The sequence below is a fragment of the Podarcis gaigeae genome (genome assembly GCF_964106915.1).
Source record: "Podarcis gaigeae genome assembly, chromosome: 16".
Lineage (NCBI taxonomy): Eukaryota > Metazoa > Chordata > Lepidosauria > Squamata > Lacertidae > Podarcis > Podarcis gaigeae.
In genome coordinates, this window is record NC_139693.1 from 33,449,922 (window position 1) to 33,693,714 (window position 243,793).

At 45.4% G+C, this 243,793-nt stretch overlaps 5 protein-coding genes and 1 long non-coding RNA gene across 58 annotated transcripts in view; 1 reads left to right on the forward strand and 5 right to left on the reverse strand.

Annotated features, from left to right (window-relative positions):
• The window catches only part of NOC4L (nucleolar complex associated 4 homolog), a 23,268-nt gene extending 794 nt beyond the window's left edge, over positions 1-22,474 (reverse strand). The window contains exons 1-14 of the mRNA XM_083717382.1: positions 22,281-22,474; positions 20,845-20,965; positions 19,623-19,729; positions 18,630-18,731; positions 16,544-16,693; positions 12,857-12,956; positions 11,708-11,742; positions 10,099-10,149; positions 9,442-9,553; positions 7,064-7,124; positions 5,714-5,824; positions 4,601-4,764; positions 3,408-3,490; positions 1-21 (exon numbers count right to left, since the gene is read on the reverse strand). The exon at positions 1-21 is cut by the window's left edge and continues 93 nt beyond it. Coding sequence (XP_083573508.1) covers positions 1-21; positions 3,408-3,490; positions 4,601-4,764; positions 5,714-5,824; positions 7,064-7,124; positions 9,442-9,553; positions 10,099-10,149; positions 11,708-11,742; positions 12,857-12,956; positions 16,544-16,693; positions 18,630-18,731; positions 19,623-19,729; positions 20,845-20,965; positions 22,281-22,409 — 1,347 coding nt within the window. The 5' untranslated portion in view covers positions 22,410-22,474. The remainder of the gene's footprint in view (positions 22-3,407; positions 3,491-4,600; positions 4,765-5,713; positions 5,825-7,063; positions 7,125-9,441; positions 9,554-10,098; positions 10,150-11,707; positions 11,743-12,856; positions 12,957-16,543; positions 16,694-18,629; positions 18,732-19,622; positions 19,730-20,844; positions 20,966-22,280) is intronic.
• Positions 22,475-25,628: 3,154 nt separating this feature from the next.
• On the reverse strand, positions 25,629-100,165 carry EP400 (E1A binding protein p400). Of its 50 annotated transcripts, none has more exons than XM_083716653.1 (56): positions 99,886-100,020; positions 96,077-97,416; positions 92,007-92,117; positions 88,288-88,375; positions 87,826-87,933; positions 86,587-86,981; positions 84,604-84,909; positions 82,475-82,660; positions 80,026-80,166; positions 79,407-79,488; positions 78,558-78,610; positions 77,762-77,819; positions 74,732-74,821; positions 73,496-73,597; positions 71,628-71,821; positions 70,783-70,960; positions 70,511-70,647; positions 66,927-67,096; positions 66,001-66,175; positions 65,739-65,875; positions 64,631-64,817; positions 63,553-63,719; positions 62,191-62,348; positions 60,358-60,615; positions 58,669-58,833; positions 58,095-58,259; positions 57,196-57,281; positions 55,359-55,657; positions 54,947-55,149; positions 54,648-54,817; positions 53,710-53,906; positions 53,034-53,145; positions 52,065-52,208; positions 50,285-50,446; positions 49,219-49,302; positions 47,912-48,046; positions 47,073-47,117; positions 46,316-46,469; positions 44,445-44,686; positions 42,448-42,621; positions 41,918-41,965; positions 41,484-41,519; positions 39,408-39,544; positions 38,494-38,550; positions 37,738-37,816; positions 36,057-36,248; positions 34,880-34,925; positions 34,669-34,778; positions 34,203-34,407; positions 33,849-34,003; positions 31,720-31,932; positions 30,816-31,011; positions 29,438-29,571; positions 28,815-28,973; positions 28,509-28,586; positions 25,629-28,348 (listed from the first exon to the last, which is right to left on the reverse strand). In XM_083716653.1, exons 2-56 carry the CDS (start codon positions 97,388-97,390, stop codon positions 28,079-28,081), a joined length of 9,447 nt encoding a protein of 3,148 aa, XP_083572779.1. In that variant the 5' UTR covers positions 97,391-97,416; positions 99,886-100,020; the 3' UTR covers positions 25,629-28,078. The 50 variants fall into 50 exon arrangements, with proteins under 50 accessions (XP_083572779.1, XP_083572816.1, XP_083572774.1 ...); XM_083716690.1 differs by having other exon boundaries at positions 33,849-34,006; positions 37,699-37,816; XM_083716648.1 differs by having other exon boundaries at positions 33,849-34,006; positions 57,196-57,293.
• A 2,050-nt stretch (positions 100,166-102,215) lies between these two features.
• On the reverse strand, positions 102,216-105,876 carry LOC310834281. 4 transcript variants are annotated; one of them, XR_014559127.1, is made up of 3 exons: positions 105,481-105,876; positions 105,105-105,363; positions 102,216-103,116 (listed from the first exon to the last, which is right to left on the reverse strand). It is a non-coding gene; the product is annotated as an uncharacterized lncRNA (long non-coding RNA). The 4 variants fall into 4 exon arrangements; XR_014559128.1 differs by having other exon boundaries at positions 105,105-105,359; positions 105,481-105,875; XR_014559129.1 differs by having other exon boundaries at positions 105,464-105,875.
• A 1,787-nt stretch (positions 105,877-107,663) lies between these two features.
• On the reverse strand, positions 107,664-113,675 carry PUS1 (pseudouridine synthase 1). The gene is made up of 6 exons (XM_083715451.1): positions 113,416-113,675; positions 112,407-112,646; positions 111,532-111,669; positions 111,051-111,153; positions 108,668-109,365; positions 107,664-108,429 (listed from the first exon to the last, which is right to left on the reverse strand). Exons 1-6 carry the CDS (start codon positions 113,506-113,508, stop codon positions 108,382-108,384), a joined length of 1,320 nt encoding a protein of 439 aa, XP_083571577.1. The 5' UTR covers positions 113,509-113,675; the 3' UTR covers positions 107,664-108,381.
• A 3,536-nt stretch (positions 113,676-117,211) lies between these two features.
• LOC310834157 (uncharacterized protein) lies at positions 117,212-128,660 on the forward strand. Its single transcript, XM_083717624.1, has 10 exons — positions 117,212-117,425; positions 121,628-121,707; positions 121,822-121,853; positions 122,006-122,122; positions 122,291-122,370; positions 122,491-122,605; positions 122,699-122,782; positions 123,018-123,122; positions 123,400-123,451; positions 123,553-128,660. The coding sequence occupies exons 1-10, from the start codon at positions 117,316-117,318 to the stop codon at positions 123,576-123,578; spliced, it is 801 nt and encodes a 266-aa protein (XP_083573750.1). The 5' UTR covers positions 117,212-117,315; the 3' UTR covers positions 123,579-128,660.
• A 3,264-nt stretch (positions 128,661-131,924) lies between these two features.
• On the reverse strand, positions 131,925-238,045 carry ULK1 (unc-51 like autophagy activating kinase 1). Its single transcript, XM_083717009.1, has 29 exons — positions 236,681-238,045; positions 235,184-235,276; positions 235,035-235,076; positions 212,931-212,963; positions 210,940-210,976; positions 201,715-201,888; positions 201,144-201,217; positions 194,408-194,509; positions 185,884-185,942; positions 177,202-177,284; positions 175,152-175,202; positions 166,502-166,590; positions 165,075-165,228; positions 162,513-162,573; positions 160,926-161,015; positions 159,738-159,866; positions 153,771-153,928; positions 152,262-152,348; positions 151,895-152,157; positions 151,119-151,300; positions 147,759-147,862; positions 147,293-147,436; positions 146,299-146,486; positions 142,871-143,049; positions 142,618-142,736; positions 140,361-140,518; positions 138,620-138,755; positions 133,475-136,363; positions 131,925-133,241 (listed from the first exon to the last, which is right to left on the reverse strand). The coding sequence occupies exons 1-28, from the start codon at positions 236,768-236,770 to the stop codon at positions 136,308-136,310; spliced, it is 3,135 nt and encodes a 1,044-aa protein (XP_083573135.1). The 5' UTR covers positions 236,771-238,045; the 3' UTR covers positions 131,925-133,241; positions 133,475-136,307.
• Positions 238,046-243,793: the final 5,748 nt, after the last annotated feature.

Here is a 243,793-nt window from a genome sequence, read left to right on the forward strand (position 1 = left end):
GTGGTAATGGCTCTGCAGGGTCTGAGGTGCCGGGAAGAACAGAACACACCGTCAGCTGAAGTCAAGGCCTTGCTAGAGTGGCCCCGGCAAATCCCTGGCGAGATACGGCAGCTAAGTGTGCAAGTGTCATGGACTGGTTGGACACAGAGGAATGGTGGGAGGCACCAGCTGAGGAACCCCAAGGGAAGAAGACTCAGAGCCATGGGATTGGTGGTGGGATGATGATAAGTGGTCTGAGGGAGAAGAGGGAGCAGACTGGGAGGAGGACGTGCCAGAAGCAGGGAGCCCGGATAGGGAGCCAGGTCCTAAAGCCCGCCGGAAGGTAGGGCAAGACTCAGGGGGGTCAGCATCAGAAGAGTCCAGGAAGGAGGAAACCCCAGGGGGCAGAAGGACCCAGAGGAGGAAGGAACAGCGCAGGAGGTGGAGCCGGGCTAGGATCTTGAACTGGTGCGGAAGGGATAGTGACTCAGAGGGGACTTCGCCGATCTAGAGTCTAGACGTAGGGCTGCGCGCTCTGGGGTTTGAAATGGAAACTAAACTTCAATAAAGACTTTTGTACATTACATCAACCGGGCTGGGACCTAGAGGCAGTCCTGACAACTATATTTGGAAAACATTTATAAAAAATATAGTAGGTTATAAATAAATGGTTATGTATTAGAATAAAAGTTTCAATTAGTGTTTTAAAGTAGACCTGTTTGTTTAATTGCTATGTGTGTTGTTTTTGGTTTTTTCTTTTTCTTTTCGTCTGTATTTTGTTATGTTTTGTTTCTTAATGTTTTTATGTTTTCTGTAGTGAAGAACTTAATAAAAAGATAATAAAAAAAGAATAAAAGTTTCATTTGTATACCTTTATAATAATAATAATAATAATAATAATAATAATAATTTATTATTTATACCCCGTTCATCTGGCTGGGCCCCCCCAGCCACTCTGGGCGGCTTCCATAAAAATCAAAAATACAGTAAAATATCACATGTTAAAAACTTCCCTGAACAGGGCTGGCTTAAGATGTCTTCTGAATGTCAGGTAGTTGTTTATCGCTTTGACATCTGCTGGAAGGGCGTTCCACAGGGTGGGCGCCACTACCGAGAAGGCCCTCTGCCTGGTTCCCTGTAGCTTTGCTTCTCGCAATGAGGGAACCGCCAGAAGGCCCTCGGCGATGGACCTCAGCATCCGGGCAGAATGATGGGGGTGGAGACGCTCCTTCAGGTATACTGGACCGAGGCCGTTTAGGGCTTTAAAGGTCAGCACCAACACTTTGAATTGTGCTCGGAAACATACTGGGAGCCAATGTAGGTCTTTCAAGACCGGTGTTATATGGTCTCGGCGGCCGCTCCCAGTCACCAGTCTAGCTGCCGCATTCTGGATTAGTTGTAGTTTCCGAGTCACCTTCAAAGGTAGCCCCACGTAGAGTGCATTGCAGTAGTCCAAGCGGGAGATAACCAGAGCATGCACCACTCTGCCAAGACAGTCCGCAGGCAGATAGGGTCTCAGCCTACGTACCAGATGGAGCTGGTAAACAGCTGCCCTGGACACAGATTTGACCTGTGCCTCCATGGACAGCTGTGAGTCCAAAATGACTCCCAGGCTGCGCACCTGGTCCTTCAGGGGCACAGTTACCCCATTCAGGACCAGGGAATCCTCCACACCTGCCCGCCTCCTGTCCCCCAGAAACAGTACTTCTGTCTTGTCAGGATTCAACCTCAATCTGTTAGCCGCCATCCATCCTCCAACCGCCTCCAGACACTCACACAGGACCTTCACTGCCCTCACTGGTTCTGAATTAAAAGAGAGGTAGAGCTGGGTATCATCCGCATACTGATGAACACCCAGCCCAAACCCCCTGATGATCTCTCCCAGCGGCTGCATGTAGATGTTAAAAAGCATGGGGGAGAGGACAGAACCCTGAGGCACCCCACAAGTGAGAGCCCAGGGGTCTGAACACTCATCCCCCACCACCACTTTCTGAACACGGCCCAGGAGGAAGGAGCGGAACCACTGTAGAACAGTGCCCCCAGCTCCCAGCCCCTCAAGACGGTCCAGAAGGATGTTATGGTCGATGGTATCAAACGCCGCTGAGAGATCCAGCAGAACTAGGAAACAGCTCTCACCTTTGTCCCTAGCCCGCCGGAGATCATCAACCAGTGCGACCAAGGCAGTTTCAGTCCCATGATGTGGCCTGAATCCCGACTGGAAGGGATCCAAATGGTCCGCTTCTTCCAGGCGTGCCTGGAGTTGTTCGGCAACCGCTCGCTCTATCACCTTGCCCAAGAATGGAAGATTTGAGACTGGGTGATAGTTGGCCATTGTGGCCGCATCTAAAGATGGTTTTTTAAGAAGCGGTTTAATAACCGCCTCTTTCAGGGGGTCTGGGAAGGCTCCCTCACGGAGGGAAGCATTCACCACCCCACGAAGCCCATCGCCCAGTCCTTCCCGGCTAGCTTTTATAAGCCAGGATGGGCAAGGATCCAGGAGACAGGTGGTTGGTTTCACTCGTCCAAGCAGCCTGTCCACATCCTCGGAGGTAACAGATTGGAATTGATCCCACTCAACTTGACTAGACAGAACTCTAGCACTCTCCCGCCCCGGCCCTGCTCCCACGGTGGAGTCTACTTCTTCCCGAATCTGAGCGATTTTATCTGCAAAAAACTTTGCAAAATCTAGTACCTTTGTACTAGATTAGTAGGTATAGAATTATAATGTTGTTTTGCTTTGGGCTTTTGTTTGTTTTTTAAAAAATTACATACTACTTGTTACTTGCTTCACTTTATTTTGTTCAACTGAAATATTTTCAATAAAAAATAAATAAAATTAACGGTGGCTTTAAAGAAGCCACTGTTCTCTCAGCTTCCACCTGCAAAATGGTTCATTGTGCTAAGACAGAATTCACATCAGTTGCCGCACCCACAAATTGCCCCAAGGGGAATCCAGCTCTTGGGTGAAAAATGTTCCTCGGCCCTTTTGTTAGAGAGAAGGGCTACCCGCTCCTCTTTGCAGTTGCCCGTGTCTCCCTAGGCAAGCGTTAGACATTTTCTACATTTTAGGCAAAACAAAGTGGCAAAATTCTGGACTGTTGCACTTCTGAAAGTAGGGAATGCAGCCATGCTTTTGAATGCTGCCCGATGCGAAGAGCTCCCTGCATGCAGAGAACAAGCACATCAGGGAGAGATCTCTGCAAAACCTTTCTCCCCAGTGACCTGGCTTTCTAGATTCAGGCCAAGCTGAAGAGGTACACAGTGCTGAATCCCACCAGCGCATTCTGCATCACTTATGGAGCAGCCCATCAATGGCGTAGCAAGGGGAGGGCTGTGGCAGCCATCTTTTGGAGTGGGTGTGACCAGGCTCCCTCACTGGAACCTGGCACCAGCACACAAGGAAGCCGCTCAGATACTCAGAAACGTACCTGTATCTCCCAAAGGGAGCTCTCCATCGCTCTGCTTTCTGAAGGCTCTTCTTCACTCATCAAGTAGGGATCTTCAGACATCTCTACAAGGAAACACAAAACGCCATTACCAGCAAAAATGTGAGGCCCGTGTCCCAAGAGGCTACACCTCAGAACTGGCTCTAGCGCCACCTACTGTTGGCCTCCTGCTTTACGCCTTTAGGGGTCATCGACTCTAGCTCTCCCTGCTGTCGTTGGACTGCTTGCCTTCCACCCTACCAGTCCCAATGGTCACCAGCTGGCATGACGAGGTTACCCAGACAATGGTATATATATCATCTAGGCCAGAGGGCCTGGTGCCCCCTCAGGCACAACGGAACTCTCTTGAGCTCTTTCCCGATGCCGACAAAGCCTCTGAGGTCCCCACCCCAACAGCCTCCCTTATTTATGATGTGGTGAAAGGGGTTGTCTTCTTCTCTCTTGAAAGGTACCTAGAAAACAGAAGTGCCAACACGCTCTGGCAGCTAATAAAACGTTTGGAAGTGGCCAAAATGGATAAGTTCGCTCCTTCAAAGGAATGCTGATTTTGAGGAAAGGTGGGACAGCTTTTTGTTGAGTATCTGAATGCATGGTATGGAAGCATTAAGATTGTAAATACTTTTTCACTGTCGGTAATATCAAATAAACAGTACTAAAAAAAACCCTCCAAGCTTGCCTCCTTCCATAGCAGGGGTTGGCAACCTAAGGCCCATGGGCTGGAAGCAGCCCACGGAGGCTGTTTAACCGAGCCGCCCGCTCACTGAGTCCCTGTGCACTGCACTAAACCGGCTAAGCACGGCACGGGGACTCTCTTCCACGGCTCCAGAAATTGCTTCTGCGCATGCCCAGACACCGGAAATCACGTCTGCAGTGCCGAAAATCACTTCTCCGCAGAAGCAATTTCTGGCACCGCTGACATGCGCAGATGCGATTTCAGGCGTCGCGCTGCGCCGGCCCGGCCCACAGAGGATCTCCGCGGGAGTGATCTGGCCCATGCGTGGTAAGCCTTGCCGACCCCTGTTCCATAGGGTTCAAAAGGTTGGCGCCCCTTTGATGCAGGCTATGTGCATGTCCCACAATTTTGGACAGAGGCAAAAAGAATGCTCAGAGAAAAGCTCAGCCCTGCCTTTGCCTTTGTCCAGAAGTGGTTCACGGTTATGCCACCTTCCTCTTACCTGCAGGGCCATCGGGCCTGTGGATGAGGACCTTGCACGCGGGATGCCTCCGCAAGAGGTTGCAGATGAAGGGGATGACGATCAGTAAGCCGTCAGGCGGTGCTGTGAGTGCCAGGCGAGCGAGTCGCTTTGTGAAGGCAGCCACCAGATATGCGGGCAAGTGCCTATTGGAAGGGAAGAGGAGAGGGTGGTGAAAACTCTCTTCCTCTCTTCCCCACCATCACACAAGCCCAGTTCAAGGTCACTCAAAGAAAAGGCCTCTGAATATCAGTACAGTCACACCTTGGTTGTCGAACGCCTTGCAACTCAAACGTTTTGGCTCCTGAACACCGCAAACCCAGGAGTGTTCCGGTTTGCGAACGTTCTTTGGAACCTGAACGTCCGACGGGGCTTCCAAGGCTTTGTTTTCAAACGTTTTCAGAAGTCGAACGGACTTCCGGAACAGATTCTATTCGAGAACCAAGGTACGACTGTACTTGGGTACGCAACTCTTCAAATTGTAAACCACTTTGAAGGGATCTCAGCGCCTGTCTTGCCAATTGCTTATTGCAAATTATGTTTAAGGCATGCTGCAGAGAAAAGCAGGTCTTTCAAAGTAGCCCAGCACCTAAAATCAAAGTAATTATAGTGGGGGGGGGTTAGTTTTTTGAAGGAGGTGGGTGGGTTTTCAGAGGTTCTTTGTGGATTTAAAACCTACTGAAAAGAGATCCTCAAACCTGTCTCATTTACAGTGGTGCCTCAGGTTAAGTACTTAATTCGTTCTGGAGCTCTGTTCTTAACCTGAAACTGTTCTTAACCTGAAGCACCACTTTAGCTAATGGGGCCTCCAGCTGCTGCCGCACCGCCGGAGCACGATTTCTGTTCTCATCCTGAAGCAAAGTTCTTAACCTGAGGTACTATTTCTGGGTTAGCGGAGTCTGTAACCTGAAGCGTATGTAACCTGAGGTACCACTGTATTCTCTGTTCCCGGAGAAAATGAAGAAGGTTTTAGGAGGGCTAGGCCAGCCTTTGGAAACAGCCAAAGGGGAAATGAGCCTTCAGGTTACTTGATTAAAGTCTAAGCAAGAAGGAGACAAAAGGGCCTTGTGGCATTTTGGTCATGTGCGTACTTACGAGGAAGACAGGAATAAATCCAATAAACGGAAAAACCTGGCGCGGTATTTCACGTGGAAGATGGATGGGTCCAGAAGGCTGTAGAGCTTCTTGTAAAAATCTGGATATTCCCTATGGAGACCAAAACAGATAGGCAAGCTGCCTCGCTGAACCCTCTTACACATCTGAGTGACTATTGACTCCAAAGATAGTGAAAACTCATTTAACACAGCGGCTGTGTTTGCACTTCACACCAAACCACGGTTTAGCGCAGCATGCAGGAGCTCCAGCAAGAACAACCAGAAGTGGCTCTTTGGTTCAAAGCCAATCTCAAAGTCATCTCTTAAAAAATAAATAAACTACGCCTACCCAGCCAGTTTCAAGGCTCTAGAGTTAATACACAAAGCTTTTAAGGATCGCCTGAGCTCTTATAAAGCCTAGCTCGATCACCAAAAATATTTTGGATAAGGGTTGTTAGTTGTCCCCTGTGCTACAGAAATTGGAGATTTAGCCTCACTGTTCCCAAGTGCTGTGGAATTTGGTAGGAATTCTCACTTTTGCTTTGTGGGAGTCTCTTAAAGACTTTTTTCATTCAGACGCCCCTGTCCAGCTGTCCATAACTCTCTTGTCCAGCCAGTCACTTAATGATTATTTTGTGCTGTGTCATGTGGTGGTTCTGTGTTTTACTTATGGTGCTTCTATAATACGGTTGACGATAGATGTTTGGGCGCAACTCGGCTTGCAAAAGGCGAGTTTCACGTGGGGTTGACGCAGATAGAGATTGAGGGACCTGCACATTCCCTGTACATTGGTGCCCCGCAAGACGAATGCCTCGCAAGACGAAAGGGTTTTCCGTTTTGGAGGTGCTTCGCAAAACGAATTTCCTATGGGCTTGCTTCGCAAGACGAAAATGTCTTGCGAGTTCCTGCGGGGGTTTTTTTCCTTCCCCCCCCCTTTTTCCCAAGCCGCTAAGCCGCTTAACAGCTGATCCGCTAAGCCGCTTATCAGCTGATCCGCTAAGCCGCTTATCAGCTGATCCGCTAAGCCGCTTATCAGCTGATCCGCTAAGCCGCTAATAGCGCTAATCCGCTAATGGGCTTGCTTCTCAAGACGAAAAAACTGCAAGACGAAGAGACTCGCGGAACGAATTCTTTTCGTCTTGTGAGGCACCACTGTACAATGTCCCTGTACATTTAGCATCTTGAGCTGGCCTCCCTATCTCTGTGAGAGATGGCAACAACCAAGATCTTTAACTAAGATTCACTCTCCAAACACCGCCCATTCTGCATACGAAAGGGCTTCAATGCATGATTATCCAAACAGGTGGCATCCCAAGAGTGGATCACATCCCAGGGAGCCGGGGAAACTTACAGGTTATGCTGCAGAATCAGGACAAACAACCCGTTCAAGGCAAGGAGGCTGATTGCTCCACCTGTGAAAGAAGCATTCATTCGTTTACTTAAAATAAAAGCAATTCTAAACTGCTTATTTTTTTTTCTAAGCAATACACAGAAATACACCAATTTTTAAAAAATCAGGGGCACACCACAGAATTGTAGAGTATGAAGGGGACCCGAGGGTCATCTAGTCCAACCCCCTGCAGTGCTAAAGAATACTCGACAGATGGCCATACAACCTGTTTAAAAAAACCTCCAGTGAAGGGGAGTCCACCACCTTCCACCAGAAAAACAACAACCGAAAACAGTATATATATTATAAAAGCAGAATTTCTGTAATAATAGGGTTCAGTCTTAGGCATCAGGGAAAGCCTGGGGAAAACGTTATTGGGGAAGCAACAAATGGGTAGGAACCGGGCTCTCAGCTCATAAGCAGGACTACACATGTGTGGACTGAATGCTATTATTTAAACCTGAAGGAACGTCTCCACCCCCATCGTTCAGCCCAGACACTGAGGTCCTCCTCCAAAGGCCTTTTGGCAGTTCCTTCACTGCGAGAAGTGAGGTTACAGGGAACCAGGCAGAGGGCCTTCTCAGTAGTGGCGCCCACCCTGTGGAACACCCTCCCATCAGATGTCAAGGAAATAAACAACTATCTGACTTTTAGAAGGCAGCCCTGTTTAGGGAAGTTTTTAATGTTTGATCATGTTTTTAATATTCTGTTGGGAGCCGCCCAGAGTGGCTGGGGAGGCCCAGCCAGATGGGGAGAGGTATAAATAAGAAATTATTACAATAGATTATTATATTAAAGATAAAGGTAAAGGGACCCCTGTCCATTAGGTCCAGTCGTGACCAACTCTGGGGTTGCGGCGCTCATCTCGCTTTATTGGCCGAGGGAGCTGGCATACAGCTTCCGGGTCATGTGGCCAGCATGACTAAGCCGCTTCTGGCGAACCAGAGCAGCGCACAGAAACGCCATTTACCTTCCCGCCGGAGTGGTACCTATTTATCTACTTGTACTTTGACGTGGTTTCGAACTACTAGGTTGGCAGGAGCAGGGACAGAGCAATGGGAGCTCACCCTGTTGTGGGGATTCGAACCGCCGACCTTCTGATCAGCATTCCCATTATATTAGAAACAAATTTCTAAAATGCTGAAAAACTGTATACATAAGTCAACAGAATATATTCGATCAGAAATCCTAGTTCAGCCAGTAGTGTGGGAGTCACAAGACGTGCAGTAAGAATGTTTTACCAAGTTGTCAAAGAATGAAGGCACATGATGCAGCTGCCTTGCCAAAGCTAATTATGATCATTATATATTTTGTATTATTAATTCCGTTTTTATTCTTGCCCTCCCCCCCTCAACTTAGCAGCTTTCAGACAGTCTCCAGGGGCAGCTTTCACCGCAGCTTTCAGACAGTCTCCAGGGGCAGCCCTACATCAAGCGCATTGCAGCAGCCCAGCATGGAAGGGTGACTACCAAGAGGCCCACACAGACCATCATTGAGTTCCATGCTGGCAGAGAGGCAGAAAACACTGTAGGGCAGACTGATTACCGTATTTTTTTCCTCCATAAGATGCATTTTTTTCCTCCTAAAAAGTAAGGGGAAATGTCTGTGCGTCTTATGGAGCGAATGCGTGGTCCCTGGAGCCAAATTGCCCAGGGACAAAAAGCAGAGCGTGCTTTTTTTTTGAAAGAGGAAAGGGGGTGTTGAAAAAAAGCTGCTGAGCAGCTGATCTGCAAGCGATCAGGAGGGAGATAAGGGACGCTTGCGATAAAGGAGGCTGCCTGGAAGGGGGGAGGAAAAAGCACATGGATCCTCAGGAGTTTTGCACTGGGTCACCCCAAATTCACCATCAGATCACATAGCATGTCCATGGCTACAGCCTGCACCAAAAAAAACCCCGCATCCACTGTTTTGTGGGGCCGCAATGGCGCAAAAATGTGGTTAAAAAGCACGGATCCACATGGATTCTCAGGATTTTTGCATTGGGCTACCCTAAACTCACCGTCAAATCACATGTCTGTGGCCACAGCATGAACCCCAAAAATCATACACCCACTGTTTCCTTCAGAGTATTTTTTTCTTGTTTTCCTCCTCTAAAAACTAGGTGTGTCTTATGGTCAGGTGCGTCTTATGGAGCGAAAAATACGGCATTTGCCAGAGCCAAGCCAGAGACCCTCCTTAGCCAGGAGTGCAAAAGACCCAGATTCCTCTGGCCTCTCGCAGACCCTGTGTCCCCAGGTTGGCCACTCAGGTTCACTCCAAAGCTCATATGGCCCACAGGTGACTTGCCAGTCCAGCATCACCACTCTCCATCGCCTGGAGAACGCAACCTCTCGACATACCTACGTCGTAGGCTACCGTCAGGAAATCTATCATGAGGGTTGGCTCGTTCATATGAGGGAGGATCGAGTCGTGAAGTATTACCAGCACTTTTTTGTAGAGGCTGCCAGGTAGCTGGGGAGAGAGGAAGGATAGTCAGACAGTCACAGTCAAGCAGGTTTTCTTTCCAGCATCATCCACCATGGATGATGATCCATCAGGCTGTAGAAGAGGAAAGGAGAGGAGGCCCACACCATCGGCTCTGCTGGAAGAATAACAACCTCCGGTTCCTCCTGTCCCAGAACCGTTCTTATTCCAGATGATCTTTATGAAGAACCTTAGAACTGGCACCCAGCTTTTGCATTTCCCTTCATCCCTCCCAAATCCCCCTTTCCCCCCTTTTGCGCTGTCCCCTTTTAGTCTGAAGGGCTGGTGCAATATTTGGTCACTGCAAACCACTCTAGGAGCCCTCTTTGGGGTAAAACCGCTTGAAAGAAATCATTAAAAAACCTACTGTAACAAAAGAGTGCAGTTGTTGTTTTTTTAGCGTGACATTAAAGCAAAAACCACGGATGCTTTAATTGAGATTCCTGCATTGCAGGGGATTGGGCTAGATGACCCATGGGGTCCCTTCTAATTCTACAATTCTATGAAAACCTTCAACAGCACCAGCCACTCACCTTGTACTTGAGAAATACGAGCCACATCCTCTCAAAAGCTCGTCTGTGCTCCTGTAAACAGAAAGGGCAGAAAGAACATGGAAGAAGTAGGTCTCCACAGAAACCATCTTGCGTTCATTGGGCTTTAGTGGGCTCGTGTCAGAATGCGTTATCACACCAAAAGGGGCTTCGTGGATCAACCACCAAGGAGAAAACCAGGGAATTCTTTGAAAGCTTCTCGGCAGGTTCAGATTTCCTCAGTGAGAGGATTTATAAGAGCAAGCACATTTTCTTCCCCAGCAGCCTCCAACCACGGGAGGAGCGTTCCAGAATGGATTCCGGAACATTCCAGGAGACCCTAGAACTTTCTGCAGATTGCTTTGCAACAGGGGGTTCTACAGCTGATCCTCTGGGGTCAGCTGGCATAGGAATATATGCAGAGCAGTCCCTCTGAAGGAAGAGAGTTTGAGGGAGTTTGAGTTTGAGGAAGAGAGTTTGGCTAGCTTGGACCTCAGTCGGTGGCTACTGACGCAAGACCACAAAAGGAGCCTATGACAACCACCATCCCTGCTCCCTCGTCACTTCCGGGAAGAAACCATCAGTTTACATTTCTTGGTACAGAAAGTATCAATCTGATGTGTGGAGATCTTTCCTATTCTAATTAATTCAAGAGGGTTCTGGAAGCTTCTCTGTCTGATACAAACTGGAAGCAAGCAAAAGGTTCATGATGTTTGGGTTATTCTTCAGAGAAGCTGAGTACAGCTGGCTTAACCCGGGCTTGTTATCTCTTTCTGTCTGACTAGAATGATAAGGTCAGAAGGAACCTGGGCTTCACTTTCTATCTCTCTTTCCTTCTGGTGTGGTGTTCTGTATATAGTATGCTGAGCGTTAAGGTTTTAGTCTTATTACAGTGGCACCTCTGGTTACAAATTAATTCGATCTGAAGGTCCGTTCTTAACCTGAAGCCATTCTTAACCTGAGGTACCACTTCAGCTAATGGGGCCTCCCACTGCCGCCGCCACACGATTTCAGTTCTCCTCCTGAGGTAAAGTTCTTAACCCAAGGTACTACTTCCGGGTTAGCTGAGACTGTAACCTGAAGTGTTTGTAACTCAAGGTGTTTGTAACCTGAGGTACCAGTGTATAAGTTACTGTAAGTTGCCGCAACTGGATTTTTTATGGGCAGTGCCAATCCTGAATGAATTGGATTTGTGACCATTATGCTTATTTGCCTTCAAATAACAGTAAAGCTCTGCTGGATGAAATATTAATTGTCTGGTCTATTTTTGGGGAATCCTGCAACGTGTTTAGGTTTTTACTCTGCTAACTACATGTTGGAATCCGCTCTGGGTCAGTATCAGTAGAATTCATGACAGAAACACTCAGACAGCCACCTGCACAGGTGCAAAACAGTTGCATCAGAGAGCAACCCTAAACCCAGTTAGCCAACCTGGTGCCCTCAACCCCACGCCCAATCGTAGGACATGCTAGTTGGGGCTGATGCAAATTGTGATGCTCCCCAGAGGTCGGCCTCCCACCCAGGCTGACCCTCCCCATCCTGCTGTCAACGAATCAGGACGTGCAAGTCAAGAGCAGAAACGGAATTCCATTCAGCCACCCAAAATACCTACCTTCAGCTTTGAGACTTTCCATTCTTCCTGGTTAGCTGTTGCAGGGGGAGAGGAAAAGAAGGAAACAGTCAGGTAAACAAAAACGCAACGTGCGACCAAGTCTGCGAGGCAGGAGCCACACCTCTGCAGTGGAGCCCATGTTCCGCCTGCAGAAAGTCCAGACCCCAAAACAACAACAAACCTCTGGTTACGTGAAACATATTCAATAAACACACAAGACGTAACTGGCTGTACGTTTGAAAAAATAATATATCCTATTCATTGTATTGAAATGTAGATTTCAACAGAAGTAACTCATGAAGTTCAACAAAAAATGTAGAAGACCCAGTGGATCAGTTCATACTCTAATCAGTTTATGCATAAGGTCCATATATATGAAAGTGTCTATTCCACCTGTCTGTTCATAGTCCAACAATCCACAGGAAAGGTTGTTGCAGTTCCACAGAATCCTTTCACAGAGTCTAAGACAAGGATTTCCGGAATATTAGCCTTGTTTCACCGTCTTGGGCTTCATCAGTAGTACAAACTCATATATGAAATCACAGGACAGTGATTTGCATTACCTACAGTTTGTACTACTGATTTACTGCTTTATTGTTTTGTTTCATTCTTGTTTTTATCGTGCATTTTGCATTTTGATCTAGTACCTTTATGCTGGGATTTATGGATGAAGGGCATTATACAAATCTAAATAATAAGCAATAATAAGTCTGGGAATTTTAGCTCTGTGAGGCTGCCCCCTAACAACTCTTAACACCATTAGCAAACAACAGCCCCGTCCCCAAGATGCTCAGGGGAAAGCCATGGCTGTTGAAAGTGGCGTGATGCTGTTTCAAATGTCTGGTGCTTCCTAGGCCAGGGAGCTTGGAGAGGCATCTGTACAGGTAGAAAACTCTCGACATTTGGGAGGATGGGATGCAGCCTGCTGCATGAAGAGCTCTGACCACTTTTGCCTCTGATCTTGCCCACCCCTAGCTTGCGGCCCCCAGAAAGCTGCTCTCAGGGGAATGTGGCCCTTGGGCTGCCTCACTGAAATCTCCAACGCTGGCAAGGTAGAGTCGCTGAGCACTTTAGGGGGGCTGCGTGGGTCAAAGCGCCCCAGTCCTAACACAAATATGTCCGAACGAGCAGCTGCCACATTTCACTCACTGTTTCTCACTAGGAAGTTCTGTATCTCGCTCTCCTCGCTCGGCATGGAAATGGATGAAATGAGGGCAAAGGCGTTTTTCTGGTACACTGGAAGTGGCACCTGCAGAAGAAGAAAAAGCCCACATTGTTGTATCGTGGAAGACACACAAAGAACCAAACTTGAATGCAATGCCATCAAATAAATGATGTATTTAAAAAAGATAATAGGAAGAATGGCTTTGAAACTTTTAGTTCTAAGCTAGAAACCAAATTGTGGGGAGGGAAAAAATAATCATCTTATCAAAAATGTATGACTTACTATTAGAACAGCATACAAAAGATGAAGAGGTTAAAGAGGTATGATTAAGTGGGCAAAAGACATTGGCCATAATATTCAATTCGAAGCCTGGTCAAAGTTATGGAATGACGGAATTAAATTCACTGCATGCATGGCACTGAAAGAAACTATAATGAAAATGATGCATAGATGGTATTCAACACCAACTAAATTACCTAAAATGCATAAAATGAGTAATAAGAATTGTTGGAAATGTAACATTAAAGAGGGTGATTTTTATCGTATGTGGTGGAATTGTGATAAAGTTAAAGTATTTTGGGAAAATATTTACAATGAGTTAAAAAAAAAAGTTTAGATATACTTTCCCCCCAAAAAACCGGAAACATTCTTCTTGGGGATGACAGGAGTGGGAATATTAAAAGTTGACCAGAAATTGTTTAAGTATGCTACTACAGCAGCTAGAATTTTATGAGCCCAGAAGTGGAAGCAGCAAGAATTACCGACGATAGACAAATGGCAGATGAAGATGATGGACTACAGTGGTACCTCGGGTTACATACGCTTCAGGTTACATATGCTTCAGGTTACAGACTCCGCTAACCCAGAAATAGTGCTTCAGGTTAAGAACTTTGCTTCAGGATGAGAACAGAAATCGTGCAGCAGCAGCAGGAGACCCCATTAGCTAAAGTGGTTATTCAGGTTAAGAACAGTTTCAGGTTAAGTACGGACCTCCAGAACGAATTAAGTACTTAACCTAAGGTACCACTGTATGTGGAATTGGCAAAGCTGACAGGGAGAATCTGAAACCAGAGGGACCAAGCGTTCCAGGGAGAGTGGAGTAAATTTGTTCAATACACAGACCATCATTGTGAACGTATAAAGACACTAGCGGGACAGCGATAAAGCTCGCAACATTTAAAAGAAGAAACCTTCTACTCATGCTTTAGGTTTTAAATAATTTAAGATAAATGTAGAATTTCAACGGTATAAATGTGTGGATTTAAGTTGTATTCTATAAAAACCAGATGATGGAATGGAGGAAGATCAAAAGCTAAGCAGGGCTAAAAAATGTAAAAGGTGATATGATGTTATAATATTGTTAAAAATGGAAAATCAATAAAAATATCTGATTTCAAGGTGAGGGTCTTGCGCGACTCCCTCGCTTTAGGCAGTGATCACAAGCACCAAAAAGCAGCATGGGGAATCTTTTCCCGGCAACGAGCAAAATGTCCCTCCTTATTTCTAACAGAGCTGGCAAAAACATTTCTCGCAAATTATTTTAATGAGCGGTTAAATTTCTCTCCTGCTCAGAGAGGGCTACATCTTCTTCTCTTGATGCAAAAATCCTGCCTCCATGTTACCATGTGCTGAGAATCATCTGGTGTTTTGGTGAAGGGGTGTTGCCAATCTGCAATTGGGTTTTTTTAATTTGTGAACTGTTTAGAAGCCATTAACCCTAAATAGTAGTAGTAATAATAACAGTAAAAGTAATACAACTACTAATAACATGATTTCATGCTACTGCTGCTTTAGAACCATGCTTTCTTAGCGCATTTCTCCAATCTGAATTTTTTCATCATTATAAGAAGTAGTCGGTGCATGTAAAAAAGAAAGTAGTATATAAAAAAAATCCATTGGGAGACATCTGAAGGCAGCCCTGTATGTAGAGGTTTTTAATGTTTAATGCTTTATTATGTTTTTATATACTGTATTTTTCGCTCTATAAGACTCACTTTTTCCCTCCTAAAAAGTAAGGGGAAATGTCTGTGTGTCTTATGGAGTGAATGTGTAGTCCCTGGAGCCGAATTGCCCAGGGACAAAAACCAAATCATGCTTTTTTTCTTTTTCTTTTTCTTTTTTTTTGAAAGAGGGAAAGGAGTGTTGAAACGAAGCCGTTGAGCAGCTGATTGGCAAGCAATTGGGAGGTAGATAAGGGATGCTAGTGATAAAGGAGGCTACCTGGGAGGGGGGAGGTAAAAGCATATGGATCCTCAGGATTTTTGCATTGGGCAACCCCAAATTCACCATCAGATCACATAGCATGTCCATGGCTATAGCCTGCACCAAAAAAATCACACATCCACTGTTTTGTGGGGCCGCAATGGCGCAAAAACATGGTTACAAAGCATGGATCCACATGAATTCTCAGGATTTTTGCATTGGGCTACCCCAAACTCTCCATCAAATCACATATCATGCCTGTGGTCGCAGCATGAACCACAAAAATCATACATCCACTGTTTCGTTCAGAATTATTTTTTTCTTGTTTTCCTCCTCTAAAAACTCGGTACGTCTTATGGTCTGGTGCGTCTTATGAAGCGAAAAATACGGTATGTTGGAAGTTGCTCAGAGACTGGGGCAAACCAGTCACATCAGCGGGGTATTACTACTACTAATAATACTAATAACAATAACAATAATATTGCAAGGGCTGGAAGGGATGGCAAGATGCCTCTACAGAGATGCGTTTCAGCACACCCTCTTGTCAACGAGAGCCAGGCTACCCATTATGATGTGTTCAACTGAAATGCTTCTGAATGGCACTTGCTGGAAACCACAGCAGGAGAGAGTGATGTAGTGCTCAGAGGTCCTGGTTTCAGGCTTCCCACAGGCATCTGGTGGGCCACTACGGGAGCCGGATCCTGGACTAGATCGCCCATTGGCCTGATTCAGACGAACTGCAGTGAGAGTGGGGGACAGGGGACACACCACTGATTTAAGGACTGCAGCTAGACTAGTGACTGGGAGCGGCCACCAAGACCACATAACACTGGTCTTGAAAGATCTACACTGGCTCCCAGTACGTTTCCGAGCACAATTCAAAGTGTTGGTGCTGACCTTTAAAGGCCTAAACGGCCTTAGCCCAGTATATCTGAAGGAGCGTCTCCACCCCCATCATTCTGCCTGGACACTGAGGTCCAGCGCCAAGGGCCTTCTGGCGGTTCCCTCGCTGCGAGAGGCCAAGTTACAGGGAACCAGGCAGAGGGCCTTCTTTGTAGTGGTGCCCGCCCTGTGGAACGCCCTCCCACCGGATGTCAAAGAGATAAACAACTACCAGACTTTTAGAAGACTTCTTAAAGCAGCCCTGTTTAGGGAAGCTTTTAATGTTTAACAGACCACTGTATTTTAACAGACCACTGGGCAGTTGGAAGCTGCCCAGAGTGGCTGGGGAAACCCAGCCAGATGGGTGGGGTATAAATAATAAATTATTATTATTATTATTATTATTATTATTATTATTATTATTATTATTATTATTTTCTTCTCTGCTCCTGGAGATAGCAGACTTTGGAGACTGACCCTTATCCGATAAGCACCACCTGTTCATCTATATAGACATGCCTTGTCATTTACAAGGCTCCACCCTGGGCTCAGCCTCTTTGTTGCAGGTGGCTGACATTTTCCAGTACCTTTTTGGTCTTCTGCATGACGCCACCCACGTTTTCAGTCACTGACTTCATCACAAAGAAGCGGACATCGTCACGTTCCAAGTATTCTTGGAAGCGAGAAATCAAGAGCGAGGAATTAGCTTCCACCGGGATTAAGCCGTCCACAACCACCTAGCAAAAAATAATTTTTAAAAAAACTTTTTTAAAAAGAAAAAAGAAAAATGCAAGGAAAGGAAGCCAGGAGATCAGCAGGCAAGATCAGCTGAACCATCATACTACCCATCCCTTTTCACTCAATGCTCCCCCCATTTCACTGAGATGCAGTTTCTTGCTCAAATAGAACCTCCATTTTCAGAGACAGTGTATCTCTGAATGCTATGTACTATGAAAACAAGCAACCACGCAAAGCAAGGCCTTCCTACATGCTTGCATACCTCCCAGACCATCTGGTTAGCTGGAACCAAAATGCTGACCCAAATGGACCTTTACCTATGCCACAAAACGTGTGGCTGTCCAACAATGTTGATGGAGTCCAGCTCCCATCATTCCCAGGCAGCAGGGATAATGGTGAGAACTTATGGGTGTTAGGAGTTCTGCAACATCTGGAGAGCCACATGTGAGCTGGCTTGCAATACACAAACAACAAACTCGCCTTCTTAGTGCCAAGGTAAAGGGGCCACTGACCATTAGGTCCAGTCATGGCTGACTCTGGGGTTGCGGCGCTCATCTCGCTTTATTGGCCAGCGTACAGCTTCCGGGTCATGTGGCCAGCAGGACTAAGCCGCTTCTGGTGAACCAGAGCAGCGCACGGAAACGCCATTTACCTTCCCGCCGGAGTGGTACCTATTTATCTACTTGCACTTTGATGTGCTTTCGAACTGCTAGGTTGCCAGGAGCAGGGACTGAGCAACGGGAGCTCACTCCGTCGCTGGGATTCAAACCACTGGCCTTCTGATCGGCAAGTCCTAGGCTCTGTGGTTTAACCCACAGCGCCACCCACGTCCCTAGTGCCAATCCTTAAGCACCCTCAAAAAAGAGGGTGATAAAAGGATGCTTAAGGGAACAAAATACCCCAAGAGGGAAGAACCCTAAAACAGGCCAATAGAAGACAAAGGATGATCTGTGAGAAGGAAATATCCAGAAGGACTTTCTTTTACGTATAAAGCAAAGATGTGTAGAGCCAATAAAAGCAGAAGCATCTTGGAGGAAATACGAAAAGGAACTAGGAGATAAGCAGGTGGAATAGCGGGAGGAAGAAGATAGTAAATAAGGTCATTACAAATTTTTTAAATGACACTAAGCTGTATAAAAAGAATCAATGATGGATTTAAAATTGCTCTCTCGGAATGCTAATGGTTTGAACAATAAAAACTGACGAATTAGGATTACACATATTTGGGCGAGACAAAAACTAGCTGTTATTTGCTACCAAGCAACCTGTATAAAGAGACAACACAGAAGACTACTGTTAAATAAAGGATTAGGACAGGAATTCATATGCTTGAAGAAGAAGAAAAAGGGGGGGGAGTACTTTATGTTAATCCCAAATTGGACCATAAACAAATCTTCAGAGACGAAGAGGGAATAAATGATGGCAAAAAAGGAGCTGTGAGTCCAAAATGACTCCTAGGCTGCGCACCTGGTCCTTCAGGGGCACAGTTACCTCAGTCATGACCAGGGAGTTCTCCACACCGGCCCACCCCCCCCAAAAAAAACAGTCTTGTCTGGATTCAACCTCAATCTGTTAACCACCATCCATCCTCCAACCACCTCCAAACACCCTCACAGGACATTCACCACCTTCAGTGGTTCTGATTTAAAAGAGAGGTAGAGCTGGGTATCATCCGCATACTGATGAACACACAGCCCAAACCCCCTGATGATCTCTCCCAGGGGCTTCATGTAGATGTTAAAAAGCATGGGGGAGAGGACGGAGCCCTGAGGCACCCCACAAGTGAGAGCCTAGGGGTCTGAACACTCACCCCCAACACCACTTTCTGGACACAGCCCAGGAGGAAGGAGCGGAACCGCTGTATAACAGAGTGCCCAGCTCCCCTGGAGGATCCAGAAGGATGTCATGGTCGATGGTATCAAAAGTGCGACTTACTTTCAAAAGTTCTCGCGGGAAGTTAAACCGCCACTCGTTCTTGACCAGAGGGTGCTTGGCTTCCAATTCAACAAATTTCATCAGGGTGCAGAGGGCAGATTCCTTAAAATAAACAGGGGGAGAGGGAAAGATAACATTAGGAAACAGGACAGAAGAGTTAGCCTTATAATCAGTTAAACTGATGCAATGCACGTGCGAATGCAGCCACAGTCTTAAGTCGTGATAGTCATTCTGCCCGGCCTTCTTCCCAAGCATTCTTGACGCTGTATTGTTTTTAATATTCAGTTGGAAGCCCCCAGAGTCCCTAGGGAAACCCAGCCAGATGGGCGAGGTATAAATAATAAATTATTATTATATTATTTTTATTCTTATTACAGGCAGCCCCCCGTTTACGCAGGGGCTATGCTCCAAGGCACCGCATACACCAGTGAAATTGCGTATAATTGAAACCCATTGAAAAAGCCTGCAAACTCCACCCTTTCCACTGACGCCTTTATGACATTTCCGAGTCTCTTCCAGGTTCGGAGCAATGAGCGTATACACGGTTGTGCACATGTTAAACTTGTGTCGTCTTCTTCTTTGGCAATCCCTCATAGCCAAGTAAGATTGTCTTCCATAAACACGGTTTTAACAATGAGTCCGTAAGTGACTGTGGAGGCCAATTCTGGATCCAAATGTCCTTCCACAGTGAGGACATTGGTTTCCAGGCAGGAGTCGATCACGGTGTGGATTTGCCAAGCGTACCTTCCTCTTTCCTCAAGGGCCAACATTGATGCTGAAATCCAGTATTGCCTGAGCTCTGCGAGTGCGGCTTTCTCCCGATTGAAGTGCAGAGTGTTTGAGGACCAGAACATTCACAGAGAAACCAAAATGCTTGTTTACAAAGCTATAAACTTGCGTAAATGGGGGGCTGCCTATATATTTATTTATACCCCGCCTTTCTCCCTGACAGTAGAATCATGTAGCCAAACTAATCACCCCAGCAAAACTCACCTGGACTTGGAAAGACTCGTGGCCCATCAGTTCCCCCAAGCAATGTACGCAACTGTTGTATCGATGCCTCATCCAAATTTTGTACTTGTCTTCTGCACTGTAACTCTCTGGAGGGGGCGAGATGAGAAAATGGGGATGTGGGCCCAGCGGGAAGTGAGAAAAGAGAGAAGGCAGATGGAAATGACGAACAGGGTTTTTGTCAATCAAGTGTTTATCGGTCAACCAAGTTCAAGTTATAGTCAAGAAAGAAAAAAACAAATGAGCAAACAGATTTTTGTCAGGATTTTCAAGTTCAACAACCTTATTCTATGTATGACCTCTCTTGTTAGGAATTTGTTTGGGTTTTTTATTTTGCTGAACAATTCCTGAGTGTTTCTCCCATGGAAAGAGTGCTCCGCCTGTTTTACTGTACATTGGATAAGTCTGAGAGTCCTTTAATTATACATGTTTTTTAAAAAACTCATGGATACTGTTATTCAATATCCATTTCAGATAGAGCTGTGTTGACTGCATAAATACAGTGGTACCTTGGTTCTCAAACGCCTTGGTACTCAAACAACTTGGAACCCAAACACTGCAAACCCAAAAGTGTTCCAGTTTGCGAACTTTTTTCAAAGCCAAATGTGCTCCGTTTTGAGTGTTACACTTCCAATTTGAGTGCCACACATCCGTTTTGAGTGTTATGCCAAGGTCTGTCTGTTTTTGCTATTTATTTTGTGTTTTTCTTTTTGCAGCTCTTTTTTTGGTGACTGTGTGTGGAACCCAGTTCAGCTACTGATTGATTGTGTGACTGCAGTACATTTTTTATTGCTTTCATTTTATGGTCTCCTTAGATAGTAAAATTCATGTTAAATTGTTGTTTAAGGGGTTGTTTTTTAAAGACTGGAATGGATTAATCCATTTTGCATTGCTTTCTATGGGAAAGTGCACCTTGGTTTTGGAACGCTTTGGTTTTGGAACGGACTTCTGGAACGGATTAAGTTTGAGAACTGTATTGGCAGCTACACCTGTATTTCAGAAATAGAAGGAGTCACTAGTCTTCAGCTGGTTGCGGATCAACCACAGAGTTGTTTTAAACTGGTTTAAATGTTATGTTTTAATGATGTGACCTAGCCCTAGGACCTTAGGGTGAATGGCAGGCAAGCAATAGATAAATAAATACCAGTGGTGCCCATCACAATTTCCCCCCTAGTCCAGTTTCCTGCACAATATTCATCCTCACCTTGCAAAGATGGCTCTTCCAGAGGCAGGTTCCCAACAAAGAGCTCTCCCCGTTCAAGCAAAGCCCCAAAGAGGCGGCTGCAGGTCCGGATGGCACACAAGACAATCTCCTTCTGCTCATCCTGTACGGGAATGGGAAGGAGGGAAAATGGAAAACGAGCAAGGTCCCAACCAAAGAAGAATATTCTCAGCTGGCAGACTTAACATATAGAACAACAACACAAGAAGAACATACGTTTAGAGAAGATTGAAAAACATTTATTGAATATATGGGAAATAATTGTGTACAGCTGAAAACACTGGCAGCATTAAGATAAATTCAACAGTGTAAATAAGTTTCGATGAATGGAATAATGGAATAATGAAGGGTTCCTCAGTATTTTCATTCTCTCCTGTTGCTAGATGTGTGATTGTTACATCACAGGTCTGTGTTTAACATTACAGTACATGCTCGGAAAGTGTGGGAAACGGAAGCCAAGAAAGTGGGGCCCTAAGCTATAGCTTGTTTAAAGGTAAAGGTAAAGGGACCCCTGACCATTAGGTCCAGTTGTGACCGACTCTGGGGTTGCGGTGCTCATCTCGCTTTATTGGCCGAGGGAGCCGGCGTACAGCTTCCGGGTCATGTGGCCAGCATGACTGAGCCGCTTCTGGCGAACCAGAGCAGCGCACGGAAACAGTGGCGTAGCGTGGGTTGTCAGCAGCCGGGGCAAGGTAAGTAATTTGCACCCCCTGCGAGTGCGAGCTGCGAGTGTGCCCCCCCCCGATGTTGCGCCTGGTGCGGCCGGCCCCCCTGCACCCCCCACGCTACGCCACTGCACAGAAACGCCGTTTACCTTCCCACCGGAGCAGTACCTATTTATCTACTTGCACTTTGACGTGCTTTCAAACTGCTAGGTTGGCAGGAGCAGGGACCGAGCAACGGGAGCTCACCCCGTCACGGGGATGTGAACCGCCGACCCTCTGATCGGCAAGTCCTAGGCTTTGTGGTTTAACCCACAGCACCACCCGCATCCCTTGTTTAGCTTATACATAAATCTGGCACTGGTGAACTATGGGAGGTGCTGGCTTGGACTGTATGCGTGCCTGCCTGCCTCTGTGTGTGTGTGTGAGAGAGAGAGAGAATATCACCTGCCCAAGGCTGCAATGTGAACCACACTTGCCAGGAAGTAAGCACCTGCGAACTCGGTGGGGCTTCTCCTTTGAGTTAAACCCAGTATCCATCTATCCATACATCTACCCAAGCATGGGAAGCATTGAGACCGGCGTCCACTCGTGGCCAGAGGCAACTGCCCTTCCTGAGCATGGCTCCTCCTCTCCATCCTCTTTGCTTCGGGTCGTGCGGCTCCTGGGATTTCCCCCCACCCCACCCCACCCCCCAAAAAAGAAAGAGGTGCCGGAGCGTCCGGTTCCCCGGCGGCGCCCGTGCGCCTCGCTCACCTGCAGCAGCTCCAGGATCTCGAAGACGCGGTTGGCGCTGCTCCGGCTGCCCAGCACCGCTTCCAGGCAGGCCCCCAGCGCGGCTTCGGCGGCGGCGGCGCCTTTCCCTCCGGTCCCACGGCCCGCCATGGCTCTCTGCTCTCCTCCGGGGCCCAGGCGCCCACGTGCGCGGAAGGAAACCCGGCCAGGCGCCGCCTTCCAGAGCCGATCCTCCTCCTCCGCCCCCGGGGCGGGAAGAGACTTCGCTCGGCTCCGCCTCCGCTCCGGATCAGCGACAGCAGCGACCGCCAGTCCTGGCACTGTGTATCCTTATGTTGCTATTATTTCCTTCCTCGCGAGGAAGCCGCACGACGCTCCGTTAGATGCAAGCGCAATGCGCAGCGAAGCGCTCCAGCCAAGGCGCGCGTAAAGAGCCGAGGATCCGCCCGGAGCCGAAGAGAGAAAGCGGCTCTTCAACACGTGCATTTTTACACACTGTTTTTTTATCAGATTTTTGGGGGGCCTAGACAGTAATGTTGCAAACTTGTTTTCTAAGCTGGAATGGTATGCCCTTTTTAAAATGTGTGTGTGTTATTGGGTTGTTTTTATTTTGATTATGTACTTTGGGGTTTTATAATTCTGATTTTATCCTGGAAACAGCCCTGAGACCTGCGGATATAGGGCGGTACAGTGGTACCTCGGGTTACATACGCTTCAGGTTACAGACTCCGCTAACCCAGAAATCAGGTTAAGAACTTTGCTTCAGGATGAGAACAGAAATCGTGCAGCAGCAGCAGCAGGAGACCCCATTAGCTAAAGTGGTGCTTCAGGTTAAGAACAGTTTCAGATTAAGAACGGACCTCTGGAACGAATTAAGTACTTAACCCAAGGTACCACTGTATATAAATTCAGTAAAAAAATATCCTCCAACCCACTCCTTTTATCTTATAACCCCAACAATAAAGATTTCATTGCGGGGGGGGGGGGGCGATTAACTGACTCTTTGAGTCCCTTCCAACTCTACAGTTCTGTAGTATATACTGTATAACAATTTTCACGTACTAAAAATAAAAGTATGTCAGGATGCATCCCTGTGGCATTTGGGGAGATTTATCAAGCTACATTTAAAGAAGTGAGTGAGGCCAGTAGGGCCTTTGTGACCAGGCTGGGATGTAAGAACTCAGCTGATCTTTCAGGTGTCCTGATCTCAGGTTGTTCAGGGCTTCTACAGTAAGTGTTGACAGAAGTTGAGAGACATTACATAGGTTGGCCTGGAGGTTTGGCATCATTGGGCACCAAAAGCATAGGAAAAACATGGCCACACATGATTAGAATTACTTTCCTCTGGGTTAAGGGATCTGGCCTGGCTGGTAGGAGGCTATCGTTTTGACATCTGTCTCGCAGACAGTGGAGTAAGCCTCTGGAGGTGAAGTCAAACCGCTGTGTTAGCAACTCGAAAGTGACCTCCCCGTGAGATGCCCAGATAACAAGAGCCCCCTCAACCTCACTGATAATAAGGTCCAAAGGACAGCAGAGCAATACTTTTGGAGTAGTATTTCGTATATTGTGGATAGGTAAGGTAAAGGGACCCTAACCATTAGGTCCAGTCTTGACCGACTCTGGGGTTGCAGTGCTCATCTCACTTTATTGGCTGAGGGAGCTGGCATACAGCTTCCGGGTCATGTGGCCAGCATGACTAAGCCGCTTCTGATGAAACCAGAGCAGCTTACGGAAACGCCATTTACCTTCCTGCCAGAGCGGTACCTATTTATCTACTTGCACTTTGACGTGTTTTCGAACTGCTAGGTTGGCAGGAGCTGGGACCGAGCAATGGAAGCTCACCCCCACGCGGGGATTCAAACCGCCGACCTTCTGATCAGCAAATCCTAGGCTCTGCGGTTTAACCCACAGTGCCACCCATGTCCCTATATTGTGGATACATTCCCCTTTAACAGCAATGTCTCACACAGAGTGTGACTGACATGTAGAAAGGACTCTATGAACTGAAAACAGAGATGTTATGTGTACCTTTGCTATCCATGAAAATCTTTTAATAAAAGCAAATAATAAAAACCCTGAAAACTGGGGAGAAATACATTTGGCACCAGAAGGAGGCGTACAAGGCACCATCCAACCATCTTAGGGACTCTACTCCAGATGTGTAAGGTTTACGCCTTAGCCTTTTCGCCCCCCAAATATATCCCACAAGGAAGCAGAGGTTTAGAGTCAGAGTTTTCCTCCTCCTAAGTGGGCTCCCTTCTTCCCAGGTTGACAAGCCCCATCTGCCCTGCACTCTGGTGCCTTGGCTAGAATATTGATTCTGACCTGGGTGAATCATGTTCAAAGCCCTGCTCAGCCATTAATTTAATTAGGTAACTAAACATACTCCCCCCCCTATTTTATACCTACATTCAAAATACCAGAACCCTGAGCTCTTTTGGCAACTGCCCCTCCAGAAGCATCTCCCTCCCTCGACAAGGCAAGGTCTGCCTTCCTCTCTCTCAAAGTGATCTTTTGTTGTTGTTGTTGTTTAGTTGTGTCCGACTCTTCGTGACCCCATGGACCAGAGCACGCCAGGCACTTCTGTCTTCCACTGCCTCCCGCAGTTTGGTCAAACTCAAGTGATGTTTACTCCCTGGTAAAGTACCCAATAGACGGACGCAGGTGGCGTTGTGGATTATACCACAGAGCTTGGAATTGCCGATCAGAAGGTCGGCAGTTCAAATCCCTGCGACGGGGTGAGCTCCCGTTGCTCGGTCCCTGCTCCTGCCAACCTAGCAGTTTGAAAGCACGTCAAAGTGCAAGTAGATAAATAGGTGCCGCTCCGACGGGAAGGTAAACGGCGTTTCCGTGCACTGCTCTAGTTCGCCAGAAGCGGCTTAGTCATGCTGGCCACATGACCCAGAAGTTGTACACCGGCTCCCTCGGCCAATAAAGCGAGATGAGCGCCGCAACCCCAGAGTTGGTCATGACTGGACCTAATGGTCAGGGGTCCCTTTACCTTTATGTAAAGTACCCAATGCAACTTTTCCTTCTTCTCTAGATCAGTGTCAAAGTCTTGCTCTTAGCCTATACTGCAACTGTTCCTTTTGTTTCAAGACTCGCTCTCCCTATTTATTTTGGAATTGGGGGAAATGTCTCTGTTTTGACATTAGTGCACATGGAGTTCTAATTTCAACTTCTTCCTGTTTATCACCTCAGGATGATGCATCTTGATAAAAGGCTGAACCTGCAAAGCTGTTTTAAAGTTTCTGGGGTTTTATCAGCCTCCCCTTCCCTCATGGTTTGCTAATATTTTGTAGCAAAGAAGCAGATCCTAAGGGGTCAATGCAAAATACAAAAGTCCCAAGAAATAATGGCAGCCGTGTGTTATAAAAATGTACACTTTATTACACCTTCAGGTAGGATACATCACAAGTCCTTACAATCCTACTGGTCAAGTACAAATGTTTTATGTTCATAAAGATATTTACAAATTAGACCGGCTTCCTAACACACTTTTTTTGTGAGAGGGAGGGAAGAGGAGGGAGAGACAGAGGGGAAGAGTCTAATTTTCATCTTCACTGTCTGTAGAAATAGACATTGCTTCTGCTGACACAATCAAAACCAAACACAGAGGCTGTCAAAAAAAATGCAGGGGAGGAGAGAAACCTTTACTTTTTCTTTTCTGTTTACATTTACACCCCACTGCATTTATACACATAATAAAGATATAAACTTTTTTTTTCAGAAGTAAAACCAGAACTAACTACACTTTTTGGAGGGGTGGGGTGGGGTGGACATCAGTATACAGTATGAAATAGGCGCAATGATCTACCAGGAACCAGCTTCTATGCATGACCCATTCATCTCCAAAGAGGCTAACGCAGGAAATATTCTGGGTGGTTCCCAGCCAACTCTGCTGGTGAGGGCTCATGGGAGTTGTAGTCCATAACATCTGGAGGGTACCAGGTTGGCAAGCCCTCTGCTAACACAAGAGACATTCCAAGTGGTTCCCAACCATCTTATTTTGTGTGTTGCCGTTGCTTTCAGCTTGCATTTTAATTCTTCCGCTGCCTGTGTAATAGCAGCTCTCACAAACACAAACCAACAAATGTAATAGTACAAAGCTATAGAGGGAGGGTTGATCTGTCTCTACTTCTTTTATGTACAAACACTTATTTTTTTTTTATAAAAAACCAAAACAAACAAACACACACAACTGACAATTGTAAAAACTGAGGTTCCAAGAAAAGCAGGCATGTTTCAAGAGGGAACTGAATTTAAATGAAAGGGCTAGGGGCTCTGCAGGTTCAAAACGTTGCCTGTGCTCTCTAACAGTTGCTGTCCAATAATTCATGTATGCAGAACAGGAATCTACGTTGGTCACAATCCACAAGAGCTTAGCACAGAGCCCACTGTGACCCACAAGCTTTGGGCAGGCTCTGTAGTCTGAGAAGAACGGCAAAACCCCCACCCCACCAAAAATGGGGTCCCAGTTGTGTAGCATGCAGATATATCACTTCCCTGCAAACCATGGTCCTTTTTCTAGCATTTAATAATTTCTCATTTTGTTCTTATGGCACATTGTGCAGCACAGTAACTAAAACAGCAGACAATCTGAGGTTCCAGAAGCAGTGTCAGTTTTTAAAACATGGCAAAGACATTTTGCCATGAATTTGGGGGGGGGGGTGAGGGAGTCAGAAGCTGCTGTCCCTGATTGTTTCACAGTTGCTCAGGAACTCAAAAATTAGTAAGGCAGGCGAAATTTGCAAAATTAGCAACCCACAAGTGAAGATTTCATTTGTTATCGTTTGGTAAAAGAAGAGCACAAAAACATTTAGATCCAATTATTAATACAACTAAAGAATTTAGACTGAAAATTTTAAGTTCCTCTTCCTATAAAGCAGAGACATTTAAAACAGATCCCAACAGTGAAAAAAATACCAGAGCATTCTCCTAGTTTGGCTGCTCCAGGCGAGAAATAAGGGCAATGAACCGTTTTTGCTTATCAATTGTTAACGAAACCTTTCTTTTTAGAAATTAAGTGGGGTAGGAAGAGAAACAATAGGTAACAATTAAACACACAGATACTATCACATAGTATTTATTTCCCCAAGACACATGCCTGGATTATTATTTACCTTAAAGGTGGGAAAATGAGAGTGAAAGCCTATGGGTGAGTGCTTTAAAAAAAACTGTACAGTTGGGGAGGGGAACAGGACACACAACTTGACACACAGCTAACAAATGTTTTGTTTTTTTAAAAAAGGACTTACAAAAATGGAGACTGAAATATGGTTCATAATTACAGATACTTACAAATCTTCACATTTATTGGCTAAATGTTCTGGAGAGAGCTTCCAGCAAATCCCCACTCCTAGCCAACTTATGAAGGGCTTGTCACAACTCAACTTCAAAACAAGTGGAGAGGACTCTTGCTCTGCCAGCCACTGATTGAGCATTGCCTTTTAGTCATTTGAAACCTACTCAAAGAGGATTTCCCTATGGCAGTGATGGTGATACGTGAGACTATGCAGATTTCTACGGATACTTGAGAGCAACTTCTTCGCTTATCTCTCTTATGAAACCAAGCAGAGATCCAGGTCTTTAAATATTTACACGGCGTATGGTTTGAACGTGCGGCCTTCCTGGGAACTTCACACAGGATCAGAGTCACAAAGTGCGCCTGCAGCTTTTGGGGAGAGGCTCTCTGGTGAAGGGACTGCCGGCAAAGTTTTTCCTGTGCAAACAGGTCTGCAGGCTCCAGCTTTTGCCAGGTTGCAGGAAGCACGAACAGCGTGTCCTCCTTTGCTCACTGCTGTGAGGTCACCATGGACTCAGCTGGGTTTATTGGGTGCCTTTATCCTGACCGGAGTCCTCATTTGCACTTTCGCTTGCTGAGTCTGGCCGTCAGATGATGCTGGAACCTGGGATGGGTTCTGTACGCCGGCTGCCTGAATCTGGGGAGATGCTGCCGTGACAACCTGCTGCTGGACCAGTTTCTGTGGGACCACTTGAGCGGTGGCGGTGGTGGCAGGGATGACTTGGACCTGATGCTGTCCTGCTGTCGTCTGGGACAAAGTCACCGTCTGCGGCTGAGCTTGAACCTTGGGGGGTGCGGGGAGGAAGAAAAAGGGGAAGAGGTAAACAGAAATGCTTGCTAGTGAAAATCCTTTCTAAAGGCAATTTCAGAAGTTACACTTCCCCGCTCAAGATTTTGAAAAAAAATGCATGCAAGTTTGAAATGTGGGATCCCACAAACCTTACCTGTTGGGACACAGACACCACCTGCTGAATATTGGCTACTGCTGCCTGCTGTGAGACCACTTGTGGGAGCTTTGCAACCTTTAAGAACAATACATTGGGGGAGAAGGGGTTTGTCATTTAAAAAGTATCCAGTATTCCGCAAATGTGTGAATTAAGCCAGTGTCTGTGGGTTCCACACCTGACTGGGGACGATCTGGGTAGAAACAGACACCGAACAACCAGCAGGGAAACGGAAGAGGCTCTTATTGTATGAGTACCAATATCAGATCCTCGTCAAAGAGAGGGGAAGAGGCACAGTAGCCTTACCTGTATTTGGGTCTGGACTTGTTGGGCTCCACCAGGTTTCTGGGCCTGAGAAATCGGCGTTGGTAGGAACTGTGCCTTAATGGCTGGCTGTGTAGCATAGACTTTCTGCTGCTGTGATGTCTGCTGTTGGGCCTGGACGGTGACTTGCTGGGCATTTATCTGAAAGGGCAAAATAGGGCATTCAACCTCTTTGAGTCAGCGCACTGGTTAAAAATGTCAGATTACGACCAGAAGAATCAGGTTCCGATTCCCCATTTCCCCCAGGAAAATCGCTGGGTGACCTTTGCCAGTCACGACCTCTCTTCCCAACCTACCTCACAGGCTTGCTTAGAGGATATAGGGGTGTGTGGAAGCATGCACGTTGCCCTGACCTCCTTCGGGGAAAGGCAGGATATGGAACGTAACAAACAGAGTGGAGTTCTCTGAATCCAGGAAAGTACATACAAACCTTTGCCCTATGCAGCTGTGCTCTACTGCGACAATTTACTTACAGGTAAGAGTTGGTGATAACAGCAGGCCATTCCTCCATCTTTAGAACGCTTCTAATAGCCAGCATATCCAGTCTCCCACCTTAATGGTAATGCAGCGTTTGCAAAGGCATTAACGGGAACAGAGAGGGGTACCTTTTGCTGAACAGCAGCTTGTCCTTGGGCAACCTGAGGCTGGATGGCTTTCTGCTGCTGGGCTGCCTGGTGATGCTGCTTGAGTTTCAAGAGCTGCTGGACGTTCAGCGGCTGAGCCACCACAGTCTGTCCTCCTATGCAGGGTACGAAGGACAGAACTAAAAGACTGGACTGCAAGTTCTGAGACACTGTTTACAATGATGCTCCGCAATACCTTTTTGGAATTCCTTCCTGTTAAATATTAGACTGTTGCGTTTTCAGTGTCTATTGAAGACCTTTCTCCTTCAACATATCTTTCCCCACTACTGCTCTTTTATCAGTAGTCAGAGGCCCACCTGTCCTGGCTACTAAACGAACCTGACATTTGTGGTAGCCACACAAGCCTGCATCCAGAAGGATGAGGCCTTCACCTGGGGTCCTCTTGAATTTTGGAGGTAAGTGCCTTTGATGCCCATTGATGATCCTACTCATCTCCTTCCAAGTTTCTGGAGCACTTGTGCTTTGGAGGGACTTTTCCGAAGCACTGCGAACCTGAGCACCCTCCTCCTCCTCAGAACTGCTGCTCCTGCCCTCCACTAGCACGTCCCCACAACTTTGCCAGTGTGATGTAGTGGTTAAGAGCGGTAGACTCGTAATCTGGTGAACCTGGTTCGCGTCTCAACTGCTCCACATGCAGCTGCTGGGTGACCTTGGGCCAGTCACACTTCTCTGAAGTCTCTCAGCCTCACTCACCTCCCAGAGTGTTTGTTGTGGGGGAGGAGGGGAAAGGAGAATGTCAGCCGCTTTGAGACTTGTTTGGGTAGTGATAAAGCGGGATATCAAATCCAAACTCCTCTTCTTCTTGCCGACCTGACTGGAGCAGGATGACTAGGCAATGTGCTGGGCAACAATTTGTGTGCACGCAGCACAACCCAAAGTGGGGTAGTTTTAGAGAGAGGGGGAGGAGGAGGGCTAATTCTGAACTGTTTTCATATCTTGACCTAAAACACCTTGGGATGAAGCAGGAGGCAAGTTTTTGATATAGAAATAAAACCTTTTGCCAGTTCTCCACCAGCTCCTGTGCTACAGCTAAACCGACAGCTTTCCTTCTGCTTCACAGAAGCAAGTCTGCAATCTGTTTGATTCCCTGACCCACTGAATATCCCAAGTCCTTGGCCAACTGGAGAATTCACTGTCACAAGCATGGTACAGTATAGGCGTTAGTAAGTCTCTGATTTTAAAAAGAGAAAGAAAAAGAAAGTGACATATTGGGCATCACTCTGAGAAAGGAAAAGGGGGAAAGGAGACTTAAAATGAAAGTTCGGGTTTTTTCTTGATATGCTCTCTCTCTCTCTCACACACACACACACACACAGGTTAAGAATAATGATTGACACACCTGCTGCTTTCTGTGGTTGTCCAATAGCGACGCTAATCCCAGCGACTGTGACAGGCAGCGTGGTGACCCCTGCAGATGACACTACGGCAGCTGGAACAGACACCACCGGAGGCTTCGCCAACGCCACCTGGGCTGCTTGCGGTGCCTGGGCCTGAATTTGGCCTTGCGCTTGAAGCTGGGAAGCAGGAACACGAGTCTGAGCAGTAAGGAATTGGGATTATTGCACAAGCATGAGAGGAGACCTGCCTATTTCTGGTGGAATGCAATCTGCTCCACAGAACGGCAACACAATGAGGCAGGAACAAGAAACCTATCTGGCCCTTGGAACTCTACTCAGGCCCTCACTGACCCTGCTTCACACCCTCCTTGAGTCACTTTGCCTGTCTGTAACGTTTCTCTGAACTCTGATAATGCCTCTCGCTTGCCCTGCTTGCAGAACAGAGAAAGGTTTCTGAGTGTTCGTACGAAGTGCTCTGGCCACTTTCACCTCTGGCCCTGCCCGTCACAGCATGTGGCCCCCTGAAGGTTCTCTGCAAGAGAATGTGGCCGTCAACTTGCGTTCACAACGAAGAGTGCTCTAGCTGAGCAGAATTCTGCGGCTGCCAGTCCAGTGCTTAAATGCATTTTAAGAATTTGCCCAGCCAGTGCAGAAGACCATGCAGGAGAGTGAATGAGCCAGCAGAGGAAGGGCAGAGCTCTCTCTCTCTCTCTCTACACACACACACACACACACACACACACACACACACACACACACAGCAGACAGCATTTAGCCAAGCCAAAAAAGAAAGAGGAGGTGGCTTGTGCCCAGTCTTTCCTCTTTGCCAACCGTCCCACCAGTGCCAGGCTAACTGAAATTTCTGCTGGCTTGTTAACCTCTGCGGGATCCCCAAGGCTGACTTACAAGGCGAGCAACCTGGAGGTTTGTGACGGTGGTGCCAGTGAGGACCGCCCCTGGCCTCGGTGCTGCGACGGCCGTGAGTTGCTGGGTCTGCTGCTGCTGCTGCTGCACTTGAACCTGAGAGGCCTGTTGCTGGGCTCCAGGCTGGGCCTGCTGCTGGGCAGCCTGCTGCTGGGGAATCTGCATCTTTTGCTTCTGTAACTTAATAAGCTGCTCCTGAAGAGAGAGAAACACAACATCGTACCACCACCACAAATATTGGCTCTGCTAAATGGCTTCTGATACCAGGAAAGAATTGGAACCAAAGTTTTTTTCTTTTCTGATACAGTAACAAGATTTGCTGAGAGCAGGGTGGATTTGATTTAAATCAAATCAATTTAAATCATAATTTAAATCACGAGTCAGTAAGACCTGATTTAAATCACTAGTCAGTAAGACTTGATTTAAATCATTTATTTATTTTACAGAAAGACTCATTCTTGCTGGTATAATCTTAATATTTACAACCAGATGAAGGTTTCATTTCTGGAATAATCAATTTTCAGAGCAGTTTTTAGTTATATCAAAAATTACTAATTTGGTTATACTATTATAAATACCTAGACAGATAATTATGAAATTATTGTGAGGTTTAATAAGTTAACTGTTTATATTTGGTCAACTTTTCTGCTGTACTTTATTGGAAGGAGAAAAATGATAATTTCCTTAATAACAATTTATTTAACTAAAACAATAACATTATAGCATATGTATCCATGTCTGCTAACTGATGTGGTTAAACGGGGTTTTTTATTAAAAAACTTAGACTGAGTTTTAGCACTCATGAAAAGAAGCACTCATGAAAAGGCTGTGGGTTTTTAGCACTCATGAAAAGGCTGTGGTTTTTTTTTTATTAATCCTTGATTTTTATCCACCCTGACTGAGCGTATAGATCTCAAAACACAGTGCATGTTATGTAATGCACTGCACCTTCCCCCATCTGGGTTGCTCTCAGCGGTAGAGTCTTTGCCTTGCATGCAGAAGGTCCCTAGTTTAATCCCCGGCTTCTCCAGGTAGGGCTAGGAAAGAGTCTGTGCCTCAAACCATGGAGAGGCGCTGCCAGTCGGCACAGGGAGTAACTGAGTTAGACAGGGCAAGGGTCCAACTCAGTATAAGGCAGGTTCTTATGTTGCCCTCCAAATGCTTTGGACTGCAAACTCCATCAGCCCCAGGTTGGAGAAGACTGCTATATATATTAGGTGCACATGTAAAGTCAAATGCCACGTTATCAAAAATACATGAACGCTATGTGTATACCAGGATTCCATGGAAATGACAAAGCTAAAAATAGAGAATCTGGTGTTGAGAGTGGGAGCCTCCTTTCCCAGACCCCCCTCTTTGGTTTCAAAGAGCAGGTTTCCAGTTCTGATGACTGTAAAGATATGCTTGACACTGTGCATGGGCAAAGCATCTCAGAAGTGAGAGGTAAAGGTAAAGGTAAAGGTACCCCTGCCCGTACGGGCCAGTCTTGACAGACTCTGGGGTTGTGCGCCCATCTCACTCAAGAGGCCAGGGGCCAGCGCTGTCCGGAGACACTTCCGGGTCACGTGGCCAGCGTGACATCGCTGCTCTGGCGAGCCAGAGCCGCACACGGAAACGCCGTTTACCTTCCCGCTGGTAAGCGGTCCCTATTTATCTACTTGCACCCGGAGGTGCTTTCGAACTGCTAGGTTGGCAGGCGCTGGGACCGAGCAGCGGGAGCGCACCCCGCCGCAGGGATTCGAACCGCCGACCTTTCGATCGGCAAGTCCTAGGCGCTGAGGCTTTAACCCACAGCGCCACCTGCGTCCCTCCAGAAGTGAGAGGGGATCAGGTTAAATCTCTAGGGGTTGGAGGCAGGGCTTCAGCACTCAGGCAAACTCCTTGCCCTTCCCCGCAACTCCATGATGCAAATATGCCCAATTTACACCACTCTTCTACCAAGCTCCTACCCACTGAATACTTGAAAATTGGTGTGGGTCTTGGAGGGCCACTTCAGGATTTTTCTCGCTCTTAAAGCAGCATGGTGCTGCTTTCAACGCATGGTCAGATGGGGTGCAATGCAGCGCTCTGACCGACACTAGTGCTCACAAATCGAGGAGCCTCTCCCTCACCTGGGATAACTTCCCCACAGCTTTAATCTGGGCTGGCGACTGGGCCTGTGGGACTTGGACCTGGCCTGCTGCCGCCTGCTGCTGTTGCTGCTGCCGCAGGAGCTGGAAGTGAGCCGGGCTGATAGCCTTCCCTGACAACTGCACACCTGCTGGAGCTGCTGGGGACAGGGGGAAGAGAAGAAGAAAATGAGATTGTTGTTGTTGTTGTCGTTAAAACCCGCATAAGGCCAAGTCAGCAGAGGATTGGAAACAAGAAGCAGATGTTACTACCAGTTTGGGAATGTATCCCACAGGTAAGATTTAAATGTGGGTTTTTTAAAAAAAATCGGACTATGCAAAATGTACACTCTTTACCTGGCGTAACCTGAGTGACTAAGGATCTTGCTTGGGTCTGGACCGGGGTCAGGTTAGTAGTGACAACCGCTGGCGCTGTCACCGATGTCACTGCTCGGACCCCTGGAGTAGATGCTATGGTCACCAGTTCTGCAGATGCAGCAGGTGCAGCAGCTGCTCTCTGTTGAGTATGTACCACCTGGGCTGTAGCCGTTCCTCCTGCGGTCTAAAGGAAAGGAAGAAAGATGTAATTTGTCGCAGCTCTCAAGTTAAGGTTATCCTTGACCAAATGGCTCAAGCTCAAGACATCTTGGCAAACCAAGCTTTGTCCTCACCGTAGTAAAGAATCCCACTTCCATGACAGGATTTTTTCCAGGTGCCCCTATCTATAATCAAACTGCATCCACACACACACTGGACTCTAGTTGAAATCGCTGCCCTCATTGGGAGTCTGAAAGTGACACACTGGGCATCTGAAAATACTCACCGCCAGTGATCCCGGTATCACGGGCGAAGCCAGCCGCTTGTTGATTGGCTGAAAGGTCGTTCCAGGAACCCCAGCCACTGTATTTACAATAACGTTCCCGCTCACTGTAGCTGAGAAACAAAACCAAAAGGTCAGTCTGGGCCTGCAATGGAGGCAGGCATAGTCATTTCTCCACCACCCACAATGCTTTACTACGGGAGGTGCAACTTACCTGTCTGCATGCTTGTCCCAGTCACCGAGGTCTTCATTGTGCCAGCCTGGCCAAGAGATAATTTTGGTTAAAGAGAGAAACATACCGGGACGTGGAAGGGTTGGCATGCAATGCTGGCCAAGATGTGGCATGAGCTGTGTGCAGCTGCACACAACTTCTTCACACCTTTGAAGCCGGCAGTTAATTAAAAAGCTGGCATTTTAATGAAAGTTCCCCTTTGCACGTGAACCCCAAACCTGTGGTTGATGCCTTCCAAACAAGCCAGGATATGATGCAAAGTTTAAATGATGGTTTCCTATCCTGGTTTGTTTGGAAGACATTAGCCCTATTTTCAGAAGCAGCTGGAAGATACAGTCAAGTGCTAAATCTTGACTTGTTCAGGCGAAGTGAAGCGACAGGAAAAGGGCCATGGAAACTTGTGTGTGCTCTGGCTGAAGCAGCCAGAAATTTCAGCATTATGCATGAATGTGGGCACCATGTAAGAGTCGTGAAGCTACCTGCTCATATGTGACACAGCTTTCTCAAAATTAGCCAGAGTCCCAAATGATCTCCATGGATATTCAAGCTATGTTTCTAACTGGTTTAAGGATTTAGCACAGAATACACACCAATAAATGTAAGCACAAGTGAAAAAGTAAATAAATAAATAAAAATGAAGTGGGTTTGTGCTGCTGATAAATCCAAAACTTATTTTAAAATTAACAGGTCTTCTTGGGGGCGGAGGAGAAGTACAAAACATGAATTTAGCCTATAACCATCTGATTCCCTCCCGACAGAAAATCAGGGTTATGGTTTGCAGCCCATAGCAGGTAACATCTTTGCTGCCACCAGTCAAACAAACAGTCAGCATATAAATGGATGTGCCTGATGTTAAGGCTGGTCACTGCCTGTGCCTGTAGCGCTACAGGATGCTGGTCTTAAAACAAGAATGCAGCCACACAGTTTTGCCTGTGAAAGTTACAAGCCCACAAGAACCCCTGCAAATGTGGCTTGTCATGCCTAAGTGACACTTCTTAGCCTGCCCCTCCCGCACTTTATCATGCTATGCGTCCTTTGAGTTTTAGGAATAAGAGGAGACTCTCGCATAGCTTAACTGCTGCGTCAATCCTGACATGCTCTCCACTCCCCACAGGCATCCGGGCCAGTGGCTATTTGCAACCCCTCGAGAGTGTCTTACCAGCACTGCAGTGTTTGCCACAGTGGTAACCGCCGTCTGCACCACAGCCTGGGGCTGCTGGACTACCTGGGCTTGAGCCTGGGGCTGAGGCTGGGCTTGCTGTACTGCTGCTTGCTGTGTTTGTTGCTGGCCGGCCTGCTGTTGCTGCTGAGGTCCAGCTTGCTGCTGGGCCCGTTGCTGCTCAGCCAGAGCCTGGGGAATAAGGAAGGAGAAAAAGCGGTTGGTTCCTGTTCAAAGGGCAGATAAAAGCATCCTAACAAGGCGAGCCATTCTCACGCTCCTCTCTTCAATTGGCTGTGAATAGGTGGTTATGTTGAATTTGCCTAGACTTGACATCTTCATATACAAGGTCCAGTCCCTTCATTTCGTGTCAGTTCTTTAGGGCAGATCTTCACATTACCTTTCCCAACATAGATTGGGGGGGGGGAGAAATATATAAAGACTTGGGAATAGCTGTTCAGATGCCTCTTCCACCCCATTATATACAGCGGCGCTAGTGGCCCCGAACGAGCAACAGGTTCATCACAGGATAGTCTCTCCTGCCCTAGGAAACAACAGAGAAACAAACCCCCAATCCAGCTTGTGGTACAGAAAAATTCCATGTGCCATTTCCCAATAAAATTTTCCTATGGCCTGCCCCAAAATACGAATTTACTTGAGGGGTAAATAGCTGAGATTTGGGGGATTTACAGCAAGAAATTCCTTCTGCTCCACCTTGGTCACTAAGGCTTGGGACACTCTGGCTGGTCTCACATGCCCCTGAGGTTCAGCTTGCCGTAATCAGGGACCGAGTCTTTGGTGTGGCACGTTTTGCCCCGTGGAACTCCTTGCCAATAGAAGTTTGGCAGGAGACATCCCTGTTCATTTTTTTGATGTCTTCTAAAAACTGTATTATTCAGACGGGCCTTTGAAACATGGGCGTAGTCAGGGGGGGCAGGGGGGCAGCTGCCCCCTCCCATCAAGAAAATAATAAAACATACTTAATTGACCAATCATGTCACACATAACTCGGTTTTGGCCCCCCCAACATAAAGCCTGCCCCCCGCATGCTTTTAAATCTCAGATTCTCTGCCAGCCCGCTCTTACTGATCTGTTTGGCATTTTTATTGCAATGCTGTGTCTTTAGCCTGTATGGCACCTTTGATTATTATGTATGGAAGTGTGGTTTCCAAATATTTAAATAAATAATGGTGCAGGGAGAGAGGATCAACCCCACACACTGCTGTCCGCGTCTGGATCATACCCCACCACCCGACTTCAGCTTCTGTTTCTAAACAGAACAAGAAGCATGGGAGACACTTACCACATGATGAATGAAAGATACACCCATGACACTATTCCCAAGTTTCAATATTACTGTCCCCGCCCCCAGCCGCACTGGCAAAATGAACATGAGAACCTGCCCTCAAAAACATGAACTGGTAATACAATGAGAGACCAGCCGTGCTGGTAAAACAATAAATTTCATAAATGAACTAAGTCCAGATTAGACTGTGAATAAAGCCCCTACAGTGTCAATACAAAGCCTTTATGTCACATATATTTGAAATAGCTGCAGCATACCATATACATTAGCTCATCCCCACTATGGAGGGGGAGGGGTGAGACTGGACCTATCACCAAACAACATCCCCCGACTCACTGTTTCAGCGCAGGAACTGGAATCTCCTTCGCAACGTACCTTCTTCTCCTTTGCGATACGCTCTGCTCGGAGAGATGCAACTTGAATGGGAGGAAGTGGCTTGTCATAGTTGATGCCGCTGGGAATGAAGAGGAACAAACTAAATTAGAAATTATGAAGGGGGAAGAACTGGGGCACCATTTGGTCAAAAGTCCAGAGCTTTTATTAAGGCCTACTGATTTTGATGGAAGAGTTGAGCACATGCTTAAAATCACTTCCAGCAATATCAACAAGGACTTAGAAGCATTTCGCTTTAGCTGGATTGCACCCAATGCAGAGCATCTCTCTGTTTATGTGTGTGTCTCCGCTAAAAAAATCAACTCCATGGGTAGGCAAACTAAGGCCCGGGGGCCGGATCCAGACCAATCGCCTTCTAAATCCGGCCCACGGATGGTCCGGGAATCAGCGTGTTTTTACATGAATAGAATGTGTCCTTTTATTGGATCACTTGGTGATTTGTGGGGCCTGCCTGGTGTTTTTGCATGAGTAGAATGTGTGCTTTTATTTAAAATGCATCTCTGGGTTATTTGTGGGGCAAAGGAATTTGTTCTTTCTTTCTTTATTTTTTTCAAAATATAGTCCAGCCCCCCACAAGGTCTGAGGGACAGTGGACCGGCCCCCTGCTGAAAAGGTTTGCTGACCCTTGATCTACTCCATCCTTTCCCTGTTCTTTGCTTAAAGTGCTTGGAGAAAGAAGGGGGGGCGGGTGCTAATCTTGCCCTATCACACCCCTCCCTGCTACCTGAAGCTTCTTACCTTTCTGCAAGTACTGAAGTGTGTTTTGGATTCTTCTGGAAAGGGTTCATACCAAGTCTGAAATACAACCCAAGAGGACATTTGTTGTCAAAGAAACACATTTCCAAAATGCCCCTTTATTTAAAGTTGGCCGAGGAGGGGAGGGGAGAAAGAATACTCCTGAAGAGAGGAGCAGTGCTGTATATTCTAAAGTCACTGCACCAACACATGCACTGACAGATCCACCAGAACACTTTTTGACCTTAAGAAAACACAACATATTTGCATTTGGCAAAGAACCCCAAGGAAGAATTATATAGTGGACTTCAGATTTCTATTCTGTTTACAATCAATATACTGTATATGAAGAACTGCCATTGGAGACAATATGAAAACACATGAGATTTTTGTCAATTACATGTGTTAATTGGCTACCCAATGCCACAACGTTTGTGCTCTCAACAGCTGTCTTCTGAACTAACCAAATTAAATATGGAATAATCACTGGATGAAGTTTTTTTTCTCATGTCATTGCTAGTAAGTCACATCCACCCGATTCAAGACCTGTTAACTCAAGGATAGCACTTCATGCACCTGATGAACTGGACTAGGGTCCACAAAAAGGCTATGCCATGAAAAGCTACCGTATTTTTCGCTCTATAACACGCACCCGACCATAACACGCACGTAGTTTTTAGAGGAGGAAAACCCGTAGGCATGCCACCCGTAGGCATCCCCTCCATAACACGCACAGACATTTCCCCTTACTTTCTAGGAGGAAAAAAGTGAGTGTTATGGTGCAAAAAATACAGTACTTGCAATGCGTCACAAGCCTCTGTTGTTTTTGTTGCAATGGACTTGCATAGCAAATGGCTTTTGTATAGAATAGTTTTACCGCAGTGGCTGCAAGAGGAGCGTCTTCCCTATGAACTTACAAGGGTTTGATCGGTGGGCTTCTCTTCCCAGCAATGATTTTCATAATCTCAAAATGATTAGTGTAAAGCTGGGTGTGCGTGGAGCCCTCATCTTGGGCATAGAGCTGATTTGTTCGAAGTGGTCGGCTATTCTTTGTCTAAATATGAACAAACAACAACAAAGTTTTACAAGGCACAATACAAGACTCTGTAATGTTTCTGCCTACGTAAGAGATCTGGTACAGTAAACTTGCAACTTATGTAGGGCTTCTGTTCCAGGGACTGCGCCTAAAGCCAAAATCGCATTTGATTCAATGACAGGTGGGACTGCCAAAGTCTCCCCCCCCCCCGACATTCACTCCCTTTCTGCCCCCCTTTTAATTTGCTATTTTTGCCAAGCACATGAAGTTGAATGCACACAAGTTAAATGCATAAGTTGCAGGCTTACTGTATACTAAGTATACAAATACTAAGAAACAAGTAAAGCACAAACTACGATTATAAACTACTAGAGCTTAATCCCAATAGCAGGGTGATCCATGGATCTGAATGTTCCATTTCTCACATTTGTCCCTCTTCCTTTGCTTTTCAGAGCTAAACACTGTGTGGGTAGATGGTTCCTGGATTTATTGGGAATCTACTGAATTAAAGGCACTGTACAGATGTATTTAATGAATGAACAAATGAATATCTGTATTATTGCTCAACATGGCTGGCTTCAAGCTAGCTTTGTATACAGAGATTGAAGAAGGCTTGCAAACTCTGGTTAAAGCCAACCATGGTTAGCGCTGTCATCAGTGCAGAGATAAACCTGCTCTATAAACAGCCATGAAACAGAAAAGGAAGAGAGAGCCTGTGTAAGAGATGGGCAGGAGGCAAAGGGGGATATGTGGCTTGCTTTCCCTCTTATAACCATGGCTAATAGGTTATGCCAAATATTGCATCGGTACCAAGTTTGTAAGCTGCCGATTCAAGTGTCAGAAATGTAGGGAAAGAAAAATAATACCAGATTAATTTCCCATTTTATATAATCATGAAAATGGAGACTGGAGAATTAGGAACACTTGGGAGGTCCTGGTGGGTAGTATTTCTGAAGTGTACACAAACCTGAAACAACTGACTTATCCCCACACTCCAAAACGATTCTGTCTCATCTCCACCCCCTTTCTTATTACTCTCCTCTTTCCCTCTTCTCCAGCCCACCCTCACTCTTCCCCAATCCCACAAGCCTCTCCTGCTTGCCAGAAGATTAAGGCTGAGCAGCTGAATATTCTCATTATTGACCCCCCCTATTCCATGGGGCAGGTAGGAACTCTGGGCTGACCGGGACCAGAAACAGGGAACCTGGCCTGACCAGTCAAACTGCACCACTGAGAAGCAGCTTGGCTTGGTGCCCCACAACTCCCTTTCTTTGATTAAGTGCCAAAGGTTTTGTTTTGGCGCCGGGTTTTGTTTTTACAAAATGGCTCGTTCCCCCTGTTTTGCCCCCCCCCCCCTCGGAGCTCCTGTACCCAGGGCTCCTAAGACGTCAGAGCAGTCAAGTCAGTGGGCCAGAATGCTTAGGGCAGTTACTCTGCCTAACCAGCCATACCGTCACATCAGACCATATCGGCCACACACTGCCAGATGGACTTGCTAGCACTAATTTGCTTCCTGTACTTATTTAACCCTGCTCTTCTGTGGAAAGCACAGAGCAGCATGCATGGGGACTTCAGAGGCCTAATGTAGCTGAGCCACTGATCAGGTGCACACCCGCTTGTCTTCAGTGATTTACTTCCTCAGGTACTCCTTCACCAGGTGCACATAAAAATATGCACATGTGCATTCTCTCTCACACTCACTGGTCTCCCGACAAATGCCATGTTAATCGACAACATCCCATAAATTTCCCTAAATATGATTATCTTGATCAGAAGAAGTAGTTTAGCAGGAACTGTAACTTGAGGCCAAAAGCTCTTTCTCCATGGCGCCCCACTTTGCCCCTTTGCGGTCTGGTTTCCGGAAAGCTGTTTATATTTGCTGCTATCACCTCTAATCCTACTACAACTAATTTACAACTACGCTTCTGCAGCTGTTAAGTTGGGGGTGATACATTACCTGATGGGGCGTTGCAGGGATTAATTCATTAAATGTCTGCAAAGCAATCAGATTTCAAAATGAAAAGTAAAAAAATGCTAGTAACAAAACATTTATTTTTTTCAAAACAAAAAACCAAAAAAAAGGTACTAATTATAATAATCATGCGGAATGAGGTGGCATTTCTGGGAGGTGGACAAAACACTTTTTTATTTTTTAATTCAAGCTGGCTAAAGTGTGAGAAATCACTCTTCAAATCACATCTTTGAGACAAAGGTCGCCTGGCGCCACAATCTATTGCGTCAACGCGAAATAGATGGGAAGGCTTTAAATGGCTGATTGAGCGTTCAAATCAGGACTCAAATATGGATCTCCTACTTCATCTTGTGTCCACCTCTGCTGATGCTTAAGATACCAGACTGTCTGAATTGGAACAACAATTTGTAAGTGCACACCTTATAAATGCTTTTTGTCTTCTTCTTAGGGTTCGCTTCATACATAAGCTGTAAAATAAGAAGCAAAGTTTGACTTTCTGCGATGGGTTTGGATTTAGATTAGTGACATAAATAGAAAGTCTCTATAAGAGCCAGTGTGGTACAAGTGGACAGAGGGTGAGGCTTAAGGCCCAGGAGATCAGAGGTCAGTACCCTGATCAACCCAAAAAAAAAAGAGGGGGAGGGGGGACGCATGCCGGGAGGCCTTCGACAAGCCACTATGTCTCAGTCTCAACTCCCCATTGGTAAAACGGGCAAAATGCTGGCCTAACTCACAGGGCTGTTGCAAGAACTCTATAGCACATTGCCGATTTTATTTTATTTCCAAATACAAAAAAAAAGGGAGGAAAAAGAGTGCCACGTAAAACGATCCAAAAGAGAAAAGTATCACAAGTACGGGTCCTCTCTTTACAAATTTCATAAGGATTTGCTTATGCTTCTGACTCCCTAAAGCGTGTGAAAGAAAGTTGCCTACTTCGGCTTACACCCACCTTCCCTTCCTCTCTCGGAATGACGACGTTTTCGTAGCGGTTGCGACACTGTTTCGGGGAGCGGTAAACTCTGCTGCAGGAGTTCACTACGTCGCTGACCAGATCCCAGTTGGGCGTGTGAGCCGGGGACACGACTGCGAGGTTGAGAGGCAGCTCCAGCAACTGTTTGACCGCCTACAAAGAAGGGGGAGGACAGACAGGAAGTAAGACTCTATTGCTACCCTCTTCACTAGTGATATCTGGGGGTGAGTGCTGATTCTGACGTGTGGGTGGTCCAGTTCTGGTTCCCTAAGAGGAGGCACTTGGGAGGAACACAAGGTTTGCAGCAGTACAACAGGGGGGGGGGGACGCAAACCTGAGGGGTGTGTGTGTGTGTGTGTGTGTGTGTGTGTGTGTGTGTGTGACAAAACAGGACTACACATGGTCAGTGGCCACAGAATGTGGAGTATCTGTTGGAGTGGAGGACCCAGAAAACAGAACAGGAGAAGGGGAATGGAATGAAGTAACCAGAGAGACAGAGCTGCTTTCTGGGGTACTTGAACAAGAGCACCCCACACTGCAAGACTGCGGGTCCCACTTGCTTAATAAAATACGTTACAGGTTAGTATGTTACACATGAAGCTGAACTCACTATTTTATCACACGTTAAGCAGCACAAAACTGATCGTAAGAGCCCTGTGTAGCCCGATTAGGCTGAAGGCTCATCTAGTCCGGTATCCTATTCTGCGCCCATGGGAAGCCTGCAAGCAGAGCGTGAGCACAACAGCACTCTCCTTTGACCCCCAGCAAATAATCAGAGGCGCATTGCCTTTGACAGCGGAAGCAGAAGACAGCCATTGTGGCGAGTGAGGACTATGTAAATGAAGGAATGGGGTATGCAGAGTGGGGCTGCAGTTTTGCAAACTAAAATCAACACAACTGCGAAAACTTGACTCCTCCATATTAACTGGGGGCATTGGGGTAGGTTTAGTCAACACCCTATTGGTGTCTCCTTAACCTTCTCCAAAATTAGCAAGTGTCTTCTATTTACTTTACAGGTAATAGTTTAGGTCATCATTGTGGTTGAAGCAAAACTGGCTCAATACTGGTTGGCCATTATGTCCACCAAGCGGGATCCCAAAAGGCACAACACATGCCAGATCAATCAACCTATACAATATAAGGTCGTCTTTGGACACACAGACACCTCTGAGTATCTTTGGTAAGCGGGGTAAGATGGGGAGCTCTGCCTATGGAATACCCCCACCTGGGAGGGTTACCTGGCATCCCACTCAACAAATTATTACTTTTAAGCTTTTAAACTCATTTTTAATTTCAAGTAAGAAACATACCCATACAAGGAATACAGAGCTTAGTAGCTGCACAGAAAATAAAGAAAAATAGTGGCTAACGGTTGTAGTTTTAGACATTCCAAGAAAGGCAATCAAATGAAAGTGTTGAACTTTTTAAATTATTATTTTCAAAGGCTTTTAAAACTTCTGAGGATGCTGGTTTATGCTGCAACCAAATCCACCAGTTCTTGCAGTGGTTTATTCTGTTGTCTTTGCCTTTTAAATGACTTCATGTAGCAATGTCTACCACCCTGGGAATACTCTTATTGGGAGGGGGCACAGGGGACTCAATAAATAAAAATAAGCAGCGCGCACACACCCCGCCAGACCTTATGTCTGTACGCTGCAGACGCAGATGAAGGACTTAGAAGTGAGCCCAGTTCTGGCCAAGTCTTTCTTGGAACGTACCTGGCACCTAGTGGTTGGAGTGGGAAAGCATCAAGCACCCAGGACTGCCAGATGGCGACAAACTGGGGGAAACGCACATTTAGCTATTCAGCAATGGAGTTCTAGCCAACTAAATTCTACTCAGAGCAGACTCGCTGAAAATCAACGGGTCTACGTTGGTTATGCCCATCAGTTTCAATGGGTCTATTCGGAGTACAAGCCAGAGGTGAGTGCAACCCAAAGACTTCAAAGAACCCAGTGTTGCAGACGCCATCTCACCTGGAGGAGCGCCCAGTCCTCGCTGATGAGCCACTCGGGATTGTCTTGGCCCGCCTCTGCAGCCGGCTTCACAAGAGTCGGGAGCGGCTTTGCAAACTGGGTCTGCTGCTTCAGAAGGATGTTCTTCTTCTGCTCTTTGCCTTCCCGCTTCATTTTCAGCATCCCCAGAGTGGCTCGGTCAAAGAGTGACCGGGGAGGGATAACCGTCTCCCCGTGGCGCTGCTTCTTCTTCCTTCCTGCAGCTGGGAAGAGGGATGCTGGGCTCAGTGAAGCAGTTGGTGGCAGGGAGTGGGAAGGGGCAATGAACATACAAACTACGCAAGGATGTTAAAAGTTATGAAAGGGTTTCCAAAGCCCTCAAAAGGCCACAGGCGTAATAAGCTTTGATCCACCACAACGCCTATGGTACTCTGGCAGATCAGGGAGGTTTTGAGCTGTTTGCTGGGGAATAATTTAAAAAAAACCCAAATCCCTAACACCATCATAAATTTAGTGATCTGGGCAGGTACTAGTTGTACCAATGTGGAGGGCAGGGGGAGACCCACAGCCGTAAGACAAATGAGGGGCAAAGAGCACTTGTGCCACTGCAACCAGCCAGTAGGCGCTAATGCTTTAGCACCTCTGCCACCCATGTGCTGTATCATCCACAAACCTGGCAGACTGAGCTCTGTGCTTCGTAGGTGCCCCCTAGGCTGCAGTACCAGAAGTGTTATCACCTGCCTGAGCACTTTGTCAGCTGACCATAACAGTCAATCCTTGAACATCCCCCGCAAAAGCTCAAGTCCAGACAACCTGGGGCTCTTCATTTCCCATCATCTCTGACCACTGGGCTATGCTGTCTGGGGCTGACAGGAGCTGAAGGTCGCAAACATCTGGAGGGCCACAGACTCCTCAACCTGAGCCACCTGTTCATTTCAGAAAACCTAACCTCTCCTTCTCCATCCCCTTATACTGCTGGTTTTGTAACACCACCTCCTGTCTGCCTTGGTTTACACTCCCTGCCTCTGGCCCTGAGACTTCTGGCTAAGAAACTTGTGTGAGGTCAGACTGTTTGTCCACCCAGCCCAAGGTTGTCTACTGCAGGGGTAGCCAATGTGGTGCGCTCCAGATGTTGCTCCCATCAGACTCAGCCAGCACAGCCTATGGTCAGGGATGATGGGAGATGTAGTCCAACAAATATCCAGAGAGTACCACACTGGCTATCCCTGGTCTGCTGACTGGCAGCAGCTCTTCAGCGTCTTACGCAGAGAGAGGTCTTCTGCATCATCAGCTACTTCATACCTTATGAAGGCTCATCACAGCTATCTGCCAATCACCCATTCCCACACCCTTCTGAGTAATACCCCTCCCCACCTTCTCACTATATAGAAGGGTCTGGAAACTTCTGTTTCAGTGTATCTGAAGAAGTGTGCATGCACACGAAAGCTCATACCAAGAACTGACTTAGTTGGTCTTTAAGGTGCTACTGGAAGGAATTTTTTTTGTTTCATACCTTATTTTAAAGAAAACAAACAAACTGGAGATGCCACAGGTTGAACCGGGAATTTCTGAAAAGCACATGCTCTGATTTTATCTCTTGCCTATCCTGGAATGTTCAGAATTTGATCCATGCCGGCCTCTTGCCTCGGACTGACTACCAGCACCCTCCCACAACCTAATTGCCTGAGGAGCCCCCTCCTGCTGGGCCTCACAACAGCACAACCCCACTTCCCAGCCGGTTTCTCAATGTTTAAAATAATCTTTGGAAAGCCTATGACATAACAGCAACTTTCTCAGCTTGGGCTTCCTGCAACAAAGGAGTTCCACACCCACAGAAGCAATGCCGGGAGGTGTCTGACAATGTATATCCTACATAAAAACCCAATGTTTACCAGATGGATCCGTTTTGTGGCGCTTACGCTCCTTCCTGACATACACGGGGGGCAGTTTGGACTCTGGGATCGGGGTGCTCTCATACATCAGGCACATGACCGAGTCGATATAGATGTCGTTGTCATCCTGAGGTGGCGTTGGGGGAGTCCAGAGCTGTACAAAGCATTAGAAGAGAGTTACCTCGCTTTGTGTTCTTGGATAAGCAGAGGGTGTGCGTGCGTGTGGAAGAGGAACAGAAAGAGTGTGTACAGGGTACCTCCAGTTGCAAACGGGATCCGTTCCAGAGGTCCGGCCGCATCCCGAGGTTTTTGCAACCCGGAGGACACATGCGCATGGCACAGTTTATCGCTTCTGTGCATGCACGCGTGGCACGGTTCAGAGCTTCTGCACATGCACGCACGGGGAAACCTGGAAAAATACTTCCAGGTTTGCCGTGTTCGCATCCCGAAGTTTACGTAACCAGAGGGATACGTAAGCAGAGGTTTGAATGCACTAACATAAGAAGGCCCTGCTGGATCAGGCCAATGGCCCATCTAGTCCAGCATCCTGTTCTCACAGTGGCCAACAAGCTACCTGTGGGAAGCCTGCAAGCAGGACCATGAGTGCAACAGCAATCTCTCCTCCTGCAGTTTCTAGGAACTGGTATTCAAGAGCATACTTGCCCCTCTCCATACAGCGTGTGCGTATGCGTTTTCCTCGCCTCCGCCCCACATCCACCCTCACGCTGAAGAGGTAATAAAATCAATACAGACTTACCGGCATTATTTCAGTTTGTCCATCTGGGCCTTCATAAATATATTCCTGGAGCAGGGAGCGGGGGGAAGAGAGACACACTTAGTTCTGATGAAGCCTGAGGACAAAATAGCTGTCTTCAAATATCTAAAGGGCTGTAACATGGAGGATGGAGCAAGCTTGTCTATTCCTGCTCCAGAGGCTAGGACCCGAAGCAATGGATTCAAATTACAAGAAAGGAGATTCTGACTAAACATCAGGAAGGACTTTTTGATAGTAAGAGCTGTTCAACAGTGAAAGAGACTTCCACAAAGGGTGGTGTGCTCTCCTTCCTGGAGGTTTTTAAGCAGAGTTTGGGTGGCCACCTGTCATGTATGATTTAGTAGATATTCCTGCATTGCAGGGCGTTGGACTAGACGACCCTCAGAATGCCTTCCAACTTCTTCCAAGAATCTATGAGAAGCACAATTCATTGTGGGTTTTATCCCCGTGGAGGTCCTACTTAAGAGTATACTAAATGAAATTATGTCTCTACGTTTGGTCCATTAATTTCAATGCATCTAGGATTAACAGTGGATACAACCTTTTAAAAAAAGAAAAGGCTAAGGGGAGGTAATACACCCCCCTTAAATTAAAAAAGCCCAATGAAAACTAAGGACCAGTACCCAATGAAATATTAGAAAAATGGAAAAACTGTGGCGTGGAAGAGAAGGCCTGCCCTGCTTGAGGTTCTTATAGCTTCCAGTATCCTAGAGGAGAGCTAGGTTGGCAATCCATTGGAGATGAAGGGACATAAGTGTTGTTTTCCTGCAGGTATCCCTCCAATGTTTTAAGAAGTGCATAAAAGCTGGCAGGTAAATTACTTTGTTATATGCATCTTCCCGAGTGTAGGTGAGCAGTTCCTCCTCTTCCCCGTCCAAAAGCATTTTCTCCTCTTGTTCTTTCAGCAACTTCAGGTGATGATTTTCCCACACCTTTTTGGCAGTTCTTACTTCCATCTAGGTAAGATATATATTTTTATATATTTAAAAGAAAAATGTAATGTATTAAGATCAATTACAAAACTCACTCAGGAATCAGCAGGAGGTATCAATTTCTGGGTTACTTGCAGTAGACCGATAAGGATCTCTGACCCCAAATACTATTTAACAATAGCAGCAACAAAATGACCTCCCTGCAATCTAAATTATACTAGGCTGAAGTAATTAGGAGGGGATTTTTGCGTGGAAAGACCGAGAGCTCCGTTCTGGTATTCAAAACAATCTTGTGGGCTCAGAATCCTTTAATTCTAAGTGCACCGCTGTTACATCAAGAGCCAGTTGGTGGATATCCAGGTTCTGCGACAACAACAACAACAACAACAACAACAATAATAATAATTTATTATATGTACCCCACCCATCTGGCTGGGTTTCCCCAGCCACTCTGGGCAGCTTCCAACAATGACCAAAAATACACTAAGATGTCACACATTAAAAACTTCCCTTAACAGGGCTGCCTTCAGATGTCTTCTGAATGTCAGGTAGCTGTTTATCTCTTTGACATCTGATGGGAGGGTGTTCCACAGGTTGGGTGCCACCACCAAGAAGACCCTCTGCCTGGTTCCATGTAGCTTTGCTTCTCACAATGAGGGAACCGCAAGAAGGCCCTCGGCGCTGGACCTCAAAAGCCCAACAAAGTAGATCCCACAAGTTTGCCCACCCCTGAGCTAATTATTTCAGAGGCAATGATTTCCAGGGTGGAAATAACTATTATATTTATATACAGTATGTATGTGTGTGTGCATATTTAGGTGCCACAAGATGTACCATGGCATAAGCTTTCATGGGCTACAGAAATAAAAATGTCACTCTCCCATGTCTTTTTTTTTAAAAAAAAAATCCTGGGTCTTCTAGGCATCTTCTGTAGTTTTTGCTTTCGTTCACAGATACTTTGCTGCATAATACTGTAAGAGCAGAAGAAGGCCTCCCACAGTACTTTATGTGCCCTTAGTATCTGCTCAGGCCAGATCCCTCAGTGGCCAGGCTGTAATGTGTCTTTGAACTGGGGTAAGACCTCTTGCTTGCCTGGATGGGGAGTGCGGTATGTCTGGCCACACACACCAAGGGCATGCACCCCCAACCCCCCAAAAGGTTACTGCTGTAGAAGTGACTGCATATACATGCCATACCTCATTTTCCTTCAGTTCACTATCATCAGTGGAAACATGGAAGAGCTCTAGGTAATTCAAAGCGTACTTTTCAATTGGGGTGAGCTGAGAGAAGATACAAAGAAGTAATTATCCGACAAAGAGTATGTCAATGCTTCTTCTAGGGACTACCAAACCATAAATGCAATAAGCACGTCCAATTAACCAGCCAACAGATTTAAGTGCATTATTTTTAACAGATGTGTTTGTAAAAAAAAAAAAAGAACACGACAAGAATCATCTTAGAAAATGAACCTCTCCTCCTTCTCTCTTGTCAAGGGCAGAAGGCTTTTCTAAGATTGTTCTTGTTTTTAGAAGAAGAGTTTGGATTTGATATCCTGCTTTATCACTACCCGAAGGAATCTCAAAGCAGCTAACATTCTCCTTTCCCTTCCTCCCCCACAACAAACACTCTGTGAGGTGAGTGGGGCTGAGAGACCTTAGATAAGCGTGACTAGCCCAAGATCACCCAGCAGCTGCATGTGGAGGAGCGGAGACACGAACCCGGTTGACCAGATTACGAATCTACCGCTCTTAACCACTACACCACACTGGCATTAGAGACAAATGTGTATCTCACAAACAAAAGTGTGCTTCCTGCTTCAAAACGGTTGCTTCTGCTCATTTGGAAAATGATTCGTCAAATTAGCTGTCATTTCCCTCAATTAACTAACAGCCATAATAATAAGTTCCAAAGCGATTCAGACAACTTAGGTACAGTTGGCATTTTCCACAGGAAGCTACTGCGTACACAGACAAAGTTATTGATCAATCTAACTTATTTAATCTACACTAGCCTTATCCTGACGTGCTCTGGTCCACGGGGTCACGAAGAGTCGGAAATGACTAAACGACAAAACAACAACAAGCCTTCCCCAACCTAGTACCCTCTAGATGCTGTTGGATCCCACCACACTTGACCACTGGCCATGCTGGCAGGGGCTGATGGGAGCTGGGAATGAACTATACCTGGGAAGTGCCACATTGTGGAAGGTTGGTTTGCAATGCTCTAAAGATACCTTCAACTGTTAATGTAAAGCAAGTGTACCTGATCCACAACAGCAACCAACTCCTGCAGCTGAGAAGGCTCATCAAGATACTGGGACTTGCCGATTTCAGAAATGAGAGGTTCCAAAGCTGATTCAGTCTTTGAGACCTGAATGCATGTGTTCAACTCCTCCTCCTCTTCTCGCTCTGTACTTTTGAGAGCCTTTTTAAAACACACAAAAGGTGTTTGTTTTTTTTGTATAAATGCAGCAGCACATCCATCACATTTTTTAAAAAAGTTATTCTGATAAGAAAACCAATTTTTTATCCGTTAAATAAACTGAGCAAATTAAGGCAATTTCTACTGCTATTCATAGGTAATGAAGTTGTAAGAGATTGTTCAGCCTGGCACTCGGAGCAATGGAAATCTCATACTCACTTTACCTGTGAGATAGGTGGGGTGAGAGAGACTGACTGGTCCAGTGTCACTTAGCAAGTCTCAAGGCTCAGGAAGAATCTGAACCCAAGTCTCCAACACTCTGGTCTAACACTTAACCACTGTGCCACATGGGCTCTCAAGGTAGATATGTGCAGGGCACTTGTTTGTTGAATATTGAACTATTCACTTGGGTTATATGAAAGTATTCTTGCATAGAAAGCGCCTTCTAGATTTTGTAGTAATAATTAGGAATTTGGGGGAAACGTAATGCTTTGACTAAAGGGCATACAACCTCCCCAACTCCACCCTAGACAAGGGCTGCATTCCCTTGAGAGTAATCTGTCTGTAATTGGACTAATTAATCCAGGATAAAGACATCCCATTTCAGTCTTCACTGTGGCTCCCTCAGACCCCTAATACGATGCAGGTCTACTCAAAACTAAGCCCCATTTAAAAAAAAATCTCATTTATAAAAACCCCAAAATCTCAGAAGCCCACTTTGCAATAACTAAAGCAGGGTTTTTAGTGTTGCTGTCGCCACTGATCTACGAAATAGAATCTATATCAAGATATGACAGGCACCCACCATCTGGGCTTTCTGGAAACAACTGGAAGACATTTTTGTTCCCACAGACTTTCCCAGCTGGATAAATGAGTCCTTGCTGTATCTATTCCATAGGGTTTTAGTTTTATCTTAAATGTATCTGCTGTCTCTAAGCTTTCAACTGGTTCCTGCAGTTGTTATTGTACGTTGCCTTAAGACGACTGTATAGAAGGAGATCAACAGCTAGATGATGATGATGGCGCTTATCAATGGCTGTATGCTTTTATTTAATAAAATACTATGGCATGCAGTTGTTCTCAAACTATATAAGAGGGGAGACATCAAAGAGGCATGAAAAATCAGGGAGGGAGGAACTCTGATGGGATGGGAGAATGGGGCAGCTTCAAGAGGTGTAGGAGGCTGCATAAAATGCAGCAAAGTTGCAGACATCCCTCCTGTGGTGTAACCAGTACATCCCATGTTAGGTTTCTGTCAAAATAGTTGCAGGCAACCTTAATGTTGTGCAGAACCAGTAAACATTTGCATCATGCAAATACTTCACCCTATTCATCTCCTAAATGTGCTGAAATACTGCACCCAGAGAAAGAGGAGGAGAGAATATATGTATTATTAAAAGGCTTAAATAGCTCTCAGGGGAAGTAGTGTATTACCTACATGAATAGTTTATAAGCTTTCAAGAAACCTTTAAAAGAAATGATTCAGAAGATTAAAAAGAAGAAGATGACATGATTATTCTGAAGGGAGCACTTGGAAAGTCCCAAAAGGCAATCAAAACAGTTCTGCCACACAGTTATATATCCTCTTTTATTTCTGTTCAAATTATTTGTGCTTAATTACCTCTATAAAAGGTCTTGCAACCTTAGGAGATATGGTTTCAGCCGGGGAGGGCTCCTGTGTAAGCATCACAAATTCTTCAGCCTTCACGCGGAAGCCAGAGTCCTCCATTGGAGAATGAACCTCAAAGAGTTCCTGAATCGTTTGCTGTGGAAGGAGGGGAAATACGTCTCATATCAAGCTCCTGAAGAAGTGTCAATTTATTTATGCTCCCCCCACCCCCATTGTAACTTAACTCAGGGCCAGATTTCTATCCGAAGGAGGAACAAAAGGAATGTCTCCTCACCCCACAGCACTCCATTAACAGTTCTCTTTGAAGGGGAGGGATTTGAGGCCAAAAGAAATAAAAATTGACACACCTACTCCTTCTTCATTCATTAACAAAATACAGATGCTGCTACTGGCCAGGATTTGGGAAACCAGTTCAGAGGGGATCAGAGAGGCTGGGTCTGAAACCTGACACCACCGAGACACTCTAGCTACTGATGCACTGTGCAAAGTACCCTCAGCATTTTCTCAGATTCACAAAAGACACAATGAGCAGAAACTCTCCTCAATGAGGTCAAACTAATAAGTGCATCTTTTTCTCCATTTCCTTTCTTATTATTAAACTATGTGGGTGGAGAGTAGAAGAAAAGCTGTAGCCATCAGATACCATGATCAACACTCTCCACCAAATCTGCTATGAAGTCCCAGTGGCTTTGAAGCTGGCAGGACTAGGAGGCTCCTCCTACTGGGAGGGGTCAAGCACAAATACATTTGCATAGTCCTCCCAACTTTCAAAGGCAAGTTGGAGCAGCCCAATCCTAAATAACCTCCATGATGAAAGCCAATTAGAAGTCCTGCTAGTTGTGTCTCAAGACAACAATAAAGCCTCAGGAGCCGATGCTTTGAAACAAAGGGTATAAAGTATTTGGGGAAACAAGGAAGGTTTCTTGATAAAATTATTATACTTATTAAAAATATATATACCTGTGTTAAAAAGGCCATAGAATAGTCGTTTCCCTGAGCTGCTACTTCTCGGATCAAATCCTTAGTGCCATTTTTTAAGAGCTTCTCTTCTACTGAATTTCCACTGACAAGCCTAGAGAAGAAACCAAGGAGATGTACCAAAACCTTAAAGCTGAGAGCAAAATGAGAATAGCCAGAACAGACTGAATTTACTGAGTAGTCAAGATTAGAAAATGGTTTTTAGGCAATGTTTTATTGCTGGGCATGTTAGCAGAGCAAAGTTGACCGCTCTAGGACATAATCATTTATCTACTACATATTTTGCAAAGTCCTTTGTTCACTAGGGACACCCTTCACAACCAAATTTTGCATCATGATTATTGGGATCAAGAAGCAGGTTCTCTTCTATGTTTGAATACAGACAGATGCCATATTGAATCAACATGACAGACTAATCTTTCAAAAATGCACTGCTTCCTTCCTTCCTCCCAAGTGATGGTGTGCACAAATCTGTTAAGATTATCACAAAATATGGGCAACGCCTGCCCTCTTTAGATGACATGGTGAAGTTATGGTATCAGGAATCTCCGGAGCACAAATAGCCTCTGTCGTGCCTACCATGGGCAAGGCTGCATGTTGCCAATCTCACTAGAGGAACCATTTTCTATTTGTAGAACAGCTACTTTGCAGGCATCACCTGTAGATGTGGATGTCTTTGCATCTGCCAATTCTGTCACACCATTCCTGAGCCTTAGCATCCATCACTGGATTTAAATCGTTGTCATAAAACACAACGGTGTCAGCCTCCACAAGGTTGACACCCGTGGAGCGGCTGTGTGAAGAAAGAATTGCACAGAAGATGCGCTTGTCTCTGTTGAAAGTCTTCATCAGTTCCTTGATCAGAAAAGAGGGGTGGGGAGGAAAAGCATCACAGACCATAAGGCATTTAGCACTCACTGTTGAGATGACAAGTATCACATTACTTATTCTCAGGGCAGACACCTTTGTCACACATGGGATCAAGTGCTGGGCCACCCTATCTGATTGGATGTGGTGTTCAGAATCTAAAAAACGTATGTACACAGCGTACAGAGATCCCTGCTACCCAGGCTGCACAGGGAGCCAGACAGGAAGGAACTGAAGAGAGGTTTCCCTCCCATGTGGATGTACAGTAAGTACACTTTACATAAGACCTGCCAAGTGGAAAAAGTGGGAGGGGCAAACCATCCGAGGATCCCCTCCTCCCTGCGGGAAAAGTGATGAAGTACTCAGAACCACCAAATAGCTTTTGAGAACAAATGAACAACAAACAAAGACAGAGACTGAAAATCAGAAGCAAGAAATAAATAAAAAGTGATAGCAAACTATTTAGAGAAGGAGTGAAGTGCTCTTTACTGGGCAAGGTAAAGCGTTAAACCGATGAGGAGCTACCACGGAGCTGGATAGATACTAAAGCTCATGATTCATTGTCTCTCTTGGGCAAGTGGGGATGGACGTAACCCACTTAACTCCCATTGCCCCTGACCATTCACTGTGCTGACTGGAAGTTGGAGTCCAGCAGCATCCATTGGGCACCAGGTTAGCCACCCCTCGTATAAAGAATGAGATGGAGGGATTGCTCCAAGTAAAGTTTACCTGCCGCTCTTCCTGATTAGCACATTCATCAATCCTCACGTAGGTGAAGAAATGGAAATTCAAGAAGAGCTCCAAGATGTCTAGCATGAGGATCATCTGGGACAAGATCAGCACCCGCCGTCCTTCCGACTTCAACTTCTGAAGCAAGACCGCCAGGGCTTCCAGCTTGCCTAAATTTTGTAAAATAAGAAAGTGTAAAGCCTTCCCACAGAACATTTGCCCGATTCCAGGTTCTACACAATCCAACCAAAAGGAAAAAAGGAAAAGAAAGAAAAAAAAAGAAAAAGATTCTCCTCTACCTGCATCGTACTGAACAAGTCGGAGATCAGGAAACTGAAGCAATTGTGGGGTGGTGAGTTGCTGCAGCTGACTCAAGTAAGGTGAGGCTGCCTCTTTCAGATGGTGCCTGAGTAGTTTCATTCTATGGCTGTACAAAGGAGGAAGCCTTGCCATGTGCAAAGATGGAGGAGCAGCCACTGCAGATGGCAGCACACAGAGCAGCCTGGGAAACAAAAAGCAGACACGTGGCTAAGTACTTTGGATATATGAATCATTGCATGGTGGCCTTGTTAAATACAGAACCAGCAGCCTAGATTCTCATTCTGGTCTCTTTCAAAGGGGTGGCATGGCTGGGGAAGAGGAACATGAGAGGTGGCTGAAGGCCAGCAGCAGCTTCAGGATCAAGAGCAAGGGAAACATTCCAGTGATCACCTGTTAACAGCATCCCTCAGAGAGTCCTGCTGCTGCTCCAGTGTCCGTGTCATCCCCTGCAGTGGATCACTGTGGTCCCAAGAGGGATTCGACGAGAGGAGACAGTTTGCAAAACCAGCCCAGCTCCATTTGCTGCCTCCAGCGGAAAACTGAGGGGTCATCTTTCTGTCCCCCACTAGAGAACAAATTCTCATGAGGTCCTGGCCATACACTGGTGCTCGGGAACAGCGGCGCTCATTGCAAGAAAAGATGCGGTCGAGGCGCTCCTTTAGAATCCTGTTTTTTTCCTCAAACGACTCCTTTGTAATAAAAATTTGGAAAAAACCACAAAAAAAAGTGTATACCATGGGCAGAAAGCTTTAAAATCAGAACTATAAAGAGTTCAAAGTCTGTTACTTGACTACAATCCTAAAATCACTTACCCCAGAGTAAGTCCCACTGAATTCAATGTGTCTTAATTCCAAGCAAAGATGCATAAGAATGCAACTGCATATGTACCCCAAAGCAAAGGGATCTTCCCCCCCTTTTTTGGCACAACCTCCAACAAAACAGTTCTGATTCATACAGCTATATGCTAGCATCGCTACTGGAGCGCTCTGTAGATTCTGTTCCAGAATAATCAATTAAATCCCCCCCCCCCCCCATTCTGCTCTACTTCTATTAAATTAAATTCTGTAAGGTTATAGTCTACATTTTAGTCTTAAGCATAAATTTAGCAGGTGGGGGCATAATTCAGTAGCAGTGTACATGCATAGCATACTGAAGCTCCCAGATTCAGTTTCCCAGCACCTTCCATTAAAAAAAGGTCTCAGAGAAAAGGGAAGGGCCAAGAACTCTTCCTGAGACCCCAGAAAACTGCTGCCAGTCAGAGCAGACAATACTGAGCCAGATGGTCTAACAGTATAAAATGCAGCTAGTTACAATCATCTATTTTGTTGATACTGAACATTATACAGCTTCCAAATCAGACAGAAGGTATTTTCCTTTATTATTATTTTTGTTTAATACATAGCTTCCCTTTCATATTTCTGTGGGTACCTTTCATTGTCCCTCTTTCAAAAATCAAATTTCACAATTCCATTTTTGAAAGTGAGCCAAGCTGCATTTTTTCCTTCTCTATACTTAAAAGATGTTCATACCCTCTCCAATCTGCCAAAAGTTGCTTCTACATAATTAAAGGTGGGGTTCACTTCTTTAAAAGCCCAATTTATATCAAAAGTAATTCACCTGCATGAGCGCATCTGTATCTGTATCCACACACCCCCCACACCTGGGGACTAGAAGCTACAACATACAACTTTGTTGACAAGCAAAAATACAGTGGTGCCTCGCAAGACGAAAAGAATCCGTTCCGCGAGTCTCTTCGTCTTGCGGTTTTTTCGTCTTGCGAAGCAAGCCCATTAGCGGCTTAGCGGATTAGCGCTATTAGCAGCTTAGCGGATCAGCTGATAAGCGGCTTAGCGGATCAGCTGTTAAGCGGCTTAGCGGATCAGCTGTTAAGCGGCTTAGCGGATCAGCTGATAAGCGGCTTAGCGGCTTAGGAAAAAGGGGGGGAGGAAAAAAACCCCGCAGGAACTCGCAAGACATTTTCGTCTTGCGAAGCAAGCCCATAGGAAATTCGTTTTGCGAAGCACCTCCAAAACGGAAAACCCTTTCGTCTAGCAGGTTTTCCGTCTTGCGAGGCATTCGTCTTGCGGGGCACCACTGTAAAGTGGAAAAATCAAAGAGCTAAATATTGCAACTTCATTTATTTTCACTTTTCAGTCCTCGAAGGAATTGAAAGGGAAGCTATTTCATCTGACAACTGAACGCACACAGTAAAAATCAGTAAAAGTACCTGTGAGTGTCCTCCGTGAATAAGGCCAGGTTTTAAAGATGACGCCGAGTCCCCCGAAGCTAAATTAGTACCACCCATTGTTCTACCTAGAACACACACTTAAAGATAAACCATGTGTTTATACATCCCAAATACACTCTTTACAAAGGACTTCAAGCTACTACAAGCCGTAACATGCCACACGCCACCCAAGGCAATTCCAAGGCCAGCCTTGCATTTAACCACATGCCTGGTTGTCACAGGGAACAAGGAATTGTAGACCGTGCAGGTCGGCAGGTGGGAGGACAGACATTCTGTGCCTCTTCTACCACTAGCTAGCCTACTTCGTTTAGATGCTGTGTTGGGGAGAAGAAAAAGTCTGCTCCTGCAGCACACCTGGTGTAGGAAACTAAATAAGCTGCTGTAAGAGGTGAAGAATACTCTACTTCTCCTCTGCCAGCCCACTGCATTTCTAGCATGCAATTTTATTTTATTTATACTATCCCTTGAGGGACCACTCCTGTCGTGAATAAACCATAGTTTATGGCGATGTCCAAACACAGCTTCTGTGGTGGGGGCAAATGATTACCTGGGGGAGGTGGTATTCAGCTTGCAGGAGGGAGAAAGGGGCAAGGGTGGAGAGAGGCTCAACTGTTTCCTGAATTTTGGGGTGTAGGAGTTCTTGTAAGGGATGTAAAAAGCTGGCCGCAGAGAAACAGCTCCAGTTGAGAGCCCTGCAAGCTGCAGATGCAAGTCTAGGGATGGGGAAGTAACTGCATCTGCTTCATCCAATTGAAATCATTTCCCCTATTTACTTATGGGATGGGGAGGAGGAGGGAAGGCCATAAAATCCCCATATGGTTTTAAAAATCTGCTTCTTAAAATGTCCCAGAGGTAGACATGCAGGAAACAGCCCCTACCTTGTTGCGCTACTGCCGGAGCTGGCAAGCCAGCCGGATGCTGGTTTCCCAAAGCGTTCAGAGCGTTTTGAACTGTCCCTGCCGGAGACACTGTCTGCATGACTACTGGGCCCTGAGGCCGCAAGTACTGCTGCCCAGGAGCTGACACAATTTGTAGAACGCTGCCTGCATTGGTAGAAATTGAAACATAAGAGGTCATAAACTGATCCAAAAATTAACAAGGAAAAAACCCGCCACCGGTTTTCTTTTTTACACCATGCATCACAAAAGCAGGCAAACCTAAAACTTCCAAGTCTCTTGAGTTATCCTTAAAATGCAGGCAATAAAAGTGACAATGCCACATGACTCTCTCCTCTTCCCCCGGGAAAAAAAAAATCCAACTCCTTTTCTTAGCCCATGGATGGGTAAGCTGTGGCTCTTTCAGAAGTTCTGGACTCCAATTCCCAACAGCCCCAGATGACATAGCGAATGGACAGAAATGATGCAAGCCGTGGGTATATTGTGTGCATGAGAGAGTGTGCATTTGGAAAGGGAGAGAGAGATGCGCTCTTTTGAAATTAGGTTTGTACAATACCTTGCAGCTGCAGAGGTTGTCCTGCAGTGAGCTGGCGAAGCTGACTGTGGGATAAAGTAAATTTATTCCCCTGAAACTGCAGCGTCACAGGAGTCTCTGGCTGAGCAATTCTGCCCTGTGCTCCTGCAATGGATGCCAACTGGGCTATCTTTACCACTTCGCCACCTGGAGGAGGGGGAGGAACAGAACCACACATTAAGGGGAGGGGCTGCCTTCCAAACAGTCTTTGTCCTCACTCCAGTTAGTAAAACTGATGCTGAAGCTGCTTCCATGCAGAATTATACATAGTGCAGAGGGGGGGAAAGTGTCATATAAAAGTTCCACAGGTACTGCTTGCATACAGGGGGTGAACAAATAGGTTTCTTTTGTTTTGTTTTAATGTAGAACAACGCAGGGGGTTGCGGTGTGTAGAAGTTACCCTTCCATTTTTGCAGGAAACAACAGCAACCTGAAAAAACTCATGTGACACTTTGTAAACCAGAGAGTAGAAAGTCATTAAGCGGGACTCCTCTGCCTTTTCAAAAGCAAAACGCATTCAAGGGACGCCAAGAATTTCAGCAGGACTGTCAGTGTTTAGTGACTTGGCTGAAGCAATTTTGTTTCCAGTACTCCCTGCCTGTAAGCCTTTTTGATAGAAAGCAACAAACAGGAAGGTAACAAATCAAAAATAATAAATCATTATCGTGCCTGTGGTAGAACTTTCACTGAAAGCATTTTATAATGCATTTTCAAAATGTGCCAAGTTTGTTTCACATCAGTTCCATGATCTACTTAATTCAAAAAACTGCATTGTTAAACTATGGTTGTTGGGTTTTTTTAAACAGGTGATTAGGGTGTCTCAGAACAGATTTAAAGTAATGATAACACCAATCATAAAATAATTTAGGTCAACTGGAAAAATATTCGCAACAGGTTTTTTAAATCTGAAAGCACAGCTCTGTGCTTCAATGCACTGAGAAAGCTCCAAATAAAAAATTCACCTGAATTTCTGGATCCGAGTCACCATGGATCTTTGAACTTTTGCAAAGGCAGTTTATTCCCCCAGGGATGAAAACATTAGTATATCAGTGCTCAATAATCTCTAGACATGCTTGTAGGCAGTGCACATACAATCTGAACCGTTCCCCTCCCCATTCCACCTAACAGCTGCAGTTTTCGCCTCCAAGGAAGTCAAGAGGCCTTCTTAGCAGGATGAAGTTAGTGTTTTCAAAAAAAGAAAGAAAAAAAGAAAAGAGAGTCAAATTAGGAAGAGGAGAGCTTTGCAGGAAAGAAAAAAGGCAGGGGGAGTAGAAGTTGTTTCCGGGTCCAAAAGAAGTCTGGCCAGCGAAGGAAACATGCAGAAATGAAGAGATTAAGTTGACACCGCTAATGTTATGTCCACAGCAATTTTTTTTCTTCTATTATTATTTTTTTCTCATCTAAATTTGGGACCTTTCTCCATGGTCATATAAGCAGTGGAAAACAGTGAGCAAGGCTACTCAAGAGTGAGGGGGGGGGAGTTGTGTTTAATAAAACAAAAACAAAAAAAACACAAAACAAGCCACCACAACAAAATCATTCTGTACACATTTTTTTTAGGGTGCCTAATAACTTAACCTCAGGGAAGCTTTGGAAACAAAATAAAAAATAAAAAAGTGGGAGAAACCTGTAGAGGGGAGGTGGGGTGGGGAGGGGAGTTGGGGCACTTACTAGGCAACCGTGCCTGAGCCTGAGAGGTCAATACCAGCCTCTGAGGCAGCACACTCTGTTGGATGGTGTGCGGGGGGGCCTGTGGCTGGGCCTGGCCTAGCTGTAAGGCCTGCACAGTGGTCTGACCCCGCAGTTTCGCAGGATTGGCCGGGCTAGTTGCTGCTGTGAAGGTCACTGCTGGCTGCTGTCTTGGAGGAGCACTGATGGAAGACTGAGTTGTCTGAAACTGTGGAGCTGCGGAGGAGACGGCTGCGGAGGCTGCAATCAATAAGGTTGGGTTGTGCAAGCTGTTAGATTCAGTCCGCTTTTTAAGGGTTATAGCATTGGAGATTTTTTTTGTAATTAAAAAAACAAAACAAAACAGGTACAGAAGTGCTGCAAAATCCTCTGTTTTCACAGGCTATAACAACAACCAGCAACGTAAATACCAACTGGGTCACAGAAGTCATGGAAAACTACATGTGTTATCAATTAGGCCCGTCTGCTCATTATACACACACACACACACATACACGCAACTTTAGGTGGTCACAAAATCATCAACCGGCTATTAGTTTTGTTTCCACGGCTGTTAGTATTGTAGGATGTGGGGTTCTTAAGCTGTGCCAAAGATGAGCTGCTCGGACAAAATCTAATACAAAAATCAAAGATCCCAATGAACAAATTGGAATTATGCCCCTGCCCCACTGCCAGTATAACTAAGGCTGATAAAATCTTACAGTGCTCATTCTCCGAGCTAATGGAAACACCGGGGGAGTGGAGGAATATGGTGCAAGCCTTCCAGGACTTTGCAAGCAAAAAGAGTGCAGGCTTTAATATCCTGCATTAGAAATCTCCCCCACCCCCATGCATATGGTATCATGCTTCCCAGGGCAGTGAAGGTGAAAACAGCATACTAAAGATCAGCATCTTAAGAAGAGCCCTGCTGGATTAGGCCAAAGGCCCATCTAGTCCAACGTCTTGTTCTCGTGGCAGCCATCCAGGTGCCTATGGGAAACCCACAAGCACAACCTGAGCACAACAACTCTCTTCCCAGTGACTGGTATTCAGAGGCCTTAATGTTCTTCCCACCTCAAGGGTTCCTTGCACATAGAAAACTAGCACATCAGCAAACAGACTAGGCTAGAATCCTTTTTCTCAATGTGACAAGGAGCTCTTGCCATGGGAAAGCATTAAAAAAAACAACACACAGTTCGCTAACCATATCCTAATATTGGCATAGCCCCCAAAGAACTGTTACCATAGTAGTATGTTTGTCCCATTAACTGGTTCAAAAGCTTTCAGAGAGCAGCTCGTGAAAAATCGTGGAGTGGTCTCCACTTGATCTCAAAACGAACTGTTGTGTAGGCCTACGGTGCTTCGTTTTTCAGGTGGCAGAAAAGGTCAGCACCCACAAAAAAGTGGTGTGGTCAGGACATAGCTTAAATCTCTTCTCAGGGAGGCTCACCTCACATTTTGAGGACCACAACTGCATGCAACTAAGAGCCAATTTCAAACTGCTAAAACAGGACCCTGCTTAGGTTGGAAGGCAGCAAACCTAAGTCAAATACTTCGCATTTCACACACAAAAATTCCCCGTCAACCTATTTTGGGCAGCTTTCCGATGGCGTGGTAAACACAGGAAAGAGTGATGAACAGAGTTTGAGAGGAAGCACGTACACCATCACAACTGTGTTAAATTTCACCCTGATCCACTCAGTGCACAGCTTTAACCTGGCAGTTTAGTTGTAAAGAAATGGCCATACTTGTAGTCAGGTGGGAGGACAATTTCAATTTATCAGACTGGTATATCTGAGACCCAGAAGAAAACTAGAGTGGCAATACCTTTCATACCTTGATTTGCAGACACTGTAGCTACAGGTGACCTTCCACGCACTTGCCCCTGTTGAGCCACCGTAGCTGTCGTCACTGTGCGCTGTTGCACTTGAGCACTGGGGAAAGCCGCAATTCTGCCTTCAGGCTTCTGCCCATATTGAACGGGTTGGAACAACCTGAAAAGGTTGGGCGTTACTTATTACCTCCTCCCACAAGCACAACACTAACAAAACCTCGTTCTGAATTACAGTTTTGGACAACAGAACAGAAGCACTTGCATAGCTTAAAAGTACCGTATTTTACGCCCCATAGGACGCACCGCCCCATAAGACGCACCTAGTTGGGGGGGGGGATAAAGAAAAAAAAATATTTTCCCCCCCAGGCACGGGGCTGGTGTGGGGGAAGCCCGAGCTTCCCCCGACCCCAGCCCCCAGAACAGGCTGCTGCCTGCAAGCCTTAAGCGCCCGGCGGGACCTCCCGTCGGGCGCGCGAGGCTTGCGGACACCTTCCAGAAGTACGGGGCGTCCTCCGGAGGGCGCCCCGTACTTCGGGCTGTAGGCTTCTGCCCGGGCTTGCAAGGCTTGCAGATAAGCTTCCTGAAGCCTGGAGAGCGAGAGGGGGCGGTGCCCACCGATGCCTCTCGCTCTCCAGGCTTCAGCGAAAGCCTGCATTCGCCCCATAGGACGCACACACATTTCCCCTTCATTTTTGGAGGGGGAAAAGTGCGTCCTATAGGGCGAAAAATACGGTACAACATGGGACGTGGTTATCATTACAGTAAACAGAATGATTTGAAAGTAGCTTTTACAAATCACCTTTCAGTCACAGGGCACTCTAGGCAGTGCACAACAAACATAAACTTTAAAGAACAGAACAGATACCACTTTGCCCCCCCCCAATGAAAAATATGTGCAATTGAGTCCCAGTTTATTAGAACATTTTTCCATACTGCCTTTTAGGGAATAGCACTTCTAAAGGCAGCTTGAAAACATAAATAAAACATTAAAAACAGACAAACCCAAAGCCTCATTCCAATAAAACTAAACCATTAGAAACAGCAGTCTAAAATCATTTCACAGTCCAGCAGAACGCTCAGTAAAACCCATGTAAACTAATTGCATTACTCCCAATGTTAGCTTCCCTTTCTTCTCCTTCCATCTGTACCTCACCCTCTGCATCTGCTCCACTAGACCCCCCCCCAGCACTCTGGAGTACATTTTGGGGGCACACACGTGGGGGGGGGTGTTCCCTCCCTTCAGAAATAATTTCAAACCAGCAGCGACATAAGCCATTAAACAGTCAAATGCCCAGCTCAATGCCTCAACTGAATAGCTGCTCAAATTAAATGGGTTTTCAAGGCTTGTTTTAAAAGCTGCATACCTGCTTGGCTTCAACTTCACTGGATTAGGCCTTGCGGGAGGTAGAGGAGAGGTGTATATTTCCTCAATGAGCTTTCTGGTCACTTTTTGCTTTGGCAGCACTTGTGACTCATACAGAGTCATTTTATTCTCAATCCCAATCAAATCAAAGAGACTCAGGTCCGTATCCTACAGGTAGACAAAGAGAAATTTAAAGCATTAGTACCACTCATCCAACGTTATCGTTTATAACCTACTCTTCTGTTCACAAAACAAAACAAACCCAAGAAACATCAATGAAATAATAATTTAAATGTTTAAAACCCACCAAGTTAGTTGCTTGAAGTATTTTTGGGGGCACCTTTCCAGACAAACTTGTCAAGGCAGCGTACCACATTATATGAAGAACCATTACAATTCCACACATTCAAAAATTCAAACAGTCAATGAGGGGCCTAATTAAAAAATATTAAAAAGTGACAGGCTGCCTGAATAGAAATTGTTTTCAATTTCTGTATTAAAAGCAACAGTGAATCTTCATAGGGAGAGTGCTGGATCCTGATCTCTGAGTGACTGCCACTGAATTCTATAGATGAGGCCAGTTCCCAACATTGTGCTACTAACTATCTGATGAAGATGCTATGCTGTTCTGTGTAGACAGAAGCAGGCTTGTAAAGATCACCCTCTACAATGCCCTTGAGTAAAGCAGGAATGGTCATAAAACAGATAATTGAATGGTCGGTCTGTGAGCACTTAAAAAAGGATGCTGAGATTACTAAGATCCGGCATGGGTTTCACAAAAACAAGTCATGCCAGATGAATCTCTCTTCTTCTTTTAAAATAGAGTTACAAGCTTGTCAAAGTTTGGTCTTGCTGTTCTCCCCTCCCATCACTGCGCACGCAAGGCAGTATGTGGCCTGCAGGTTCCATGTCAAAGTACTCTTGCAGTCCACTTGGTATGAAACGTTGGACCACCCTGCTCCAGATGCTGCTGAACTACAACTCCCATCATCCTTGTTCCATACTGGCAGGGGCTGATGGGAGTCCAAGAACATCCGCAGAGCCACAGCTTCCCAATCCCTGTCCACTGTTCGACTCACCTTCCAAACGTCACGTTCAAGTGCTTTTAAGACCAGCGAAGCAGTTCTATACTGCAGTGTCTCTGAGACATAGGAGGAACTGGAGAGCCGAGGGCTTATCAGATCAGGATGGTTGCAGATCTTCTGCAGCTGCATCAGAACATGAAGAACGCTGACAAAATGCCCACTTTTTAGAGCATCTTGGGTTCTGCCAAAGGAAAGAAGCATGTCAACTTGAATCAAATGTTAAGAAAGCCCCATGAAACATCCTTCATCGCTTGAACCAGTGTTTTATGGCTGTGGTGCAGATTCTCAAACGTTAATTTATTACACAGTACTTGTATCCCACTTTTCTTTGGAAAGCTCAAAGAAGCTTACATGAGACACGAGTCAGCCTCCCATCAATACACTAATCAGATCCACAGCAGCTTAGCTTAAGCAATTCTGCAACAGTGGGCACTCTTCCTAGATCTGTAGTGAAGGCATTTTTAATACAGGTACACATTCCATATTGCAAGTCTCCACACCTGATGAGTGAAGAGATGCAGCCCATTCTACCTCATTCTGAGCATGTGTTGACCAGGACTCACATGATTCAATTATAGTTCTAAAAGCTACGTTAAAATTGTAGCTAGGACTCCTTTCCCCCCTAACCCTTGCTACAATACAGACTAAATTCTGACTTAATATGCCATAATATACATGAGTTATGTGTGCTCTTTGCAGCCAGTCTGTTCCTCCTTTCACACAAGCTAAGCAAACCAGGAAATCACTAGTCAACCATACTTTCCTGTTACATGCAAACCACCTAGGTTTGCTTAAAGGCTTCCCAAATGAGCAAGATTCAGAATCCAATTTTTAAACCATGTTTCTGAATCTGGCTCATTTAGAAGTCCTCAACCACACTTCCTAATTTGAATGCAACATGAAATTATGATTCCTGGTTCATTTTGCAGCTTGCACAGGAAGAGGAATAAAGCAGCAACAAGGCTTTCTGTGCAGGTGCTTACAACTAAACTACATCCTATTATTTGAAGGTGGCTAAAGAGTTGGTTAGCACATTAAACGCAATCATTTCTGCATTGTGAACTGCATAACCGACATGTTCAACAAATTGCATATCTCATACCCCGGCTGCAGAATGACATCTTCATACATCAGTTTTTGTCTGTTTGAAAGCCGACACTTAAGCACGTGCTCATATTTTTTGGTTAACTGCTTTTCAACATCTCTTTTCGATCTTCGCAAAATAAACGGCTGGATCATCTGGGGGCGGGTGAAAATAGAAAAAACAAGTTAACATAAATATTGTCTTCATTAAATTAAACCATATTACTAAAGCGAAGCTGGGAGAGCCATGCATGCGCTCAGACCAAAGTCAGGTCACTCACTCGGTGTAACCTGATGACAAGTTTGTGGCAGTAATCCTGATTCTCCTCATTGGCTGCTTTTACTGGGAAATCCAGGTAAGGTTTGGAGATTCCTGGAATCAGGAAGTGCACCATGGTCCACAATTCCATCAATGTGTTGTGCAGAGGTGTATCAATTAGGAGCAAGCGGTGCTGACTGTGAAAAACAGTTCAAAATGCTATGAAAGGACAGTTATCCCACTGGTGTCCATCTAGCAATTTACTAGAACTAGTAAATAAAATCAAGAGGGGAAAAAACCCCACACAGGTAAAAAGGAAACACATTCAGGCCCCAGTTAAGACCAGGAATTAACAATAAAGTTGTCATGTGATTATCTATGCCTGGCTTAGGTTTCCCTTAGAAATAGCAACTGCAATTGGGTTCCCCAATTAGAACTGACACAACAGCTACTCCAATTTTCTTGACAAAAAATACACCGTCCAGCTGCTACTTGACTGCAAAGGTGCCAACACGCCCCCTCTCCACATGCTGTGGTTCAGATCTATCTCCCTGCAGCTGTTTCAGAACAGACAATCACATGGCAAAGATATAATCTGGCCCTGGCCTTAGATGTTATTTTGAGAACTCAGTATGATGGGAACAAGTCTTCAGCTTATGCTCATCTGCACTCCAACCTCTCATGTAAGACAATATAGTCCTGTGCTATTGAATGCTGTGCTCACCTGTACTTGGGATGTCCCATTTAGCAATTTCACCCCCCCTTTCAACCCACAGATTTCTTCCTAGTCCAAACAAGGATCGCACAGCCACCACGGCCAACTGTCAGGAATAATGGGAACTGAAGTTGTTCACCAATATCTGCAAGACCACAGGCTATCCACCACTGTCCTAGACCAACATAAGGTACTATGAAGTGCAAGGTGCAAGACTTCTACATGTGTCAGACCTGCGGAGACTGAAAAGTGCTTCCCAGTGTTTCTCCGTCATGTTTTTGATCTGTTGCATCTCATCAACAATGAGGTACTTCCATCGCATCTTTGTGAAGGCTTGGTGGCCTTTGAAGAGCTGCTTGTAGGATGTGATGCACACATTGAAGCGGTTGGGTTCCGTCCACTCCTGGAAAAAACGAGGGAGGGAGGGAGGGAGGGAGGGAGGGAGGGAGGGAGGGAGGGAGGGAGATGACTATACTTGTCAAAACTTACAGGCAGAAGACAGAACTTCCCAAGCCTATGGCTTTATTCAAAATAAGGGCATTCATACATGTGGCAGCAGGCAGGCAGGCAAGATGGATGAAGAGCAAGGGGGTGGTGAATATCAGTCTTTTGGCTGCCCCCCCTTTGAGACAACTTGAGGATTTCCCCTGGCCTTTTCTTTCCAGAAATCTCACTGCACTTTAAAGCATACTTGATAAACCACTAAGCATTTAGTACAGTGTTAGAGAGAGTAATGATTTTTTATTTTTACTGTTCCCTTTGGATTCGATTGACAATGTTCACTGGTTTTTATTATTGCATCTTATTGCTCTGTTCTAAGCTGCCTTGAGGATGTTCATTTAAATAATTATCCATCAGCAATACACTTTCTTCCCTCAGGCAGGCCCCTGCTCTTTAGACTCTGCAAAGGGATTGGGAATTCTTGCAGCAGCTCCTTCCCAATGAACTGCAGCTTCTCCAGGCAACAGCAAATAAGCAGGATCTACCTGGCAAAGGGGGCCATTGAGCCCAGGGATAAGAGAACAAGTTTTGCAAACTGATTGCAAACTGATTCCCTAGCTGAAAAGATCCCAGACAGCAAGGCTAGGAAAGACCTTTGCCAGTGCTCTTGAAGAGAGCTACCGCCAAACACAGTAATGAACTGTTAAGTCTTACAGAATAAAGGCACCTTCATATGTTCGTATTGTATTTTCTTGCTAAGGCCCCTGGCGAATGTAAGGAAAGCGAAAAACACCCAGATTCGGTACAAGAAATCATGCCCATCTGGCCTGCCTTCTCAAGAATCTGACTTGAATTCAGACTTGAGAGCAAGGAAGAGAAAAGTCCTGGCTACTTCAAGGGCTAAATAATTTGTTGTTAAATAAGGTTGCAAACCCAAATCAAAGTCCCTGTTGAGGTGTGCAGCTCCATAGATAAAACAGGAACATGGAAAGCTACCTTACACCAAACTGCCTTAGCAATGACAAACCTAGACAGCATCTTAAAAAGCAGAGACATCACCTTGCCAACAAAGCTAAAGCTATGGTTTTCCCAGTAGTGATGTATGGAAGTGAGAGCTGGACCATAAAGAAGGCTGATCGCCAAAGAATTGATGCTTTTGAATTATGGTGTTGAAGGAGACTCTTGAGAGTCCCATGGACTGCAAGAAGATCAAACCTCTCCATTCTTAAGGAAATCAGCCCTGAGTGCTCACTGGAAGGACAGATCCTGAAGCTGAGGCTCCACCTCATGAGAAGAGAAGACTCCCTGGAAAAGACCCTGATGTTGGGAAAGACTGAGGGCACAAGAAGAAGGGAACGACAGAGGACGAGATGGTTGGACAGTGTTCTCAAAGCTACCAGCATGAGTTTAACCAAACTGCGGGAGGCAGTGGAAGACAGGAGTGCCTGGCGTGCTCTGGTCCATGGGGTCACAAAGAGTCGGACAGGACTAAACGACTAAACAACAACAAAATCTAGCTCAATCTTGTCTATACTGACACACAGGGGCTCCCAGGGTTTTCAGACCTTCAGAACCCTCCATGGAGATGCTGTGGACTAAACTCCAGGCCTTCTGTAATTCGCTCTATGCGGGGCTGCCCTTGAAGCTGTCCCAGAAACTCCAGCGGGTACAGAATGCTGCAGCGAGGCTCCTCACGGGGTCTCTGCCATGGAAGCATATTCACCCAGTGCTTTTCAAGCTGCACTGGCTCCCGGTGGAGTACAGGGTCAGATTTAAGGTGCTGCTTTTGACCTTTAAAGCCCTTCACAGCCTAGGACCCTCGTACCTACGGGACCGCCTCTCCTGGTATGCCCCACGACGAGCCTCAAGGTCCATAAATAACAACACCCTAGTGGTCCCAGGCCCTAAGGAAGTTAGATTGGCTTCAACCAGAGCCAGGGCCTTTTCAACTCTGCCTCATGAGACCAGGGCCCTGCAGGATCTGATTTCTTTCCGCAGGGCCTGTAAGACAGAGTTGTTCCGCCTGGCCTTTGGCTTGGAGCCAATTTGATTCCCTCCCTCCCTCTCTTTTTTCTTTTCCTTCTCCTCCTGCGATGAGGCTACATTTTAATATTTTAATGTTCCATTATTTTAATGTTGTATTTCATTTTTGTTTTTAAGTTGTAATCATTCATCTTGTTTTTATTATTGCTTGTAAGCCGCTCTGAGCCCGGCCTTGGCTGGGGAGGGCGGGGTATAAATAAAAAATTATTATTATTATTATTATTATTATTATTATTATTATTATTATTATTATTATTATTCTGTGTGCAATGTACATATTCTACAACTGAACTCCTGACCCTTCCTCTTGATCTAAACTACTACAGGGAATCTCCTGCAAGGAGCCAAATTCACCAATACTTAATTAAGTGCTGCTCTGAGCAACTCTAAGGAAGGTGGTGGGGGGGATATAAAGGCAACCAATTTATTTTCTTATTGCACTTATATCCCACCTTTTTCTCCAAGGATCTCATGGTTCTCCTGCTCCTCATTTAATCCCCACAACAACCATGCAAGGTAGGTTAGGCTGAGAGGTGGTGCTGACCCAAGGTCACCCAGTGAGCTTCACGGCCACACCGTCCGCGGCCACAGATTGGGGAATGTGGACTGTGTCTCACGACAGGGGTCAGAAGAGGCCTTCAGGTCAATGGAAGGCAGTTATCTCTGTGAATTGGCACCATTTGCTACTCAACAGCCCAGGTCAACCTGCCTCATCCCTCTGGTGCATGGGTAGGGAACCTGTCTCAGCCTAAGGGCCACTTTTCCTTCTTTGCAATCCTCTGGAGGCAAATTGCATGTGGCGGGCATGGCCAGAGGCAAATATGGACAACAAATGTGAATTTTTGCCTTTGTACTGCATGCTAGTTTCTACACATACTTACACACCCTTCTGTATCCTCTATCCAGGTAAGCAAGGGGCATTATCAGATTTCAAGGAGACATTTCAGCTAAGCAAAACTACATAGTGATCCAGTTAAGGATTGAGCCCTGGGAAGGAGATCTGACCTGCGGAGATTTCCAAAGGCTAGAGGCCTGAAGGGACACATTTGTCTGCCAGGTCTGATGCTCCCCCACTCCTCCTTTACAGGCAAAAGCCTGGAACCTGGAGTCTGAAATCCAACTGCCAGGGGCCAAAAGAGCCTGAAATGTACATACACTATTCCTAATATATTGCACATATATTTTGGATTTTAATTTTTGTAAGCTACTTGCTTGCTAAGCCCATCTCAGCTGGAAGATGGGGCATAGCTATAGTGAATAAGAAATATAGGTGGAATTTTGCTCAGCTGTCAGATGTTGAATTTTTTTTTTTAATATCTACAGAGTGCTGTACCTGTCTTTTTGTTCGAAGTTCTTGCTGGCTGCCAATGTAGAGCAGGATTTTCAACCCAGGGCACCATCGCTTCAGTTCAAGCTCCCACTTCAGTATATTACAACTCCGAACAACAATGAGATGAGGGCCCCAGTCACCTGGCAAAGGGAAGAGAAGGAGAGGGATGTAGGAGAGCTGTTCACTTCTGAGGAGCCCAACACTGGCATGAAAGCCAGCCCTGGACCATTTCCCATTTCAGTAAATAGTAGCCGCAAAGCAGAGGGCCGGCTTACCCTCATTACACGCCAGATGTGCAAAAAAGGCAATAACTTGCACCGTTTTGCCAAGCCCGGCTTCATCTGCCAAAATGCCATTGAGATTCTTCTTGTACAGCTTGGCAAGCCAGTCCAATCCGATCTTCTGGTACTCTCGAAGGGAGCCGTACAAGAGGGGAGGAGTGTTGTATTTAACCTGCAACAAAATGACACGCAGCCCCACACTTTAAAAACTTCCAAGATTCCTTCACAGGACAACCAGCAGCTTTTTACTAAAGTAGTAAAGTTTATTTCTAAAGATCTAGACAAGTTTTCCCCTTCTCAAACAGAATTAGTAGTAGTATACCGCCCTTCATCCTCAGATCTCAGAGCAGTTCACAAAGAACTTGTCTTGGATGCCGGTGGATATTTGTTTTTTCAAATATGGGGCAATTCTGTTTAGCCTACCGCCACTTTCTATCTAGCAGCATTACCCCCACCATTGCAGAATTCTTTCATAATACAAATGTTAAAGGAATTCCAGGGGCACTCAAATGGTCAATTGAACAAAAATGACACCTTCATATCAATTCTTAGGCTTCCACGGAGGAAACAGTTTTGTAAGATTGCTGAGCATTCAAACTAAAGATCACTTTTACACTTGTACAACTATGGATTCGGGGGGGGGGGTTGCAAGAAGAAAGCAGCAGATAGGAGCAGTTAAGACAGCAATCTTGTGCACACTTATCTGGGGGGAATGTGTCGTTAAACATAGAAGGTCTCACTTCTGAGCCAATGAGTTTAGAACTGCACTGCAAGAATGCGGTGGGGACATGTCTACATGCAGTCAACTGTTTGCCACAAATGGAACAGAAAATACTTACCGAAGTTGTGATCCGGGCACTGCCTTTTGGCAAAAGCGCTTCTGCTGCAGCTGCTACCTCTGCGATGTCCCTCCCGTGTTTCTTAGTAGGAACTGCTCTCTCAGTGCCCTTATACTGATCAATGCTAAGGAGAGAATCGATCAGGATAACTTCCTTCTGGACACTCTCCCTTTCAGCTGTGTGGTCTTCCATCTCTGAAAAAACAATACACCAAACAATCAATTTTGCACAGGCAGAATCGGCAGAATAACACCTGACACGTGAAAAAACTAGATATTGCACATACTAGAATCCAAGACACTGAATCCAGGTGAGAATGGGATCATAAACAATAACCCAGTGACCTAGATCAGGAAAGGGTAACCTGTGATGCTCCAGATGTTTTGGAGAGACCAACTTCCATATACAGCTCAACTAGCACAGCCAATAGGCAAGGCTGGTGGAAGTTGGGAGCCCCAAAAGTGGACCACAGGTTATCTACCCCGCCTGGTTTAGATGGCATTCCATCTCAGCATGCAGGCCTTCAGGAGACAGCATGAAGCCCTTTCCACTGTCAGGAAATATAGTGCAGAGCTGGTCTTGGATTCAAATCCATGCTCTTCCACAAGGCTCACTGGGTGGCCTTGAGAAAGTCAGTCTTTCTCAGACTAACTCCCCTCTTACAAGCTGCTGCACTTCTAAACAAAACAATAAAGAGAACAAAATAAAATTTAAACAGCAGGATTGTGAAAGGGCCTTTGGAAAAGGCTGGCACATTCACACACCCCACACTGCCCTACCGCTGAGAAAAAAAGGAAGAAATCATGCTTTGTTAAGTAACGCAGCCTGATCACTTCCTGTGGCGGCCACCAACTAAACAAAAATGCATGGGACAAATGCACACTGTAGGGATCCTGTGCACATGGGAGAAGAAACAATTGAGGAGGACTGGAAAAAATTTAAAGACTATTTGGAAAAATATTATAAGTTGTATGAATGTTAAAAAACGCACCTTTTAGGAAATTCTAGCTTCAGTAATGTTAAATTAAAGAAATGGAAATTAAGGTACAAGAAGTCAGAGATAGAATAATGAAACAACTTTATTGTGTTAAAATGAAAACGTACATGATTTGGGTCATAATATATTTGAAATTGGGTAACATGATAAAATGGAAGATACAATAAGTATTGAAACAAGTTAACAAATTGCAGATGTTATGTATCACAGAGAATGCAGGGTTGGGAGGACGCGGGGAAGTCCAGTAGATTTGGAAAAAAGAACAAGAAAATTTGTAACTTTCTTTTTCTACTTTTATAATATGTGCTTTATTCTTTTTTCTGTATTTCATAAAACTAATAAAAAATATTATTAAAAAAAAAAAAGGGATCCTGTGCACATGAGTACGTCCAATCCCTGTTAACATGCATAACTGAGGAAAGATTGCTAATTGTTTACACATGCTTTGAATTCTCTTCTCTCCTTTGTCTTCCTCCCCTGCAACCTTCCTAACGTTAAAGCGTGGGCAAATACACTGTTGGTGTATTGTAGCAGTTTAAGAACGAATATGCCCTTATAGTTCAAATTTCCAAGGTTGCAACTAGGTGGCCTTAAACAAGACTCTCATACTCAGCTTTAATTCCACCCATCATCTGCGATAAGAGGATTATAATGCTGACAGAGCTGTTGCGTTGATTCCTAGACATTCTAAAGATCTACATCAATATGAAGTATTATTATATTAACCATCCCAAGGACACAGGATGAAGGTAGGCTACTTAAATTTTAAAAATAAATAAAAAATCTGCGGAACTGTGGATGCAAAACATTTTCCCTAAAAAGGTCAGAGCAGCTCAATGGTATTTTGGAATGAAACGCCACCAAAATATACCTTCTTCACTAGTCTCTTCTTCAAGCTTTGGCTGGGGCCAGTGAAAATTCTCGGCAAAGGCACCTTCATACATCTTCACCAAATCATCCAAAGACAGTTCAGCTGAATGAGATTGAAAAAGCAAAGTGTGATGCCATTGCAGTTACTTAGCACCAAAGCAGAGCACGACGAAAACCATTTTAGACAGGACAATGTTATTTTTAAAAGGGTACTTCCTAATTAACATCCACGCAAGGCTTTCATGTTAACATCAACAGAGCACTTTCAAAAAATGTTTCGCAGATGGATGGAGCGATGTCATTTTGGAAGGTATTCGTTTCTAGAGCAGAAAACACAATTTTTTGGTCTGGATTCTCAAGCTTCAATTTAATTAAGATCACAAATGAGATTATATGCCCAGGGTCACCGGAGAGCAGAGTTCCCACAGGCACTGGGAGGGCTGAGAGAGGAAAAAGAGGACTCATTCACAGATGCAGAGTCTGACCAGGGGGAAGGTGGTTCAGCCTCCTTCTGGATTTCTTTTTCTCAGCCACGGGCATTCTGAGTATGTCACACCACTCCTTCCCTATCACCTCTCTTGGAGATTCAACTGGATCTCCATGCTCCTTCCACAGCTGGTCTCATCAGTGCTCAAACCAATATGGAGTAGTATGACCAAGTCTAACCAAAGGAGCATCTATGGATGATGGGAAGCGGAGGGGGAGGGTAGAGAGAAAGACTCCAGATCCTGACTAACCTCCTTTGCTACACACACAATAACTTAGCATTATGTCCAAACCGGAGGTTATGGTTTGTTTCACACAAAACAAACCATAGTGATAAGTCAACGTTTGTTCTTGGTTTGCCAGCCATGGTTTGTTTGGAGCAAAACAAACCAGAATTCTCTGCTACAGATGGAAGACTAAGCCAAGGATTGTGGTTTGTTTCTCCGTGCACTAGCAGGGAGGAATGAAACAACATAAAGATCAGCGTGTTCACAGTAAACCATTCACTATGTGTGAACCAGACCATCATGCATTTCTTGTCTGTGTCATGTTCCAACATATGAATTGGAAAGCGTTTTGAACTCCAAAAGTGTCTAGCCTACCACCTCTCCAAATAAGTCAACAAGAATATCAGTGATGCTAAGGCTGAAAGCAGTATGCAAAGAGAAAGAGATATATTCTCAGGCATATATTCCAGGCATATATTCTCAGTCATTCAGTGGAAATGCTATTCAGAAGTCTTTGGACTCACCTTCTTTTGCCAAAGTGGATAGCTCACTTTGATGATTGACATTGCCTTCTTTAGCTTCCTGCTCTTCGATGGTTTCCTCTTCATCTTCAACTAGAAGACAACACAAATTCAATGTATCAAGTTGATGTAGGAAGCTGCATGTTGCTGGCATAAGATTCAGCTTGTCACCTTTAGCATTACAATATATAGCCTTCCCACCCTGCCCCTGTAAAAAGAACTAAAAATCAAACATAGTGATAAAGATACACCCATTCATAATACATTCACCTAAGTTGCACTGCCATTAATAAGGACCAGCATCTATTGTAGGCACCAACTCCAAGAGCTGGGGTCCCCACGGCACCCCCAGATACGTACACACACTTACCCTTAGCACCAGCTAAAATGCTGATATTCTCTTTAAGTCTTAAACCTTTTAAAGGTTGGAACTTTTTTTATTTTTAAACTTGGGCAACAACTGGACTAGCTGGATAACAAGATGTAGCCAGTGTGGTGTAGTGGTTAAGAGCAGTAGACTCGTAATCTGGGGAACCGGGTTCACTTCCCTGCTCCTCCACATGCAGCTGCTGGGTGATCTTGGGCCAGTCACACTTCTCTGAAGTCTCTCGGCCTCACTCACCTCACAGAGTGTTTGTTGTGGGGGAGGAAGGGAAAGGAGAATGTCAGCCGCTTTGAGACTCCTTTGGGTAGTGATAAAGCGGGATATCAAATCCAAACTCTTCTTCTTCTAAGCTGCCCTGCCTTCTTCCCTTCACGTTTTTAAAAGGAAAGGGAGAGAGTGGGGCAGCTGGAGAGGAATCTGAGCTTTCCACCCTCCTGCTAAAACTCCTGGTAATGCTGCCATTACCCAGTAAGTTTGAGAAATGGAGGGGAAACTAGGATGTGGTGTTTTCCCTGACCTTTTGTTTGCTACTTTTTTCAGAAGGGATGCTTCCTGTTTTTTGTGTATGCCTATTTTTATTTATTTTTATTATGAATGTGGTAAGGTAAAGGTAAAGGGACCCTTGACCATTAGGTCCAGTCGTGACCGACTCTGGGGTTGCGGCGCTCATCTCGCTTTATTGGCCGAGGGAGCTGGCCTATAGCTTCCGGGTCATGTGGCCAGCATGACAACGCCGCTTCCGGCGAACCAGAGCAGCGCATGGAAACGCCATTTACCTTCCAGCCGGAGCGGTACGTATTTATATACTTGCACTTTGACGTGCTTTCGAAGTGCTAGGTTGGCAGGAGCAGGGACCAAGAAATGGGAGCTCACCCCATCGCGGGGATCCAAACCGCCAACCTTCTGATCGGCAAGTCCTAGGCTCTGTGGTTTAACCCACAGCGCCACCCACGTCCCTTATGAATGTGGTAGTAGTGTGTATATTGTTGGTTTGTTTCAGAGAAGCTAGCTGCTGCAAAGGGAGTTGCCTGTGGTTATGTGGGGGAGCACATGTGGTATCTTGCCTGCTGAGGAGTGTCTCTCTGAGCATGACCAGTATTCCTTTAAGTGAAATGGGCACTATGTGGTGCCTATAACAGTTTCTCATTATTTCGTAATGTGCCACCAGGCCCCAAAAAGGGTGAGGACACCTGGATCAAGATTTTCACTCGAGGACCTGTTCCAGGTCTTCGTGCCTTCAAAGATGAGGCAGGCAGCTACCAGAGATGATATGACCTTCTTCATGGTCATATTCTACATACTACTACATCATCATCTAATTAAATTTATACACCACCCTTCAGCCAAAGATCCCAGGGCAGTTTAAAATAGAAAAACACAAAAACCACATACCATAACAACTAACAAAACAATCACACACACACACACACACACACACACACACACACACCGTTTAAAAGGCCATAGATTGTTCCACCTATTTGAAGTGGAACGTTTCCGCCTGGCGCCTAAGGAGATGTAATGAAGGTGACAGGCAAGCCTCCTTGGGGAAAGCATTTCACAATGGGGAGCCACCACCAATTCTCTCATGGAGAAGGCACGTGTAGAAGGAACAGATTATAATCGCAGGGTCCAGGTCAGTTCATATGGGCAGAGGTGGTCCTTGAGGTATTGCAGTCCTGAGCCATTTAAGGCTTTAGAGGTCAAAACTGGCACTTTGAGTTGGGCCCAGAAACAAATTGGCAGCCAGCGCAGCAGAGCCAGGATTGGAGTTATATGCTCAAACCGTCTTGCCCCAGTGAGCAAACTAGCCGCTGAATTCTGCACCGCCTGATGTTTCCAAACCAATAATTTGGTGGCATTTAACAGATTTCTGTATTTTTAAGCTGTACTTTTCTCTCCCTTTCTTTCCACTCTAAAAATTCACTAATACCTTTGGGTTTTTGGTGTGGTTTTTCCATTGTGATAGCAATTTAAATTATTCTAAGCCACCCCTGGGAACTGTATGGCTGAAAGGCAGCTATGTGAGTTCCAATCCTTTACAAAGTCAAAATGGCACCATCCATGGACAAGTGGGAGGCCTTGACAGGGTCAGGGAACTCACGAGGTTTGCAGACGTACCAACAAATCTTTAGAAAGAATACCTTGAGGTGACAATCCCCATCCCCTATAAGAGCCCAGTGAGGACTGAGCATGCTCAGTAGCCACATAATGCTGACTGACCTGTGTTTGGTGGTGGGGAACCTAGAGATAAGGGGAATGTAACGGAGCATCGTGAACAAAATCTTTCCACACCTCACCATTTTGTGCAGGCCCCGTCTGTTTTATCAGATTTACAGATAAATGGGTATTATAAGCTAAGATTAAAACAGTGGAGCTGAAAATTACTACAGTGGTACCTCCGTTTACGAACAGTCCTGTTTACAAACTATTCAGTTTACGAACTCCACAAAACCGGAAATAGTCCTCCGGTTTGCAAACTTTACCTCGGTCTACGAACGGAAGCCGAAAGGTGGAAGGGCACCGGCGGCGGGAGGCCTCATTAGGGAAAGCGTGCCTCGGTTTAAGAATGGATTTGGTTTAAGGACAGACTTCAGGAACGGATTAAGTTCGCATACCAAGGTACCATTGTATATTAAGTGACCAACCTTCATCATCTGTCAATGAAGTGCTTGCCTTTCTTTTTCTTCCAGATGTCCATGGCCCCTGAAAATACATATAAATGTTTCCAATAAATTTTAAAAGCAGCAAGGGAATTACTGGTATACATGCCAAACACACAGTAATATCTAGAGGAGACCTCTACTTAACACTTCCTGTTTGAAACAAGGGTCCCTAAGTTTAAAGTCAAAATGCAATTACTTCTTCCTGCTACTTTCATCAAAGGGAAGACAAAAAGTTTCCTACAACCCAGGCATATTTCCTGGTATTTGTAAGATCCAAGCCTCATCCATAAAGTGGGCCAACTTTATGTCATGACTGACAGCTGGAAAACTAAGAGAGTCATTGACAGAGCTCATGCTGCTTGCTACATTTCACTATTCCAAATAAAACGTTGTGAGGATCTTAACCAAGCTATTGAAACACATTGCTTCTATGGGTCAAGAGGACAGGAAAAAGATACATTTCTATATGGGCCTCTCTCTATAAATCAGGGTTGGAAAACCGCTCACCTACAGGCCTAAGGAGGCCCACCAGGACTCCTGCAAGGTTGTTTCACTGGCCCTACACTTGACACTGTATATGATCAGATGCAGGGCAGGTAAAGGTAGGGTTTTGGTGAGAAGGGTTGTGCGCAGGGCTTCCTCAGCACTGAAGATCAGCTGATTGTCAGCTCTTGGGAAACAAGTGTGCAAAAACTGTGTCACCTGACATCCCATGGGATTTAGTTAGGGGACTCCATGAAATACTTTGTTATTTGCAAAAACCTATAGATAATCTTACCACGTCTGTTTCTTTGTCCATAAGAATATCTTCTAAATGTCTTGCATCTTTACCTGTAAAATTGTTAGGTGTTATGCCTCTTATAAGTCACTAAACACTTCCTGCATTTATTAGCCTAACATTTATATTTCCTAGAAACAAGGGGAAAATAAATACATAAAATCAGAAAGGACCCAATGCTACGTACTCTTGCACAGTAAAGAAGAACAGGTGAATATTTGTTGAGAGACCATAGAGTTCATTGTGAACCTTTCACAGTTCACAATGCAAATACAAGAAATACAAAATATTAAAACAAATACAGTGGTACCTCAGGTTACATATATTTCAGGTTACAGACACTTCAGGATACAAACTCCGCTAATCCAGAAATAGTACCGCGGGTTAAAAACTTTGCTTCAGGATGAGAACAGAAATTGCGTGGCGGCGACGGCGCAGCAGCAGCAGCAGGAGGCCCCATTAGCTAAAGTGGTGCTTCAGGTTAAGAACAGTTTCAGGTTAAGAACGGACCTCCAGAACGAATTAAGTACTTAACCTGAGGTACCACTGTATAGAAGAATAAAAAACTGTCTATAACTTGCAATGTAAGGGAAACACTTAGCATTGCCTGTCCTGTAAAGTTTGTATTAAACAAAGATTAGTAGGAACAGCATGGAGAGCGAGCGGAATAGGGTAGTTGTTTAGTTAAGGCATCTCCAAATGCACTGCAGAATGCAAAGGTATTTACACCATTCTCAATATACTACCATAGTTATCAGCGGGCATTCTATCTTTGAGCAACAATACACATCCTGCAATTTATGCAGCGGCCTTGTTTGCAGAAAGCAATCCAAAAGTAGAAATTCTTACCTCTCCTGGAATGTCGTCGCTTTAAATTTAACGCTTTTCTCCTTTTCTCTTGAAATTCAATCTGAAGCTTTATTTCCACAACCTAAAGGTGGGTATGAAATGTGACAGACAGAACAATCAGCTAACATTGAAGATCTTAAAACTATCTTAGTGGAGATAAGGCGGTTGTATCCTACAATTCAGGGCATCCGATTATTACTTTAACTCTTCTATATATACTGCAACCCTCCACACCAGCAATGGAGCAGCTGCCAGCAGCTCAGTCTGCTCCCCGCCCCTTCAGGAGGCAATAAAAAAAAAAAAAACAAGAGATGGAGAAGATTTAAGAGAGCCAAGGTGGTAAAAGAGACTGCCTTACTGCTAATCACTGGAAGCCACTCAAAGAGCCTTCAAATAGGAGGTTAAAATGCTTTAAATGAAGTATTTGATATTTTAAACAAGTAATTAAACATGACATGCAATGCTATGTATACTGCATGTCTACTCAGAAGTTAAGTTTCACTGGGTTCACAACAGGACTTATTTCCACGCAAGGTTTTATTTTGAAGGATCGTGGCATAAGGCTTTAAAAACCAATACCACTTGACTGCTGAGTGGCAAAGGAAAAGGAAAGCACTACCTGCTCAATATTAGACCAGAAATACTCTATTTCTCTCGCGATCGTCGCAGCAATGCGCCTCAGCTTGTTCTGTTCTTCTTTCCTGGCCCTCTCTTCATTAAGTTTCTTTTCTTCATGGTATCGAGCCACAGTCCGGACCATCTAATAAAAATAAAATCACTGGACAATGAGAAAGGATTCTGCTGTATTGCAGTTTAGCCTATTTGTTCATCCATTTCAGTACTGTCTGCTCCAGACTTTCCTAACCTGGTGCCCTCCAGATGTTGTTGAGCCACAGCTCTCATCACTCCTGACCATTAGCCACAGTGACTGGGACTGATGGGAGCTCAGAGTGCAACAACATCTGGAGAGCACCAAATTGAGGAAGGCTGGTTTTCTGTGGCTGGCAGTGGCTCTCCAGGGTCCCAAGTAAAAGGTTTCCATACCACCTGCTACCCAATCTATTAAACTGGCAGTGTCATGGACTGAACCCGGGAGCCTTCATGTATACTGGGGTGGGTTATGGGCTCCACTTTTGTGGGACTGAAAAGCAAACTGTCAAGTGCAGGCAGAAACAGGAAATTTCTGAAAAAAGAATTAGACTTTGTCAAACATAAGAGAATGTGGAAAAACCAAAACTAGGTTTTCACTGTTACTTCTGAAATTGAAACAGAAACTCCCTAGCATGGAGGACACTGAGCCCTCCTTGTCACTTAAGCTTTCCCAGCATTAAGAGCGTACTGCAGGCCTTGCTCTTTGTTAACAAAAGCCATTTGAGGGCTTACATGCCATATTAACAACAATCGTATTAACCATTTGTTAGGGGAGACCAGGAATTTCAATATCACAACCAGGAAGGAAAACCTCCATTATACTCAAGCACAGGAGAAATTTTAAGAAAATAAAAAACAGAAAACCTAAATTTGCGAGGCAAAAGAGCCGCCATGCCTATAGTCTGGAAACAGTGCAGTCCCTCAGAACAGAACTTGCCTATTCCTATTCTAGCTGTAGAGGTTGGATCCAATGCTGTCACTTGAGGCTCAGGTGGCCTTGGTGGCACAGAGTGCCTTCCATCAGCTTTAGCTGGTGGCCCAGCTGCACCCCTACTGGGCAGGGATAGCCTAACTTCTGTTCTCTATGCTCTGGTAACCTCTAGGTTAGATTACTGCAACATGTTATGCATGTGGCTGCCTCTGAAGATGGTTTGGAAACCAACGCTGGTGCAAATTTATTATTAATTATTATTATTATTATTATTACTACTACTATTATTACCATTATTATTTTTCCTGATGGGACTTGAGGCAGCTTACAGATAAAAATAAGAACCTCTAAAAACGTAGTAAAAAAAACAATAGTTAAAAAGCAATTAAACACTGATAAAATGAAAACTATATACATACTTTAAAAATCTATGAAAACCATATCAATAATTACGAAAAAGCAGCATGGCACCAGCACTTTCATTAAAAGCAGTCAGTTCCCTAAAGCCTGTTGAAACAAGTAAGTCTTCACCAGCCAGCAGAAGGAAAAGTAAGGAGGGAATCAGTCTATAGCTGCTCTAGGGAGAAAGTTCCTAAGTCTGGAAACAGCTACTGAGAAGGCCAGAGGCCAGGTTGCTCACTTGCACAAGACAGTTTGAGCAAATAACACCAATCCTGACCTGACTGCACTGGCTGCCAATCAGTTTCCGGGCCTAATTCCAAGTGCTGGTTTTGACCTATAAAGCCTTAAAACTGATCGGGACTGCAATACCTCAAGGATCGCATCTCCCCATATGAACCAACCCATACTCTGTGATCATCACCCAAGATCCTTCTTCATGTGCCCACTCCATGAGAAGACATGTGGTGGAGACCCCATTTGTGGAATGCTTTTCCCAGGGAGGCTCGCCTGATGCCTGCATTACATCTCCTTAGGCACCAGGCAAAAAAGTTCCTCTTCAACCAGGCCTTTGGTTGATTAAACAATCTACGGCAGGGGTCGGCAGCCTGAGGCGCATGGGCCACAAGAGGCCCATGGGGGTCGTTTAACCGGCCCATGGACTCCCACTCGGTCGGCTCCCGTGCGCTGCGCTAAACCAGCGTGGAGCAGAGACCACCTTCCGTGATGCTTGCCAGCTTCCCATTGGCTGCAGGAAGCTCCTTCAGTCACTGGGAAGTTGTACACACCTCCTCTGTGCCAGAAGCAGCAACGGAAATAGCATTTGCACATGCACACACTCTGGCCCACCTCAACATCTGCGGGAACGGGAACCAGCCCAAGCCACAAAAACTTGCCGACCCCGATCTATGGCCTTTTAAATGTGTCTGGGGGTGTTATTGTTTTGGTTATAATGTTAAGTAGTTTGTGGTTTTATTTTGAGTTTTTATGTTGTAATGTGCCCTGTGATCTTTAGATGAAGGAAGGTACATAAATTTAATTAACAACTACATTTTGCCAATACAGTACAAATGAAACACAACAATACCTTCTTAGCAGTGGCCATCTTCCACCTCCTTTCTTGAGCAAAGTCTGTTGCCATCCACTGCATTTCTTCCAGGAGATAATCCCACTGAGATTTGGGTCGGGGAGCCTCTTGAAGTTTGGGCAGCCGTCTCAGAGACCACAAACCTTCCTTCCTCAGCTCTGCTATTCGTTGATGGACTTGGTTTTCCTTATTGAAGCAAGCAAGCAATAAAAATGGGTGTTGTTGGAAATAAATTGTGCTTCCAATAGGCCAAAGAAAACATCAACAGCAACAGGTGAAAAGGTAATTCAGCTAGCTGAAGCATTGTCATGTAATATATTTCAGGGGGTGGAGGGGTCACTGAATGGAAACAAGTTGGATTAAAAGGCCCACTTAAATAAAAAGGCACAATGGGCACCTGTCATGAATGACCTTTCTGTTTTGGATTGAACACTTTCAGTAGGTAATGGGTTAAGTAATCCTTCTGCCCAGGAAAAGTAGGGAATATACTGTATTGTTAAGCTTTATGACGTATCAGGTGCAATATATGGAAGAATCAGCTCCTACACAAAATGGATGGCTGAGGTCACCTCAGGAATACATCCACAGGATGGCTCCGTCAGTGTAGACTACTCACGGATAGGACCCCCAGTTCAGATATTCTGTGAGCTGCAATTATTGGCCACCAGAAAAGCTACCTTCAAAGTAAGTAGTTAAGTGGCACCTCCTTATCAGGTTCAAAGAAAATGAATGTGAGAGCTTCAGAGGACCCTCTCAAGACTCCAAGATAACCTATGGACTACATGAGGGTTGTAAATGTGGCTGGATTCCTTTATTTCACGGTACGGAAGAGGGAGATGAAGCCTGCTTGTATAGGCTGCTGGGCTCAAGTCCCCGGTCCAGGCCACCCTGAAGTAGTCTAGGCTTTTTCAGCAGAAGCACCTTATGAAGGCCTTCCAGGTTGTCTCATATATTCCACAGGCTACACCTCCAAAATTGAGGAAAGCCTACTATTCAGTCACCAGGTTGCAGCTAGCTAGGATCTGGGAGCAGTACTGGACCCTAGGAAAGTGGGACTGGGGGAGATGTCACACTCACAGAGATTTCTGAAATCTAAGGCCTCCTCAGTCATTGAGGGGCAACCAGAAACACAGAGTAGCCCTTTCCAGCTTTTTTCCTCTCAGCACTCTGGACAGGCGGAGAGGATGGGAATAAAGACATACAGGAGGCCCCTCAGCCCAGTAGAGTGAAACACATCTATGCTCTCTGCTCAAATGAAAAGGTACCATAGGAAAGTAAGGTGGTTTTGCATTTTCTGGAGATGCAAAAAAATTCAAGAGAGGAGGGCAGAAGCACACTTGAAGTAGCTCTTGAGACAAGGCCCACTTTCCTAGATCCATAGTTTAGAAACTCAAGTAATAAAATTTGTCCTATGAACTGTGCCAATATGGGCAACAAGTTGGCCTCTGTTCAGATGAGAAGGGATTCGGTCTGGATGCTTAGGGTGTTGGGCCTGGGTATTGCTGTCTGTTCACACAGGCCTTGGTTGTTATATTGTCTATCCTCACCAGGACATGGCATTAGTAGAGATAGGGTTTAAAGGCACATAGGCCAAGGTTCATTGCTCTGACTTCCAGTCAGCTTATGCTATGTCTGGATACCTAGAAAGAACACACCTCCCACACGGCAAGATCTAGGCAGTTTATGCCCCATCCCATCAGACTGGCATCTGTGGTGACTTATCAGTTTATCAGGATTGAGATGGGTGCCCTGTGGTTAGCCGCTATCTGAAAGATCAGGAAACCTGTGGAAAGAGAGGCACCTAAAGTAATCTTTCCTGAACTATGTCTAACTGGTATGGTAAAAGAAACCATTGCAACTGTCTGGAATCAAATCACAGCTAGAGGACAAACCCAAGTTCTGCTTTTGATCTGCAATCAGGGATGGTTGTTCTGAGAAACTCAACAACGCTAACAAAGTGTGTTCCTTATTCAATACTGCTAATCATAAGGCAGATGATATTGCAAATATTCTCATGCAGCAGCAAAAGAATCCAGCCATCACCTCAAAGCTTCTCTCTTTTTTAAAAATGAATAATCTGTGTGTATACTGGGAATTCTGGCATCGGATTGTGCAGTGGGTTTTCTTACCAGCTTAACTTGTTCTGCCAGCTTCTCTTGGGAGCTGTCCTGTGCTAGAACTGTTGTATTTTGAGCCGGACTCTGAATCTTTGGTGCTGCTGCTGTCACAGCCAAGCCTGGGGGCTTGGAAGCAACAGGAGAAGTTGCTTTATTTGTCGCTGGCGAAGTTCGACTTGTTTGTGTTGGGTAAGTGGTCTGTGGTGCCACGCTGGAAACAGTTGCTGGTGGGTTGGATGAGGTAGGAGGAAGCACGCTTGCTGGAAGACGCTGGGAATTTTGGACGGTGTCTGCTGAAGGTCGCGCTGGGGTCACTGCCTGTGAAAGGCACACATCCATGTTAAAAAGACCAAGTGAAAGGGGTTCAGCAGTGAGACACTGCTGCCATTTGTAATACAGTATGATACAAAGACACACCAACCAAATATTGGCCTAATTATGCAAACCAGGCTGTTTCAAATAAAATACTACTGTAGCCAGTTACAACAGCACATAGGAAACACCAGCTGTTTTAGCCTGTGAGGTGCCTGGTGCGATGCCTTTGTATTGCGAAGATGAGCAAACAAGCTTGAAGAGCTACAGTTTACCTACAAGTAAAGGCCATGTCACCCAATGTCAGAAACTGAGGGTAGCCTTTGCATTCATCATCCCTAAAAGCAGCACTCATCACATCCATTTTCCTTGTTCTATGGAAGTCAATGGAAGCCACTGAGAACTGAGACATCCTTAATCTTGATTAGCCTCACTCTGGGTGCACAAATATACACATGTAAGTAACACAAATTATTATTAGTAGTAGTAGTATCATCATCATCATCATTTTATTTATACCCCGTGCATCTAGCTGGGTTTCCCCAGCCACCCTGCGCAGTTTCCAGCAGAATATAAAAGATAAAACATCAAATGTCAATTCACCTTAAAGATGTTTGTTCCCATGAATTTATTCATTTATAGCTTTTTAAGTTGCAGTAAGCATGCCAACTGAAACTCTCTGCCAATTCAGGGGTTCAGACTACATGGTTTGGATTCTAACATCTGCAACTGTAACCATAAAACATGAAAAGCAGGGGAGTGTTGGGAGACAATGTCAGTTACACCCCCCCCAATAAATCTCCTCGTTCTAACTTCAGCTTTCACCTGGGGGGGGGGGAGCAAACCACAAGGAATGTTCAAATCTAGATCACCTATGAGCACCTAGATAGGCATTGGTTACGATGTGTAAGAACAAAGTATGCAAGTCGTGTATCCGAAATGAATGCCTGTGCATTCTAGCTGCTTCTCTCCTGATGTGAGCAGTGACTGGAAAATGATCAGCTGCCCACCTTGCATACATTTTTAAGAAGGCAAGCAGCTGACATCACACTTGTGCGCATTTCCACATGTGTGCACCCTGGTATCCTGGTATCACACTTGAATAGAAAATAATTCTGTTAGTGGTACCCCTGTGTTGAAGCCTGTTTGCATGACCGCTTACCCTCCATAAAAAGGAACAAGCTGGTCAGCTGCAAAGCACACATTTGACTGGCCAGTTATGTATTTCTAGACGGGACCTGCCAGCCCCTTACTTTTCCATGTATTCATTCAAGTTATATGAAGCCCTTGGTTCAGGGCAGCAAAAAATGAAATGATAACACATTTGAAACATTTTAAAGCTGTAAAAAAAGTCTAAAAATAACACAATAAAACATCTGATTTTTTAAAATAATCATGTGTCTAACAGGCCTGCTGAAAGAGAATGTTTTTTCAACAGGTGAGTCTAAAGGAATACAGTGATGGTGCCTGCCTGATATCAACAGGCAGGGAGTTGCAAAGTACAGATGCTACCACACCAAAGGAATGACTTCTTGCAAATGCAGAATGGAAACAGTGTGGAGCCTGTAGAAGTGCAGGCTGGAGTTCCTGAGATTGCACGGATAGACAGATAAATAAGATAAATAAACATTTGGGATAGACTTTTCACCAAGGCTACATTTTCACATGCTCCTGCCCAAATACCTGTTGCTGTGCTGGAGCTTGTGCTTGAGATACCTGGGCTGTTATCTGCCCTTGTACAAGTGCTGCTGACGGAACCTGCTGCTGAAGTGGCACTTGAACTTGGCCATGCGGCACGACAGCGGCAACGGATACGCTTTGCGGCTGGGCCTTCACGTGAATCTGAGGTTGCGCCAGAGAGTCTGTGATCGGCGGCTGTGGTGGCTGCGTAAGCTGCAGGGTCGCTGGGAGAGGCGGGAGGGGGACATTGCTTGCCTGCAGCCTCCCAGGCAGCTGAGGCGGAGGAGTGTGGAGACTTGCCGCATTCTGCACAGGAGGCCCTTTGGAGGGGTCATACTGTTGCTGGCTCTGCTTCTGCCCAGTGAGCTGTACCGCTTGAGGGGTGGGAGGCATTCCACCTGAAAGCAAGAAGAAAAATGGAAAGAGCTGAATTACACAAGCCAAGGCTTTTGGACTCCTAGGACACCAGAGCATGTCAAGGAGATAAAAGTTAATTCTTTACAGTGGTACCTCCGATTGCGGACGGGATCCGTTCCGGAGCTCCGGTCGGATCCTGAGGTTTCTGCAACTGGAGGAACCGCTTCTGTGCATGTGGCAAAAATTCAGAAATATACTTCCGGGTTTGCCACTTACGTATCCTGAAGTTTACGTAAGTGGAGGGATACGTAAGCAGAGGTACAATTGTACTTACTTTGACACACTTACAGCATCACTTAAAATAAGATTAGCATTGGTGAACCACAGTAAGAAATTCGGTCAACATCAATCTACCATGCACAAAATCTTATGGTTTTTTCCAACATGAGTCACGTACACACAACACAACACAAACCACCTTATTAAATGGTCACCTACATGTCCTATGGTCTTAAAATGTTGTTGACACGGTTAATGGTAAGCAAAAACAAAACAAAATACGCACAAATGCAAGAACTAATGTGGAATTAAAATGGAAAACGTCTAAAAGAGAACCACCCTTCTTGCAAACTGGAAAACTCCCAAGTGAATGATTCTGCATCAACTCGCGTGGCCATTTTCCAGGCCCACATGCACTACTGGAGCCTACCACTCAGCTCCTTCGAAGGGAACGAGGCATTTCACACCAAATATTAATTTACAAGGGGAAAGCATAGGGCAGAACCAGAGATCTCAGAAAGGCTGTGTTTTGTGAGGTTTCTGCTTCTGGTGCCAACGCCCCCCCTTGCTAAATTAATCTGCGGTTGGCATGTGGCAACACAGTACCTTGTGCTGTTGGCATGAGTTGTTGAAGAGGGACTCCTGAAGTCACACCTGGATGCTGAAAAACCATCCCATGACGGCCCACTTCAATTCGGGGTCTCTTAGACGAATCTGGTGATATTCAAATTCCATTTACGGCAGGGTATAGTGGAAGGGGTTCAGGTTACAGTGTTTTAAAAAGATGCCCCGTGAGTTTTAAATTCGGCTTTCTGTTTATCTACAACTCTACTGTGGAAAAGCACAGCATCAGGGCAGTAGTTGGCTCAAATGCACACCATGCCCATGTGAAATCCAGCTTACTGGCTGTGGGAGGAGCACATGGCACAAGCCAAAACTCCCATCGCAAAGAACAGGCCACATGGTCACACTGAAGCACGCTTTTTAAAAAGTAAGAACTATATTTAAGATGGTCCTGGTGTTAACAGCCGAAAGGGATGATCAAAGTTCCACTGAAAGGAACCATACCTGCTGATGTAAGTGCCTGTTGTCTCTTAAAAGCTTCAATTTCTATGGTATTCACAGTTCCTGTTACTGGAGTCCCTGCATGCGCCTGCTATTATAAAACAAAAACAGAACAGTCAGAATTCAATTAAATCCTCAACTTCTTTGACAGAACCTTATATGCACGAACCCTTCTTTAAATAAGAAAAATGGTACATGAGAAAATCTAGAGAAAAATCTGTCCAAGAGCTGCTGGCCATTTTTTAAAACATGCCTATAATGAAGGAATGTAAAGCAACCCCAATATACTTACCTCTTAGCTTTCAATGATTGTTATTTAAGATGATTTTGAATCCATTTTACAAAGAATTTTTTTTTATATGACACAGTTAATGCTACTGAAAGGGAAATGTACGTGGCTGTCTCTCTCTCTTTCCTAACAAAGCAAAGTTAAGGTAAAAGCTTCTTCCCCCACAGCTGAAAACCTTCATGTGCTTGATCCTGGAATGAAATCATAACCTTTTTTTGCTTCACGTATAGAGACACCATGAATTTGGTGCTTTCAATACTACAACCAATCCCACCAAGATTCTGTGCCCTTCCCGTCACGCCCAGTTCGCAGTTTTCCCCAAAACAGTAGATGCCAATGTATGCAAGAAACAACAATGCTAGGACAGACCAATCCTCAAGATACTGGAGGCAGAAATCTGAAAACAAAGTGGGTACCAGCAAAAGCGATTCAAAAGTGAGCCCCGACCTGGCCACAGTGATCCATGCGACGGTCATCTCCAGGCTTGACTACTGTAATTCGCTCTATGCGGGGCTGCCCTTGAAGCTGTCCCAGAAACTCCAGCGGGTACAGAATGCTGCAGCGAGGCTCCTCACGGGGTCTCTGCCATGGGAGCATATTCACCCAGTGCTTTTCCAGCTGCACTGGCTCCCGGTGGAGTACAGGGTCAGATTTAAGGTGCTGCTTTTGACCTTTAAAGCCCTTCACGGCCTAGGACCCTCGTACCTACGGGACCGCCTCTCCTGGTATGCCCCACGGAGAGCCTCAAGGTCCATAAATAACAACACCCTAGTGGTCCCAGGCCCTAAGGAAGTTAGATTGGCTTCAACCAGAGCCAGGGCCTTTTCAACTCTGGCTCCGGCCTGGTGGAATGCTCTGCCTCATGAGACCAGGGCCCTGCAGGATCTGATTTCTTTCCGCAGGGCCTGTAAGACAGAGTTGTTCCGCCTGGCCTTTGGCTTGGAGCCAATTTGATTCCCTCCCTCTCTTTTTTCCCCCTTTCTTTTCCTTCTCCTCCTGCGATGAGGCTACATTTTAATATCTTAATGTTCCATTATTTTAATGTTGTATTTTATTTTTGTTTTTAAGTTGTAATCATTCATCTTGTTTTTATTATTGCTTGTAAGCCGCTCTGAGCCCGGCCTTGGCTGGGGAGGGCGGGGTATAAATAAAAAATTATTATTATTATTATTATTAATAATAATAATAATCCAATCACCATACAATGGCAAAAAGTCCATCATTATTATAGGCCTGCTGAGTGGAGGGAAGGCTTGTAGTTCCCACTGGCAGGAGAAGAAGCCTCCCCCATTGGTTCCCCCCAACCTGGTGCCCTTCAGATGTTTCAGACTACAATTCCCATCACCCCGAACATGTCTATGTTGGCTGGGGCTGATGGGAGTTGTAGTACAAAACGCTTGGAGGGCAGGAGGTTGGGCAGATATCTGCTCACGTAGTCAGTGTCTCTAGTTCTCTGGAACTGCATAGCCACCACTGTCTTGATGGGAGCAAACAGATCATTAGACTGCTGCCGTCAGAGAGCTCATCTAGATTCCAATGGAAATGTCAATATAGTGTAAAATGTTTAATGGAACATTAAACTAACAGTGCAACACTACACATGTCTACTCAGAGGTAAGTCCCATTGAATTCAAGGGGCTTACTCACAAATGAAGGGATGTGGGACTGTAGCCTCATTCCCAGGTAAGAGTGTCTAAGAATATGATCTAACATTGCTGCAAATTGTGTACATATTACCATTAGCACCAGTACCTAAGCACATTTATTTGGAAGCAAGTCCTACTTTGAATTCTCCTTTGAATGTGTGTGTTGGCATTAGTGTGCTGGCATAACAGCCTAAAGCTGGAGAGTTTCATCAAGGTCTACCAAATGGCTTCAGAATTGTAACTATAACTATAATAGAGGCAGCAATTTTTAAAAATGTACACTTTAGGTAACTATGAAATTTAGCTTTACATAAATTTAGATTTACATATTGAGATATACTTGTAGACATTAGGTTTCTGTTTTGTTTTGTTTACAGAGGAGGTAATACCTGGTGCACATATCAGGTAAGGGTGGGGAAAAAACTCACCCTGTGTAAAGAACTGATACTTGCCATAAAGATATGGTTTAGAACAAAATAATAAAAGAAACTGTAATACCAAATAAAGTGTGGTACACAAAACAAGTTCTTAATATTTGAATATATGCAATTAAAATTTCATTAAAATAATGTCCCACATACTAACTATAGATGACATTTTCTGTACACAATCTTTTGAACTGCCTTTCTGCCTAGGAGGCACCCTAGTCTGTCATAATAGCCTGTTTAAGAAACAAAACAAAAAAGCTAATTTGTCTTTATTAGAATGAGCTGGCCAAAGGCTCAGACTTATGTCTTCCCCGTTTCTCTGCCTGAAACCCAGGAGAGATGCTGCCCATCACTGTAAACAATACTGAGCTAGATGGACCAGTGACATGACTCAGTATAAAGCAGCTTCCTATGTTCCTATGACCAAAACCTTTCAGTTTTGAACTAAGCCACAATTCCATTATTTCTGATCTCAGAGAGCTATGGTTTGCTCTAACTGCGGTTAGTTAACAAACCAAGATACCAAACCACAGCTTGTTTGTGAAGAACAAGCTATAGTTATAGCAGACCACAGGAGGTCCCACAACTGTGCTTAGTTCAAAGCAGAAGCTGTCCTCCGCTCAGGAGAAAGAGAGAGAAAAATAGTATGTGAGTTAGGCTCTCTAACCTTACAATCAATCATGGTTTGCCATTACATCTGAACCAGACCATTATTTCGAGCACAACCCTTCAGCGCAGGGCATGATAACTCTTTCACTCTATTTTCTGGCACCCACAATTTAATCCAACAATTCATAAGGTCTGTTGTGCATACGTTTGACTATTAAACAGCAAGGTATTTTATTATGCATTTGTAAAGTGTGGTAATTTAAATTGCATCAGAAAGAGAAAAGGTGCAGCGGCAGTTCTGCCCCTTTTTTGTATCTGTATTCAAAAACCTTCAAAATCAAGGACAAAAGGGGGAGGAGAGAGAGAACAGAATTTTAGAAAGAATCCACAGTCATATTCCACAGACACAGAGACCCACACTGTTACTAGGCAGAACGCACAAGGGAACCAAAGACAAGCAAACCAAAGCAAACACATCAAAAGCTGAAAGTTAATGAAATAAGCCAGCAACTTTGAAACAAGAGGTGGGAAAAAGTAACTTCCTCAAAGCTCCATAAACACTCATGCATCTGAAATTTTAAGAGGTTTTTACTATTCATTTCTGTTTTTTAGATGAAAAGGGATGGGCTCTCAGGGAGTGGGGTGGGGAAATGCAGGTTCTATTTTCAAATACCAAATCTGAATGAGAAAAAAGGAATAGTAATAATCACCTGGGATGAAACTACAAGTTTAGAACCATTGAAAAAGTACCTGAAATGGTTGCTGCTGGGATGAAAAAGCAGCAGAAACATTTGGAGGAAGCTGGGTTGCTATAGCAACAGGAGTACCAGTCTGACCATCCTTTCCTGTCACAACCTTTACCTGAGAGAAGATATTTTGGGGGAAAACAAAAAGGGAAATCATTTTCTTTTCTTCTGGTTTTAAAAAATCTGATCAACACACTCCACTTTGCATTGCATTGATGGTTCCTCACTGAAGAGGGGATTTTAAGAAAAGGCCCATAGGTGTGATGGGACTTGAACCCACTTTTTTTAAGAAAAAAGAGAAGAAATAAGATGTTCTGCTTTGTCTTTATAGACAGCAGAATGGGGCGAGGCACAGGCTACTTGCGACCACTCGCCACCTAAAGTCTCCACTGAAATTTAGAATAGGCAAATAACATGGGTTAACTTGAGATATTGGCTTTCTAACAGACAACAAAATTAGCATGACAGACAGTTCACACTCAGAAGAGCCCCAACATTTATTAAGCAATGAGCATAGCCTGCATTCTCTCCCCTCCTCGCAGCCTCCCCCAAACTCCCATAATAATCAGCCCACCCAGGCAAGGGATGAAGTTGCATTGCTTTAGCAGAAGGTGATAAAAGGAAGGGGGAATAAGAGTGAGGAAATGCACAAAATACAAAGAGAAGGAGGTACCCCCAAAGTGCCTTGTTTTTCAAAAGAAAATGTAACATTGTCAATGTTCCTGGAAGTTTATTGTTTCTTCAAACGTCTTCCATTAAGTCCATTTTATTTTTTACAAAGGGGGGAAAAGGTTTTCTTAAATTGAGTGTTAAATAGGGATACCTGCAAAACTGTTATAAATTTAAGTGAAAGGCTTTAAACATCCATTTATGTCACACAGGACCGGTTAAGCAGGTATAAATCATTTTGACCATTCAAAAAGTAAAGGGGTGGGAAATGATACACTGTTGGGGGGGGATATAGGTTAAAATCAGTCTCCTTAAAAATTATTGTCTATAGAAAGGAATGTACTTTATCAAAATTTAAGAAGTGATACATTTGATTTTATGTGCCATGCCACCAGGCCTACTCAGATGAACTTAAATGCCTTTACTCAACCTTTATAATGAATTTTGGAAAGACTTTCTGAAGAATAACTATTTTGAAAATTAGGAGCATCTGTCTTCATAGCAAAAGTTTGAAACCAAAGGGATGCACACCACCAATGAGATAGCTTTTTGCTGCATTTTTCATTAGAATTGATTCTGCAGGAAAACATACCGTATTTGATTTTGTTTGACAAGCAAGAGTTGATTCCACATTTAGTGTTCTGAGTATTCATCATGCCTGACAAGCACTTCTGTAAAACTTAGAAACACTGGTCCAAAGTAGTATCACTTTGATTATAAATTGTAGAGGTTCAGCCATGTTGAGGTCCTCTACTGTCAAGCAGTACATAAATTTTATGAATTAAATAAGCATAGTTGTACTCAGTACTATTTTTCTAGAAAAAGAGGTGCCAAAGCTCACCATGAACACCTCCTTCATTAAAATGGCAATGACGCCCACCTGAGAGGTACTGGAACGGAGTTTGAGTGAGTTCTGGCTGGAAAAAGCCCTGGTTGTACGTACTATTTTTTCAAGCTTGAGCTGGTTATATTTAATAATGAGTTCTTGAATTTTAAGAACTCTCAAGCATTTCAAGCTCCTGAAGGAGGAGTGTCTTACTCTGAAACCCCTTGAGGAGTTTTATGTCAAGTGCCTGTTGTCCTTTTTGTTCTGTTTTTTATTTGTTGTCCTTTTCGTTTTGTTGATTATGTCACTTTTCAGTAAAATGAATTTCAAATTGATGTTCACCTGCTTTCCACTCTATAGTTTTGTGAGACCACACAGCCCCCACCATTTTGATGGAAGCAAATAGGTCATTAGAGTACTAACAACTGCCATTAATTAGGTAATCAAGATAGTATTGAAAATGTCAACATATTTACAATACTAAATTGGAAGAAGAGACTGGCTCTTTGGAAATGGTAGTTTGCAAGTCAGCAACTATACATCCTTCACCTATTACAAGGTCTCAGTCCTGAAATTGTTTCAGAGGTATTCCCTGCATATAAGCCTCACTCATGACATTGCAAGCTCCCATTATGTGAGTGACCAATTTGTTCCAAACTGGGGGATTAAAAGGCCTCCAACTCTTCACAAAAGGAAACACTTTGGAGATCTCATCACATAAAGAGTCACCTATTGAACTTCCAGTGCCTACTGAAGGCTTTTTTTATCCCAGCAGGCATTTTATATGAAGTTTGATTTTATAATTTTAACTTATTTTTATTCTTTGCATTGTTTCTTTGCAAACCAGTTAGAGACTATTGTAGTTAAGTGGTAAATAAATTATTTAAATTAACAAATAAACACATTATTTGGAAGTTTAAAGTAGGTAAACATCGCCTTTAGAATCAATAGTATCATAAATTGGAATACCCCCTTTGAAATATGGGACCTCCAGAAATCCTGTTTATACCTGAGTTTTACCGGTAAACATTTGTATAAGTATTAGACAATTTACTGCTAAGCTTGCAAAACCATTCAAGTTGCAAATCTCAATGGAATTGACTTCTGAGTATGCATGTATAAGACTGCATTGTTAATTTGCTTTTTATAAAAAAAGACACAGACTTTAGGCTTGACAGTTTTTGCAAGATAACAACAGAAAGTGGTGTCTGCGCCAGATAGTTACAGATAATGAAGAGTTTAAATTTCTTTTGGAATGCACTTTTTTTAATGTAGCAAAATTAGACACATGGATCAGGATCCCAGTAGCTGCTTACAGCTTTCTTTCACCAGGGCTGATTATAAAAAACAAACAAACCATTTTTCAACAGCAGACACCAGAGCCTGCTTGAGAAGTTCAGTTTCAAACTCTGCTATGCAGCAAGAGAGGAGGAAGTTATTTGATAAACATAGCCCCAGAGTGTATTATTTGCTAATGTGGAACGAGCTATAGGGTTCTTTGTATCCAGGCCTTTATCATTATTTTGCACTACAGTGATACTTGGAGAAATTGGTGGAGCCCTAAATTAAGCCTGCTTCAAGTTTTCACTTGATGTTATTACAAAATCATGGCTGTAATCCTATGCACGCTTACCTGGGTGTAAGCCCCAATTAACATAGTGGGACTTGCTTCTGAGTAACCACACACTGGATAAACCACAAATTACATAACTGAACCTTCTTTTAACTGACAGCTAAGCTTGCCATTTTAGCTGAGTACCAGTAAACCTACTGTGCAAATTTATACTCAAGTTTAAGGTTCCTGTGTGAGCATGACTGGTGAGAAAGCAAGCAAACAGAAAACAGAAAAATGCCCTACAACTTCTGCTTCCATGTTAAACCAGCTTTTCTGACACTTTGGTTACAACTAGAAAATATTTATAATATATAAAGTGACAATTCCCTAAGGGGTTTCCGAAGGATTCTGCCCTTATTTTTGTAACACTGCAAGCCAGCACATCATAACTTTGTATCATTTTCATATGTGTACCCTGAGCTTGCTCTAAAAAGTTGAGGGCAACATTGCATAGGAATTTTCTCCATTTCCCTCACTTTCTAATTTTATCATAACAACACTGCAAGACAAGTTAAGCTGAGAGATGGCTACTTGTCTGGAGTCACCAACTGGATTTCATGGCTAAAGTAAGAACAGGACTTGAACTCGCATCTTCCTGATCAAAGAGGAACATTCTACCTACTACACCATAACCAATCTATGAACAAAACCACAAATAAGGTCAAATAGAATTACAAATAACAGCTAAATTTAAGATCCTAAACCTAAGTCCAGCAAATCTGTTTGCAACATCAAAACACCAAACCTTAAAGACGAATGCTGCAGGATATGCTGCGCTACCTACTGGCCTAATAAATCTTGCAACCCAATCATGCTTCGTACTCCAAAGCAAATCTAACTGATTTCAAATGTACTGAGTTCAAAGTATGCATGCCACATACTGCTGAAGTAAAAATCAAATAACTGGTATAAATAATTCTAGGCTTCAGTAGGTTTCTAAATTATTGGAACAGCAAGTTCCTACCTCGTCATTGATAACCTCAGATTGTTCCTCTTCCTCCTCTTCCTCCAAATCCAAGTCATTCTGCCTGAGGTATGCTTGCAACGCCGCACAAGGCTTCTTCTTGAAAGCTAAGAAATCCATCATATTTCCATGCAGGTGTTGCAGGAAAAACAACTCAATCAAATACTCTTTGAAAGCGTCTTTCAACACCTCCATTTCCTTGAGGTGGTGGTCCAAACATTGCTTTCTCAGCTGAGCGGTTTCTTGAGTGGCTGGGGGGATCTCCTCCAGTTTCTTTGTTTTTTTCACCACAGCACTTACTGAAGGAGTAAGAGGGAGGCTTGTCAGCCCCTGTGGCATGCTGGCCCGGGAAGGGCTTGTGGGAGGTGGCGGCGATGTCATTCCAAAAGCAGAAGCTCCTCCAACCCCGGCTATCAGCCCACTAGAAGTCCGGTCATATCCCAGGGATCTGCTCAACTGCTGACCTTGGAGAACCTGCTGCTGTTGCTGCATGCCTTGGATGATGTTGCTGATATGAGGTGGCAGGTTATTTGTTGCAATATGACCAGGGCTAGGTAAAGGTTGGATATTTGCTCCACTAGCGACGGGACTTTGTGGTCCAAGGTGGTGTATGGTGCCACCGGTTTGCGAGTGGGGCTGCGACAGCCTACGTTCTCGAACCGCAGCAGGTGCTCCGGAAGATGAAAGCTGCACCTGAGCTGTGGTGCCTTGAGATATCTGGGTGATGCCGGAGCCTTCCTGATATACAAAGTGCCCGCCATTTGAAGGGCTCAAACTAATCTGTCTCACGAGAACGCTCGCATCAACAAAGCCTCGTGTCGGGCTCTGGCTGCACATCCCCAAGCCAGGCCCTGGAGTGCCCGCCCGAACATTTGATATGGACTGCACTGGCATAGAGCTGGGCTGCGTGGGGCTCTGAGACTGAGCCTGTGGCGGCAACGGCGAAGTAACTTGAATGTAGGAGGGGGACCCATGCTCAAACCTCCTTTGCTGAGGGCTGAACTGGAAACTCGGGGAGGTCGGACTCGGGATCGGCAACGGAGTAAGTGTGATCTGCTGGTTTCCTGTCGCAACCGGTCCAACATTCTGCAGGGTAATGTTCACATTCTGCCCAGCGACTGGGCTTCTGCTCATTATAAACTGCTGGATTTGGTAACTGGGAGACTGTGGTGCTGATGGGCTTGCTGAAGGAGCAAAGGAAGGTGCTGGGGACTGGGGCAGGTTCGCCTGTTGGTCTTCACCCTCGCTGCCAGTGAAGGAGCGGGACCTTTGGAGCTGGCGTTGGGCATTTTGAGGACCATTGCCATGGTGCATTATCGCCTTTTTAATGTTCTCAATGTCTAAAGGGAAATTTAGAAAAGTTCATTAAGCAACATAGTAAAGACAGCATTCCCCCAGTGTTTTGTCAGGCTTGTCTTTCCACTCCCTTTGTGCCCTCAACCACTTTTGAAATTAAATGATTGTGAGGGGTTTTTAAAGATTTCCCCGAGTTTCCAGTCCAGGCTTTTTTATGTTACCCTGGAAAATGCACGTATGTACCTTGATGGAACTATAGAAATAAATGTATTTAATTTATTTCCAACTTTTCCAAATTATTTAAACAGATGAGCTCCAGTTGACTGCTACTAGATCTATTACCACTAGTTGCACCTTTCAAGTATAAGACAAGAAAGCAAAGGTTAATATTCTCCTGGATAGTACTGCATACTCTGTTAAATGTTTTATGCTGAACCACAATAGAAGGATTAAAATTGTTTTCTGCAGTTACTGTCTCGTTTTTATGATGTGAAACATAAATAGAAGCATGAAATGGCATCTTAAAGCCAAACACATTTATTATGACTTTCACGTCTGTGGACACTATGATGCACGAAGTCTTATTCAAGTTGCTAATAACTTGGGTGTAGGAACTGCCACCGTTAATGTGCTTATTCAGCATTTTATTTCTCTCTAACCTCTTTCTACAATCTTTCCCCGCTTCAACTCAGGGCAGCGCCTCACACATTTGAAGGACAGGACTCTAGCAGACCTTGAAAGCTTATGTCATAATACATCTGTTATTGTTTTGTTGTTTTGCTACTTCACAGGGTTGTTGTGGGTGTTTTTAAAAAGTGGGAGAGGGAGAAACACATTCACTTGCTTCTGAATAATAGCAGCAGGTTCCCAAAGCACTAATAAAAATTAAAATTCTTAAATATTTAATTAATAAGTTATTTCCAGGTGGCAGCTCTGCAGCTTTTGAACTCCCTTCTAGTTAACATTTGTGTGGCCCCTTTAGTTCTAGTATTCAGGAAAGCCTTAAAAATCTCATGCTTCTGATACAGAAGACTGTAGTCTACAAAAGCTTGTGCCATAATAAATTTGGCCACCTTTAAGGAGCCACAAGATTCTTTGTAGGTTTTTGCTGAAACAAACTTAAAATAAATTTTACTGTAGGAGTTAAAACCTTATTTTTGCTAATTTTCTTTCCTTAAGGAAAAAAAGAATTGGTGTCTTAATCCAGTACAGTATCTTTTTCTCTGCACCCAGTAGCACTTTCACAAGTCTATCCAGACATGTAATTTAATTACTTACATTTGTTTTAAACATTTTACAAATTAAATCTGAATTTTAAAATTCCAGGCATACTTTTTTTGGTGGAGTTTAGTTGTATTTTATCGACAATTTTATTATGCATAGCACTTAAAAGATCTATTTGATTAAGCAGTTCATGATCCTTTTAAAATGAATCACATAAATCTGGACTCTTGTCTGAATGGTTCTATTATTTCTCCAAGTCATTGTGTAAGGGTTTGGCTGTGAGAAGCGAATGATCGATGACACCCAAAGCAACAGCTCTCTACGCCCATAACATATCAATATTAACAACAATACAAAAAAAATAGGCATAGAAACACAAGAAAATTCCTTAAACAAGCCAGACAATTGGGTCCATCTAGCTTGGTACAGCTACAGCAGCACCTCTCAACCTTGGGGTGCTGTTGGACTACAACTCCCATCATCCCTGACTATCGGTCCTGCTAACCAGGGATGATGGGTGTCGTAGTCCAACAACACCCTAGCCTTGAGAAAGGCTGTTCTACAGTGTGATGTGGTGACAGGGGGTTAAATGAGAACCATGTGTGGCACCTTGAGCTCCTTGGAGAGAGAGAAACGGGGCATAAATGCAATAAACCAGGCACCCCAAACTCTGCCCTCCCGATGTTTTGGGACAACAATTCCCACCATCCCTGACCACTGGTCCAGTTAGCTAGGGATGATGCGAGTTGTAGTCCGAAAACATCTGGTGGGCCGAGTTTGCGGGTACCTACAATAAAAAAAAAAACACAAATGCAATGACTGGCTCTGCAGTGTTTCAATTTGACTCCTCTCCTGTACCTGGCCTGATCCTGGGACACCCTGCGTGCAAAGCGGATGCCCTAAACCGCAGCCACGGACCGGCACAACCCTTCCCTCCCTACCACTGTTGAGACCAGGATGCTGGGGATACAGGGGCCGCTGGCCCGATCCGGCAGAGCGAACAAAGTCCCGTCACCCTGTCGCGGAAGCGCCCGAGTAACCCACCCGGCAGAAAAAGCTCTCCCTTGGGAGCCTGGAGCGGCGTTTGCGTTCTCTTGCCGGCGGGACCGGCCCTTCTTGGCCCTTCCCGGCGCCCGTTAACTCCCTCAGGCGCGCGCGAGAGGAGAAAGGGGGGGGGGGAGGTCCGAGTTCGAGGCCTGGCTCGGTTCTCGGGCCGGGCCTAGAGCGGCCTAGGCACCTTGGTCCTCACACACAAGCCGCCAAGACCTCCCGGGACCGGCCGGCTCTACCTTGTCTCTCCGGCGAGGCGTCAACCCGCTGCGCTCCAGTCAAGGCGCCTCCCCAACTCGTCCCTCCCGCTCCGAGCCGGGCCCTGCTTCTGCCATCCGCCTCCTGACAGGAAACTGGCGGGGGGAGAGGAGGAGGAAACAAAAAGAGAGAGAGAGACGCATGCGCATCAGCTGGTTGTACGGGCGCCGGTTAGGGTCAATTCGTGAGACGTCGCGCCGGTCAACCCGGGTAAATGCGCTTACTCCAGCCTCACCCCAACCTCGCCCACCCGCCCAGCTCCACTAGTTGGCTTCGGGTTGGAGAAATGCGCATGCGAATAGAGGCTCCGCCCAGCGTGAACGTAAAGTACGTTCTCTAGGCGCGGGAAAGGGACGGCCCTGACGGCGCATGTGCCAAAGTGTGACAGAAAAGGAGGGAGGGAGGGGGAAAGAGGAAGAGAAAGAATCTGAATTGGTACATGCGCACTGGTTGTTTTCTGCATAATTTTAGACTCGGGTTAAAAAATTAAATAGCCATTTTAAAAAATCTGCTATAATTCCTGATTGTAAAATCAAGCAGTAAATGCCAGCAATTTTTAAGAGTGCGATGTGCACCACTTCAATCAAATACAATAGATAATAATCCATAATAAGCATCCAACTTGAAAGAACATTGAAAACCGATGAATAAATCCACTAAAAGAAATGGGGAGAATAATAAATTCTCAATTATTTTTATTTATTGGATTTATTCATCTTTCTTTTTTACTGTGATAACCCAAAGCCACCCAGAGTGGCTGGGGAAACCCAGCCAGATAGGCGGGGTATAAATAATATTTTTTTATCATTATTATATTATAATTCAAAACCGGCATCGAAGAAAAACAAAGAAAAATCTGAAAGGCAATCCTTTAAAAAACGAGGCAAGATTGAAACTTCCCAGCCACTCAAAAGGAAGCCACAGAATTCAGAGCCAAAAGTCTGGCACCTAAAGATGTATATCAGTGCTTTTCTTCTGGGGGTACTGAAGGATAGGTATTTCCAGCACTTTTTTCCAGAAGAAAAACACTGTACAGTATACAATTATGCTACCTGGTGAGTCTCCCTGGAGGATTTAACTAAGTACAGGGCAATGCAGTTTACCTTACAAATTTGGGGGGGGGGGGGGAATCCAGAAACTACAGATAATCCCTCCCTCAGTTACATGCTTATAGCCTGGGAGGGGGGCAGAGTATGTTAGAATTCCTGGCGAAGGCAGGATGTTTGTCGTGCTCCATGAAGTGGAACTATTGTCCTTTTTCTTTTTGCTGTCTGATGCTAGAGAGAGGGAGCCATGTTGCAGTGGTCCGTGTGTGTTTATATGTAAATAAAGTAGATTAGCCAAAATGCTGAGTTGCTGAGGTCTGTCACGCAAGCCATATGCAAACTCTGCGGATCCCTAAGTGTGCCTGTGTTGGTTGGCATCGGTTGCTTTGATGTTCGGGCTGAAGAAAGCTTTTGAAGCTCCCGAACGAAAGACCAGGAGGGAGGGAACATGCCAGTCGGGCATGTGTCTCTGCCGGGGTCCTACTCGAGTGTAGGCTGAACTCCTGACAGAGTAAACTCCATTTTCTTTCCTGTTACTCCATTTAAATACTTGCTTTTTTTTTTGAAGGAGCAAAATTAAATACTTAAGCCAGTGGCAAATGTGGGACATAGTTTCTATACATGATCTTTTTGAAGGGGCAGCTCCCAAATTAGGTCAACTTGGGTACGATATGAGTAAACTGGTCCCAGTTACATCAGTCTTTTCTTTATCTCAAACAAAAATAGCAGGAATCAGGCTATTAGGTCTTTTAACAGGATTTGACCAATTGATGCTTTTGACTTTACAATGTTTGATGCCAGAACTTATTTACAATGGGAACAGCCCAAAGTTTAAAAGAACAATGGGCACAAAACCTGTTGGAGGGATGGGAGGCATATTTCCTACATATGCTGGGAATGCCAATATGTGCATGGGTTTTGACAGGGCATCTTTAAAAAATACTGTAGTCTTATTGTAAAGAAGGAAATACAGATGGCTCCAAAATTAGTATCATTATCAAATCTTTCATTGTCAAAATGTCCACATCCTATATAAGGAAATGCTTCTTCTTGTTTTTATCAGGGTATCATGGTATTTACTGGTTGAAAAATGCTGGAAATACTTTAAAGATCCATCATTAGAAGCTTGGTATAATAAAGTTTGCATTTTTATATTAGCAGAAAAACTAACTAAATCAAGGCCTGGCATAAAGACAAAAACAGGAAATGGATTCATAATATTAATGAACAGGATGAGATGAGAAAAATATCAAAGACTCAAGGAGAATTGTGCAAAGGTATGCTTTATTTAATAATATATTAATATAATATTCAATATGAATAACTATCAAACTTTTTATTACTGTATTCAATTAACAAATAATGATCTACTTTATTACATCAGACACAGCATTAAAAAAATTAAAAAGCACCATCTTGGACTTCAAAGTTCAGAAATTATATATGTATCTATATCTAAATAAATATCTAATAAAGTATGGATGAATGAAAAATATGAACATTAATAGGTATTGCCTTAAAGGGAAAGGGAAAGGTACCCCTGACAATTAGGTCCAGTCACGGGCGACTCTGGGGTTGCGGTGCTCATCTTGCTTTACTGGCCAAGGGAGCTGGTGTTTGTCCGCAGACAGCTTCTGGGTCATGTGGCCAGCACAACTAAGCCACTTCTGGCAAACCAGAGCAGCGCACGGAAACGCCGTTTACCTTCCTGCCAGAGCGGTACATATTTATCTACTTGCACTTGACGTGCTTTCAAACTGCTAGGGGGGCAGGAGCTGGGACTGAACAACAGGAGCTCACCCCGTTACGGGAATTCGAACCACCAACCTTCTGATTAGCAAGCCCTAGGCTCTGTGGTTTAGATCACAGTGCCACCCGCATCCCTATAGGTAATGCCTTAGATGCATACAAATTATTTACAGCTGCTTGGCTTGAACAGCACTAATTACAAGAACAGCACTAATGGTTCCTTCAACTAAAGCTTTGTTCCTTTCACAAACTTCAGAGTTTAGATGCCACCAGGAAGTTCCATTTCTAGCAGGTGTGTTGGAAACTTGGCTTAACTGCAGAATGAGTCCAAACATACAAATAGGGTTGCTATGGCTGAACATGATGCGGAGCCACAATCTCTCATCAGCATGAATACCGCAGCTGTGATCAAAGTGCCTAAAGAAATAATAATTAAAAAACAACAGAGGAGTATTAACTATATATGAATAGAAAATCAAAACACCACGTTTTTTTGTCTCCATATATAAATAAATCTATGGCCTTTTAAACTGTGGGGTATTGTTTCTTTTTTTTACTACGGTATGTATTTTTGTGGGGTGGGGTTATTGTAAACTGCCGTTTGATCCTCAAATAAAGGGCAGAATAGATATTTAATAAATAAAATAAACATATATAACTTTATGTATTCATTTATTAAATTTATCTCCCAAGGGGACCTAGGGCAGCAGGACACAGAAAAGTGATAAAAAATTCAACTAAAAGTAAAATTAAAAAGTTGTCTAAAAACAACCACATACTCTTGAAGCTAATCATTTTCATGGTTGCCAAGAACAGTATCTTTCAGTCATCAAGTGCCTGGGTAAGCAAGAATATCTTTAAATTCCTCCTGAAAGTGAATAGTGAGGGATACAGATGCGTTTCACCAGGGAGGGCATTCCACAAATGGGAAACCACCACCGAAAAGGCCCTGACATAGGTCAACACCAGCTGGGCAACATCCTGTTGCAGCAGCACCATCAGGGCATCCCCTGCCAATCTTAGGACCCAGTACGGTTGATACTGGGGAATACTCTATGAAGAATTAGTGCCTGAATTTTCCTGCTACTCTGGTGCTCCTCTTCTCTTTTTCACTATCAGGGACACTTGAAGTATACGATGTAACTCATGCTCAGAGTAGACCCATTTAAGCACATTTATTTAAATGGTTATTCTTATCCAAGTATGACTTAGCTGGATGTTACCTTCCTCTGCAGCCAGTATGAAAACACACAACAGTAGCCTCTTTGCAGATTGTTCTGCTAGCCTTTAAGGCAGGCATAGGCAAACTTGGCCCTCCAGATGTTTTGGGACTGCAACTCCCATGATCCCTAGCTAACAGGACCAGTGGTCAGGGATGATGGGAGTTGTAGTCCCAAAAACATATGGAGGGCCGAGTTTGCCTATGCCTGCTTTAAGCTAATCAGCTATCATGGGCTTCCTTACAAAGCTGCATTAAATAAACCAATCAACTTTTCAACCCGCTACACTCTCAAAGGCAGTCAGCCAACCTGGCAACCACCACCAACTGCAAAGATGTGGGATAATTATTAAAGAGTACTTTTTTGCTAAGCCCCAGATCTCATGCCCCTTCCCCTGATTTTGCTCACAGAGAGGTTGGGTATGCTGTAAAGCTGCAATCCTTCGCCGTAATTTGCCAATACAGTGGTACCTCGGTCTACAAACAGTCCTGTTAAAGGACTATTCGGGTCACGAACTCCGCAAAACCAGAAGTATTGTTCCGGTTAGCGAACTTTACCTCGGTCAATGAACAGTGGAAGGGCACTGGCAGCGGGAGGCCTCATTAGGGAAAGCGCGCCTCAGTTTAAGAACGGCTTCAGTGTAAGAACCGACCTCCGGAATGGATTAAGTTTGTAAACCAAGGTACCACTGTATACATTCTGTACATGTGCCGCGTCGTGCCTGCGCCCAGAGTCCTGTAAGTACCTACCATCAGGTGAATGTTTGCTCAAATTGTAGACCCCAATGGGAACCAAACATCCTACTGGGGAGGGATATGAGCATGATTTCAATATATCCTCAGGCAATGCCAAAGCACTCTACTGGTCAGAGAGCCTCTGGAGTAAGGTAGAGGAAAACAAGTGCTAAAACAGACGCACAAGACTAATTACCCACCACACTACTGGTAGATTATATTACCATAATAGCAATAATTTTATTATTTGTACCCTGCCCATGTGACCGGGTCGCCCCAGCCCCTCTGGGTAGCTTCCAGCGTATACAGAAACATAACAAAATGCAATTCACAATTCAGTGCTATTAGTTTATACAACCACCACACTGGAATGCTGCAAGGAATAAAGATATTGAGGCCACCATCACATGCACACATATGTGGTTTTGTTGGCTTCCTTTAATCACTTTACCTCTCTTATTGCATTTTTAAAGCACCATGCAGAAAGGACAGCAGCTCAGTGGGAATGCACCTGCTTTGCACGCAGAAGGCCCCAACAGAGATCCTGGTTAAGACAGAAGAGGGCCTCCAACAGCAGGTTACATCTTCGCTTCTGCGCCACTTCGTGTCCTCTGGGTAGTGAATGCAAGGCTGGGGGGGAACTCTCCCGGTGGAACTTCAGCCTGCTCCATACCAACTGCAGAAGTCGTGTGTGCCCCCCCCCCACCTTCCTGCCGAGGGAAAAGAATAGGCAGTTAAGCTAATAATGCTAATACCACCTCAGTATCTAACATTAAATACCTCACCCGCCCTTGCTCCAAGCCTACCTACCCATTAAACACGCTCACCCCTCTCGAAAGATTGCATTTGGTCTGTCCTGCCACCGCCCCGCGGGGGATCCACGGTGGGCGATGCCATTTGAAGGACACCGTAGGGGGGAGGGCGTGCGCGCGCAAGCTCTCCCCTTCCACAAGATACTATTGCGAGCTCGGGAAGGAGGGGCTGCGCGAGCTCAAGGTGCCATTGGCCGGCGCCGCGCGAGAGCTCTCGCGGTATTGGGCAAGCGGTAGTGACTGTTAGAGCAGCCGGCCTATCACAAGCTCAGCAAATAACAGGACGGGCGGGCGAGTAAAGGTACGGTAAGCCAGCAGGGACGCAATAAGGAGCGTCATACGCGATGCGCGTTCTCTTTCCCAAGATGCATGACGGATCGGAAGCCATGAACCATGACGTTTGAGACGTCATATTACGTCACACGTCACCCCCCCACACACACACTAAATTCCCCCTCCTCTCAGAACTGGCTTTTACACCACTGAGGTGCAGCTGTTAAGGCTGTTGGGCTAAGGCAGAGGCTTAAGGTGACCTGGAGCCAACTGCTTTCTGTCAGTGTAGCCTGAGCCTACCCAGCAGAGGATAAAATGTGAGGATAAAATGGGTGAGGGAAGAAATAGGAACCATATTATTACATACATACATACATACATTTGTTTAAACCCTGACAGACTCAAGGCTGCTTACAGACAAAAAAAATAACTGCTAGAAACACAGAACAAAACTTTTTTTTTTTAAGTATCAAACATTGATACAATTGAAACCATATAGATATTTATAATCTATTAAAAACTATACAGTATAAGTTGTCTTGAGCTCCTTATGAGGAAAGGCAGGATATAAATCTCTTTAATGCATAATAAACAAACCTGGCAGCAACTGAATGCCTGCTGTAGTATATATTCAGATGAAAAACAACTGACAGGGCTATTTCACAGAGAGAGGGAGTTGTAATTATTGTGAGGAAATTATTGTTGGGAAATCTTTGAAAAGCAAACTTTCAAGGTGGACTATTAATTCCTCCCCACCCCCCGCTTTACTACCATCAACTCCGTCCTCCACAACAACTCAGTGAGGAAGTCCAGGCTGAGAAATAGCAATCGCCCCCGAACCATTCAGTAGAGTCGCTGGCCAAAGAACAATTTAAACGTGGGCCTCTGCAAACCTAGCCTAAACCATGACACCACACTTCACTTTCAGACACAGATCCCTACCTCCTCTGAAGTGAAAGTCGCACATATAAATGAGAAAACATATTTTGGCTGCCTGCAAAGCACATTCTTAAAGCACACACACCCCACCTTACAAAAGAATCCTGGGAACTGTAGCACTGTGGGGTAAACTACAGTTCTCAGCAGTGTTTTTTTCGGGGGGGGGGGGACGCATACCCCTAAACATTTTGTGAATCTAAGTTTGGTCTCATTGAGGGACAGTATTTCAATATGAGTAGGAAAATGAGAGTACCCCTAAACATTTTTTTTGGGGGGAGCACTGGTTCTCAGTATTCTTCTTAGGGTGTCTGTGCACGTTGTGTGAGAGTGCTATGTGTATATGACCGGTGCAGCTTAGCAGTTAATGATACAGTCACAAAGTGTGTGCAAAGCCTTCTGCCTTCAGGTGTCAAGGAGGAAGCTGCCCCATTGCCAGTATTGAAGCAAGATCCCACTGAGAGCCTGTGCGGTGTAGCGGTTAGGATGCTGAACTAGGATCTAGGAAAACAGGGTCCAAATCTGCACTCAAGCCACAAAGCTCACTGTGTCCTTGGGCCAGTCACTGTCTCTCAGCATTGTTGCAACAATTTAACTTGGAGGGAGGAGAACCGTGTACCCCACTTTAAAGATGATGTGGTGTTCATCTGATGAAGTAAAGGAAGATGGAGGCACCTGTCGTTCCAGATGCAACTTCCCCTCTCTGCCCATGAAGGGGAGATCCACACAGAACTATGACCCCATAGTCACTGACCTATATGACTATATGATTGCAGACCTAGGATCAGGGCAGGAAAGCATCCCATCGTTACTATTATTACACACACGTGTCATGGAAATATTCTCCCTTCTTTGTCAGAGGCAATGTGTTGCTGGGTACCAGTTTTTAGGAATCACAAATGGAGAGAGTGTTGTTGCATTCGGGTCCTACTTTCAAACTTCCCAAAAGAGTCTGGCTGGCCACAGGAAAAATAGGATGATGGCTCTTCCACAATCTTAAGCTCTTTTATTTCGTACACAGAAAACGTAGGTATGATTTTTCTTTTCTAATTGTGCCACGAGAAGTCTTTATTTTATTTTAAAAAAAGAAAACAAAAACCAGAGGCATTTTTTTCTTTTTAAAGCCCTCTGACACAAGTAGCTCGTTTTTTAAAGGAGAGAAAGCGAAAAGTTTGATATTCCACAGTCAGATTTTGTTCAGAGAAACTATTTTGTCTCTTAGGACACCAGAGGCAAAGACATGGCAATCTAAGGAAAGGAAGAGGGTGTCTCTCCTTCCGCAAGCTGAGCTGGAATGAAGTACAATCAGAAAAAGCCCAAAAGAAAGGAGGAAGAAACTTTGGCCTTCATTTTAAAAAGGAGGGGGAAATGATACAGTACTTAAAAAACCTTTCCATTGTCTTAAGAGTCCGATTATTAATTACTTTCTATTGTGCATTGGACATAGTAAAAATGACATAATTCTTTTGTAAAGCATAATTAATGCACTATTGGCTCCAGCTGACATTATTTCCCACTGTAGACAAAGTTGCTCTAAAGGTCCTTTTTCTTCTCCTCCCACAGCTTGGTCTGGTGGGCAGTGCTCATCACCCAAGCAGATAAACACCACCAGTTGAGAGACAACCCCAAGGTTATCGAGCAGAAGATTCCCAGAACAGTGTGGGGGCAACCCACGTGCTGTTATATTTCTGCCCTCTGGATTTCAGTTCAGTCCGAGTCATCTCCGCATCCATCGCTGCCCTCAGGATCATCACTCTGGAAAAAGGAGATAAAGAAACAGAGTAGTCACAACTGTCGGTGGCATTCATAAACACATGTTTTAAAATTATGGAATGAGTGGAGAAAGTGGATCCAGGAAGGTTTTCCTCCCACTCTCATAGTGTAAAAACAACCAAGCTACACGTTATAAGATTCACAACAGATGGAAGAAACACTTCTTCACACTGCACATAGTTAAACTTTGGAATGCAGTGATGGCCACCAATTGGGTTACCTTCGAATTCCTGTTGTCCACTGGTGCCCTCGAGACAGTGGAATTGAAGTCGTGGTTGGAGAGCGTCTCCACCCAGCACCCCATGGACTTCTCTTGTTTCTCCGTGCTTATGATTGTGGGGTAGATGTGTTGCTCTTTAAAAGCAGCAATCTTTTCTTCTTCTTCCACCCACTCCAGGGCCTCGTGGAGCCCATCGTTCCCAAAACGTTTATTGTACTTTTCAAAGTGAACCCGCTCCAAAACCAGGCCCAGCCCCGGGGCTTTGGGGACGTCCACCTTCTCCTCCCCCCAGCACCGCTCCATGATGGCCTCGGAAGCGAAGCCCTTCACGATGGCGATCACCAGCCCAATCATCTTCCGGATCTGGTGCATCATGAAGCTTTGCCCTTTCACCTTGATCACGGCGAACTCCATGCCTTCCCTCACAAAGGGCTCCTCGCAGTACATTTCCATGATGTAGCGTTTGGCGCTGGGGTCTTTGGGCCCCTTCTGAGAGGTGAAGTTGTGGAAGTTGTGTGTCCCCTTGTAGCAAGCCAGAAGGCTGTTGACGGTCTCCAGCGTCTTCGTGCTCAGGCGGTACGTGTCATCCTGAAGGTCGCAGTCTTTGTGTGCCAAGGCAAAAGTTGGCAGCATGTAAGAGTATGTCCGGGCATCGCATTTGTTCTTGGAATTGAATCCTCCTGTGACCCGTTTCAGTCCTAGATTAAAACACACATGTTCTATTAACAGGATCTGTACAATCCCATCAAGTTTCAGGTGAACCATGGACCCGGGATACTTCACCACTGGGATGGGGGGAAACTTGTAACCCTCCGAATGTCACTGAAGCTCAGCTCCCATCAGCCTTGACCACTGTCCATCTTTGCAGAGGACGATGGGAGCTGGAGTCCCTACATCAGGAGGATCACAGGCTCCCCCAGACCTGCTTTAGGTTCAGGGGTCCACAGTTTTGGCTTGACAGTTTTGGAACTCTCAAATTTCTCAGTACACCAAGGCTTCAAAAAGTACAGGTGGCAAAACTATTCACATTCCATTGGTGGGGGGGGGGGGTGTATGGAACTGACCACACAAGGAAGTGCATCATGTCTGGCACAACTTGGGGCCTGTCTTGGCTGCTGCGCTGTTCACTTTCCACAATCAGCAATTATATCATTTTGGCCTGGCACATAAGCTTCTCCCATCTAAGTGAAAGGGCTACTTAAAAAATGCCAACTCACCCCAGGTCATGGGGAACATTGGTACTGGTGGGGAAACGAATTGTGCTTGCCAAGACCCTGCCTCTGCTAACCTTCCAGGGCCATGGGGAGCCAGTTCAGAAGTTTATTGTTCTAGCCAAAGGCCATGACAAACTTGCAGCAATAGGATTAATAAATTAATGCAATACATACACACACACACACACACACACACACACACATAATATAAGTGGACTTCCATGATGTAAGAGAGGCTTTTATCTCAGAGTAAACCTCTGAATCACCGAAACAATGTATAGTGATTTTATTGAACCCCCTGTTCCTGATATTTTTTTGTAAACGATGCAGAAAAGGTTACTTTGTGCGTTACAAAGATATTACTGTCACTCAAAAGAAACCAAACCCTTTCTGCCATGATGCTTTTACAGAATCATAAAATTGTAGAGTTGGAAAAGATCACAAGGATCATCTAGTCCAACCCCCTGCAGGAACTGTTCGCCCAGCAGAGGGCTCAAATGCACGACCCTGACATTAAGAGTTTTATGCTCTACCAACTGAGCTGTCCCCGAGAACCAAGGTTTCAGAAACCTATGTAAGGGACAGGTTAACAGATAATGAATGATATCTTTCACCTGTGGTTGACCACAAATACGAAGTCTGTCTGTGTCAGGGACCTTAGTTATAGTGGCCATCCAAGACTGCAGCGGGCATCACTTGGAAACGCAACTCATTAAAGCCATTTCTTAAGAAAGCTGGCAAGAATTGTGGTCATCTAACGAGCTCTAAAATGCCCTGTTCTCATGTGGATACCAATAAGGAAACATGGTGTTCCTAATTAATTGTAGGTCCCTTCTGGAGTCTATCCAGAAGAGCCAGGCAGTCAAGTAGTTAGATGATAACTCACATCATCCCTAACCACTGATTATGTTGGCTGGGGCTGATAGACACTGGAGTCCAACATCTTCAGGGCTCCAGGTTGGCTACTCCTGCACCTGGGGGACAGGAAGGGTCTTCTGATGTCACAGAGCTTAACTCAAAGCACGCTCAGCACCAAGGCCCACCTCGCCTACCCATTTACAAACTGGCGAGAAGGGCTCATCCCTATTGCTCTGGTTATGAAAGATTGAAAGGTGAGATCACCGAGATCAAGGCCCACAACCAAAAGCTCCTGTTATTTACTCCCTTACCTAGAATTCGTATATGAGGAGGAAGATGGTGGTTTATCTTTTCCAAGATATCATCTACCAACCAGACCTTCAGCGACACGATCTGCCCAGCTGCAGATACACCCTGCGTGGATCAACAGGTAGGGATTAAAATCAACAGTGGGGAAGGAAACAGAAAAGTCTCCATCAGACAGTGATGGGCTGAGGGTCCTAAGCATGGATTCGGGAAGTTAGTATAATCTGAAAGCAAGCAAAACGGAACTGAGTTGAAGAATGCAAGGGTCTCTATGCCGAACCATAACCTGGGGACCATGTATCTTACATATGTGTTAGGGTGCCACATATAGAAACATAAGTAGCTGCCTTATACAGAGTCAGACCATTGGCCCATCAAGCTCAGTATTTTCTAAACTGTGTGGCAGGAGCTCCCCAGGGCTGCAATCCACAATGCTGACACTCCATGCTGTTGAAACTCCCATTCACACACGCAAAACTGCATCACCTTGTCTGTCCGGGCGCATCTCTGGAAAGACATCTTCTTCATGTCTTCACCGTGGTTCTCTGGGATGCAGCCTGATCGAATGAGGGCTGTCACCAAGTCATCCTCAATCGTCTTGAACTGAGCATTCCCCACATTGCGCTGGAATGAAAAAGAAGAAAAGATTGAATGCATCTCACTTGCCAGAGCTGAAGCTGCCTGGTTGCTACAAACGATGAGCTAAGGATCAGGAAGTTAGCCCAGGTACAAGCGCCTGGGATGGATCAAAGAAAGGTGTTAACGTGGTAACTGGTCTGGTTTCTTTAGCCTGCCCTTTAGCTAAAAGGAAGAACTTGCAAACAGCAGTAGTGGGCTAGTCCCTGTGCTCAGATTTGCAATCTAGAAGACATGGCGCTTGCAGGGAAAGTAATGGAGAGGAAGAAGGGAGGAAAGCAAACTCAGACACCAAGTCTTAAAAGTGGTGGCTAAGAGGGGACCCAAAGGCACATGGTCTCTCAAGGGAGGCGAGATGGAAGTGGCCCTGCTTCTCTTCCGCTCTGCAGCCTTATGTTCAAATTCTACTGTCACAAAGGCAGTGAAGGCTCCCTATAGCACAGGGGGAAGCAGTGGTATTCACCTGTGAGAATCATAGGGCAGGGGGCCTTTGGCCCTCCAAATGTCATTGGACTACAATTCCCACCAGCCTAAAAGATCTGGAGGGCCAGTGGTTCCCCACTGCTTTAAATAAATAAATAGGTGTACAAAACAGAGCAGCAGCAGCAGCAAGACCACCAATCCCCATCCTCATCTCATACCCACATGCCTAAACAAAGGCCAATGACAAATTAGCCTGGTAACTCCACAAACACTCCCCAAGCTTAGGTACCTGAGCCACTCACCTGCATCCCATGATAGCCTTTCCCTGAATATGCCATCAGCATCACAACCTTCCTTTTGGGGAACCTCTTTACCACGTCCTCCACCTCCTCCCCACTGGTCTTGAACCGTTTTGTTTCATGCCCGTTTTCCTCCTGCTTTCCAACTTCTTCTGCTGCCTCCTCTATGTTGCTGCAGCTGCTCTTCAGCCTCTTGGCTTGGTTGCTGGCCACGGTTCTCAACTCCTCGGCCATTGCAAAACACTAGAAGAGATCATCCGAAAGCTAATGAAGCCCTTCATTTAAAGGGCACGTCAGCCACAGAAACCTTCTTTACACAGATATTGAATAGGTCACTCAAAATCAACTGACAAAAGACAATTTTCTTAAGGCAACCAAGCAAGTAAGTCCAAAAGGAGCTACTGGGGGTTTTGGTGGCGTTTTAATTCTGCTTCACATATAGATACATATACAGACATCATCATTCAACACAATGCCATACACCGAGCTGAAACGAGCAACTTTGGCGCAGCTCACAATGAACATCTCTGAAGATCAGGTAAGGGCATCAACAACAGAAGAATCCCTGCAATTCAGTGGACAAAGCGGTAAAACGACACTTTTTTAAAAAGAACAGAATATAAAACAACAGAAACACCACGTTGCATAGGGAAAGGCTGTAGCCCACTGGCGTGCATCTTTATCTTTGTACTAAATCTTTTTTTCTGCGTGGATTGGGTTTGTTATTACGGTATGAATCTTGGTGTCTTCGTAAACCGCCCTGTGATCTTCGGATGAAGGGCGGTAAAGAAATTTAATTAATAATAATAACAAGGATGACGATCATGCAGAACGCCCGCCCCCCCCCCCCCCGTGGCATCTCCAGGTCCCCTCTCTCAAACCCTCCAAGAGGCGGCAATCCTGAGCTAGTTTCCTGCCCCCTGAAGTGAACTCCTTTCTTAAGAAGCGCCAGCTGATCCAAGTCAGATTGTAAGGACGCTTTCCCGGACCAAGATCAAGAGGCGATACCTACGCTAGCCATGCCGTTCAGCCGCCAGCACCCGGCTGGTCTCCCGAGGGAATGAGCGGCCAGGCGCCCCGAGCGCAGCCAGGCTAGGAAGGGCATACGAGCAGGGCGCAGCCGGGGTCCCTCTCCCTCTCCTTCCTTCCTTCCTCCCCCAAGGGATCCCCTCCGCCAAGAGCCGCTCCGGCCACTTACTCAGCTGCTCCTGCCCGGCAACCACGTGGGAGCGAAGGGAAGGGAAGGGAGAGCGGGGCCCGACTACGGCAGCCGCGGAGGGCCGGAACGGGGCAGAGCGCAGCAGCACGCCGGCTTGGCGAAGGGGAGGAGCCCGGAGCTGGCGGGGAGGGGGAGCGCGGGCGGGGGAATGCGCGCTCCCGGGCCTCGTCCCCCCCCCCCCAGCGACGCGGCTGGGGCTGCGGGGGAGCGGGACCTGCCCCGCAGCCTTGGCAAATGTTGTGCGCGCTGCTCAGATACCCTCCGGCGTTTCTCCTATCCCGAGATATTGTCACAAGAAAAAGAACAACTCCTTTTCGCTTCTGGGGTCCCCCCGAGCTCATCTAGAGTCCTTTGGTAGGTTCTCTATCGGTAGGAGGAAATAACAGAGGCCAAGCAGAGAATATTAAAAAGCAAAGCAGCTCGTAAGCCTGATCTTTCTTAAAGCTGTTGCAGCAGGGTGCTCCCCCCCCCACACACACACACAAAGGGGGAGAGGGACCCAGAACAATGGTGGGCAAACTCCTATACGAAGAAACTTTGGAAATTCCCCGCCCTGGTGCTCAAGACCACCCCCATACATACATCACAGAAGGGGCACAGCCCAAGACCACCCCCAATACATCATACATACATCAGAGAAGGGGCCAGCAGGAGACCTGTGGATGGATTTACCTGGAGAGCCTGGCTATTCTTTTGTGATGATAACTACTTAATTTCGGAAATCTTAAATGTGCCCTTAAGATAGGATTTGTGGGCAAAAAGACAATGGGGAGACAATTAGTTACGCAATCTTCATGGCTCCAGGATCGCACAACTCCATTCCCTCACAACGTTTCTCCGATCAAAACAGGGACATCATACCACAGGGACATCATACCACACCCTCCAACATTTCTCCAATGAAAATAAGCGCATCCTAAGGAAAAGCAGGACTTTCCAGGATCAAATCAGAAACCAGAATGGCTTCTGTAAATCCAGGACTGTCCCTGGAAAGTAGAAACACTTGGAGGATCTGTACTGTCCCTCACACACCCCTGCAGTGTCAACCAACAATCCACAGCTGAGGGTCTTTCTTAAGATCAGCTGAATTTGTTTTTATTTTAAACCAGAACATACGCCTCAGTTTGTAGAACATGAGACTCTTAATCCCAGGGTGGAAGCCGTGCCATGTTGGGCAAAAGGATCCCTGCATTTCAGGACTAGATGACCCTTGTGGTCCTTTCCAACTTTACAAGAGCTGTTTAAAATGCTGCTAAATTACCCATTCCTGCAAAACTCTGGAATCCACAGCTAAAGGTCAACACACACTGGTGTCAGTACTGGGATACGAACCATGCTTCCATTCAGAGACCAGAACAGAGGCAGAAGTACGAATGGCTTTTTGCTGTGAATGCCGGCAGGCAGACACAGCAATACAGAGTTTTGCTGCTTAGCAAGAGATTTGGGGAAGTTGCAACCGTTCTTCACTGTGATCAGATTACACACTGAGTAGTCGTCTCCCGTTTACTGTGCAAGCAAGTCAGCCAGGCCGTAGCATGAGTACCTGTCAGCCATCTCATCCTAGGTCATCACCTCCTATGCAGCATCAGGCAGGTGAAGTCACTAACATCCATGGAAAAATATACCTAAGGCAAATTCTGGGACTCCAGAATCCACAGATACCTGCACAGTCTCTAGCTCAGGTGTGGGGAACCTCTGGCCCTCCAGATGTTGCTGAACTCCTGCTTGCTGGAGCTGAGAGGAGTTGCAGTCTAGCAAGAGCTGGGGTGGCTAAAGGTTCCCCACACCTCACCAGAGGAAAAGGATTCTGCATATGCTCAGGAACACGTTTGCCCTGCGGTCTTTGGAATGCTCCATCCCCCTTGGAGGTCAAGGATTTCTGTGCATGCTCCAGGACACTCAGCCAAGGTGCCAGAATTCTTGTCAGCCCAAAGGTAGCTGCTGCACTCTTGAGACACAACTTCTGCTGAAATTGCAGATAAATTTGCACTGGCTTCCTCACCCTTTGAGACTATCTGAGGTGGGGACTGGAACAGGCCTGCCTCTTTGAGGACTTGTTAATTGATTTTAGCACTCCTTTGGAAACAAGCAGGTATGTGCTCTTTGCAGTCGACTGGGCATATTTCCAAATGTGAATTCCGCAGAAAAACAACAGACTGTGAAGCATTCATGTGCCCATGGCTCTGGAATTCATGTGCTCCCATGCCAGAGAGGTTTTATGAGCGAATTTGATGGTTCCTTTCCCCACTTAGGCCAGACAGGTCCCCAACGCGTCTGCCTTTAATGTTATGGCCCACCGTTAAACTTGCATGCACCACGAAATGTGCCACCCACATGGAAAGAGCAGGCTGCATTTACCCTTTTCTCTCCCGATTTGAGTTCCACCTGAAAATTATGTGGCAGAAGTTACAAATGCTTGCAAATCCATGCCCCGCTTAATTCACAGAGTGCAGAAGGGTAGTGTTATTATTAAGCCCCCCGCAGCAAACGTAGAAAAAGAGAGCCACCAAGCACCTTAGAAACAAATGGATTTATCAGGGCAGAGCCAGTCGTAGGGCTAGAGAGTTTGGGATTAGAGCATTCTGCAGGCGGAACATCAGGTGCCTCCGAGTTCTGACAGAGGAGCATCACCACTCAGGAGGGGCCAGGTGGGGCCAGGTCCTGGTGGGGGGTTGCCACGGTGACCAGGACCCACCCTCCTTTGTGACATCTCTTGCTTCTCCTTTAAAAGCCACTGACTTGCAGGCGGCCATTGTGGGTTAGTGAGGAGAGCTTAGAGGAAAGAGGTGGTGTTGACAGTTGGTGGTGGCAGTTGGTAGAGAGTAAAAGGAGTAGTGATTTGTTCTTTTTTCATTTTCTTATTTTGATTTTGATTTCATTTATTACTTTTATTTTATTATTTGATTTATTTTGATTTCATTTATTACTTTTATTTTTTTGATTTGATTTGATTTATTCTGATTTTCTTTTATTCTTTTATTTTAACATTTTTATTTATTTTATTTTATTTTTTGTTCTTTGTTTTAATATTTTTGTTTTTTGTTTTTTTTTGTGCACACCTGTGCATAGTCTGTATATATTTTTTTATTTTTTAGATAGAGGAATAGTTAGGGTTTTTGTGGACGACAGGGGCAGGCTATAAGTAGCATCCCTTTCTCTTCATCTCCGGGGTGTGTGTGTTTGTGTGTGTTTGTGTGTGTCACAAACTGGGAGGTTTTTCTGGCAGACACCTGAGTATCAGGTTTGTCCCTGTTCCTCTCTTGACCTCCACCTTAAACCCATTAAATAAAACAAAGAAAAATATATACATGTTCCTGTTTCCCAGCCAAGTTGAGTCCTCTTGTCCTGGCCAAGTCCCCAATCCATGTAGGTTAGATCCACTCTTGTCCTTGAAATGGCTCCGACTTTTAGAAGACATCTGAAGGCCCCCCTGTTTAGGGATGCTTTTAATGTTTGATGTATCACAGTATTTTAATATTCTTTTGGAAGCCGCCCAGAGTGGCTCGGGAGGCCTAGCCAGATGGGCGGGGTATAAATAATAAATATTATTATTATTATTATTATTATTATTATTATTATTATTATGGCTACCTGTCTGGCACTCAGAGACCAGGAGGGCAGTGATGATCACCCTGGCAGAAGGGTTGCTGTGTACGTGGTCTCATGCTTCAGGGATGATGGCTGCCCCTAGCCATGTCCCAAGTGCCGCCTCTGGTCGCCATCTTCCTTCTGAGCAGAAAAGAGTGTTTTAAGGCAGATCAAAGAAAAGGTTTTGCCAAAGAACAATCGCTATGGATGAAGAGGTAAAAGAAACAATGGTCAAATGGGCACAAGATATCGGCCATACTATATATTTAGAACAATGGGAGAAACTCTGTCGCCAGGATATTCGCTTTACCACCTGCTATACGATAAAGGAAAATTTGGTTAAAATGTTTTACAGGTGGTATTTAACACCAGTTAAACTTGCCAAAATTTATAAATTCAAATCCAACCTTTGTTGGAAATGTAACAAAGAACCTGGAATGATAATTCATATGTGCTGGGGTTGCAAGGAAATAAAGAAGTTTTGGGGAATAATACATGAGGAACTTAAGAAAATGCTAAACAAACCCTTGATAAAAAATCCTGAAGCTTATCTGTTCGGGTTGGTGGGCAAAGTGAATATCCTCGCGACAGAGTTTCTACCATTGTTCTAAATAGATAGTATGGCTGATATCTTGTGCCCATTTGACCATTATTTCTTTTACCTCTTCATCAAATCATAGTCTAATAATAGAGTGTAAATTTTTGATAATAATTTCCTATTTCATAATATAATGGTGCTAAATAGCAATTATTCTTTGGCAAAACCTTTTCTTTGATCTGCTTTAAACACACTTTTTAATTGTATATATTGCCAATTATCCATCCCATATTGTTTTAATTCTTCATATGTTTTTAATTTTAACTTTCCTTGGTCTTCTTCCAGTATTTGTCTATATGTTGCCCAGTTCGGATTCATATTGTGTTTTTTAACTGCATGGGCTTCTAATGGAGAGATCCATAAAGGGATTTGTGGCTCTAGTAGCTGTTTATTCCAAAACTTTAAACTTTAAAACTTTAAAGGTTATTCTAAACTTTAAACAATGAATTTCTGAGTATATGATTTTTGAAGCCATTATGTACCTTAACCTTCTCGTATGCTAGATAGGTCTGCCATCAAAGGTCTGCTGTTGTCAAAACTTTCTAGATTTAAAATACTAGTGTTTTCCAATATAATCCATTCTTTTAACCACACCAGACATTCTGCTTCATAATATAATTTTAGATTTCGTAATGCCAGTCCTCCTCTCTCCCTTTTATCTGTTAATAGTTTATAGCTTATGCGTGGGTTTTTTGGTTTGCCATATTAATTTTGTTAGATCTTTTCTCCACTCATCAAAACAATTTTCTTTCATTATTACTGGTATTGTCTGGAACAAATATATATTTTTGGGTAAAACATTCATCTTAATTATAGATATTCTCCCCATTAACGTCAGCTTTAATCTACTCCCGGTTTCTAGATCTCTTCCATTTTCCTTCCAGGCTTTTTCATAATTGTTTCCAAATAGATTAATATTTTTCATCGTCATTTCTATACCAAAATATTTTGCTTTTGTAACAATTTCCAAACCCAATTTCTCCTGTAGTTCGCTCTTTTCTAATCCCTGTATGTTTTTTACCATACGTTTTGTTTTTGACATATTTATCTTGAAGCCTGCTACTTTCCCGAACTCATTCATTATCCTCAGTGCTTTCATTAGACTGGTTTCTGGCTCCTCAGGTGCTAATATAATATTGTACGCAAAAGCTCTAATTTGGAAAACATCCTTGCCTCATGTAATTCCCTTTATCTCTTTTTCTTTCTTTATTTCTAAAATCAGGATTTCCAAAGTTAGTATAAAAAGTAATGGTGAATGCGGGCATCCTTGCCTGGTACCTTTCTCTAGATTTCAAGGATCCGTCTTTTCACCATTTATTATTAAACATCCCTGCTGGTTTTCATATATTGTGTTTATTGCTCTGCAGTAGTTTTCACCCAGTCCTACTGCTTCTGCTACTTCCTGAAGGAACGATCTTGATAGGTTATCGAAAGCCTTCTCGGCATCTGTTAACATAAACGCCGCTTTTTTGTTGGGTCTCATTCCCAAATATTCAATTAGATCAAATACTATCCTCCTATTTGCCATTATATGCCTATTTGGGAGGAATCCTACTTGGTCTTGGTCTATTATATCCTTTAGGACCGATTTCAGCCTATTTGCTAATATCCCCGCGAACAATTTATAATCATTATTTAATAATGATACGGGTCTGTAATTGTTAACTAATTCTCTAGCTGTGCTTTGTTTGTGAATTAATACAATATTGGCTTCTTGCCACGACTTTGGTATTTTTCCTTCTTGCATGATCTCGTTCATTAATTTTCTAAAAGGCATTGTTATAGCATCTTCTAACCTTTTGTAGTGTATCACGGATAGTCCATCTGCACCAGCAGCCTTCCCCAGTTTAAGATTGGAAATTGCTTGTTGTATCTCCATTGTTGTTACTGGTACGTTTAGCTGCTTCTGTTTGGTTTCACCTTTTTTGGGGATTTGTTTTCCTTGAAGATATTTTATAATTTGTTGTCTAGTTTCTGCACCTTTTTTATATAGATTGGTGAAGTATTTTACAAAGCATTTATCTATTCCTTCTTCCGTCTCCACTGCTTTTCCTTCATATACTACTATATTTGTCTTTCTCTTTGCCATTTCTTTATCTGCCACGCAAGTAATTTACCTGGTCTGTTTCCAAATTCAAATGATTTTTGTTCATCCATTATATATTTCTTTCTATTTCATCATTTAAGAGCGTTGAGAGCTGTGTTTGTAATATTTTAATGGTTTGATTTGCGATCTCTTTTTTGGTGTTTTCGCTAATAATTTTTCTTGTTTGCCTATTTCTTCTTGTAAATGCTTGATTTTAGCCTCTCTTATTCTTTTTTGTATTATGTTTTGTTTATACAACATGTTTTTAGATTGGGCTTGAGATAGTCCTTAAACCTCTTTTGTTGGCCACCAGCATTATGCCTTCCATTTTTAAGCTTGGAGTAGAGTCGTTGCTTTGGAAGACAATAATCAGGCATCCGAACCTGTCTTCCCAAGTGATGTGTAAATTTTTTTGGAGACACCGTTGATGTAATCTTTCAAGGAGTTGGAGATGGCGTTTAGAATCATAGAATCATAGAGTTGGAAGAGACCACAAGGGCCATCGAGTCCAACCCCCTGCCAAGCAGGAAACACCATCAGAGCACTCCTGACATATGGTTGTCAAGCCTCTGCTTAAAGACCTCCAAAGAAGGAGACTCCACCACACTCCTTGGCAGCAAATTCCACTGTCAAACAGCTCTCACTGTCAGGAAGTTCTTCCTAATGTTTAGGTGGCATCTTCTTTCTTGTAGTTTGGAACCATTGCTCCGTGTCCGCTTCTCTGGAGCAGCAGAAAACAACCTTTCTCCCTCCTCTATGTGACATCCTTTTATATATTTGAACATGGCTATCATATTACCCCTTAACCTCCTCTTCTCCAGGTTAAACATGCCCAGCTCCCTTAGCCGTTCCTCATAAGGCATCGTTTCCAGGCCTTTGACCATTTTATAGGTGGTCCATGTTTCACAAGCGTACAGCTGGGTTGGTAGTTCAAGAGCCTAGACTGAAACTTGAAAGACTAGTTTCAATGGACCAAGAATGCTTTTCGTGACTTTCCCCTTTTCCCAGTGGGAATTCCTATTTGTAGAGCAGAGGCCACGGCTGGTCGGCAGCTGCAGTGCCTGTGTGCTTTGGTCTGTTGTTGTTGTCAGTGCTTTGTTTTGGAGGGCACTGTTTCGTGGCGCTCATTGGTTGCTGTTGGATATTTGGATAGTCTGAGCGGATTGGTTGAGCGCCTTGCGAGCGAAAGGCTCGGCCTTCATTAGGGCAAATGTTCTACCTTTATTTATGGCAGCCTTTGGAATAGAAAAAGGAAAGGACTGTGTCAGGATGTCTTTTGTGGGGACATTTGCAGACGTGAAGGTGTTGATCTGGGGTACGGTCAGAGGGGGGTATGGTGCCTGCTAGAGGGCGAAACCCCCACCACCCTTTCCAAAAATTCTGGTAAAAATGCTTCATGAAATTTATACACTGCTTGACTGCATGAATGAGGGGGCCAGGCTCTCTGGGCCCTGACATGGCGGTAGCTCTTGAACCCAGAGCACTTGGGACCTCCTTTCTCTCTCTGCCAGCCCTTCATGCTTTGGGCTGCCTCTTTCAGGCTCTGATGATGCCCCTTCAGGTCACTGAACTGCAGAGAGATGGAAGGAATTGGTCAGAGTGGGCCGGCAAGGATTAATTAGGCTCCACATACATATTTCTGTTCTGCCAATTCGGCAAACAATTCTGCCAAACACCCCCCAAGAATTGGGGCTGCCAGCATCTGAGTCACTCTTTCCGCTCATCTCTTCTAGGATCAGGTGCTTAAGACGCCTCTTCAGGCGCTGCCACAGGGTGGCTCCCCAGCCAGTCACAGAGCAGCCCGTGGCGCCAGGTAAGCCAGTGGCCCTCCTTTTTTGGACAGAGGAGGGCAGAGATGGGCATGGGGGGCGACTAGTCCAAGGATGCAAAAGAGGACTCACCTCTTCCCCTGTCCTTCTGTTTGCAGTGCTGCTTCGGTTCCACGTCCCAGCCCCAGGGGTGAGTATTGGAGAAAACAAGCGCAGGGACTGGATCCCTCAGACCTGCCCCCCGCTGTCCCCCCCCGGCCTCTTTGCCCCCCACTCTGCACTCTCAGATGCGGAGAAGCCCTCCCCTCACGAGGAATTGACAGCCTGAATTTTGCATTTCAGCTGCTGGAGGATGAACAGCGCTACATCCTAGGTGTCATCGAGAGCTGCCAGGCAGCTGAGCTCAGGGGGCTCCGATCCCTGAAGTGCTCCAAGGAGGAGACGGCCCACAAAATTCTGGTGAGTGATGGGGGGGTGAGGGACCCCCACGGGGAGGTGGGGGGAAGGGGCTGTGCATCTGTGGGGAGGAGGACCCTGCTGGCTTAGGCCATGGGGTTGCCATTCCCCTGCAAAGCCAAGCCTGGTGTTTGGGGTCAGAGCTGATTTTCCTCCTCTGTTCTTTTGCAGGATATCTTGGGGCCCTTGGAGCACTTCAGGGATTGCCCCCTGACCCTGGCCCTTGCCTTGGAGGCCCTCCTCCAGCTAAGGTGAGTGGGGTCTTTGGCATGGATGGGTTGTGGGGGGGGGCAGAACTCCAGGGGGAAAGAGCAGGCGGGAGGGAGAAGGGGGCAAGGGAGACTCTAACCCTCTCCCTTTCATCTCTGCAGCACGATGAGGCCCAAATTCACCTCTGACATGATCAGTGCCATCCTGCACAGGACGTTGGAGGCCGTTCTGAGTGGGGCCAAGGAGGAGGAGGAGGAGGAGGAGAAGAAGAGAGAAGTATGTTCTTGGTTTTGATTTCCCTTCACATTATCTTTCTTCCTCTTCGTCACACCCTTCCAGAATCCAACTCTCTTCTCTCTTTTCCCGCAGGAACTGAAGAGGCACTACCGGCTTCTGCTGGGTAGTCTTCTTATGGAAGCACCCAACCCTGGCACCCTCCTCCACCTTCTCAGTGTAAGTGTCCCTATGGCATGCGGGGTGGTTTTAGGGTTGTCCCCCCCCCCGTCCCTTACCCAATGGACTGCCCCATTTCTGGGGCACAGAGCCTGTTTGGCCCCCAAATTGGTCCAAGACCAAAGCTGGCAACCCCTCATGGTGCAGAAGTGCCAGGGACTCTGTGGTGGGGGCAGTGGGGGCCGCTTTGGCCCAGATTGGCCCCCTGGCTCTGAAATGCTCTTTCCTCCTGCAGGACCTCCGAGGATACGCCCTGGGGGAAAGTGGGGAGGCGCAACAACTTGCGGCCAGCAGCATCTCTTTGCTGCTGGCCATTGCCAGGAAATACCCCAAACTCAGAGTAAGTACCTTGCCTTCTTCTATTCATTTCTTTGGTTACCTCCATCCCCCCCAAGATCACATCCCCAAGTGATCTTTAGCGCAGAATTTGCGGAGTGTGTCCCTGGGGATGAGGCCAGAGGCTTTTCCTGCCCCCTTTCCTGCTGCTGCCCTTCCACATCTGCCCAGGAGGAACAAGGGAATGGGCCCAAGACAGAGGGAGACCTGTCCTTCCTGACTTGGTGCTGTTTCTGTGCTCTCTTGCTCCCATCTGACCCCGATTTTTCTTTCCTCTGCAGATGACAGTCGTTCGGCCAGAATTGGCTTGCTTCCGCCGGAAGCCAAAAGAAGGTAAGCCCCACACCTGGAGACAGCGACCTTTGACTAAAGGCCTGTGGGAAAATCTCATTTTCATTTGCATTTGCATTCTCTTCTCATTCTCTTCCATCCAGATGACATCATAATTGAAGACATATAGCCGTAACTGTCTGCAGCGACGCTGGAGCGGCTAGGATCTGAGGATCAGGAAAGCACTCAGTTTCGGCTACTGGAACAGTTTGAACTGCTAGAGGACCACAGTAGGTGACTCACAGAGCGGCTACACCAGTTGCAGAGCCAGGCAGGACCTGAGGGTCAACAGAGGCAGCAGCTAGAAGCCGGTGAGTGCCAGCCAGGACTGTCCAGTCGGACTCTAAAGAGAGGGTCAGGAGAGATTGCTGGAGACCCCACAGAAGGGGCTCAGCAAGCACCAGCCGAGATGGCAGATTTCCAGTCTTCCCAAGTTGTAAATATTGGGGGAGGCATCCCTTTTGAACTTCTCTCAGAAAGCAACTGGCTGAGTTGGTCAATAAAAATGCAGCAGTTTTTAAGAAGAGATGGACTATGGGACTGTGTTGAAACTGAGGTTTTGAGACGGGACTCTACTGAGAAAAGACGGCTGGATGAAAGGGCTCGTGCCCAAATTATGCTGTGTTTGAGCAACTCTCAGTTATTTCATGTAGCAAATGCCAGCACAGTGTTTGAGTGCTGGAATTTATTAAGGGCAATGCATGTCAGAGAAACTGCTGGAACTATCATTTCTCTGACCAGAAGGCTGTTCAGGACTGTTATGAAAGAAGGTGAGTTTGGCAACTCATCTTCAAACGCTGAAATCTCTGTTTCTTCAACTACAACAGAGAGGTAAGCGTTAGGATGAAACTGACCAAACCTACGTTATCCTTTCAAGTTTGCCTAAAAGCTGGTTGCCTGTGATTAACAGCATGGAGAGTATGCGTCCCCGAGATCTGACCCTTGAGTATGTGGTTGGAAGATTGACCGAAGAAGCAGAAAGAAGGTCAGACAGACAGGCTGAACTCCAAGAGCGGAGGAGTTATAGCCGAGGGGGCCAGCAGCAGAATCTGCCAATGGGGCAACGCCAAGTTTGGGACTTGGCCATGGCGGTGAGGAGATGCTATAGATGCAGCCAAGCCGGGCATCTCCAACGTCAATGCAGGGCAAGACCTCCAGGAGACGACATGGAGCAGAGACAGCAATCGGCGCAGAAATGTCAGCAGAAGGGGTTCTCTTCAGGGAAGAAGAACACGCGTTCTGCTCAACTTGTGTCTGCATTTTCTCGAGACGAGAGGAGATGAAGATACTTCGAGGAACATGGTTGCTGGACTCTGGTAGCAGCAGGATTATCTGCAACAGTCGGGAGGACTTTAAGACCCTCGGGAAGCCAGCTGATGGAAAAGAATCTATCTTGCTGATGATTGTAGAAGCAAGATTGATGGCCAGGGAACATGTTTCCTGCAGTGCTTGAACACTACTCTACCAGAGACTCTGTTTGTCAGCAGCTAGGACTATTGTTTACTGTCTGTAAGCTGTCTGATTAATGCAGGGTATAGTGTTAAGTTCACGCAGGATGGTTGTCTGTTAAAGAATGGAACTCAGGTATGTGGCCATGCAAAGTTGGAAAATGGGTTATATGTAATGGAGGACAAGCCTGTTAAAGCAGCCCAGGTGGTTCAGGATAATTTGCCAGTTCATAAGGGGTGTGTACATGAACTGCACAGAAAACTGGGTCACACCAATTTCCATGTGCTTTCAGAGATGCAAAAGGTGTGCAAGAACCTAAAAGTAAAGAGCTGTAACTGTTTCCTAGATTGCAATGTATGTAAAATGGCCAAATCTAAGAGGAAGCCTTTGGCTTCTCAAAGTGACAGAGTATCTAAAGATGTTTTAGAACTTGTCCATTGTGACGTGATAGGCCCTTTTCTACAGAAGACTGAAGGGGGCGCCAGATATGCTTTTCTGGTAATAGATGATAAATCACGTTTTAGTTGGTTGTTTTTGTTAAAGCAGAAATCGGAGTGTTTCCCCACATTCAGAGAATGGGTTGTCCAAGCTGAAAAGCTCTTCGCTCACCCTGTTGTGCAGTTGCAAACAGATAGGGGCACAGATTTTCTGAACAAACAATTTGGAGCATGGTTGCGACGTAAGGGGATCACTCACCGTTTGACTAACCCTTATAGCCCTGCTGAAAATGGTCTGTGTGAAAGACGTGGGGCTGTAATACAGTCAGTAAAGGATTGCCTACTAGTGGATGCAGGATTGGGTAACAACCATAGGCTGTGGGGTGAGGCTTTCCTTACAGCAAACTTTTTGATTAATAGAACCTGGTCTAGCTCTATAAAAGATATTTCTTATCGTGTGTTGTTTGGGAAAGAACCAGAGTGGACAATGCTTCATAACTGGGTTCTTGGGCTCATGTAAATATCCCCAAAGCTCAGCACCAGAAAGGGGGCGCTAGAGCACAGAGACTGCAGTTTGTGGGATATCAACCCTATGGCAAAGGGTGGTGTTTCGATTTACGCCCAGAACACGTGGTTCTCTCACGAAGTACAGACTTTGCTGACCAGGACAGGATGGACTGCGATCCATGCCAACCCAGATTGCCTACTGCCTCTGCAAGTAAGAGAAGAGGCTTCTTCTCAGCCATTGGCAACAAAGGAGCAGCAGGAGGAGGAGGCACAGATTTCTCCAAAAGATGTGGCAATAGATAATACTTCTATAGAGGAAGAGGAAGAAGACCCAGAGATGGGGGGGGGGGGGATAAGTAGTTGTGCCTAGGCACTCCCAGCATTCCTCCTCAGCGTTTGACCCTAGGAGGAGTGAGGGTATGCAATGTGAGTTGTGTGGAACCACCAAGTTATAATGAAGTCTTAGACTTACCCGCTGGAGAACGTGCTTTGTGGGAACAAGCTATGAAAGAATAAATGGACTCTTTTAAACGTAACAAACTGTTTGAGGTCATAATGCTGCCACCTGGTGGCAGAGTGGTGTCATGCAAGTGGGTTTATAAAAGGAAAAGGGAACCACGTTTTCGAGCCAGATTAGTAGCCAGAGGGTTCACTCAAATTAAAGCGGAGAGTTATGATGAAGTGTTTTCTCCAACTGTAAAGAGTGAAACTTTTCGTTTAATGCTCTCTATTGCTGCTGCAAGACAATTAGCAGTGCACCATTTTGATGTTGATGCTGCATATCTGCATGCAAATTTAGACCATGAAGTGTTGATGAGACAACCCCCTGGGTTGGAAGAGGGAATGGTGCAGTCTGGCCTTTAAAAAAGGCTGTTTACGGTCTCAAACAAAGTGGAAGGTGTTGGAACCAGTGTTTAAATGAAGCCCTTGTAAAACTTGGTTTTAAAAGAAGTGTGGCTGATCCATGCCTGTACACCAAGGGGACAGGCAACAAATATCTAATGCTCTTAGTCTTTGTTGATGATTTGCTTGTAGCAGGGAGTTCCACGGATGAGATACAGAAGCTCACAAGTCAACTGGAAAAGAAGTTTAAGCTTAAAGCCTTAGGGCCTGTAAGCAATTACTTGGGAGTAGAAGTATGTCAGGAAGCTGATGGAAGCTTCCTATTGAGCCAGAAAGAGAAAATTCTTTGTTTGATAGAGCAGTTTGGCATAGAAAACTGCAAGCCAGTTCAGACTCCCATGACACCAGATTTCCCAAAGACAGTGTGTGAGGATGAATTTGATCAGCCTGAGTTGTATCACTCAAAAATAGGACCACTGCTGTATTTAAGCCAGTGGTCAAGGCCAGACATTGCATGCACTACAAATGTTCTGAGCCAACGTGGATCTAAATCCAGTACTACTGATTGGTGTGCTTTGAAAAGGCTTATCGGATATCTAAAGGGGACATTAAATGTATGTTTGAAGATATCTAGTACACAAGACGAAAAACTAGAAGTATCTGTTGATGCGGACTGGGGAAGCTGTGTAGCTACTAGAAAATCTACATGTGGAATGGTTATGATGTTTGCCAATTCCATAATTGGATGGAGGTCAAAGAAACAAGGATTTGTTGCGACCTCATCCTGTGAGGCAGAATATGGGAGCCTGTCGCTAGCATGCAGTGAAATCATGTGGTTTATACAGATACTAAAAGATCTAGATTGTAGATTTGCCTATCCAAGTGTATGAAGATAGCCAATCGTGCATTGCGTTAGCGGGCTCGGAAATAATGAAATCCGCATCAAAACATATTGCTATCCATCATGCAAATCTTAGAGATTGTGTACAGAATGGGGTAATCAAACTGGAGTATTGTCAATCATAGGATAAGATTGCTGATTTGTTTACCAAGCCTTTGCCAGCAACATGTCATAATGAACTGATGACAAAACTGGGTTTATGTATATAGTGTACTGTATGTATGTATGTATGTATGTATGTATGTATGTATGTATTTGACCTGCTGGGGTTTTTCGCATTTAAGAAACAGAAGGGGTGTCACGGCTAAAATGGCCGCAGTTTCTTTAATGCTTAAAAAAGCTGGGTCAGCTTGAGTCAGCGGTCTGCAACGGGTTGTATATATAGAGTGAGAAATGTTAGTTTGGTGTTGGGTTGGTTGGTTAGTTAGTGAAAGCTGGTAGTGTTGAGGTGTGTACAGTTGGTCAGTCGCTTTTGCACAAAGACTTTTAAGAATAAAAGCAGAAAGCACTCTGCAAGGATATTCTTGTGGACTCTTTTATGCCGACAAGGGTCTGAGGAGACAAAGGGAGGTCAGAACCCTTTCCTATTTTATTTTATTTTTTACAAACACTGACAGGGATCCCATCGGATGGCTTCACGGGAAGAAAAGGCTGCAGAGTAAACCCTACACAGATGCAGAGTGGAGTCCCTAAGATGGTTGGGTGGCATTTTGTAGGCCTCCTTCTGGCAACTCCAGCAGCCCAGCTGGTGCCTTATGCCCTGCTCTTCTTTCCTTTGGACCACCTCAGGGAGGCCGAGGGGGGAGGGTCTTGCTGTCTGGACACAGGGTTGACACCTTTGTTTTGCAAAAGACAGGGCAGGGCAGGGGACAGAGAGAGATCTGAAAATTGTTAACATTATTTTGCCTCAAAAGATCTCACGGAATTTTAGGTTTTTCCGTTCCTTAGGATATATGATCTACTCCCTGTGTAACTCCACATGTCAAGAAGAAAAAGAGCTAGAAGAGAATGGAATAAAAATAAATATTTTTAATGGATTATGAATAAATGCACAATAAATTGATACTGTTTTGAACTTCATTGTGCTATTGGGTTCCGTTGATCTGGACGCTTTTGTTGTTGCAGCCTGAAAGAGAATTAGCATTTTTTGCTGCTGCTGCATCTCTCTCAGGTTGACTCATGCTTGTGGTCCACTAAGATCCCTAGATCCTTTTCCCTACCAGCAAACCAGGTGTCCCTCATCTTATATTGGCGCAGCTGGTTCTTCCTGCCCAAGTGCAGAACCTTAGATTGGCTACAGGTCCTCTTTGCTCACCACCAGGGAGTGACCATGTCGCAGTCAGTGCTGTGGTAGATTTTACCCCAGCTGAGCTTTTTTTAGGGTTGAAGCTGAGCTTTTTTTAGGATTTTACCCCACAAAATAAACTGCTACAGGGGCTGGATTCAACCGACGCGGGCCAGATTAGGCCCAGAAACAGACTTTGGACATGCCTGCCAGGGTTGGACTCAAGACTCTCATCACCTGGAGGGATGGCGGCTCCGTGAAGGTGAAAGAGGAGCTCCCCTCCACCGGAGACAACCAGTTGCGTTGCTGAGCCACCCTGGCTCACCAGAAGTGGGAGGAAATGTCCACAATCAATTTAGGCACACCTGCACCACAGCTGAAAATACACATTTTCGAAATCTGTTTTGCCTGCTGAAACCCTGAAGCGTAGAACTATGGAGGGTCTGTTCACTGTTCTCACCTATCATTAGACCAGGGCCACAAATTCTGCCTATTAGCTTTTCAGGTCTAGAGTCATGTTGCTCATTTAAAAGAAAAGCCCATGTTCAGTGTTTAAGCATTGCATAAAATCTGCTGACGCTTCCTTCTATCATTGTTTCCTGTTGCAAATAAGGAAAACGCCTGTGGTTTCAGGGCATCGTTAGACTGCTACTGCACTCCAGCTAAACTTCACTTCCGAATGCAGCTAACAATGCGCTTTGATGATCAGCGATCCTACAAGTGAATAATAAAGGATATTCCAGCCTGTGTTCCTTAGTCTCAGGCACTCCAACACAGAAGCATACCCCACGAAGTGCAAAGAGACTTTCTTCCAAGTAAATTGCCCTCAGGAGAGAAAGTTACACCCAGAAATGATCAGCAGCCGCAACATAAAATAAACAAGGCAGAAAAGAAAGCAGGGCAGAGATTAGCTGGTAGGGGCATAGGAAACAGCACAGAAGTGCAGTTAAGAGACAGGGGGGAAAATTGGATAACCCAAAAGCCTTATGGCCAAGCAAATCTCCACCTATTCTAATTGGTTGTGAAACCTTCACTGTGCCAGCTAGTAGAAAGGTGGATTTCACATGTAATTGGCATGTAATCCGATCAGCATAAACATCCTATGGTTCGTCTGAAAAGGCTGAAGGGGCAAGTGAAAAAAGAGTCTGTTTTTCAGACTGGTGCAGATGGAGCTTCTTTTGCTATTGCAAGAATCTCCCCTTCTTTCCCCCAAATGCTAGGACTGAGCAGCAGAGGGCAGCCTGCACCTCCAAACCGACCTGTGGAACTGCAGGAGGAGGGAGCTTTTAGGGGAGATTGCAAAGCCTGCTACGGGTACCATGCGTTTAGTGCACACCACTCTCCTCCAAGAATCCCAGGAGCTGTAGTTTGCTTAGGGGTGCTGGCACTGTAGCTCTCGGGGTAAGCCACAGTTCCCAGAATGCAGGGGGGTGAGGGAGATATGCTTTAAATGCACAGTATGCCCTCTCATTTCCTGTTTTGTGAACCAGGGCTGGGGCAGCCCTTTGAGCCTGAGGGGTGCCTTCCCTTCTGCACAAGCCGCTACACGCCAGGGGCAATTGTGGGTAAAGCAATGACTGCAAAATTTACTCTTATACAGTAGGATATTTCAGAGGTCAGCAACCTTTTTCGGCCGTAGGCCAGTCAACCGTCCCTCAGACCATGTGGTGGGCCGGAATGTATTTTTTTTTTTTTGGGGGGGGGAAATGAACCAATCCCTATGCCCCACAAATAACCCAGAGATGTAAACGCACACATTCTAGTCATGTAAAAACACCAGGCAGGCCCCAATAATATATGGCAAATCAGTAACATGGCAAATCAGTAGTGCAGTGGTCAAATTTGTAGCCCAGGTCCTGATGATAGACCCCATGGCCACACAAAAGCAAAAGGCGGCCACTGATTCTCCGACACCCCTTACTACGCTAATCTGTCACAAAGTGAATTTGAAATGCTTGCATGGGGCAGAGCAAGGAGGAAGGTCTGGTGCTATTGGTCATCATTCCTGCTCTGGGAAAGACGAGGTGGTGGCAATGGCTGCTCATGTAGATGCCCTTTGAAAGGGGGCCAGACAAATTCACGGGAAGGAGACCTACCTGTGGCAACTGGCAATCCTCCCATATGAAGCCTCCATTGCCAGTACTAGTCTGCCGCGAAATACTCTTTGCTGGGATGCAGCCCACGAAAACAACAAGCCTAAGGTTACCAGATGTCCCCGTTTCCGGGGACAGCCCCCGGATTTACAAATCAGTCCCCCTGCAAAATCCTATCACTCCTACTGAAGTTGAAAAGTGTCCCTGGATTCATTGAAAAAAATCTGGTAACCTTAGACAAGCCCCTCCTTTACTCCAGATTTCTTCCCACACTTCTGAAGGGGAAACGCCTGCTTAGGTTTTCAAGCCAAACAGGCTCCCCTTCTGAGATTCCCAGCAAACTTCTCAGGCCTCCTCCATCGCAGCTAAGCTGCCCCAGAGGTCAAATTGTACGTCAGCTTCAGTCTGCAGAGATGTGTGGGGTTGAATTGTACACATTTCTCACTGGTTTTATTCAGCCTTGGCCAAGGGAACGTACTTTTACAGAAGACGACGATCATGATCACACGCACACACACATGCGCGCGCGCGCACACACACACACACACACAGGCTGCATCCAGAGTAGCCAAAAAGCTGTTATCCGATTGACATCATTTAAACAGAGGTGCTCCCATATTAAGAGGCAATTGCTGATAAGCTAGCTATTGGCATAATACACCCATGTCTAAGATCACTTTAGAATTTTAATGGGGGTGGGGGTTGTACAAAATTATATAAAAATTATACCAAATTATATAAAAATGAAACATTGGCTTATGAGCATTTCCTGGATCTAGGCTTGACAGGGTGTTGGTGTAACCTCCCACAACAGATTTAGAGGGGAGCTAGCTAGTTTCTTTGGGCATCTCAAAGTCCTTGTGCATCTCATGCTAGTGTAGCTGGATTTGTGTTTTAGAAAACATCCCTTTTTTGTGAACAGATGGAAAGGTACATTAGCGGTCTTCGCACACAAAGAACGAACAATTAAAAATCAGTTTATTTTCTTAAGTCGGCATTGTACAATTTAAAGCAAGAACGAACAAAAAAAAAAGTCACACAACATGAAATTTTAAAAAATAACAACCAACAAAAGTTATCAAGCATAACCATGTGGGGAAAAACCCCCCATACAGCACACTTTCTCACATACACGTTATCAGGGCTGAGGTTCCTTGAAATCTAGTGAGGACGCTACATACGGGACGCTGAGACAGTAACAAACCCATGAATGAGAGTGAATAGACTGGATTAGCCACTTCTGCTTGGTTTCCTTGCTCTGTTTCCCAAACCTCTCCTCTATTCCTTGATCAAAGCAATAAATACTAGTTTTCCCACCGAAAGCAAAACAAAAGCACACAAACACAAACCCACCCACCTGACGTTTCATGCTTGCATGCAGTTTTAAGATTGAAAAATAATATTAAAATCACCCACATGGTGGCAAAAAGAGATAACTTGCCTCTACTATTTGCAATCCAAGCGCAGTGGCTAAATTTCAAGTATTGAGGAAAATATATCTATATCATCTATCTATCTATCATCTATCTATCTATATCTATCTATCTATCATCTATCTATCTATCGAAGTTCTGTAAACCACATCATCTTTTTTTGTGTGTGATGTGAGGGACATGGGGAGAGCAACTAGGATGGTTGTGGACAACTTTTGATACATTCAAGTAACTACGTACAGCTGGAAAGTTAAATGCAGAGCTGGCAGAGAATAGGTGGCTTTCAAAAGCCCCACGGCTTTTGAAAGCTGGCTTCTAAATAACTGCCTTTCAGAAACAGCTGGAAAGGAAAAGGTAGTTTCTTTGTGAAGCGAACCTTGGAGAAAAGCTACTGGCTTGAGTACTGGGGAGTCGGGAAGAGCAAGAAGCATTGCCTGGGGTGATGGGACCCTCTCCTAGGTCTGTGGGTCCCTACGCAGGAGGGTGAACCCAATGGAATTAAGCTTGGCAGCCCCCACAAGGGCCTGGGTGCCTGGCACTGACTGGAGGAAAGATGGGAGCAGGCCTGAGCAGGCGAGGACCACAGCAGCTTCTCAAGGATCCTCCATGCTGGCACTGGGCCTGGTTCACAAGCATCTCCAGTGGTGTGAACCAATTTCTTTCTCTTAAGGCTGCCATGCTGTTATGGTTCCGCTTGTCTGTTTTGCTCTCACCTGGGTCCAGTGGACCTTCTTCTACAGAACCAATTCCAAGGCTGTCAGAGATCTCGTCACAAGGGATGTAAGAGAGTCGGCTGATTAGGGATGCAGTGTTTAGTCTAGCAGCTAAATGAACAGCTTGAAAACCTCTTGATCTACTGGGAAAAAGCACCCTCAAATTCACTGGGCAACATGGGTTATTATTATTATTATTATTATTATTATTATTATTATTATTAAAGTTATTCTAAAAATTTGAAGAGCATGCATTTTCTAAGATGGTCTGATTGCAACACACACACACACACACACACACACACGTACAACTGCCATCCTATTTAGATAGAAACAGATGCAAACTCAGATGAATGGTTTAAAACAGGCACTCGTCGTGACCAGTTTTGTTAATATTTTGCTTGGCAGGCAGATGTCAGAATGAATGGAGCCTGAGAGGGGGGTGTGTGTGTGTATGTGCACATGCACATTTGCATGCTAGGTTGATCACTGTGGCATTGCCAACAAGATAAAATGCACTGCCAACCGTACCGAACCCAATAGGGCAATAGAGGACATAACATTTGCATGGGGTAATATCCATGCAAATCTAGAAATGATTAATTTAAATAGAAATACAATGCGGCTCTCACAATAACAGGGAAGATGGTGTCCAAGTGGCCCGTTTGCTGTTGGGAGACAACTTGTGAGGCCTCTGATATCCCTTCTGCCCCTCGCAGTCCTTGCAAAGGAGGACGGTGGGAGGGGGTCATCCTATGTTGAAATGCTTTGCGTAGGATTCCTACTACGTGCATTGCCAAGCTAAGGAAAGACTTGTAGGTGCACAGTAACACCCTAAGGAACTTCAAATCCAACTTGGGGTGTGTGTGTGTGTGTGTGTGTGGAATACTACAGGGTGAATTGTACCAGCATAGAACCCCTTTCACAAGCAACCACCAGCTCCATAACTACAAGTGACAAGCCTTTATGAAATTGGTATCATATCAGAAGGACGGAGGATCTTTCCTTTGTGCTAGGCACTGCTGAGTTGCCATAGAAGCGGAAGATAAGAGAAGCCATGCTGAAGGGCTGGAGGCAAGCGACAGATTCCATCAAAATGTGCTGATTGAACACATGGAGGGGTGAGTGTGAGAAATGATTCCCCACCTATTGCAAGGAGCTTTGAAACAGGGTTTCCAAAGTCAGTACGACTGTCCCTTACATATTTTCAGGGGGATACACACAAGTGATAAAAAGTGAACCATGTGCAAATAGATATACTTGACCCACTCTTTGAAAAACAAAACCAAACAAAAGCCTGAAATCCAGGTTTTGTTTGCCAAGGATGCTTTCTTGCCCAGCACAGACAAAATACAGCTGCAAACTGGATCAGTTGCATTAAAAACATGCACAAGGGCCGGGGGGGCGGGGCGTGAAAAACATCACTCAAAAAAGGTAGCCTATCAGGCATTTGCTTGCAGCCACAACACCCCAAAGCCTAAATGCACACACACAAAGCACAGCCCTACATGAAACACACACACAGTGTGTGCCTCATCTTTCTCTTTGGCTGCTTAGTCGCCTTAAATCGAGGTGGGGAAGAGAGAGAAAACTTTGAAGAGGTTAACAACAGCCAAAAAAAGGGGGGGATTTGTTTTTATAAACAATGGAGGGGGCAGGAATGAAGCATGCACAATATCGAGATCTCATCCTTGAATTTTCAAAAAACCTGGACCTCCAAACAGCACATCCGTTTTTTTAAAAAAAGAAAAGACAAAATGGTACTGAATTTTTTTTCACACTAACGCCGCTGGTCATGAAAAGGACATAGACTGCTTGATTGTTAATTTTCTTTTTCTCCTCACAAGCATAAAATACAGTACAGTTAACACATAGAGTGACATTATATATTATATACCATATACATATTAATATATATCAACGTGGTAATATATATGAATATGTATACACACGCGCACAAAAACACATACACACTTGTAGTGCAATTTCTTTTAAAACAACCAGAACAACCACCCAACAGACAAACAACCAACAACGCGTGAGGCAATGGGAGGGCAGGCGAAAGGCAGGGGAACAGCATTCCTAGAAGTTGCGACGTTTTTGGATCACTGCGGGGCTGCCAAGTATCCAAAGCTCAGGTTCATGTTGTCCGTAAAGTGCTCCTTTGATTCACAAAGCTAGTATGTGTGTTATGTGTGTTTTTCTTATATTGCTTCCCACCCTTCTGGGAGGAGGGATTGCTTATCTGGGCAACAGCCAAGAGCAGCACAGATGCTTTTTCATGCTTAGACGCAGGCCATGGGAGGAAAGGGCTGCAAGCATGCATCTATTGAACGACTCCCTTTTGGGCGAAGAAAAAACATTTTGGCTGCTTGAGACCAAAGCAAGAGAGTTTGGAGTCCAAGTCCCAGTGCTCCAGTCTGGATAGACAAGCTCTCTTTAGCTCTGCCCATGTCCACGTAGGAAATGAAGAACGGCTTCCCACCCCAAACCACCCTGCTTCTGTCTGTCATGTAGGTGAGGGACTCTGAACTCAAGATTTCCAGCATTGCAGCGGGGGAAAAATAACGTAAGAAGCCACAATTTCTCAGAGCAAGGTGAGCTTCTGGATTCCATGCCGGCCACATAACCGCTGTTGCTCTTCCCGTACGGCGAGCAATGAGAGGCGTAGTAGGAACAGTGCTCCCAAGTGATTGGCTATCAGCAGACGAGGGCTTGGATTGCAGAACTGGCCAACAGGGACATTCCCCCTTCTGGATAAATTTCTTTCATTCCAAGAGCAGAAATGTCTAGATCATTCACCGCCAGCAGTGGACCTCAGTGCTCCAGGCAAGGCCAGCTCAGCAGCAACTTTGCTCTCCGAAAACAGGCATGAAAGGAGGGCTTGATCTTCCTTCTTTTTTACCCAGCTGTTTCCCACCGGATGGTGAGTTGGGGCAAGGGGAACAAGCCTTCTGGATCAACCACCATCTTTCCCCGGTTTGTATTGTGGCCACACACACACACACACAAAGATTGTAGCAATTCCATGTCCAACCCAGGGGAAGTTCTCCTCGAAGGACGCCAAAACAGGGAAACTGCCATGGACATCCGATAAATTCGTTGCCGACGGGCTTGCTCATACAGTGCTTTGCCATCTTGGTAGCAGGTGCTTAGAGACGGAAAATGGATCACCTGCAGAGTTAAGGGCTATTTTCCTCATGCACAGATGCCGGATAGTAGAGCTGACAGCCGGCGTTCAATACACATTTTACCTGGAAAGAGAAAGGAAATGGGGAAAATGAGATTTTAGGGGGTCAGCTGTCCTTGCAGCAACACCAATATCGTCCTTGTTCAAACACAACACTAAACCATGGTTTGGCACAGCTGTCTCAATCTCTATGCCCCCCAGACATGGTTGGAGTCCTCTCCCCATCTACCTTGACCATTAGCCATGTTTGCTGGAGGTAACGGGAGCTGGAAGTAGAACATCAGGAGGGTACCACACTGAGGAAGTCTGGTTTGAGCATCATCTGCAAGAGCTTTTGGGAGTCTGAGCAAAAGTTTGGACTTGAGCACTCTCAGTTTCACTTTCCCCAATTACTGGTTTGCCGTGATGTGCAAACCAAGACTTGTAGTTTAAGGTAAACTCTAGTTTGCTGAATTAGACAGCTTTGTAGCCCATAGCTTGAAGGTGGCTTCTTTTGAAATTGCATGCATTTGGAATCATGAAATCCTGGTTCATATCTAATGATAAAGCCAGGAATCAAGACAAGTGAAACAAAAGATTGCTTTATTCCTTGTCTCAGCTGCACAGATGTTGGGGGTGGGAAGTTTAGCATTATTGGTGAACCAGGCACGCATATGGATGGATGGATGTATAATCCACACTTTTATAAACATACTTCAAGACAGAGTAAAAGGTAAAGGTAAATGATCCCTGGGTTGTTAAGTCCATTCAAAGGTGACTATGGGGTATGTCGCTCACATCGCTTTCAGGCTGAGAGAGCTAGCGTTTGCCTGTAGGCATCTTTCCGGGTCATGTGACCAGCATGACTAAACTGCTTCTGGTGCAACAGGACACAGTGACAGAAACCAGAGCACATGGAAACGCCGTTTACCTTCCTACTGCAGCAGTACCTATTTATCTATTTGTGCTGGAATGCTTTCGAACTGCTAGGTTGGCAGAAGCTGGGATAGAGCAATGGCAGTTCACCCCATCATGGGGATTCGAACCGCCAACCTTAATATTGACAAGTCCAAAAGGCTCCGTGGTTTAGACAACACCACCCGTGTCCAACATCAACACATCGAGTACAACACACAATAAAACCAGCATAAAACCACCAACAGATACTGATTACTGATTGGCTAAAAACAGATGTTCTAATGAAAGGAGGGATTGGTTCCTGCTGAATCACTGCTGGCAGCGAGTTTCATGGGGTACAACCTGCCACATTAAAGGCTTGGTCTCTAGTGACAGCCAACAAAACCTCAGGGATGTGGGGAACCATTAGAAGTGCTCCATCAGATGATCTCAGTGATTGAGGTAGAACATAAGAAATCAACCCCTAAGGTGTGTGAAGTTAGAATAAAGTAGAAACTGAAATGTAACAACCAAGACTGCACTCCTATAACCCTGTCCTGAGATGAAGTCCAAGGGGCCTTCTGAGTAGGCAGGTAGAGGACTGCACTGTAAAGGTGTTATAAGGTTATGAAATTTCCTTGCATTACACTATCCTGAACTCTGATGTGCCTCCAGTTGGGGAATTAGATTCTCCTTCATTGGTGGTTTTTAGGCAGAGGCTGCCTGGCCAGCTGCTGGGGTTTTTTTAATGTTGGACTAGATGAGCCTTGGGATCCCATCCCAACAATTCTACAGTTCCTTTGATTTTCTACTGTCCTGCTCTTTTATTGTTCCTCCCATTTGCTCTGCCTATGATCCACTCACTCCACCTGCATTCTCATTTAAGCTAGGAGGATTTAACGTGGAATTGTTTGCTGTGCCTTTTAGTTTTTCAGCTCCTCAGAGTCTCCCCTCTGTTAAAGATGCACCTGCACAAGCACTGCTTTTATATTTTATTTTATAAAAAAAACCATATGCAGGAAAAGAAGCAAGATGATTTCTGAGCAGTGCTTTACCAATTAGCATCAGGGAACGCCCCACAAAAAGAATACGGATGGCACGTTCCGCGAGTCTCTTCGTCTAGCGGTTTTTTTGTCTTGCGAAGCAAGCCCATTGACGGCTTATCGGCTTAGCGCTATTAGCAGCTTTTAGCGGCTTATCGGATAAGCAGATAAGCGGCTTAGAAAAACGGGGGGGGGGGGGGAGGAAAAGAAACCCCAGGAACTCGCAAGACATTTTCGTCTTGCGAAGCAAGCCCATAGGAAATTCGTTTTGCGAAGCACCTCCAAAACGGAAAACCCTTTCGTCTAGCGGGTTTTCCGTCTTGCGAGGCATTCGTCTTGCGGGGCACCACTGTACTTTTTTACTTAAAAAAAAGAGGAAAAAAGCATTTCCCGACCCTTACATTTATTAATGTTCTCAATGTCGCCTTGCTCAGTGATGATGTTCAAGAGCCCCTCCATGAGCAGCAGTGCCTTGTGGTATCGTTGTGCACAATCTTCTCTGTGATGAAACATCTCATCCAGCGCTGCTGCCTGAACCTGGTGAGAGAATGCCTCATGTGATTACTCTGCCAGCAAATATAATGCTTGAGCAACTCTGCCGCAACAGACTGAATTTGCACATAAGCAAAGATTCAACACACACACACACCCCGCATTGCTCGGCTGCTGAAAAGTGTAGAATGCATTTTCACACTGCCCTCTTAATAAGCCCACATCTCTCTGCTGTGGCTTTCAGACTCCAGTTCGCTGCCAGCGGGGATGGGCAAAAGGGGCTGATTCTGCTGCACTCCTGCAGGAAGATCCTGACGCATCATGGGGAGCATCACCTGACTATTTCAAACTAGGAACGTGCCTCTCATGTGGATGTTGCCCAAGGAGAGCATCGTCAAAAGGTCTAGGCAGGAAGCAGGAGACTGACAACAGTGGGGAGTTACAGATAGGTAGCCGTGTTGGTCTGCCATAGTCAAAACAAAAAATTCCTTCCAGTAGCACCTTAAAGACCAACTAAGTTAGTTCTAGGTATGAGCTTTCGTGTGCATGCACACTTCTTCAGATACGTTGATGGACTTCCATTTCATGCGGCTCAATGTGGTGCCTTCCATAGTTCCAGTTACAGATAGGTAGCTGTGTTGGTCTGCCATAGTCAAAACAAAAAATTCCTTCCAGTAGCACCTTAATGACCAACTAAGTTAGTTCTAGGTATGAGCTTTCGTGTGCATGCACACTTCTTCAGATACCATATCTGAAGTATCTGAAGAATATCAGATCTGAAGAAGTGTGCATGCACACGAAAGCTCATACCTAGAACTAACTTAGTTGGTCTTTAAGGTGCTACTGGAAGGAATTTTTTGTTTTAACAGTGGGGAGGTCCTTCTTGTTTTGGCCATAGGGGGAGAAAATGCAGGACGTTCAGAAGAGGCACCCAGAAAGGATGCTTAAAAATATGCTGAAGACAGCAGAGGGATGAGAGTAGGGAGACACGGCTGGCACTTGGGATTGGTACAGTTGAGCACCTGCCAAAGCCCAGAGGCTGGTAAAAGTTCCTGAAGAACATTTTCACGCAGAGCACCCAGGGAGCTTTTCTGTCTAGTTCTGCTTCCAATCTCTCTGGGGTACTCTGTGCAAAGAGGACTCTGTGGTTTGAGGGAGTGCAAAAATCCCAAAGATATGCCAGAGGGATGCAAAGTCACCATCTGATGCTGCCTTATATCTCATCAGGTCACTGGTACATCTAGGCTAGTTCTAGATCTACTGTGTCCATTCCAAGGTTTCCCCAAGTTACTGGAGACCCTTTTATCCCTGTGGGTGCCCAGGATTGATCTGTCTACATGCATTCTACCACCATGAATACACACAGCCCACAAAAAGGGCTGTGCTTGGTGCAAAGAATGCATTCCCAGAGAACTGTGGGGTTCTCTTTCAGTTTGCATGCCCTTGCTGCTACTGCTACTTAAGGTGCATATGTGTTAAAACTCTTATTAGGGCCCCTTCGTATCCTGCAAAGAGGTGAGGGGAAATGCTGCTTGCCAGGGGGTTGGGCTAAGCCCTAGCCCATCCCTAGGGCTCAGCAAATGCCACCATACTAACCCCCAAATACCGCACACATGCAACCCAGTATACATGAGAAGCATTTCGCCCTACCATCTGCACGGCGTGGCTGAAGATGAGCTTCTCGGCCGTGATGCTGTTGATGCGATCCATGAGCTTCTGCTTGTCCAATAACCACCTCTGCAACCTCATGTTCAGGCAATGGCAGGAGGAAACACTGGATTTATACAGATCGTTGAGCTTCCTCACAACTAGGAGAAGGAGAAGAAGAAGGGGTGGATGACACTACTTTACAGGAGGGCCTCCGCTTCTGGCCACTCCTTATCCACATCAACAGTCTCTCGCCACAGTATTTGCAAAAGGTGACCAACACCAACATTGTCAACTGACTGCCCATCATTTGCCCAACATTTGATAGAGGTTTGGGGAACTGGCTTACTGGGGGAATGGCTTCCAACTGGGGCATCCGAAGGATTCCCAGGTGCCTGAGCCTATCTGAGCACTTAGATCCTTAGAGGCCCTTCTTTGAGTGACCTCACTGTCCCAGGTACAGCATGTGACATCTGGGGAGAGGGCTACTTCAATGATGATGATAATGATACCCTATTTATGAGATGCCTTCCATAAAGAGGTTGGTCCATCAGGTGTCTCCTCTCTTAAATTTTAGGCACCTTTCAACTTGCCTGAGATGATGATGATGATGATCAAGAGCAGATGTTCATTTTATTTGCTGTGGTTTGTTATCTGAAACCTTACCTCTGCTGCAGCTGCTAAAAATGCTGCTAATAAAAATAAAAATGCTGCTAAGTTCTTCCCTCTCCCCATTTGAGGTTTCTTAACACAAGCCTTTCTTGTGTGCAGCTTTGGAAGCATAATTTAAAACTGAGAATGGGGCTGTGCAATCTTGAAATATCATCAACAACATCATCATTTTATTTGTATGCACAAGCAGAATCTTCTTCCACGGCAGAACCCAGAGAGTTGCAGCAAGGAATAAGCCTTTTCAGCCATAAACTCTTCCAAGATTTATCCCCCTGCCCACTCCCAACAACCAGTCAGCATTCTGTGGCCAGAATTCTTTGCTTGCCCTATCCTCATTGGGCCAACTCAGGGTTACTGCTGAAGGCTGCCCTCCACAAAGACTTCTGATACGTATGCAAAGCACTGAGTTCCCCAAGCTCACCAATACCCCTAGTCTTGTGCCCTAGATGGTGCTGTAATACGATGCTTACGTATATGTAAACATCATTCCTTTCTGTGGATTCTGCTTTTGACTCCAGTACCCGCAGAGGATCTCGTGCCAAGGAACAAAATGATTCAGCCTGCTGAGTGACTGTGTGTTATTTAACAGCAGAGGCACAACATGTAATTATTAAGTTGCACCCACATCAATTATCGTTAAGCCCTTGCACATAGCTAAGAGCTGAAACATTCAGATCAGGCGACGTGTTTTCCAGACAGGCAACTGGAATACATGTGGAGACCCGTAGCACCGATCACATTTTACAGAGTGCAAAACAGTGCTGTCCCTAATTTGAGAGAGATAGAGGAAGATAAAAACAAGTACACACAGGACAGATTGATCTTGTATGCTTGGCTAACTCAATTTTCACTTCACCCTGGAATGTAATAGCAGGGGGGCCAGGGGAGAAAGAAGTAGGACCTCTCTGAGTATTGCCTGAATACTGCTCAAACTGGCAGTGCCTCTCTGGAGTCTCAGGCAAGGGTCTCTCATCCTCTGCAACTAGATCCTTTTAATTTCAGGGGCTGAGGACCTTCGGCACGCAAAGCCTGGACCACCTAAACACCACCTCTTGTCACACTGTGGTCGGCATCGCCACCTGTCTGTGGCCAAGCAAACTGCAGCATGACAACACACTTGTGTTTTATTATATGTAACAAATGCATCAGTTCTGATGGCACAAGGGTTGACAGTGATGAACACGTTCTCTCAATATAAACAAACCACTTTCTCTCTCTTGGTGTCTGTCTGTTTTATGCCTTATTTTGTTTTGGCAAGTTGTCGTTTTGTATTTGTATGATGGCTCAGGGTTTCAAAAGCCGGAAGTGGCCAAGGCCTCTTGGGACCTCTGAGAGGGGTGGGGGTGGGGGCTGGACATGGATCAATGCCATCACTGGGTGTAAGGATTATTTTTCTGAGCAGGTATTGCTCCCTGCAAAGGTGAGAGAAACAGACAATTCTATCAGCATCACAGGAGATAGATGCTAAAAATATGGGGGCATAGCAAGCTAACATAGCAAGTGGGTCCAACCTAAGTAGGACTACCATGGGATACAACCCACAATCAGGAATCCCCCTGTGTGTGTGCATTTGAAGAAGAGTGCTTACTTTGTTTGACGGTGGAGGAGAGGCACAACTTGCCTGCCCGGATCTGGTCTATGGCCATCTGCAGGCCTGCGGACAGCAACTCTGCTACTTTCAAGTAGAGCACCAACTGTTCTGCATAGCTGAAAAAAGGAAGCACCAGCAGATTAATGGAGCTGCCACCCACACAGCTGCAGAGGAAGACGCACAAAGCTGCTTTGAGCCCAAGCCAGGCCATCGCAGTTCTCTCAGGGACCTCCCCAACATCACCCTTTACCTCCATTCTTTGCTGAGCAGGCTAATCTGGTCAGCCACGACGCTTTCCTGGAGCTGGTACTCGGAGGCCACCGAGCTGCTCATCTCGCTGGTGTTCCCTTTGACGGCCGCTATCTCCATCACGTAGTGGACAAAGGCCAGGGTGAACCGCAGGCTGCGAAGGATGTCTGTGTGCTCTTGCTGTAATCAGGGAGACAAAGGGAGACGAGGTTTCGTTAGCAAGCCAGCTCTAGAATGCAGAAAGCAGCAGATTCACGGAAAGACCAACGCCTTGTCCTTGGCTGTGAGCTTTACACTATGGGTGGGCAACCTTTCCCCTGTCGAGGGCTGCATGCCCTTGGGAGTCATCGGGGGGGGGGGGGGCCTCCAGCAGGCCTCCTTTCCCTCAACCTCCACTTGGCATCAGGCTGCCTCACTGGGACAGCAGGGAAGCGGGCCTCCTTCCATCAGCACCGTTGAAAGACATGCTCCATCAGGTACTTCCTCTGCCCCTGAACTGTTCCTATGCCAGATGGTCATTATTTAATAATCCGCTTTCCCGCGCCTCTTCCCTGCCTGTGCATTTCCCTTTGTGTGCAGTTCTGTTTGTTTGTTTTTTGAAGATCACACTCCTGAGAGCAGCGACTATCCTGCTTTAACTGATAGTAAGCCACTCTGGGAGCCTTTTTGGCTGAAGAGAGGGATACAAATGCTCTAAAAAAAACCCTGCCTTTAACCAAGCCAGTTGCTCTCTCACTCAGAGTCCAGTACAGCCCACAGGCTTCTTTTAATAAACTGGTTTGCATTTAAGATGCCAGAAACACATTTGTTGTTTCTGCTGCTTCGTAGGGTTATTGGCAGTGCACTTTTTCTAGAAAAAAAGGTGCCGGTACTCATGACGTTGTTATGGTAGGTGTCACACTTTTTAACAAACAAAAAAGAGGTGCCAGTACTGCATAACCCCCTAAAAAAAGCACTGGTTATTGGGAAGATAAGTCTGGGGGAAGGGGGAGAGAGTTAGGAATGCCCCTCTGAGCTCCAAGAAGGAATGGCTGTGGGGATAAGGCCTATGCCAACACTCTCCCAGGCCACGGTTAAGAAAAGTGGAAGGAAGAGGCAGGATGGGTGGAAAACATGGACACACACTCCCAGGGCTCCCAACGCAGCTCTACAGGTGAAACTCGAAAAATTAGAATATCGTGGAAAAGTTCATTTATTTCAGTACGCCATAATCATCACAATTATAACAAATAAAGGCTTGGCATATCTCGCTTTGCATGTCATGAGTCTATCTCATATATTAGTTTCACCTTTTAAGTTGAATTACTTAAATAAGTGAACTTTTCCACGATATTCTAATTTTTTGAGTTTCACCTGTAGTTCAAGGGGAGCCACAGGTGAGGAGCATTCCCATGGCTCCCACTGCGGTTCTCATTCAGAGGGAGCCGGTGCCAAATCAGCAGCCGCCTTTACGGGCCTGCCCACTCACGGAACTAACGACTTCAAAAATTAAAAAGTTGGGATTGAGACTTGTGCAGAGCCTGTGTTTGCACAGCTCTATAGAAACTGCTGAGGGTCTATAAATAGAGATGAAACAGTGACCTACTTTCCTTCCACTGCCCCCTCCCCCCTCTTCTCCCTCCCATCACTTTCATCTAGGTGCACATTTGCCAGAGGCTTTCGTTCAATTCACATACAAAAGGAGTGGGTGGGAGGGCTTGATGTCTTTGAGCTCAACAGCAACCTGAACCGAGTGAGTTTTCAATTTTTTTTTAAAGGGTTGGAATCCCATATCTCCGAGCACCGACACAGCCAACCGCATGGGTTTTGTTTTCATCTGTCTCCCTAGCCCAACTCCTTTGCACACTCAGGAGATAGCAGCTTGGAACATGGAGAAACACCTCTTCGGCCAGGATCGCTGGTTATTTTTAAACATGCGTGCAGCTTTGCAGACAATGCGAAAGAGCAGATCTGACTCAAAAACTGGAAATGGTAAGAATGCAATGCCCTGGTCGCTTGGGGGTGGGAATCAGGCTGCTATGACTCAAAGAGCACGACATTCAGTCTCCTTCAGAAAGCAGCGGCGCGATCCAAATATCAGGTGTAATTCAAGCTTTCACTACTGACGAGACAGCATTCTGACAACACTCCACTAACATTTCACTAGGTATTTATTACCTAGCAACGGTCTCAACTTTTACGGTTCAGAGCTTTCAATTCTACTCCCCTTTCCAGATTCGCAGGCTTCCTCTAAAGACATTCTCTTCTTCCTGTATACAGATGGAAAACTGAGGCTGGCTTTATCCCTCAGCGAGCTCCTGGCTTAGTTGAGAGGCTTCCCGTAGCCAAACAACAACAACCCTCCGTTCCATTCATGGGAACACAAGCCCCAGTGTGATGCTGCCTTTCCTTCACTGTCCATAGCAACCAAATGAGCCAAGGGAGAGCCTTCTAATAATACAGGAGGGAAGTTTTTAAAAGCCCTCTTTTGCTTGGAAAAGGAAGCAGCTGGGAGTCAAGTGGCAGCAGCATATATCACAAAGATGAATGGAAGGAAAGAAACCGCAAATACATAATATTCAGTGATAATTAACACTGCAGCTCTACACACACACACACACACACACACACACACACACACATAGTATTATCCCCCAATGTGTTTAGGCACCCTAATGTGGTGCCTAAATGACTTTTGGAACTCCCTCCCACTTGTCCTTATTTAACATTTCTAAGCTACAAGTATTGCCTGCAAGTCCCTGGAAGCACAAGTCAATTAATTAAAAAAAACCTGTTAACGAACAAACTGGCAGCCATAAAATGATGCCCTAAATGACAGTGTGGCATAGCCGATCAAATACTGGAACAGAACCATGGAGATTTTGGTTCAAATCTCCATTCGGACATGAAGTGGCAAATAACTCCCCTAGCCTAACCTACTTCACAGGGTTGTAAAGACTGAACAAGACCTCAAAGGGCAAAGATGCTAAATATTCACCTAGATCAGGAACACTGGAAAGCCACATGGCGGCGGAGGCACTGGAGAGCTTTACAATACAACATCTTAAAGTGGGGTAGCTAGAATCTTTTTCCAGCAAATGTTTCCATATCTCATGATTTGTGGAGAAGTAGCAAACAGGGAGAGGATGGGGAGCTGCTGTGTTGAGCTACGTAAGGGACTGGAGCCCCACCTCAGCGCTGCTGAATCCCCATGACACTGACAGCGTTTTTGGTTCTTTTACTCCCAACAGTCACAAGGACCAGCATTTTGCTTTTAATAAAACCCAGGGAGGCCAAGAATGTAAACTTCCACACCAGGCACCCAAACTGCGTCTGACAAGGTGAGAAATGCAAGGAACACTGATGAACCTGTGGAGGACTAAATGAATTTCCGCCTCGTGTTTTAATCTTGGGTCTCTGGGGTGGGTGGGGAGGTGGGTTTCAACTCACTTCCATGAGCGTCTCCTCCGGTAGCTCGGGTGCCTCAAAGGTGACTGCTCCTTCCAGGTTGGCAGTGATGGGGTCGGCAAAAGTATATCTGACGCCTGATGGGGCTTCGAGCACATCCCCGCCAGCGCTCATGATGAAGTGCCGCCCGCTGAAAGACCCTCCCGAACTGTGAGAGCTGGAAGATCCCACTAAAAGTGTTGAAACAGAGAAGCAAAAGTTACCTAGACATGACTCTTCAGGCCAAAGGAGAAAAACAAACAAACACAGTTTTATTTATTGATTCAGATTAAGCTCCAATTTAGGACTCATCCAGGCTTCCTTTTGTGCCATGTTTCTGAATTTCAGAAATTTTGGGGAAACCTGAATTTCCGCTTGTTCTGAATCAGCATTAAAGAGCAGCTTTTCCTGGGGAAAGTTAGATGGGGTGCACTCAGACAAGGAGCTTTGAAGCAGGGCGAAAGGTAAATGTGGATGAGCCCATAATTGTGACATTGTAATCCTCAGCTATCCTTATTAATCCCTTTTCACCAAGCAAAGTCCAAACACAGCCTTATTTCATAGGACTATCATCCCAATGACAATGAGAACGGCAGTGCTTGCAAGCAGAGCTCCATGTGAGCAGGAGCTTCCTCGTTTATGGTGCTTCTCCTGAAATAAAAATAGTCTCCATGTGTGCACCAGTACTCCAGTGGGTACCCAGAACTTAGTGAAGCTTTGGGGTGGGGCAAATCCCCTGAGCTTCCTTAGATCTCAAAAATTCACAAGTTTTAAAAAAGGAAGGTGTCTGTATAATCGCTAACTCAGGATCTGTGACATAACAGGGAAGCAAGTCAGGTAGCTCATAGTGTGTGTATGTGCATGTGAGACACTAGATTCTTTGTTCCTAGAATACACACATCCCTGAGTTAGGACACAAAGCCAGAACAGTAACTATGAAGAGAATTCCAATTTCCTTCTGGACAGCAGTATCAAGATGGCAGGAAGCGCTCATTACCTGAAAACATTCTGGTCCTGGTGGTCTGCGGTGGGGTTGTCCCACTGGGAGGGGAACCAACAGTAAAGACCACTGGAGAAGGGCTTGCAGAGCCGCCATCCCTGGCCCCTGAGTGTAAGTTTCCTCCACAGACAGCAGAAGGAGCTACGAGGAAAGAATGAGTTAAGATTTTATGAGAGCCATAAAAGATATCAAGATAGAAACACAGTCAGCCTAGAAGTTGAGAGTGTTGGCTTGGGACTAAGGTTCAAATCCCCCAACTCAGCTATGAAGCTCACTGGGTGTCCCTGAGCCAGTCACTTGCTGTCTCTCAGCTTAGCCTACCTCTCAGGGCTGTTGTCAGGATATTATGGATCTGTGGGAGAGGGTGAGGGAAGAGAACCCTGTGTATAACTCCTCCAATTCGAGTAACTAAAAAAAGGAGCACAACGAAAAAGGAACCCCAGAGTTTCTCATCTCCCCGTACCTGTGATTTCCATGGGCTTCTCATTGTTCAAACTGTCATTGCTTCCAGCTTCCCCAAAAGCAGCCCTGAGGAGGAGATCAGTGAGGCGACCAGTGCTGAGCGACCTGGAGGAAGGAGAAAAGCAAGACAAGTGAATGTGAGGGGACGGATGGACGCACAGGTGTTGTGGATTTCTGCTCCCTAGCAGCTGGTTGCAGTGAAAAGCGCAGTGGCCTTTAAAGAAGGACAAAAGGCCTCTCTAGAACAGGCATGCCCAAACTTGGCCCCTCCAGCTGTTTTGGGACTACAACTCCCATCATCCCTAGCTAATAGGACCAGTGGTCAGGGGTGACAGCTGGAGGGCCGAGTTTGGGGATGCCTGCTCTGGAAGACATCTGAAGGCAGCCCTGTTTAGGCAAGCTTTTAATGTTTGATGTATTACGGTATTTTAATATTTTGTTGGAAGCTGCCCAGAGTGGCGGGGTATAAATAATAAATTATCATTTTTATTATTATTATAGAACATCAAGCCTGCAGGCCAGGAGGGCTCTATCTAAGGCAAAATGGAGCCCACCTTAGCTAGCAGATGCAGGCTGGCTTGCTGGCTGGGGAGAGCTATACTGAATGTTTGAAATGGAGCTCAGCCTCAGCCCCCAAGAGGGTAGATTTGCAAGGGTTGCCTCAGACCTGCCAATGAGGCAGCAAATCTGGGTTGCCAACTCATGAGGTAACCCATCAGCCTAAGCCTGATGGAAACTGTAGTCCAAAACATGTGAAGGATGCAAGCCAGGAAAAGACTTCTCAATTGTTTTTTTAAAAAGCCAGTTTCTTAGAGCACAGGTGAGCAATCTGCAGCCTCCTTTTATGCAACACCCCCCCCCAAAAAAAGTCCTCCTGAAACCGTCCCGTTTTCCTGTCCCATCAGAGCTCCTCCCTTCCTCTCTATGGTTCCTGGCTTCAAAAAAAACTGCTCCCCACCTATTTTTCCTGGGTAGTTTCAGAACAAATGGAAGCAGAGCTCGTCACTTAGTTTTTCGATAACAGTAAACAAAATTGATGTATGTAGTTTTGAAGATGTAAGACAGTTAGTGACAGACTGGCTGCAACACCACCAAGGAAAAAATGGATTTAGTACAGAAATTTCAAGGTTTGAAAAGGAATTATTGGAAAATAATGTGAAGTTACTTTCCAAAATGTATAAATTGTTGCTAGAGTGGCATACTAAGGACGAATAAGTTGAATCAGTAATAATAAAACGGGCAGAAGACACTGGTCACAATATTCAATTTTCATCTTGGGGAAAAATAATGGAGGGAAGACTTAAAATTTACAGCGTGCTTTGCGTTGAAGGAAAACTACATGAAAATGATGTATTGATGGTATTTAACATCTGTAAAACTAGCAAAAATGTATAGAACTGCTTCCAATGTTTGCTGGAAATATGTGGTGGACGTGCAAAATAACTAAAGCATTCTGAGAAATTATTTAAAATGAGCTGATTTTTTATAAATTAAATAAATAAATAGAAAATAAGATAAGCAGATGAAAAAGAAAGATTGGTAATGGTAACCACGGAAGGGCGGAGGGAAGTCAAGGGATTCAGAGAATCCTAAATGAGGAGATGAATAATGTGTTTGAATTTAAATTTGTTATGTAAAACTTAATAAAAATATTTTTTAAAAATGATGTATGTTTGTTTGTTTTACTTCCCATGGCTTCAAGGAAAGAATTTTCGTCCCCTGAAATGTCTGAGAATTGATAGCCTAGATCAGGCATAGGCAAACTCGGCCCTCCAGATGTTTTGGGACTACAATTCCCACCATCCCTGACCACTGGTCCTGTTAGCTAGGGATTGTGGGAGTTGTAGTCCCAAAACATCTGGAGGGCTGAGTTTGCCTATGCCTGGCCTAGATGAATGCCAAGGAATAGAATCATAAATAGATTAGATCTGGCGCTGGACCAAGCCTCCCCATGTTGGGAAATCCAGGATATCATCAGAGGAAATGACAGGAGGAGAAGGAGGAGGAGGAGGAGGAGGAGGAGGAGAGGAAGAGAGCAATTATGGAGTCATTCCATTGGATGCTAGCCATTAGTGTGGACCTCTCAGCACTTAAAGCAGGAAAAGTGTGGCATCTCTTTGGCAAACTAAGCTATGCACCTGTTTAGCCTGCCTGAGACAGCACTTGTTGTGTGCATTTGCTGCGCAAGGAGTGTCTGTCACACGCCTAACTGCTGAGCTTGTGCTCCTCATCCTAAGGAATATGGAAAACTGCCTTATACCAGGCCATGCTAGCTCAGTACTGCCCACTGTGATTGCCAGCAGATCTCTGGGGTCTGAATCAGGATCCTTCCCCTTATCCCTGGTAACTGGCGATACCAGGGGCTTCCTCCACTACCAAAGCTTCTCGTCACCAACCACAGTTGCTGGATATAGGGCAGAGGGCCGAAGCACACTCTCTTGCCTTGCCCCACATGTCCAGCACAGGACATCCCCCCCCCCCCTATGTGATAAAAGGAGCCTTCATCCTGTTGCTTCACAGGACAATATCTAACACATGGGCAAAGCAGAGGCAGTTGTGGGAGCTGGTGTGTTGCACAAAAGCCATGAGGCACAGGAAAAGGGGACCATGGTGGAGACAAAGGATGGAGATGGAGGCGGCGGTTTGAAGCAGGTGAATCATGGAGATGGGAGCCTATAGCCATGGGGGCGGCAGGGCTGGAACTCAGTGGCACACAAGAAGTCCCAAGTTCAAGGCTCAGCATCACCACGCGGGGTTGAGAGTCCCCAGCCTGGTCAATGCACACAATTATGAAGCTAGGCAAACCAATGGGCTGACTCAGTTTTCTACCTGCCCCTGCTATACCTGACCTTGGGGTGAGGAGATTAAAGGGTTGCTGGCATGTGGAGCCAACGGAACTCCCAGAAAGGGACTGTGAATATGGTTTGCTGGGAATCCCATTTAGCCTGAGAAATAACCAATGCAGGGAATTTTGAGGAGCTTTGAAGATTCCTTGATGCGAAATAAAAAATTACCATATTTTTCGCTCTATAAGACGCACTTTTTCCCTCCTAAAAAGTAAGGGGAAATGTGTGTGCATCTTAGGGAGCGAATGCAGGCTGCACAGCTATCCCAGAAGCCTCTTCAGGGCAGTGGGAAGAACACTCCCCCTGCCCTGAAGAGGCTTCAGAATACTTTTTTTCTTGTTTTCCTCCTCCAAAAACTAGGTGCGTCTTATGGTCTGGTGTGTCTTCTAGAGTGAAAAATACAGTATGTGGATGCAAGGAGAGTGGCAAATCAGCATCTGTCCCACCCCCAGCCCGGCCCATCATAACAGCAAAACTTGTGTGCATTGTGAATGCCTTTCTGGTCAGTTTCGTACCTGCCCTTGGCTTCTTCCATAGGCCTCAATCCTAGGCCTGCCTGCTGGCAGTGGAAATGACCCATGTCCTTCAAGTCTGGCAGAGTCTTGTTCCTTGTCGGGATCATGACGCCCTGGTGCGCCAGGAGGGCAAGCAGGTTTTGGGAGCTTGGGGTTTTGTTGAATTCAAAAGGAGGCATGACCTATTTATTATTATTATTATTAAAAACAAAAAGTGGGGAAGGAGTGGAGAGAGGTGGTTCATTAGTGTTCAGTGTGAGAGAGTTGCTGTTTGCACCATGGCTTATCTCTGCTGCTATTAATAAAAGCACCCACCCACTCCATACACACATAAACAGGCATTAAATGCAATCACAAACAGGGGCTGCATCTACTACCCCCACCATTTCATAACATTGCCCTCTACACAACCTCCTAAGATCAGTGGGCACCCAAACTTCTCCCCTCACACTCTTTAAAACTTGGGGATATATTTTCCTGCTTGTTGTGGCAACTGTCATGAGCTGCGCTAGATAACACACGGTTTTAACTGCATTTTTAATTGTGTCTTTTAGTTCTTATATTCCGTTATATTGCAATGCAATTTGAATTCCATGGAATATCATTTAGAATACAAAACACAATACAATAAATATGGGACACAAAAGTGCTATTAAAAATAAACATGACTGCTTAATATGCCTGCACCTGATGCTCATTTGCAAATCTCTGTTCTAGATTTACAGCTTTAGGAGGCCACAAGCAAGAGCCCATTGAAGGCAGGGGAAAAACAATACCTTTGTTGGAGAGCCCATTATGGTTGGCAAGGGGCTCCTCTGCATAATCTCAGAGAACTTTGGCGAGGACCTCAGTGGGCGGCAAGGTTGCAGGCCATGTGTCTGTGCTGGCTGGCCAGCAGCGGCCTGGTTGAAATGGGGAACCAGAGGATCAGAGTACTGCTTTGTAATCTTCTGCCGGCAGGAATGCAAATCTGACAGGTTGGGAGCACTGTGGAGACGGGAGCCCATCCCTCGAGGGGAAGGGTCAGGCACTGAGGCACCTGGAGGGACGAGAGGGGAAGCAGGATGCCCAGAGTTACGCATCAGCAAGAAAGAATGGCAAGGGAAGGGCAGAAATCTCAAGATAGTGCCAAGGGCAACGTACCAGGTATGGGCACCCGACTTCTCATCTCTGTTCCAAAGGGAGGAGAAGGGAGAACGGTCTGGTCAGGCTGCTCTGGAATTGTTCCAACTGAAAAATTAAAAAGCACATCAATGCACTGACAGACAATAAATTGAACGCTCCCTATAGCAAATATTTCGTTTAGATTACTTATACAGTGGTGCCCCGCAAGACGAACGCCTCACAAGACGGAAGCGCTTCGCAAAACGAATTTCCCTATGGGCTTGCTTCGCAAGACGAAAAAATCTTGCGAGTTCCCGCAGGTTTTTTTTCGCTTTTCCCCCCCTTTCCTAAGCCGCTAAGCTGCTAAGCTGCTTATAAGCTGTTCCGCTGATAAGCCGCCTCTCAGCTGATTGCTAAAAGCCGCTAAACCGCTAATAGCGCTAATCCGCTAAGCTGTCAATGGGCTTGCTTCGCAAGACGAAAAAACCGCTATACGAAGAGCCTCATGGAACGGATTAATTTCATCTTGCAAGGCACCACTGTAGCAATATTGCTGTTGTTTTTTAAATCAAACTGGGACACCGTTATACCAGTCAAACGTCTGAAAACCTACATAGGAAACAATGAGGTTTTGTCAAGATACAATTAGTCAAAGGTTCATAAGCTTGCTTAGGTTATGAGTGCTTTCAGATGTTCGAAGCAAACAGTAAAGCTGGTTTATATCAAGTCAAATCATTGGGACATCTAATTAGAAACCTCACACTCTTGGTTTCTTTTTGAAAGGAATGAAAGATTTATTTCTTCCAGCAGGGTTTCAGTTGAAGACTTCTTACACCTGTTTAGTTTGATTATGGAACTTTGATATTGCTGCATTTTGTGTTATTTTTATCTCTTTATATTTCACAGCAAACAACTCAGTAACTGGAAAAGTTTCTCTCTCTCTCTCTCTCTCTCTCTCTCTCTCTCTGTGTGTGTGTGTGTGTGCGCGCGCGCACACATGCGTGTTAGTAAAAACAAAAGTATAGGAGCTGAGGCCCTCCACTTGTGTTGGACTCCAACTCCCATCAGCCCCAGTCAGTGACGATAGGAGATATAGAGTCCTGCAATACACAGAGGGGTGACAGACCCCCCCCCAACCCCAGGATAAATAAATATATACAATAGCTCAGCATAGTCTGCTGTGATGGCTTCTTCTTTTTCTGAGCTTTCCTCCTGAGATCCTTTTAACAGAGATGCTAGGAATTGAATTTTGGACCCTCAACATGGAGAGCATTGTGGTACCTCTCACTGGTAGTCCTTCCCTTAAACCATTGTCATTTTCAAACGGCTCCCTCTCAGTCCTGGGGAGGAACAGGCACATATGGGACCCGATATAGCTAGGACACTTCCAGACCAGAGTCACTGCTCTAATTATGCTACTATATCTGCATTCACCCACAAAATGCTGGTTGGAATTAAGGAAAGTGCGCGCACACACACACACACACACACACACACACATATCGCTGAGGTTTCTAGAATCTGGAATAAGCAAACCCAATAATTTACCTTGTGGGGATGGCGTGTAAGGCTTAGCGCCCCCAAAGGAGAACCTTCTGGAGGTTGGGCCAGCTCCATGCTCCCCAGCAGCAAAGGGAGGGGAAGGGCTGGCCTTCATGAAACCAAGTGGGCTGTTGCTGCTGCTTGATCTTCTGACTGTTCCGGACCTAATGGGAAAGGATTTGACCTCCATTATTCCGCGGGGAACATAGTAGGCAGAAAAGCAAATGGCGAACAAGCTCAGAAGCATAGGAAGGTACAGAGTCAGGCCAATAGTCCACCCATCTAGTTCACTCATTTCTGTACTGACTGGCATCAGCTCTCCTGGGCTTCAGGCAGGGGACATTACCTGGAGATGCCAGGGACTGAACCTGAGGTCTTTTTCATGACTGGATGCATGCCTCCAAAGCTGGAAACAGTAAAGCTTCCTTCCGCCTTAAGGAGGAGGTGGTGTTGCGGGCTCTCACAACCCCCCCCCCCAGGTTTGCAGGGGGTGGGTAGCCAGCCCTGTGTGGCTGGGGGATTCCCGGCTGCATCACTGGCCAGGCTGACCAATCCAGTTGCTCCGGGGGTGTGGCCTGCCCATTAAAGGCAGGACGCAGCCGGAAGATCTCCCTCTTTCCTGCTTCCAGCTGCTCCGGTTTTCCCACCCTCCCGCCCTTTAAGGTATTCATCTCTTTTGACCTTGCTATGGACTTCGGTTGGTTGCTGTTGAGGGGCCTGGTAGGAATTTTTCCACTTGGCAAATTGGTACCAGCCACTTGGTTTTCACCTACCTCATAGCAAACTGTCACAACTTTTAAGGTTTGGCAGTTAGGCATTGGAATATTTCTGGAAAAGAGAAGAGGGGAGGTAGCGCCATCACCTCCCCCGCATATTGAAGGGTATTCTGTAGATTCCAGGGGGTGTGGCCCTGTTCGAAACCTAGGGAGGTGAGGGCCTAAGGCAGGACCCCTATCGGTGACCCCCGGGGGAGCTCCTAGTTGTTGTGCACCAGCAGGACTTCCCCTACTGGTGGTTAACCCTTCCCGGACTCCTTGCAGATGGGCTGGAGTCAGATATAGTTGGTTAGATCTAATGCCTAAGCCAATACCGCTCATCATCTGTAACAAATAAAGTTGTGGCCTTTTTAGCCCATTAACCTTAAATATTTGAGTCATATGTCTTTATTCTACTAAGGGGGGGGGGTTGGGACCTTGCCACGCAACTTTTCTAATGCTGTAAATCACCTTGGGATTGTCAGATGAAGGGCGGTATAATTAATAATATTAACAATAGTAATATGCAAAGCATGTGCTCTACCTCTGAGTTTTGCCCCTACACTATCATATCAATAACATCCACAAGTCAATGGGAAAAATGGGCCTGAGACCCACTGAACCTGCAACACTAAAAAGCGGCGCGACCAATGACAGAGGTGCAAGAGAGGCTTTAAAAAGGGGGGAAAGGGAGACATTTTCAGCAGAGACAAGAAATGCCACCTTGGTTCTTTATTTCCAGATGAAAGACAGTCACTGAAATATTGTAACACTCGTGTGATACCAGACTTTGCGGCTGCTCAGCATGAGATGATTTTTATAAAGGCCGATGTGGAAGACCTAAGATGGAACTGACAGGATGGATTCTGTGACAACAGCAGCAGCCTGACTGGAGAAGAATCAGGGTGAAGCCCTCTGAGCTGATGTCTCAGAAAAGGGTACCAGGAAGAACAATCCAAAGGATATTGTTTGCAACAGGTTTATCTTTTGCTTTGTTTGTTTACATTTATTGATAGCTTTTGCTCTAGATCCTTCAGGGAACAGCACGAACCTCAGTTGTTTTTCCAAGTCCTTCACTCTTTAACAGCTGCAGCGGGAACACAACCACAGCAAAAGAACAGAACAGAAAGATTATCAGAGCAGAAAAGCATCACGCTGCTGGCAGCCTCTGTGGTTGCACTGAGAAGGCAGACCACAGCCTCAGAAAGCTGCTGTTCAAATGCAGCTAGCACAGTGCGGTCCCTTTGGCGATTCGGGCTCAGACTGATGTGCATTGTCTCCACCCAACTCCATTGGAAACTTGGATAGCAGCATCAGACCGGCAGGGGCCATCAAGAGCTTGTTGGCTGGCAACGGACTGGGGTCTAACTGCTTGACAGCTCTTCTAAGGAGAAGACCATTGTCCAGAGCTCAGAGGCTGAACCAGAAAGCAGGGGAGGAATCCACACAGCGAGGAAGTGCACAGACAGGTACACGAGAATCAGAGGGGCATGAAGGGGAGGTTGATTGACCACAGGTGGCAATCGATGCCAGGCACTGGTGGCTTGCAGCACAGGAACGTGCGCAGTGGTTTCCCTGACCTACGTAGTGGCACCGACACCAGTAATGCAGCAGCTGCCAAAGACTGCGTGGAATGTGAGGGCTGACATGGAAAACACAGAGATGGCAAGAAGATAAAAGTCCCTACCAGAGAAGAATGGCAGATCAAGTTGATGGGATTATGCTAAAATGACCGGAAGAATCAGAAATCAGGAAGACCAAAACTTTAATAAGGAATGGGGAAATTTTATAACCTATCTTAAAAACCATTGTAAACAGTTAAAATCGTTAGTAGGATTGGAATATCACTTATAGTTGGACGCAATGGAGATGTAAAGGATTGGGATTATCATAAAAGATACAGGAGGAAATGATTAACAAAGGGCAGGAGGGAAATCCTAGAGATTCCTTGGAATCTTGCTTTTTATGTTGTATGTTCAATATGTGACTGTAAAGCTTTAATCTGAAAAACCAAATAAATAAAGGTGTGGAAAAACAACAACACAGGAAATAAAGGACAGGTTAGGCAATCAAAAGATCTATGTTGTAGAACAAGGTTTCTTAAAAAGACACCTGAACAGACATTTCCAGACTGTACTGGCTGAGGCTAATAAATAAAAAGAATTCATGAGGGCAACAGGTTGGAGAAGACTACACCAGTGACTCTTCCTATTCAAGGGGTCCATTGCTTCCCTGACCTAGAAGAACTATAAAGGTTTCCAGGGATCTGCCTGGGCATGTTTCAGTTGTGGCTGCTGGTGCCAAGGCTTAATTCCTTCCTTCACCTCCTCTCCCCTGAGCAAGACCCAGTGCTGACTGTGATACTAGCAGGCAGGCACACATTGTGGAAAGTCTGAAGAGAAACTCACCTCTTCAAATGACTGCACCCTTGAGGAGCCTTGCTTTTGCTTCCAATTATCAGTGGGAACTTGGCCCCCAAATAATTCAGTTCCACTCTTTTAGAGAGGCTGTATTTCTCGTATGACTCCCCCATCCCCACTTGTTCGTGTTTCGGGAGAACCGTGGAGGAGGAAATGAAGCCTGGAATCCCGGAGCACCGCTGCTAGAACAGCGAGTGTGAGAGCCAAGCAGCTTCATAGAGGAGGAAGATCCGCCCGCACAGGATGGAAGGAGTCAGTCACACAGCCTGGGGCCATACATCCGGTGCAACTTGACTGTTCCCCAGCTGAAGTTCCAAGCCACAGGCATGGATTGCTCATGCGGCAACTGGATCATGTGACTGTGGCAGAGAGGCCTAAGACGCACGGCTGAGATGCCTTACTAAGCACATGAGCAAATGTAAATAAACACATACATTAAAGAAAGGAGCACTCTGGCAGGGCCGATATCATGCAATAATCACAGCCGCAGCGTTCAGGCAACTAATCCAGCCTTGTAAATAGGCTCATAAAAGTTACTAGCCTACGGAAAGTTTCACTTGACTACTGTTGGCAGAAGGCGAACAGGACAGAAACACAAGATGAGCCAAATCAATTTGATCAGGGGGGTGGGTACGTTGGTGCCCCTCCAGGTGTATTTGGACTACAACTCCCAGCATCCTTTATGGTTGTGACCAGGCAAGCTGGGGTTGATGGAAGCTGGAGTCCAGTAACATTGGGAAAGCCAGATGATCCTCACCCCTGACTGAGTTTAAAATAAACATAAAGCCTTTTGATGGACTAGGAAAGTGCCACTGTTCCATCAAGAAGTCATATCTATAACTTCCAATGCACAGATGCAAATTTTTAAAAAATGCAAATGACAAACAAGAGTCATTTGTGCCTCACTTTGACCTCTCTTTTATCCACCACACACACACAGGAGGGAAGGCTTCTCTTAAGAATGCACCTACAGTGACACACGTATTCAACATCTGAAATCTCCCAAGAAAGTATGCTTTGTTCCCCTTCAGAAATATTGCCGCATTAACATGCAAATTCCAAGGAATTTAACTTGGCTATTAAATTAACCAACAAGTTGCTCTGAGTAAGCACTGCTCCATGGTTGTTACTCTGCAACAAGATTGCTTAGGATTGCATGCTAAATCCGATATGGTTCACTGAATGATATCTAGGGGCTGCCATACGTCCGGATCTTCCTGGACATTGTCGGGATTTCAAAGGCAAAATATCCGAAAGGCGGTGGGATCTTAGACAAGTCAAAATTGAAAAAAGAAGCTCAACCACTTTGATAAAAGAACCATGTTAAACGGCGCAATGCAGAGTAAAACCAACTTTAAAAAGAAGTCCCTACCTCAAGGATCTCCCAATCCAATTTTTGGCAGGGTTAGGTAGCTAAGCAGCCCAAGCTTTGAACCTGGGACCTTGTGCATGCCATCTTTCGCATCTCTAGCTAGGGCTCAAAAAAACCACTGCTTGCAAAACCCTGGAGAGCCACTGCCATTCAGCCGGTAGCAGACTCCAAGTCTGTCTTTGGTATAAGGCAGCTTCCTTTGACGACAATGGAGAAAGAGGAGTGAAGATAACAGAAACAGAGATGGCAGGAATAGAAGAGGCAGAGGATGAAGGAATTATGTAAACAAATGTAGATGTACTTAAGGCTGCCCTTCTGTATGCAACTCATCTGGCAGGATTGCATCATAAGGCTCATTTTGCATGAGGAGGAAGAGGACTGAGAAACAAAGTTAGAAGCATCAAGGGGGGAAATAAGTGAAACAAACACAGTTTTCCGCCTTTAGACTCCCTCTCCCTCTTGTCTCCTCTGTACAGTATCAAATTTTAGATTGCACTTTCCTCATAGCAGGACCATTTATTGTTAATCTAACATGTTATGCATATTGAAAATAGGAAAGGCATAGATGTTCAGGGATGGAGTTCTGAGCACAAGGAAAAGCAATGATCAAAGAGCAGTCATTTACAAGAGTGGACCATTAGCTGGCCAAATGTCCTCAATCAACTAGAACAAAAAGCCTATCAAAATGCCCATGTTTGTATTGCACACATTTTTAGGCTTTTAGTGCATCAGTGCTCTGAAGGCAGGATGCAACCTATTAGTACACTATAATATGAAAATCCCAAACAAGCAGTTCTTAAAAACAAAGCCAACATAAAGTCACCCAAATTCAAGCTGATATAAAAAGATCTTCAAGGTTTTCTTGAAGTCCAACTAAGAACGAGCCACACTCCAGAGATCCTGGGTCACCACAGAAAAGGCTCTGACCTGGTACATAGCAACCTAAGAGCTTTCACTGGGGTGAGAGAGAGTAGCCTTGAGAGCATGTTTATAGTCATTTACTAAAAGGTTCTTTTGTGACATAGCACCAAAATAAGATCCCACAGATGAGGAAATGGCAAGACAAGGCGTCCCTAATCTGCGTGTAAATTATTTCAGAGCAAGACCATTTCTTAATCCCAGTGAGATCATAATGAGCCTTCAGACAAGCTTGTGAGAAGGATGTTGGAGACAGGCTAATTGCATGCCACTGGACGTATGCAATTCTGCAACCTGCCGCCTGGTGCTCCTCCTTCATTTCCATGGGGCATACCAGACATTCTCTAGACTGCACCCAGGTGTTCTCTAGATTGCTCATGAACAACCCTCAGGGTTGCTACCTTTCAACACTGATTGATGCAGAGTCAATTATACCAAAGAACATTGGCAGCGAGACAAGAATACAGCCTCCCGGACATATCAGCGCTATCAAAGCCTCAGTACTCACCGTGGGGAAGTGTATTGATTAGGAGACTGAAGGTTCTGCTCAATCCGCCGGTAGTTGTGGATCTGTGTGGGGACTGGGATGGGGACCGATTGCCCATGCTTGCTGCCTGATGAAAACTGCCCAGGCCGGCTGCAGGACAAAAAGCACAGAGCACTTTTAGGGGAGGACGGGTACTCGGAAAAGTGGAAGGGTCTGTTGAGAGGAGGAAACAGTAGGAAATGGGTGGTAGGAGACTGGGAGCAGTGGAGAATTGGATCACAGAAATGTTTACGGCTGTGGAGCAGGGGAGCTGGGAACTGTTTTAGCAAACAAAACACCGGCTGCAGGTTTTGGACAGGGAAGATATGTTCAGTGGGCTTCTCACTCCTTCCTTGATACGGACACCAATTGCCCTCTCTTCTCCTTGATGCAAGTGGAGAATGCTGCCTCGCTGCTTGCATGCTCAGAGAGGGCACCGAAGGAGGCAACAGCAGCCAGGAGGCTCTGGGTGGTGGCCCTGCAGGCTGCAGCTCAATGGTAGAGCACCTGTTCCATGTGCAGAAGAAGGTCCCGTTGAGCTCAATAGATCAACAGTCTGACTCTGTATAAGGCAGCTTCCTAGGTTCCTAACTTACCGGGGGTTGTGGGCCTTGTCAAATGCCCACCAATACTGACCCCAATGCTGGACCTGGGAGAACGAAGTTATACTGGAGAACAGTATGGTAACTGACACAGTGGGATTGTTGTTTGGGCCCAGAGAGGGAGAAGGAAAGCTGGCAACTGGAGGGTGTGGTGGTGCCAGTGAAGGGATTTTGGTAGGCAAGTTGTAGAAAGTGGTGCATTAGGACTGCCAACGTTTTTTGAAGGAACCCACTGTTCCCCCAAATCAAAATATGAGGTCTCCTCCACCCAACCCTAGGAAAAAAATGTGGCTTCTGCTAGTTTCCAGCTCGTTTCTGTTCAGTGCCCTCTCTCCACCCCTATAAGAGTACAGAAGCAACAGTAAGCTCAACAACGCTGGTTGCTCTTTGGTGCTGGTAGGGGAATTCAATTCTCCCTTTCCTCTAGTAGCAAAAGCTCCATGAAAGTATAGCCAAACCCCAGAGATACTCCATGAGAGTTAAATCAAATCTGCACACACAGAGTCACACACTCCTCTTTTTTAGGGGGATGAGGAGTGCTGACGCTCTCATACGATTTTCCTCTTACCTTGATGGGCTCGGAGAGCTGCTGTAAGGAGGGGAAGGAGATGGGGTTCTTCCTTGGCTTTCCAAGCCTGCTGAAGCCACCAGGGAACTCCTGGAAAAAGGCAAGAAAAAACAGAAGCAACATTATTTGCAGTAGAGGGAGATGCCAGTGCTTCAGCGAACCTTGCCAAGCCTACTACAAGTTGTAGCGAGAGCTACCAGCTTGGACAGCCTGAAAGGATGATCAGACAAATTGTGGAGGGTAAGACTATCAATGGCGATTAGTCATGCACAATGCTGCTGAATCACAGTTGCCGGGGAACAGGAGCTTTTGCACTCACATCTTTCATGTGGGCTTCCCCTGGTTGGCCAATGAGGGATAAGAATTTTGGGCTAGATGGGCCATTGGCTCGATCCAGCACTGCTGCTCTTGTGTCCTCAAGTTGCAAGCTTCTTAGTCACATTTGTTGTTTGCAACAAATGATTTATTCGCAACCGTTCCATGCCAGGAAAATAATTGGCTGGATCCACTGTACACAGCTTGCCCCATGGATTCTCCTGAGCCTCCATGGAGGCTCCCTCAAGGGATCAAAGGGCTCTTTACTGAAAGACCACAAGTCAGTGGTAAGAGCGCATGATTTATACACGGAAGCTGCAGAGTTCAGTTGCTGGTATCTCCAGCCACAGTCTCAAGAGAGCAACAAGGGGAAAGACTTTGGAGAGCTGTTGCCAGGTCAGGGACCGTGTTACTGGGACTCTCAACTCTCCAGCAAGCATGGCCAATGGGAGTTCCAAGGACGAGGGGAGCGACATCTAGAAGGCCACATGTTCTCATCCCTGGAGCAGACAGTACTGCGTTAAGCTGGTCAAATGGCCTCAGTATAAAACTGTTCAAGATGGTATCTAACACCAAAAGTAAGCTGGCAAAAATGTAGAAGTCTAAATCAAATAAGTGTTGGAAATGTAAAGAGAAAGGAAGTTCTTTTTATCATATTTAGTGGTCTTATAGTAAGGTTAAGGCTTACTGGGAAATGATATACAATGAAATGAAAAGGATGTTTAAAATAACATTTGTCAAAACAAAACAAAACAAAACAAAAGCCTTTCTCTTGGGAAATATAAGGACAGTACTACCTAAATTGTATAGAAACTTATTCAAGTATGTGACTACAGAGGCAAGAATGCTACTTGCCCCAAAATGGAAAGAAGAAGTCCCAGCAAAGGAAGAATGGATACAAAAACTTATGGAATATGCAGAAATGGCGAAACTTACCGGGAGAAAAAGAAATCAAGTTAACAAGCTTTTTATAAAAGAATGGAAATGGTTTATTGAATATTTACAGATAAATTGTAAACAGATAAAAACACTGGCAGGATTATTGTAATAACCTGCAGTTACATAAGAGTATATATTAAAAGAAGATAAATAAATGAGTAAGTTAAGTTAATTTGGATATGCAGAAGATATTAAAAATAAATTCAAGCAACCACAGAAAGAGGGGGAAGGAAATCAAGTTTTAAAATGTTAAAATGATAGTAAAATCAGTTAAATAAATAACCAAATAAAGAGTATAAATAAAATAAGAAAACACACACTAAAGATCCTTACCCACTACACATCAGGCTGTCCTGGATAGTTTTTCCTCCTGCAGCCTCCACAGCGATATCACCTAAGTTTTAAAAAGTTCTGAAAAGATTAATTTCAGGCCTATGCTACAGTAATAACATAAAGAGCATGGGCATGCACAATTAATTCCCCTCCCCCCCCCCCCCGGTCTGTGGACATGTGAGAACTGCACATAAAGGAGAGGTCTTTGAAGGCCCTCAAATGTTAGAAGAGAGAATTTTTAGAAGAGAGACTGAAGCCACGGAGGCCTCTCTTGCTTCCTCTCTTTGGGAACGACGGCTTCTTCTCAACACCACTAATGTGACCTTTCCCACAATTAGGCTAAAAAGAAAGGGTGGAGAACCTGTGGCTCTCCAGTTATAGCTGGACTCCAACTCCCATCAGCCCTAAGCCAGCATGACCAATGGTGGGGGGGAAAAGGGACCTGTAGTTTGGCAACACCTGGAGGCTGCAAGTAGAGATTCAGTACGGACATTCATGCCTGTGACGACCCCATTATTCACACAGTGGGAGGCTGGCTAGACCTTAGCCATGCAATAACCAGGTCTTGTGTGACCTTCTGTACAAACTTGTATGATAGGATGGGAGGGAAGACACTTTGCTCATATGCGAAGAGGCGTGATTGCGCAAATAACACAAAAGATGTCACTGGCCCAAGGCTTGTAATATCTGAAAAGTTGGACCTGCAGCAGGGGCAGAGGGCTCCTGTTCAAGGCACCAAACAAGACCCTTTCTTTCATACTACAGATGATCCCAGTCCTTATGCATTTGAGCATTTTCAGCCCTTGGTGGGCTGCACAATCCCTCAATGACATTTTGAACTTCCCCAAGCCTGCTGCCACCTCCCCACTTTTGTGTATGGAGGGTCTCATTTTGGCTAGATAAAAGATTGGCGTTCAGAGAATGAGCTTCCTATTGGGAGCCTGTAGGGTATTTTTCAAAGAAACAATTTCAGTTTTGCAAATCCACGTGTGTGTTTTTTAAATACATGTGCGATTTCATTTCCGTTTGCAGAAGACAGGAGATTTTCCAGCACTCTGTGGCATCATGGTGTGCTTTTGTCACATCCCTTTGAAAATGTATCAAGGTTGAAACACACACTATGCACACCACAGCACCCTTTGCCTGGTGCCTGTGGCTCATCCCAGCGGATAAGTATTACTGAGGGTTCAAACATCAAAAACGGGCACCAACTTGCAGTGCCTCTTTCCCTGGTAACACTGGTTTCAGAGGACCCCGGGCAAAGTGTTCTCTGGAAGGCCTCCTGAATCTCTGGTCCCTCTTGGGAACTTACTGAATGGAGGAGAACAGTGGCACTCCAAGGAGGGGCAGGGAATCATCAGTGTGGGCATGGGGGGCACCATTTTCATTCTCCCAAACACCCCCAATATGGCATCACTCTGGGGCAATGAGAGGAATTTAAATAGAGGCGCACCACAAGGAAAAGGACTGAGTTGGGGGCTGGACAAGCATGAAGTGTGCTCCCTACTAGCTGGGTCTCCAGCACCTGCCTACGAATGGTGGGTCCTGCCAGCATGCCTTTTTCCAGTTCCTGGAAATGTGATTGGATGGCAGGAGCTCCCAAACACGGATGGTCAAACTCCTAAAACACTGGTTCCCAACAAGCCTGCCTGCTCAGCTATCTCCCCATCAAGGCTTCTCGCTACAGAAAACCCCAAGCTGAAGAACAAACGATTTCAAATCTCAGCAGCTTTGTGAACCGGGAAGCTGTTCCCCTTCTCCTGTTCAAAGCATGCAATGCTATCTGGACATTAATCTGCCCAAATAAATCTGTTTGCAAAGGGGGAGAGTGAGGCTAACCATGCAAGTTTGGCCCCTTTACTCTCTGCAGTTAGAGGGCAGCTGCCTGCCCCAGGCTGCCTGCTCTGCTCGGGTTACCCGCCCTGCACAACAATGGAAGGAAGTACCCATGGAGAGGGGCAGACCTCTCGCACTTGTCCCTGCTGCTTCCTGTCTCTCATGCGCTGCTGTAGCACGGAAGAGGAATACCTAAATATAACGATATATTACTCGCCCTTCACCTCCCAAGGTCCCAGTGCAAGTCACAGCAATTTGAAATACAACATTAAAAACAGCTTAAGAACAAATCGCAACCGCGAGAATAGGACGGGTCCTAAAAACATATACCAGGGTAAAGGTTCATATGAGAAAAACGGCACAGATGCCCCTCTGTAGGGAGGGAATGCCCCAACTTTGTGGCTGCCACAGAGAATGCCCTCTCCTGGGCTGCTGCCACCCTGAGCTTCTGATAACAGTGGAACTACTCAAAAGGCTGCCATTGCTGATCTCAACAGCAGAGACAGTCTGTGGGCAAGGAGGTGGTTTTCCAGATAGTTGGGGCCCAAGTCTCTTAGGGCTTTAAACACTAAGGTGAGCATATTGATTTCGGCCAAGATGCAAACTGGCAACCAACAGGGCTGGTGAGATTATGGTTGCTGTCCCCTGCCTTTGAGGCATGCCCACAACCTCTTCCGCCACACCATCAGCCATGCCTCTGCTTCGAAAAGAAACCAGACTGCTTACTTGCAAACTGGGCTGGCACCATGACGAAGTCGTCGGTGTCACAGGAAGAGTTCTTGCTGCTGCCGCCAGCCGACTCCTTCGACCCATGAAGGAAGCCGGGCTGGGTAGGAGAGGCTAAAACCTTCTCAGGGAGATGTGCCATCTCTCCAAGGGACTGTTCAAGGGAAGGGGAAGGAGAAACAGGAGTGAAAACACAAACCTCGGAAGAAACTCCTTCTGCAGGCTCTTCCGCACCAAAAAGCACTCCCAGAAAAGGAGGTTCTGCCAGCACATGGTGTCTATGGAAGGCAGTTCTCCAAAGGCCCCAAGACAAAACTATGCCATTTGAGTGGCCCCAGAACCATCAAGTGATGCAGTCAGCAGGGAATTGGAACGGTTCTTTGATACAGAAAGTCCCCCAGTATGTGGTGGCTGTTATCTCATTATTACCTTACAGAAGTCCCGTTTATGGGGCTAGCGATGTTGTGACAATACAAAAATTGCCACCAAATTTGCTTTTAGTCTCTGCTGTCTTATGATATTTAGAGGGTTTAAGGAACAAATCTTCAAATTTGCAGGTGGAAATGAGAGCCATATTTTGAGTTGGGGTCGCTCATTGTTCCTTTATTCCCTACACACTAAGCCCCTTCGGGCGGAGGGTGCAACCGCAATTAGAATATAGTGCACTGTATCTCAAGCAAAGGACACTGTAGAGCTGGAAAAGCTACAGAAGAGGTGCAATAACTCCCTTTGGAGGAGTTTTTGGGTTTGTTTTTGAAGTGAGCAAGGGAGGACATGATAGAGGTTTAGAAATTGATGCACAATACAGAGAAAATGGATTAAGCGAACTAGATTTTCCTCGTTCCAGAACCCAGGTTCACCCAATGAAACTGAATAGAGCAAGATTCAGGGCAGACCAAAGAGATAGAAAGGAGGGGCTCTTCCTCCCCACCCCACCCCACCCCAGTGCACAGTTATATTGTGGAATCTACTTCCATAAGATGTGATAAAGTCCACAAACTAAGGTGGCTTTAAAAGGGGATTAGACACATTCATAGAGGATAAGGCTACCCATATGCTGCCTCCAGGGTCCAGAGGCAGCCTGCATCTGAATACAGATTGCTGGGGGTGCCAAGTGGGCAGAGAGCTGCTGTGCTCATGCCCTGTTTGTGGGCTTTCGGGAGGCATCTGGGCTGGTCATTGTGAGGAAGCAGGATGCTAGACTAGACGAGCCTTCGATCTGAGTGCTTCTGACGTGGGCTGACTTGGGATCTGCCACACACCGCTTAAGATGGTTCTCTCCCTTGAAAATGCCACCCTGCATGGTTGACTGGCAGCGTGGTGGGCACCCGAAGGAGGACGTCGTCAGCAGCCACCAGAACGACCCAGTGGTAAGCAAGAGGGAGGAGGAAAACCAACAGCGCTCAAGAGGTGTGCATTGTACTTACGGGAGGAGATGCGAGATGGGACGTGGAAGAGCTGCTGGACGAACTCCCAGACCCAGAGCTCGGATAAGAAGGCATTGGCACAGAAGCAGCTGAAGAAAGAGGGCAGGGGGAGGGGAGAGAAGAAAGAAAGGTCATGCTTTCTAGGTTGTCAACAGCGGGATTAGAACAGCTTTCTTGGCTTCCTCACGCTAACGGATTTACCTCAGGTGCCAGGCGACGTCACTGAACTGAGGCAGGAAGGGGGGAGGGAGAAACAAGTTGGCATTCAGTGCAACTGAATGTGGCAGGTGCTCTTTCGCTTGCCCCCTGTCTCTGAAGCTGTCATTTATTTCACCCCGCAGCAGATTCTGAAGTCTGAGGCACCATTTTCTGGCTTTTAAATGCCTTTGGTCTCTGTCAGGGGTAGTCAATGGACTCCCAGCTCCCATCAGCCCCAGCTAGCATGGCCAATGGTCGGGGGGGGGGGGGAGTGCAGTCCAACAACGTTTGGAGGGCACAAGATTGGCCCAACCTGCTGTCTGCCTTCTAGAACGCAAACAACTTCTTTTGTTGCAGCACCGCAACAGTGGCATGACTCAGGTCTACTATATTTCTTAAAGAACCAGGAGTCCTTTCTCCGTCCTCATGCACAGATTCTTGCGGTGTTGTTGCCTTAAGTATTTTTTAGGATGTGGTTGGCAGTTTTTAATTGGAAGCCGCTCCGAAAGTCCTCAAAGGCCAAAGCGCAGGGTCCGAAATAATGCAGACAGTGGTCAAGTACACTTGACAGAGCCTTCCCTAAATGCCCTTTGGAATTCCTTACCCAGATAATCTGGAGTCCTTCAGATCTTGTTGGGACTCAAACCCCCATTGTTCCCAACCACTGGGAGCTGGAGTCCAGCAATATCTGGAGGGTCACAACTTATTCTAATTTATCGATCACCTTACACACATGCCTCAAGGCAATGTACCAAATGCAGCAGAACCAGCTGAAAACAGTTAAACACCACCAAAAAATAAATAAACAGCAGCAGATAGATTTCTGAACAACACCAAATATACCCATGGCAGAAACCTAGTCATACTGTTGGGAAAGCTGTTGGAACAAAAAATGCCGTCGGTAGCTTCCAGAAAGGGCAGCAACATTAAAAGCACTTCTCCAAGTTACTGCAGAGCGAGCTTCCAATTTTTTTGGAAGTTGCAGGAGAAGCAACTGCAGTGATGGATAAGGTGGTCTCTTAAGAAATCTGATCCTGAGCTGTTTAGAGTCTTAGTACCAAAATGCTTGAACTTGGCCCAGTAGAGGACGGGCAAACAGTGCAAATCCTGCAGCCTTTGAGGTGCTGCATCCTGGTGGCAGCTTGCCTTCACAAGCAGCCTGGCTATGGTGTCCTGCCCACCTGCTCCCTCTGGGTCAGTCCTCAAGGTAGCTCCACATGGAGAGCATTGCAGGTATCCACCCATGAAGTTACCAGCGCATGGAGAACTGTGGTGAAGTTCTCCATCCCTGCCCTAGAGCTATCGGTATGGCTTCCTCCAATGACATTCCAAGCAAAAGAGAAGGTGGGGAAAAGAGAGACAGATATTGTCTGGCAGGCTTCCTACCACTATCAGACATTTCAGAGGTATCTCAAGCACTGTGTCTGGTTCTTCACACAATTTGAAGAATTTATTATCTGCCGGTCTCTTTCTGTGTTTTGTGTTGGGTTGGGTTTTGTAGGCATTCAATGATGGCTTGTTTGTTTGTTTTTAAAATCATTTCTGAGCTGCCTTGAGTACCTCACATTGATGCAGAAAAACAGAACTGGAATACTTTCAATTAAATAAATAAAGCGCGAGAGAAAATATAAAGAAAACTGAGCCCTGGAGCACAGTGAAATTGATTGATTCTGAATTTTCACATCATGTGTGAAAAACGTTTTAAAACATTGCTATTTGTTTTGAAGGGTGGAAGGCTATAATTAATTTTGAAGGGTGTGAAGCTGTGATTAATTAACACACCCCAGCTGCAGCTTTCTCTCTCTCTGTACAACAGCAACAGGAAAATTACTGTCCAGCTATAGCTTCTATTACTCCAAAAGAATGAGATGATGTACTTTTCTCCAGCTGATAACTAGAAGGCTAAGACGATGGTGCTTGCACACAGAAGAAAAATGTTCTCAGTAAAGTCAAAACATATTTAATTAATGAAAACATCCCTGAGGACTACCATAAAATGACATCATATTGCTGATGTTTTAACAGCCAGGTGTTCACTTGCCCTGTGAAACCATGTTTTGACTGCCTGCGCTTAGCATATTTTGGCAGACAAGCACCATTCTGAGGTAAGGCACTGGTTGGATTGGTGTGAGGAAACCAATGGGATAAACCCAATAATAAAAAGAGGGAGGGAATTATTTGTACACTGCAAGGGAAGGAGAAAACAAAGCAGGATTTTTGTCTATGCAAGCCTGGATGATATATGCTCAGAAAGGGAAAGAGGGATTAATCAGGATATGCAGTAGCAATGGGTAACTAAAATGAACCATGGAAGGGGGGGCGGGGAAGGGAAGTCAATGACTATCGTATGGTTATCTTTTGGCTTGAATGTGAAAATTTGAAATGGAAAATTATTTTTTAAAAAATTAAAAGAAGAGAACAGGGGAGGGGGCCAGAACTTAGAGGTAGAGCTCATGCTTTGCATGCCAAACACCTGAGCTCCAGTCCCCGAAATCACTAGTTAAAACAATATGAGGTACTGGGTGATGAGAACAGCCTCCTCTGGAGGTTCTACAAAGTCACTGCTGGACCAAACAGACAGTCTTAAGACTAGATGGCCAAAATAGTTAATAGGGTAAGTTCCTTCCTATGTGGTGGCAAGAACTTCTGCTTTCAGTGACACTCATGTGTGGTGGTGGGGAACCAAGTGTTTGAAGATTTCATACTTGCATGATTGCATACGGAGCACTTGCCTCATCGCATGTGCATGATGAAGCAATGGAGGCCCAGCACTCTGCTACACAAACTGCAGCACAGACAGTGCATGACGAACCACATCTATACAAAAATCATCTTGCTATTCCCACCCAAATCTTAAGGGGAATTCAGCATAGACTTGCTGGTATCTCAGCCAGGACTCACAAATCCACACAGCATTGACGAATGGCTCATTACAACTGCCAAACTATTTACACTGCAGGTACATATGGATATAGATGGGGTACCACCCAGGGAACTGCTTTTGTATAAAGGAGCAGGGTTACATATTCCTCTGGGCAGGGGCCATTCACAAGCACAACTGCAGGAGCTCACACACAATCGACCTCTGCCAGGGTTCCCTAGGACTGAAGGATTCGTGTTGCATATGACTCTGCACCACTGCAGATGATCGCAAAGGAAAATCCTCTGCCAGGCTGAAGAAAGTAATCCAGGGCATTCAGTGCCAAGCAAGAGGCAAAAAGTAGGGACTCAGCAAAAGCGCGAGTCCGGGCAGAACAGGAATGAGTCTGGTGAATCAAAGGAAGTAGCATGTGGAGAGAGGCTGGAACAGGAGATGAACAAGATTATTATTTTTGCCCCCAAGCAGGTGTGGGGAGAGAGGGGCAAAGGGATCGGTGGAGCAATGAGACAAGAGGGGATAGCTGGTGTCTCCTGCCTTGATTCCTTAAAGCACTCTAAAAGGTCTCTAGGTGAAGATCTGGCATCCTTTAAAAGAAACTAGCTCCACCAACCTGATTATTTCACCTTGAGCCTGGAGAGACAGTGATATTAAACTTGAATTAGGTGTCTCCACCCACAAATCTTCAGATTACCTATATAATTCCTCTCCTCGCAAAAGGAGGCCTGCTGAGTCTCCAAGTCCTTGCTTAATTGAGAAAGATTAGGTCCCAGCTCTCTCCACCACAGTCTGTTCTAAAAATGCAGCACAGCTCACTTGGGGGAGGAATCTTCCTTAGATGAACAACACCACAGCTGAATTGTTGAGCTGCGGTGGTTCTGGCCTAGTGAAGGGCTCTGCATTAAGGAACAATTACATTGGTGAATTTATAAAGTGATAGTGGGGTGGGGCGAGACACACAGAGAGAGGTATTTTAAAGGGGTTCCAATCAGTTCCAATGCACTTTCTACTGATTTGATATGGAAGCCTATCTGGTAGGTAGAATCACAGTATTGTAGAGTTGGGAGGGACCATGAGGGTCTTCTTGTCCAACCCCCTGCTATGGAAAGGCTCCAACCCACGACCCTGAGATTAAGAGTCTCATGCTCCACTGACTGTGTACAGAAAGAGGGAACTAGAAAACTGAGAAAAGTTGCATGTGAAATACTGGGAGGGCCACAACACTTCAAACACAGTAGTTGATTTAAGAACTTTTAAATCCACTAACATGGCACTAAATATTATACCAGCAGTGCAGGTTTTTTAAAAAATATAAAGGAGTTTATTTAAAAACAACTGCAAGTGGAAAGAACTATCTTAAAAGAGGCAGTCTCCCTACTTATAGAAGACATCCTCACAGAAGAGGCATTATTTACACATGGTAGGGAACACTTCTAGCAACAATGGTGGGGAACCTGAGTTCCTCCATAGGTTGTGGGCCTCCAACTCCCATCAGCCTCAGCCAGCATAGTCAATGATCAAGGATGGTGGGAGTTGTAGTCCAGCATCATAAAAAGGGCTGTAGCATCCCCAACCATTGCTGTAGGATGATACCTGCTACAATACATCTGAACACAAAGGAAATATGCCAAGTGCTTTAGAAACTGTTTTTGCCCAATAGATTAACTGATAAAACTGAATTAAAACTTTCATGATTTAGCAACTGGCACTTCTTTAACTGAGCTGCAGCTCTAGCCTTACCACTGCTGATACCAACCACACGGGTTATTGTTGCCATGCAATATCATTAGTTATCATTAATTTTGTGGGGGCGGGGGAGGAAATCCACTACACAACTTTTATGGCAAAATACAAACACTTCTACCCAAGTTATACAGTTTCGTTTTTAGAAAAATATTTATTTTTCATAATTCAGAAATACAGATGTCTCACTTTACAGATATATATAAATAGAAAAAAACAGGAACAAAGCATATAAATAGGCTATAAATAAATAAAACTGGAACAAACATATATATAAAAAGTTTCCAGATAACAGAATGAAGGCATCCAAAAAGACTCGGTGGTGCTGAGAAAAGATAAAGAACTTGCACCATGCCCAGTTTCTTTACTGGGTAGGCCAAGGAAGATTTAAAAAAAATATATCAAGGAAAGAGAGAATTGTATGAGGCAGAAACCAGTGACCATATCTTGGTGGAAGCTACCATGATCAACACAATACATTCTCTGTTGCCAAGCTCATTGGTTTCACCCAGCTCAATTTCATCTATCCTGACAAATATCTCTCCAAGGTCTCACAGAGATATTTTCCTGTCCTGACACCCTTCTGACTAGAGAGCTGTCTGCACTGTGTACTAACTGAGTGATGGTGTCTTCCAATAACACCACCAGGAGACCAGGCAAATAGCCACAGATAAAGCATGTGCTCGGGGAATCGTATGAATAAGACTCTTAAAAGAAGCACAAGCGAGCTGCTCCTGTCATTTATCCATCACATCATAGGTAACAAGAAATCAGAGGATGAGGATGAAGAGGCCACCTCTTTCCTCAAAATGGTTCCCCTAAAAACTGAGATCTCTAGGCACCTTCAGCTTGCTGCTTCTCCTCTCGAGAGTCCTGATTAATGCACACACACAAGCAGCAACATGGCAGCCACTCACCACACAAGAGTCACTCGCCACATGGATCTGGAGCCTTTCAAACCTAACACCACAAATTTTTGGAGGGCCTGTCTAGGTGTGAAGATGAGGGAACGGAGGAACGTGGGTTACATCCAACTAACTTTTAGAGTGGACCCACTGAAATTAATGGACCTAAGTTAGTCATGTCTACCCTAAGCATGAATAACTTGGACACAACTGAACACTGCTGGAGTCACATGATCAGCTGCCTTCTGGTATTCGACTGACTACCATATTACTATTGTTTATGCACTGGGCATGAGGCCCCTACAGGCAAGTATTAGGACAAGAGTACATGATTACAAGCCTCCGGACAAAAGCCCTCTCGTATACCAAGCACCAAAAGATGAAAAACTTGAGCTTCTCTTCTCAGTTTGGCTGTGCAGCATAGTTTTCTTTTCTGGCTGAAGGCTGTGACCTGATGAGCTTTCTTCCCGATTCACACCCAGATGTAGCTGTGCCGTGACCCGGGGCGTGCAAGCGCCTGTTGGCATGGGCGTCTCATGGGACCAGTGTCCCAAGGCAGTGGGCTGGACGATGCGGGAGACAGTGGCCGGAAGATGGGAGCCCTTCTCTGCCTCTCTTGGCTTGGCCGTTTTGGCGGGGTCACCCCACGGAGCGGTTGTGAGGAGACTGGCAGTGAAGGAAACGGAGGCCAAGTCAAGAAAATCCTTTCTTGCTTCTGCGGGGATCCCCGCGGGCTGCAGCTCGGCTTCCATAACGCCGGAGCCGATGGCGGTACTGTTCGCGGTGGCTGCCAGGCTGCCTGGGGCGCAGAAGATCCTTCCTGGTTGGCAAGGGGCTCAGATTTCGTAGAAATGTTTCTCCACTGGGGCACCGTGGTGGGAGCAGGGAAGTCTGCAGGTCTGTAAGTGCCCTTGAGTCGGGAAAACGCTTTCCGGTTTCGAGGGTGGCCTTCCCCCCAGGGTGACACTGCGGTTGTAGGTAAGGACCGGGAGGGCTTGGAAGCGCCCCTAAACCAGGAGAATATTTTTCTGCCCGTGGGAGTGACACCTAAGTATAGTTAAGGGAGGGGGGGATTGTATTATTTAAAATTAAGATCAGGGAATGAAATCATAACTCTCCTGCTTCGAAGCAATGGTGACCCAAGGCTTAGGTCTCCCTACAGGCGTCCAATGTTAGGACACCTTGTGGCAGGATTACGACAGGTTTAAAGCAAAATGTAGAGGTCCCCAGGGTCTCCCATCGTTTGCTGACTGGCTGACTTGATAAGAGAATTGATCCATCATAATTGCGCTCGCGCGCTCTCTCTCTTTCTCTCTCTCTCTCACACACATACACACACGCTACAACTATCACTACGTAGTTCCAAAAACACTATTTGGTGAACCCGCTCCAGTGAAGGGGCACTTTGTCAGGTGAGAATTGGAAAAGTAAAAGCCCCCAGCCCCCATTGACCCAGTCTTGCACGTGGTTCTCACCCCACACATTCTTATTACGTCAGAACCCACATATTTGCCGAGATAATGTCTAGCTCCACCCTTGACCTAATCCTGTTGCAGATAGATTATGCTATAGCATACCCCATGCCTGATTTAAGTTCTGCAATTCACTGTACAAAGCCACTTCATACACAGAGTCAGATTACTGGTTCATCAAGCCCCCTCTTCCCCAATATGGTGCCCTCCACATGCTTTGGAATATAGTTGTTTTCCTCCTCCAAAAACTAGGTGCGTCTTGTGGTCTGGTGCGTCTTATAGAGCGAAAAATACGGTAGCTCCCATGAGCCCCATCTAGCCCCACGATTGCCAACAGTTATAGTTCTGAGAGAACTGGAGGGCATCTGGTTGGGGCTAGCTAAATACTGCTTCTTCTCAAAGTGGTAGTGGCTTTCCAAGGTCTCCCAGATTCGTGCCCTAAGATTCTTTCAGTAATAACATGTGGGAAACTCAACCTTGACCTTTTGCATACAAAGCATCTATTCTACCGCAAAAATCATAGCATGTGTTCTTTGGGAAATTCTTAATTTTTCATCTCTCTCCTAAGAAGAAACTTCTCAGGTGCCATTTAGATGTATTCTCAACCCGTAAGAAAACCTCTGTTTACTTTCAGTTCTGAACCTGTTCCACTTTCCACCCACAGCTGCAAAATTCTCCATCCCTTAGACCTCATAAGTGAATGGATTGTCCTGTTTCAGTGTATGCTACAGCCCATTACTTCAGGCACGAAAATGAGCTCAACAAAAAGCAGAAATCACCATTATAAAGATTAAATCTAAAGCGGCCAGACAAAGTCATGATGACATGACTCCCTTTATCATCGTAAAAAAAACCCCAGACAGAATTAATGTGACAAACTCAATGCCAAAACATTGTTCCTGTGCAGTGATTACATATCTTTTAAAAATGCCAAAGGGAATTGGATTTACATATTTCAGCTACATGATTAAAACTGCCAGTTTCTGAAGCACTGCAAGAGATGATATGTGCCAATTAATAAAGATGCTTAAGTCTCACTGACTTGCCGGCTATCACAGTTGAAAGGATACTTACATGTACTTTTGTCCCTCCAAAGAGGGTCTTGAAGTGTAACAAAAACCCCACACTCCAAAAAGCTAAGCTACTCCCACAGTTTTTAGAAGGCTGAGATTTTGTCAGCACCTAGTCAAGTTACAAAATGAAAGTGTGAAAATTTGGGAGGTGCAATTTAATACTCAAGAGAGGCAGCCTTCTAGCACAGAGCAAGCCAAGTCATCTACAGAATGGAATGGTCGGGCTGTGGAAGTTCTGCCGCCTCTTCTCACACCCGAATGAGCCTAAGAGAGTACCACTAATAATGTGCTTCTAAGCTTGCACAGTGCAAGCTGAAATCTACAACGTAGGTCCGTGTATGTATTGCCAAAAAAGAGACTGAGATAACAAAACGAACTTACATTTTTTCATAGAGGCACTTGCATCCAAGAAAGGGTGATGGAAAAATTCATCTGAAGAAAGAAAAAGGAAGAAAATGTAAATATCGATGTTTTACAAAGTTCGAGTTCAATCATGTAAAAAACCAAAAACCAAACAATGTTTAATTATCTTACTTGTTTAAGCAGGATTTGCATCCTGCTTTTGAGCCCTCAAAAAGCTCTTGGGTAATGTGCCAAGTCTAGCTTGAGAGCATTTAAAACAGTCCTGGCAATCTTCTTCAAGAGCCGAGCTATCAGGTGCAGGACAGAGGCCCTGAGAACAGGAGATTTTTAACCTACTGCCCTTTACTGTGGTTCCAACCTTGATCTGGGGAGGACTGAACACAGTATTTCTCCTCTACCACCCTGCTCACTATTTTTTTTTTTTAAATAATATTTATTGAAGATTTTCAAATATAACAAAAAAAGAAAAACATCCAAATTTAAGACCTTATTTTCATTGGCATCTTTCCAGGACTTCCCCTCCCCTCCCCCTCTTGTATTCCAATTCTTTCAAATAAATTCAACAAATTCTTACCCCCAATTTTAAACTTATTATCATTGACCCAATTTAAAAATATTTTCCCATCCCCTAAGATCGACCTGTTCCCTTCCACGAGTTCCCCTCTTTAATATGCAGTACAGATTAGAATAAAAAAATAAAGAAAAAGAATAAGATATAATTTAACACCCTTTGGATTCCAAATTTCCCTCCCCCCTTTCCCGGTTGCGTTCCCAATGTCCATCAATGTCTACTGTCGTCCTGGAGCTCCCACACCTAAGCCATAGTCCTTCACCAGTCCGCTTTGCCGTCTTTTTAATAGTCTTTGCCGTCTTTTGGTCATTTTTAGTTTCGAATGTCCAATCTTGGAAGGAGTCTGTCTCAAAAAGGTCCATTTTTTCCATCCAGATCTTTGTATTTAAGAGTAAAAACTCCAATTTTATTTCTTTAGACCTTTCAAATCTGGATGTCCCAAATGTTCCCACTTCCAACTTTGTCCAGTTCTTGTTATTCTTGTTGTTCTTGTTGATCTCTCTCCTCCTTTTTTTCCCCCCCTGCTCTCCTGCACAAATGTTCTAATTCCAAAAACTTCTAATTCCTCTGCAGAGTACCACCCTGCTCACTAGCCTGCATGCAGTTCCTTCTTGCCTGTGGCTACCAGGCTAGACCTTAATTCAGCCTTCCCCAGCCTTGGGTCCCTGGATGTGATTGGACTACAGTTGTCATCAGCCACAGCAAGCATGGCCCATGGTCAGGGATGGTGGATGCTGTAGTCCAGCTTCAGCTGTGGACCCAAGGTTGGCAAAGGAAGGCTTAAATGCAAGACAGCACCAACATTCAGGAGTGGCATGTCTTTACTCCTCCAAGACCACAGAGTGTCTTGCTTTGAGGCATCCTACAGCCACCTGGGAAAACCCACAGACAGACTGTTGACAGAAGCTTACCACCGCCCAACAAAATGGCATTATTAGGTCACCCTATTAGTTTAAAGTACAATGACCATATCCACCCCATCCCCCTCAAAAATAAATAAATCACAATGGTTTTGCTAAATCCGGCCATGCTTCATCTATAAATGTACAATTAAAACTGGGATCAGTTAATCCCTGGCCTTGATTTGGCCAGCTGCTTCGGGGTGTTATCTAAAGCCCAGTTTCATTGACAATTATAATCTGAAAGAATAACAGACGGCAAACCAATTAGGATTAAACCGGGGTTGACAGCATGATGTCTCCAAAGGATCAGTGGTGCTGGGGGAGGGGCGGGGCGGAATCAAACTTGAATGACTAGAACAATCAGCAAAACGTTGCCATGCGAGATGCTGATACCTTAAAACAGGGTCCACAATCCTCCTTCAAGCAAAGGGGTGCACTGAGCTATTGTCAACCCTCTGGGGGCCCAGCCAAAGTGTGAAAGTCGGTGTGTCTGAAGTGTAAGGGCAGAGTCAATTTTATTAAAGGGCATCTCTTTCTTTGGTGTGGTTCTGGTCTGACTTGCTTACGAAGTGTCTCAGAAGGCAAAATTCCTTACCAAAGTCCATGCGGTCCTTGTGGTTCCGTTGCAAGAGTCCTAGCAGCAGCTGCCTCAAGTGGGCCGATGTCTCCCTTGGAATGCTTAAAAAGAAAAAAGAAAGAAATGAAATGAAATAAAGTGAGAAAAGGTCAGCATCACATAAAGCTCATATCTTATATCGTGCCACAGAGGTTGTTGTTGTTTTTATTTTTTAAAAAAACCAGCTACTTTTATATTACTCTTACTAGAGATTCAAGATCAAACGCAGTACAATGAATGGTCATAAAACAACACACAAATGACAGATGCTAATTAAAAACGGGAAAATCAAAGGCAACCAGATGGGGTGAGGAGAAACCAGTTTAGCCAAAAACTTAATGGAAGCACTAGCTTTTACAACTGCTTAATAATCTCAAGAAAAAGCACTTGGCTCTATCTTTTTTAGGGAGAAGGATCTATAAGGCATAGAAAACCTGATATTCTATCCTGCTGTGGGGATGGATCCAACAACCTTGCTGCCTGGATCTCGCTCAGTGCTGTCCATAGAGAAACTAAATGAAAGAGAAGCTACTCCGTCACCTAACTTGAGGGAAAATGCCATTTTTACTCCATTAGCTATGCTGGCTGGGAGAGATGGGAGATGGAATCCAACATCATAGGCACCATGTTGGCTAACCCTTCCCTACTGGAAACCACAGGGACTATTCCAATTCAGGTACCAAACTACCTTAAGCTTCCCCGCAGTCAACAGAACTAGTCCCTGCACACACAAAAAACTAGCTTTGCAAGGAGAAGGTTTTCATCTAACCTTCTTTCCAACATGTTCAATTTCAACACAAAGTGTCCCCCATTTTCTATTTCGCGACACTTGAAGCAGCAATTTGAAAAAAGCAAAAATGATCACCCCCTCTGCCAATCCTGGTAATATATAACAGGCAGAGACACATTCAGAAGAGAGAAGGGAGGGGGCAGAGGAAGGAAAAACCTGGCAGAGCAGTTTTAAAATTCTTGCACAGGCGAAACCAGGCCGTCTTGGCATTTGCTGTGTACACAACTTGGTGCCTACCGCCTGCCAGGTTTGCTTGGAGAGGTCAGGTCAGGTAATGGCATATTCACGGCAAACATCCCAGATCTTTAAAACTAACACTACTCCACTTAGCCTGGCACGGCTCAGTCCCTTGCAGGCTTGCCCTCTCTCCCCACATTGATGCCTACTCAGAAATGTCAAAGTAAAAAACTGTGTGCCAGGGGCTAATATTTGGGAAGCATTTCCAAATTGCTCTCTCTATCAACTTTCTGCTGAATTCCAATGCTGGGAAAAACAGAAAAACCGAAGGTGGGGGCACACATGCGAGAGGGAGGGAGGGAGGGAAGAAAGAAAGAGAAAGAAAGAGAGAGAGAAAGAGAGAAAGAAAAGGGCTAGTATGGAAAACTACAGGACATTCCTTAGAGCTCTCTTGCCCAGTGCAAAACAGGAGCTGTTGTGCAGGGGCACCTTCTGAAAAATGATCTAGGTTTTCTACGAAATCCACAGCCCTCTCTTACAGGCACTTCCTAGAAATCATAAAGCAACAGCAGCTGCAAGTAACGACTGACTCGGGAGGGTCAACAAACAGGAATTTTCCAACTTGGCTGGCTGGGATGTTCACGTGAGAAGCAGTGCTGCAGGCACGTGGAATGTCAGGACAGGAAGTGCTGGGCACTTTGAATGCTGCGTGGTCCTCCTTAAGGACAGCTGCATAAAAACACACCAGGTGGTAAAGGCAGAGGGATTAAGACCTGTCTCCCAAATCAGGTAAAAAAAGTCCCAACATTGCAGGTACACAGAAGCTGCATTTTTCACAACTCAGGCTATTTCTCCACCTAGAAAACTAGTAACCTTCATAGGCTGCTAGAGTCCAGCTCCCATCATCCTTGACCACTGATCACACTGGCTGGGGCATGTAGAAGTCCAACCAGGTATGAAAGGCCACCAGTCCCTGGTTTACTGTGAGTGGCAGACAAAAAAGGTCTTTTGCATCGCTAGCTGCCTGGTCCTTTTGTTGATGATACATTACTTGCTTTCACAAACAGGGCAAGGAATCCCAGCACTATGTATAGCAGAAGCACACCGCCTCTGAATGAGGATGTTCCTTTCAGTGAAAATAGTTGAAAGCCTGTAATAATCTCACTGTCTCCTGTCCTCTCCAAGACCATAAATATATTAAGATCATGAGATGCAAAACCAGGAAAGCCTTCAGTTCAAATTTCTACCCCTGCCCAAGTTCTTTGGTAGCTGTATGCAAGCCACCTATAAATAGTTTAGGGATATCTGGCCTGCCTTATAGGGCTGGTGCAAGACAGGGGTGAGGAACATGTGGGGCGCACTGTGGGTTGTTGGACTACAACTCCCATCATCCCTGACCATCACCCATGCTGGCTGGCTGGGGCTGATGGGGAATCCACCAACATTTGGAAGGCTGGCTAGAGGGACGAATAGTCTGCACTGGTGTAAGACGGTAGCTTCACGGATTGTTATCTTCTCTGCAAAAACTAGCCACAATGGCTCACAACGGAAAGGCACAAATGCAGTTTTTCCTTCCCAAGAGAACACAAGACATGTTGTGCATCCTGTCTCACTAACAGTTTCCAATGTGGATGAATAGCAGCCCTTGGGATTCCAAACAGGAAGACTTGGACTTTTTATCCATGCAGTGAAACCAGTGCCTGAACCTGAGCCCAAGCAGGTTCGTACAAGACGGTAAACACTTTTGGGCACCTGCCAAAATCTAGGTCCTTTCCCCAGTTGGAACATGCATAGGATTTGAACGGACTCTGTGTGCGCTACTGCTGTTTTAAACTGTGTTGGTGTAGAAAGCCTTGTGCAACTTGAGACCAGAATACCAGTTGTTCCCTCCCGGTGATATGGAAGTCCGCCTCGCTTATAGCTATCAGGAATGCACCTCCACTGTACCATTTTTAGTGCCTGCTAAAAATGTTGTTTGTTCAGATACCCAGATATCTAGAATCCTGGTGTGTCTTCAGTTCATTGCCATTTTAGTTTTTTGAACATTTTAAACAGTTGTTACAAATAATTTTATTGTTTTATTCTTTTCGTAAACTGCTTTGAAGCTTGTTTGTATATAAATTTTATGAAATACCATATTTTTTGCTCTATAAGACTCACTTTTTCCCTCCTAAAAAGTAAGGGGAAATGTGTGTGCGTCTTATGGAGCGAATGCAGGCTGCACAGCTATCCCAGAAGCCAGAGCAGCTAGAGGGATCACTGCTTTCGCTGCGCAGCGATCCCTCTTGTTGTTCTGGCTTCTGAAATTCAGAATATTTTTTTTTCTTGTTTTCCTCCTCCAAAAACTAGGTACGTCTTATGGTCTGGTGCGTCTTATAGAGCGAAAAATACGGTAAGTAAACCAGATATCATACATTGAATGTTCCCAGCCCTAAGAGGTGCTGCACCTCCTCTATAGCAAAGATTTGGCAAGCTTCATCGCTTTTGACTTCCAGACATCTTTCTAAACCAGACATCAGGCCTATGCAGCTATTTAAAATTTTCTTGAGAGGCCAGTGCTTTTAAAGATAGTTCTGTACTGCATTTTTTTTAAAATGTTTTTAAATACAGTACACCATGGGTAGGGAAACAAAGGCCTGGGGCCGGATCCGGCCCAATTGCCTTCTAAATCTGGCCTGCGGACGGTCTGGGAATCAGCGGTTTTTACATGAGTAGAATGTGTCCTTTTATTTAAAATGCATCTCTGGGTTATTTGTGGGGCACAGGAATTCGTTCATTTTTATTTATTTTTTCAAAATACAGTCCAGCCCCCCACAAGGTCTGAGGGACAGTGGACCGGGCCCCTGCCGAAAAAGTTTGCTGACCCCTGCTATACACCATCCTGATGTTTTGCGATAGGGCATTGTATAAATGGTTCTGTGTTGGTTTTTATATGTGCAAATGTTTTAACTGATTCATATATGTAACAGTTTTATTATATTGTAATTCATTTTGGGAGTTCTCATTTAAAAAGGATTTATAAATGAAATTAACACTAGCACATAGGTTAACGGCTGATATTGAGTTCGCTGTCCACTTTGCTCCTCTTTACTAGCACACACAAGAAACAAATCCCAATCCACTTGAACCTAGGATCATGGTTTGGTTTGGCTCAACAAACCATGGTTTGTTCTTAATTGACTGCTCACGGCTTACTGGCTCTAAACAGTTTGGATAACAGGCTAAGTACTAGCAGAAAGGAGCAAAGTGGTCAGAACTGATTTACTGGGCCAGTGACTTAAAGTGCAAGGAAATTTATTCCTGTCCACGCACATCTGAAATAGACCTTGGACATCACTTTCTGGGTTGTGTGATATGTATTCAGCTCCTACTTGCAACCCTAATTTAATTATTCTCACTGCAGAGGACATAAATAGCTTTGTTTATCTGCTGCTCCCCACCCTCCTACCCCACCCCTTCCTTCATACAGCTTCTAGGCGCATTACGCAGCCAAGAAACAGGGAGAGCCCACAGCAAACCCAGGGGTCACGTGGAAGCCCTCAAAAAGAGCTGACAAACAGGCTGTCTCCCTTCCACACCCAGTTCATCTGACATTTCCAGTCTCTGCTGAACAGTGTTGTTTCCTAGTCACCTTGTTCAAAAACAAAAGCATGCCGCCCAAAGCGTTATGGGTAGGCAAGCCAGCTTATTCAAAGGGAGAAGGCGAGCACAAGCTATTTCGCACCATCTGATTAAAATAGCACGCCCTTTTGGATCAAAGCCAAGAGCACGGGCTTCCCTGCCTCAGAATGGCATTCACCTGTGTCAGCAAATCTTAGGCTTGAAATGGCATGCTACGTGAGAGAAGGGGGTGCCACCAAAATAGTGTCCCCAGGTTGAGGCTCCCTCTTTCTCCATGCAGGTTTGCATCACTTGTAGGGGAATGGTGATGTAAATGAGGGTCCTGGGGTGGGGCTGGGGGAGGAAAAAAGCACAGGGTCTTGAGGCGAGACCCCCCCCCCACCACAGTAACACCAAGCTAGGGGTAGTGGCGGGCTTGCTCAGTGTACAAGAAGGGAGGAACAGAGGGACCAAGACTGGCACGCTTGCAGGAAACTATTAACTTTGTTTTACTGCTATGTGCAAACTGGGCCAGTAAATAAAGTGTGTATAGAGAGATTTAATCATGTGAGACAGATGTTAAGCTTCAAACACAGTATTGCAGCAATAATGCTTCAAGCTACTAGCTGCAACCCTGAAAACTTAAAGCACCTATAATGACATCAGCTTCCATGGGCTAGAGTCAAATGCAGGAAAGATTATTGAATGATGTGTGTGCGCACAGTTATGCAGGTATACAAACAGGTATGCAGGCATACAAGCAGAAGTTTGTATGGAAATCGTATGGAAATTGCTGGGCAGGGAATTGTAAGCCGTGAGGTCAGAAAGAAATGATGCATAAAAAGTATAGATTGTGCTAATTACATTAAATCTTAAATGAATGTAAAGAGCTTAAATGCATGCAAAGGGCTGGTGATGCAAATTTTATTGTAATTATCTGTATGTTTTATATATATCTTTTAATTCTATTACTGTTTAATTGCTTCTTAATGACTGCTTTTTTCTACATTTTAGGCTGCTTCTATTTTATATGTAAGCTGCTTTGAGTCGCTGTCTGGGAAAAATGCAGGATGTAAATAAATATAGTATGTAAAATAAGCACACTGGCTCATTCACAAAGCAATGTTGATGTTAACACAAACATCCTGGCCTGGCACTGGGAAGCTGAATCAAACGCCCGTGGTGAAATTAAAAGCTTGATTGTTTAAGACCAGAAATTGTGTGAAGAAAATGAAACTTGCAGCATGGATGATGGCACAACAGTGGGGCGGCATAGGAGGATATCTCAAACCCAGGGATGCAATTTACCAGCGGTATCCCTGTGTCTCACTCACACAATATATTCTCTCAGCGCTAAAGGGGCTAAAACTAAGAGAAGCTCCTTCTCCCAACCTTTAGGCTTCAGAAGTATATTGAATCCTGCAAGGAGCGTGGCCTGCACCCCTCACAAGGGACACTGAGGAATCAAATCTAGGGATCGGATGGGTTCAAGGAGGTTCAAGCCTTGAACTGCCTGAATTCTGGCATTGTGGTGAGCTATGTTGTAACTGAAGTGAATCTAGGCAAGTTCTCACATCTCTGCACTCTTCCCCGGTCACTCTCCTAACATGCCCATGAGCTTTTGCTTCCAGTTTCAACTAACCACACTTTAGTACTGCATCCAAACTTCAAACTGTGGCTAACTGTAACTATGGCTTGCTCCAACAGGTTAGCTTCATTTGAAGCTGGCTTTGTTCAAAGAAACCAAATTTAAAATAGCCACAGTTTGTTAAGTATGGACGACATGATGAGCTGCAGGGTTAATTAAAAATGGAACTGAAAGCTTGTACATTCTTCCTTGTGCCTGCGGTCAAGGAGGAGAACAAAAAGCTCACTGAAATTGGAAGGTGGGAAGGGGGGTGTGGGGAAGTCAATGAAAGAAGGCAATGAAAGTAAGGGTATGAAATTTGAGATGTTTTGTTTTGTTTTTGTTTTTATGTGTGTTTGTGTGTTAAAAAAGTTGAAAATTCAATAAAAATTTATATTAAAAAAAAACAAAAAGCTCACTGAGGCTCATTCGCGTCACAACAACCCATGGTTTACTGTGACACCCAAACACTGTCAGTGGTTCGTCCACTGTGGAACATTTAAGCTTTGCAGAGGATTCTGGCTAGTATCCTACACTGAACCCTGGTTCACACACAATGACTAGGCCCAAACAGACTGGGCAGTCACCTTCACAAGAGGTATGAGCGTACATCCAGGAAGATGATAGCAAAAGGAAATTTCTTCACTACATTGGTACCTCGGGTTACATACGCTTCAGGTTACAGACTCCGGTAACCCAGAAATAGTACCTCGGGCTAAGAACTTTGCTTCAGGATGAGAACAGAAATCGTGCTCCGGCTGCGCAGCGTCAGTGGGAGGCTCCATTAGCTAGAATGGTGCTTCAGGTTAAGAACAGTTTCAGGTTAAGAACGGACCTCCGGAACGAATTAAGTACTTAACCCAAGGTACCACTGTACTACCATGGTTTCAGAGAGCTGTGTAACCCCAGGATTCACAAACACAGTTTGAATAGCAATGCGTTGGGGGTTTCAACATAGCTGGGAAATCCTTGCTTACTTGAAGCATATCCTTCAGAGTTGTCATTCTCCTACAACCATGAAAACCAACAGATTCCTCAGATCACCATTCCACGCGAAACGAACCAGCAAAATAGAAGAAATCAGTCTGGTTTCCAAGAACGGTCAAACACTTAATTCATCGTTTCTCTAACTTGGTTCCCCAGCTCTTGTTCAGCTACAGCTCCCATCATCCCTGACCACTGGTCCTGCTAGCTAGGGATGATGGGAGTTGTAGCCCAACAACAGCTGGGGGGAACCATGTTTGAGAAACACTAATTTATGCATAACACTCTCTTAGCCAGTTACTGGAAATGGCAGGTAGATCCACCACCAACCCTGGCCAAAAGAAAATTAGAATAAAATGAAATCCAGCTCTCCAGTGATAAAAGCCATCACACTAGAAGGCATTCAAAGCTCCTGTGCAGTATTAATGAAGCTCAGCTGTTTCAAAAAGTAGTCTGACCCCTGCAACGAAGGAATTGCAGCTAAAGAATCCCTGTCAGATAGCCACCCACTCTCTGTTTAAAGACTTCCAATGGATGTCCAATGTGTTAACATTTTAATCCCTGCACAGCAATTAGAACAGTTTAGGCGCTATAGGCATATAATGAGTGAGTGAACTAATGAGTGAATAGTAATACTACTAATGATGTTGGCAGCTCTAGTTCCCACCCTGGAATTCCCAGTGAGGAGACAGTTGGTCTCATAGAATTATAGAGTTGGAAGGGACCCCAAGGGTCATCCAGTCCAACCCCCAGCAACTCAGGAGTCCCAGCTAAAGCATCCATGAGAGATGGCCATCAACCCTCTGCTTAAAAGCCTCCAAGGAAGGAGAGTCCACCACCTCCCGAGGGAGACAGTTCCACTGTTGAATAGCTCTTACTGTCAGAAAGGTTTTCCGTATGCCTAGTCTGAATCTCCTTTCTTGTAACTGGAAGCCACTGGTTCGAGTCCTACCCTCCAGAGCAGGAGAAAACAAGCATGCTCCCTCTTCCATGTTCCCTCTCAGCCTCTGCTGTCTAGGAATGATTAATGCTAACCCACAACCACACAGGGTTCTCCCTGAGATAATGGTCATAAAATGCTATAGGTATAAGGGTTTGGACCTGTTTACATCAGGGATGGTGCGAATGGCACTTGGGTGAAATGGATGTATTTTGCTAAGCTCAGCTGGGGATGTTTTTGCCTCTTAAAGCTGCCCAAGCCTCCTCCCTCCCTCAAAAAGAAAGAAGCAAATGCGAAAAAGAATCTGCTTGGATTGTTTTTGTGCTCCTGGACGGGGTCAACCGAGGTAACCAAGTTTCAGCTTGCCAGCCTCTGGGCTCTGTCATTCCAGGCTAACAGACGGAGGAGGCAGGTTGCCAAGTTATTTCTAAACATGCCCAGCTGAGAGCACAAGGGGACAGGTGTTGAGAAGAGTCGAGCAAGTGGCAGTGAAGTTCGAGGGAGAGAGAAAGCAGGGAATAGCAGCACCAAAAGAATGCTTACTTGGGCATGAGCATCTTGTTTTTCTCATAGAAGAGCCGAAGGTCTTGAGGGCTGCTTGCCTGTGAAGGAGGGGGGGAAAGAGAAGAAGGGTGATCAGCAAATTCATACAGTCATCTGGAACCCTATCTAACTATCTATCATCTATCTATCTATCTATCATCTATCTATCTATCTATCATCTATCTATCTATCTATCTATCATCTATCTATCTATCTATCTATCTATCTATCTATCTATCTATCATCATCTATCTCGCACAAACGATCTCCTTTTTTAAAAACATGTAACAAGCTTTATTAATAGTCTTACAATCCATTACATATATATAGTACATCTCTTAAAGTAAATTGAAATTTCAATCATGTACACAAAAAAAGAGAAAAAAACCCATATACTTATCTTTTCTTACATAATTATGAACCTTAAGCTTCAGCTGTATTAATGCTACTTTTTATGCGATTATTAACAAAAATATCATAAAGACTTTGGACTTCGTCAAATACATGAGAGCAAAAATACATGAAAACAAAAAAGGGGAAGCATAAATATACCAACTCTAGAAGACAAGAGCATTAACTGACTAAGAGCCACATGTGAAAGGGGGATAATAGTTGATGTTAAAAATACAATTTACCAGGACACAATCTACCTCCATGCCCAGAATATTGCCCCCTTGGCAGCTAGCACTATCGTCAAGTGCAGCCTGAGCCAGGGACCCCGAACACCATCTTTTTTCAAAACAAGACACTCTTGTGAAGCTAAATGCTTGCAAACCAAAAAGGAGATTGAGAGAGTTCAAAACACAAAATGAGAGGGGGGGGGGGAGAAAACAGGTGGAAGCTGTTGCTGCTGCAACCAAGCCAGAGACTGGTTGGGCAGCTGGCTCCACAATAATAGCAGCAAATGCTTGTAAAGTGTTCACCCAACACCACAGAACAGCACCCACCATTACAAAACATGACCTGAGCCGCTTGGCTGGGTGAGAAGCTAAAGCTCAATTAAGGAAAGCCTGAAGAATGGGACAGTCAATTCAATTGCATGATCTCACTCTCTTCCACTCCCCTCGCAAGTGGGTTCTCTCCTCCAACTCCAGGCTGCAAAAACCACACATTGTCACGAAGTTCAAAATATGGCAACTTATGCTTAGTGCTAACCCCCAAATCCAGTGCTGGGAATCGGAGGCAATCACTACTGCCAAGAGTCATTGAGGCTGCAATCCTAAAGCACACTTACTAGAGGGTAAGCCCCATTCAATATAGTGGAATTTGCTTCTGGAGTAAACCAGGACTGCGCTGTGACAGTCCATGCACTAGGGATGGAGATCCTGATGCCCTTCATGTATTTTTTTGGACTACAACTCCCATCATCCCTGACCATCGATATGCAGGTTTCTTTCTCATCCCTGCTCCAAACCCTAGTTTGGAAGTTAACACTATCTTAAGTTTGCCCAACTCAGATGGTCACTGCAAAAAACTATGGTTATTGCAACCAAGAAACAGAAGAACAAATCTGCAAGAGGGGAGCAGGAGGCAGGCTGTGTAAAAATCCTGGCATTGCTTTGAAGGATTTTCCAAACTGATCCTGAGTTGTGTACTGAGGATACCAGAGGATAGCAGAGTTAAGGCAGGCCTGTTTAGGGAAGTTTTTAATGTTTAATGTTTTATCATATTCTGTTGGTAGCCACCGAGAGTGGCTGGGGAAACCCAGTCAGATGGGCGGGGCATAAATAATAATTAATTATCTATTGTTGTTGTTGTTGTTGTTGTTGTTGTTGTTATTCATCTCCAGTCAGCCCTGAAATTCACAGGACTTAGCATAGCTTGTCTCACAGGTTTATTCAGAGAATAAAAATAGATTACATTTTCCTGAGGTTATTGGAGAGAGGGATATAAATTAAATAAATTTCAAAATGAAAGACAAGCTTTAGGGGCAAGACAGATTAATTTCTTCTGTCTCTCTGTACATACTCCAGTATTTCCAACTCCTGCACCCTAATATGCCAGGGTTGGCCAATCATAACTGCAAAACCAGTGATATTAAGGAGTCAGTGTGTAAGACAAGAAACGTGGCTTATATGTCTACACAAATATTAGAATGAGTATATTAACTATGCTTCCATTCTTCATCGTCATTAAAAAGCCCTTCAGTGGCATGCCTTTTTTGGGGGGGGGCAGGGTCAGGAACTGAATTAACAACTCAATAAACTGTCATCCAATCTGTTTACAAGGATTATGGATCCCATTAATCTCATCCCTCTGTTAGGGTCCATTGTTTTAATTTAGAGACACTGGTGAGCACAAAAAGCTCATTAAAATTAAAATAAAATGACCTGTCAGACATCTGGCTATTATTTAGGATGTGGGGGGGGTGGAGGAGGTAAACCTGCTGGGTGTCATGCAGCACAAGTATGGAAGTGTGTTCCTTTATTTAAAAAAACAGGGTGGGGGGGGGGAGAGACCATGCTACACATTATAACGTAGCAGACTATGTTCTTTTCTCTCTTTCCATTAATGTGGAATCTATGTGTGCCTTTTGCTGTCACTGCTTCACATTGTCAGCTGCCAACAGAGCATGGAAACACCCCAACCTGATGACATTAAATAAAGAATAACTGGGTGGATGCAGATGTTACAGGGAGAGCAGGAGGATGTGGCTCATGGAGACCATTTTCAGTAGCAGCCATGGTACTCGGTCCAGTATACCTGAAGGAGCATCTCCACCCTCATCATCCTGCCCGGACACGGAGGTCCAGCTCCGAGGGCCTTCTGGTGGTTCCCTCCCTACGAGAAGCGAGGTTACAGGGAACCAGGCAGAGGGCCTTCTCGGTAGTGGTGCCCTGTGGAACGCCCTCTCATCAGATGTCAAGGAAATAAGCAACTATCTGACTTTTAGAAGACATCTGAAGGCAGCCCTGTTTAGGGAAGTTTTTAATGTTTGATGTTTTTAATATTCTGTTGGAAGCCGCCCAGAGTGGCTGGGGAAACCCAGCCGCATGGCTGGGATATAAACAATTTATTTATTTATTTATTTATTTATTTATTTATTAATTATTAAAGTGAGGTACTTCTTTCAACCGCTGATTATCAGTCGTGAGAGCCTCTCCTGTACTTAAAATGTCACAGTTGGCTTTGGCTGAGCCTTGCTTGGGTAGGTGGGAGAGAGAAGGGACACATTTATTCTAGCTGATTTAAAATTTGGGCTTAAAGAGAGACGGACTATCAGCTCACATCCATTCAGATGGAAAAATACTCCCAGCAGGTTTCATATGCGTTGGAAGTATAATGACAGCTGCAACTCGCCCCTCACAACTTACACAACAGGCTTTCAAAAAGCCAGGCACACCCTTGCAATGGTTTTGCAAAGGCCATGCTGCTGCCGTTCCCACCCCCCCCTGATAACTGGATCCTTGTGCACACATATTGCACCTGCCAGACATCACTGCAAGGCACCAGGAAGCCTTGTGCCAGCTCAAATGCAAGGAGAACCATTTGAGAGCAAGGAATCTTTCTCTCATTACAGAGGGTGCTGGATGTAACGAGATACAAATACATTTCCCTATTGATCCTTAAGATTAGGAGGGGGGAGTTTCAAAAAGGGAATTTTGCAGGTTCTCCCTTGAGAACTTAAAGAAAGCCCTGCCTGCTCGCAGTCTTAAAGTACATCTACTGCAGCTTCCCATTTCAAGGAAAACCTGGCTAAGCCAGGAGTCACCAACCATTTTGGACCAGTGGGCACATTTTGAATTTTGAGAGTGAGCTGGGGGTGCCAGTCACAAAATGGCTGCTGGGGGGGAGCATGGCATAATTAAAAAAAAATAGAGGGATAGCCACCCCTGACAACCTTAGGCTTAACATGGAAAATCAGCTATATCCAGCTGGTCCTGGCTACTGAGAAATCACACACACAAACTATTGTCATAACAGGAAGCATTCCTCAGCACCAGGAAAAATATACAAGGCGCCAACACCACTCTCATTTCACAGAAATTACTTAGAAAGTAAATGTACATTTCCTTCCATAATTTTCTTTCTAGGAGAGCTAAGAGTCTGAGGTACCGGTCCAGGAACAACGTGGTGCTGCGTTGGTGACCTGTGGACTAAGCAGTGTTCCCAAGAAGCTTTAATAAGCCCCCAACCCCACTGCCACCATCTGCTTGTCCCCCAACACCTGCTAATCGAAGGGACACAGTCTCTCAATCTGGGTTTTTTGCTTTGCTCCCGTGATCAACTGACCATCTTTGCTGAACTTTTTAGACAACCATTTTCAACGGGCTGCTGGATTAACTTGTTTCAAACCCTTTTATTAGCTGTCAAGATCGCTGCTTTCCACTGTGGGGTCAGAACAATTACTCCTATAATCAAGAGTGGCTAATTAAGCGATGAGAGATTGCCAAAAATGGACACGGTTCTGGGTAAGATTTGGACAGAAGAAACAGACGGGGATCGTTCTACATGACGAAGCTCAAGCATTATATAAAAGCTCAGGAAAGGCATAATATACAAAATAACTTTATAAAGGAAACAACTGAAGTTTATGCCCATAATATTTACCCCCCCCTTTTTTTTTGTTAGCCAGGATAGACTCTCAATGTATTATTATTCTGGAATGATAAATAAATTATTCCGGAATGGTAAATCAAGATGAGGAATCTGGATGTGCAATTCTCAGAATAATGAGTGTTTTGTGCTTTTCAGTGTCGATTGTGGGGTCTGCTTGTTTTTTTAAAAAAATATATTTTTGTGTATGCATGTTTGCATAAAAGTAAGTAAGAAAATGTAACCACATAAAGACGCAAACTGAGGACGTTCGGGAGCATGCAAACCTATCAGCTTTGCATTATTACTAACCCCTTTACTTCACTTTCACTTATTCTTTGCACAGAATTTAGAGTTGGCCCAACCCTGCACCCTTTCTGTTTTCTGTTTTGTCTAATCAGCACAACTCCAGACACCAACTGTGTTGACACAGATTGAAGGATTATCAACCCACGGGCCTACACCTACTCCAAATGCCCTGGGCAAAAAGGAATGCCAGCGATGGACCAATGGAGCGATGCGTAAACATAAAGCAGCTTAACAGTAGAAAAAATGACCTGTCATAACAAGAACCATCGTGTGTTATATTCACACGGAGCTGTTCCAAGAGCTCACCAAGGATGGTGCACAGTGGAGGCTGTGGGGGCCACTCACCTATCAACCTCATTCTACCCTTAGCCAGCCCCCGCCTGCCTGCCCTTCTTCTTATAAGCAGTTCAAGGGGACAGGACTGCTTATCAGTTTCCTCCTGCTGTTTCAGCATTGTCCTTGTAGAATGTGGCAGGGAGAAGGATGAGGCCAAAGCTGGAGTTAGTTGGGTCAGGCCTCAACTACGGTTGGTCTCCCCTGCTTTCTGTCCCAATCGGCACCTGTTGCCATTACTTGAACATACTGAGCTGGTGTAGCAAGTGGGATTAAGAGTACGAACCAGGAAGTCTCTAAATGTAAATCTCGCCTTAGAAAGGAGAGAAGGGAAGTCACTGACCTAGGAAAGGAAAGACATCAAAAAGTGGTCTGGCTGGAAGTTGCATCACCACTTAAGAATGGGCCTAATTAATCTGGTTCTCCCAAATTAATTATTATATCAGACCCCAAAGTCCCAGACACCTCTCGGTTATTATTAAAAATCACGCCCATATGTGAAAACGCAAAACTCCAATTCTAGTTTATCAAGGCTGGAAGAGAACTGCTGTTGTGCAAGTCAAAACATCTTCAAGGTCTGCAAAAACCTGACTGCACTACTTCTTTATTTTTTAAAAAAGAATATTTGTTTAGGAAGACCTTTGAAGAACTCCTGTTATCTTTAGAATGCTCCAGGGGGCCCTTGCAACTCATTTTACTACTTAATTAACAAAAACAATTGAAGAAAAACCACACAAAATCCCACTTCCTCCTCTCCCTCCTGCTCCAGATGACCTCTCTCACGATCAAGATATAAAGAGCAATCCCGGGGCAGGGTGGAGCTGGGAATGGTAGGAGACAGCACATTTAAATATGTACACCCCAAGCATCTTTGTAAAACCTGGGGTTACGAACACACAGACAAGGAGACTAGAAAAGTTAAGCCTTGTTTGTGATCACTATTTGAGCTTTGCCCACCACAAAAAAGGAGCATTGGGGGAAAATCATCTAAGGGAGGAAGCAGCTTTTTAAAAAGTACTGAATGTTACAACATGGTTGCCACCATGCTAGATTTTCTAGTAAGCTTGCCAAATCAGTTTTATCCTTCATAGCCAGGTCCTTTGTGTGTGTGGCAATCATACTGGCAGCTGGTATCACTTGCTTGCTTGCTGAAGCTGAAACTTTGGGAGGTCCACAAATCTTAGCTGGCCTTGGGATCCAGCCAAAATGTATGCTTGCCACACGCACAGCCTGCAGACAAAGGGGCAAAGGATGTGCTCAATGTTACGCCATGCTCAGAGCTTGAAGCGATGGGGGGGACAAGAAGCCCCTGCCCTCCTCAGCTGGGGTACTAGAAGGCAGGGGGAAAGATGGCTCATCCCTCTTGCACAGAGTCTCAAAAAACACAGCAGGTAGTCTTGATGCTCTTTCCAAGTGCTTAGGACACCATCAGGCAGATTTCCTGCTCTTTTCCATGCTCGGCAGTACAGCAATTATCCCCGAGGTTGAACTTGCCATGCTCAAAATAATACTTGCTACACCCATTCTTAAGTCTCTCAGAGCAGAATGGGTAACACTTCCTGGTTAACGCGGTGATAAGTTAGCTTGGTAAAGTCAGCTACAGTATGCAAGCATAAAGCTGAGCATAATCTGATTGCAAAATCAAGCATTGCCTTTCGAAAACATCCAGAACACAGTGGACAGATTGTTAGGCAGACCTTGGTGGAACAGCCCAAAACCTTAAGAGAGGCAGAAAAGCCAATGTCACATGGGTTAAAGCCAGTCTAGTTATTTTGGCAACTGAGGCAGAAAATTCACAAGTGCCTCTCCCACTTCCTGGCAGTAAAAATAAATTTAAGCAACGAACATCCAAAATCAACTGCCTAAGGCAGCTGCCTCATTTTGCCTAATGGTTGGGCTGGCCCTCTGTATTGAACAGATTACTAAACTACTTAAGAGATATTACTCGGTACTTCTGGTTTGTTTCTGGGCAGTGTTGCTGTTGACCTACAAAAGCTCCAATGCCCAAGGCTAGGTTATCAGAAGGCTTGCCTTCTCCTGTAGGAACCTGCTGAGGACATCAAAAGGAACCTGTCTTCAGAAACAGGTGGGTGGCTACCAGAGACAGGCTTTAACTGTGGCAGCATTTGGGATTTCCCCCTCTACTTTTCTTACCTACTGATTCATTCCACTGTTGCTACATCTGAGGGGAAAGCGGTTGGGCTCAGAGAGCAGAGGAGGAGCTGGTATTGATTTTAGGGTTTGCTCGTTTTCATTTTGTATTTTTATATTCTGATGCAAGTCACTCTGGAAAGCTGCATTATCCAGAGGAGATGTGAACATATTTTAAATGGGAAAAGGCTTTCTAAAACCTTTTCTCCCAAAATGGTGCGGAGGAGGATGGCATTAGAAGTCTAGAGTGGGCGAGAGAAAGTGTCCTGTTTCAGTCCTTGCAGAGCGGATGGAGCCTCCTACCTGGGCAGGAAGCTCTATAGTCTACCCCAGGGATCGGCAACCTGCTGCCCACGGGGGTTGTTTAAACAGCCCAGGAGCCGCCCCCGAACTGAGCCAACCACTGGTCTACCCCATACAGTTGCTAATCCCCAAAGAAGCTTCCCCTCAGACCAATGGCCTGCCCAGACAGCTGCAAACTGGGAAACAGGCACTAATTGCAGCTAGGGACCCCTGACCATTAGGTCCAGTCGTGACCGACTCTGGGGTTGCGGCGCTCATCTCGCTTTATTGGCCGAGGGAGCCGGAGTACAGCTTCTGGTTCATGTGGCCAGCATGACTAAGCCGCTTCTGGCGAACCAGAGCAGTGCACGGAAACACCGTTTACCTTCCCGCCGGAGCGGTACCTATTTATCTACTTGCACTTTGACGTGCTTTCGAACTGCTAGGTTGGCAGGAGCAGGGACCGAGCAACGGGAGCTCACCCCGTCGCAGGGATTCGAACCGCCGACCTTCTGATCAGCAAGCCCTAGGCTCTGTGGTTTAACACACAGTGCCACCCGTGTCCCTAATTGCAGCTACTTGACCCCAATCTCCTCATACTTGGTTCCATTTTTCTTCAAGTACAGCAAGGGAAGAATCGTCCAGGGCGGCATACAGATTCAATAAACAGAGTAAATAAAATGAAGGAAGAAAAACAGTGCTACCATCCACCGAGACTTGTGGCATTTGCAACAGACCTGCTTGCGTCCCTCAGAAGGCCAAACCCAAAGTTTCTCCCCATGTGACATGGATGATGCTCAAGTTGGAGGCCAGAATTTTTTTTTTCAACGAAAACAACCTCCGGGGAGAGGCAGGTGAGCAATCCAGAAGGCCTAATGGGCAGCCATGAAACTAAACCACAAAGGTAACTCACCTGGAAGGGGGCTTTTCCAGTCAGACACTGGTAAATGATGGTGCCAATACTCCACAGGTCAGCTTTGGCGTCGTAGTGTTGGGACATAATGACTTCTGGGGCCTGCAATAGGAGAAGAAAGGGAATATTACACTTTGTTTTAATGCCTCAGCTTCCGATTTATTTTATTTTTTAAACCTTTTTCTTGGTAACTGTGAAAGAAAGTGAGTCCCTTTGGAGTCTCCCTTTCCAACCAGCATGCACGCACGCACACACACACACACACACACACACACACACAGAGGCCAAGATTCCACAAAAGAGGTTAGAGATTTTGTTCACAGCTTAGAACGATGTAGTTATACAGGCATGGAGAAGGTTATTTCATAACTCTAATCTGGTTAATTCAGGCGTGATTTTGCTTTAATGAGATAAATAAACTAACACCTTATCTCCTGACCTGCTGGAGACTGGGGGGGGGGGGGGTCCATGCCCTTCTCATGCATGCATGTTTCTGTTTGTGAGAATATATAATACACATTTGCATATTCTATTTGCATGTTCTATTGCAGCTGCGGGAGGCAGGGGATGCTAGCCAGGGTTTTTGTCCCAGGTGAAGCCTCCAAAGGGGCGTTACTAATGCTCCCAGCCTCTGTATGTGTGTACGCAAATGTGGGTGCCAAATTGGGTCTTTGACCTGGGTGAAATAAAGCCTATTTTCGCTCTTGTCATAAGTACTTGCATCCATATGTATCTGCATTCTATATTACAAGGGTAGCCAACACAGTGCTTTCCAGATGATGCTGGACTACAACTCCCATCATCCCTGGCCATTGGGCTATGCTAGCTGGGGCTGATGGGAGTTGCAGTTTAACAACATTTGGAGGTCATCGCATGGGCTAACTCATGTTCTATTGCAGGGGTCGGCAACCTAAGGCCCGGGGGCCGGATGTGGCCCAATCGCCTTCTCAGTCCAGCCTGCGAACGGTCTGGGAATCAGCGTGTTTTTACATGAGTAGAATGTGTGCTTTTATTTAAAATGCATCTCTGGGTTATTTGTGGGGCATAGGAATTTGTTCATTTTTTTTCCTTTTTTCAAAATATAGCCCGGCCCACCACATGGTCTGAGGGACGGTGGACTGGCCCACGGCTGAAAAAGGTTGCTGACCCTGTTCTATTGCACACACACATAAGTCATCACACTAAGCAAACTTCTCCCCTAAAAAACTAAAACCAATGTGCACACATGTTTGAAAAACAGCAACATCTTTTACCACCTGCCACCCAGGTGAACAAAAGAATCAAGCCAGGACAGGTAACACCAGACTTCACAGCCTGAATGACAATCTACAACAAGCTTCCCAAGAATATGGCCTACTACAAAGGAGAGTGTGAGGACAGCTTCCAGGAATGGCAGAGAAAGCTCCCCAAAGTCTGGCAATCACCCCTAGGCCTTGGCAGTGAAAAACCCACAGTCAGCTCCCTGCTTTAGGGCTGCACCAGATGAGGGTAAACAGACTAGTCGGCATAAACCTAGACTTGTCCTGATCACACATAATAACAGGGAGGGATGGGGCCCAATATTTATTACAGAACTCCCCATCTCCCCCTGAATAATCTCTTTGCAATTCCTCCCATGCATATTCCCCATTCAAACAAGATCCAAGCAAATTTGGCTGTGAGAAAGAGTGGAACAAAAGCTGCAGTGGGTTTTTTTCTAAGCGTGGGTGGGCGGTATCCTTCCTTATAGAGTCTGGATGTATCCCTCTAGATACATAAGCTTCAGGATGTGAACATGGCAAACCCGGAAGTATTTTTCCAGGTTTCACCCCGCACGCATGCGCAGAAGTGGTCCTCCGGTTGCGAATTCCTTGGGATGCGGCCGGACCTCTGGAATGGATCCTGTTCGCAACCGGAGGTACCACTGTATTTCTTACACTTTTATTCCACCCTTGTCCCAAGGAGCTCCAAGAAGTCCACCATTTTATTCCCACCATAAGCCAGTGCTTCCATTTCCAACATTTGTACAATTGACACTAATCTAGGGTGAGGAACCTGTGGGCACATCTGCATAGAACTTCAACCCCTCATTGGCCAGCCATCAAGGCAAAGGGGAGCTAAGGCCCAGCAACACCAGGAGGGCCATAGGAAAACAATAGCAAGCTCAGTAGCCTGCAACAGAATAAAATGAACAGAAACATTTTTCCTAAAAGCAATCAGATACTGCCTGCATGCCAACCCTTTCCTTATGGGAAAGCCTGCAGAAATAAAAAGTTTTTCACCTTAGACGAAATGTGTATGATGTTGGAGCCTATCTAACCCTTTGTTTTACACAGCACATCTAGTTTGGTCATCAGCCAGGAGCCCTTCAGCCATTCTCTCCTTCTCTCCCTCCCTTAGCCTTGCATCCCTCATAGTGCCAATTTATCTTCACAGCCATGCTCGGAGCTCCTCGGAAGAAGATGGAGACGTTTAAATGCCTTAAAGAAGAAACTTGGGAGTTTGCTGCCTCCACCTGCAATGCAAAATGGAACAGTCCATTCTAACACGGCAGCCTTTTACCATGTATGCAGCGATTAGGTCTTGATTCACACTGAGAGCCATGATGACGGGTCTATCTAATGCCCTCGGTGAATTAGACGTCAACGGCAACTGCTCATTTGCCAGGTTACCTGCAGGGATCTCCTGTGTGCAGCTGTGCCGGGTTTTTATTTGCCTTATTAGAAGTTCCTTGGCAGAACAATGCTGTGGGAAAGGCTAATCTGAAAACCAGATTTGATTTGATTTTTGCTTGGGAGCAGAGCATTAAACACAACGAACTGGTCTAGCCCAGCTGACACCACCTAAGGTAGTCCGGTATTGTCTGCTCATGCTGGCAGCATCTCTCTAGGGTTTAAGACAGGGAGTCTCCCCCATCATCTACTACCTAATCCTATAAAAGCAAGGAAGCAAAAACTTGGGAGATGGCAGGAACTGAACCTGGGATCTTTTGCACAAGAAACAGAAGTTGCACCACTGAGCTATGGTCTCTTATTAGCTGGAACAGAGGGACAAGAGTTGTGTGGGAAGATTGTGAACTGTTTTCTTTTCAACCTCCACATGAAACTAAAGCACACACGTAAAGAGTTGCTGTGACTCGATTCCCGTTATTCTTTATTTGGGCTGCGCACCAAGCTGCTATTGCATGTTTGCTAACCTCATACAAACAAGCCGTTGGCTGCATCCCCTAAGCTTGGTCCTTCGCCAGGACTTCCTCCCCCTACTGATCTTTGCAATCTTAGCAAACACTCTGCAGGCAACCTAGTCATATCAACAAAGAGGCCAGAGAGAAGAATTAGAAGCCATCAAAGGCTATCCTTTGAAAATGAGGCCTTGGCAGAAGCAGCAGCAGCGACAGACCCCAAGGAACCTCTCCCTTTCTGAGGCAGTGCATAATGGAACAAGAATTCATCTCTCCCCAGGGCTGAGCTAAAGATCACACCACAGGGTGGCAAGCTAGGCATGGATATGTGGATATGTGTGTGTGTGTGTGTGTGTGTGTGTGTGTGTGTGTAAAAAGTTAGCATTTTGTTAACACGTGAGGGCAAACTTGAAGTTTTGAGAATGTGTTCATCGTACACAGAGGCTGGATTTACACACACATCATGCACATATATGATGCTTGGTGTGTTTGTGATTTTATTAATGTACACCTGGTGATTTGCAGCTTGATGTGCAAATTGGATTTATGAAAAAGCAGGGCCAGGTTCGGATGTCATGACCAAGCCATGGTTTGAGTCATTCGGGCCATTCCTTGAAGTCACTCACATTCTTCCTCCACTCGAATGCTCCGATACCCAGCCTCACTTCCAGGTCCACCGTAACCACTGCTTGTCATTATGTCCGATTCACACAAACCATGAGTGCTGCAAACCAAGTCAGAACTGGACACCACTGTTTGGTTTGCCCGATTCATATACACAGAGAAATCAACTGTAGCTCTTGTGAGCCAGGAAAAGCAAGAGGAGGGAGATTGGAGAGTGGAAGGAGGAAGGAGGAAGCATTCAAGACCAAGGCATTGTCCAAACAAACCAAGTCATGATAAGTCCATGACACCTGATGTAGGCTATTCACACATGCAATTCATCACTTCACTGCCAACTGAAACACAAGAACTTGTGAACCATGTCACAGTAACGGGAAAGCTGGGACTGTCAAGTGCACTTTCAGATGTAGACCAGGCTTGCTGTTACTTAAGATGTAAAGGTCCTAAGGCAGACTCTTCAGGTGGCAATCAAGTGCCCAACATCCATACACAAACTGCCTTTTCCAACATAAGCTTGGTAGTCAATCTCATGGCAATGAGAAAAGATTCCGCCCACCCAAAAATTCATCCTGTTCAAACCAGACAAGTCTCTCTCTTTCCTCGTCTTTCCATTAGAAGAGGCAGCACTATTACTGTGGAACAGGATTATATATTAATGACAGGAGATAGAACTGGAGGCATTACCAAATGGATGCTGTATTTCTGTCTCATAGCAAAACACCACCATCAAATGGAAAGTAAAGAGAGCAAGGAGACAGACTTCTTGTGATTGCTTTCAATCTCAGACTTCATTGCCTGTTCTCCTAGATTGCTATTTTTTATTTATTTTTTTGCAAAGAATCCAGCTGAGTCCCAAAGGAGAGGGGGCAGTTTTACAAAAATCAAAACTTCCGTCTCTAGCTGAAAACATGGCAGGATCCAGAGTAGAGAGGGGGAGCTCCTTCATGAGTGAATCAGAAGGAATGCTTTTAGTCAGAAAGTGATTCCCTTTCAGATCGCCTCACCCCAAATCAACTTCAAATGGGGCCCAGCAGAAAAGCCCCTGAACCTATTTGCCCGTAAAGTGGTAGGCTTTCTCCACTCTGGAGGGGATGTTGTGCCTGCAAATTTCAATCACTTCTGTCCTCTCCTGAGTACTTAGAGGCAAGCATGGCTTCTTTGTTAGCTAGGACTAGAGAATGCTTTCCTATCAAGAATATACTTCCTTTAACATAAGCTTTCTTATTTTATACCAAGTATATAAAAGGTAAAGGGACCCCTGACCATTAGGTCTAGTCGTGACCGACTCTGGGGTTGTGGCGCTCATCTCGCTTTATTGGCCAAGGGAGCCGGCGTACAGCTTCCAGGTCATGTTGCCAGCATGACTAAGCTGCTTCTGGCGAACCAGAGCAGCGCACGAAAACGCCCTTTACCTTCCCGCAGGAGTGGTACCTATTTATCAACTTGCACTTTGACGTGCTTTCGAACTGCTAGGTTGGCAGGAGCAGGGACCGAGCAACCGGAGCTCATCCCGTCGCGGGGATTTGAACCGCCGACCTTCTGATCGACAAGTCCTAGGCTCTGTGGTTTAACCCACAGCGCCACCCGCGTCCCTACCAAGTATATGTTTTATACTTATTTTATACCTTTCAATTCAAGGTGTACTCCAAGCAAGGATTCATTTAACTGAAGTTAATTTCTGCTGCTGCTGCATATAAACCCTAAAAGCAGGCAGAAAACACCCTTTCAAAAATACAAAGCATTGTCTGAAGGCACACTATACTGTAATATTGCTGAAGCTAAGCAGGCTTGCATCTGGTGCCTAGGTGGGAGACCCCTCCCCACTGAAATCAGTTCATGTCACCTTGAGTTCCACAACAAAAGAGAGCCAGGTCTAGGTAAATAAATACAATTGTAGCCCAACTGATAATTTCAGAGCCAAGCCTTATCATGGAGTACAGGCCCTGGAGCTGAGCCCTGGCTAAGCTAACCTCTGAGTGAGACTACTCTATGGCTTTTTGCCTGCACAACAGCAGAAAACACAATAGGCCAGAGCAACAGAAGACCACCTGTGTTCACACAAAGCAGCAGCGACAATGAAGATTGGTTTACGATCCCGAACAGCAACCCTTTGCATTATGGGGAGATACATCGTTTACAACCAGGATTCTAAAATCAATACATCAATCCACACTCAACTGGCACAGCCCACAGGCCCAGAGCCAGCTATCAGTTCAGCTGAGCATTGGCTGAGGGCCAAAGGAGTGCGCAAAAGCCCCTCACCAACACGACCCACTTTTGAATGGGAGCTGCCCAGAGGGTGCAGAATTCTTACAGTGAATATCAATCGCTCACACATGCACAGTTCATCACACTCAATGAGGGCAAAGAATCACAGGGTGGAACAGGGCAATGCAGAGAAGCACAGGTTAAGATTCTCAGTGGCTTCCATTAAGTTCTATGGTACAAAGCACAGGCAAGACTGGGGAGGGGAGTCCTGGGTTCAATCCCTGGGAGAGAGATGGGGAAGATTCTTGTCTGAAACTCTAGAGAGCCATTGCCACCTACACAATAGTGAGGCAGGTGGCCAAGCGGTCAGACCCTATGTTCTACCTCCTCGCGATTCCACAAAATGGGAGATTGCCAGAAGCAAAGCAAGAGAGAGACACCACACCTTTAGCAGGGAGCTGTAATACTTTGCCCCGCTCATCACCACTGTGGTGGTTTGACAGGAAAATGCAGAGTTGATTTGTTTTACTCAGGCATTTAAAGGCACATGGCAGCAGAGATACAAAACAGGACATGGCAGGGAACATCATACAACAGGAAGTGAGAAGAGACCCAATTGGAACAGAGCCTTACATTCACGTTCAATAAGCTTCATTAACGGATGGTCATTTTTAACTCCCCACATTCTGCAGTGATAAAGAATAGTCCCTACTGCGGGCAAAATGATAACCAGAATGGACTTACCATGTACATGGGGGAGCCACAGAGAGTCGCAGCCATCATATTGCTCTGCAGGTATCGTGCAAATCCAAAATCAGCTACACGCAGAACCAAAACAAGCCAAAAAGAAAGGAAAACAGAGCAAGGTTAAAATAAATGACAGCTCACAAACACAGTACACGTACATGAATGACCACCACTTGGTGACAACAAAGGCGCACTTGCGTGTGCCAAAACAACTGTTGTTGAACGCAGTCGATAGTTTTTGTATCGCCCCAAAACACAGAATATATTTTAACAGAGGAAATTGTTGCACTCGGCTGTCAAACACACTTGCTATAGAGCAAGCTGAATACTTCTGTGTAAATTCACATAGAACTGCAATATAAAAATCCAGAACAATCCACTGAGTGAAGCGGACAAAAATAAAAAAAAATGCATGACTTTTTTTTTTTTAAAACCAATTACTTGGCCTGGTTTGGAATTCCACTTGTGATATTTGGAAAACCAGTTTCAACTACAATATTTGTTACACATTACCAGCAAACATTTTTAATTTTTTTAAAGAAATCAATGGATAGCTCCAGGGGCTTACCAATCTTAATGCGAATATTATTGGGGTTTGATTTTTTGCCCCCCACAAAAGAAAGGAGGATGTTTTGAGGTTTCAGATCCCGGTGGATTATCCCTTTGCTGTGTAGCACCTTCATGGCGCCGGCAATTTGCTGCAGAAAGAGTCTGATCGTATCTTCGCTGAGGGTCCTCATACCTAGCGAGGAGAAAAGGTGGGGGGGAGATTAATAGCTGCAAAACCAGCTATTATAATAACTGATAACCATCTATGATAAGGAGCGAATATCACCCATAAATATCTAGCACTGCAAGGGCCAATAGGGATAGGCATGGTACAATTTATTTAAAATTGTAAATAAAAGCCATTGCAGCATAATATCACAGCCCCCTCCCAAACAGCAGCAGCAATAAAAACACATAGGTTTCCATATTATCAAGGAACGTCCCCCCACCCCCAAAAAAGGCTCCGAGTTCAGGAGAGTGAAAACTTCTATCCCTGCATTTTATCTTTACAACAATCCTGCAAATTGGCTTAAGGCTGTGAGGTGGAGATTAGCCCATGCTTCATGACTGAGTAAAGATTTGGACCCGGGTCTCCTAGTCACCACCCAACACTCCTGCCACAACAGCTCCATAATGAACATTTATGTTATTATTTTTGTAACTGTCTTAAATGCAGTTGATGAATCAAATAGGAATCTGTTATAATTTGCTCAGTCCTAACCTGTGAGCCGCAGGTTCGGGTCAAGTGACAGAAGTGAGCAGAGCCCCGTTTCCCAAAGCCCTCAGGGAACTGGGCACGAGTTATGAGGCATGATGTGTTAGAAAATACCTCAAGAGTTATTAAAGAGGTGTGTGCGTGTGTGTGCACGCCATGCTTTTGCTGCGTTTACCTCAGAGCAGCTGAGCGAGATCAGGCTCACACACAAACAATGCATCATGGGGGTGAATTAGCCACTTCCTCGGACACTTCCTTCCTCAGGTGGACGGTAGACAACGTTCCCTCTTGCACTCAGCAAAAGTCAAATTAACCAACGATTTGCCTTATTTTCACATCATTCAAGATGTGATCCCCGAGGGAGACAACTTACTCAGGCTAATGGCCTGTCTGCCACCTAATAACTCGGTTCTCTAGGACTCTAGGATTTAGTTTTCTTTGCTTTAACGCAGGTGTAGGCATCCTAAGGCCTTGGGGGCCAGATCCGGCCTGATCAGTGTGTTTTTACATGAGTAGAATGTGTGCTATTATTTAAAACACAACTGTGGGTTATTTGTGGGGCATAGGATACATAGCTGTCAACTTTTCCCTTTTCTTGCGAGGAATCCTATTTGGAATAAGGGAATTTCCCTTTAAAAAAGGGAAAAGTTGACAGCTATGCATAGGAATTCGTTCTTTTCCCCCCCTAAAAATATAGTCCGCCCCACCACATGGTCTGAGGGATGGTGGATGGCCCCATGGCTGAAAAAGGTTGCTGACTCCTGTTGTAACATATTCCTTAGGGCTGCCTTTTGGGGGCAATACAGTAACCACAATGCAATAATCCAGAACAGCATTGAGTGGGTCAAGCGCATGCACACACACAGGCACCGATGTTTCTGGACTGCAATGCCCATCATCCCCGACTCCCAGCCAAGCTGGCAGGGGCTGATGGGAGTCGGAGTCCAACAACATATGGCGGGCCACCGGGTTCATCATGGCGACTTGCCATTTTGGCTACTACATCTTGCTGGAGGCAGAACTCCTCTCAATACCACTTGCTGGGAGCTGCAGATGGACTTCGGTTCTGCTTTTGGACTGCCCATCACACACACAAACACACGTCCCACTGGGTAAAACACACAGGACTAGGCCCTTTTGCTGAGGAAATTTACCGCAGCTTGGGATTCACAATTTTACACACACACACACACACACACACACACACACACACACACATTGATATACAGGTTTTAAACATGGGAGGAGGAAGGGGAGCGGACAGAGGCCATCCAAAACCAAGCTTAGTCAGCAGCATATCGCCGACCCCTTCACCTGTTCACAGAGCCAATGCCAACCCTGGGTGCTTCTTGCGAGGGCTTGCCAATGTGCACATTCAATGCCAAGGCATGCTGACTAATGCCGTGACAACGTTTTGGCAAGAAGCAAACCCATCTCCTCTTCCGCCACGTGGAGGGACAAGCTGAGCTCATCCTCAACATTTGGGCCAGCGAGTAAACACACAGGTGCCTGGGCTGGGGGCGGGGGGCAACGTAATTCAAAACCTGCCACTGCCTTGCAGTTGAGGAGTAAAGGGAGTCCAGAACAGGAGTGGAATCTAGGAATCGGGGCAAAGTTACAAGCGCCGAATTGCTGCCATTTCAAGGACGGAGGGCCTGCAGCATGGGCTTAATGCCGGATTACCAGATAGGCAGAGTAGGCATCGGACAATGGGCTCCACACCTTTTAGGGGCCCTGCAAAAGCAGTTCAAAATAATCAATTTGATCTTGAGAGAAAATTACAATCAAGCTTTCTTAGCTCAACTTGCTCCTCCTGTATTCTCCCTGCCCAATAAATCCAGAAGCAAAACGGTCGCTGCACACCAAGGTTACATACACTGCAGCAATGCCGTCCCACATTTGCAGTTGTTTTGCTCAAAATCTGGTCCTCACTGCACTGTGTTGGTGTCATTGTAAGGAAAAAACAACACCTTTCTAGTCCTCATTGATTCAGAAAAAGCTTCAAAACAGGTAGAGAGCAAACATTATGGAGAGAAAGCTGGGAAATGAGGATGAAGGATTCTATGTGGCAGAACTATTGGCAAATTTGGGGAACTGGAAGGAAGCTTCAGTGTGGCTCACAGCTTCCCAGCTCATTCCTATTCTTCCTGCCCTCTAATAACATCAAGGAGTATCTGTTCTGTTTCTTATACACAGGTATGTAATGTTCTCATCATTCCCAGCTGATCTATCTTTTATACAGATTGAGGTGTTGGAATTGCAGACCCTGATAGTGTCCCTATTTTCCAGGGACAGTCCCAGATTTATAGAAGCCATCCTAGTTTCTGATTTTATCCCGGAATGTGACACTTTACCTTAGGAAATTCCTATTTTCAACAGAGAAATGTTGGAGGGTATGGAGTTACCCAAACTCCCAAGCCATCTGAAGATTTTTTTTTATGTTTAATGTTTTATTATGTTTTTATATATGTTGGAGGGCACCCAGAGTAGCTGGGGCAACCAAGTCAGATGGGCAGGGAAGAGGAAGAGGAAGAGGAAGAGGAAGAGGAGGAGGAGGAGGAGGAGGAGGAGGAGGAGGAGGAGGAGGAGGAAGAAGAAGAAGAAGAAGAAGAAGAAGAAGGGGACCTCCCTAATTTCATCAGAGAAATGTTGTAGGGTATGGAATTGTACAATTTCAGACTTACAGGTACTATTCTTCCAAAAAAAGAACTCCCACCCCCACTCCTCGCCCTAAACTTCCTCATATGCTCTAAGGCAGCCCTTTTTAGGGAAGTTTTTAATGCTTGATGTTTTATTGTGTTTTTAATATTCTGTTGGGAGCAGCCCAGAATGGCTGGGAAACCCAGCCAGATGGGCGGCGTATATTGTTATTGCTATTATTATAACTTTTTTATTGTAATTTTAATTAAATTTTCAAATTATACGTTTCAAAATGAACATTTTGCACAATGCCATATATCCTTTGACTTCCCTTCTTTTCCTTCCATGGTTCAATTTACTTATCGATCATTCCTGCATATTTTACCATTCTCATATGCTAACTTTCTAACTGCAGGCTTTAAAAATGTTCAAAGAGGTGGCATCCCAGCCCCTAACACTGGTATTGTGAATGCAGTCCTTTGTACCTTGTTCTATCACACTCAGCCTCAGGGAACACAATCTGGATGGTAGTAGCTGTCATTTTAAATGCCACACTGAAGAAGCGTAGCTAATCTTTAAAAGGTCTCTGTTGTTAAGAAGAAGAAAAAGTTTTCCAAGAACAGAACCAATTATTCCGATTGGCTGGCTCCTGCTTTAGGAAACATAACTCCATTAAGACCAAAGATTAGCTACCAACTAATGGAGAAAGTGAGGGGGCAGACAAAAGAGCATTACAAAACAGTAAACAAATTAGGAACCACTTAAAAAAAAATTTGTCAAAATGCCTCTATCAGTGACATTTTGCAAAAATCTTGCAGAATGGTGTCCCTGTGTCTATGCCCATGAATAAAACACAGAAAATATGGCTGTCAATGGTTAATTCACTTTGCAGGACCTCTATAGAGTGGTGCTTCGCAAGACGAAAAGAATCCGTTCCACGAGTCTCTTCGTCTAGCGGTTTTTTCGTCTTGCGAAGCAAGCCCATTAGCGGCTTAGCGGGCTTAGTGGATCAGCTGTTAAGCGGCTTAGAGGCTTGGGAAAAAGGGGGGGAAAGGGGAAAAAAACCTGCAGGAACTCGCAAGACATTTTCGTCTTGCGAAGCAAGCTCATAGGAAATTTGTTTTGCGAAGCACCTCCAAAACGGAAAACCCTTTCGTCTAGGGGGTTTTCCGTCTTGCGAGGCATTCGTCTTGCGGGGCACCACTGTACATCTTGCCTGGGACTCGTATAATCCTATTCTGACATTTGAGATCGTAGACACAATTCAGTCCCTAGCTAAAGAGGCTTCCTCTACTTAACCTGAGCTTTGGAAACTTGCCTGACTGATGTCCATAGGGAAAGCTTTCCAAACTTTGGGCACCACCAACAGAGAGACCCTGTATTTGCATTGGGGACATGCCAGAGTGAAAGGCATCTGAGACTAATATCCTTATGGTTTGGGCAGATATATATAGAAGGCCCTGTCTAACAGGTGTTGTTCCCTTTGTTTGTTGTTGTTTTTTTGCCACAGTTGAGACCTTTTGGAGCATAATGGCCCGATCTTAAAAGTAATAATTTTATCTATATTTTAAAAAGCCACGTGGTATGCACAGTCCTGCCGTCAAGACTCCTCCGCATTCCGGCTGCTAAAAGCCAAATAAATGATCTGAACTCATTCATAAAACATTACAACACTAGCTCTGGAGGGGAAATAAGAATCCAGTTTTTTTAATCTTGCCGTTCCAGCAGCTCAACATGAAAGAGGTTTAAGCGGCCATGATCAGTGGGGCTGGGATAGGAGAATTCATCTCCCCCCCCCCCCCCCCCGCTCATGAACCAACTTAGCACCAAATTGACAAAAAGGAGGATGACAGCCTTGATTAACATTGTTTTGTTTAAACATGGCCGAAAAAAACATTCTGAGAGATGATTAAACATGGAGAGACAGCTTTAATCTTTTAAGTTAGCACGTGAGACTAAAGGCTTTTAAAAAGGAAGTGTGTTTAGCCGCAGGAGGCAGAAGTGAAGGGAAACGCATTCTAAATTCACTGTGCATTCAGAAGAGTGGCTACTTTAAAATCCAGAAATATAGAAGCCTGTCTCCATTTGGAAGACATCGCAAACATTTACTGATCTGCTGTTAGCGTGTGTGTTTTTTAAACTTTTACTGCTAAAGGAAGAATTACTGGGATGAAGGAGAACAGCAGGAGATAGACCCATTTCTCGTTTTGGGTAACTGGGACAGCTGGTTTTTGGAGGCGTTTTATAGGAACTATCTCCCTGGTATCAGAGTTGGAGGGAGCCTTGCAGACGAGCTAGTGCAACCCACCCCCCCCCCCAAAAAAAAAATGGAGGAGAAAGGGCTGCGGCTCAGTGGTGGGACAACTGCTTTGAAAGCAGAAGGTCCCCGGTTCTCTCCCTAGCATCTCCAGGTAGGACTGGAAATCATGAGGACCATACTGAGTTAGACGAGCCTGTGGTCTGACTTGGTACAAGGTGGCTTCCTACGCATGAAGGTTCTCCATGCAGTTGGGGTTGGGAAGCGCTGTTTCTCAGCAGGAGAGCACCTGCTTTGCATGTAGAAAGTCTCAGGCTGACCAGTAGAAGGTAGCTTCCTAAATTCCTGCACAGGAAATGCAGAGCAGCCCCGACATTTGGCTGCCTGCACTCCTCTTGAAGACTTCCAACAAGGAAGAGGCCACCAGCTCTCTGAGTAAAGGGTTATATCAGGGGTTGCCAACCTGGTCCCTGCCACCCACTAGTGGGCGTTTCAGGATTCTAGGTGGGGCAGTAGGGGGCTCTATGGCACAAGCTGAATCCTCCTTCCATCGAGCACTGGTGGGCGGTAAGGAAATCTTGCCATCAAGAAAGATGCATTAGTGGGCAGTAGGTATAAAAAGGTTGACTACCCCTGGGTTATATTGTGGTACTGCCCATACCATGAAGAAGCTTATTAAAAGCTAGGCAGTAGAGGAAGCAGATGTGGACAGGGCCTCCTGGATGGTGTGGGAGAACTCAATGATGTGGCTTTGTTTTGCTAGTTCCTGGGAATCGCAAGCAGGTAGAGTGCTATTGCCTCCAAGGTCTTGCCTGCAGGTTTCCCAAAGGGATCTTGTTGACCACTGTGAGAACAGGATGCTGGACTAGGTGGGCCTTTGGCGTGATCCAGCACAGCTCTTCTTAAATGTTCGTTTAAAGGGAAAGGGACCCCTGACCGTTAGGTCCAGTCGTGACCGACTCTGGGGTTGTGGCGCTCATCTCGCTTTATTGGCCGAGGGAGCCGCCATACAGCTTCCGGGTCATGTGGCCAGCATGACTAAGCCGCTTCTGGCGAACCAGGGCAGCGCAAGGAAATGCTGTTTTCCTTCCCGCCGGAGCGGTACCTATTTATCTGCTTGCACTTTGACGTGCTTTCGAACTGCTAGGTTGGCAGGAGTAGGGACCGAGCAATGGGAGCTCACCCCGTCGCAGGGATTCAAACCGCCGACCTTCTGATTGGCAAGCTCAAGAGGCTCTGTGGTTTAACCCACAGCGCCACCCGCGTCCCTCAAAATGTCCTTTTACTGGATATTAATTCTGTATTTGTTCAATGTTATTATACGTCACTTTGCGGCATCGTTTTAGGGTCATACAACAGGCTATCCAGCATGTGGCTCTGACTGGTGCCTGCAAGGGAGACCATTGGGGTTCATGTAACTTACTGCGACTTTTAGCTAATACTAGAGGTTTTTAAAAAATAAAAATAAAACAAGAATAGTTGTTGCAAGCAGGAAAAAAAACCCTAGAGTCCCATCTCCTTCCCTCCAAATTGGGTAGAGGAAGAGGTATTAAAACTGGGTTTTGTTTTGGGGTTTTCCAAGGTTAAAACATGAGATTAAAGGGCAAGATGTGGTTGTTGAGCAGACAAACATTTCCTAATTTCTTTCATTCAATGAGCCTGGATTGCTAAACCTTGCTTCAGGCAAATCATTTGCAGTATTTAAAAACAAACAACCAAATCAGCAAAAGGAGGGGGGCGGGACTTAATTGCAATGGTCTTGTAAACAGAAAACCAACTGTTGAAAAGTAGTCCAAACAAAACCAGTCATTACTGACCTAGATTATATACAGTCGGTAAATGACGGCTCAGGGCTTGGAGATTATCAGTGAGGAAGTAATGTCCAAAGGAGCAGAGATGACAGGCTGCAAACTAGTCATTAGCATAAGTAGTGTTACTCCAGACTTTGCTTTCACAATAAAGGTAAAGGTAAAGGTACCCCTGCCCGTACGGGCCAGTCTTGCCAGACTCTGGGGTTGTGCGCCCATCTCACTCAAGAGGCCAGGGGCCAGCGCTGTCCGAAGACACTTCCGGGTCACGTGGCCAGTGTGACATCGCTGCTCTGGCGAGCCAGAGCTGCACACGGAAACGCTGTTTACCTTCCCGCTAGAAAGCGGTCCCTATTTATCTACTTGCACCCGAGGGTGCTTTCGAATGGCTAGGTTGGCAGGCGCTGGGACCGAGCAACGGGAGCGCACCCCGCCGCGGGGATTCGAACCGCCGACCTTTCGATCGGCAAGCCCTAGGCGCTGAGGCTTTTACCCACAGCGCCACCCGCGTCCCCCTGCTTTCACAATAGAAGACAACAAATGCTGCACTTTTCAGGGTCCATGTCAGATTGTGGTGGAACTCCTTTGTAAGCAAAAGCCATAACTCAGAGGCAGAGCATCGCCTTGCATGCAGAAGTTTCAATCTCTGACAACTTCAGGTAAGCATGCAAGAGAACCCCGTCTGAAATCCTGGAAAGAGACTACCAGTCCGTGGAGACAACCTGGAGCTAGACGGACCAACAACAACTCCTTAGATGTCAGCTTCCTATGTCCCCCCACCAAGTCACCCACCCATTCCTCCGAAACACATTCACCCTGCATACAGTTGTGTGTTTGGGTGGGAGGGTGTGGGGCCACTACTAGGTTTTGATTTGTGGTGGGTTGTCATCAGGTTAAGGATGTCCAAGCAGGACCACCCCCTCCCTTGAGGTCATTGTTAGTGACAGGCTGGGCTTCTAATTGTCCTGAACCCCAGCGTACCCGAAGGTAAGTCCTAATAGTACACACAGTCCCAAGAGTGGTCAGAAAGTGCAAATAGTCAAATACCAGTCCAGGACCAACACAACGAGCAAGGTCCAAAGTCAAGATCCGCAAGGTCAGCTCCCTCCTTCTGCAGAATCTCCAGGGTATCTGCGGTCAGTCCTAAGTCGCAGTCCAGTGACGTTGCCAAAGCATGGTCCATCAATGGAGAAAGTTGGGCAAACACTGGGTCTCCCCCTTCAGGGAGAATTATGCCTCATAACATTATATGCCTCCACACGAAAGCCATAGAAAAGTACTTCTAGCATGTGGATGGGATCATGGAGTCATAGAACTGCACAGTTGGAAGGGACACCAAGGTTCATCTAGGCCCTTGCAATGCAGGAATCCCAGGTAAATAATCCCTGACAGATGGCCACCAAACCTCTGTTTTAAAACACTCAATGAAGGAGCGTTCAACAGCTTCCAAGTTGTTGCTATCATTGAGCCTACCGCTCGAGTCAGCACGGTTGCATGGAACTTCTCCATATATCAGGCAAAGTGGTAGGAGGAGCTTATCTTGCCACGCCCCTCATGAGGGGGCAGGGCAAGGTCCAAGCCAACCTTGGCACATCACAGCAACATTTCCAAATTCCCTAAACCCCTAGAAGAGCTGGAAGCTGATCAGAACTCCCCCAAAACAGGGACAACAGCACGAAAACCCTAAGCACAAGTTTTGCAGAATTAAAAAAAAACCCCAGTGATCCACTTATATATTCCAGGCGCCACATTGGAGCGGCAAACATTTCGACATGCTATTTAGGTTCTGCCAAAAAGAGAAGAGACATCAGGGATGATACTTACTGTGCAAGTAATCTGCCAGGTCTCCACCATTGCAGTACTAGATCAGAGAAGGGAGATAAAGAGAAGTCTGTAAGCAAGAGTTTAGTTAAAAATTCTGTCTCACCAAGGCTCTACAATAAAGCACAGAAACAATCCCCTAGTTGTTTCCTGCCCTCAGCGGCAATTCACAGAACTCGGGCCCAGTGGCGTAGCGTGGGGGGTGCAGGGGGGCCGGCCGCACCGGCCGCAACATCTGGGGGGGCGTGCTCGCACTCGCAGCTCTCTGCCCCTACTAAAATCCACGGGTTAGGGGGCGCACATTACTTGCCTTGCCCCGGGTGCTGGCAACCCACGCTACGCCACTGCTCGGGCCACTTCAGAAACTAAGGAGACTGGCCTTTTCCAATTGCAAAATGCCAGAGCTTGGGATCTGGTAACTGCAGTGTACATTGTTTTCTTCATTTATTCAGCTTACAAATATTGATTCTTGAAATGCGGGAGACATTTGGACAGGGGTAGTCAGCCAGTGCCCTCCAGATCTTGTTGGACTCCAAATCCCACCAGCTCTAGTCAGCGTAACCAATGGTCAGAGATAGAGGGAGTTTGGGATCTCAGGTTAGGGCTTTCTGGACCCATGTGTGTGTGGATCACTGTTTCCACTGGATCCCTTTCCCCAGCCCACCCTCAACTTCTGGGGTCTGAACAGAAAATCTGCATGCCTACACATTCACAGAGATTAGGGATGGACCCAGAAGGCACCACCACAATCCCTGCCACCAAGTAAAATGCCCCCTTCTACTGCAAATATATTATCCCAAGTTCTGCCGCACTGACATAGTCCAGCTAATATGAGCAAATCCTGTTCCTTCTCCAATGTTGCTTTCAAGAGGATGTCCATGGCTAATTTACTGACCCTAGAGACCAAAACAGCAAAAGCCTTCCAACAACAGCCAAACATTTCATTTTAGAAGGTCTATGCAGGCACCAAGATAGTAACCCAGGCAATAGGTTGGCTTCCCAAATAGCGTTTTTTAATACAATAGCCTTGCAGGCAACATTATGATTTTTTAACGTGAGTGCATCTTTTTTTCTGAATTAAAACCAGAGGCATATTTTACTCTTAGACTTATAATATATGTCATTGAGTAATTATTTACATGCAGGCATGGGCAACGGTGACCCTCCATGTATTATTGTACTCCCAAGACACCTGGACAACTCAGGACGCTGAATGGTCATCTGAGATGACATAGATCACTTGGGGAATTTTTTACTTACAGAACCATACCCTACAGAGTATCATGCTGGTGACCAAAAAATAATAATAATATTTCCCTCCTTTGCTCTTGCACTCTGGAGTGCTCTCCATCAGTTGCTTCTGACATCTTGTTGCAAACAGTCATGGCTTCCCCCAAGGAATCCTGGGAACCATAGTTTCTTGAGGGTGCTGTGAGTTGTTAAAGGTAAAGGTGAAAGACCCCTGACAGTTAAGTCCAGTCGCAGATGACGGGTTGCGGTGCTCATCTCGCTTTAGAGGCCGAGGGAGCCAGCATGACTAAGCTGCTTCTGGCGCAATGGAACACCAAAACCAGAGCAGTGCACGGAAATGGCATTTACCTTCCCGCCGGAGTAGTACCTATTTATCTACTTGCACTGGCATGCTTTCAAACTGCTAGGTTGGCAGGAGCTGGGACAGAGCAACAGTTCACCCCGTCGCGGGGATTCGAACCGCCAACCTTCTGATCATCAAGCCCAAGAGGCTCAGTGGTTTAGACCACAGTGCCACCCGCATTCCCCTCACAGAGCTAAAATTGCCAGAATTGATTTACACTCAGTCCCATTTCCCAGGGGACTCTCTGAGCAGAATATGATTCACTTGGCAACTCTCAGCACCCAGGATTCCTTGGACGAAGTCTTTATAGTTTAAAGTAGAATGACGATGCTTTAGGTGTCTAGTGCAGATGTGACTTAAAAATAACCTTCACCTTTGATAAGAGTTCAGAATTACTCACCTCCATTACCAAGTAAACAGAGTTGGCCATTTCCTAAAAGAAAAGAAAGGGGATGGGGAAGAATTAGTTGTTTTTCAAAAAAGAAAAAGAAAAAGGTTTGGATCCAGTGCCGGAGAATTTAACACAGAGTTTACCAAGGTGTTCAATTCTACATGCCTTTCCCTTTTAATAGACCTGAATCATTTAGGCCCCCTTCCATATTCATTAGAGGCTCCTGGGTACTCCTAGCTGCACATTTAACAAACACACTTGCCTGAGTGCAATATCAAAAGCCTTTGCTGTTTCCAATTTACCACAGCCCTCCGAGGCTTCATAACTACAATTCCTGTAAAAGTAACATGTGCGCTGGAAACTGAGGATGGGAGATTAAAAAAAAACAAACCATGGATCATGGGGAGAGACGGAAAAACCAAACCACTAGGACTAGAAATTGGAAAACTTCTAAACCTCCAGATTATTATTTTTTGCAGAGGGGGTGGGGGGCATTCAGCTACAAATTATAAAAGTGAATCTATAACAGGACTGGTTTAGTAGTTCCTTTCAACGAAAAACAAGCACACATGAATTTTGCACCATACACAAGGCTGGCCCCTAATACAGTGGTACCTCAGGTTAAGTACTTAATTCGTTCCAGAGGTCCGTTCTTAACCTGAAACTGTTCTTAACCTGAAGCACCACTTTAGCTAATGGGGCCTCCTGCTGCTGCCGCGCCGCCGGAGCACGATTTCTGTTCTCATCCTGAAACAAAGTTCTTAGCCCAAGGTACTATTTCTGGGTTAGCGGAGTCTGTAACCTGAAGCGTATGTAACCCGAGGTACCACTGTAGTGAAGAAGTTTTCTTTTGCTATCATGTTCCTGGATGTACACTCATACCTCTTGTGAAGGTGACTGCCCAGTGTAACTCGAGGTACCACTGTATTCGGCAGAGACGGGGCCTCTGCCCCACCCCAGAAGTTGTCGAACTCCCATCACCCCTTGCCAGCACCTCCAATGGTCAGGGCCAGAAATATCTAGATCACCAACAATTCCCTGTTCCTATGGTATATGTAAGCATGTGTCAATCACCATCTTTCAGCAGAAAGAACCTCACAGGATTGTTATAATTGCCAGGGAGGAGTAGGGAAGCAGGGAGGAAAGACCTTGGATCCCCACCCTGAATTCTCTAGAGGGGTAGCGCTGTTGCCTGTTAAAATTTTGCAAGGTGTGTGTCCGTGTGTACTAACTGTATTTCCTTTTACCAATTCTCATTCTGCTTCATTTTTACTCTCTTCTTTTTTAAAAAGTTACTTAGTCTGCATTTGGGCAGAAGAAACATAATAGAAAATTGCATTTCGGCTTAAGCGCCTATCACATTGTGCCTTAACTAATTGCAGGTAGCTTGCGGGTGATTGCTCAATATTTATTGATAGAGTGGCCGTCATCACAGAGCAGGAATTGTGTATATCCTTGAAATATCACATTCGACACCGACCAGCTATAAAGTCCACGCTGTCAGCATGCAGTCAAAGTACTATGCAAATGTGGAAGCCAACTGCTTTGCATACAACGGATTCTGACACAAATTGAAAATTGCATGCCGTTAAGTTTTATGGCTCCTTATATCTTCCCCCAAGTTGCCAGGGCATCTCTCAGGAAGTGAATGCTGCATAAAGATTAACACAGTTCTTTTATGGACCATTAAATATAATAAGAACCTCAGGTGATGGAGGCGGATAATGGACTACTTGCCAGCTAGCAGCTAGAGACCCTCCACCAGCCCATTAGCCAAGCCGTTGTGATAGCACAGGAAGTTCAAAAGCAACCCAGATGCTGAGGGGGAAATGTGGGTTTTGGGATGTTGGCAATCACTGTTCCCGCTGCGCTCCGAAGGCTTGCGGATAGCCACCTGAAACCTGGAGAGCGAGAGGGGTCGGAAGTGACTATGGGGTTACGGCGTTCATCTCACTTTTAAGGCCAAGGGAGCTGGTGTTTGTCCATAGACAGCTTTCCGGGTCATGACTAAACTGCTTCTGGTGCAACGGGACACTGTGACGAGTGCCTGAGCGCACGGAAACGCCATTTACCGTCCCACCGCAGCGGTACCTATTTATCTACTTGCGCTGGTGTGCTTTCGAACTGCTAGGCTGGCAGGAGCTGGGACAGAGCAACGGGAGCTTACCCCATCACAGGGATTCGAACCGCTGACCTTCCGATCAGCAAGCCCAAGAGGCTCAGTGGCTGTGACCAGGACAGACTATTCACCCCTCTAACCCAGTATTCAATTGGCAATAACTCTCTTTGCTCTTGGGACAGAGCTCTTTCCCCATCACCAATACTTTAGACAGTGAGTAAGCCTGTGGTGACCAATCTGGCTGCTAGGCAGGTGCTTAGCTGCTGAGCTATGACTGCTATGATAAGCAAAGGTGGTCCAACCTGTTTTTCTTTTTTCCCCCCTCCAACACCGAAGCAACATTTCCTGTCTGGCCTCCCTATAACAAGATGATTGTTGCCATCCTGATTCCTGACTGCTCGTTCAGGCCTTCTGCTACCCACGTAAATAGGATGGGTGGAGGGGGTGGGAAAAATGTACTGAAGCCAAACAGGAACCAGACTTTTTCAACACCTGTGGCTATATGGATCCAGGACAACCACTGACTCTACCAACAAATAGGGAGAGGGGAGATTCAAATGGCAGCATGGGTTGGCGCCACTGAAGTAGGAACATACAAAGCTGCCTTATGTGGAGTCAAGCCATTGGTCCATCTAGCTCAATACTGTCTACACTGACTGGCAGGATTTCAGAGAGGGTTCTTGCCAGGCACTACTTCGGAAATGCTAGGGATTGGACCTGTAGCCACTGAAAGACAGACACCATTATTTATTGAGAACTGGTATAAACACAGTTGCTGGAGGAGACTCTTGAGAGTCCCATGGACTACAAGAAGATCAAACCTATCCATTATGAAGGAAATCAGTCCTGAGTGCTCACTGGAAGGGCAGATCCTGAAGCTGAGGTTCCAATACTTTGGCCACCTCATGAGAAGAGAAGACTCCCTGGAAAATACCCTGATGTTGGGAAAGATGGAGGGCACAAGGAGAAGGGGACGACAGAGGACGAGATGGTTGGACAGAGTTCTCAAAGCTACCAGCATGAGTTTGACCAAACTGCGGGAGGCAGTGGAAGACAGGAGTGCCTGGCATGCTCTGGTCCATGGGGTCACGAAGAGTTGGACATGACTAAATGACTAAACAACAACAACAAATAAACATAGTGGCTAAGAGATGAGCTAGAGAAAATCAGGAAGAACCCAGTATCTTGGCTCTACCACAAACTCCTTGGGTGGGCTTAAGCAAACCAGTCTTTCAGCCTCTGTTCCCAACCCAACTGTAATGTGTGGGATAATAATCCTGATTCACCATGAAGGAGAGCTGCTAGGAATTCCAACTCGGTAATGTATAAAAAGGTAAAGGTAAAGGTACCCCTGCCCGTACGGGCCAGTCTTGACAGACTCTTGGGTTGTGCGCCCATCTCACTTAAGAGGCCGAGGGCCAGCGCTGTCCGGAGACACTTCCAGGTCATGTGGCCAGCGTGACAAAGCTGCATCTGGCAAGCCAGAGCCGCACACGGAAACGCCGTTTACCTTCTCACCAGTAAGCGGTCCCTATTTATCTACTTGCACCCGAGGGTGCTTTCGAACTGCTAGGTTGGCAGGCGCTGGGACCGAGCAACAGGAGCGCACCCTGCCGCGGGGATTCGAACCACCGACCTTTCGATCGGCAAGCCCTAGGCGCTGAGGCTTTTACCCACAGTGCCACCCGCGTCCCAATGTATACAAAGCGCTTTTTGAACACACTTTACAGCACTGCCCAGCGGTAGCCCATGTGGTGCCCTCCAAATGTCATCGGAAAACAACTCTCATCATTCCTAACAGCTGGATGGGAATTGGAAGATCAACGCTATCTGGAGGTCACCAAGCTGGCTAACCCTGCCCTAATACTGTAAACCTGGCATGGCCAAACTTGGCCCTCCAGCTGTTTTGGGACTACAACTCCCATGATCCCTAGCTAACAGGACCAGTGGTCAGGGACGATGGGAACTGTAGTCCCAAAACATCTGGAGGGTCAAGTTTGGCCATGCCTGCTGTAAACCAAGAAAAGCAGTTGTCACAGAAGTTGGGTGTTGGATACCACGTTGGGTTTCTTAAGCATGCCTTTCCAACGCCGCCCAATGAAATAAGGCATATTCAATCAGCCTGTTTTGATCAACTCAGCATAATCTTAGAAATAATACCGGAATCAAAGAGCAGATACTTCCGTTGCTTTAATTTCAACACTTCCTGTTTACTGATGTCATGGCAGGCCCCAAAGCTTAGAAAACCATGGCCTCCTATGTGACAGCGAGGCGGAATGCTTTTTCTAAGACGCTGCCTCCTGCCTATAATCTTCCTTTATAAATAATCATATTTTAAAATTAACATTTCGTACTAAATAATGTGCTACCCAATTAATTGGAAAGGCCTTTTGATTTGCAGGAAGTCAGCCTCACTGAACACACTGCAATTAACAACTAAGCAAATAATATCAATATATATTTTTTTTATCCTGCCCTTCCTCCTGTGAAGCCCCGGAGAGATATACAACCATAATAAACAATACTGTAATTGAAATATAGTCTTTAGCACAGGTTGTTGTTGATGACACTTAAATCTGTTGGGCTCCAATCTCCAGCTGTGTCCCAAAGTAAGAGGCAAACAGATTTTCATGTTTCGTTTCTTTTCCTTTTTCGAAGGAATCAGATAGGCAAAGGGACAGACTGAACCATGCCCAACACCCTGGAGAGCTGTTGCGTCAGAGCGGACAATACTAGGGCTAGACTGAAATAGTCAACTGGCATAATAAGGCAGCTTCCCTTCTTTAATTTATTTATTAAAATTTTAAATAATGAAGAAAACACAACTGTGGCATATTTGACAAGCTTCCTGCACAAGATGGCACATGCCTGTTTTGTTGGAAACAAACCACCGGCCGTGTGAAGGCACAAGCCAACTTCTTAGGCCATATTCCCTTTCCCACGAAAATGCAGCTACGGTGTCTCTCTCCGCAACACCTGCAGCAAAAACGGCGTCAGCATCTCACAGCAACAGAGACAGACCAAGGTGGATTTGCAAAGGTCTTCCTTTCTTGGGAGTTATAAGACGCTTTGCTAATTGGATCCCAGGAGGCATTAAATTCAGCTCCCCTCACTATTTATGCGTGATATTTAACGTCTGGTCGATCAAGGGATTGCCAGCTCCGATGACCTAATTTTGCCTGTTGTCCTGATGCTAACTCGCCTGCCGCTCTGTCTAGGGAACCAAAAAAAACGTTCCGAAGCAGAGGTGACTGCTTTCTGTGTCTGTGTGCTTTCGTTTCATCCGTTTGGCTTTTGCAAACACAGCATTTGTTCAGGGATCACAGGGAAATACAAACAAACGGCTGTGGCTATTTTTAAAACCATAAGCGGTTCTAGTAAAAGCAAAGAGGAAAAAAAGAAAAACAGGGATATTTAACCTTCAGTAGACCACACAATGGGGGACGCAGGTGGCGCTGTGGGTTAAAGCCTCAGTGCCTAGGACTTGCCGATCGAAAGGTCGGCGGTTCGAATCCCTGCGGCGGGGTGCGCTCCCGCTGCTCGGTCCCAGCGCCTGCCAACCTAGCAGTTCGAAAGCACCTCCGGGTGCAAATAGATAAATAGGGACCGCTTACTGGCGGGAAGGTAAACGGCGTTTCCGTGTGCGGCTCTGGCTCGCCAGTTGCAGCTTTGTCACGCTGGCCACGTGACCCGGAAGTGTCTCCGGACAGCGCTGGCCCCTGGCCTCTTGAGTGAGATGGGCGCACAACCCCAGAGTCTGTCAAGACTGGCCCGTACGGGCAGGGGTACCTTTACCTTTTACCTTTAGACCACACAATGAAGGCTCTTTACACAATTATGAAGCCTGGAAGCAGGTCAAAATTAATCTTATGAGAGGAGGAGAAAGAAAAATATTTTTAGAGCAGCGGCAGAATGACCTTGCCTGCTTTGCAAGACCTAGATTAGGCTCACAAGACATTCTGCATTCTGTGGATTAGCTGTACATTGAGCCAAATAAGGTACAAAGGCACCATATTACACCAGACTGAAAAGAACCCAATATTCCAAGATATGGAATATCTAGCTATTTGCATGAAAGGTGTCCAGGATTTCTCAGCTAATCTAATCTACACCTGCCACACACAAGGACTGCAGCAAGACTGGAGTGCCTGGGAAAGGACAGGGCCGAGAAACACAGGCGGTGCTTGAACATCAGTTTAAACAAGGGGAACCATCTGAGGGCCAAATTCCCCTTGGGGGGGGGGTCTTCCAGGAGCCCACATTCCAGAGATGGGCAGAGTCAAAAGTGGGTGGCACAATTGATGCAACTTTCACCTTTGCACAGTAGGCTACATTCCGGCCATGCAAAAATAAGTTGGTTTCCATGTGCACAGAGAAGATTAGACAGACAAGACATCCATCCAGGAAAGAAAAGGCATTCACTATTCCAAGACACATTTCAGGCAGACAAAAAGCGCTTGAGGACAACATGGAGCTGGACCAGTGAGCAGAACAGTATGGGAAGTGGTTCCCAAATATTCTCTCCCCATTTGAAAATTGTTGGTGCTCTTGGTGGACCAACATATTTTTCCACGGGTTACAGCAACTGCAATAGACACTGCATGGTTTTCAGTCATGCATCTCTATGGCTTCTTTCATTTTATTTTATCGCATTACGATCCACACCCCATAGAGTTGAAACACAATTAGAAATCAATATGAGCAGTTAATGCCGATCATGTTAAATAAAGTTCGCAGACCACTGTTGGTCCATAGACCACGCTTTGGGAAACCCTGGCACAGGGAAAGCCCCTAGGGGCCAGTCTGGTTGCAGGGCCACATTTGTCCCCTGGACCCGATGTTCCCCACCCCTAGCTTAAACTATAGGGCAGCACAGAGATTGCAAACCTGCGGCACTACAGATGCTGTCAGAACTAAAATTCCCCATCATCCCTGACCATTTGCAATTGCCAACTCAAGTTTATACGCACAAACAAAAACAGTGAATTCACGGGCAACACAAAACTCACAGATGAGCAAGCCTCTTTCACTGTTATAAGTTGCTTCTACTGTTACAGAAGCCACCAAAGTTTGTGGAGGGGGGGGGGAGGAGGGCATCTGTCCGGTTTTCCTGAGGACAGTCTCCTGTTTCTAAGAGTCCTCTGCTTGGAAGGTTTGTCCAGTCCAAGTCCAATTTAAAGGGGGAAAAACCCTAAGAAGGGACAGCAGGTGGGGGTTGTAAAAAGCAAACTGAACAGGCACACAAGTCACATTACAGCTAACTACCGTATTTTTCGCTCTATAAGACGCACCAGACCACAAGACACACCTAGTTTTTGGAGGAGGAAAACAAGAAAAAAATATTCTGAATCTCAGGAGCCAGAACAGCAAGAGGGATCACTGTGCAGTGAAAGCAGCAATCCCTCTTGCTGTTCTGGCTTCTGGGATAGCTGTGCAGCCTGCATTCGCTCCATAAGATGCACACACATTTCCCCTTACTTTTTAGGAGGGAAAAAGTGAGTCTTATAGAGCAAAAAATACGGTATACAGTGAAATTTAATGCATTTCTGTTTAAAACATAGCAATTATTCTTGCTTTTGCTCCTATACATCAAAATCACCATATTGTGCAACCTCACACTCTATTTGTATTTCTTCTCTTGAGTGTCCAATGCTTACGTGGTCATCCTAGTTTCCTATAATATCTGAAGAACTGAACGACGACTGGCATAATCAGCCAGCAAAACCAGAGTTTGCAAGTTTGCATGTAACAGCAAATCCATATTTTCCGGCGAAAAGCATAAGAAACTCGTTAAGGAAGCAAGCATCTGAGGGTGAAGGCCAGGAATATGCAAGGACTGGGTTTATTTATGCAAATGCCAAACCATGATTTTCATGTTAGATGTGAACCAACCAAAAGTTGCATGACCATAGCATAGAGGGGTGAGGAAATACTATTCGGACACAACGAAAGCAGGAGTTAAACGCTATTAAAGACATGAGAGACTGACTGCACATGAGTTCATGGTTCTCTCAATAAGGGTGAACTCCCCCCCCCCCGCCACTTTTTCTTCTTTTTTTAATCCCCAGCCCAGAAACCTTACACCATGGGCAAATGTCATCCCTCTAAACCCTACGCAGTCCAGCTTTGGGCAGAGAAAGACAGAGACAAGAAGCAAGTCATAAAATAGCTTCTGAAGTGGATATTTTCATAATGGAGACGTTGACAGGGCCCGGAGAAAACAGCCGTGTGAACAACACACGAGTAACTGGAGATGATCCACCGTTGCATTCAGAGAAGCACAACCACATGCCAGTCTCCAATTACTCTTGGGAAACAGCCACGAAGCCACCTTACTAAGAGCTCTGAGTAATGCTGCCCTCGGCTCCAGAAGGAAGTTTTAGAGGATGGTAAATAGCCCATGTCACCACCCCCTTCTCCAATGTACCATCAGGTGACGAAGAGAGAAATATGAGGCCTCCTAAGGCAAACATGACAAATCCACAACCCTGACTAAGAGCACAATCACCATTTTGAAAATGACAAAATGGACACACCCTCCAAAATCATCACGTCACTTTGCCCTCGTGAGGTAATTTAGATTTTAGAAGGATGTGCTCACTCAATGAGACTTTAGCTGATGTTAAATTCTTCCCTCGCTCAATGTTTTGACATTCATTTTCAATGTATTTTAAAACATTTTTTAAAGACGGGGTGGAATAAGGCATTGCACTTCAGACTATAGGGTAATCACATTAAAAAAAAAACACCCCACAGAATTGATTTAATAGTCCCATATGTTTTGCTTATGCTATTTGTTTCCTCAAAGGATTCAAAATCACTTACATGGTACTTCCCATACACACGAATTATCTTTACAACAAACCTGCGAGGGAGGTTAGGTAGAGAGAATATTTGAATATGGCTCTCCCAACTCATTCATGAGAACACATAGTGCTCTCCTCTGCAGGAACACAAACCCACCAACATCCTCTCCCTGCAAGGAGAAAACCAGCAAACAAGGACAAGGCTGGGCTTAAGCCATCCGCTCCTTGGTGAGCTAAAAGTGGCCCTCCAGATGTTGCTGAACTCCCAGTATTCTTGGCTGGGGCTGATGGAAGTTGGAGTCCAACACCATCTGGCAGAGCCAAAGGTTGTCCATTCATGGCATAGGAAAAACGTTTTTTTAAAAACTGTGCTCCCACTTGCAGTCTTAAAATGATGACATATCCATTCTGCCACCTGGTGAATAAAGCAAACCTCAGACTGCATCAAACAAACCTCACTTAGACTATGGCATGGTTCAATGTAAACAGTAAGGCGAAAATCTGAATTACTGAGACCACAAGAACATGTTAGCTCACAAAGAGAGGGAGGAGTCAAACCCACTTTCTGCGTTCTCCAACCTTTAAGCTCAGATTGTGGTCAAGAAAGAAAAAGCTTTAACTGTTTGGGTAACACCCTAAGCTGAAACAGAGTTTACCTGCTGCACCACAAACAAACTAAAAAACCCGGGGGGGGGGGGGAGCAAAGCAGCCAGCAATCTCATCTCCAAGAGCCAGCACATTTGCGCATTAGTGCTAAACCGTGGTTTGGTTTTATGTTATGTGTGAAAGCAGCCACTATTAGGAGTTCATCAAAATCACCGCTGCTTTGCAGAAGCAGTGTAAGTCGTGGGTAGGCAAGCTAAGGCCCGGGGGCCGGATCTGGCCCAATCACATTCCAGGAATCAGTGTGTTTTTACATGAGTAGAATATGTCCTTTTATGTAAAATGCATCTCTGGGTTATTTATGGGGCCTGCCTGCTGTTTTTACATGAGCATAATGCGTGTTTTTATTTAAAATACATCTCTGGGTTATTTGTAAAGGTAAAGGGACCCCTGACCATTAGATCCAGTCGTGACCGACTCTGGGGTTGCGGCGCTCATCTCGCTTTATTGGCCGAGGGAGCCGGCAGACAGCTTCCGGGTCATATGGCCAGCATGACTAAGCCGCTTCTAGCAAACCAGAGCAGTGCACAGAAACACCATTTACCTTCCCGCCGGAGTGGTACCTATTTATCTACTTGCACTTTGACGTGCTTTCGAATAGCTAGGTTGGCAGGAGCAACGACCGAGCACGGGAGCTCACCCCGTCATGGGGATTCGAACCGCTGACCTTCTGATCGGCAAGTCCTAGGCTCTGTGGTTTAACCCACAGCGCCACCCACGTCCTGGGTTATTTGTAGGACATAGGGATTCATTCATTCATTATTTTTTCAAAATATAGTCTGGTCCCCCACAAGGTCTGAGGGACAGTGGACCAGCCCCCTGCTGAAAAAGTTTGCTGACCCCACCCCTATTCAGTTAAGTAAACCAAGTCTGAACTCTTTCTAGATCTAGTGCGGAACCTTAAGCAGCTCGCCAAAAATTTGAGGCGGAGGTCTTTCCAAGCCCCACCTGGAGATGCTTGGGAACTAAGAAGGGACCCTTCTGGATGCCAAGCACATGTTCCGCAACAGAGTTACAGCCCTTCCTGTAAACAGTGCATCGCACAGGAAACCCAAAGTGCTTCCTCCCTCCCTTTTACAGACTGACAAAACAGTTCTCTTTTCTTTATAGCAGGAGAAACCCAGACAACTTTTAAAAGCATGTCTCGATGAAAAAAGCTGGTATGATTGTTGGGGCGGGTGCAGAGACCAGATATACATGGCTTTCAGGGACTACATCAAACCACCACAGTTGGCCAGCCGTACTGGAAGACCACCTTGCACCAACAGTGTTTGCAATGGTTTGGAGTGACCAAAGTAAGTTACAGTTTCTACTGAGGAGTCACGTCCCATTGAATTAAGTGGGAGCCTGAGCCCTGGAAATTAAGCTTATAATGACAGCCTTAGGAAAATGGGAAGCTACTTTATACAGAGTCGCATCCATGGTCCATCTGTCTGCCATGGCTGGCAGCTGCTTTTCAAGGTTTCTCCCAGCCCTATCTGGCAATGACAGAGATTGGATCGGATCAGCAACCTTTTTCAGCCGTGGGCCGGTTCACCGTTCCTCAGACCAAGTGGTGGGCCGGAATGTATTTTTTGGGGGGTGGGAAGAGAACGAATTCTTATGCCCCACAAATAACCCAGAAATACCCCGATCTAAGACCTTCCTAGTGTAAAGCAGGTGTTCTACTGTCGAGTTACAGCCCTTTACCTTCAACATTTCTCTTTCCCGCCCTGCCCTTGATGCAGGTTTGCAGCACAAACTCATTCAGAGCAAGCTTGAAAACAGTTTCTAAAAATACTCGATTCCACCCTCATCGGGGTCAATCTCACTAGGTCTTCTGCGCGCTGCTGGCCCCATTAGCACTACTCAATAATACATAGCTACAAACTAACTGGGACGCGGTAGATTTCCAAAGCTTTTGAAACACCATTCAAGATCATGATGAAGACTTGTTACAGTGAAACCTCGTGTTACGTACAGTGGTACCTAGGGTTAAGTACTTGATTTGTTCCGGAGGTCTGTTTTTAACCTGAAACTGTTCTTAACCTGAAGCACCACTTGAGCTAATGGGGCCTCCCGCTGCTGCCGCGCCGCCGGAGCACGATTTCTGTTCTCATCCTGAAGCAAAGTTCTTAACCCGAGGTACTATTTCTGGGTTAGCGGAATCTGTAACCTGAAGCGTATGTAACCCGAGGTACCACTGTACGTCCTCCTTGAGAACGCTTTGGGTTATGAGCTCCGCTAACCCGGAAGTAGATGCCCCTTGCTGTGAACTTTGCCCCGGGATGCGAACAAAAGTTGCACGCCGGCAGCGCGGCAGGCGCCATGAGCGAAAGCACGCCTCATGTTAAGAACGGTTTCGGCTTCAGAACAGAGCTCCAGAACGAATTACGTTTGTAACTGGCGGTATCACTGTACTAGGAAATGAGACAGAGGTGGGCTGGGTCTTGTATCTCATCCTCTTAACACAACTTTAACATGCCACAGCTCAGTGGGAGAACATCTGTTTCTTATGCAGACAGTCCCAGATTCCATCTGCCGCCATCCCTAGGCAGGGCTGAGAGATTGAGGAAAGCAAAATGCCGCTTAAAAGGATCTGAAATATTATTTTTTTAAGCTAGGATTTATTTTATTCTGGCTTGTCTTATTTGATGTTTTAATGTGTTGTAAACAGCTCTGAGAATTGTTATTTAAACTGTAAAGTGGTATAGATATTATTATTATTATTATTATTATTATTATTATTATTATTATTATTTCTTTCCATGGGGGGGGCAGAAACCTAGACATTCCATTGTGGTGACCATAACCTTGGTTTGAGGTGCCATTTAGCTCTTAGCTGAGTTTCTACCACTGGCAACCAGCTATCCTAGAGTCGCTTACTTTAAACCTCTGATGTCAAGGGACTGTTTGGATGCTCAGGGCTCATCCACACTCTGCCTCTCTTGTGCCTAGAAAGCAGAGGCCCTAGTGCAGGCATAGGCAAACTCGGTCCTCCAGATGTTTTGGGACTACAACTCCCATCACCCCTAGCTAACAGGAACAGTGGTCAGGGATAATGGGAGTTGTAGTCCCAAAACATCTGGAGGACCGAGTTTGCCTATGCCTGCCCTAGTGGTTTTCCCCTTGCCCGGCATCTTTCCCAAGGAAAGCCCACCGTTGAAGCTCTAAACTGGAGCAAATGTCAATCCGGAGAAAAACCAGAATTGTCATTTGCTCCGACTGAGCACTAAAGAGCAGTTTTCCCCCGGGTAGAGCAGCAGACCAGAGGAAGTGTGGACAAGCCCTCAAGCTGCCGAAGGTAATGGCCATGGAATGTTGACAAACAGAGCTGCAACTGTGAGGAAAGGGAAAGGTCAACTTAAGACGAGAGAGAGCCACTTTGCAAATGTCCTCAAGGACAAAAAAGGGAGGAATATGTACGATGGGAAAGAAAGCAAGAAACTGTAGAAAGGGTCTTGTAAGTTAATGAACCAAGGTAGACATGGAAGTTACAGAATTTACAGCGTAGGAGCAGGCAGGTCATTAGGGGAAGAGTTCCTTTGAGATCTTGCAATAGCATTGCTCTCTGGTTTCAAGATTATTTCAATCTCTGGCAGCGGTAAAGTTGTTGCTGTCATTTGTGGTGAGCGGACAGCTAGTTCATGCCATCCTGGTTTCAACACTATTTAGATTTTGTAAACTCTCACGAAATTCAAACACAGCTTCCTTCTATGAAATCATTCACTCCTCTCAGGTAGGAACATGCAGCACTCAAGATGCTGTTGGACAACAAAATCCCATCAGCCCCAACCAGCTTGGCCATGGACCAGGGATGATGATGATGATGATGATGGGAATTGCAGTTTGGCAACATCTGACAAGGGTTCCCCATTCCTGCTCTAAGAAATCCTTTAAAAGGAGCACTCACATGCGGAGATTGTGCTCAGAGTATTGCAGCCTTGCAAATAAGCCCACAAAAGTTACTAGCTTGGTAGTGAACCATTTCCATTCAACAACAGCCCACTCTGCTTTTTACGCTGGGCAAACTCACCTACATGTTAATTCCTTATTGCCTATGGCAGCCTTTCTCAACCTTGGGTCCCCAGATGTTGTTGAACTACAACTCCCATCATCCCTAGCTAGCAAGGGAAGAGCTCAGGGATGATGGGAGTTGTAGTCCAACAACATCTGGGGACCCAAGGTTGAGAAACACTGGCCTATGGCTACCAAGCCTGTGCTTAAACAAATACAAGTTTGGATTAATAATGCCTTTGACATGTAAGAACACTTTATCACTGCAAATCAAGTGAATGCATTTTGCCGATCAGAAGGTCAGTGGTTCGAAGCCCCACGACGGGGTGAGCTCCTGTTGCTTGGTCCCTGCTCCTGCCAACCTAGCAGTTCGAAAGCACACCAGCGCAAGTAGATAAATAGGTACCGCTCCGGTGGGAAGGTAAACGGCGTTTCCGTGCGCTGCTCTGGTTCACCAGAAGCGGCTTAGTCATGCTAGCCACATGACCCGGAAGCTGTATGCCGGCTCCCTTGGCCAATAAAGCGAGATGAGCGCCGCAACCCCAGAGTCGGCCACGACTGGACCTAATGGTCAGGGGTCCCTTTACCTTTACCCATTCAAACGCTGTTGGACTCCCATCATCCCTGGGCATAGGCCATTTTGGCTGGGGCTGCCTACAGAGGCCTATAGCTTCTCCATCTTTGGCAGATGATAATGAGCTAGATTATCATCTGCCAAAGCCATTGGCTATCATTCGAAGCCACAAACATGAGTCTGACCAAACTGCGGGAGGCAGTGGAAGACAGGAGTGCCTGGCGTGCTCTGGTCCATGGGGTCACGAAGAGTCGGACACGAGTCGGACACGACTAAACGACTAAACAACAACAACAATGAGCTAGATGGGACCAATGGCCTGAGTCTGACTTGCATAAGACAGAGAGAAACTACAACACAGTGGAAGAACTCATACAAAACTTTTGTTGTTGTTGTTCCTGGGAATGGAAGAGGAAGCAACTTCTTGCGGCACAAAACAGCAACATTTCAACAGAATGGCAGACTGGGTATTGCTCCTTCCGATGTTCTGTTACCAAAATAAATCTAGTATTATGTCAGTTCATGGCTTGTTTAAAAAATAAATAAATCATACGAGCAAATAAAAAACTCCCCGTTTAGAAATTAAATGCAAGGCAAGTAGTGGCTGTGTGGTGGTCTACAGCATAGGTCCTCAACGAGTGAGTCACAAGGCCATTCCAGGTGGGTCGCAGCCAAGTTATTGCCACCATATGGCTCTCTAGCTAAGGCTTACTGGACCAAAGGAGCAGCGTATGCCATTACTGGGCTAAGAGGGAATTCTTCCGATGAGACACTCCTTTTGTCTATTTCCATGAGCGCTTCAACTTGGCAGGGAAAAGGCACGAGCCTATGTATCAATAGGATACATATTTCTGATCAATCCTATGTCCCACTTTCCTATAGCTAGGCCTGTAGGGAGGGAGCTCTCTCTGGAACAGGGGCATACTGTTCACTTTTGAGTCTATATCTATTGTTTTCCAGGCTTCTCCTTAAATGGAATTTTGCATGCGGAGGTTTCAGCTGCGGTGGGTTAGTTAGGATTAGCTTGGTTGCCCACCAAGGCAGCAATAAGGGTCCTGGGATTAGCGATGGCAGTGAGAGCGCTTGGAGGGAGCAGGAATTCCACATAACGATCACCTCACTTTTTTTAACCTGAAATAGGTCTGGGTCAAGTCACGGATCTCTCTCCCCATGACGCAAGCTGAAAGTCAGGGGTGGGTCTTTGGCCTGGACCAGTTGGAGACCATGGGAGGTTAAGAAGTACACCCCCGAACCTATGGAGAGAACTGCTGGCTGATATGAGGTAGATCTGAAAGGCTGACTTCCTAATGGACAACAGCAGCAGCAAAACTACCTACCGTATTTTTTGCTCTGATTTTTTCCTCCTAAAAAGTAAGAGGAAATGTGTGTGCGTCTTATGGAGCGAATGCAGGCTGCGCAGCTATCCCAGAAGCCAGAACAGCAAGAGGGATTGCTGCTTTCACTGTGTAGCGATCCCTCTTGCTGTTCTGGCTTCTGAGATTCAAAATATTTTTTTCCTTCTTTTTCTCCTCCAAAAACTAGGTGTGTCTTGCGGTCTAGTGCATCTTATAGAGCGAAAAATACGGTATTTTCCCCTCTTAAGCTGGGGAAGATAGCTAACCGGGTGAGCTTGGCTGGTGTGTAAAAGGACTGCAAGCTCAGCTCAATTCGGACACTGAAAACAAATTCCAAGGATCAGAATGTGCTGAGATGTACCCCAGTCTAATTCTATTGGTTAAGGTCATAAACACAACAAGCATGAAGGCTTGCCCACACCAGTCTACAGTCACTGTGGTTTCATCAACCATTTCCTTTGTGTGGTGGGGGGCAGGGAGAGTTACAGAGAGAGAGTCCCAATAAAGCCAGAAACAGAAAGACTTTGAGAGGGAGGGAGGAAAGAAAACACAAAACACAAAACAGGTAACAGCATCAACCCTCCAAAAGAAGCTATGGTTTACAGCTTCCAGGGTGGCAGCTGTGTTATATCTGCTGCCGCAGATAAAAAGCATTCAGCACCACGGAAAAATATTTTAAGGTGGTATCTGCTTATCCAGTTGGGAGGTGGGAGAGTTTAGGCGACAATCAATCTTAAAAGATTGGGAGCGGTGGAGCAGCACCAAATTGTACTTAAAGGGGTCTCCAGTTAACAGCAAAGTGTATGCAACAGCTTTCAAAGGCAAAACAATAAGACCTGCAAGGGATTCTCTTTTGCATTTGAACAAAGAAAACGGTAAACAAGGAGCTTGCCGCTTAAAAAAAACCGAACAGCTTTCTGAACCAGCTGAATTACTACCATCCTGGCATCTCTGTGGGAGAACAAGATTTGGGAGCACTGAATGTCAGGGACCATGGGAGCTGTGGACTGACAACATCTGTCCCGGCACACAGTGTCCATCCCTGGCCTATGGTTTCCAACTGATTCACTTTCGATTTAAGTACCAGGGCTGACACTGCTGCAGCTACCATGCACATACAAGCAGACACAAACTAGCCTGAATTTCAGTCGTGCGAGGGCACTCAAAACACCTCCAATTTATATGCTGCCTCTCAAAATACCAAGGCTGTGTACAATAACACAATTCAAGACAAAAGAATCCCAAATATGCTAAACCCCAATCTAATGCCACAGACTGGGGGGCCACCACGGAAAGGGCCCTTCAAATTGCCACAAGATGAACCTCTGCAGACCACAGCATAACAGGTTTATTTATCATTTTCTCCGTAAGAGCTCTGTGTATCAAAGACAGATTTAATGCTTCAATTCAAACCTCACCAAATATAATGCAACTTACTTTCAAGTTCAACGTGCATAGGACTGCAGCTTTATGTTTAAAAATCACAACACAGCAACAAAACAATAAAAGCACAAGGGTCATACGAAATGTGAGGCCAAGTAGGCCCACTGAGATTAATAGACCTGACTACATAAGTTATTTTGCAATCCTATGCATTTCAAAAGCAGCGATCTAGAGAAGTCTACACTACAGGAAACTATAAGAGAAATCGAAAGGGATAATTCCATCAGCTTTCTGAGATACAGTTCCCAGAATTCCAAACAACAAGGAAGCCAAGAACCATTAAAGTGATTTACATTTGTCACATAGACACACCCAGGCAGATGCTTTATGATGCAGAACGGAGACCCGGTGACACATTTAGCACCCTGGCAGATCTGGCTGCAGGAAAGGAATTAGGATTTCCTCAAACTGGTTTGTCCTCACTGGGCAATGGCTGCAAGGCAGTCTTGGCCAAGAGGCAACTCTCAAAGGCCATTTGATAGCTCACCAGCAGCAGTTCTGGAAACACCCAAGTAGGAAGCAACAGCAGAAAGGTCCCATTCAGATGCTAAAACACAACTGATGCAGGCTTTGTGTGGTTTGTGGGAGGGTTCACATGTTGCCTGTGTGTGTGTGAGAGAGAGGGGGGGGGGTCCAGCAGGGCCTCAGGCTCAAGGCAGGTGTGGGTGGGTGGGTGTGGGTGTGTACACAGCCCACTTAATCCTGCTTTGGATTATTGTGGAATTCAAACACTTGTTAATTTTTTAGACTCTGCACCCTTCAGGGTAGTCCCTTTCACTTTAATTCTGTACAGAGCCATGCACATTGATTGCGCTATATAAACGTTGAAAATAATGTTTTTTTTAAGCCTTTGTGAAGTTTCACCACAATATCAAAAATATTACTCTTAATATTTATTACTTGCTTTACTCATTTAAAAAAAATGGCTCGAAGCAACTCACGAACCGAAACACTGAAACCAACTACAATAAACACAACCCATAAAAGCCTTTTTAAAAAATAAACAAACAAACAAATTCATTTCCACAAATAAAAGGCAGGTCTGGCAGATCACGCCCAGCCAAAACATGTCACAGATCCTTCAAAATCCTGTTCATTAATATGGAAGCAAAATTCATGGGCTCTAAATCTTTCTCTTTCTGGTTTTGTTGACCAGGCAGCCCTGCAAATAGAGCAGAGATGGGGAACCACACGCTCAAGGGTCCAACATGGCCTTTCCAGGCCTTCTGCCTCACCTCTGTGGCTTTCTCCAAGGCCTCACCTGCTCCCAAGACCACCCTACCCATGGTCACTCATGTGCTCTGGCTTAGCTGGGACATATACTGGAATTCTGATAATGCCTTTTGCTTGCCTGAATGTAGAATGAAGAGACCTCTGGCTTTTCCATTACTGAAATACAGCCCGGTGTGCAATGGCGAGAGCTGTATCCATCCTTTCACCTACTTTTTGCCTCTGGCCCTGGTAAGTTTGTCCATAATAAGGCCCTTTGCCCCTCCCCAAAAGGTTTTGCACCCCTGAAATAAAGGACTGTCCTCTATAAAGTACAATACACAGAAAAGCTACACTTTGGAACTCCCTGCCTAGTGAAATCAGACAGGCACCTTCATGGTATTCTTCTCGGCACCTGCTAAGAACATTTTTGTTCGGACACGACCCTACAGACACGTGGAATGTCAACGTATATTTTAGTCTGGCTTTTAGCTTTCTGTTGATTTTAATTGTTATTTTTTGAACTAAAACGAAATGGTGGATTTAAACTGTTTTTGACTGATAATTTTCTTACTCTGCTCTTTTTGCAAGCCACCTTTGAGGTTTTGTTGCAATCAATCAGCATATAAAACTTGTGAAACAAACAAACAAATACTTATTGCATCCTGAAGTAATATTCGTTACCACGTTAAGCTGGTGTGCTGTAAGACCAGAGTCTTGAATTACATAACAACACCTGCTACCTGAAAGGCCCTCTGAAACTGTGGCTCCCAAGGAATCAAAACCCAAGTGAAATCAAGCCCCGCCCCAAAATGAAAACTGAGAATCTCATGATGTTGCAGATCCATGCATCTTGTGATTTGACATTCATGCACACAGATGCACACAGAGAAATATGACACACCTAGTCTAGTAAAACAACATAGTTGGTGTGGAAAGATACTAGCTAAGCAGGACTCAGTGGGGTAAGATACAGAAACTGCTGTCCACCTCCAAGGTCCTTGAACCAAGTCTTCAGACTTGGGCTTAGTTCCTGCCGACAAAAGCACGAGTCCTGGCTGTGCCGCTCCAGAGTTCGCATGATGGAATGCTCCTTCATGCCAGTTAAGATACAGGATATCCCTGAAACTAGAGAACTAACATGACAGGGAGAAAAATAAGCTGGGCTGGAACCATCCCTGATAAGCATTTTCTACGTGCAAGGATTAACTGTTGGTGCGAAAGAACCAACGTGTCCGTTCCTACCAGAGACACATGTTTATTAATTCAGGAAGATGCTTTGGGTTGTATTCAATGATAGCTCTACTCACAGAGTAGGCCCACTGAAATCAACAAACATGACTAACTGTAGTTCATTAATTTCAATGGTTCTGGTCTGAGTAAAATTTAACTGAACACCACCCAACGGGGCTCAATTAAGATTCAAATTAAATGCTGGAGGCACTGAGGACCTAGTCAGGTTCTACCCTGGAGGCAGATTTTGGCAGCATCCCACATCATGTGTAGATAACTCACAAATAGCCAAACTGATGCATCACACAAGGTACTGTTTCTGGAAACCACCCTGAGTGGATGAGGCAACACAGTCAGATGGGTGGGGCATAAGGAATACATCATCATCAGCTCCAGGTAGGGCTGGGAGAGACTTCACCTGAAACCCTAGAGCAGCTTCCTCAACTTTGGCCCACCTATGAGGCCTAGGACCCTTGTACCTATGGGACCGCCTCTCCTGGTATGCCTCAAGATCCATAAATAACAACACCCTAGTGGTCCCAGGCCCTAAGGAAGTTAGATTAGCTTCAACCAGAGCCAGGGCCTTTTCAACTCTGGCTCCAGCCTGGTGGAACGCTCTGCCTCATGAGACCAGGGCCCTGCAGGATCTGATTTCTTTCCTCAGGGCCTGTAAGACAGAGTTGTTCCGCCTGGCCTTTGGCTTGGAGCCAAATTAATTCCCTCCCTCTCTTTCTTTTTTTTTCCTTTCCTTTCTCCTGCGATGAGGCTACATTTTAATATTTTACTGTTTCAATATCTTAATGTTGTATTTTAATCTTGTTTTTAAGTTGTATTCATTCAACTTGTTTTTATTATTGCTTGTTAGCCGCCCTGAGCCCGGCCTTAGCTGGGGAGGGCGGGGTATGAATAAAAATTATTATTATTATTACAACAACTCCCATGATCTCTAGCTAGCAGGACCAGTGGTCAGGGATGGGAATTGTAGTCCCAAAACAGCTGGAGGGCTGAGGCTGAGGAAGCCTGCCCTAGAGAGCTGCTGCCAGTCAGTGTTGACGGTACAAAGTTGGATGGACCCTTGTGTAAGTCACATTCCTATGTTCCCACCTATCCCATCTGCCTAATCCACATGGGTACATCTATCAAAATGGAAATAATAATAATAATAATAATAATAATAATAAAAACAACCGGGGTCTTACTACAAAGTGTAAATTCTGGTCTGCAGCTGGGTGACCGAGGTTTCCATAACACTAAGCAGAAAGAAAAGTAGCTCATGTGCAGATTTTTACGCAAAAGAGCTGGCCTCTGGAATTTGCATGAATAACATGGTGTTTTGCACCACCAAGGAAACAAAAGGAAGGGTGTTGACCCAATGACTTTTGCAAGGTTTCCGAGGGAACAAAATCAGAATATTTATTCTATGATTCTGCAAGAGAAAAGGCCTTGCTGCATTTCCTTAGGGCAACTGGAGGGGGTTGGGGGAGGGGAGAAGAGAGAATTAAAGACTGGGGGTGGGGAAAACATGCTGCTTTGTGCAAAACCGATCTGCTTCCTGATTATTTGACCTGAGATAACCCCACCCCCAGCAACATCCAGCCCCTATTTTGGAGACTGCAGAGGTACCCTGGGAAAAAGAGTCCTTGCCTCCGAGAAGAACAGAACCGAAAGGAAACAGAAGCCGAGAACTAGAGACTACAGCTCCCAGAAAGCATTGCACGCAGCCTGCGCCAAACACACAGGCAGGAATTTGGTTGCACTGATGATGCAAAGCCCTGACTCAACCAATCCCAGAGCGCAGGAGGAATGTCAACAAACAAGGAGGTCTGGAGGCCACATGACACCAGACAGCAACAAAGCTCAGATAAGCAACAGGGAGAACCAGGGTTCAGAGCTGGAACTCCTCTTCCTGTGGCTATAAAAGCAACTGAAGGCCGTTCGTACCCAAACAACAAGAGGACTCCAAGGTGGCAATTGGCACAGTGATCCAGTTCAAAACAGGATTTAATTCTGGGCACACACAACCTAGTGGTGCCATTGCCATGTAAATAGATAAAACAAAAGCTGCTTGAAAAATCAAAGGGAGATTTCATGATGGGGGGTAGGGGAAGGAGGGCTAACTAACTTAAGCAGTAAAGTGACAAATGTCCCTACAGATTTTGTAGAGTGAGCTAGTTCTCAGTCTGGGGAGCATCACAAGAGGAAAAGACAGAAAAGAATCCGGCATTTGCACAGAACATCCAGACTGACAGTAACAAGGCCAAATGGATCAAAAGTGCGATTCAGTCAAGCCTTCCTAACTTTTGTCTGCATATACTGTACATTCAAAATACAATCTAATTAAGTAGCAGAACATGCCAAAGGGAACAAAAGCAAACAGCCAGCCTAACAAGACGACTTCAGGTAAAACACATCTACTGGATGCACACTCCATTTCAATGTCCGCATTTTGAAGATGAAGGACCCTCCATCATTTCAAGGCCCTGCTCCACTGATGGGATCCTGTCCTACAGTTAAAGCTTTCTGCCCTGCAGTTAAGCCTGTGTGCCCCCTTGCTCCTATCGGGTTATATATAGTTTTTACAAAGTGTACAGACTTTTCTCCCGTCACTCTCCAAAACCTCCAATAATCCACAGCTCTCAGCAAAATTTTAAAGTATCACACCTTAACCCCTCCCCCTCCCTACAACATCGTTCCAAGATAGAAGTAAACTAATACCTGGAAGTCGTACAAGGCAACGATATTTTCATGCTTCAGTTCCTAGAAGGAAAGAGAGAGGTGATGGTGGTATAAGCATTTATAAAATCGCAAACAGTCGCCTTAAATCGAAATGTCAATAGCAGCAAAAACATCCCCCCCCCCCTTACCTTGAGTATTTTGATTTCCTTTCCCAAGAGAGTCTGGGATTTTGCCAAGTTTTTCTTGTTGATGCATTTTATTGCTACCTCCACTTCAGGTTTCTGAAAGTTAATAATAATAAAAGACAGATGCAGAATGTAAGTTGGAGGTTGCGAAGCCCACATTTTATTTTCACATGCTCAGAAACACACATGCGCATCTCTCTAATGAGTTCATATGCTTCAAATCACAAGAGAGGTGCTCAGCAAACCCTGCTTCACTATCCCAAACCATGTAGAGCACATGTCCAGGCTTGCCCTTTATTGACTTTGCATTTGTCCGGCACTGGGAAGAGGGGGAACAGATATTCATTTCAAATGGCTCTTTACACTGCCATTATCCTCTTAATTTAAGCAATACAAATATTTGGATTGTAGAAGTTTATCCCCAGCTTTACGGATGATGTGAAAAAAGGTGCCCACCCATGGACTGTGTGTTTCTTTCGTTTAATCATTAAGTGATGTAGGAGACATATTTAACAATGCCAAGGACACTTTGGAGACATGGGCTAATCTTTAGGGATAAGAATGCCAGACAGCAACCCTGCTACAGAAGTCATTCCACCTTTACAGGAGCTTTCACCCCCTTGTTCACCAAGGCAGCACAATGGCCTGGTAAAGAAAGCCGACAAGGTTACCGGTCTGCAGAGGGAGAGCCTTCCCTCCTCTGCCACCCTGTTTGGATTCCAGCCTGAATGCAGTTACTCTGTTGCCTATGGACTACCAGGCTAGTAGTGTGCCTTAAATCCAAAGCTGCAGAGCCACATAGCTGAGTATTTATAGTTCCTCCAGTACTGCAATGTGTTTGTTAGCTTGTGGCCGCTTTAGATAGGCAGGGTTGCCAAGCCGCCGAGATAAGGCCTGTTTTCATTTTGCCTATCCAAAGTCTCGGATTTCTTCTTGGCATGTCGAGAATAAATTGCATCGAACCTAAAGCTGATCAACTCCCTGCAAAAGTTAACTTGCGGCATAGTAGCAATAGATCAAATTGTTATAATAATAAAACAGCAACAGCAACAACTTGGGAGTTTCTAAGCTCCTTTTCTTGGAAGTGCATCCCTTGAAGTCAAGTGAGTCTGTCTTCTGAGTTGACTAGTTTAGAACTGGTCTCATTCTGACCCGATTTGCATGGCCAAGAGTCCTGTTTATTGCAACAGAGTGTTGCCTGGACCCACAGGAGGAGCAAGCAAAGTGATCCAGTTCAGCTGTGTGTTTATTTAGGCTCTTCCAAAAGTAGATACGTGTATTGCCTAAGAGAGCAGTGGGGAAGGTGTGTGTGACATACGTATTACAAAAAGGAACAAAATAGTTTTAATACAAAACCCCCGAGAGGGGGGGAGTGTGTGTGTGTGTGTGTGTGTGTGTGTGTGTGTGTGTGTGTGTGTTAAACTGCTACTTATCTCCCAAGTACAAATGAGTAGAGCCACTAAAAAAAAGTTTGGAAAGAAGAATAAACATTGTATTTACCTCTTTGTGCCTCCCTTTGAAAACGACGGCGAAAGCTCCATGCCCGATCAAATCCTTTCTGCTGAACTCAAATTTCCCAACCGTCTCCATGCCTTTCCACGTTTGGGCCTCAAGTGTGAATGGCGAGAAGGAGCTTGGTAGCAATAGCAACAATATATGTATAGTTGAAAAGGGGGTGGGGGTGGGAAGGCGAGTCGAAGGCCTCCCCCAAACCCTCTTTGTTAAAGCGGGGGTGGGACCCTAAGCACACACAATAAAAATAATAATAAAGTTTTGAAAGACACCGAAGCCCTCTCTTTCAAGGACAATCAAGAGGAACTAGAAACTTGAAAAAGCAAAACTTCTCTCCTGTCCAGCTCTCGGCAGTTAAATTTCTGGCTTTGGACTCCCACCTCTTCTTCGGCCATCGGCTGTCTTTTTCTGTAAAAAGGCCGGGATTTAGTCATTGTTACGAAGGGACCTGAGGGGAGGGAGTTCGAGTCCCGGCTACCAAACTTTCCCCATTTTTATTGCAGCCAGGAAAGTGGGGGTGGGGGAGAGAATTAAAACCAATATTTAAAACACGTATATAATGTGCAGATAGAATAGGTATCAAGTCTCCAAATTCAAGACCTTGTGAATGAGCCCCAGCACTAGAAAGAGCTCGTCCCGTTGGGCCGCCCGGCTACGAAGACCGACCCATCTCCGGCCATCCGGAGCTCAAAAACGCAAGCTGATGCAAGACGCGTAAATCCACACCAAAAAAAAACACCAGCCTCTCCAACCTTGACGTCAAATCCACCTTAAAAAGAAAGACCCAGCAAAAAGACCACCATCCACCTTAAGACCAAGTCCACCTTAAGAGTTGTTGTTGTGTTTTTTCACCCCCTCTCTGCCCCCCCTTCCTCTTCCAACCAGTTTTTTGTTTCTACAAACAGCTGCCCAGATGCGCGCCGGGGATGCCCTTCCTTCTTTCCTTCTTCTTCTTCTGGGATTCTTGCGGAGGGGGGAAATCCCTTTTTTGTTGTCTCTCGCAGGAGCAGGAGGAGAATTAAGTAGGGGGTCCAAGCAGAGGCTCCCTTCTGGCTTGGCTGGCGGAGGAGAGGATCCGCGGAGCAGCCGCTGCTGTTTCCAGCTTCAGACAAAAGACCTGCGAGGCTCAGGGCGCAGGAGAGCTCAGCTCTGCCTGTCCGCCTTATTTATTTATTTCCCAGGGAGCGCAGGCGCCGTTGCGACCGGAGAGAGAGAGACTAAATAAATGGAGACAAGAGCAGCAGCAGCAGCCACCTAAAGGCAAAAAGGAGGGATGAGCCGGGCGGCTTTTAAAGGCACAGCAAAGATCTCGTGAGTCACGCAGAGCGAACCGCGCAGGCACACGCGCGCACGCAAGTGGTTGCAGTTGGGAATTCTGCAACGAGTCAGGGATCGCTCAGCTTCGAGCATCACCTGAGACACCACATGCTGGAGCTGGAAGAGGGAGGGTGTCCCAAGTCCCTCCCCTCCAGCCCAAGGAGATTGTTGTTTTCCCCTACGCTTTGTGTGGCGATGAGAAAACGATCGGTGGTATTCCCTGCCTCTTGAAGTTCGCAAGGTCAGCAGAAAAGAAAGAGACGGGGGAGGGGCTTGCAGAAGAAATGGATGGCCCGTGGCAATTTAGGGGCATGTGTTTCTATGGGTCTACCCTTGAGGTGAAAGATGAGAGCACAAAATATGGTCTGAAGCTCAACATAAAAAAACCTGAGATCATGGCCACCGGTCCCATCACCTCCTGGCAAATAGAAGGGGAAGAAATGGAGGCAGTGAGAGATTTTACTTTCTTGGGCTCCATGATCAATGCAGATGGTGACAGCAGCCACGAAATTAAAAAGACGCCTGCTTCTTGGGAGAAAAGCAGTGACAAACCTAGACAGCATCTTAAAAAGCAGAGACATCACCTTGCCAACAAAGGTCCGTATCGTTAAAGCTATGGTTTTCCCAGGAGTGATGTATGGAAGTGAGAGTTGGACCATAAAGAAGGCTGATCGCTGAAGAATTGATGCTTTTGAATTATGGTGTTGGAGGAGACTCTTGAGAGTCCCATGGACTGCAAGAAGAACAAACCTATCCATTCTGAAGGAAATCAGCCCTGGGTGCTCACTGGAAGGACAGATCATGAAGCTGAGGCTCCAATACTTTGGCCACCTCATGAGAAGAGAAGACTCCCTGGAAAAGACCCTGATGTTGGGAAAGATGGAGGGCAGAAGGAGAAGGACAGTGTTCTCGAAGCCACAAACATGAGTTTGACCAAACTGCGGGAGGCAGTGGAAGACAGGAGTGCCCGGCCTGCTCTGGTCCATGGGGTCACAAAGAGTCGGACACGACTAAACAACAACAACCCTTGAGTAGAACGTGATTGACTATAACCCCATTATAGGAGACAGCTCCTAGGGGCAGAGGACCCTTTGCCCCCCCATAAAATATTTGAGAGGGCCCCCCCCCAAGTTGATGGGCTTCACCATTCAAATGATATTGTGATTGGTCTGTTGGCCTGTGATGTGGTTTAATCTATTAACAAAAAGGGCTGCATGTAGCTTCCAGGAAATAAAGCTGCTGAAAGCAGTGTGTGAGAAGGGGAGAAAAGTGAATCCCTGCGAAGAGAAGCAGTCTGCAGCTGAAGGCGAAGGGGACAACACTACACATTGGAGAAGGACAGGCTGCCTCCACTCAGGGAGCTGGAGGTGCATGCGAGTGTGAAAGGAAGAGCAGCGGAAGACTGCTGGATCGGTGCCTGCGGGGGGGCCAAGAAAAAGGGAGCCAAAGCTTCTGCTGAATGTGTGGTGGGAGAGGAAAGTGTGCCTGGGAACATGCTGGCACTTTCCCTAATGGGAGGGAACACCCAGGAGCATAGCAAGGCTTTTGTGCCTGCATAGCTGGCTGAAATAAAAACCGCCAGTGATTTTGCCCCAAGATGGCCTTGTGGGGTGGAGAATGGCCCCAGTGCTGGGTGCAGCCACCTCCTCCCTGGGGGCAAGAGTCCTTGGGAGAGTTACCTCCCTTGGTTGGGCCCAGTGCCGGATTTACGTATAAGCTAAACAAGCTATAGCTTAGGGCCCCAATCTTTTTTGGGGGGGCCAAAAAATTTAAAGGAAAAGAAAACACTGGGTGTACATTTCTGAAAAATAAGATAAAAAACATATAAAACCTACATACAGCAACAGAGTTTTGTGTTGTGTATGGACCTTGTGATAAGAATTTTAAAGTCTTAGATATATAATAAATGTTCATAAATGTACCAACCAAGCCGGTACATAGATCAGCATAGGAAGACCAACCTGAAACCATTTTTGATTCCCAAACTGACCAAATGTTTTCTCTGCAAGGTCAAAGGAAAATGGAAAAGCTTCCCCATTGCCTGTCTTAATCCTGTCTTAAGGGTATGTCTGTATGTGTTTGAATAGGGTGAGCCTGTGACCTGGCTCAGAAACTAAGCATTTATTACAAAAGACTGGCCAGGCTCCCCAGGCAATCCAATCAAGTAACCATTAACAGGTACCCTGCCAGACAGGAGGTAAACAATGCACTCAGATTTCTCTTGAGCTACACCCCTTTCTGTGATGCAGGTATGTGGGGGGTGGTCTTGGATTACACCCCATCTGTGATGTAGGTATGATGTATGGAGGGATGGTCTTGAGCTCCAGGGCAGGGAATTTAAAATGTCTATATAAGGGCAGCCACACCTTTGTTCTGGGTTCCTCCTCCTTTCCTGCATGTGAGGGGAGCACCCTGTTGCAACAGATCAGTAAAGATCAGGCTTACTTGTTGCTGTTTAGTCCTTTAGTCGTGTCCGACTCTTTGTGACCCCATGGACCAGAGCACGCTAGGGCACTAGCTACTTTGCTTCTCAATATTCTCTGGTTGGCCTCTGTTATTTTCTCCTACCAATAGGGAACCCATAAGGACTCTATATGGGCTCTTGGATACCCCATAAGGGAAAAGGGGCACATTTTGTTTACAACAACCTATTGGGTCCATAAATTACCATGTAGCATATATTCAACACAAAAAACAGCGACAATTTGTTCAACTCGACATATAAAGGGCCCCATTACCTTCAGTAGCTTAGGGCCTCATCAAACCTAAATCTGGCCCTGGTTGGGCTCCCTGAAGTGTTCCAGAGAAGTTGGGAGTAGGCAGAGAGAGAAATTTCTGGCCTCCAAGGACAGGGGTTGGGGGTGGTCTGGATCAATCTGTTTGGAAGAAGTTTCCCTCCAACAGGGACTGGCCGCAGCCTGGGCTTTGATCTGCTTCTTAATTTGCTTCCACTGTGACCGGTGTCAAGATCCAATGAAAGAGGAATTCTGTGTTAAGCTACTTGAACAAAAAACTCTGGAAACCCCAAGCCAATGGACCACGCAGGCAGCTGCCTGGAGGAGTGGGTGAGGGGTTTGGTCTATGGGGGCTGTTTGCTTTTCCTGCAAGTTAGCAATGGTATTGTGACGCTGCTAAATTGTGCTTTTTTACATGTTTCTCATGGTCAGAACTGGTGAATTATTATCATTTTATTAAAATTGCTCAGATAATCATTGTGTGTAAAAGTTGTCTTTGAAATGCAGATGTGACTGGAGTGTGTGCCCAGAAGGAAGGAAGAGAAGGCCTGGAGGATCCCTAAGGAAATAGAGAAAAATAGTAAAAGGAATCAGCACCATGCTGGGTTGTCTTTGTTAACATTCTGCTATTTGTCTCTCTCCCCCCCCCCCCAATAATATTTATTCAAAATTTAAAAGGTTACAAAAAAGGACACAATTTACAAAAACAAAACATATCCAAGAAATAAAAAAATAGAATAAAGCAAAGCAAAAACAGCTAAAAAAGACAAAACAGATACAATCCAAAAAGAAAAAAAGAACAAGTTAAACCTTTATGTAACTCCCTTTCTTAACTTATCTCCTTGACCTCCTCACACCTCCCCTCTTTGTATTCTAATTCATATAGATATTTCAGCAAATCCTTCATCTTATTTTTATCTTTATATCTTATCTTAATATACTGTAATTTTCCATTATTTCTTCCACCAATTAACCACCCACTTTTACTTTATTTAATCTTGTTTCTCATTAAAACTTATATATCTGAACTTATTCTTAAAGCGTTTCCCCTAGGGTCAAAAAAAAAGATTCCATTCCACGATTTTCCCATCTCTCATTAAAAGAAAAAGAAAAAAACAAATTATAATGTATACACTTTAAATTCCCAATTTTCTTTCACCAGCTCCCCTCCCCGGTTTCGGCCCCTGGCAATAGTTCCATCAATCTCAGAAAACCATCAACCCGGAGATCTTAAGTCCGAGTCTCTTAAGTCTCTTTCATGTCCCCTCTGCCGGTCTTTTTGATAATCTTTGGTGTTAAAAACCAGATCTCGGGGAAGCTCCAACCCAACGGTAGTCATATTCCTTCTTAGCAAGTCTGCCAGACTTCCTTAGTTAAAGGTAGGGCCCATGGAATATTCCAAATCTTGCTTCACACTCCTTCCAAATCCAAAGGCCTGCTATTTTTCTATAGGAGAAGTATTTTTGTTAATAGTACATTCGGAAGCAGATGTGTCTTTCAAAAAGCGAGGTGATGAGTTTATGGGGTGGGGCAGATTTCCCCAAACTCTTAAATGTAGTAAATGTTAGAATTTAGCTAATATTTGGAGTATTGAGGAAAGGTGCCAGATGCTGAAATTAGCAGTGTAAAAATACAGACTATACTGGTTTTCGGTGTTCAGGAAATCAGCCAATACAGGTGTCATTAAGAAACAAAGAGAGCAGAGTTCTGGGCCATTAAGGGCGATTGACAAGGCAAATACTATCCTTCCCCTGGCCTTGGGAGTGGGCAGAGACAAAAGAGTTGGGAGGTTGAGGTTGCAGGGGGTATGATGTCACCACAGGAAAAAGTGTCATTTTCAGAAGGTTTTTGGCAAGGCTAAAAAGAAAGGTGAGGCAGAACTGCATGCAGGCTGAGTGGGAGAGGCTGTACCCAGAGCATGGCTGGCTTCTGCTCTTGAGGTGTAATATTCTGCACCCCCCCTATCAAGGCTCAGGTGTATATACACTGGTACCTCAGGTTAAGAACTTAATTCGTTCTGGAGGTCCATTCTTAACCTGAAACTGTTCTTAACCTGAAGCACCACTTTAGCTAATGGAGCCTCCCGCCACCGCTGTGCAACTTCTGTTCTCATCCTGAAGCGAAGTTCTTAACCCGAGGTACTATTTCTGGGTTAATGGAGTCTGTAACCTGAAGTGTCTGTAACCTGAGGCGTCTCTAACCCGAGGTACCACTGTATATAGTTCCAGTTGCCCCCACCTCAAAAAGGCTACTGTGGAGCTGGGGAAAGATGCAGAAAAGAGCTACCAAAGTGTTCAAGGGCAAGGGTGTCTGCCCATAGAGGCTAGTGGCACGGGGAGCCAGGGCGCCAAGTTCTGTAGGGCACCATAGAAGAGGCGGAGGCTGAACAAGACGCCTCCCAGCATTAGATCGCCGCCCTCGCCCACCTCCACCATGCTGCGGTGAAGCAGCGCCGCGCCGCACCCAGAGCCTCCTTCTGCCATGGTCACAGTGGCACGAAACGGCCAGCTGAGCCGGGAGGTGCCACGTCCAGTCTCCACCTCTTCCCCGCCAGAGGAGCCACCCTCCAGCTGCTGTCTGCCTCCTCCAGCCCCGCCGGCAGTGCAGCGCCGTCCTCCCTAACAAACTCTGGGAAATAGGGGGTGGGCACTGGAGGGAGCTTTGCACCCACGGCGCCAGATATGCTTAAGACAGCCCTGATCAACTCCTCTGTGAGAAAATGTTAGAATTCTTTGTATTCTGATAGCTCTTGTTTTTTTAGTTTGTGCAGTAAATTTAAAGGTAAAGGGACCCCTGACCATTAGGTCCAGTTGTGGCCGACTCTGGGGTTGCGGCGCTCATCTCGCTTTATTGGCCGAGGGAGCCGGCGTACAGCTTCCGGGTCATGAGGCCAGCTTGTCTAAGCCGCTTCTGGCAAACCAGAGTAGCGCACGGAAACACCGTTTACCTTCCCGCTGGAGTGGTATCTATTTATCTACTTGCACTTTGACGTGCTTTCGAACTGCTAGGTTGGCAGGAGCTGGGAGCTCACCCCGTCGCGGGGATTTGA

Bases quoted from the DNA above. Each gene is read 5' to 3' on its own strand.
- EP400 (XM_083716646.1), bottom strand. From the start codon at position 97,390: ATGCACCATGGCAATGGTCCTCAAAATGCCCAACGCCAGCTCCAAAGG. The intron at 58,834-60,357 runs GTAAGTGCCCCA...CCCCTCCTCCAG, and splicing joins GGCTCAGGCACGGTTGCCTA to GTGGCGAAGTGGTAAAGATA. The intron at 57,294-58,094 runs GTAGGGGCTGTT...TTTATCTTTAAG, and splicing joins TCCGGCAGTAGCGCAACAAG to TGTGTGTTCTAGGTAGAACA.
- PUS1 (XM_083715451.1), bottom strand. From the start codon at position 113,508: ATGCCCTTCCTAGCCTGGCTGCGCTCGGGGCGCCTGGCCGCTCATTCC. The intron at 112,647-113,415 runs GTAGGTATCGCC...GATCTCTTCTAG, and splicing joins GGCTGAACGGCATGGCTAGC to TGTTTTGCAATGGCCGAGGA. The intron at 111,670-112,406 runs GTGAGTGGCTCA...TTTTCATTCCAG, and splicing joins AAGGCTATCATGGGATGCAG to CGCAATGTGGGGAATGCTCA.
- LOC310834157 (XM_083717624.1), top strand. From the start codon at position 117,316: ATGTCCCAAGTGCCGCCTCTGGTCGCCATCTTCCTTCTGAGCAGAAAA. The intron at 122,371-122,490 runs GTGAGTGGGGTC...TCATCTCTGCAG, and splicing joins GAGGCCCTCCTCCAGCTAAG to CACGATGAGGCCCAAATTCA. The intron at 123,123-123,399 runs GTAAGTACCTTG...TTTCCTCTGCAG, and splicing joins GGAAATACCCCAAACTCAGA to ATGACAGTCGTTCGGCCAGA.
- ULK1 (XM_083717009.1), bottom strand. From the start codon at position 236,770: ATGGAGACGGTTGGGAAATTTGAGTTCAGCAGAAAGGATTTGATCGGG. The intron at 212,964-235,034 runs GTATTAGTTTAC...CTTTTCTTTTAG, and splicing joins TTGCCTTGTACGACTTCCAG to GAAATGGCCAACTCTGTTTA. The intron at 140,519-142,617 runs GTAAGCACTCTT...TCCTTCTCCTAG, and splicing joins CTCCTCCACCGTCAAACAAA to TTGTGAGGAAGCTCAACGAT.